Here is a 288,358-nt window from a genome sequence, read left to right as displayed (position 1 = left end):
GCCAATTTATGTCCCCTACCATTGCCATCTGATGTATAGTGTAACATAGGGGTTGGTTGAGTAAGGGACGCCAATTTATGTCCCCTACCATTGCCATCTGATGTATAGTGTAACATAGGGGTTGGTTGAGTAAGGGACGCCAATTTATGTCCCCTACCATTGCCTTCTGATGTATAGTGTAACATAGGGGTTGGTTGAGTAAGGGACGCCAATTTATGTCCCCTACCATTGCCTTCTGATGTATAGTGTAACATAGAGGTTGGTTGAGTAAGGGACGCCAATTTATGTCCCCTACAGCAACAGAGCTGAGTATGGGGTTTTTTTAGGGGAAAAACGCTCCCTTCATACTCCAGGACTGAAGTGATGGATAAATATCACACATTTCAATGTTAAGAGGCCAAGGTGTTTAAAATGGCAACTTTTACCCACAAAAAAAATGATCTTGTGAAAATTGTTCATGTGAATCACAGTAACAAGATTTTATTTGGGTTTGTTGTCATTTTTCTGTTGATTTGCAGTATTGTTGTATTTTATTTGTGGAAAAGGCTTCTATGAAGCATTGTTTGTGTCAACTGGATATTTTTACAGCATATAGTTGTAAGTTAAGAACAAGTTTAATTTGTACATGACAAACGTTTTTATTTATGAAAATAATAAACAATTTGTGTTTACATTTGAAGCAAAATAGTTGTGTGATCAGTATTTTGGACTTGCTGTTTCTTGTATTTGTATGGTCAATTGTGTTATACACAGTTATTTATGAAAAAACAATGCACACTTTTAAAGGAAGTTAACAATTTCTGTTAAACTTTTTGACTGTGAGATATTTGAGTAAAATGCATGGTTTTTAACATGAATAAAACCGAAAATATGAGCATAGTTAAACCGTTTTGAAAAAATTCAAAATTAAAAACTGGAAACACCCATTTCCAATTTTGTTGAAATGTTTCCAATGATGTTGAATGCAACAGTTATTTTTTTATTATACATATAATGAAACAAAACTGAAAATAGATATTTTACAATAAGTTGAAGTTTATGTGAAATATAAAAAGTTTACAAAGTTAAGTTTACTAAATATATCAAGTTAAAAAAATATTGTTAACGAAAATTTAATGCTCAAAAATAGATATAAAGTTATCAAAATATATGTAGTTTTCAAAAATATTTAGAATTTACAAAATATATAAATTATTGGCGAAAGTAACTCTATCTCTCTCTCTCTCTGCGTTCACGTCCTTGCATAGCAACAGTTAAAACAACAAGCCTGTAAGATCACGTCTTTCCCAAACGGAACAATCCTGACCATAGAGCTATGCCTTTCTGCAGGGGCTCGCAACAACACAACTCCACACTGACGCTGTGTTGTTGTGCCAAATCAAACACATTATTATTAACAAGATGAATTGTATTCCCATATGCAAAAATTGTTGTTCTTAAGCACCTCGTACCGGCTCATGCTGTGCTCCGGCTGTGCTCTGATTTTTGTTGTCTAATTTAGAAATGTCACCCTTTTTCCCTACATGCAATGACTAAGTCTGGTTACCTGGTATGGAGTCCTTCTCATCTTCACATGCCCTGTAACCACTAGAATCCTGTTGATGGTAAATGCGGTACTCAATTACTTGGACACACCTTTAAATCATGGAATTCTACTGAGTTGTATTACTGCAAAGAGGGATCACGTCCACCAAGAAAGGTTTATTATCACCCTTACTATCAGTAATGTAACTCTACTAACCAAACTTGCAAGTCCTATACCCAGTTACTGCATGCGCAGCGTTGCACACTAACCTAAATCTACTAAGCTCATATCCGAGCATGCTTGCGTGTGACATCTTAAAGCATTTAATCTCCAACTTCACACATTCGTCATTGTCTACACGTCGTGTAACAACCACGCACCCCTTTTATTACACCTTCATTCTTAAACTAAAATGGAATAACTCTGATTCGAAGTGCACTTTCCTCATTTTTTGTTTTGTTTTGTCTTATATTTTTTCAAAGACGGTGTCATGCCATTCCAGTATCGACCAAGAAGACATCATTGGGAGCTATGTACGCTGTGAGGAAACCGTCAGGACAGGTAAGTTTATTTTCAGTTTGATTGATAGCTTAGAAAGTAATGAGGGAGAGTAATTTGTTAAGGTTTATCTTAAAATAAACATTTTGTTCAGATTTAAAAGGGGCTCCACGCTCTAATTTAGCTTGGTTATTCACAAATTTTCCATTTGCTGGAGTCAAGATGAAAATTGGGGGGGGGGGGGGACTCGATTATGTAAGATGCTATTGTGTTTGATACCCTTCAATTGCAATTCAAATATAAAGGGCCATACATTTTTGGACAGAAATTCTTCAGTTTCATTTCCAAATTGTCATCAAAAGGACATCAAGTCTGAGTTAATGTACCGACCAATGGGGAGAGGGTGATGGTATAAAACGTTGCGAGAACCAACTCCCTCTGAATTAAAATAGTTTTCGATTAAGAAGTAATTTTCCATGAATTTGGAAATTCTTGGATTGTGCATCTATTGTTCCTTTACTAATATGTGGGTTTACTGTATTAATGTTTTGCAATTTGTCCTGTAAGGTTCTTGTTCATTCAATTGTTTGGATTATTATAATGTTATCCGCTTTTGTACAGTTTATGGAATGGGCGCAATGTTAATGAACAAATTATTATTATTAATATTATTATTATTATTAGTTTTGTTTCGAGACCTCAGCATTTGATTTTGAGGTTTCGAAATCAAGCATCTGAAAGCACATAAGTTTGTGTAACAAGGATGGGTGTGCTTTCTTTCATTATTGTCTTGCAACTTCGACGATCAATTGAGCTCAAAGTTTCACAAGTTTTTACTTCATGCATATGTTGACATACGTCACCAAGAGTGAAGACTGGTCTTTGATAATTACCTATAGTGTCCAGTGTCTTTAAGCCTTTAGTCCACAAACTGTCCCGTCGGTTTCTTCGCAAAAAGTTCTTGAAAGTTGGTTTAATGGAAACAACAAGTTCATGACAATTGTTCGACTGTAAAGAAAATTTGAGAGAAAGAAAGCATAACAAATTATCATCGAAAAACTCAAGGACCCAATTTTGGGATGCTCTTTGTAATAATGGACCAATTTAAGGTGGAGGTTTTACACTTGATATTTTGACTTGATTGACATATTTTCAGGAGTCTGCAGTTCTGCTGGGAATGTGGTGTACTACCTGTCGATGACTGAAGCTCACAATACATAGGTACATAGCTAGAGAATTATCTCTTTATAATCTCGTCTTCAGGAGAATGCTGGAATGCAGGCGGCGCCGGTGGTAGAGCTTAAGTTGCGCTGGATGGATGAGCATTTGGGAGGGAAGGATCAGAGCTGTTCTTGGCCGGTGATGCGTGAGAGTTGATTGCTGGCTGGATGTGAATTGCATTGGAGTGTAACATTCTTTAGGTGAGCTGCTGCTGGGAGGGTTGGCTCGAGGATTGGTGACCAGATGTCCATAATGAAGAAACCTATGTCTCGTGGAACTTTATGATGTGCTTGTATCTCGATGGCCTCCCTGACTCTGCATTGGTGTCAGGACTGTACAGGAGCTTTGAGTTCGGCTTGATTCCAATTGATGATGTGGTCGTGTTCTTGTGAATGTTTGATGATGGCTGATTTGTCGAGGTGTCCCAGTCTGCCATGTGCTTTGTGTCCTTGATTCTTGTTGAGATGCTGCGCCAGGTTTCCGCGAAGTACACTTTACCGCAATCACAGGGAATGCGGTAAACGCCTGCTTTGTCTTGAGTGTCTCGCTTGTCCTTGTGTGTGTGGAGTGATGCTTGAATCTTGTTTGGTGCTGTGTGGAAGATCTTGACTTGAGCTTGACTGAAGATACTTTGAAACTTGTGAGAAGTGTGGCCGATATCTGGGAGGGTGATTGCAGCCTTGAACTCTGGTTGTTCATCTGTTGTGAGACTTGGCTTGGGCTGGCTAAGATTGAATGTCTTGTAGTCGTTAAGTTGAAGTGAAGTCTTGACGTGGTGTAGTTCCTGCTTCAAGCTGCCTTTGTCACAGGTGTTGAAGGCCCAGCAAACCAAGGTGTTGCAGACAGCAGACTTGAAGCGAGGATGATGGAATGATGAGTTGTGAAGGTATCTATCGGGGTGTTTTGGCTTGCGATGTACCGTTTGGGCTATAGTGCCATCAGCTTGTCTTGTTACTTGGACGTCTAGGACGGAGATAGTGTTGTTTTGTTCTTGTTCCATGGTGAATTGGATGTGTGGATGTTGACTGTTCAGGTGATGGAAGAACTCTTGGAGTGCTGTCTTGTCGTAAGGCCTAACCACAAAGGTGTCGTTAATGTAGCGGAGCCAGAGGTTAGGGCAAAGATTGACCTTCTCGATGCTGTCAAGTTCAAACTCCCCCATGAACAAATCTGCCAGGACCGAGGATAGAGGATATCTCATGGCGGCCCCAGAGGTTTGTTCATAGAATTTGTCTCACCACCTGAAGCTGGAAGCGTAGACGCTGGTGATGAGGAGGTCGTGGACTTGTTCTGGAGTGAGGCTTGTACGGTCTGTCAGTGTAGGTTCGGCTTGAAGGCTTTGGTGGGCGATGTTGCATGCTTCTTCGATTGATATGTTGGTGAACAGTGACACGACATTAAAACTGACAAGGATATCAGTTGGACCGAGATGTATGTGCTTGATGATGTCGACTAACTTGCTTGTGTTGTTGATGTGATGTTCAGTGAGGCCAACTAGTCGATGGAGGTTCTTGGTGAGGTGTGTTGCAATGTTGTAAGAAGGTGAACCCTGGGAAGCCATGATGGGGCGGAGAGGACCATCTGGCTTGTGGATCTTGGGTTGGCAGAAGAAACGTGGGCAGGTGAATGCGGATGGCTTGAGGTGACGGTACGTGGTGTTGTCTATGACTTGCGCTTGATAGAGAGTACAGAGTTTGGTGGTGAGTGTGCGTTCAATGACTGGGCTGGGGTTCCATGGCAGGCATTGGTAGGTATTAGTTGACAGGATTTCATTTACTTGGTGGTCATAATCCGTTGTAGACATGACCATAGTGGCATTACCCTTGTCCGCTGACATGATGTGGATGGACTTGTCTTTGTGCAGGGCTCAGATATCAGCATTTTCTCGCCTGCTTGTGTAGGGTCTTGGTAACTTGGCATTTGAAGTCTTTGCAGAATTTGGATGCGGACTTGGTTGGCGACTGTCTTGTCCAGATGTTTGAGTGCAGGTTCAGTGGACTGATTGATGTCTTTGACTAGAATCATGCGAGGTGTGCTGGCGCCCACACATTGCACGATTCCAGTCAAAGATATTATTCAGTCTACCGAACCTGCACTCAAACATCTAGACAAGACATTCGTCAACCATGTCCGCATCCAGATTCTTCAAACTCTTCAAACACCAAGTTACCAAGACCCAACACAAGCAAGCAAGAACACGCCGCTATCGGAGCCCTGCACAAAGACAAGTCTATCCACATCATTTCAACGAACATTGGTAATGCCACCGTGTTCATGTGCACAACAGATTCTGACCACAAGGTAACTGACATCCTGTTAACTGATACCTATCGATGCCTGCCAAGTAACTCCTGTTCAGTCATCGAACGCACCCCCACTGCTAAATTCTGCACTCTCTATCAAGCACAGGTCATAGACAACACCATGTACCGTCACCTCAAGCCATCCGCATCCGCCTAATCACGTTTTTTTGGCCAACCTTAAGAGCCACAAGCCAGATGTTCCTCTCCGTCCCATCGTGGCGTCCCGGGGTCACCCACCTACAATACTGCAAGACACCCCACCAAGACCCTTCATCCACTAGTTGGCCTCACTGAACATAACATTAACAACTCAAGCAAGTTCGTCGACATTATCAAATACATACATCTCCGTCCAACTGAGATCCTTGTCAGTTTTGACATCATGTCACTATTCACCAACATACCAACTGAAGAAGCATGCAACATCGCCGAACAATGCCTTCAAGCCTAACCTACACTGACAGACCGCACAAGACTCACTCCAGAACAAGTCCACGACCTCCTTATCACCTGCTTCTCCGCTTTTAGATTCAGGTGGCGAGACAAATTCTACGAACAAACCTCTGGGGCCACCATGGGATCTCCTCTATCCCCAGTCCTGATGGATTTGTTCATGGAGGAGTTTTAACTTGACGGTATCAAGAACGCCAATCTTCGCCCCAACCTCAGGTTCCGCTACATTGACGACACCTTTGTGGTTTTGGCCCAACGGCAAGACAGCACTCCAAAAGTTCTTCCATCAACTGAACAGTCAATATCTACGTATCCGATTCAACATGGAACAAGAACAAAACAATGCTATCTCCTTCCTAGGTGCCGAAGTAACAAGACAAGCTGATGGCACTCTAGCCCACACGGTACATCACAAGCCAACGCACACCAACAGATACGTTCACAACTCATTATTCCACCATCCTCGCATCAAGTCTGCTGTCTCCAACACCTTGGTCCGTTGGACCTTGGACACCTGTGACAAGGGCAGCTTGAAGCAGGAACTACAACACATCAAGACATCACGTCAACCTAATGGCTACAAAACTTTCAACCTCAGCGAGCCCAAGCCAAGTCTCACACCAGATGAACTACCAGAGTTCAAGGCTGCAATCTCCCTCCCAAACATTGGCCTATCTTCTCACAAGCTTCAACGTATCTTCATTCAAGCTCAAGTCAAGACCTTCCATACAGCATCAAACAAGATTCAAGCATCACTCCACACACACAAGGACAAGCAAGACACTCGAGACAAAGCCAGCGTTTACCACATTCCCTGCGATTACTGTGAAGTATACATCGTGGAACCAGGGCGCAATATCTCAACAAGAATCAAGGAACACAAAGCACATGGCACACTGGAACACCTCAACAATTCAGCCATCATCAAATATTCACACGAACACGACAGCATCATCAAGTGGAATCAAGCCAAACTCATAGCTCATGTACAGTCCTGTCACCAATGCAGAGTCGGGGAGGCCATCGATATACAAGCACGCCATACAGTTCCAGAAGACATCGGTTTCTTCATTAACGACATCTGGTCACACATCCTCAAGCCAACCCTTCCAGCAGCAGCTCACCACAAGAATGTCACACTCCAATGCACACACATCCAGCCAGCAATCAACTCACATGCATTACCGGCCAAGAACAGCTTTGATCCATCCCGCCCAAATGCTCATCCATCCAGCACTTCTAAAGTTCGACCATCGCCTGTAGTCCAGCATTCTCCTGAAGACGAGCAGAATATACTGTTAGAAACATCGAGACCAAACCAGCTCTTTCCAGAGCCAATACTCACCTTAAGAGGTTTACACATGGTTGTCCCCGTAAATTCTTATTTCTCCACACCATGCAAAGCTTCAAACAATACATATCCAAGATGGGATTAAATCGCAACAACCCTAGGTAGAATAGCTAGAGAATGGTCTCTTTATACTCAAAACTCTATTTCGAGATGCATTTTTCTCATTGTCTGTATTTTTTCTTTAATTTTTTTACGGCGACGTTGATCCATCTGCCTATTGAAGACCAACGGAAACTGCACCATTCCACCATGAAGACATCAATGGGAGCTGTGTATCTTCGAGGAAAACGACAGGAAAAGGTAAGTTTATTTTAAGGTGGATTGATAGCTTGGGAAGTAATGAGGGACCGTATTGATAGCTTGGGAAGTAATGAGGGACCGTAAGTTGTTGAGATTTATCCTGAAATCAAGATTATGTCTAGATTTAAAAGGGGCTCCATGCTCAAATTTAGCTTTGTAATTCACAAATTTTCCATTTGCTGAGTCGAGATGAAAACTGGGGGGGGGACTCGATTATGTAAGATGCTATTGTGTTTGATACCCTTCAATTGCAATTCAAATATAAAGGGCCATACATTTTTGGACAGAAATTCTACAGTTTCATTTCCAAATTGTAATCAAAAGGACATCAAGTCTGAGCTGATGTACAGACCAATTTGTTTTTGCTGTATGATGATGTTATGCTCTGAAAGAGCGCAATTTGTTTTCTGCACCATTTTAACTTGACATAGAGTCATGCAGTGTCCCCAAACTCCACTCACATGTTGGAAAATGAAAGCATCACAAAACTCAAATTCACAAAAACTCAAAACTCAAGATCCACATCATTTACATTTATGGAGCGGAACTGTTTGCTTTTTGGGGTTTTGGATTTTGAAGCAAACACTTTGGTACATGAGAAAATAAATACAGTGAAAAGTATTTGACGTGAGTGTATATATGTGTCCTGATTGAAATGTATTTCAGGAGTCTGCGTTTATGGTTTAAAGGCAGTGGACACTATTTTTAGTTACTCAAAATAATTATTATCGTCAAACCTTACTTGGTAACTAGGAATGGGGAGAGGGTGATGGTATAAAACATTGCGAGAACCAACTCCCTCTGAATTAACGTAGTTTTCGATAAAGAAGTAGTTTTCCATGAATTTGGTGCTCTGATTTTTGTCCTACCAATTTACTGCATGCGCAGCGTTGCACACTAACCTAAATCTACCAAGCTCATATCCGAGCATGCTTGCGTGTGACATCTGAATCTCCAACTTCACACCATTCGTCATTGTCTACACGTCGTGTAACAACCACGCACCCCTTTTATTACACCTTCATTCTTAAACTAAAATGGAATAACTCTGATTCGAAGTGCACTTTTCTCATTTTTTGCTTTGTTTTGTCTTATATTTTTTCAAAGATGGTGTCATGCCATTCCAGTACCGACCAAGAAGACATCATTGGGAGCTATGTACGCTGTGAGGAAACCGACAGGACCAGGTAAGTTTATTTTCAGTTTGATTGATAGCTTGGAAAGTAATGAGGGAGCGTAATTTGTTAAGGTTTATCTTAAAATAAACATTTTGTTCAGATTTAAAAGGGGCTCCACGCTCTAATTTAGCTTCGTTAATCACAAATTTTCCATTTGCTGGAGTCAAGATGAAAATTGGGGGGGAGACTCGATTATGTAAAATGCTATCGTGTTTGATACCCTTCAATTGCAATTCAAATATAAAGGGCCATACATTTTTGGACAGAAATTCTTCAGTTTCATTTCCAAATTGTCATCAAAAGGACATCAAGTCTGAGTTAATGTACCGACCAATGGGGAGAGGGTGATGGTATAAAACGTTGCGAGAACCAACTCCCTCTGAATTAAAATAGTTTTCGATTAAGAAGTAATTTTCCATGAATTTGGAAATTCTTGGATTGTGCATATATTGTTCCTTTACTAATATGTGGGTTTACTGTATTAATGTTTGCAATTTGTCCTGTAAGGTTCTTGTTCATTCAATTGTTTGGATTATTGTAATGTTATACGCTTTTGTACAGTTTATGGAATGGGCGCAATGTAAATGAACAAATTATTATTATCAATATTATTATTATTATTATTAGTTTTGTTTCGAGACCTCAGCATTTGATTTTGAGGTTTCGAAATCAAGCATCTGAAAGCACATAAGTTTGTGTAACAAGGGTGGGTGTGCTTTCTTTCATTATTGTCTTTCAACTTCGACGATCAATTGAGCTCACAAGTTTTTACTTCATGCATATGTTGACATACGTCACCAAGAGTGAAGACTGGTCTTTGACAATTACCTATAGTGTCCAGTGTCTTTAAGCCTTTAGTCCACAAACTGTCCTGTCGGTTTCTTCGCAAAAAGTTCTTGAAAGTTGGTTTAATGGAAACAACAAGTTCATGACAATTGTTCGACTGTAAAGAAAATTTGAGAGAAAGAAAGCATAACAAATTATCATCGAAAAACTCATGGACCCAATTTTGGGATGCTCTTTGTAATAATGGACCAATTTAAGGTGGAGGTTTTACACTTAATATTTTGACTTGATTGACATATTTTCAGGAGTCTGCAGTTCTGCTGGGAATGTGGTGTACTACCTGTCGATGACTGAAGCTCACAAAACATAGGTACATAGCTAGAGAATTATCTCTTTATAATCTTGTCTTCAGGGGAATGCTGGAATGCAGGCGGCGCCGGTGGTGGAGCTTAAGTTGCGCTGGATGGATGAGCATTTGGGAGGGAAGGATCAGAGCTGTTCTTGGCCGGTGATGCGTGAGAGTTGATTGCTGGCTGGATGTGAATTGCATTGGAGTGTAACATTCTTTAGGTGAGCTGCTGCTGGGAGGGTTGGCTCGAGGATTGGTGACCAGATGTCCATAATGAAGAAACCTATGTCTCGTGGAACTTTATGATGTGCTTGTATCTCGATGGCCTCCCTGACTCTGCATTGGTGTCAGGACTGTACAGGAGCTTTGAGTTCGGCTTGATTCCAATTGATGATGTGGTCGTGTTCTTGTGAATGTTTGATGATGGCTGATTTGTCGAGGTGTCCCAGTCTGCCATGTGCTTTGTGTCCTTGATTCATAATGAGATGCTGCGCCAGGTTTCCGCGAAGTACACTTTACCGCAATCACAGGGAATGCGGTAAACGCCTGCTTTGTCTTGAGTGTCTCGCTTGTCCTTGTGTGTGTGGAGTGATGCTTGAATCTTGTTTGGTGCTGTGTGGAAGATCTTGACTTGAGCTTGACTGAAGATACTTTGAAACTTGTGAGAAGTGTGGCCGATATATGGGAGGGTGATTGCAGCCTTGAACTCTGGTTGTTCATCTGTTGTGAGACTTGGCTTGGGCTGGCTAAGATTGAATGTCTTGTAGTCGTTAAGTTGAAGTGAAGTCTTGACGTGGTGTAGTTTCTGCTTCAAGCTGCCTTTGTCACAGGTGTTGAAGGCCCAGCAAACCAAGGTGTTGCAGACAGCAGACTTGAAGCGAGGATGATGGAATGATGAGTTGTGAAGGTATCTATCGGGGTATTTTGGCTTGCGATGTACCGTTTGGGCTATAGTGCCATCAGCTTGTCTTGTTACTTGGACGTCTAGGACGGAGATAGTGTTGTTTTGTTCTTGTTCCATGGTGAATTGGATGTGTGGATGTTGACTGTTCGGGTGATGGAAGAACTCTTGGAGTGCTGTCTTGTCGTAAGGCCTAACCACAAAGGTGTCGTTAATGTAGCGGAGCCAGAGGTTAGGGCAAAGATTGACCTTCTCGATGCTGTCAAGTTCAAACTCCCCCATGAACAAATCTGCCAGGACCGAGGATAGAGGATATCTCATGGCGGCCCCAGAGGTTTGTTCATAGAATTTGTCTCACCACCTGAAGCTGGAAGCGTAGACGCTGGTGATGAGGAGGTCGTGGACTTGTTCTGGAGTGAGGCTTGTACGGTCTGTCAGTGTAGGTTCGGCTTGAAGGCTTTGGTGGGCGATGTTGCATGCTTCTTCGATTGATATGTTGGTGAACAGTGACACGACATTAAAACTGACAAGGATATCAGTTGGACGGAGATGTATGTGCTTGATGATGTCGACTAACTTGCTTGTGTTGTTGATGTGATGTTCAGTGAGGCCAACTAGTCGATGGAGGTTCTTGGTGAGGTGTGTTGCAATGTTGTAAGAAGGTGAACCCTGGGATGCCACGATGGGGCGGAGAGGACCATCTGGCTTGTGGATCTTGGGTTGGCAGAAGAAACGTGGGCAGGTGAATGCGGATGCCTTGAGGTGACGGTACGTGATGTTGTCTATGACTTGCGCTTGATAGAGAGTACAGAGTTTGGTGGTGAGTGTGCGTTCAATGACTGGGCTGGGGTTCCTTGGCAGGCATTGGTAGGTATTAGTTGACAGGATTTCATTTACTTGGTGGTCATAATCCGTTGTAGACATGACCATAGTGGCATTACCCTTGTCCGCTGACATGATGTGGATGGTCTTGTCTTTGTGCAGGGCTCAGATATCAGCATTTTCTCACCTGCTTGTGTAGGGTCTTGGTAACTTGGCATTTGAAGTCTTTGCAGAATTTGGATGTGGACTTGGTTGGCGACTGTCTTGTCCAGATGTTTGAGTGCAGGTTCAGTGGACTGATTGATGTCTTTGACTTGAATCATGCGAGGTGCGCTGGCGCCCACACATTGCACGATTCCAGTCAAAGATATTATTCAGTCTACCGAACCTGCGCTCAAACATCTAGACAAGACATTCGTCAACCATATCCGCATCCAGATTCTTCAAACTCTTCAAACACCAAGTTACCAAGACCCAACACAAGCAAGCAAGAACACGCCGCTATCCAAGCCCTACACAAAGACAAGTCTATCCACATCATTTCAACGAACATTGGTAATGCCACCGTGTTCATGTGCACAACAGATTCTGACCACAAGGTAACCGACATCCTGTCAACTGATACCTACCGACGCCTGCCAAGTAACTCCTGTTCAGTCATCGAATGCACCCCCACTGCTAAATTCTGCACTCTCTATCAAGCGCAGGTCATAGACAACACCATGTACCGTCACCTCAAGCCATCCGCATCCGCCTAATCACGTTTTTTTGGCCAACCTTAAGAGCCACAAGCCAGATGTTCCTCTCCGTCCCATCGTGGCGTCCCGGGGTCACCCACCTACAATACTGCAAGACACCCCACTAAGACCCTTCATCCACTAGTTGGCCTCACTGAACATAACATTAACAACTCAAGCAAGTTCGTCGACATTATCAAATACATACATCTCCGGGCAACTGAGATCCTTGTCAGTTTTGACATCATGTCACTATTCACCAACATACCAACTGAAGAAGCATGCAACATCGCCGAACAATGCCTTCAATCCTAACCTACACTGACAGACCGCACAAGACTCACTCCAGAACAAGTCCACGACCTCCTTATCACCTGCTTCTCCGCTTTTAGATTCAGGTGGTGAGACTAATTCTACGAACAAACCTCTGGGGCCACCATGGGATCTCCTCTATCCCCGGTCCTGATGGATTTGTTCATGGAGGAGTTTTAACTTGACGGTATCAAGAACGCCAATCTTCGCCCCAACCTCAGGTTCCGCTACATTGACGACACTTTTGTGGTTTTGGCCCAACGGCAAGACAGCACTCCAAAAGTTCTTCCATCAACTGAACAGTCAATATCTAAGTATCCGATTCAACATGGAACAAGAACAAAACAATGCTATCTCCTTCCTAGGTGCCGAAGTAACAAAACAAGCTGATGGCACTCTAGCCCACACGGTACATCACAAGCCAACGCACACCAACAGATACGTTCACAACTCATTATTCCACCATCCTCGCTTCAAGTCTGCTGTCTCCAACACCTTGGTCCGTTGGACCTTGGACACCTGTGACAAGGGCAGCTTGAAGCAGGAACTACAACACATCAAGACATCACGTCAACTTAATGGCTACAAAACTTTCAACCTCAGCGAGCCCAAGCCAAGTCTCACACCAGATGAACTACCAGAGTTCAAGGCTGCAATCTCCCTCCCAAACATTGGCCTATCTTCTCACAAGCTTCAACGTATCTTCATTCAAGCTCAAGTCAAGACCTTCCATACAGCATCAAACAAGATTCAAGCATCACTCCACACACACAAGGACAAGCAAGACACTCGAGACAAAGCCAGCGTTTACCACATTCCCTGCGATTACTGTGAAGTATACATCGTGGAACCAGGGCGCAATATCTCAACAAGAATCAAGGAACACAAAGCACATGGCACACTGGAACACCTCAACAATTCAGCCATCATCAAATATTCACACGAACACGACAGCATCATCAAGTGGAATCAAGCCAAACTCATAGCTCATGTACAGTCCTGGCACCAATGCAGAGTCGGGGAGGCCATCGATATACAAGCACGCCATACAGTTCCAGTAGACATCGGTTTCTTCACTTACGACATCTGGTCACACATCCTCAAGCCAACCCTTCCAGCAGCAGCTCACCACAAGAATGTCACACTCCAATGCACACACATCCAGCCAGCAATCAACTCACATGCATTACCGGCCAAGAACAGCTTTGATCCATCCCGCCCAAATGCTCATCCATCCAGCACTTCTAAAGTTCGACCATCGCCTGTAGTCCAACATTCTCCTGAAGACGAGCAGAATAAACTGTTAGAAACATCGAGACCAAACCTGCTCTTTCCAGAGCCAATACTCACTTTAAGAGGTTTACACATGGTTGTCCCCGTAAATTCTTATTTCTCCACACCATGCAAAGCTTCAAACAATACATATCCAAGATGGGGTTAAATCGCAACAAACCTAGGTAGAATAGCTAGAGAATGATCTCTTTATACTCAAAACTCTACTTCGAGATGCATTTTTCTCATTGTCTGTATTTTTTCTTTAATTTTTTTACGGCGACGGTGATCCATCTGCCTATTGGAGACCAATGGAAACTGCACCATTCCAGTTGCGGCCATGAAGACATCAATGGGAGCTGTGTATCTTTGAGGAAAACGACAGGAAAAGGTAAGTTTATTTTAAGGGACCGTAAGTTGTTGAGATTTATCCTGAAATCAAGATTATGTCTAGATTTAAAAGGGGCTCCATGCTAAAATTTAGCTTTGAAAATCACCAGTTTTCCAATTGCTAGAGTCCTCATGAAAAAAATCTAAACCTCGCAGCATGAATATTGTTCTGTGGTGAAAAGTATTTAATGAGAATAGTGGTTTTGTAATAACTTGATTGGCATATATTTCAGGAGTCTGCAGTTCTGCTGGGTATGTGGTGTGCTACCTGCCGATGACCAAAAGCCATGATGCAACAGTGCCTGACTATGCGGACAGCATCCCAGCTGTCTTTTAAGTGCACCAAACATAGGTAGATAGCTAGAGAATGATCTCTTTAATCTCTAAACTCTGTTGGGGAAGTGCATTTTGCTAATAGTTTGTATTTGTCGTTTATTTTTTACGGCGACGGTGAACTGGTTAAATGTTTAACCATCTGCCCATGGGAGTCCAGTGGAAACTGCACATGCCGGCCATGAAGTAATCATTGGGACCTTTGTATGCTGTGAGCAAAATGACGACAGGGTAAGTTTATTTTTAGTTTAATTGTTGGCAAATTTTGTGATTTTGACTGGAGCATAACTGTTTTCCTCTTCTGGATTAGTGATGTGAAAAAAATAACATTGTATTACATAAATGTGCCAAATACAACCTTGCAACATGAACTATAATTGTTCTACAGTAAAAAGTATTTGGTGAAAATAATTATACTGAAATGTCTTAATTGACATATATTTCAGGAGTCTGCAGATCTGCTTGGGATACCTGCTGATAACAAGCGCCAACATGAAAACAGCCGAGAGGATGCCTGCCTATGCGGACAACATCCCAGTTGTCATTGAAGTGCACCAAACATAGGTAGATAGCTAGAGAATGATCTCTTTAATCTCGAAACTTCATTTCGCAGTGCATTTCATTTGCTTGGATCCTTTTTGTTCTTAAGCAGCTCTATGAAAGTTGGCCCTGATGATCCAAGTCTTGATATGGTACTAATGCGTGTACATTGTAATTTTGTTGTAAATGATTGTGACGACTGCGTGTCAACATGGACCATGAAGATGTGACGTCACAGTACAGAAAGATACATCATGGCTTGAGGAGATAGACTTATTCCTCAGCTACTCACCAGGGTCCTAAGTGGAATTTGAAGGTATGATCTGTTTTAGCGAAGCTTGAGATGAAAGTTTAGAAATCCATACAAGTGCAGACAATAGACATTTCTTAGGTTTCATTATTCAAACATAATCCCATATACCTTAATAATAATAATAATAAACAGTTCTTATATAGCGCAAATTACAAAATAAAGTCTCTAAGGGCTTCTATGATTGAAAAGATGGGTTTTTAAGTTTAGATTTAAATGTTCGTAGCGTGGCACAGTCTATGATATTGTTGGGAAGAGAGTTCCAAAGTCTTGGAGAAGCATATTTGAAGGAGCGATGACCGTTGACCTTGTCTGAAAAATGTATGTTAAAGCGTGCGCCAGGAGGGTCACTGAGTGAGGGATATGCATACTTAATAAAAAGCAATTCTTGATATAGTATACACACATCTTTGACCTTTAAATCCAAATCTCGCTCTAATTATTTTTTTCTTTCTTTTTTGATCATATTTAATACAGGATTAACACGTTCGAACATCTTCAAGTTGGACGCGTGAAGATGCTGTGCCACCTTATGCAACACCAATAAAACACTTGCTTCACCACCTCATCTAAGGCATCATGACAACAGATGAACATTGTCAACAGAATGAACCCAAAGAACACAAACGAGACGAAGAGGCAGACCAAGTTGGCGTTAGATGGATGACATCAGAGAATTTGGAAGCGTCACTTGGATGCGACAAGCGCAAGTACGATCAAGGTGGAATGGTGATGAAGAGGCCTTACTTCTGCAGTATGTAGCGACATTATCTAGATAGATATTTTGCCACTTACACAAAAATATTTACTCTGTACAAAGTCAAGACAACATAAGGTTATTTGTTAAAGTAAACTCACTACCAATAAAAAGTAAACAAGTGTGTTAAGGACTGTATATAAGTGATGATTTATGTAATGAAGTTTTGTATTGTAATAATGAATTAAATATAAATTGTAACTTTTATTTTGTGTCACTCTGTAATTCAATTAGTTATTAATCTAATTGTTTACATGGTATCTGTTGAGGGTAACCCTCACATGGTGGCCACCATGTTTTTTTACTGGTTACTATATGAAGACATGTAAATGTTGTGACACACTTGGGGTTTAGAACTCTTTTTAAAGTTTGTTATGTCAAAGGTCATGACCTTGTGTGTGTTTGAGTACTCATTAACCAGGTTTATTATTACAAAGGTCTAGACATTGTTCATGGTATTTGTTAGGGATAATCAGTCCAGTTTTTGAGTACTCTTAACGACGTTAAACAAGTGTGTTAAGGACTGTATATAAGTGGCGATTTATGTAATGAAGTTTTGTATTGTAATAATGAATTAAATATAAATTGTAACTTTTGTTTTGTGTCACTCTGTAATTCAATTATTTATTATTTTAATTATTAACATGGTATCTCTTCTGGGGTACCCTCACATGGTGGCCACAATGTTTTTTTACTGGTTACTATCTGAAGACATGTAAATATTGTGACACACTTGGGGTTTAGAACTCTTTTTAAAGTTTGTTATGTCAAAGGTCATGACCTTGTGTGTGTTTGAGTACTCATTAACCAGGTTTATTATTACAAAGGTCTAGACATTGTTCATGGTATTTATTAAGGATAATCAGTCCAGTTTTTGAGTACTCTTAACGTCGTTAAACAAGTGTGTTAAGGACTGTTTATAAGTGGTGATTTATGTAATGAAGTTTTGTATTGTAATAATGAATTAATTAAAAATTGTAACTTTTATTTTGTGTCACTCTGTAATTCAATTATTTGTTATTCTATTGTTTACATGGTATCTCTTCTGGGGTACCCTCACATGGTGGCTACCATGTTTCTTTACTGGTTACTATATGAAGACCTGTCAATATTGTGACACACTTGGGGTTTAGTAACTCTTGTAAAAGTTTTTAATGTCAAAGGTCATGACCTTGTGTGTGTGTTTGAGTACTCATTAAACAGGTTTATAATTACAAAGGTCTAGACATTGTCCATGGTATTTATATGGATAATCAGTCCAGTTTTCGAGTACTCTTAAGACGTTAAATAAGTGTGTTAAGGACTGTAAGTGGTGGTATTTGTAATGAAGTTTTGTATTTTGATAATGAATTAAATATAAATTGTAACTTTTAGTTTGTGTCACTCTGTAATTCAATTATTTGTTATTCTTATTGTTTACATGGTATCTGTTCTGGGGTACCCTCACATGGTGGCCACCATGTTTTTTTTACTGGTTACTATATGAAGACATGTAAATATTGTGACACACTTGGGGTTTAGTAACTCTTGTTAAAGTTTGTAATGTCAAAGGTCATGACCTTGTGTGTGTTTGAGTACTCATTAACCAGGTTTATTATTACAAAGGTCTAGACATTGTTCATGGTATTTATTAAGGATAATCAGTCCAGTTTTTGAGTACTCTTAACGTCGTTAAACAAGTGTGTTAAGGACTGTATATAAGTGGTGATTTATGTAATGAAGTTTTGTATTGTAATAATGAATTAAATATAAATTGTAACTTTTGTTTTGTGTCACTCTGTAATTCAATTATTTATTATTTTAATTATTAACATGGTATCTCTTCTGGGGTACCCTCACATGGTGGCCACAATGTTTTTTTTACTGGTTACTATATGAAGACATGTAAATATTGTGACACACTTGGGGTTTAGTAACTCTTGTTAAAGTTTGTAATGTCAAAGGTCATGACCTTGTGTGTGTTTGAGTACTCATTAACCAGGTTTATTATTACAAAGGTCTAAACATTGTTCATGGTATTTGTTAGGGATAATCAGTCCAGTTTTTGAGTACTCTTAACGACGTTAAACAAGTGTGTTAAGGACTGTATATAAGTGGCGATTTATGTAATGAAGTTTTGTATTGTAATAATGAATTAAATATAAATTGTAACTTTTGTTTTGTGTCACTCTGTAATTCAATTATTTATTATTTTAATTATTAACATGGTATCTCTTCTGGGGTACCCTCACATGGTGGCCACAATGTTTTTTTACTGGTTACTATCTGAAGACATGTAAATATTGTGACACACTTGGGGTTTAGAACTCTTTTTAAAGTTTGTTATGTCAAAGGTCATGACCTTGTGTGTGTTTGAGTACTTATTAACCAGGTTTATTATACCAAAGGTCTAGACATTGTTCATGGTATTTGTTAAGGATAATCAGTCCAGTTTTTGAGTACTCTTAACGTCGTTAAACAAGTGTGTTAAGGACTGTTTATAAGTGGTGATTTATGTAATGAAGTTTTGTATTGTAATAATGAATTAATTATAAATTGTAACTTTTATTTTGTGTCACTCTGTAATTCAATTATTTGTTATTCTAATTGTTTACATGGTATCTATTCTGGGGTACCCTCACATGGTGGCCACCATGTTTTTTTACTGGTTACTATATGAAGAAATGTAAATATTGTGACACACTTGGGGTTTAGTAACTCTTTTTAAAGTTTGTTATGTCAAAGGTCATGACCTTGTGTGTGTTTGAGTACTCATTAACCAGGTTTATAATTACAAAGGTCTAGCCATTGTCCATGGTATTTATATGGATAATCAGTCCAGTTTTTGAGTACTCTAAGAGTCTTAACGACGTTAAAAAAGTGTGTTAAGGACTGTATATAAGTGTTGATTTATGTAATGAAATTTTGTATCGTAATAATGAATTAATTATAAATTGTAACCTTTTATTTTGTGTCACTCTGTAATTCAATTATTTATTATTCTAATTATTAACATGGTATCTGTTCTGGGGTACCCTCACATGGTGGCCACCATGTTTTTTACTGGTTACTATAGGAAGACATGTAAATATTGTGACACACTTGGGGTTTGTAGTAACTCTTTTTCAAAGGTCATGACCTTGTGTGTGTTTGAGTACTCATTAACCAGGTTTATTATTACAAAGGTCTAGACATTTTCCACGGTATTTATTAAGGGTATGCAGTCCAGTTTTGGAGTACTCTTAACGACGTTATTTGATAACAAGGTTATGACATTGTTTATGGTGTTTACATGTATATACGGTTTCGAGTACTCATTAACGAGGTTTTGTAATTACAAAGGTCATGCCATTTTCTAGGGTTTTTATTAAGGGTGTTTGATTCAGGGAATGACCGGGTTGGTGGCTGGCGCTGTAAGGTTGACATTGTTTGCAGTGTTAATTATGGGTGTTTGAGTACTCATTAACGATGTATTATGATCTCTTTTCACTGTTAATTGTGGGGTGGGAGATGACAACCTTCACGTGGTCCACCCTGCTGTTAACTAATTGTCATCAAACAATAGAGCTTTATAACCATGTTTATAAAGCTCTATGCACCAAACCAATTTGTTAATGACATTGTGATGACATTTTCTTTGGTGTTTATTTAGAGAGTTTGAGTACTCATTAAGGTTGACATTGTTTGCAGTGTTAATTTAGTGTGTTTGAGTACTCATTAACGATGTATTAGGATCTCTTTTAACTGTTAATTGTGGGGTGGGAGATGACAACCTTCACGTGGTCCACCCTGTTGTTAACTAATTGTCATCAAACAATAGAGCTATATAAACAAAGCTCTATGCAGCAAAAACAAAATTTTAATTACAAGGTCATGACATTTTCCTTGGTGTTTGAGTACTCATTAACGATGTAGATTTTAAACGATATCTTTAAACTGTTATTTGTGGGGTGGGAGGTGACAACCTTCACGTGGTCCATCCTGTTGTTAACTAATTGTCATCAAACATTAGAGCTATGCATATACAAGTTTAAAGCTCTATGCATCAAACCATACCCTTTTCATGAAATGCCCGCAGTAGATTTGAACAAATGTGTGGAAATGTTGTTTGTTCTTTTATGCAAATCACTTGTTTATTTTGTAAGATGTTACGGGAAACAGCAGGGTCACGGCAAACGTGCGGCGTGCGCCGTCTCCGTTTTTAAGTAAGTTCATTTTGGGGAAGATGTATGCTGTTTACTGTAACCCGTTCGTATGTACGCAAAAGAAACAAAACAAAGCGCCCGCCTAGCGCGTTAGCGCTGCTGGAATAGAACGCGCGTATGTCATGTAACCCTGACGTCATAATCAATTCCATAAAAAAAATTACGAAATTGTAACATTTTGCCCATTTTTTTGACACCGAAAAAATATGTTTCCCGCAGTAAAAATGTAAAAAGCTAACAACGGCAACATTCTTCAAGATACTTAAAATATGCATTCAAATCTCTAACGTAATGGGAAACAGTCAGGGTCACGGCAAACGTGAAGGGTTCATAAAAAAAGAGTTATATTCATAACACACTTTGCGACGGTTTTTCTTTAAAATGTGCATACGGTTAAACAATTTTGACAACCCTTCATTTAGCAAAACATCTCAAGATAATCCTCCTTCATTTTAAGTGTTGTTCAAATATTTCCCACCAAGCGGAGCGTTTTACTGACGTGCTTATGAACACTCGGATTTTCTCATGAATTCTCAAAGGGTCTGGGAGCGCCTATTCTGATCACGATTTTGCAAAGAAACGCTGCGCGTCAGCTTCATTATCTCGTAGTTGTGCACTGACTGAGCCAAAAGGGAATTAATGACTTGATGAACTTTTAAGAATGTTCATGATCAGTCCATGCATCAAACAGTTCATGACATGTTCATCACAGCAGTTCATGAACCAAGTTCACGAACTGATCCATTCCATCAATGGACAAGTTAAAACAGTTTTGTGTGTTTTCATAAAAGTCAATTTATAAGCTTTCTTTGCAGTTAATGAACTCTAATAAATAATCATAACTCAACTGTGTATTAACTTAACTCCCTGTTTACAAATTGGTATACATTTTTCTTCTAAATTTAATTATTTACAGTTTCTGTATGTCAGTGATAGTAGTGATCATTAGTATCATAATTACCAAGCACTTTACTCTGACAATTTTTGTTCCTGCCCTTTAGGTGTACAGTAATTAGTTTTAAAAATTTCAATTTATTTGCCAGGTTAACATTACGCATTTATAAAATAAAGACATTGATCATGTGAAACAAGAAACAACTGTGTGATGTAGAATGATCATTGTAAAGTAATAGAAAACACCCTGCCCTGTAAAACACTCTGCATTGTTTTGTTGTCAAATGAAAATGTGCCTGTGTGAATTATGATTAATTTTGTTCACCTAAAAGAACTCGGGCAAAATCCGAGTCGGTTTCCTTTGGTTTTGAAACTTGGCACGGTGACAGTTTTATTAAAGAGATAGTTACACAGTAAGTAGTAGTGTTTGTTTTGAAGAACATCGTTGGTTATCAACTCTTATTCTAGAAATTAAAACGTCACTTTGTATACAACATAAATTTGTCTTGCAACAGTCTCTTTAAATCCTCCATAACAACACATCGAACAAATGGAGGAAACAAATCAAGCAGGGACAATCTTCATAGTTTGCACAAATTTAAAGTTGTCATTTTTGCCACTATTTACACTAATGTATGTATACATAAGCCGTGATAGTAGTAAAATTTACGTATATAATTTTCACCTAAAATCTTCAAGCAAATGTTTCTTGAAACAACCCCAAACAAAAGTGTCAATAACATAGACAAAAGGAATGACGGGAGGTTTTATATGGCCTCAACATTATTACTTATTTTTCTACCTTGTAGAAATGCCGAAAACTACAAACTTTTTGCATTAACAAGTGCAAATAACCAGTGGAGCCTTACGTGTTTCTAAGTTTTGCTTTTTGCTTGGCAAATAAAACCATATTTGTTGTAATCTAGCGACTGTTTACATCGCGCACAGAGAGGTAAAAGATTTGCCACGATTTTACGGACACCTTGAAAACAGGACCTCCTCCTTATCGCACATATTATTACAGTTAATCGCACACATATTACAATTTATTGCAAAATATTACATTTTTTTCATACATAAATGAATATCGCACATTATGTGACAATACTGTGACGTCATACTCTTATAAGAGATCAGCGATTATGCAAGACCAGCGCTTTTTGGATCCATCAGTTTCTTTGTTATTTTGGTGCGGTGCATGATTGCATGCTCCTTGGCTACTTTAAATGTGAATAACCCAGTTGTGAAAGAATTACAATAGTTTTTCTGTAAGCTTGTGATTGAGTGGAAATTTCCGTTATGGTCCAATAGACTCGCTGATATGCCACGGTTGGGAGTGCTTGTTTGTGGAGCTATGTGCTGTGCTGTTTATTGCTTTGCTGTCCTGTTTTGTGAGTACTGGTTTTTCTTCGATATTTTCCAGGTTTCTTTAGGACTCCTAGATTTAAAACGACTACAATATAACCGTATTGAGTGTTTTGAAACTGGATCTCAAAAAAATAAGTCTCGAAGTGTGGAATAATTCACAGACGCGGCACATTGCTTGCCGTTCTGTGGCAATGGAAAAAAAAGAATTATATAAATTAAACAAATCTGTATAGGACATAGTGCATATTATACATAATTTATAAATTATACTATATAAATTCATAGTTTTTATAGGAATATATATTCCCACAGGTTCCTCATACCTATGTTTAATAAATCATCCTCTCCTTTCATGGACCATTCTTTGTCCTCATCACTTTACTCTCATTGGTTCATAGCCACCCACAAAGACTTTGATTTACTAGAATCTAACCCTTTTTTCTGGTTCCTTCCTTTAAAACCTTTCTCCTCTTTTTCTATGGAAATGTAATTGTTTGAACATTCATAAAGCATTGATATTAAGTTTAAATATTAAGTTTAAATATATATAAAGGTTACAATACTAATTATTAAACAAAAAAGTTTTAACAAAAAAAATTTAACAAAATGTATATAAAAACAAATTTTTTAATGAAAGTCTCTGATTGGTCAAAACCCAGTCACGTGTGAGAGTGTTAACGGTGGTATAAATACCGGCTTTGGAAAATAGCGAATAAGTGGCCACTTAACCAGCATACATTGTGTAAACCTTGCGCGTTGCACTGTATCGCACGCTTATATCCCTGTTAGTTTTATTGCAACTTCGCGCACTTACGCGTACGCGCGCTGAAAATGTATCAATTTTGAGTGCGCGCGAGTAACATGTGCGCGCGTATAAACTGACGACGCCGAGCTCATGCGCGCGTTTTAATGCACAAGGAACAGCTATCGTCCAATCATTTGCCTCCTTTGACCCCAGTGAAGGCGCTGAACAGATCATTAATTAAAAGAGTCACTGGTCTCAAAGATCAGTAATGTGATTAACGCACGAAAGAGATTGGAACCATCAAAAGCTCAAAATATGGCCCATTCGGCTCGGTCCGTTAACAGCGCCAGCCACCAACCCGGTCATTACCACGCAGTGAAGACCGGGTACGAACACTGTTATTCCCTAAATAAACCACAAGGGAAATTGACAACGTGTTCTTCCTCATTGTCAAAGAACTTATGATGTATCCAATGCATCGTAACTTTGATGAAACAACTTGCAACTTGATGAAACAACTTACGATGTGTAACCGGTCGCAACTTGAACTTGCGACGCGTCGCAGCGCGTGGTGAAATCGGGGGCAGGATTAACAAAAGTATAATTAAACACTCTGTAGCGCGAACTCCTGTTAATCCACTCACATAGGGAGGCAAACTCACTATATTATATACTCTCTTTGGAAAATAAAAACAATTAAAAGTAAATATAAATAATCTGTATACACAAAGCACAACTTGAAACAACAAAACCAAAAACAAACACCAGAAATTAGACAAGCAAATAAATAAATAAATAACCAAATTGTTAATTAAAAAATGTAAACAAAAAGTAACAATAAGTAAATGAATAAATAGTTGGAAAGGTACATGTAACAAGAAGTATAGCAACAAATAAATCAAAATATGGATGGATAAACAAAAAATAGGTCAATAAATAAACAGACAAATCGATAAAATAACAATACAAGCAACGAAAAGTTAATCAAACTAACTCCTTTTCCAACATACATACCTTTACATCAATAAAAGGATGATTAAATATGAATAAAACAACCGATCAATTAATAAACAAATAATCAATAAACCAGAAATTAGATAAGCAAATAAATAGTTAGATTAATAAATAACAAAAATATTGATATTTTATTTCTGAGTTACATGCACTCATCCGTCTATCTATCCACTCATTCATTCATTCATTTGACCATATTTTTCCTTTATTATATCCAACTGCAGGTATAAATGTAGAAATCAACCTTCAAGCAGTACTGGACTACCATGAAATAATGCAACTAATCCTCCGCCCCACTAGCCTTTTGTCAAGGCCTTCGTGGCTTAGAAACTAGTTTGGTAGAGCCGTGATTCGAAGCGCCTGGAAGGGGATTTTTGCAGGCTGGTCTAACCTTCCAGTCATTTTGAATGCGGATCTATGAAGCAATGAAGGCTACAGTCCCCCTGGTGGTACACAAGAGTATCAGACCAGTTGTCAGTAAAAGTTCTCATGCACTGAACACTTAAAGGCACTGGACACCTTTGGTAACCAGTCTTCTCACTTGGTGTATGTCAACATAATGCACACAAAAACAAACCTGTGAAAATTTGAACTCAATCGGTCGTCTAAGTTGCGAGAGTATAATGGAGGAAAAAACACCCTTGTTGCTCAAGTTATGTGCTTTCAGATGCAAAATTCGAGCTTGAAGTCATTCAAATATTTGAGTGAGAAATTTTTGTTCTTCTCACAAAAAAATACGTTATTTCAGAGGGAGCCATTTCTCACAATGTTTTATACTATCAACAGCTCACCGTTACCTGTTACCAAGTAAATTACCAATAGTGTTCAGTGTCTTTAATAAGGGAATAAAAGGGTAGCGACAGGTTGTTACGTGTGATCGGCTTGGGCGAGGGTCTTGAGCGCATGGCAATGACCCTGCAAGGTTTAAACGGACATTTAAGAATGAGTCACTACTTTTTTATTCGGAATCATAAATGCCCTTTTGTTTAAAACATTACAAAAATACAATTACATGTACAGACACTTTGACCGTTTAAAATTTGAGTTTTGAAATATTTTTTTCAAAACCTTTGTGGAGAGTCTGTTGTGCGTGGGTTGTGTGTACGCGCGCAAGCTTAGAAATAGATTACGTGCGCGCACTTAGAAGTAGATTAAGGGTTGTTTCTAATAGCTAGTATGAATTGCATTTTGCGTGATAATCTTGTGCAGAGGCCAGCCAGTTATAAGCACTGGTCATTATCAACCATTTAAACACCCCCACGTGACGCGCTCTCCACCAATAGGAGTAGAGAAACTGTCTGGGGTATTTATGAATGCTTTTTAAATCTCTATTCCATACAATGCTTTTCATAGTGTCATTGTGTTATTAACATCTCATAATCTTTTTATGCCTTCTCTAGTAGAAAGTAATTAGTGAAAGAAACCTGCATTATGTGACATTCAAGAGATGTGTCCTGTAACCCTGCAGTGAACATGTGAATTAAACATGGCAGGAGATTTAAGTTTGTAGCAAGTAATGGTCTTTTGCCATTGTTCAACAGTGGCTGTCAATCTTTAGCTTCCATGGAATTGCAACAAAATGTTGTTAAACACACTTGCTTGGCAAACAAATTACTTCTCACAAACTGTTGTTTAAAAATTAATGTTCAATACATTTTCACACAAAAACGGTTTTTGGGATACATAACTTTGAGTGAGCAATGAATGCTCACCCACAATAGGACCTTGGTCAGACAATTTTCTCACAAGAAAAAGGTTTAAGTTCAAAACAATTTCAAAGTTGGAAGCACTTTCTATTATTATGACAGATTTCTGTTAAATGCATAGAGCTATATATATTGATGTGACTAGAGTGCTAACACCCCATTATACACGCAATAAAGTTTTGAAGCCGTGTGGGCGCATCAAATGTTCATGTACAAACGAATACAAAAAGCTTGATATTTTGTCCGGCAAGTGTACGGCTATTTGCATGATAGTGCATTTGTTATTTTCTATGTGTCATCGAACCAAAAGATGCAGCAAATGTAAACGCACAATCTGCTGATGAGCGTCCTAACTGCGAGCGTCATTTGCGTCATGTTTCAAAGGCATGTATACTATTTTAAGTTTTCGTAGCGCAGACAGATGTAATGGGCAGTTGCGTAGGAAAGCGCACACGGCGAATTAAAAAAAAAAGCGTCAATGTGAATTAAATCGTGTCATAGTCATGCAACACATCAAACATGTTTGTTCCCAGGGTGGCTTCAAAACACAGAGCAAGTTAGCGCTATATTAATGTAGATTATTATTATTATTATTATTCAATATGTATAGCTCTATGGTTAAACGCAACCTTAAAATTTGTTTTTTATGTGATTATTTGACATTCATATGTGGAACTCAGTTTTGTAATTGCGATGGATTTTTTCAATAAACCTGTTTTTTATTAAATTGAATTAATTTTGTCAACTTTAATTTGCATTGCATTGATTAAGGTTCTTCCTCTTTAATGCTTTATTCTGGCCCTATGCTTTAGCATTGAGTAGGATTCTGGCCCTATGCTTTAGCATTGAGTAGGATTCTGGCCCATGCTTTAGCACTGTGTAGGATTCTGTCCCTATGCTTTAGCACTGTGTAGGATTCTGTCCCTATGCTTTAGCACTGTGTAGGATTCTGTCCCTATGCTTTAGCATTGAGTAGGATTCTGGCCCTATCCTTTAGCATTGAGTAGGATGCTGGCCCTATGCTTTAGCACTGTGTAGGATTCTGTCCCTATGCTTTAGCACTGTGTAGGATTCTGGCCCTATGCTTTAGCATTGAGTAGGATTCTGGCCCTATGCTTTAGCATTGAGTAGGATTCTGTCCCTATGCTTTAGCACTGTGTAGGATTCTTCCCCTATGCTTTAGCACTGTGTAGATTCTGTCCCTATGCTTTAGCATTGAGTAGCATTCTCTGACACTTTCGTCATAAAAACTCATGCTATTCTGCAAACACATTATAATGATCCATGATTAACAAGGCAGAGGGCGCCCTATCTAGCCCTCCGTTGGTTTCAGCAATCATTGGTTTTGTACAGTACTATATGGAGTAGAGCAGAAAGCACAGGTCAATGAGTAGAGTAGAATCCTACTTCGCCTGTGTGGTAAAATTTTTGTTAAAATCTTGCAGGGTATCTAAAAACTAGTTTACGCCCTCTTGTGATTCGATCGTAAATGGGCAGAATTCCCAAATCGGCTAAAAATGCACATGGTACTCGCCGCCGATTTTCAATGCATGGTCATTCCGTGTGCACTTTTTCAGGCGTTAGTAACCATTGTTTCTAGAAATTTCCACGTGAAATTGTGCTACATTTTCAATATTCTGTCAACCTAAAGAGGTGAAAAATGGCTCTACGAGTTCCACAAGCTCCCGGCATCGGGCAGATGCTGAAAGATGGTGCCAAGGTAAGAAAATATTAACTGTTTTCCAATGTTGAAATTGTAGACAATAAATGTGTGGCTGTATGTAGTATTTTCCGTGTCAATGTCACGGCATGGGAAAGTTCGTAGATATTGCATAGGGAAATTACATTGACCAGTTACGGTATGATTTTGGGAGTGGGTCAATATCGTTACACTCGGCATGCTCCGAATTCCTTACCCTGTTGTTAAAAACAAACACCTCTAATCTGGCTGTTCTTAAACAACATTTCTTATTTTTTAAATAAATATTATTTTTATTATAAATAAGGTGCAGATCTGGTGATCTGATGAGATTGAGAAAAGTGAATGAAGTGATCCTGCTTGTTTGTTAAATTTTACTTAATTTTTTAAAATGGTAATTCACTGATGTTTGAACCCTACTTTGTTATTTAAAGTTTACCAAAAAAGACAGTGGTAGTGGATGTTTTATACAGGTGATAATTGATTTGTTACTATAAATTTTTATTATTATTTTTACCAATCCACTTTCTCCATGGACCATGTTCTCTGTCCTACAAAATCTACAATGTCATTTGATATTACATTTACAATGTGTTTGTCAGCATTGTCAATGTCAGTATGTACAGACAATAATGTATGTAGCACCAACATTTTCAGTCCTATATTAATTAGTGTATTATTGTGCTCTGCCCACCGGTGGAATTTTTGATCAGCTTTGTTCTTGATGAACTTAATTATCAATGCTGTTTTAGTATTTGTTGTAAAAACATCACACATTTTGGGGAAAATAAAATGCTTTCCGAGTCCAAGTGTGAATTTTTGTTCAGATCTTTCTACTTGCTCAACTAAAACCATAATTTGACTGTTCCCAATTCATAAAAGTCACCCTTTTTTTGGTTTTCGGGGTGCATACTGCATTGTAGTTTTTTACGTCCCAAAATTGTCATGATTGTTCATCTTCATAGCATTAGCAACATTCTAATAATTCAAATTCACAGAGCAATATTTTCAGGCGAATCGCATAAATCCGTTGTACATTGTCTCACTGAGACAAAAAGTTATTTTTGTTAATTTTCTTTTAAATATAAAAAAAAAACCACTACAGTAATTAGCAGGTAATATTTTTAGGGAACCTTTCTTTCTATAATTTCTTTAAAAAGTGTGGACAAATGTGTTTTGTATCAGTTAAAATTAGGGTTAGGCTTACATTTCAAATTGGTTATTGTTCATACTTGTATGTTATCGTTAAATGTTTTTAGCGCCATGAGCACTTTGATAGGTTTGTGTGCTTTACAAGTTTTCATTATTATTATTTTGTTGGGAAGTTTCCTTGAAAAATTACAACATTTTTACACACCCTGTATACAAAAATAGCTAGTACAAATTTAACATCTTATTGTGTTTACTTGTCCAGCATTATGGTGGTCTTGAGGAGGCAGTTTACCGTAATATCACAGCATGCAAGGAGCTTGCCCAGACGACACGGTCTGCATATGGTCCATTCGGAATGAACAAGATGGTCATCAATCACATTGAGAAACTCTTTGTCACCAACGATGCTGCAACCATCATCAAAGAGCTTGAGGTAAAACAAGATGAACAAAATCTATGAGCGAACTGTTTCTCAAGCCCTTTTCACAAAAGGGTTGGGTTTTAAAAGGGTTGGGTTTTAAAAGGGGTGGGTTTTAAAAGGGTTGTGTTTTGAAAGGGCAAGGGCACCAAGGCATTTAATCCTTGGTATCCTATGAAGAATTTCTACTGTAAGAACCAACTCCCACTGACTGTCAAATCATCTCCATCCATCACAGCATTCAAGACAAACTTAAAATCTCACCTGTTCAAACAAGCATACTCACACAATCCTCAGTCCTAATTTGTCTTTCTTTCCTCAAGCGCCATGAGCGCCTTCTTTAGGCGATACTGGCGCTAAACAAAGTGTTCTATATTACTATGATTATTATTATTTCTAGACCATCAAAGCAAAGATCAGGGGCATGCGGGCAATTGCCTATGTTTCCGCGGTGAAGTATCAGGCCTGAATTTTGGTTGAGCTTGAAATTGGGTTGATTTTCTTGATTGATTTGTACACCTCTTTCTTTTTGATGTTGAGACATTTGTTTTCTGAAATTCCATCCACCTGTAGGTCCAGCATCCAGCAGCCAAGATGTTGGTCTTGGCATCCCAGCAGATGGAGCAGGAAATTGGAGACGGAACCAACTTTGTCTTGGTGTTCGCTGGGGCGCTCCTTGAGTATGCAGAGGACCTTCTAAGAATGGTAAGGAAAAGAGAATTCAGTCCTAGATAAGTCGTGTTAATGCTTTTAGCCATAACTGTGTTTGGTTTGGTACAATGGAGCAAGAAAACAAGATACCAATAAAATGAAAAAGGTTGTGTAACAAGCCTAACAAATACTAGGACAGACATAGACCTGGATAAAACTTGCCGAAAAAAAGGGTTCTATCTAGTGCTGAAGCTGTCAAAAGTAACATTGAAAATCCACTAAACAAATATTTCATCAGACCTTGGAGTGGTACATGTAGGTAGGAGGTGGCAGTCACTTCCATATACTTTACCTTGTATGCAATACATGTACCTCAACTCCTTCATACCACACTCTGTCAGTCTCAGTGATCAGCCCAATTACCTACTGCTGAGATATTGTTTACTTGTTATATTCAACATGTATTCAACATGTATTTTTGTTTGTGTGTAATTATTTTATGTATTGCATAATGCAAGGAAATTTTCCTCCATGTAGGACCAATAAACATCTTCTTTTGAGTCAACCATCTAGTCTTCAAATGTATAAAACTGAACTAATTGATTCAATTGAATATAAGAACCTTGCTTCAGCATCTGATTGCTATTGTATTCTGTTCGATCACAGGGCCTGTCCCCTACAGAAGTCATCGAAGGCTATGAACTCGCCTGCAAGAAAACCCTTGAGATACTCCCGGATCTATCGTGTGGAGCTCTGAAAGAACTCAAAGATGAAGCTGAGGTAACGAGGGCAATCAAGACATCTGTAATGAGCAAACAGTACGGCAATGAAGACTTCTTTGCTGGGCTCATCGCTAAGGCATGCAGTAAGTAGACCAATTTCAATTCTGCTTGGCAAATTTGTAGGTTAAGTATAAAATGGGTGGGGCACCAGTCACAACAATGTAAACTTGATGGACTTTTGGCTGGAAACCAGTTTCTGCTAAGCAATATTTTTCCGTGCTTAGCAAGTCTTTGTGCTTACAGGCTTCATGAAATTGAACCTGTGGCCGTTCAAGCCTCATAATAAGCAACGGCACCCACAGCGATTGCCGTGGTGCCCTGTTGTTTTGCTGTGGTGCCTTCTGCAAAGATCAGGCCTGATACTTCACGGAGGCAACAAAGGCGATTGCCTCCATGCCCCCTGGTCATTGCCTTGGTGTCCTTGAAATGCTCCAGTAGAAGTTTACAATTTCCCCATAGGGTGCCCTTTTTAAGGAGAAAATGCCTTGGTGCCCTTGCCCTTTCAAAAACGGAGTATTCGGGCCTGAAAGATCAATGGCAGTTTTACATTGTCCTCATAGAATTGCCCCTTACCAGAGGGAACTTGCTGTCCCCCTTCAAGAATGAAATTCAAGGCCTGGCCGTTTTACTGTCAAAAGCACCACAGATTTAGCCCATGGTTTACAGGTGAAAAACAACGTGAGGGGTAGGATGCTGCACTCTTTGTGATCGCGGCTTTGTTTTCGGCTGCAGCCTTGCTACCATGGCAACAGGCCAGATCGATACCTGTTGTCCCTAACCCCTGGTAGCGATGTGTGTACTGAGAAACAATGACGATTGGCTTCCGAAAGCACAGAATCAGCGCTTACGGAAGCAGGGAATTCTGTGCTTACGGCAAGCGTATTTCACGGGTTAGCGGCGAATTTTGGCTCCTGCGCGTGCTACTCCATGTTACTAGGCATTCTACGCTTACAAGGCTAGCGCAGAAATTCGGCGCTTGCATGTAAGCGGGGAATCGTGATCGTAAGCGCAGAATTCGGCGGTAAGCAGAGCCATGCAATTGGGCCCTGCTGTCTGTTAACAAACATAGTATGCAGAAAGGCTATTATGCATATCATTTGTTAATTTGAAGTTCTGTTTAATTTTCAGTTGCTGTACAAACCAGGTCAAACACTTTCAATGTAGACAACGTGCGAACTACTAAGATTCTTGTAAGTATAAACTTGAGAAGGATTTGAAATCACGTGAGGTTTGCAGAGACACCTCGTAATTAATGAATTGTGATGGTTCTGAGAAGAATCAGTAGTTTAAGAACTCAACGTTTTGGTCAGTGTGCTCTGATCGTTTCTGTCTCCATTCAGACCACACTTGTACAGTTTTTTAACCACTTTTTATTCAAAGAACAACCACAGCTTGTGTCTCTGCAAACCTCTCTTGAAAAGACAAACTTAAGGATAGAGTGAACCTCAGACTGTGTTTAAGATGATGTTTTTGTGCGTTATTAAACAAAAATGTGCATATTCTTTTTGATAAACCAGACAGATTTCTTTTGCTTAAAAACAATTACAAATATTCACAGAGATTTTCCGATAAAAATATGAACACTACCTTGACCATTCCCAACACATAAAAACATAAAAATCAACTTCTTGTATAGACCCATTGCATATGACATCACACTCATAAAGGAGGCAGATCATTGGACAATAGCTGTTCTCTGTGCGTAAAAACGTGCGCGTGACCTCGGCGTACCTGTAGCATTTCGCGTTATGCAAGTGGAGCTATTGATTTCTTACACAATGCAGAACGCGCCTCTAAATAATGCGCGTAATTTTGCCCTACATGAGCCAGTAGAAGATTATGAAAAAAATGAAAGCAATGTTTGATGTTTTTTTATAGGGGTCTGGAGTACTAAGCTCAAGTGCTGTTCAAGGCATGGTCTTCAAGAAAATTGTAGAGGGAACTCTGAAGAAAGTTGACAACGCCAAGATTGCTGTTTTCTCCTGTCCTATCGAGGCATCGCATACCGAAACAAAAGTAAGTAACTTTGTGTAATTTTGTGTGCCTTTTGTTCTGGAATAGGAGTTCTCGAATAGGAGCATTTCTAAGCTTACAACATTGATATCGAAATTAGGGATTTGTAAGTAAGATTTGGAACTTTGCATGGTGGAAATACTATGTACTCGGGGTTCCCCCCCATAACTTTTCTAGCAGGACCAGTTAGCCGGAAGTTTGTGTATGTATGTGTATACTTTGTCCGAGTGATAAATAATGTCAACTCCAAACTTGGTTTGTGAATTGACCTCAGAATTCCCCAGAAGGCTTTTCCTTTTGCACCCCAAGTCAAAATGTAAAAGTTGTAATGGTTAAAAAATCAGAGAACATCTTGAGAACTTCAGAAGCTCTTGTTTTTGGACCCCCACTCCGACCAAATATCAAGGTATTTTGGCTAAAACATAAGAAATGTTGTCAGATTGAAACAACGTTGCATATTATCTCCAATGTGTGGATTGGTCTTTGGATCCCCATCGTTTCTCGCACCAGAATTTCTTCATTTTTTGATGTTTTTGTTGTCATTGTTTTCCCTTAGGGTACAGTGTTGATCAAATCTGCAACTGAACTTCTGAATTACAGCAAAGGAGAGGAGAATTCTCTAGAACTGGTGAGATTTTGATAAAACAGTTCATACTTAAAACTCTTACTCCCTATGCCCACTTGCCCACAGGTAAAAACTCAATCCTCTTATCCAATGACACTCCACACCAGCATGTTTGAGTTCGGATGAGATTGGAATCTTGACCCAATGATACTTGGGCCTACAAGCCTCATTCTTTCTGAATTCTTTTTTTTTACAAAAAAAGATTTAGAAAAGAATATAAGCCATGGGGCATTTCAGTACAAGCTAATGAGTCGCTTGCATCCAACATGACAATTTCAGTATAAGCCACTGTCATATTTAAGGATTAATATTGTCACATGTTTGTAAAACAGATAACACAAATACTGATCGAAGTAATTGTCCTTATTTTCAATTCAATTCAATTCAATTCAATTCAGTTTAATGGTTCTACTATAGAGGAAAATTTCTTTGCATACATGCAATACATAATATGAACTACACACAATCATAAAAATACTACTGAAAATAAATTGGATCAATTAAACAATATATCACATAATAAAACCACCATCATGTCCACAGCAAATCAAAGGCATTGCCGATGCTGGCATCACCGTCGTCATCTGCGGCGGAAAGGTTGGCGACATGGCCCTGCACTTCCTGAACAAGTACAAGATCATGGCTGTGCGCCTCAACTCCAAATGGGATCTGCGTCGCGTTGGAAAGGTCATCGGAGCGACGGCACTCCCTCGCCTGACCCCACCCACCTCCCAGGAGGCGGGGCACTGTGATCACGTCTTCATCTCCGAGATTGGAGATACACCCTGTGTAATCTTCAAGCAAGGTGAGGGCTTGTACGCCAACACAACAGCGTATGACCTGAGACGCCTCAATCAATTTTTGTATTTGGCCAAGATTTCAACTAAAATGCAACAATAAAATAAAGTGGTATTTGTTACTCTGTTCTGATGATGTAATAGAGCAGTAATGGAATGGTTTTTGAACTGGGTGACTCATGTTGATTTCATTCCGTGTTGGCCAGGATTTGTTAGTGAAGATTTATTGAGCGGTGGTTAAGAGTGTTTTGACACTCTCAGTCACTATCTTGTACGACAACACAACAGCGTATGACCTGAGACGCCTCAATCAATTTTAAAGACACTGGACACTTTTGGTAATTGTCAAAGACCAGTCCTCTCACTTGGTGTATCTCAGCATATGTGGAAATTTAAGCTCAAGAGTTTGTCGAAGTTGCGAGATAATAATGAAAGAAAAACACAAAAATGTGTGCTTTCAGATACTTCTTTCTCGAAAACTACGTTACTTCAGAGGGAGCTGTTTCTCACAATGTTTTATACTATCAACAGCTCTCCATTACTCGTTACCAAGGCTTTATGCTAATAATTATGTTTGAGTAATTACCAATAGTGTCCACTGCTTTTAAAGCCATTGGACCCTTTCGGTACAGAAAAAAAAAAAAGGTTCACAGATTTACAAATAACTTACATGGTTTACAGAAGGTAGTGATGAAATACTTCTCTTGAAATATTATTCCATGAAATGCTTTACTTTTTAAAAAAACAGTAAAACAATATAAATTCTCGTTAACGAGAATTACGGATTTATTTTAAACACATGTCATGACACGGCGAAACGCGCGGATACAAGGGTGGGTTTTCCCGTTATTTTCTCCCGACTCCGATGACCGATTAAGCCCAAATTTTCACAGGTTTGTTATTTGATATAGAAGTTGTGATACACGAAGTGTGGGCCTTGGACAATACTGTTTACCGAAAGGGTCCAATGGCTTTAAGTACCAGGGGAAAAACCAAGTTGTTTAGATGAGTCAATAAAAAAACAAAATCATAATTATATATCTTTGTGTTTTTTTTCTTGCAGATAATGATGCCAGCTGCATCTCCACCATTGTCATCAGAGGCTCCACTGACAACCTCATGGATGATATTGAACGTGCAGTTGATGATGGAGTCAACACATTCAAGGCACTCACAAAGGTAACGACATCAACCACATGTCCTTAAGTTTTGCTTTAAGTCACCTACACTTATTCTCTTTTTTGCCCATATCCACAAGCGCCTTCTTAAAAGTATACTTCTGTACAGTTAAAAGAACAGTTAAAAGAAAAATCAAGCTGCCAAGATCGATGTCATGCTGTAGTTTACAAGTTACTATGCCTGGTTTTATAGCTTGTGCACCACATTGCTTCAAAATCACCTTGATTGTGCCCATCGCTGAACAAAGTACATTATTTCAACAATTGATTTCTCATCAGGATGGACGGTTTGTCCCCGGTGGCGGCGCCACAGAAATCGAGCTAGCCAAGAGGTTAGCTTCCTACGGCGAGACCATCCCAGGGCTCTCCCAGTATGCCATCAAGCAGTACTCCCAGGCCTTTGAAGCCATCCCCAGGGCGCTGGCGGAGAACGTCGGCGTCAAGGCCACCGAGGTTCTCTCTAAGCTCTACGCAGCTCACCAAGAAGGCCAACAGAATACTGGATTTGACATTGAGGTATGGTTACGTCTCATTCTTATTGTTGGGTTTTGTTGGATCTGCAAAGTTTTGAGATGCAGGTGTGTTACAACTCTAGTTATGTCCAGGATTGATTATTGTAATGCTCTGCATGCAGGTCTTCCTCACTCTACGATTTGCACCTTTACATCGTGTTAAAAATTGTGCAGCTAGAATTCTTACAGGTACTAAAAAAAACACTTAAAACAAATTGAATACATCACCCCTGTTCTCATGAAATTGCACTGGCTTTTTGTAAAGTATCGTATTATTTAAAATGTGTTTTATTATTATTATTAAATGCAGTGAAATAAGGGGTTTGTGTCACGTTGTGAAGGATTGGCACTTAAAGACAGTGGACACTATTGGTAATTGTCAAAGACTAGCCTTCACAGTTGGTGTATCTCAACATATGCATAAAATAACAAACCTGTGAATATTTGAGCTCAATCGGTCATCAAAGTTGAGAGATAATAATGAAAGAAAAATATATCCTTGTCACACAAAGTTGTGTGCGTTTAGATGGTTGATTTCGAGACCTCAAGTTCTAAATCTGAGGTCGCGAAATCAAATTCGTGGAAAATTACTTCTTTCTCGAAAACTATGGCACTTCAGAGGGAGCCCTTTCTCACAATGTTTTATACCATCAACCTCTCCCCGTTACTCGTCACCAAGAAAGGTTTTATGCCAATAATTATTTTGAGTAATTACCAATAGTGTCCACTGCATTTAACTCTTCAAATATACTTTTTGTTTTGTGATATTACAGGCTGAAGGTGCTGGAGTGAAAGACATGTTGGAGGCTGGAGTAATAGACGCCTATCTGACAAAATACTGGGGAATCAAACTAGCAACCAACGCTGCCGTCACTGTGCTTAGAGTAGATCAGGTAAAATCACTACTGTATTTAACTAGCACTAATGTCAATATGCTTAGAGTAGATCAGATAAAATTACTGCTGTAATTAACTAGCAACCAACGCTGCCGTCACTGTGCTTAGAGTAGATCAGGTAAAATCACTACTATATTTAATATGCTTAGAGTAGATCAGATAAAATCACTGCTGTATTTAACTAGCTACCAACGCTGCCGTCACTGTGCTTAGAGTAGATCAGGTAAAAATGAGACTATTTGCATTTTTTATGTCTATTTTTTTCGAGGAATGGCTACATAAATTATTACATTAAATATGTATGTTTAAACTCCTCACCCAAACTGTTGAAACTCTGGCTCTGACAGTATGCCTGATCCCCCATGTACAGCATAATCACTTTACAGAGTCCTTAGTCCAACAGAATTAAATGAAACATCAGTAGTTGGATTTTGATGAGTTTGTAATGGTTTCGATGAGGGGCCGTCCAAAAGTTGTCATCATTTTCACGATAGTACAAAGAGTATGACATTGGGGGGGAAGACTTAATAAAATATAATAATAAAATATTGGAAACTGTGGGTGGTCCCTAATACACTTAACTTATTTTCTTTAGTCTGAAACGCCGATTACATTTGGTTACATATTTTTTGTGTTTTATTTCACCTCTGAATCCATCTTGCTTTCTGTTCTTTTCAGATCATCATGGCGAAACAGGCCGGTGGGCCCAAGCCCCCCAAGCAAGGTGGAATGGATCAAGATGACGATTAGGGCGTTTATAGTAATCAATATTCATATCATAATAACAGTTGGGTCCATGGTCACACAATCTGTGGTACCTGACCCAATCGCTGGGACACAGCGAGATGGAACAGCTAAGCTCGATTTCATATTAAAGCTGTGTACTTTTTTTCGTTGGACAATGCCAGATGGAAGATTCGATGGCAAACATGTTTGCGCTTTATGTAAACTCTATATTGTTGCGTCATTTATTTTGATTGCAATAGATTGTCGCACCCGAAGTTGCACTGTAAACTTTTGAAACTGCTCAGGGTTCCTCCATAAGCGAATTCTGTCTTCTTATAGACTTGTCCCGACCCGGATCGTCAAGAAACGTGTCCCATACCTACCTGGGAGTTAAGCATTCCTTGGTGGTTACTTTTATGACAAATAAATGTTTTCAAAAGCATTTTGTGGTTGTCTTGTTGATGAAACAGGGCATTTTGTAAATGTTGTGCTTGAAATGTGGGGTTTTCAAAAAGTAAACGGTCCATGTTGTGCTTTCTCTTTTCAAGCTGTCTAAAGCAATGTTCATAGCTCACAGAGTGTGAGGCTGAACACGCCCCCCCCCCCCTTGAATGTTTTGTAAAAGTGCTCAATAGTCATTTGCAAGAGGCCAGTACATGTAGGATATTGAATAATTTAATTGGGATAACCCCTCTTTTGCAAGAGTAGAAACTTGATGTAAACTATAGGCTCATTGTTCAACCCCAAATTAATCATCACTTAAAAACCTTTGAAGGTCTGTGGCCATTTCTAAAGAAAAACAAAACACAAACATGATTTATCATTGTTTAGAAATGGCCAGTCCATGTTGGGAATAGGATCATGCCCGAGGTGCGCGTCATTTGTGGGTAGGAATGGCCCAAAGGCGAAGCCCGAGGAAGACCATTCCTAGCCACAAATAAATGGCGCATACAATTGGGGTCGTTTTTAAAGAAGAAAAAGAAAAAAGAAAAAAAATGATTTATCACTATTTAATTATTCTAAACCACGCCTTGTGTCTTGTGATAATGCCTGTTACTGTTGCCTTAAAACAGTATTAAGGAAAATTGTGCAACAGTGTAACATTTTTGTAGAAATTCTTCTTGAAATGTTTTTTTTTGTATTATTTGAAACCAAAAGGTTCTATGTGTGCAGTGAGTATGAATGTTTTTGTCCATAATTAATACTTTAAAAGAGAAAAAAAAATGAAGTAGAAAGGTAAAAACTTTAAACTTTAAACAGTTTACCAGAAAGGTAACTTACTCATGACCAATTTTTATACCTGCTTTCATCAATTAAAAAAAACCAGGTTAAATTTACTGAGCTGTATTCTTAACTGCCTCCTTCAATAACCTCTTGAAGTGAAGGAATTGGGCCGCATCATTTTGCGTTGAAGTAAAGAACAAGCTGCTCTATGTTCCGACAACCCTATGTTTCGATAACCTTGTGATCTGCACGCTAGGGAAGGTTAAGCATGCTAGGGAAGGTTAATACTTCCTGTGAATGCAAATGCGTTACAAATTTTGATGTCACAGATTCGCAACAAATAATTCACAACAGTTGAGAAGGAAGTTTGAACCGGGCTTACGGGTTGAGTTAGGGTTAGCATCCGTTAGGACACAAAAATAAAATACTATCCATATTAAGTCACTTTTAACAAGTTGACTGTCAAAACACATAAACCACAATACCAAGAAGGTCATCAATAATGCTTTTACCTTTCCCCTTTAGGAGACAATCCTAAACATTGACAATAAAATGTTCATGGTCGCTGTCAATCCATTTATTGTGTTTTGTATGTGATTTCTTGTCTTGAGTGTCTGGCTTTAATAACGCTAGCTTGGAAAGAAACTCTGTACTCGGGCCCCAACTTCACAGAGCTGCTTTAGCACAAAAAGTAGAGCATCAAATAATTATGCTTACCAGAATATGCTTACCAGCCAAAATACCATGTAACATGTACAATTTGTAACTGGTATCGTGCTCATTTCTACTAAGCATAACATTTCAAGTAATATTTTGTGATTAAGCAGCTCTATGAAATTGGGCCCAAGATAACTGTAAGCAAATAATTGGTGCTTACAGAAGCAGGGATTTCCGTGCTTACAATGTATGTCAAGTGTATTTCTGTTTGCAGGGAACGTTTGCCTTGGTGCGTGTGCACTCCGTTAGTCTTGGCCGAGCAAATTAGTGCCAGCGGACTCGAATCTTCGCTGCTGAGTCATTAGGGTGCGGGTTTGAGTCCCAGTCATGACACTTGTGTCATTGAGCAAGATGCTTTACTATAATCGCTTCTCATCACCCAGGGGTATAAGTGGGTGCCTGTGATGGCAGAGATGGTTCTTGTGATTGATTTAGCTCAGTGCGCTATAAACTTGTGCAACGCAGGCTGTATACTTCCAAGGGGGCTGAAATGGTCCAAGGATTTAAATTTGGAGCACAATGATCATTCTTTGGAATTGCGCTATATAAGAGTCGATATTACTAGTCATTCTTTGCATATACATGTACAGCTAGCAAAGAATAGTGATCGCAAGCGCAGAATATGGGTTGGATATATTACACTATAATAAAAAATAATAATAACAGTAAGTAGTTCTTACATAGCACATCTCACAATAAAGTCTCAATGCGCTTAACATTAGTGTCCTGGTCATTGGGCCAAAAACATTCCTTTAACCTTTCTCTGCTCCCTGGGGAGTATACAACCATGAACTGTTGTGGTGCTCCAGTGGCTTTTGCATACACATTATCAACCTCTACCCTCGCAGGTACCCATTTATACCCCTGGGGTGAAAAGCAATTATAGTATTATGTACACATGTACAGTAAGAGATTGGAACCCACTCTCCGATGACTTGTCCATTGGGCATGTGTTAATATTGTTTTTAATGCAAGTATAGACACCTCAACACTTGCGCGCCCGGTGCTAAACACTATGGCGCCCGGTGCGCGTCCGATTGGTCTATTTCATGAGGTCTAGATGGCCTCTGTCCTTTGGTTTGACCATCTGAGAAGGGATTGTGGTCACCAACACAAAAATATCGCACATGACTCAAACCATCAGTCGAGTAAAGTATAAACAGGTTACAAGTGGTTTTCGTTTTACTTGTATTTTATTACAGCCTAGATTTACTTTCCTGAAGTTGGTTAGCACAAATATTAGCTTAAAGATGCTATGTCAGATTTTTGGCCCCTAACATAAAAAATAGATTTTTTTTGAGTGAGTGGTATTTCAAAGAGTATCACCCGCTCTAACGAAAAAAAATTGAACTTTTACTTTTAATGGTCAGGAACCATGACAAAAATTTAAAACGTTTCTTATAAAACACATAAGAATTGGTCACGTGATATATTGTCGGGATCCCGACAAAAACTAATTTTGAGCAATTTATTTCACTGCTACTAATAATTGGCGGACTTTTTTGAGCAATGGCTTAATTGAAAGCTTGTAACTTTCTCGACCCCCCATCAAAGTACCTATTGAATTTTAAATCAAAATTTTTGGGTCAAATCGGCCAAAAATCTGACATAGCATCTTTAACAAAGAGATACAGTATCTAGAAATAAGCAAAAATATTAATGACCAACTTCCTTTGTAGTTCACATTTTTTGGAGAGCAATAACATTTAAAGATAAAGAGATTGAGGTGCTACTTCCAACAGTAGAAATTGTTCTGAAATATTTTACCTGCTTAGCAGTAAACAATAAATGTTTATTGTTCATTGTAGTGCCTTACATGGACTTGGGCAGGAACAGTGTTTATGTCTTGTGACCAGTCAGGCGGGTAAGTTTTAGTGCCAGAATTGTGATACGACACCATTTAAAAAATGGCAATAAAATAGTTTTGTTCACGATTCCAAATTTCATCAATCATACATAGCAGCGTATGCCTCTTGTCCTTTCTTTATGTACGCCTCTTTTTCAGCGGGGGACATTCGCGAGACGAGTTCATCGGTAACATCCTGGAAGGGTACCGGTCGACCCCCGACCATCACCATCACCTCCTCTTCCTCCTCATCATCCTCATCCCCGCTGTCCATCTCAACCGTATGTGTAATTGGGGCCGAGGTTGACGCTCCGATGAATTCATCATCTGACGCGCTTGCGTCGCTCTCCGCATCACTGTTCGGATCTCCGGGGATGACGGCTTGTTGCGTTCCTGACTTGCGCTCGTGCGCCAAGAGAGCGCGTATGATCTCCTCCTTCTCTTTGTTCTTTGAGGATGCTTTAGATGATGAGGATGCTCCGCCTTGGAGAGAATGGAGGTTTCCGGAGGTCTCGCTCGTTTCGTTGACGGCACCGTCTACGGTGCTCTCCATGAGCCAGACAGGGCGCTCTTTGGTCGGGACTTTTGCCGCTTGGTTGCTCTTGGAATCCTCGCCCACGTTGATGGTGATCTGTTGGTCGTACATCTCAAAGCCAAGATTGCGGGAGGCGTCGCCACTCCAAGCGTTGTGTGGACCGTTAGCACTGGCTTTGTTGGCATTAGCTCTGAAAAAAAATAATGGTTTAAAAAGTGTTAAGTCTTTTTTGTTTCTGGTGCAGTAAGGTTTCTGAGCTACAAGCCCTGCGATCGTGTGGATTCTCCCCCAAATGTTAAAGGCACTGTACTCAAAATATATACAGTGTATATATAAGAGAGAGCTGTTGAAAGTATAGACGATGTGACCTGTGACATCACGTGTACAGAAAAGCCACAGAGCCTGGACTTCCTGCAGGCATGATTTGTACACAGCCTAGTGGAACATTTTATGGAGATTGTACTGTCTAATTCTTATCAACTTTTTATATGATGAAAGGGGGCACATCTCAAGACTTGTCTAGCTTTTACTTTCATAACTCTTGGATTTATGTGGAAATTATAACACAAAGTGTCACACTTATTGTCACACTTATTGTAAACAAAGTTCACATGGTCTATAAAACATTGCGAGAAATGACTCCGTCTGAAGTAACAAAGTTTTTGAGGATGAGATAATTTCTCTCTAAAATAATAAAAGACTTCTGGCCAGAAGCCTTTTAATCATATCTGGAAACACACTGCTTTGTGCACCAAGGTGTTTTTTTTCTTTCAGCATTTTCTTGCAACTTCAATGACCAATTGAGTCCAAATTTTCACATGCTTGCTATTTTATGCATATGTTGGGATACACCAAATGAGAATACTGGTCTTTGACAATTACCAAACGTGTTCAGTGCCTTTAACCCAGCGTATTATATAAATTTGCCACTTGTACCTCTTGCTATCATTGGCTGCCGATGGAGTAGGCTCCAAGAGTGTCTTGGATAACTTGACGTGTTCTACAGCTTTCAGAAGATCAAAGACTGGTTTCATCTGCTCATTGAAGATAGCTATCTGCATGTAGGCATCCTTCTTAGGGACGGCACTCTCGTCCTCTTGCACCTTACAATCACACCCACAAAATAAAAAAATTATATTATTTGTTTCTATACCTTTCGTGTGTCACTGCCAAGAAGTCTAACACACCTGAAATAAGCTCTTGTGTTTGTAATCAGCAGAGTGTGGGTTCGAGTCCCACTTCTGACAGGTGTGTCCTTTTAAAAGTAAGACACTTTACCATAATAACTTGATACTTCAGAATTTTAGGTTTAGTTTTCAATTATTATGAAAAATGGCCTAATATCACACATGTCATGTTTTTTGTTTCATTCATATCTCGCAACTTCGATGACCGATTGAGCTAAAATTTTTACAGGTTTGTTTATTTTATGCATATGTTGAGGTACACCAACTGTGAAGACTAGTCTTTGACTATTACCAATAGTGTCCACTGCCTATTATTATTTTACTACTACTAACTCTTTACCTCTGACCCACAGAATGTGCAGTTCATTAATCCAGTAAGCATGTCCATCAGGTTACCAGCATCAAACTCATTATATTCTTTATGGCAATGAGGGCATTTGAACAGCGTCTTGCATGTGGAGTCTCGTTCCTTGTTCTCGATCTTCTGTCGCATTCTGTCCAGTTTGTACTTTACTACATCAACAAAGACCTGTTGTAAATTATAATACAAGTATTGACCATGAAACCTCTGACAAACCTCAACCTCATAATCACAAAATAAAACACGGAGGCTACTTATCAAATTTCTCTGCTAAGCAAGAAATGAGTGGGATACCAGTAGCAGAAGTGTAAAATGTATGCGACTTTGTCTGCATGGTAACCTACCTTTGCTAAGCAAGATTTTACTGTGCAAAGCAATTTTTTGTGCTTACAGTTTCAGGTATTATGACATTGGGCCCTGGTCAAAGCAGCATTTGTGGTTTGGTAGCACTTTGAAACCATCAGGGGAACACCTCAGAAATACAGGCGTACCTTGTAATGACCTCAAAAGGAGGGGGACAGGTCTGTGAGGGCCAGGACCCACTTTAAGGGATTCCAACCAAAGTTCCTGTTTTGTGGCAAGACCCTTAACTATAATTTCTCCTCTCCACCCAGGGGTAAATGGGAACCTGTGAGGGCAGAGATGGTTCTTGTGATTGATTTAGCCGAGTAGCGCATATTATTTGTTGCACAGGCTGTATACTCCCCAGGGTGCTGAGATGGTATAAGGAATTATTTAAGGCCCAGTGACCAGGGGAAATGTTGGAAGTGCTTTGAGGCGCCGGTGTGCAACGCGCCATATAAAAACTTACTAATTATTATTGTTATTATTATTCTCTTCACCAACAGATAAATGGGTAAATATGGTTCTTGTGATTGATTCAGCTTGATATGCAACATAACTTTGACAGCGGCACAGCTGAGATGGTTTAAATATGAAATAAATTTACCAGTGACCAGGGGTAACAATGTTGGAGCACCATGAGGGTCACTAAGTGACGAAATTGAGCGCTATATAAGAAGCCAATATTCATGCTAGCAATTACCTTATAGTTAATGAAGTAGTAGTTGTGTCTGTTGGTGCGCCCATCTGGCTGTGTCTCTACACGCATCGTCTGCTTGATCAGTTTGTCACCCTTGAGTCGATTCACAAAGATTCTCAGCTGCTTCTTGTCAAACTTCAACAACTCGGAGATGTCATCCTCCTAAAATTTAATTTCAACGCAAAAATGAAAAATGAAAATTTTCTTCACAGAAATTTCTGTCTGAAAGCCTCCTTCTTATGACAAGAGACAAGATGGTAATGGTAGTAAATTGTCCCTCAAAAATGTTTTGTCTGCAAAGTGCCCATTGATCAGTTTCAACACAAAAAGGCAAAGTGAAATGGTCACTTAAAGGTCAAAGGTAGGGTTATACTTTGGTATAATGACCCCCCCCCCCAAAAAAAAAGGTGTATTTTTATCCAAAAGCCTCATTGTAAAAGATGGTAAGTATCCTGTGAAATGTTTTCTTTTGAAATGCCCTCATTGAGTAGAAATCACTCACAGTACACTGTATGTTGAAAAGTTGGAATTTTCCAATATTACATCAAGTGTAGGAGAGTGTTGGAGATTCAGATTACTGTGGTACGTGTCCCTAGCCCTGGTAGGACGTCAGTCAGTGCCACTGCTTGCAACTGAGGAGTCCAACCTGGGCTATGGTGTTCCTTGTTTGAAATGCATAGAGGTACTTTTTACTTAGGAAAAAATGCATCATCATCCAACCTTTTCATCCCTCCATCTGTATTTCAAACATCGGAATATTAGGGACAGTGTCTTACCACACCTAATGGAGTTTACTAGAGTTTGGAAGGAGTTGAGACACATTGTTCCCCTCACCAACCTTAACAATTGGATTGCGCACCAGGATGTCTATAATAAGCGCATGCTCAATGGCGTAGAATCCGCGCATAATGAATCTCGCTAAGCGTTTCAGCTCATCTGGCACCTCGGTCAGCACCGACGGCTCGGAGATCGCTGAGCCTGCATTCATTCTGTGTCAGGTAATCTTGTAAACAAAACAAAAATCAAAAGTTAAATGCAGACAATTTATAACTATTTTGCTTCAAATTGTGCAAATCTAAGAATTTGATAACAGAAGCACACATGTTTGTCAATGTGTCATATCCGTTGCTTTTCCTGGAGAAAAAAATCTGTATACTGAATGAAAATGTAGCAGTTGGATACTGAAATGTTTCCCTGTTTCTTTCATTCTTTCAACCATAGAGAAAGAACAATGTTATTAAATCATGATTCATTTGTAAAACCTCATCATGCAATGGACAATGTTTCAATTTATCTTGGTTGATGTAGTAAATGTTTGGGAAAATTCACTTCACTTCAACATCCAAATCACCAACACTGCTAAATAACCCATAGGCCTAACTTACAATACCTACAACAATACAAGTACAATTAATTATAAAAAAAAAAATAATAAAAAACGCAAACGCCTGTTGTGTTGTAAGTCAAGTGTTCACTGCTGGAATTTGGAAGCACCACACACTGTTCATTCATCTAGATACTGAACAGGCTTTGATGAGAACTCCCGTAGATGTAGAATATTAACCAAACAATTATAAACGTTGTTATCAAAAAACTGGACAAAGAATAAAGATGCACAATGTATTTTTTTGCAATTATTTTTGTGTCGTCTGCTAAACTTTTTTTCATGATAACCACCTTTTTAGACTTTATTTTATGAAGTTTTGTATGAGACCTAATACGGAGCTATCGGTTACATCCTGTTAAAAGTAGGATTAGTAAATAAACAATGTCATTTGTAGCAAAGAAATGACATTTCACACACAAAAACAATTAAACTTTTATGAATGTTTTGTTTGTGATGATCGTAAATTTACGATTTAGTCTGGTGCACATAAAGTTAATGCGTCTTGAATTAATGAACGTCTGGGCACCGTTTCTCATGCCACAGTACACAAAATGGCGTCCGTCGACTTAGAAAAAGTACGCGTGGTTGTCGTAGGGGATTCGGGTAAGTTTGATAAGTATTTCCGATCCAATTCAGTGAAAAGAACATTTACAACAATCTCCACATAATACTCCATCATTTTTATGAAAAATTAACACATTTCAACCATTCTCTCTTACCTGGAAAATGAGTGCTTAATTCACGATGGGATTTTGTGGATCCACACGGTTTGCTACGCTGTGGTAGAATTATTCTATCGAGTGAGGGCGCTATAATCTTTGCTATGTAGTTGCCTTATTATATAAAAAGGAAAGTGTCTATAAAATTTTGGAAAAGTTTCCGTATGGCGCCACCACTTTTTCATTCGAAATAAAATAATATAGTATCTAATTTACCTAATTGATATATCCCTTTTTGTAAAAATGAGTGAAAAAGTGGTGGCGCCATACGGAAAGTTATCCAAAATTTTAACTCGGTAATTTGTTATTGCGTAGTAATTGGGATGAATAAAATGTTCAGAATCAGAATGTTAAAACAAGTGTGGAAACATTTCCAGTATCCTGCTACCACTTTTCCATTTGTTATGATAGATAGGTCTAATTTGTATTAAAGTAAAAACTAAGCTAAGCTAACCTATTATAAGTATTACATTCTACTATTTCTACTAGTACTAAAAAGTAAAAAAGTATTGGATAACTTTCCGTATCTGTATGGCGCCACCACTTTTTCACTCATTTTTACATTTTTACATCTCATTGAGGTAAACTAGATTCTATATTATTTCATATCAAATGAAAAAGTAGTGGCGCCATTAGCCCTGATAGTAGGACGTCAGTCAGGACTCAGTCAGTGCCACTTACCTGCAACGGAGGAGTCCAACCTGGGCTATCGCACAATATATGGAAACTTTTTCAAAGTATTTATATACTAAAAAATTAATGTTCCTTTTTTTGTAAATATTATTGAAAAGGTGGTGGATTATACAGAAATCAGTCAAAATTTGTTTTATAATTGTATATAACTTGAAGTTGTTGAAACAATATTTTACGGCTTGGCCATGTTCCAGAACTGATGGGCCTATTCATTTTTACTCGGCTAAAACCTTAATTCATGGTCATGGATGGAGGAAGATTTGTCGAACACAAGCCTTTGTTTTAATAACATTAACATTGTATTTCGTAATATTTTGCCACAGAATTAACCTTGGATCAATGTCATGGCTCTGGTCACCACATGATTCTGCGCTTACGTCCCGTAGAAATAATATACATGTGCTTTAAGGGCTCCATATATGCACAGAACACTGTGTGACGTCCTAAAAGCAAGCCGTTGAAATTAAATCAGACCGTGCGCCTTGAACTGGCAGACTTTTTACTAAGGTCTGACTCCACCCTCATATTTCCAAAAATTAAACTCAACTTTTTGTGTTTACAATTCCTAGGTGTAGGCAAGTCATCTCTAGTTACTTTGATCTGTCGTGGACAGCCAAATCTATACCCCAGTTGGACAATAGGAGCAGCTGTTGACGTTAAGGTGGGTTCCCATTCATCTGAGTTCAGAAGAAATAAAATAAATCAATCATTTGACGTGATATTTTCCTACAAACCACTTGTAAAACACATCGTCGGCTCGGTACTATTTAAGGTTGTTAGTGCAGTTGAGTTTTCTATCCAAAATTGCCATTTTACGGCAGAGCTCAGCTTTTTACGAAACAAGAGACACTCTGAACAAATGTTTCAAAGAACGGACAGAGTGTTTTAACTGTCCCAAACATTGAGTCCACCAGTTCCATCAGAACCACACTCAAAAGAGACATTTAAAGGCAGTGGACACTATTGGTAATTGGCAAAGACCAGTCTTCTCACTTGGTGTATCTCAACATATGCATAAAATAACAAACCTGTGAAAATTTCAGCTCAATTGGTCGTCGAAGTTGCGAGATATGATTGAAATAAAAAACACCCTTGTCACACGATCGTTGTGTGCTTTCAGATGCTTGATTTCGAGACCTCAAAATCTAATTCCTGTCTAATTCTGAGGTCTCGAAACCAAATTTGTGGAAAATTACTTCTTTCTCGAAAACTTTGTTACTTCGGAGGGAGATGTTTCTCACAATGTTTTATATTATCAACAGCTCCATATTACTGGTTACCTAGTAAGTTTTTATGCTAGTTTTTTTGGGGAGTAATTACCAATAGTGTCCACTGCCTTTAACCACTGTGAGACCAGAAATATCCGTACGTATTCCAAAGAAGTCCAAAAAAGAAAGAAAGTAGAAGACCTCACCATGGAGCTTTGGAAGGCCGATTTGGAATCTTCCACCAACCCAATGAAGACAATATTGGTCTCCAAAATTATTGTTTGAAAAAAAGATATCAATATATAAACCACAAGGGAAACTGACTGGGTAAAATTTTAAATGATTTTTGGGGTTGAACAAAGAATTGACTAGAGTGGGATTGGAACCAACGACCTCCAGATTAACGTGCCGGCGCTCTACCAACTGAGCTATCTAGCCCTATGTTGGCGGTGTCCCTATAAGGGCTAGATAGCTCAGTTGGTAGAGCGCCGGCACGCTACTCTGGAGGTCGTTGGTTCGAACCCCACTCTAGTCAATTCTTTGTTCAACCCCAAAAAACATCTGTTTGAAAAAAGAAAACATTATAAATTTATCATTTAGTGCAGGTGTCCCAGGGAATTTTGTCCGCCAAAGATTCTATCCCCCATATGGGAAATTTTTATGAGCTGGAGGAGGATGATTCAAAAGAGGGCGCTATCAGAAGACGTTTGTACACAGTTTGCCGTATGGGGGGGGGGGGGACAGAATCTCCTTCCACACCGACCATGCAGTTCATTGACTGATTAGAGAGGCATTAAAGGCAGTGGACACTATTGGTAATTGTCAAAGACTAGCCTTCACAGTTGGTGTATCTCAACATATGCATAAAATAACAAACCTGTGAAAATTTGAGCTCAATCGGTCATCGAAGTTGCGAGATAATAATGAAAGAAAAACAACCCTTGCAACACGAAGTTGTGTGTGTTTAGATTCGTGGAAAATTACTTCTTTCTCGAAAACTATGGCACTTCAGAGGGAGCGGTTTCTCACAATGTTTTATACCATCAACCTCTCCCCATTACTCGTCACCAAGAAAGGTTTTATGCCAATAATTATTTTGAGTAATTACCAATAGTGTCCACTGCCTTTAAATAGTGAAACCTCCCTCCCAGTCTGCAGAATTTGGAAAGGATGGACGATAAACAATGTTTTTCTTTCATGGCCTTTGACTTTGTTATAATGTTAACTTGCAGATTCACGAGTACAAGGAAGGGACGCCGGCCCAGAAGAGTTATTTTGTTGAGTGTTGGGACATTGGAGGATCAGTGAATCATGCAAACAGTAGACATATATTCTACAACCCTGTAAATGGTAAGGGACAAGTATAGAAAGCGTCTTCATACTACATACATAGTTTGTTTGGAAGGTCCTGTATAGCTAGGTCTTGTTTTTATTTATTTATTTTTTTTTTTGGGGGGGGAGGGGAGGGGGAATGGGGTTTGTGGTATTTCCTTGCTTCTACCAGTTGTGAGCATTTTAGTCATTGTCTAATTATTTTGCTATATTGTGTACACTTTATGGAATTGGCGCAGTATAAATCACTAAATTACATGTATTATTAGTATTAGGCCTATTTATTCATTTGCGACTACTTCTCGTCTCTTGACCTTTCAGTTTCAGATTAAGGGAATAAACAACTAATTTTGTATTTTTCCTTCAAACATTTATTTTTCCTTCAAACATTTATATAAAATATATTTGTTTCCACTTACAGGTATTATTCTAGTGCACGACCTTACAAATAGGAAATCTCACTCCAACCTACGGTTATGGCTAAGTGAAGTATTAAGCAGGGAGTCGACGTATGGCACAAGAAGTCGGACAAGTACAAGGTAAGAGGTTTCTCTCTTTCATACAAGCTTGGCAAACATTCATTGTCGGCAACCTTATGTAAACATGAGTTGAAGCACTTATACATAACATTGGTTATTGTTAAAGACCTGTATAAAAAATTGTGGAAAAATAACCTTACCATGTTTTCACTGTCTTCAAACGGCAACTCACAGGATCAAAGCTAATCGTTTAAAGTAATTTCAAGCAAATTTGTTTTGTTAATGGGATGTTTTCCACAAGTTTTTGAAAATTGCAGAATGGAAGTACATGTATATATGATCTTCATCCAAACCTCGGGAAGGTACTGAGTATTCAGTGTTTAAAACACATCGTTGTAAAGGTTAAAAATAATTTATTGAATTATTGTTGTACCTGCTGCTAACACATAGCCTGAATCGAGCAGTCTGAGCCAAAGTTCATGGGTTCGAATCCCACCCCAGTGATTTGCATGTAGATATTTTTCACAGCAAAGCTGGGAAAACTACTGAGTGCACTGCTATATTCTCATACAGTGTATAGACGATGTGACCTGTGACATCACATGTTTACAAAAGAGCCACAGAGCCTGGACTTCCTGCAGGCACGATTTGTACACAGCCTATGGAAGAAATCATAAAATCTTATATTTTAGGGAGATTGCACTGTCTAATTCTTGTCAACTTTTGATATGATGAAAGGGGGCACATCTTAAAACTTGTCCAGCTTTTACTTTCATAACTCTTGGATTTATGTGGAAATTATGACACAAAATGTCAACTTTCCCATCTGACCTGTGCAGTATTGTGCCTGCCAGACCACTCAAAGAATGTACAAGGTCACACTTATTGTAAACAAAGTTCACATGGTCTATATATCTAGAAACCAATTATATTCTTTATCCCCGATGCAAAACTAACCACTGTATTTGTATGTTTTGTTTTCTACTATGTGTTGCAGTGAGTACGACCCAGAGCAGTTTGCAGGCACTCGCATTCCAGTCTTAGTAGTAGGAACAAAACATGATCAACTAGACTCAACAAGACAAACCAAGCTACAAACGTCTGTCATTGCTGAGGAGTGCGGTGCTGATGAAATTAACCTTGTAAGTTTCTTATTATTACTGTGCAATTAAAAGAACACGTTGCCTTGGATCGGTTGAGTTGGTCTTTAAAAAGCGTATGTAACCGTTTGTTATAGAATGCATATGATTAGAAAGATATTTTAAAAGTAGAATATAATGATCCACACTAGTATTACTCCAAATTGCGTGGTTTTCCTGTTACCTCGTCAACAAACACGGTCGGCCATTTATGGGAGTCAAATTTTTGACTCCCATAAATGGCCGACCGTGTTAGTTCGCAAAGTAAAAGGAAAACCATGCAATTTCGAGGCAAATTTGTGTGGATCATTGTACTCTTCTTTTTAAACATCTTTCTAACCATATGTATTATATAACAAACGGTTACAAACGCTTTTCAAAGACCAACTCGACCGATCCAAGGCAACGTGTTCCTTTAAGCATCTGAGAGCAAATACTTTGAAAGTTTTAGTTGCACAACTCTGTAGAGCAGATAGATATATAACAAATCTACTATACAAACTTTTATCTAGAATTCCATGAATCTGTTTTTTCAATATTTCACACTAGATTACGTTTTGTATATCTTTGTCCTCTGTGATAGTTTTTATCCATATCTAATTAATCCAACATTCCAGGTTTTTATAAATTGTATGTAACTATGTATGTTCTGTCTTTTAACCCTTCTATATCTTTTGTGTCTTATCTTTCTACTGTGCTGTGGTAAATTTTGCATAGCTACTTGTACTTAATTGTAGGTTATTTTTTTGGGGGGTTGAACAAAGAATTGACTAGAGTGGGATTCGAACCAACGACCTCCGGATTAATGTGCCGGAGGTCGTTGGTTCGAATCCCACTCTAGTCAATTCTTTGTTCAACCCCAAAAATCATTTACAAATTTACCCAGTCAGTTTCCCTTGTGGTTTATATTAATTGTAGGTTAATCATAGTATTTGTAGGTTATCCCTTATAATCGGCTAATCTAGGACTTTTATGTATTTGTTGGTGATTGTCTTTGTAATACTTACAATGTAATGTTTGATTTTGTAAGCGCAACATCAAGTTTTTCAACATGTCTTGTGTTTAAAAACTGAAATAAAATCATGCTGTGTTTTCCTTTGAACCATGCAGGACTGCACCCTAGCAAGACACGTAGCTCCAGGATCCACCAACGCAGTTAAACTCAGCAGGTTCTTCGACAAGGTAAAGAGAGTTGTAAACCTGTAGGTCGCTGGGCAAATGTATGGCTTCTGTCTGGCACCCCGAACAACGATATTGACAAAATAGGGAGACTGTCACAATAGGGCTTGATAGTTTATGAAGTCCTGGAACGTTGATCCAGAGTATGATTCATACTCGGTTCTAATAATGTTTATCTTTCTTCGCCCCCAAAAAAATCAATATTTTTTTTGTGGATTGATTTATTGGAATTTTGTATTAGTTTCATTTTAGTTTTCCTTATTTTCTGATCCTAGCAAAGTGTACCCTTGGTTTTTAGAACCAGTTTCTTTTCTTATATAAATGTATACAATAAAAGTAACCAGTGAATATTTCATTTCAAAAGGTAGTAGCAATTCTGAGATATTGCCGAATATTTGAAGTGGCTTAGTCCAAGCAGGAAGAAAAATCCATAATTGGAAAACACAATCTGAGAAATGTTTCCTGCAGAATCCCTCTCATTAAAACCACATTCATTTGAAGGGAATCGTTTCTAAAAATCTTATACGCCACTGCTTCTAACCAAGTAAATTTTTCTGCTCATTTATTTTTTGGAGTAATTTCCAAAAGTTAACCTTCGCTTTAATTTCTAAGCAGCATGACGCTTCAATTTTCTGTTCATAACCCCCCCCCCCTCTCTTTCTTTTCTTTTCACCGAGGCTCAAAACCAACATTTTTACCTCTTCGCGGTTATTGATTGATTTATGACATTATTATCTGGTTTAATTATTTAAAGAAACACTTTTTCAATCGAGAAAAAATGCACTTACATCATGCAGTGTACATTATGCAGTGTCAAGGTCGAGCGTTTAAGAGAACCTAACTCAAGCTCTGGTGTTTCTGATATGAAGAGTGTGGGTTCGAGTCCGGGTCTTGGCAATTTCGTTCCCAGGGTAGATCGATCTCACCGCGCCATTCTTTTCCAGCATGCCTTGCTCGATCATAACCCCTGGAATTGGCAAATTTAAATGTGCTATATGCTAGCACATTTAAATGAGCCATAAATGAGCGTACATATTCATTATTCAATCTTTTCTACGCGCGCACGCATGTCTTTCGTCTTAAAGAATGTTTTTGTTTTTTAAAAACGTGTTTGTGTCATAAAAAATGCCGGCGTGATCAACATAAAAATAACTTAAAACTACGCGCACACGCACTTGACATCTAATGCATAACCAATTTCCTAAGCCAATCAGAGTTGTTTCCCAGTACATGCCTCCCAGGGGTTAGTGACGAGAGGTATCGATGTGGCGCGCAGCCCATGTTAGCGAGGCTGGGGTCTTGGCACAAGATTCTTTACCATAATTGCTTTGTCTTTTGGATGGGACATAAAGCCAAGGTCCTGTGAACTCGGATTGGTCGTAAAGTAACCCCTATCGTGGAAGAGAAGGGGTTTACCCTGGGCGATGTTTCTTGTTTACAGAGCAAGCACCCTTTGTTTACAGGTTTCCTCAGGCTGGCCAGCTACAGTGATTGAATTCACATTATGAGGCCTCCTTGCTTTAATTACCGTATAATATTAATAATAGTTAAAATAATATTAACTAAATACATAAGTTGCTAACTTTAAAATAATCAGCTACATGTATGTGAACTCACAGGCCTGATACTTCGTGGAGGCAACGGAGGCGATTGTAAAGAGAGTACACACCAGGGCCCAATTTCATCGAGCTGCTAAGCACAAAAATTTGCTTAGCATGAAGTTTTTGCCTTGGTAAAAACAGGATTACCAACCAAATTTCCACGTGATATTCAGGATAAGCAAACAACAGCTGAATACCAGTAACAAGCAATATGCAACAAATGTAAATTTGGTTGGTATTCCTTTTTTTATCAAGGCAAAAATTTCATGCTAAGCAAATTTTTGTGCTTAGCAGCTCTATGAAATTGGGCCCAGTACATGTACAAGTAAAACTTGCGATTACAATACCAGTACTTAACAGAGCCACTAATTCATCTCTAATTCATCTCTGTCGTTTCCAAGTCTCCTCTTTGCTTTTCTCTAACACCTTCTCTCCTTGCTCCCTGGAAACCCTTCTACCCGTAGGTGATATATCGACGCTTCTACTCTAACCCTGCTAGGGACTCTCCACAGAAGGTTTGTAAGTTGCCTCTCTCCCTCTTGTTGCCTGGGCCCAATTGCATAGAGTTTGGAATCGCAATAGCACACATATGCATGACCAATTTACGCATGATCAGCACGTAAAGGATGAAAAAACACCAGCGACAATCATGGCACAGTTTTTGAAGCAATGCCGTTCACAAGCCTTAAAAAGAGCTGAGCCCAAAAGTAGCTTAGGACAAACATTGTTTTCCTTGCCAGAAAAAGGTTACCAGACAAACTGAGATGCCACATGTATGGTTTGTGACTGGTATCCTGCTTAATTTTTGCTTAGCAGGAAATTTGTTAAGCACCACCACCTGCTTAAGGAGCTCTATGAAGTTGGGCTGGTGTGAGCTGTTTGAATGCCTTAACATTGTGATGTGTGCCCTACCATGGAGGAAGGAATAGAAGGAGCTCGAACGAAGGGACTTCAAAAGTCGAACCCGTGGTACCTTGGTCGTTTAACGACACCTCGTAATCACCCACATATCTTATACAGACAATGGGCGACCCCTGGCGTATGTGAGTTTGCGCGTGCGCACGTGGTTCTTCACTCAACCATGGTGTCGTATGTCGTATGGATATAATACAAAAAAACAACTTTTTTGAGACCTGATAAAAATTGTGTACACTTGTGCTCACCAAATCGAAAAACACAATTGAATACCAAACACCCTCGTGTGCTATTACCCAAACTTTAAACCACCGCTAGTGACCGGAAAGTAAACAAAAATGAAAAAATATGCCATGATGTTTCAGTGAAACACCACAAAGGGTAAAAGAAAACGTGTATAATTCACAATTCTTGTCTCCAATGATTCAACTTTACACGAAGGCAACGGTGCAGAGCGGCGGTACCGCACGTTCTGTACAAAGAAATCTAATCCTGCTCGTTAATCGGCCATACAGCTGGAGGTCTCCTATCTTTTTCCACTGGCCAGACAGGGGCATTGTCAGGGTATTCTTTTGTTACTCTGCGGTTTGGCGGGTCGTTCGAGCTCCTTCTATTCCTTCCTCCATGGCCCTACTAACATTTCGCTGAAGCAACATTTTCTTCTCTAATTTGTTCCCCTCTCTAATTCTTTGAATCATTTTAATTTTCTTTTCTGCACATTGCTGTGTTTTGCTAGTGAGGTGTGTGCACTGATTGGTCAGTTTGTATTTAGAAAACTCAAGAACTTGAGTTTGCTTTTTTGAGTGTTTGACCCCCATCCATGTATTGACCTGAATAGAATCCGGTTTTCCTGTTTGGTTTATTACTTGATATTGTTTTTATGATAGGATTGTTTGCATTAAAGCCATTGGACCCTTTTGGTAAACAGTGTTGTCCAAGGCCCACACTTTGTGTACCACAACTTCTATATCAAATAACAAACCTGTGAAAATTTAGACTCAATCGGTCATCGGAGTCGGGAGAAAACAACGGAAAATCCCACCCTTGTTTCTGCGCGTTTCGCCGTGTCATGACATGTGTTTAAAATAAATCCGTAATTCTCGTTAAGGAGAATTTATATTGTTTCGCTGTTTTCTCAAAAAGTAAAGCATTTCATGGAATAATATTTCAAGAGAAGTCTTTCACCATTGCCTTCTGTAAACCCTGTAAGTTATTTGTAAATCTGTGAACTTTTTTTTTTTTTTCTGAACCGAAAGGGTCCAATGGCTTTAAAGAGTTGTTTGCTTAATATTTTGCTGATTTCTTCTGAATGTTTGACTAACCACAAACAGTTTGCATTTTTGAGAACCTACTAAATATCCGCAATGAGTCTGCTCAAATGTTTTTGATGTAAGAATTGAATAAATGTTGTTTTCCATGTTTGATGTCTAACACGCTTTCTTTACTGTGTGTCCTTAAGCAAAACACTTCACCATTATTACTTTGTCTTTCGGACAGGACGTAAAGATGTAGGCAGGTCCTGTGTGTTGTGTAGTACATGTAAAAGAACCACGTATGCTTATCATTAAGTGAAGGGGTCTGCCCTTATGTTTCTGTCAAGAATGTTTTTACACGTTCATGCTGTTTAAAATGATAAACATTGAAAACTAGTGGGGTGTCTTGGCTGAGCAGTCAAGCACCCTGGACTCAAGCTCTCTAGTGTTTCTGATCAGCAGAGTGTGGGTTCGAGTCCCGATCTTGACACTTGTGTCCTTAAACAAGACGCTTTGTCCTTTGGATTGCACGTAAAAGAAGGAAAAGAACCCAGTACTTGGGTCCTAGAAGTGGAAAGGGGAGCAAAGTTACCACTACCAACCCGGCCACCCAAGTATATTAAGTTAGTAACATATTTGGGTTTTATAATTTGTTAAAAATAACAAGCGCTTTGAGACGCCATTACGTCTGATAAAGCACTGTACAAGAATAAGATATTTTTACGACCCCCCTTTCTTTCTTCGTTGCAGGTGATCGAGAGACGTTTCTTCTCAAGGGATTCTAGTCAGGTGTGTTCTACGCCCCTCCATCCGTGGTGACCCCCACCACAACCCACGCATAATTAATGGGTCACCACCATCCCTATGTTGTAAGTGGTGATGTTGACGATCGTGTGCCCCACATACATCACCCTTCTCTTGGCATGCTGCCCCCCCCCCATCTACCCTTTTTTTGCACAGCGTTCTTGGTTTGACCTGTTTGGCTTTAGCAACTTAGAATACCTTACATGTGCTTATATACCGGCCAGGCTTCGAATTGATGATACCCAAGCCTACATTCATATGGACTGTAAAAGGGGTAACCCTGTTTCAGCCTTAGGAGTAGGTGGCAATGGCCTCTGGAAAAAATAATTGTAGCCCACACCTTGAAGTGGCCTTCAGGCCTTGTGTGTCAGGCGACTTGGATAAAAAAATGAATAAAAAAAGAAAAAAACAAAAACCCAAGATACTCTGCTGACGGCAACAATGTCTACATCAGTTTTTCTATTGCATAATTTACTTTATCTCTGTATTTCTTTATTCAAAACAGCTGTCAACAGTTTTCTCCTTGATTTAACGTGTACACCTCACAGTTTTTGAATTTTTTTATCCGTTTTTTCCCTGTGTATAGTGCCTTTCTGATTCTTTCAGAAATCATTTTTATCCGCAGACTGGACCTTTATGTTTTTGGAATATGTAGACTTTCCTCCCCCAGTCTAGCCTTCTCCATATTTTAGGTTGTTTGTGTGTGTGAAATTGTATTGAAATTGGGGAGAGAATTAAAATATGAATAATAATAGTAAGGACTCTTTATCTAAATAGAGTGTGACCCTCGTTACCTCATTTGCCGATTCTAAATAACTTTGCATTCAAAGCATTCAAAGTATCTCTGCAGTAGTTGAGTATTGTAGATTGCTATTTACCCCTTTAAAGCCATTGGACCCTTTCGGTACAGAATAAAAAAAAGTTCACAGATTTACAAATAACTTACAGGGTTTACAGAAGGTAGTGGTGAAATACTTCCCTTGAAATATTATTCCATGAAATGCTTTACTTTTTGAGAAAACAGTAAAACAATATCAGTTCTCGTTAACGAGAATTACGGATTTATTTCATGACACGGCGAAATGCGCGGATACAAGGGTGTGTTTTCCCGTTATTTTCTCCCAACTCCGATGACCGATTAAGCCCAAATTTTCACAGGTTTGTTATTTGATATAGAAGTTGTGATACACGAAGTGTGGGCCTTGGACAATACTGTTTACCGAAAGGGTCCAATGGCTTAAAGAAAATTGATACATATCTTTGTTACCTTTTTTTAGGCCTATCCATTAATAGTTAGGTTTTTTTTCTTATATCAGATGACTTTTGGGGAAATGGGGGAGTGGGACATTGTGGCCCTCAAATGTTTTAGTAAGGCTTCAGGGATATTCCATTGTAGTAACCACAATCTACCAGAGCAATACATCTAGATTAATTCATTACTTTGTAACTTTGTCATTCTTTCTCGCCTTTACATAAAGCATTTTTTTTTAAACACTTTTTTTCTCTTTTTTCTTTCTCAGCAACCAGTTGGTAGTCCCACAGAGAAGCGGCGACCCTTCACTCCACAATTCATGAAAAACCTTCACACAGACTGACATCTTCTCTGTGAAAGAACCCTCACTGCCATCCAGCTAGATGATGGTCACTTGACAATGACCTCCATTGGACAGTAACGCAAGGACCAACCTCGTTCCCAGGGGTGAATCGCTCTCGCCGTGCCATTTTCTCCCAGCATGACTGGCTCGCTCACGCTGATCACATACTGTGGGACGTCTTTGGAACCTCGTCATCAAGATCCTTGCTGCTGAGGAACAGTTTCATCTCAGGGTTGGAAGACAAAAAACAAAAATGCAATGCAACAATGATAAACTGTCTCAAGATTATTTATACCTCATCGGTTGTGTATTTCACTACATAGAAGGATTTGACCTGCAAATCAGAGCAAGGAGAATGACGTGCTCATGGGTCGAACCTGACAAATTACAATGTAATGCTATTGCAAAGATGTAAGTTTTCCTGCTCAATTCTGCTCAGCAGATGACTTTGCAGGGCTGAGCATACAATATGTTTTAGGTATGCATTAAAGGCGGTGGACACTATTGGTAATTACTCAAAATAATTATTACCATAAAACCTCTTTTGATTACGAGTAATGGGGAGAGGTTGGTAGTATAAAACATTGTGAGAAACAGCTCCCTCTGAAGTGATGTAGTTTTCGAGAAAGAATTAATTTTCCACAACCTTGATTTCGAGACCTCAGATTTAGACTTTGAGGTCTCAAAATCAAGCATCTGAAAGCACACAACTTCGTGTGACCATAGTGCGACATGTTTTTTTTTTCTTTCATTAATATCTCGCAACTTCAACGACCGATTGAACCCAAATTTTTCACAGGTTTTGTTATTTTATGCCTATGTTGAGATACACCAAGTGAGAAGACTGGTCTTTGACAATTACCGATACGGTCCAGTGTCTTTAAAAGCAATGTAAAGTTATATTCGCTTTGCCCATTACAACAAAAATACATCGTAGTTTGTGCAATATGTTGTCTATGTACAGCAGGATCTGTTATTCATGTATTAGGAGATGGTGCAAAAAGCTAGTGCCTGCTAGAAAAACAACCTTTAGTTGTGCTATATTTTATTTTAAAAGTTTATACATAGGTCTGATACTTTTTACAGAGGCAATTTAGTCAATTGTCCCTGGTAACCTGGGCCCAATTTCATAGAGCTGCTAAGCACAAAAATTTGCTTAGCACGGAATTTCTTCTTTGATAAAAACATGATTACCAACCAAATTTCAACGTGATTTTCAGGATAAGCAATAAACAGCTGAATACCAGTAACAAGGAGTATGCAACAAATTGAAATTTGGTTGGTAATCTTGTTTTTACCAAGGAAGAAATTTCATGCTTAGCAAATTTTTGTGCTTAGCAGCTCTATGAAATTGGGCCCTGGTTATTGCCTTAATGCACCTTGATTGGCACCAGGACAAATCAACATTTTTCTTTGAAAAGGTGACCGTTACAAAGAAACAAAACTGCCTTACTCTAAAGAACAAAGTTTCAGGCCTGCGTACTTAATCACAATTTTTCAGGCCTGAAATTTCATCTTTGAGATGGCAAGGCCATTTTCATTTTGCAAATGGGTTTTCCGTTGTTAAAGCGGTGTTAAGACCAAGGCCTGATGTTCTGCCCTTTGTAGATTGATTTCCAATTTGTTTGCCTTGGAGAATTGTCATTTAAAGGGAAGGTACATGTTTGGTAATTGTCAAAGACCAGTCTTCTCACTTGGTGTATCCCATCATAACCAAAAAAAAACAAGGCTGTGAAAATTTGGGCTCAAGTGGTCATTGAAGTTGCGAGAAATGATGAAAGAAAAAACACCCTTGTTGGAAGAATTTGTGTGCTTTCAGATAATAATAAAAGATTTCTAGCTGGAAGTCTTTTATTATTTTAGTGAAAAAATTACCTCTTTCTCAAAATCTACGCTACTTCAGAGGGAGCCGTTTCTCACAATGTTTTATACTATCAACAGCTCTCCAATGCTCGTTACCAAGTCAGTTTTTAAGTTAACATTTTTTTTGAGTAACTACCAAACGTGTATCTTCCCTTTTAAAGCCTTAAAAGTCTCCTGAAGCCTACACTATGTGTAAGTATGCAGGTCATGTTTTGTACTAATTTTTTTTCCCAAGAACCAAAGACCATGCCTGTGGTAACAACAAAGGCCATGGCTTCACCATAATTTCAGGCCTGATTTTGCTCAAGGAAAATGTTCTTGGGCCTACATTTTATAACACACTTTAATGTGGTGTAAACTACAATTCTTATAAAGTTGCCTTTAAAAGCTAGTGGGTGAAACAGAGGTAGAAAATAGGAATTGGCAGGTAACGATAAGTGTAGGGGTTTTCCTCAGTTTTTCTTTCCCACGGAAAGTTTTATTTTATTTTAATTAATTCCTGAAGAGCTTTGACAATCTTGTCAAGATCTATCAGTTCTGTGACTTTTGTAAATATACATGTAGATAAATAACTCAATACAAATTATACTAACGATAAGGAATAAAGAAAGTATCTTTTGATTACAAAGGACTTGTAGCCTTGATTTGTTTGGTCATTTTTTGTTGAATATTTCATGCCAGAACTGTGTCTTTGATTCTGTTTCCAAACTGCATGGTCGTCATGTCAGTGCAAAAACATCATACATGTACAGTGAATATCGACTTTGCAAAGTTTTTGTATCTCGCAAGAAAATGCTCCGTGCAAAAACGTAGCTGTATCTCGGCGCTGTACCAAAATTCTTCAAGGAAGAAAGATGATCCTAGCATTTATTGCTGACACCCCATAGTAGGTTTCCTTGAGAGGAGGTGGCAATTTTAGAAAGTGGCGATGTTTTGTCTTTACTTGATTGTCATAATCAGTCTGATTGGAGTGATTGATTCAGACAGGCTCGGAGGTAGAAAAAGTCAATCCATTATGCCCTAAATAATCACTTGCCATGTCGTCAAGTAGGGAGGCCAAAGTCCGCAGAAGATGTGTTACCATGGCAACACCATTGTCGCTTCTTGAGAGGTACAGATGTTGCGGGGAAATGGGTGGGGTTAAAGGAAGAAAAAAGTGTTGTCTTTCACAATTTAGATATACATTTTGTTAAGCTCCAGTTGAAGCCTTTTATTATGCATCTGAAAGCACGCAAAGTTGTGCAACAAGGGCATTCTTTCAATATTCTCTTGCTACTTCGAATTTGAGCCTAAATTTTTAAAGGTTTGTTATTTTATACACATGTTGGGATACACCAAATACAAATACTAGTCTGGACAATTACCAAACGTGTCCAGTTCCTTTAAGCAGCTCTATGAAATTGGTTCCTTAGATACTAGCCTAGAGAGGAGGGCACCATACAGATTTGAAAGAGTGCATAATACAATTGGGTTTTTTCTTTTGGACAAAATGCACTTTATCAAATTCCTCATTATCATTATTTATCATAAATATAAGTAAAAGTACTACCATGGAGTTAGGATTAGGTACTACACAAAAAAGATTTATCTTATGTTAAATAATGGGCCATACGCAACCAAAATTATACTTCTTAAAAATAGTTACCCTTTACTGTCATTCAGTCGCATCTCAAAATAAATATTTATTTATAATAAAAAAGGAGAATCTTCAAAAGTACACAATTTGTCAGAACTCAACCTTGGGCCTACAAAGAACAAGTTACTTTCTCCCTGTGTTTTCCCTTCTTAATGACCAGTTTCCGTGTCTTTATGTTGACACTCTTACCCTACCTATAAATTTGCTTAATTTGCCTGTGCAAATAACCCTTCTGTGTGCCCCCCCCCCCCGCAAAAAAATATATAAACCTTAAGAGAAAAAAATGGAGGAGAAAGTGGCGCCGTATTCCCCCTTGTGACTTCGTGTGACTGTGCTTTGCAGCTGAAGCCTGATTACCAATATGGAAAATATTTTAACGTGGCAGTCTGTGCGTCGCCAGGAGGGTTTGCTGTGGTTCATCAGGGATTCACGCAGCGAGAGACATCTCCTTTAATCATTAACCACGTGGCTATACTCTCTGTACTAGATTAAGGTCTTGATTATCGGGAGGCTGACAATCGTTTGGGGCTGGCCTTCTATGATATCCAGTGGTTAATTGGGAATGCTGCACCAATATGGTAGGGCACCACTTAAGGGTTTCGTCGTGTCAAAAAGCATATTAGTTTTCCCTCGAGTGCTAGTTTAACTGTTTTTCTTCCGTTCTAACTGTCCAGTAATGCGCACACGCATAAGGCGTTTGGACTTGGCTTGTTTACGGGCTTTTGCCCTGATGTCTTCGTTGGTTTTCCTGGCGTCAGATGCACTCTTTCAGTGACACCCATCTCGCCTTCAGCGGCTGTTGTCCCCTTTCTGTTCAACCCTCCACATTTCACTGTCCATTATAACGACCCAGATGGTGTCTTTGCACATGAATTAACCTTCCCATCCCATTCACTCCTCCTCAGTGTGTATACGGATATATTATGAGCACTCATCTTTAAAGATGGATGACATTTTTAAGTCATTTTGGGTTGCTCATTGATATCAACAAGCTGTCAATCATTAACTGTATCCATCCAACACCGCGCTAGGGCCCCAGTCCCGGAGCGTTCTAATGGTTGGGTGTTTTGCACTATGGCGGGTCTCACAAGCAAAGTCAACAATAAAGCAAGGTTCTTGCTCTATGGTACGAGGGATCAGTATTGTTTTGTGTGTGTTTGGTTTATGTTTGTTTGTTTGTTTGTTTGTTTGTTTGTTTGTTTGTTAATTTGTTTGTTGGGTTGTTTGCTCGCTCGCTCGCTCGCTGGCTGGCTAGCTGGCTGGCTGGCTGGCTGGCTTGCTGGCTGAATGGCTGGCTGGCTGAATGGCTGGCTTGCTTGTTTGTTTGTTTGTTTGTTTGTTTGTTTGTTTGTTTGTTTGTTTGTTTGTTTGTTTGTTTGTTTGTTTGTTTGTTTGTTTGTTTGTTTGTTTGTTTGTTTGTTTGTTTGTTTGTTTGTTTGTTTGTTTGTTTGTTTGTTTGTTTGTTTGTTTGTTTGTTTGTTTGTTTGTTTGTTTGTTTGTTTGTTTGTTTGTTTGTTTGTTTGTTTGTTTGTTTGTTTGTTTGTTTGTTTGTTTGTTTGTTTGTTTGTTTGTTTGTTTGTTTGTTTGTTTGTTTGTTTGTTTGTTTGTTTGTTTGTTTGTTTGTTTGTTTGTTTGTTTGTTTGTTTGTTTGTTTGTTTGTTTGTTTGTTTGTTTGTTTGTTTGTTTGTTTGTTTGTTTGTTTGTTTGTTTGTTTGTTTGTTTGTTTGTTTGTTTGTTTGTTTGTTTGTTTGTTTGTTTGTTTGTTTGTTTGTTTGTTTGTTTGTTTGTTTGTTTGTTTGTTTGTTTGTTTGTTTGTTTGCAGGTTTGTTTGTTTGTTTGTTTGCAGGTTTGTTTGTTTGTTTGCGGGTTTGCTTGTTTGCGTGCTTTTGCATGCTTTTGTTTTTCGTATTTGCGTGTTTGCTTGTTTGCGTGTTTACATGTTTGCGTGTTTGCTTGTTTGCGTGTTTGCGTGTTTACGTATTTGCTTGTTTGCGTGTTTGCTTGATTGCGTGTTTGCGTGGGTGCACGTCTGCATTTCTGCGTGTTTGCGTGTTCGCGTGTTTGCAAACTGCACTCAACCATTATGTTCTGTTCTTTGCTAGGAATGAATGGAGTCGAGTACCAGTCGCAGCAATTTAAACCGTATGGTATTGTGGCTGGTAACCTATTTCTGTTAAGCAACATATTTCTGTGCTTAGCAAGTTTGTTATGCCCAGTGCTTTATGAAATTGGGCCCACCAGGTTGTTGGCATAGAGGGTTTGACCATTGGTTACAAGTATTGAGTCCAACACGAATCAGACTGTTCTGACCTAGTTTAATAACTGGGTGCTTAAAGTGTTTACCCACTCGTGTTTGTCTGATGATGAACTCGTGTGAAATCTGGGTGAGGATTGTGTACTTAGTAGCTATTCTAAATGATTAAATTTAACTTTTCTTGATGTCACACTGCGTTGTGTGTGCACAAAGGCATTTTGTACTTTGCTAGGGCAGATCCCAGTAGCATACATTACAAAGTTGTGTAGTCTATGGCACAATTTAAGCCTGAATAATCACAAAAACGTGCTAAGCAGAGCAAATTATTGCTTAACAGAAACGGGTTTCAAGCTGACATGCCAATAAGTTTAAAGTGATGTGAATGATTCCCCCAGTAATTTTTGGATAGGCAAAGATTGGTTTTCAATCAGTATTTTCTGCTGAACAGTTTTATGAAGTGGGTCCTGGTGACCTGCGGCAACAGAGCCATAGAGTCTACACTTTCTGCAGGTAGGATTTGTACAAAGCCCACCGGAAGATAATAAAATCCCATGAGGGGAGTCTCTCTGCACAGTCTGATATCAACTTTTGATTTGAAGAAATGGGCATTTGAAAATAATGTCAGCCGTTTATTTTTCATAATAACTGTTGAATTTATGTGGAAATATTGACACAAATTTCATGGTATATTGCCCGACAGAAAGGCCCTGGAATTATGCACACGGTCACCCTTTGTAAGCAATTGGGCCCAATTTCAAAGAGCTGCTTAAGCACAAAATACTGCTTAAGCAAAATAATCCATGCTTAGTAAAATCAGATCACCGGCCAAGGCTCCACCCAATTGTTTTGCTAAGTAAACTGCAACTACCAGTCACCAAGCACTGTATATGTTGTGAAATTTTGGCCGGTAACATGTGTAAAATAAGCAAGCTATTTTCGTGCTTAACATTTTTGTTTTGCTTAAGCAGCTCTATGAAATTGACCCCTGGGCCCAGTTCCATAAAGCTGCCTAAGCACAACAATTCGCTAAGCATAACAAAATAAATATTATTCCCTTAAGGTTACCAACTAAACTACCATGTCACATGTGCTATTTGTTACTGGTATCCTTGATTATTTCTGATTAGCAGACAATAATTGTTAACAACATTTTTTGCTTAAAGACACTGGACAGTGGACACTATTGGTAATTGTCAAAGACCAGTCTTCTCACTTGGTGTAGCCCAACATATGCACAATATAACAAACCTGTGAAAATTTGAGCTCATTGGTCGTCGAAGTTGCGATAAAGAAAAACACCCTTGTCACACGAAGTTGTGTGCTTTCGATGCTTGATTTCGAGACCTCAAATTCTAATTCTGAGGTCCCGAAATCAAATTCGTGGAAAATTACTTGCTTTCTCGAAAACTACGTTACTTCAGAGGGAGCCGTTTCTCACAATGTGTTATACTATCAACAGCTCCCCATTACTCGTTACCAAGTAAGGTTTTATGCTAATAATTATTTTGAGTAATTACCAATAGTGTCCATTGCCTTTAAGCAGTAATATCCAATGTATAGATAAACAATAAAAGCGAGAAGTAGGAAAAGAATCTAGTAGGGTTTGATGTCCAATCACAAACAAAGAACATTTTCCATGTGAAGGTACACGACCAATAGGCAGTACCGTAATTCCCAATATGGTCATAACATCACACCGATGACGTCAGAACATCATAGCTGTCATAAAAACAAAAACAAAATTGAGGAAGCGCAATCGTGCTGAAAGCAGAAATTTCTGGGTTTCGACGCCAGCAGTAAAACAAACAAACCATGATATTGTTTGAGTATGTTTTTAAGGCCGCAGCCCTCTCGTAATGAGATATTAAATCAAAAAGAAAAGTGCAACCCTCACCACACGAAGCTCTCCCCGGAACAAAAAGCCACACAAAGTGACGGGCAATATTTGGCATCTCTTGTGGTGTGTATACTTTATGTGATGGATGGTTTATTTGTATGAGTTTACAGGGGTTATCGATCAGCTACAAGTGAAGTGTTTACTCGTCAAAGAACGTGACCCAAGCCTGGCCCCGGTTTACCTTATTTTTTTCCGTTTTCTTTCTCACCATCCAACCGTCGCAACGCACACATACAGACCTTTTGGATGGTACATAGAAGCAATAATTAGCGGTCGGCTATAATTTCGCTTCTTATTGATGGGTCTAAAAACGTTTGCGCGTGTAGGACATGTGTGGTTGGCGTTAAAGGCTCTGGACACCATTGGTAATTTTTCAAAATAATAATTGTTAGCATAAAAAGGTACTTGGTAACAAGCAATGGAGAGCTGTTGATAGTATTTGTAGGAAACGGTAGGGCCTACCCTCTGAAGTAACATAGTTTTAAAAAAAAGAGGTAATTTATCACTCAAATAATGAAATACTTCACCTGAAGCCTTTTATTATGTATCTGAAAGTATACAAATTTGTACAAAAAGGGTACTTTTTTTTCTTTCGTTATTCTCTTGCAACTTCGATGACCAATTAAACTTTCACAGATTTGTTAGTTTATGCATAATATGTTGTAATAAACCGAGTGGTCTTTGTGTCCAGTGCCTTTAACTTTACCAGAGGTCACTTTGTGGTGTTTTTCGCGCTCTTTTTTTCAAAACCAAGTGTGAAGTGTTGAAACGTAAAACCTACAAAAAGTAACTGTTTGTGTACAATTTGAATGCACGCGTGTTTGGGTGTCGTAGCCGTTGTTACATGTTGACGGGTTTATGGTCGTTTTTTAGGGTGTAGTGTTTGGCCGAGTATATTTTATTTGAGTGCGACTTAGAAGCCTCTAACGAATGACACTTTACAATTTACAAGCTAGTTTGTCAGTATCAAACGAGATAATGTACAATAAATTACTTCGCAGGGTCTGGTTTATTTTAATGTCGTGCGCGATTTATTTTCGTGATCGGCTGTTTTATTTGACTGCAACTTGATTCATGTCTTTTTGGTATCAACCATTGTTATACAGGCAAACTGATTGAGATGATGACAAGTTTGGTAACGAAAACCATAACATATATATTTCTATTGCTTGCTAAACGCGCCTAATGTGTTTGTTTAAAAAGAAAATTTTTTTTAAGGAATAGGCCATTATTTGGAAACTTGATGCGTGTTTCGATTTTTAATAATTTTTGTACGCGATGAACTTCTTGTTGAATGTTTTTTTTCATTACCTTGCTACTCTATTTGGAGTTTTGTAGGTTGTCAGTTTCGTGAATTTTGTTTTCCCGAAGTTCATAATTTCAAGATGAGAGTGTCTTCATTATTCCAAAAGTTTATTCGTTGACTCGAATCTGATCTGCAAACAAAATGATACGGTTTATCTGTATTGGTCTGTTCTGAGTAGACTCGACATAATTATTGTACAACGCCCTCTAGTGTTGCTGTAATTTGCCACCGTCGTGCATTGTTTGGACTATGGCGCTCATGAGCATGAAGGAAGGAAATATGAGTCTGTTTAAATTTTGATCATGAGGACGTTTGCTTCTTTTCAGAAGGGAATCAATGTGTGGTGAAGAGGTTTTCAACTAGTAGTTTAATCCCAACGAGGCCTGGTTCTTGATAATTTTACCGAGACGAAGTCGAGGTAAATTATCAAGAACCAGGCCTCGGCGGGTTTAAACCACTAGTTGAAACTGTCTTATAAGCACAGGTGCAAACTCGCGTGTCACGCCCATGTTTCAACACTTTTTACTGGTCATAAACAAAGGTTTATACACACCCACGTGACGCGCTCTCCACCAATAGGAATAGCGAAACTGTCTGGGGTATTTATGAATGACCTTTTTTTAATGTAGGCTGCTATGATGTTAAATGTATTGTTTCAACTTGATTGGTTTTATTAGTTGAATTTGTATAACATGTGCAGCAGCTGGTCTCTTTTATTCGTGGAATATCCAGGAGAAGCAAATGCTCATTTTTCAGTTTAGGTGCGAGACCCATTTTAAATAATATTTCCCCATGTTTATATTCCCAAACATATGTGGCTGTAACTTTATTGAGAGGACTTGTTGGTGAAAATCAAATTGATCGCTGGTATCCAGACTGGAAGTAAATTACTACACCACGCAACAAACGCTTGTACAAAGTGAACACAATAAATCGGGCTATAGACGCTCGATTAAATGAACCACCCAACCAAATCAATCATAGTTGGCTGTTGGAGAGGGGGGAAGGATACATGTCTCGCCTCCAACAATAGAGTACTTGTGTTAATATATATAATATTTATTGAGTTGTTGATCGTGTTCCGCTCCTCGTGTTTTATCTGGATTTAATGCCATTGTCAATGCCGCCCGGTCGTGGCATGAAGGATTTATGACAGGCGTCATCGTGATGCTTTTGTGCCATTGTATCCGTACGCCAGGTACATAAATTATTACAGAGGAAAAAAGAGTCAGTGTTTTTTTTTCCTGGCAACCTCTCTCTATAAATAGACAGAGTTGATTTCGTGTGAACGAACGCTGAAGTTCAAAGCAAAACAATATGTATTGCCCCACAGCAAGTGTTAGCTGCTAATGTGATGACGTCAGAACACAGCTGCATTGTGTGTGTGTGTTATGTATTATTTTGTAAATGTCATCACCCCCCCCCCCCCCCCCATCCCTCCTACTCCAACCAGTATCAATTCTACATACTCGGGAAGACGGTGGCCAGGCCTGATACTTCACGAAGGCAAAAGGCGATTACCTCCATGGCCTGGGTGCCCTTGAAATTCGCCAGTAGAAATTTACAATTTCCTCATAGGGTGCCCTTTACCAAGGAGAACATGCATTGGTGCCCTTGCCCTTAAAAAAACCGAAGCATGTCGTAGCGCACTGATCAACTTCCAATCCAGCTGGTGGTCCTCGGCGAGTCTCCAACCAGTAGTCAGAATTGGTCCCAGTGCCATGAGCTCTCTTCCTTTATAAATTAATAGGGGGTCCGTCCAGCGCAAACGGGGGTTGAACCCCGTTAGCCATGCTCCGTCAGCAGAAGAGCAGGCTCCCGAATTCCCTGACCCCTTAATTTTCTGTAATTCTCTTCTTGCGTGATTATTAATACAGTCGAAGGAATTTTGATGAGTTCTTAGCATCTACAATTATAACCCTGCTGCAAATTAAAATGATTTGAGTCAAAATATTACTAGTTTTTTTGTAGATGGAAAACATTTGAAGACCTAACTTTTTTTCGCATGACGAATGGAATAAGGCCTGCAACCAGTCTCATACTAATGACTCTGAGTTAACTGGATTAATTTTTTCTTTTTTTTTTCTTTAAGTTAATCACTTTAGAGCGGTACCTATACATGTCATAATGTCAGACGTGTCCAGTAATGAAGAAATGTACACTACGCGTGTCTACATTGATATACGGCATAACAGACACTCTTCAAGTCAGCCGCCGTTCATCGCTTCGGGACCTCCGGTGTGACATGAAGTGTCCAGTCGCGTTGATTAATGTCTTTCTCCGGACAATCAGCCGGGGTCACCTCGCCTTTAACAAGACAGATCGATGTTTGAGGGCAGTCTGGACAATCAATGTTTGAGGACATTTGTTGTTGTCTTGTGGTCTCATCCACAAATGTTAACCCCTGAAGCTACTGAAGACACTCCCATGAGGAGAGTGTCCTCAGAAATAGGATTCCTCTTATTCTCTTAAAACCTCCATTTTGTAAAGCGAGGAATTCCACAAGAAAACAAAATAATCCATGTGACATGGATTACTTTGTAGTAGCCTACAACATCTGAAGGGCCCAACACAGAGGTGTTTCAAAGCATTCTGCTATGAGCATGCAGGGATGCCAGACACAAGTTGTAGGCCTACATTGTGACATTAGCCGGTAAACACCCTGTAAGCATATTATGTTGTGCTTAGCTAGTTTTGTTCTAAGCTCTAATTGGGCCCTGTTCCTTATAATCAGTGTACAAGCGGTGACTCCCCGTCATTAGCATCTTGGCCAGATTTCACAGACTGCTCGAGCACCAAAAGTAGCTGTTAATCTCAACAAAAAAGCACCGTGAACACTTTTGGTAATTACTCAACAAAAAGTAACTTGGTAACGAGAAATGGAGAGCTATATTCATAGTTTAATAAAACCTTGCGAGAAACGGCTCCCTCTGACGAAACGTAGTTTTTGAGAAATAGGTAATTTCTCACTCAAAATAATAAAATACTTCCGCTGCCTGGTATGCATCTGAAAGCACTCAAAGTACTACGCAACAGGTTTTTTTTCCTTCATTTTTTTTCTTGCAACTTCGATGACCATTTGAGCCCAAATTTTCACAGGTTTGTTACTTTATGCATAAAATGTTGGGATACACCATAGTTCCTCTATGGATACACCAAGTGAAAATACTGGTCTTTGGTGACAATTACGAAGAGTTAAGGCATTGAGTGACCAGGTATCATATTAACAGCAAAAAATGTTAATTTCTTTACGTACACTACATTCCTTGTTGTGTTTCACGGCGGTGAAAACCAAACTGTAGCTAAATCGATCCAAGGCCAGCCGGCTCCGGACGCGATCCAGCCCGCAGCGCCCGTGCCTTCTCAGGCCTCCGTCCCTTGTAAATTGTTCCGGCCAATCTTGTCGAGTTGTCCCAACTGTAGATGGGGCCGGTCCCAACTTGAGTGTTAATGTACAATCGACTTTCTCAAGTTTTGCCAGCGCCATGCAGGGTTGAAAAAAAAAACAGGTCTGATTACAGATATAGTCTGAAATGTCTCATCCCTGTTAGAAATACTGTGTATATATCACTTATAAGCCAGAATACAAGCCGACAGAAACTTGAGAGGATCACAAGTAATTTTAGAAGCCCAACTTATTGTGGTTTTCCACATCTCTATCACTTTCGTAATCCCAGTCCCAGCATTAGTTGGGCCATTCCAACTGTAACACTCAAGTTGTGACCATTTGGGACCACTCCCAACTACAGTTGGGACAATTATGAAGTTTGGCCGGAACATAAATGAACGGCAATCTCGACCCTAATCACCGGGTGTGTGTTGTGTGTGTTTGTATCTCTGGCCCATCGGCCCAGGGCAGGGGGCAACCCGATCCGCTGGCCGATAATCCCCGTAAGGCATGTGCAACCTCGGACAGGAAGGACGTCGCGATAAGCAGACACTAGGAATGTTACTTCTCGAGTACTTTGAGTTCCTGAATGATGCTAGTCTTGGCTCAAAAGACCTTTAGGTTCTACTGTTTTTTCGAAACAATTTTGTTTTAACTGTGCCAACCAGCAAGCAAGCAAGCACCCCAAGGGTGTGTTTCTCGGTCGCAACCATTAACTGTTTCGGTTGAACTTGCCATTTGGTTGTTCACTGGTCATTATGGCCGAAACAGGGCCCAATTTCATAGAGCTGCTTAAGCACAAAAAGTAGCTAAGCATAACAAATTTATGCTTACCAGTTACCAGCCAAAATAGCATGTCACGTGTACAACTTGTGACTGGTATCCTGTTCATTACTGCTAAGCATACAATTGTTAAGCAATATCCCCAAGTGTCGGATACGCAAGATAAAAATAATAACAAATCCGTTGCAAAGGGATTGTGGTTCAAAACTCTGCCCTCTATCGACGAATCACAGTTTGAAATACAATGTGTAAACGTCTTGAAACAAGACTAGAATGGTATGGCTTGAATGCTGGGTTCACACTCGGTGATAACCTCTTTCCACTCGAAATGGTTTCCTCTCGAGAATGGTTTCGAAGTGTTGGGTATTGTATCACAGTTTATAGTCGGGCTCCTTATCTTCTTCATTGCAGGATTGCCTGATAATGGAGGACAGGTGTTTCGCTTTCACAACGTCGTCCCTCTTCTCCCCCCGTTGTGCTGATGCCTGAACTATATGTGAAGATATATTTTAGGCTTTCAAATAGAGTGGTATTCCGTTGAGATCAAATTCGAATTAGAAGAACCTTATCCATCCTTGATTAGGCAATGATGCTGCACTTAACGCAAAATGCCGATCTTGTGCATAACGTGCATGGAAAATACTGTGCCATTTTTCGGCAGGCAAACTGCCTTGTCCGTTGTTTCTTCCTCCATGATTGGGGGTGGTTTGCTGTAATTATCAAAGAGCGCCAGTTTATTGTAAAATTGATTTTTTTTAAATCATACTTCGTGCATTGTACATGGTTATCCCCCCGGAATACTTCTGCGAGGGATCTTGACAATGAGGTCAGAAGATAATTGCATTGTTCGTGTGAAAAAAAGATTGTTTTTTGCTGTGAATGGAATCGGTTTATGCGGTTGTGATTGGCATGTGTGGTCTGGGTGCTAAATATGTCTATGTTTATACTATCAAATCTTTGGACAATACAATATAATGACTGAGCAGATGCCGTCCAGGGAAAGGCAAACAAAACTGTCACAAGTCAGAACTGTGATCGACTTTCATATGGGCTTATGGTTGAACATCTTCTAATGTTGTTTAAAAGCTGCGTAGTTGGGCGTTCTCTCTGCTACCAGTACCCCATACACCGCTTTTAAATTGTTAATTGAAGGGGATGTGGTGATTGACATCCTGACTCCAATCACACACATATCTTCAGATCACGTCGCTGAAACATTGCACTATTGCTCCATGATTGCACTGATAAACAATTTTATGTAATTGAGGAGGTTATGCTCTGACGTAGGCCTATGCGGATCTTCAAAACACGAAGCTGATACTGCCTCGTATCCAATTATTGACATTCACTGTTTCCAATGGCGCTTTAAAGGCATTTCTGTAAAATAAACCTTGCAAAGTTCTCACACATATTGCGGAGTCAAGGGGACGGGTTTCAAGTCCATATTATTAGGTACTTTTTGTAACGGACAGTTGAAGTTATGACGAAACAGGACAATGTCAACCAACACGGAAATACTTGCACCCTTTGTTGTTACTTATAGTCAAACATTATTCTAACATGCGAGTTTACTTATTGGGTTGATTGAACCTCAAAATAATCGTTTATACATAATTGGTTCAATTTATTTACCAACAGTTTGCAATTAATTTACAAAATTGAAATAAAGAAGAAAAAAAACATCGCGACGCCATTTTACTTGCAATGTTAAAAGTTTAAAGTTAGGTCATCATTTGTTAATATCGAGTGCCTCATGTCACGTAGAAGCACCCCCATGATATGATATCTTGCAGTTGCCTAATTTGTATAATTACTCCACATTTCACTTCGATGGTGTGTCGGTACTCTATTGATACCGGCATCACAACCCTACGCGAGGCAGCCGTGTCACCCGGAATAGAGAGCGAGACCAGAGTCCCGTGAACTTTAGTGACGATGGCAGGCGCAACATTTATAGTACATACTTTAATCATGGAGGTAGAATGGCCTGCCTACTCAAATTTCATGCAAGACAGCAGTTTTCTTCCATTCCCGTCATTCTATGCCCTTCGAAAAACATCATTTTGGGCTTAATATATGCAGACAACATAAGTCCGCCGGCGGGTAAACGATCTTTTCGCTCCCTCCTACACACACACTACTAAATCTCTTCGGTGGTGGTGATGTTGGTGTGAGAGCGCGCGGGGGTAAAAACTCTCTCTTGTTAGGGTGTTGTTCAGAGAAAAGCTCTACCGTCAGCTTTAGCTAGGGCCCCCGGTAGGCCTAAGTAAACACGCGGTGGTGGTACAGAGCGCTAGGGCCAACTGGTCCCTTCTATTCATCGGGGGATTTCGGGCCCTGCCGCCCCGGGTGCTGATATGGGGCTGTCGCTCGCTGCTGAAAAGATGTGAATTTGTACTGAGAACAAAGACATGGTAATTATGCAAACGGGGGTTTCACAGCTCTCTCTTTGATCGTTTTTTTTTCTTCTTTTCGATCTTCCTCGTGGTGGGATTGAAGCACGTTTTGAGTGGTGATTTTACTCATGGAAGCACTTTGTCATAAAAGACTTATTTTTACCTTTTAAAGGACCAACTGATTGTTGTATTAACTTGTGGAGAGCGAATCGCATGGAAAGTTACAAGATACAAACTGTCCCGAATTAATTATTTGAAACATGGCCGAAATAGTTGTACCTCCATAATGCGCGCTGTGCTTCGTCGGGCTGTACGTGCAGGTAATGTTATTGCCAAAAAAAAAAAAAAAAAATCCAAATTGTTTCAATTTGAGAGAAAATGACTTTAGATCTATTTGGCTAACTTCAAACTTGTCAAGATTTTCCAGCTGATTAGAGTTCATCCCTTTATCCGGTCGTGCTGACCATCCACCAACCCCAGAACCCTACAAATTGCGCCCTTCGTTCAGTCTGTCTCATGGTCTCATCATGGAGGTAGCTCATCACTACCTCAATGGTCGGTCTCATAAACCTATTTCTACCTCCATGCATAAACCAAGGAGCTTAAAACAAACAGCACACATGACAGTGTCAGCATGAAGGAAGCTATTTCCCTTTCCCCACCCATGGTCAAAGTACATACACATGAAGCTACATAAACTATGTTTAGAGAACCGACAGTAGAAATGTCCAACCAAAATGGTTCACAATGGCCTACATCGAACCATGGAACCATCTTCCTCCATGATCGAACCATGATCGAGCATGTACAGAAACCCCACCAGTATCTCCCGTTGCTGTACATCTAAATACACAACTTATAAGGCCTACCTGATTTTAAAGGCAGTGAACACTATTGGTAATTGTCAAAGATTAGCCTTCACAGTTGATGTATCTCAACATCTGCATAAAATAACAAACCTGTGAAAATTTGAGCTCAATCGGTCATCAAAGTTGCGAGATAATAATTAAAGAAGAAAACACCCTTGTCACACCAAGTTGTGTGCGTTTAGATGGTTGATTTCGAGACCTCAAGTTCTAAACTTGAGGTCTCGAAATCAAATTCGTGGAAAATTACTTCTCTCTCGAAAACTAAGGCACTTCAGAGGGAGCCGTTTCTCACAATGTTTTATACCATCAACCTCTCCACATTACTTGTCACAAAGAAAGGTTTTATGCGAATAATTATTTTGAGTAATTACCAATAGTGTCCACTGCCTTTAAGGGGAATGAAGCTACAAGCCCTTTCCCAGTCCAATTACAGTATACTCATTGCCTCTAGGCACTTTACACATGACTAACTGCTCACCTGTGTGCTTTTCCAATCAATGAAACAAGCCACGATGTTTCACGACAAACGTTTACCATACATTACAAGGTGAGGCCACGGAGTGAGGTCACTGATGATGGAATATGGAGAGTAGAAGGGGGGGGGGGTGGGTAGGTCAGTGGCGTATAGAGGGGAACATGAACTGGAGCCAATCTCCCCCCGCCAAGGAACCTTGCCCTCTCCCCAAACGAGATCGAAACAAATGAATAAAATGAATGGGTCGACACATTCAGAAATAGCACTCCCACCCACGTATGTATTTACCCCCCCCCCGTCTTCCCTCCCCCTCCCCCCAAAAGTCAGTGTCCACATTGATGCCGGGCGAATGGTTGTGAACATCTGCACAGTGTACATCTGCACAGGTGCACTCAAAACACCTTAACAAGACTAACCCGGTTCCGATCAGTGACTGGGGGGGGGGAGGGAGATGACCCACTCCTTGGTCAACTTGACCCGGAATCTTTGACCCAGACTGACCCAGAATTTAAAGTCACCTGGAAATATAATTTTCTTTTCTTCAAACATTAGAGTATATGTAGATTAACAATAAAATAATTTTTTGAGTAATTGTTTGTAACGATTTATATGTTTAAAAAATAAGTAAAGTTGTTTGGGGGTGACTCCGCCTACCCCTTTTGTGACGTCAATCGAAGCAGACTTTGCCTCGATCGAACATCGAACACACGTACGTGCAAGTTCATGCAAGTCCTAGTCGTGAGTTTGTACGTTTCGAAAAAAGGTTTTTTTTTCTTGCATTTTCCCGGCAGCAAAACAACTAAAGATGTGGTCAGTTTCCAAAGTGGTCCGGTCCGAAGTATTTTCCAGGACTGTGCAGCAAACATTTCGAGCCGTCGTGCTTCGAGAATCCGGAATATCACCACACATTTTGACATGAAGAGAAAAGTTCTTTTCTAAAACATGACGCCATCCCAACAATTTTTCCAGCTAGTGGGAACTCGAAGAAGGTACTTAAAAGACGTGACGATACTAAAGGAGCATTTGCCTAAGTGAAAAAAATCGGGTAATGTTTCAACTTCGAGGGCATGTTTTTAGCTTGCACACCAAGCGTCACTATCTTGGTACTGCATGCGATTCACCGTGCTGGATAATCCGAGTGGACGCACAACAGCCATACAGTGCGTGCAGTCTGCTCCGTGACCGTAGTTCTGTACGTAGGCATCATACCGTTTAGGGGCCTTTCTCAAACCTCGGCTTAGGCTCCGGCTCAGGCTCCGCGTGCTGGTACAATCATCAATACGCGCTGAAAATGCAGGTTAAAGGCTGAGCTGCGTACACAGCACGCGGCGTATAAGCCTGAGCCGGAGCCCGAGCCGTGGTTTGAGAAAGGCCCTAGGTATCTAGACGTAGTGTACGGGGCCAGACTACTCATTTTCTCTTCAAATATCGCGCCTCGATGACGTCACGAACAACGCCCTGCCGGGTCGGGCCTAATTTTAAATTTGTAAATAAAATGGAAACTAATTTTTTAGAACCTTAGTTAACTGTCTATTCATATTCCACTCATCAAAACACATTATTTTAGTGACAAAAGCTTTATTTTGAAAAAGTACCACATCCAGGTGACTTTAAGCTTAAATCTCATAGCTAACCAGTTTCCGTATCAGCTTGACCCATAAATAGGTCCCCCGAGACCCAGGAGGGTCAGTTCTGACGAGAGTGTTTGAAGAATATATTAATAGAAATACTTATAGGTTATTTTATGAGAAGTCATACATAGGGACATTGAATTGAGGTTAGGGCAAAATATAGACCCTTTTATTACTCTATAGAATCAGTTAACATTGAAAGGAAAGATGATCAAGAGTTCGGAAGCATGGTTTGGGACAGAAAGTTGCCTTACTGAAATAACTTATAAGATAATTCATAGCAACAACATAAATTGCCATTCAAAATGGAAGCTATCTTCATTGATGTAAACAGTGGGTGCGTTCGTTTAGCTGTCGACCCCGGTGTGTGGCGGTTTTTTTCCCAGGACGAACGTGTGCAGATAATTACCCACGTTCGTCCTGGGAAAAACCGCCACACACCGTGGTCGATCCAGGGAAGCTAAACGAACGCACCCAGTACATAATATAGTCGGGTTACTTTCAATGAGCTTTATAAACGTAATGTGCATGGCCTCTTGTATCGTGGGAACGAGACGTGGGTAACTCTTGACCAAGCTTGAACAAAATAGCGACAATCTACTATAGCAATTACAGTGTTATGTATAACCATTTCTACCTCCATGGTATAACAGTGATGGCTGCACTATAAACTCCTGCATATTCCTTAACCAATAACATGTGGTAGCGTTTACCCCAAGCTAATGGTCGTCTCCGGTTTCATTTCCCAGAAAACAAACGTTTCATTTCAAAAAAAAAAAAGTTTCTCGGTGTTTGGAGCTTTTGGATCAAAGCCGCGACATTTGATATCGTCTCCGTGAGGCACTCCAAGACCAACACACCGGTCTTGCGTCTTAAAGGCATAGGCACGTTTGGCAGTATTGCCAAAGACCAGTATTCTCACCTGGTGTATCCCAACATAACGCATAAAATAACAAACCCGTGAAAATGTGGGCTCGGTCATCAAATTTGAAAGAAAATAATGAAAGAAAAAACACCCTTGTTCCATTATTTTGTGTGCTTTCAGATGCATAATAAAATGCTTCGACTGCAAAGGTCTTTTACTATTTGAGCGAGAAATTACCTCTTTCTCAAAAACTATGTTTCTTTAGAGGGAGCCGTTTCTCACAATGATTTATACTATCAACAGCTCTCCATTTACCAAGTAAGTAACAATTATTTTGAGTAATTACCAACAGTGTCCACTGCCTTTAACATTTACACAAACACAGAACATGTTGTTAAAGCAGCTTTCCCCTTCAGCTCACAAGCAAGACAAAGATACTATGCAAGAAAAAAAACGCATCCGTGTTGTGACTACCAAAACACCGATCGTGAAAAGAAAAATAACCCTCCTTCTTCTCGTCTTGGAAACACTGGCTGAAAATTGCGCCATTTTCCAATCAGCCAACGGCCAGACATTTTAAAGATCGGTTTTCGTTTTGGGAACGTGCCCTTTACGAAACGTGAGCTTCTTCTCCTGTGGCTTAAACGCAATCGAGATTTATTCTCCTACTTTTGCTGTCATTTTTTTTTTCTCAGTCTCTCTCTTTCTCTCTCGCTCTCTTCTGGTCGCTGACAGGCCCGCAGGGGAAAACTTTAAGGTAAAAAGAGAAATCCCTTTTCATGTTACATGTCAGTTCAGCGATATTCCGGTTGTTTTTTAAGGGTCGTTGACACCCTTTTTACCCGTTGGAGAGGGGAAAAGCTCTCCAGTATGTTGCTGCTTCAGCCGCTGAAAAGTAACACCAACCAAGCTCACAACTCTCTTTGGCCGAGTAAAAAAAAACATGTTTCACGTCCGGGGTTTTCAAAAAAAGGAGGAAGAGGGGCTTTTTATTTTTTATTTTTTTATTTCAAGATGGCCGCCATTCTTTGTTAAAATGTCCATTGTTTTTTCTACTGCTGAAATACACAAAACATAAATGAAATAATTTAGTCGAGGCTTCAGATTGTTTTTGCTGAGATCATTTAAAATAACCCTATTTAAAAAAAAGGGGGGGGGGGAATGTGAAAAAAAAAATAAAAATAAAAAAAATTAAAAATGTGCATAAAAAAACAAAATAAAAACAAAATAAAAAAGGAGGCGGCCTGTAAAAAGGAAGCGGGCGGGGACGCTAAACATGTTTCTTTTTTTACTTGGCCTTACAACGGTTCTTTTAAAGGTACATAATAATTGGTTTTTGCTAACAAAACAGTTGCTGGCAGTGTAAGCACTTTATGTAATCCACCATATACACATCGGCCATCTGGGTTACGAGAAAATAGTAAAAGAACGACTACACATCTGCATGACACTGATTAAAGACACTGATTAAAGACACTGGACACTATTGGTAATTGTCAAAGACCAGGGGCCAATTTCATAGAGCTGTTTAAGCAAAAAAATTGCTTAAGCACGAAAATAGCTCGCTTATTTTACACATGTTACTGGCCAAAATTTCATGCCATATACATTGCTTATGACTAGTATTTAGCTGTTGTTTACTTAGCATAACAATTGAGTGGAGTCTTGGCCGGTAATCTGATTTTACTAAGCAATGAATTTTTTGCTTAAGCAATTTTTTTTGCTTAAGCAGCTCTATGAAATTGGGCCCGTCATGCATAAAACAACAAGCCTGTGAAAGTTTGAGCTCAATGGGTCGTCGAAGTTGCGAGATAATAATGAAAGAAAAAACACCCTAGTCACTCGAAGTTGTGTGCTTTCAGATGCTTGATTTCGAGACCTCCCAAAATCTAATTCTGAGGTCTCGAAATCAAATTCGTGGAAAATTACTTCTTTCTCGAAGACTACGTTACTTCAGATGGAGCGGCTTCTATCAACAGCTCTCCATTACTCGTTACCAAGTAAGGTTTTATGCTAATAATTAATTTTAGTAATTACCAATAGTGTCCAGTGCCTTTAATACAATAACAAAACACTCACTTCTCAGAGCCAACACTCACACAAAAGAGATTTACACATGGTTGTACCCGCAAGTTTACTATTTATTAAATCCATAGTTTCTTCCTATTTATCCACACCATGCAAAGCTTCAAACAATACTTAAAATTTTGATTTTGCAACTTCGACGACCAATGTGTAAACTCACTGAGCGATTAACTCCAAACGGGAAGTTAGTTTTGTCTGTTTCTGATTAAATATGACATTGTTTATAGACAGAAATATTTCATGAGATGTTTTCTACTATCATCATCACTAGAGCGTGTAATTTTTATGTAAATCTGTGATCTTAAACGAGTTGTTTTGTCATACCCATTCTGTACTGTTCATTTAAAGGCACTGGACACTATTAGTATTTACTCAAAATAATTGGAACCACAAAAACTTATTTGGTAAAGAGCAATGGAGAGCAGTTAATAGTATAAAATATTTATGAGAAATGGCTCCCTCTGAAGTAATGTAGTTTTTGAGAAAGAGATAGTTATTACTTGATTATTAAAAGACTTCAGACCTGAAGTCTTTTTTACGCATCTGAAGGATGTTTTTTCTTTCATTATTCTCTTGCAACTTTCAAGACCAATCGAGTTCAAATTTTCATAGATGTTGTGTTATACATCATGTTGGGATACACCATAAAGATAATTTTGGTCCTTGACAATTGCCAAATGTGTCAAGTGCCTTATGGAGGCGTCATGATTCTCACACCGCAGTAAAGACTATCCTTGTGTTTGTGCTTACTTTCGCAAGATAACGGCTGAAGCACCACGTAGCTTTCCTCTTAGGATGATGATGAATAACCCCTGAAGCGTTGGATCAAGGAGTAACATTTTAATTGATTCCACTCACACAGAACAAACCGTGAAGAGGTTGATCCAAAATATTTTGGTATTTGCCGCATGAACCTGACCCGGATTCACAAGTTTTTTTTTAAGCAGCGATTTATGTTGTTAAGCAAAGATGATACGGGGGACCAGTCATGCTAGGGCAATGTGCCATGACATTTTATTTATTTATTTTATTTATTTTAAATCTTCGGACATAATTCTTTGTTGGCAGGGGCCGTCCAGGGTAAGGCAAAAGTTTTAAAAACTGTCAACGTACTGGCACCCCTTATATATTTGTCTTCGTCCTTTGACGGTTTACTTATAGCACATGTTCAGGCGGTGTCCGAATTTGGACTTCTTCATCAGCAGTATCAAATAATGACGTCAACATTTGACGTCATCGGTTGCACCTAATCGGCACCCGGTAGGCGTGACTTTGCTCGACCTCGCAGATGATCAAATGAGGTAAAAAAAGTTGTGTTGTGGTAAATACCCTTCTTAGGGTCATATTCGCTAGTCAGAAGTAGTAATTTCTCACTCAAATAAAAAGACTTCTGACTTCTGGCCAGGAGCCTTTTTTCGGCATCTGAAATCACACAAATGTGTGCAACAAGGGTGCCCTTTCTTGAATCTTTCTCTTGTAACTTCTATGATCAATTAAGTCAAAATATTCACAGGTTTGTTATTTTTTGCATATTATGTTCTGACACGCCAGGTGGAAATATTGGTATTTTTCATTCAAAGGTGTCCAGTGACTTTCATGCAGCCAAAAACTCCTGTCTGTTATTCCACGTCACGAACTCTGTGGTGCTTGGGATGAATATCTATCTGGCCAAACGAGGCAAACATTTCCAATGAGCACCGTTTAGAGACGCACATTGGTTGCCCATGCGATGAAGGGACCAGTGATTGATCGCATTCAAAGCGTTGTCTGAAAATCCCTTTTAACTTAAAGGCGCTGGACACTATAGGTAATTACTCAAAATAATTGTAAAAACTTACTTGGTAACGAGCAATGGAGAGCTGTTGACAGTATAAAACATTATGAGAAACGGCTCCCGCTGAAGTAACGATATCGTTTTTGAGAAAAGGGTAATTTCTCACTAAAATATTAATAGACTTCAGGCCTGAAGCCTTTTATTGACATCTGCAAGCACATAAATCTGTGCGACAGCAGCGTTTTTCTGTCATTATTCTCTTACAACTTTGATGACCAATTGAGTAAAAAATTTCAGTGATATGCATATTTTGTGTTATGCCACCCCTTACCAATATTCTGCCTGTTCATTGGTTTAGAGCGCGTCACATGACATGTCTTAATTTTGCTAGATGACGGCCGTGTGATAGTGCATCGGTTTGCCGTGCGCTAGTCCGAAGACTATCACAAGGCGTGCAGTACCCAGACGTCCGTTGCGTGTACGAGGATGATAAATTAATAGTCTGTAACCATTTCGGATTGCACGACACTACTTGCAGCACAGTAAAAGTTTTTGCAATCTGTATTCGCGTCGTCCGTGGATTATAGCATTGTGGTCTGTAACTTAATAGTACAGTATTTAGAAATGTTTGGGGTGTTATAAAACAAATATTGACTGCTTTTACTCGTGCAATGGTTAAAACTATAACTCGCTCGGTGATCCCCGTAGCGTTCTATTTTCCCTCGGCTTCGCCTCGGGAAAGTAGAACGCTCCGGGATCACCGAGGGAGTTATAGTTTTAACCATAGCACTCGAAGCAGTCAATATTTGTATAATATATACCAAGTGAGAATACTGGCCTTTGACAATTACCAAAGGTGTCCAGTGCCTTTAAACGCCAATGGTTGTGTGTTGATGAACGAGCCTGTTAGTCTTGATCAAATTGTCTTACTTCACAGTGTGGTTCAGAATGCCTCAAGTATTGCTTAAACCTTTCTTCCCTCGCTAAAATTAGACTTCTTGGAGTTTGTACATTGCTTTCCCGTGTGTGCCTGTGAATAAGAACAATGTGTTTGTCTTCATCAAAATGTCTATTTTGGGGGTAGGGTTGGAAGTCTGATCTGAGAAGTTGACTAAGAGAGTACTGCAAAGTCCCTGCTTAATTAGCCTTTTACTTGCAGCTGACATGCCCGATGTGTGCTCGTATGTGCTGATGAATTTAGTAGTATTGGAGTGGCTTCACCACGTGGACTTTGTGGAGAGCTCAGTGCCTGATTAGACCTTTATCACGCTGTCACCATATTGGTCATGTTCCCTGTTTCCAATTAATGAATGCTAACATTCATTGCGCATGGCACCAGACTGTAATCTCGTCCAGCCTTAGTTTGGTTATAATGAGTTTGAATGGAGTAAAACCAAGATGACCACACCGTGATAAAGGTATATTAGTATGCAGTAACCAATGGCTGTAAGGTTTTACCGTGTGTAGCGTGTATATGGCGACACGTTGTGTGTTGATTTGTGGTATGGCTTCGGTTGACTCTTCCAAGCCGAGGGAAATACCATATGGGGGAAAACCCGATCCAATACAATTCTTGTGCTGGTGTCTAGGGGATTTTGTCCCCCTTTGTATGTGTCCCCCATTCGGTAAGTTAGGCTATTGCGTGGGCTGAAGGAAGTTGATTCAAAAGAGGGCACTATCAGACGGAAATTTTAAACAGTTCGTCATACTAGTCTATAATGACAAATACAATGGGTTCCTCGCAGTCTTCATCTTCTTTTGGATATTTCTCTTGACCTTTAAAAATTGCTTGCACACAAGTTTAAAAAATATAGTTGACAAACCCAGAAAGGGTCTGCTTAAGAACTTAATTGTGGACACACACAAAGCCCCTCTGCAATTCCCTTTACGACGAGGCTTTCATTAGCTTTAATTGAGCATAGATTTATCGTGGGGTTTTCGAAAAGCGGCCAAACCTAACCAATTTTGTTTGAAATTGTGATGACCAATGTTTTGGTATGACCATTGACACAGTGAGCAATCACATTGCTACTAAAACATGTTATTTGTTGTTTCATAAGCAAGGCATAGGCCTAAACCGTGTTTCAATGAAGTGTTCACCAGTGACAGCCCGGTCACTTTAAACTACGATTATAAACGGTTCGTGAGTTGTAGGAATTCGGAACTATATATTACACACAAAATCCTTAGGTCGTTACCCCTCCCCTCCCCCACCCCTACAAAACCCACAACATGAAGAAAATGTTTTATTCACGAGAAGCCTAGCGAGTAGTAATTCCAACTTTAAGTCTTCTTTTGCGATAAGACGCGAATAAGGAGCGAGGCAGACTCAACGAACGCATCTCCCCCTAGACTTGACTCAAGTCCCAATCCGTTAGAGTCCTTTTTTTCAGTCCCATCTCCTAGTCAAGTCCCAATCTAGTCAAGTCAAGTCCCAATCTCCTAACATCAGAAAACTCCACCAACCTGTGCCGCGCCGCAGTTAGGGACATAACGACCCCGCAGATTGTAAGACACGACCCGGTCAAGTCCCATTCTCGGGATCACAATAGTTTCATTTTGACGGCGGATATAAAGGTACCTCTCGCACGAGAACGGGACTTGAATCAAGTCTACATCTCCCCGATGTCCCGTTCCTTTCTTTAGGCTTCTTGCAGCGTCTCTCTCCCGGTGCAGGCAACCGTAAGAGAGCAATAGATGAGGGCAGTCTCATGAGCCTATTCCTCCATTGTCCCTCGATCGTCATCTTGACAGCACCATCGTCTCTCTCCCAGTTAAGACGATGATACAGTTGAGACTCTTTTTTTTTATGTTGGTGACTGTACACAAGGAATACCTGTAGCTGAATAGACGGGTGATCATCACCGTGTTCGCTCCAGTAACTCCTGCCGTAAATAATCTCATCTATTCGGCCGAGATGTGTACTGATAAGAGCAAGACCGCCCCAAACTTATCATCCATGGGACTTCGGGGTATGGAACGCCCACACTGACAAATTCTGAAATAATATCACTAAATAAAGAAATAGAACGCCAATTAAAGGTCATTTTATATTTTGAGTTCGCAGAATGGTGACAGGCTCATGGAAGCATATAGGGGCAAACAATCAGCGCCTCACTACCCTCATATTTGAATTCACTTGCATGCATAACGTGCATGCATCTAAACCTATTTGAGGACCTACATCCAAATGGCATGCATCTAAACTTGCATGCATCTGACCCTGTATGCATTTAAATGTGCATGCATCTGAGTTTCATTTATCTGAACTTGCATTTATATGAACTTGCATGCAACCAACTTTGCATGCATCTAAACTTTCATGCATCCGAACATCAGGCATCTAACTTTGCATGTATCAAAATCTGCATGCAGCGCGTGCATGCAACTAAACTTTCATGCAACAAACTTTCTTGCATAACTTGCATGCATCTAAACTTGTATGCATCCAAAGTTGCATGCATCCAAACCTTTTGTATAATTTCACAGATAACGGAAGTTAATCGAAATAAAGTTCAAGATGTGACCAACACGTTGTTGGCAGTTAGGCCCTACTCTCCTCCCTGTTGCCATCGTTGTCCCTTTTGCGCTCCATACTACATCATTTCCCAAGGTTGATTGTAGGTTGGGCAGGCCCCTCCTCATTAGCTTAGTTTACGCGGCATTTTTTACAGTCCACTGAAGCCTAAACATTTGGCTGTTGTGTTGTTTGGACTAGCTTGGGGACCACACTCTCACTAATTCACATAGGAGGCTAATCTTGGGGTCCGGTTTCCATTGCAGACTTAATATTATTAGCTAGTTCGGCAAAGAAACCTTGAAGGCTGGTCCTTGCTCTTTGAGAATACATACCTGGTATCTAAAATCAGCGATATCACCACACTGTTAGATGAGATGTAGAATAATGAGCCATTCCAACAGCTTCATTCCACCATGGAGGGAGCTACCTCCATGATTCCACGTACTGCATCTCTTTGGAACTCCTTGCCTGGTGCATGTTTCCCCCATCCTATACAATCTAGACTGTTTTTAAGAGGAATATCAATTCTTACCTTCAGCTCCCCTGAGTTCGTTTTACATTAAATACGTTTCCTTCTTGTATTGTAGCCCCATACCAAAGTGCATTTAAGCCTTGTTTTAGCATAGCAAAAAAAACTGAGCAAATAAAAAAAAACGCAAATGTGCCTCAGCAAAATCAAACTCCCCTGTCTGAACGCATTTTTTATTCAGTGAAATTTAGCTAGATACTCAGTACTTTCCCGAGACATGTGACAAACCTTCAGGCGTATTAAGAAAAGAGAAGTTCCACGTCACGGGTTTTTTTTTTTTTTTTTTTTTTTTTTGCAGAGCATCCTTTGAATTGATCAGCATCTGTGCAGTCTATATTTAAACGTTTTTAGTTCGATCGTCACCTCCATGGTTTGGCAATGCAACTTGTCAAAGTTTGTTTTATAATTGCTTCACTCATTAAAGAACTGTAAAACATAACATAAGAAAACGTTTGGAAAAGTGCACATCAGAAGCGAGTATAAACCGCACAGTGCAATCTCAAACGAAATGTAAGATGGCGTCGTCCTCTTCAGTTGAGCCATGTACAAGTCGCGCCCCATGAAGACCTTGCCTTATCTTTTGTAAGCCTGTGATGTCACAGGTGACGTGTTTTACCTTTAATCCCGACTGTGTATGGATTCTACAACTTTTACTGACATTGACTGTACATTTAAGAATTGTAAAATATAACCAAAGAAAATACTTTAAAAGGTGCCCTTCGTATCAGAAGTGACTTAGAAAACGCGCAGTGCAACTTCAATTGAAATGTAAGATGGCGTCTTGAGCCATGAACAAATCGCGCCTCCAGCAGGAAGACATTGCAGTGTGTATCTTTTGTAAACGTGTGACATCACAGGTGACATGTCTTACCTATAATTACGAGGCGTATGGATTCTACAACTTTTATTGACATTGACTGTACACTGCCGTCAGGACCACCGAAGCAAACTCAAATCTGCCGGCTTGGGCAAGCCGGCTGGGCCCGGCCCACTGTGTCACATGCTGTGCCCAGTTTTCCCTCTGACCTCTTTTCGGGCATCATTGAACATTGATTACATCGGTTGCCCTTCCAGGCGTATCCAACTTCCAAGGAAAAACCGGGAAAATCAATGGGAAATTGAGGCCCAAAGCTGTAAATATATTGACATTTCATTTACATTGAATGAACGGTGTGCATGACTTGTTTGCTGACGAAAAGAGTTAATAATGCCAAGGCGTTCTTTGTGTGTGTGCTTAATCCTCCCTTCAGAGCTCGGCTCCTGCACTGTTTTAAAGAGATATCATATTTTTTCCGTGCGCAGATTTTTTTTTTTTACTTCTAGTTTTTCACTACGTATTGATGGTGTTTTTGTACTAGCCAGGCCTCGCTTTAGTTCCCCCAAAATCTCCTCCTTCATTGAGCTTCTTTTGATTTATTAGGTAAAAAATGTGAGGACCCTTTTCAGACCTTACTCAGCAAGAATCGTTCTTCATTCCCATAAATAGTTCATTAGTTTTGTGAATTTTTTACCCAAATGCAACTTTATTTTGGTTAAATAAAAAAAAGTTTAATTTAAATGTTACGCGAGCTTCAATCGACCATTGTTCTCCTTTGATCTATCCAGTATCCTCTTCGTCTCGATGGGGGACGCGAAGCAATTCCCAATTTGGATGTAATACCTAAGTAGATTTTTTTTAAATGCACATTACGCGAGCCAAAATTCCCCCCACCCCACCCCCCCCTAAAAAAAGATAATAATAAAATAAAATGAAATAACAATTTTTATGAGGTAGAATTTAATTCAACCTCCATGTTTTAACCAAGACAACCACACAACCATGACAAACATTTGAAATGATGTCTCCCTGCTCCTAAGAAATACAAGTTGACAGTGACAGGTGCCGGCGGTGTTAACAGTTCAGTATTAAAGACCCTGGACACTATTGGTAATTGTCAAAGACCAGTCTTCTAACTTGTATCTCAACACCAGTCTTCTCACTTGTATCTCAACATCATAAAATAACAAACCTGTGAAAATTTGAGCTCAGTTGGTCGTCGAAGTTGCGAGATATGAATGAAAGAAAAAAACACCCTTGTCACACGAAGTTGTGTGCTTTCAGATGCTTGATTTCGAGACCTCGAAATCTAATTCTGGGGTATCGAAATCAAATTCGTGGAAAATCACTTCTTTCTCGAAAACTACATTACTTCGGAGGGAGCCGTTTCTCACAATGTTGTATACTTATCAACAGCTCCCCATTACTCGTTACCAAGATAAGGTTTTATGCTAATAATTATTTTGAGTAATTACTTAGTAGTGTCTACTGCCTTTACTTATAGTGTCCACTGCCTTTAACTATTACACAACCAAACAACCATGACAAACATTTGAAATGATGTCTCCCTGCTCCTCAGAAATACAAGTTGACAGTGATAGGTGCCGGCGGTGTCAAACAGTTCAGTATTAATGTGTTTTGTGAGTCACCTCTTCCAGCCGACTGCCAACTCAAACTTTGAACCCAAAGACATAGCAATTTCTTCGGGCGAGAAGTCTCTACTCCTCACCGCACTTCATCACCTTAAAGGCACTGGACACTCTTTTTTTACCATAAAACTTACTTTTAATGAGCAATGGAGAGCTGTTGATATTAAGTATAAACATTGTGAGCAACGGCTCCCTCGGAGGTAACTTAGTTTTTGTGAAAGTTATTATGCATCTGAAAGCACACTTGTGCAACAAGGGTGTGTTGTCTTTGATCATTCTCTTACAAATTCGATGACCAGTTGAGTCAAAATTTTTACAGATTTTTTATTTTATGCATATGTCGGGATGCTCCAAGCGAGAGTCTTTGACAATTACCAAAGATATCCAGCCGTCGATTTCACCAAACTCTTCCTAACTTAGGATTAATCTTAGGACGAGTTAAGTCCCGTATCCATAGACGTTTTGACGCACTGAAATCATCCTAGTTCTCGATATAGGATTAATCCTGTGTTTCGCGAAATCAGCTGCCTTTAAACCTGGTCCCGAGTTCATGAAAACGTTTATGCGGCACTGCCGGGTCTCTCCACACAGTGGACTATCAGTCTCTTCTTCGGTGAGATACCCCCCCCCCCCCCTCCCCACTCCCTCCTGCCACTTTATTCCGTTCACATTTTCGCGTTTATTTACCCAAGTCAACTGTAAATACAACACCCATGACTAGTCGGAACACTTCGTGTAAACGCCGAGTGCATACGGCGCCAAACTGTCAAGAGCTCCCCCTGCGTGTTTGCATTTGGACTCTCTCGCTCGCTCGCAATCTCTTTCGAAAAATGTGCCGAGAGTTCGCGAAATTAATAAGCATTTTTTTCTTTGCACATAAGTGACGGGCATTCAACTATTATTTTGTGTATTTCCCCTACACATAGCTACTCCATGTACACAACCAACACTGGGTTGTGTGCCTGTAAGTGCCCAGATTAGCGTGGCCTCTTAATTGATGGCGATGCTTTTAAAGTGCAGGGAAATGGCGCGAAATTGCCCTCATGTTCACCCGACAATGTGTCTGCATTCTCTAGTGTCACTTCCAGCATGCGTGAAATGACTCTTTTAGGCACTTTGGCAATTTATAGTGTGTCTTTAGTCATATGTACTAAACTTCATTAAGTATTTATAGTAATTCTTGATATAAAATGCACACATCCCATCACTGTATATGAAGGATCTTGTCAACATTAGGTTAAGGCAGCAATGACTTAGGTCTATTCCTGCTAGAGGAATGACTTATGGAATTTGCTTTATATGAACATCATCTAGATTTTGTCGGTTCAACGCAGGCATCTTATTATCAATCCAGCCAATATATCCGTATGGTGTGGTCGTCGACATTACTGAAGTCACACAATGGATACAATGGAAACGTGTACCTTTGCCAAGCCACTCAACTGTTAGTCTGGCTCATGTCCTTATCCGCATATCACGAGCCTCGAAGTGTGACGTCGGGCTACTCAACTCTTAGTCTGGTCCCCTGTCCTTATCCGCAAGAAGGACTGGTAGTGGTTTATGTACACCGCATGTACGTTGGATTTACTTGCGAATCTTGTGAAGGCCATGTGAAATTTTGCGAGGTCAAAGATGATCATGTACATTGGCTTAAAAACAGATCTCTGGCGTAATTACTGAGCCTCGAGGTGTGACGTCAGATGTTCAGGCTACTCACCCCTCATTAATGATAGGTCTTCATTTGCCCTCGGTGGGGGCGCTGTCAGAGCTTGTGACATATGCACGGAGCAAAATAAGATGGCTGGAAAATCTGATCAGCATTCTACACATCATGTCAATACTGACTTTCTGCATTTCTGTTACAGCGTATGCTGAATTTCCAAGCTATCTTGCTATATTCCGGGTTCTAAAGATACTATAGTCCGTTTCTTGAAGTCAATGCGTAAATTGCATTTTCCATCAGTCTGCTTTCAGATGTTACATCTCGTCACAGTACGAGCCAGTCCCGTTTGAGGCGTACAAACGCTGTAGGCTGTAAAGGCAGAATATTCTTCCTGCTTTAGTCTATTTTCCAAATTGTTTGCTCCTTGAAAATTCTGAACAAAATGAGATTAAATGGCCTGAATTGTGAACATGTAGGGCAGGCCTTGTGCTCAATAGAATACTCAGACTTTTTTCTAAGGACAAAATATCATGCCTGCGTACAGGGAAGGCAAATCAAAGCCAATGTATAATGAGATCCCATAGGCATACATTTCGTCTTCTGTCGACAAAATTGTGTAAGGTTGGATTTATTTCTGTCTTGTGGGAAACTCAAGAAGGTCGTCCAATGCTCACCTCTTTTAAAAAAATCGCTTCGCTGGCTTCCTGCTCTCGAGCGGATTGTTCTAAAAATACACATTTTGGGACCCACTGTCTTTAACCCTTGTCTAAACCGCAATTTTTTGCTTTGCAAACGCTTTTGAAAGACCAACTCGACCGATCCAAGGCAACGTGTTTCTTTAAGCAGGTCTATAAATTTGGGCCCTGTATCTGGTGAAGCCAGCCTCAGTTTAGGCCCCAGGATGGAGGCAACAACTAGAGATGGCTGCATCTCACCTCTCAGACTCACTGGGACAACAAACCTTTCTTTTCTCAGTGCCAGCAGTATAATGACAATACCTTGAGAAAGGTGTACCCACTGTGGAAGGTTTCTGCTTAAAGGCAGTGGACACTATTGGTAATTACTCCAAATAATTATTAGCATTAGACCTTCCTTGGTAATGAGTAATGGGGAGAGGTTGATAGTATAAAACATTGTTGGAAACGGCTCCCTTTGAAGTGACGTAGTTTTCGAGAAAGAAATAATTTTTCACGAATTTGATTTCGAGACCTCAAGTTTAGAATTTGAGGTCTCGAAATCAAGCATCTGAAAGCACATAACTTCAGTAACCAGGGTGTTTTTTTCTTTCATTGTTATCTCGCAACTTTGATGACCAACTGAGCTCAAATTTTCACAGGTTTGTTATTTAATGCATATGTTGAGAAGACTGTTCTTCGACAATTACTAATAGTGTCCAGTGTCTTTAAGCAGGTCTATAAATTTGGGCCCTGTATCTGGTGAAGCCAGCCTCAGTTTAGGCCCCAGGATGGAGGCAACAACTAGAGATGGCTGCATCTCACCTCTCAGACTCACTGGGAAAACAAACCTTTCTTCCCCCAGTGCCAGCAGTATAATGACAATACCTTGAGAAAGGTGTACCGCATTACCCACTGTGGATTTATTCCAAGTCGGCCTCCAATTCATCCAAGAGAGAGAAAAAGCTTTCCTTTCCTTCTCCGTAAATCTCTGAGGAAATTACCAATTGATTATACACGTACATCTTCTCAATGGGACGCCTCTCTCTATTCATCCTACAAGGACTCAGACCAGACGGCTGTTTTATGTGCGGCTTAATAGCGTCACCCGAATGTACCCTGCTCGTAATGAGAGTTGCCATTTGACAACACATTGTACTTATTATTAGAAAACACCCTTTGACGTTTAGTGTGCTATTCGTTGTGGCATCGCTGTGTTTAGGGACCTTTTTCCATTTCGAACTGTCATTTTGTAATTCTGGTTGAAAAACAAATCACTGAGTTTGATGATCATAATGCATTTGCACGGGGGGGGGGGGGGGGGGGGGGGGGCATGGGGACAACTTCCCTCCAGTGGAGACGCAATTCGGGCACAGCAAGAAGAAGACAAAAGAAATCCCCCAAAGAGTGGGATATGGACTGAAAACCCGCTCATTTTCGGTCCAAATACGGCATGACTAGTCTGGCACCCTGTTTTTGTCACTTGCGGTGGTTTTTTTTAAACACAAAATGACTTTTATAACAGCAAGTTGTCGCAACTCAGTATTATTTTACGGCCCAATGCCAAACTTCATACAGCTGCTAAAAAGTAGCTAGGCACAAAAAAACCTATGCTAGCCAGAATAAGGTAACCAGTCATGCAAAAATACCATGTCACATCGTACACTACTGGTATCCTGCTTATACTTTTGCTAAGCAAACAATTTTCAAGCACTATTTTCTGCGTGACTCCGTGAAATTGGGGCCTGGTCGTATAACATAGTAGCTTGGAACAGCCGTCGGTTAGCCAATCCAACCGATCACCCCTCTCAGACTGCGGGGAGGAGGTGTTCCAATTTTCACCCCCATCAAACACGACCTGGCAGGTCCCTTGTCCCCTCTTCACGGCTCCTGCTCGCAATTATTTTAAGCCCCTCTTCCTTGTCCTCCCTTAGACAAAAGATGGGCTCCCCTTTTTGCCGTCGCTCTCCCCTCTCTTGTGAAAGAGAGGACCTATTACACCGTTCGACCCCCCCCCCCCCTCTCTGTGGCCCTCTTTTTGTTCAAGTCTCCCCTTGGATTCCCCTCGGACGTGGACAGCAATATGCTTAGTCCTTCTCTTCTCTGGATGTCCACCCGACACACAAAACCCATCAACTTCGCCGCCTTTTCTTGTCGACCCTGAGAAGAATTGAAGAAAAAAATATATATATAAAAGTCCGGGGTTTGTTTGGACTGCTGTACGCTCACCTGGGGCCTGGACGAGGCGAGAAAAGACGGGGGGGGGGGGTGGAAGAGAGGTATATAGAGTATCTGGCGTTGAAAAGTATCTACCCCCGGTTCCCCCTAATGAAAATGAGACTGGGGTCAGGTCAACCCCATAGCGGCTCGATGATAAAGGGCGTGCCTTGTTTGAAGTTCAATGACTTGCTGTTCACAAAGGTCTATGTACTTCCACAGTGCCAAGCACAACACACATCACACTAGTCTGCACACTGGGCTTCTTTTCTGTAATGCTAATCTGGACCCAACGCGTATTGTTGGTGTACATTTTGTAGCTTGACTACGTCATTAAATTCAGTAATTACAGTGAAAACCCCCGACTAATTTTCAGCATCATTCTGTGTGCATTTTCTTATATTATGTGCAGACCTTCTGCTGTTTATAATATTTAACTTCATGGTATACTTATACATTTGTTTCTTTGGTGTCATTATTAATAATTTTTCATGCGTAATTTTTTTGTATCCAATTTTGAAGGCATTCTTTGAACCGCTCAGCCCAGATTAGAATCTACATTTGTGAAATAAAAGTCAAAATTCATGGGTTAAATTTTGCTGCAGTTGCTGACAAAAAAAATCCCGTTTATACACAAGACATCTGGGCTCCTCTTGTGTTAATTTTCTACAAAATGGCAAGCAATTTCATTTGCTGTGGGCAAGTGTTACATACAGACGAAGTGGGCAGAGAGGTGTCGGTTCGATTCTTCTCCAACGGCAGGATTTCAATTTAAATCTGCCCTCCATACAATTCCATGTTCTGACCAGGCCGTCTTGTCACTTTTCATATAAGGACCTAGGCACGACAACTTCAAATCATCAATGGTTGTGGGGGGGGGGGGGGTGCTCGCAAAGAAGAATGAACACCGAGTACACACATCTCCACCAATTCACCCTACACAAACTGACTCTCTAATTTATCCATAAGAAAAGAAAAGCAATTTCGCTAACGCGAAGTGACAGAGTTGCTCGCATTATCAAGATACATATCGAGATTTTGGAAATGTGTCCATAATGTGCATCAGTCACGTCGTGTTGAATCGCGCGCCGTTGAGCGGCGCAAACGAACGGGGCGAGGGAGGGACGGTGGGTGGAGAAGAGAGGGAATTATCTCGGTCGCAAGGATGTAAGGAAACTTTGTCATAATATTATAAGCCGATTATTATTTCGTCCAGTATTTTTTTTTTTCTCCTCCTGTTTTAGCCTAAGACGAAATGTTATCTCTTGAAATCCGCTTATGATATGTCAGCCTCGATCTGGGGTCTCGGGAGACGAGTGGGTTTTTAATCCTCGATGTTTTGTTTTGAGTGTTTTTGGATTGTCCTACCACCACTCTCTTGTATTTTGTGGTAGTAGCAGACGGCTGTTGCGAGTCACAAGCCTCTTATTTTTGTATTCCTCTGTGGGGTGAAATGCATGCATTCGATAGCCCAGACAGAGATTAGTCTTCAAGAATCTGCACACAGATTCGCTAAGCATAGAGAAATACAATATTAAAATACTGGTACCTAGCTGAGATGCTTTAATAATGCGTAGTTGTTGCAACTGGTTTCCTGCTCATGTTGAACAGAAGAAGTCCCCACACGGCATGGCTTTATGTGGACTTAAACACGGTGTAAGAATATGCTGCCCCTTTAATGGTACAGAACGAAGGAATGTCCACAGAGTGACTACAACAAAGAACTGTGTGAACTTTTTTTTTCTTTTTTTTCCAGACGAATTTAATGTTTTGCCAACATTCGGCAATCCATACCAACCAGCGTGCTTTGTTTATCAACAATAGAAATGTCATTGTCTCCCACAGTCCCATTGTTGGTTGTTGGTTATTAACGTTTGTTTGCAGTAAAACTGGTTGACCTACTGATGCATGGGGAAACCAACAAAATATTGTCATCTTCAAAAATTTCCATGTTGTAGAGTAGGCCCTAAGACATGATTTTTACACTTCTTGGCTGACGTACATGTGTGTACTTTCATCATGCAGGGTAAATCTAAATCACCTTTTAGTGTACTATTTGTTTTGTTTAACTTGCAAAATAAGCCTGCCATTCTGTCGGTAAACACACATTTCCAGACAACACGAAACACACCTTCGGTCACGGGCCCCAAGAAAGTAGCGATCGACACCCCCACATCACCAGCATGTGTCCAGCCAGAGGAAGTCGTTCCCCTACTCTTTCATTCTCTCTCCATCTTGCGAAGATTGAAAGGAATCCAACATGGCGTCCGACAGACTCATTACACCACGGCCTGTCGGAGCACATTCCCCTCACGAAACCAGAACACGCGCTGTCCAAACATTTAGGCCATGGGCCGTGGCTCTGAAATCCTTCTATAAAATGATTCTTGTTCACTACCGGAGTGGTGCTACATGAAATATAGTCTGAGTTATAGATAATATGTCCTTAATCAAGAATCTCATTGTTCTTTTGCTCACAAGTGGCACTATAATATGTAATTCACGGATAAAATGTCACATTTTCAAACATAAAGAAAAACATAAGAAAAACAGCGCCCTCACTTGACCAAAAATAAATAGTCTGTCTCCAGATAGAAACAGCTTACCCCCAAAAAAATTCACATTTTGATGTTGAAACCTTTATAATTGTCAAGGATATGTATGGCACAACATTTCTAAAAGTCTGTATAGGCATAATATGGCTATTGGATTAGTATTTTGCAACTGTACTTGATGTTTATTTGTGTTGGGGATTGTTCATTGTTAAATTGTTGAAATACACTATTTCTAGGCAATAAACGATCCAGTAGTAACAAATCAAAGCAAGGGGTAGGCCAGCATGTACACATAACATGATTGAGGAGGGGGTTATTCTCGGTAATGAGCACACTACAGTATTTCATATTAACTGGAGATTCCGATAGACTTTCTTAACAAACAAAGTACACGATGTCTAAACAGCCCTAAAAAAGTGACAAACTCAGATATGTCCTTCTTTATATTTATTAACTGCAAATCTTTTCAACATTTTCAGAACACCAAAGTTCACAACAGACTATAGTACAAAGTTTTGTTACAAGCAGGGCTTTAATCACCTTCACACAAACAACTACCTACACACAAACAAAACTTCAAATCTCATTTAAATAATTATGCAATAACACTGTTTTTGATCATAACATTGCACACAACACTTTTTTTCCATGTGGTTCTGAAAAGAAACGTTGCCTTAAATTGATGGTCCTGACTTACAACTAAAGAATGAACTATTTCGCAGATACATTCCCTGTACAAACTACATGTGCATTGTTTTGATCAAACAAACAGCTCCAAACATCATATTAAAATGAACAGAATCAGACAGTCACATATGAAAGTGGCATTTTGTAACATTATATTGTGGACACTAAAATGCAATGTTTATAATTCACACATTCACATTATGTCTGAAAGATTTAGATTTTCAGAACTCGATCGCATTATCAAGAACATACACTTTATCCTACACCTTTTCCAACTGATACAGCAAGTTACAACAAAGTGCTATTTGATTTTCTTTTGAAAACACATACCCTTGACCATTGACACTACTGAATTTGTTTTCTTCATGTATACAAGTCCTACAGACCCCTCTATTTTCTTACACATCATTTGAACATGTAACCAATGATGCACTATATTTAGTTCGCACATTCCTACATGTATTTACATATCTAACAGTCACCATTTTTGAGTTCACATTATAAAAACGCTAGGTTTTGAAATATTACTCCACAGTCCAATTGATGTTTGACGTTTTTGCTGTTCAAAGTGTACCCAATTTGAATCGGAAAATATGGGACAGGATATTCAACATCAAATTTCACTAGAATTTAATACATGTAGATTCAAACTTTTCTACTAGTACTCAAATGTCTAACTCTTTCTTAGTACCACATATCAATGTAAGTTCAAGTGCATACACCATTTAAAGCCATTGGACCCTTTCGGTAAACAGTGTTGTCCAAGGCCCACACTTTGTGTACCACAACTTATATATAAAATAACAAACCTGTGAAAATTTAGGCTCAATCGGTCATCGGAGTCGGGAGAAAACAACGGAAAAACCCACCCTTGTTTCCGCACGTTTCGCCGTGTCATGACATGTGTTTAAAATAAATTCGTAATTCTCGTTAACGAGAATTTATATTGTTTTGCTGTTTTCTCAAAAAGTAAAACATTTCATGGAATAATATTTCAAGAGAAGTCTTTCACCATTGCCTTCTGTAAACCCCGTAAGTTATTTGTAAATCTGTGATTTTTTTTTTTTTTTTTCTGAACCGAAAGGGTCCAATGGCTTTAAAGAGTATTTTGGTGCACAGAATATCACTAGGCAAAACTAATATTTCCCTTGTCTTACTCTTGTTTGGGTAGTTAGAATGAACAAAGTTCACAGAAGATGGACCATCTTCTTCATCTGAAGAAGATAGTCCAGATACGTTTGATTTTAGTGTTCGCTTCTTACAGACAGGTTCAACATCGCCGTTGTCATCATCAGTGGAATCATCTGTAACAGTCAAACAAGAGAACGATACAAATTAAATTCAACTTTAAAAATAAAGGGTTTACAACTTGAATTTACAAACCTAGCCTGGTTTATCTAAATTTGATAAAATAATAATCTCTTTTTACAAACTAAAAACTGGGCTTGGGTTATTTTATCAAATCATTAACCCATAATGAAATATCGACCTCCACCCATATAAAAAAAGTCAAACAAGTATTTGTACGAATGAAAAATTGGGCTTGGGTTTGGGGCCCTTGTCTCATTTTATTAAATCATTGAGCAAACTTATGAAATATCAACCTCAACCCATATAAAAAAAAATCATTTAAGTATTTGTACAAATGAAAAATTGGGATTGGGTTTTGGGGCCCTTGCCTCATTTTATCAAGGCATTGAGCAATACAAATTTTCTCCCTCCGCCCATAATAAGAAAATTAGCAAGTATTTGTAAAAATAAAAAATTGGACGTGGGTTTGGGGCCGTCTTATTTTATAAAAATCAAGGAGCAATAATGTAATATTGACCTCTGGCCCATGGCAATATAAAAACAAATAAATTATATTGCAAGCACAAAATAGAAAATTTGGCGTGGGTCTGGGGGCCCTCGTCTCATTTTATGGAGCAGATACTGAAGAAAGTCTAAAAGTAAAATATGTATCAAACTGCCCCCCCCCCCACCCAACATGACATGTACTTTTTTTTATACAATCAACAAATTTACTTAACACACACTAAATAGATTTTAATTGTAAATGTATCCCCGTTGTTTGTACATTTATATACCTAAATGCCTTCACGTGCATTTTGCACAACAAATTGACAGCAGGACGAAGCTTCAACAATACAATTAATAACAAACCGTCGACCACGAATGTTAAATGAAAGCACAACCACATTCCACAAAATGTCAGTTTTACATTTCTAATTTCAGTTGGGAATTGGGTTCATACTCATAATATTATTAAAATGTTTGCTTACCATCTCTGAGCGGATTTTTAGCCAGCCTTTCTTCAGTCTTGTTGAGTTTATTCACATCTGTGAATCTCTGGTACAGTAGCACCCACGAAGCCAATGCACAACTCACCGTGCTCATTCTTTGTCATTCTCGAAAATCAGCTAAAGATTTTGAGCTATCTATACAGTATTTTAAGTGACATCTCTAGCTAATGCACCATTAATACCTGGTAACACACTCCACTTTACAACACAATCCTTGAATTTGGCAAAAGAGCTGTCAGAAAAGGATGAAATATTCGTGTTTGTCCGTGCACACACATGCATACAACATGTGAGTGTTGCAGCCATGTTTGTGCAGTGTGTGTAGCCATGGTATAACCAGACCACAGATCAGCAGCTGTGATTGGTCAGTTAAGAAGTGACCTGGAAGTACGGACCAATCAGATAAGCCCTTTTAAGAGCAGTGGGTAATATTTTTGGTGTAGTTTTTCTTAATTTCTGACTGCTAGTGCCAGTTGAACAAAAAAGAACAAGTCAATCTTGATTCAGTACATATTTTTACTAACTATTTCAGAGAAATTAACTTTCACCACTGACCCTGTGAACAAAAGTGCATCTAAATTGGACATGGCCCATGGCCTAATTCCCCCATGATAATAACGCATGGCTTGCTAAGAATAACACCCTTGCCCTGCCCCTTGGTCTCTCAACCACGCTGCCGCGGTCGCAGCTGAAAAAAAAACCACACACAGAGAGAGGAGAAAGGTTTCTCTCAAAAGTTTCAGCTGATGTTGAGAGGCGATCATATCACAACCCTCCCCGAGCTTCTTGGTTTGAAGTTTCCATGAGAAAAGCCCATTAAAAATACACAGCTACACCTCCACTAAAAAAAGGGAGACCGAAAAGACTTCCAGCAAAATTCTTAAATCTCTTCGCGTCTTGTCATGAGCAGGCCTTTTGGTTGGCCATATAGCAGCATTGCCTGGAGCGCCAGTTGTGGTGAAACCCTTTCTTTCAAGATGATGGGAAAACGCACGTCCCCTGTGGCGGTATTTTTTCCTCTCTTGTGTCCCTCGGTTCAAAAGCAGGCACTAAGAAAAGAGAGGTTGAAAAAAGGGACCCATTTCCCTCCACCGTTCTCGGCCTATTGACGGTTTAGGACTTGCTTTGAGCTTCGTACTAAGTAGTCGGCATGAATATAATTTGTTGACGGTTTTTTTTTAACGTTTTTTTTTCTGTTGCTCGCTGTGGACAAAAGAAACTCCAAATGACCTGGTTTATTCGGTGAAACTGTAGCTGTAGACTGGATTATTTTCCTGAAAATTTTAGAGAAGACACTAATAATATGGTGTGGTTGTTCAATTGCTGAACAAGGATTGTTGTTGATAACATAAGCTTCGTAGCATTTCCATTTTGTTATATTCTATATGACTATATTGAGAGTATTTGGTCTTACTTTTTGTAAAGTAAGATGTTTATGCTAAACTGTGTAATTCTTTGTTGAACATTCAAGTTTACCGTAGAGTCTTTATTAGCTCTTCATTAAAAGTTACACCTGGCGTTTCGCACAATCATTTCCCCTTACAGCGAGTTTTAGTCATTGGATACGTTTTCTTTGGCCCCATGTTTTAAGCTCCTCCGGAAAAAAAAGAGAGAGATTGTGAGAGAGAAGGGAAAAAAAGCACCAAAAACAACAAACTTTTTTTCATGATTTGATCTTTAACCCTCCTTCTTTCAACCTCAATCAATTCTAAACCTGACGCCCGTGGCTACATTGGCTGAACTGCGGGCCAGGGAACTTATTAAGCCCTAATAGCAAGCCCTACTTCGCAAGTAGGTGACAGATTTTTGTTTTTCTTCTTCTGTCGTCGTGGCGGACAAATCTCCCTCTACGCCACCACCATTCCAGACCACGTGTCAAGTTGGCCAGCACCATTTTGCCATCCCATCTTTTGTTAAGCGTTAATCATAAAGTACACACACGAACCCTACAATATTAGCAATCCCTTCCACAAACACCAAGAAATAAATACGAGTGGTGCATAGTGGCTCGAGAAAAAAAAAGACAGTGCTTATAGATTGATATAATTAGATGCAGTGTGTATGGTATATAATCGCTTGCCAATAATCCCACACGTTGCTTTCCGTAATTATAAAAGAGTGTATTACGGGGCGACAGGCTGGTGTCCCAGCTATGGTGTATACACACTACACACAAGGCGCTGGCACGGCGGGCATTATGCGCTATGTGAAGGTTAAACATGTTTGTGAAATGATTAACTCAACCCCGAGTGCCATTCTGTTGACCGAACTGTCAGTCGATCTTATTGAGGAAGCAAACAATAACTAACATGAGGGTTAATAAGTGGATTAGAAAGCACACAGGGATAGCGAGGTGGACACAAGAGAGACACAGCGGTTGTTATAAAACATGGCGTGGTATCGCCACTATTATTATTAATTCATATAATAATAATATCTCATCACCTCTCTCAAGATGTACACAATACAGTTTTAACACGAACTTTACATATTTCAAAACAAGTTGGGCGCCTCCCTCTATTTCTAAACCTTTTTTCGGTGAATCAACCGTTTCCAAGTATGGGCAGCCATTTTTAAAAGTGAAGCTTAATGGTTTCTTTTTTGGATGCTATAACACTGAATCACATTAGAAAAACGCCCTTGTGCTTTTTTTTTTACTTCAACTAAAACACTCGTTAGAAATGTCATCGGTGTTAACCGTAATCTTATACGGCCATCTTGGTCAAGTTCCTGGTAACCAAGAGGGTTTCATGCCATGTCAATAAGAGATGGTACCAGACGATTTATTTGTAAACACTTTGTTTGGTCCTTTCTCTAGGTTTGGTGTGTTTGAAAAAAAATGGCTGCCCCTTGACAAAGGTTTTATGTGTAGACTCTTTGTTGAGTAATTACCCCCACGGTTACATGGCATGAAGTAAATCTTTATCTATAAACCTAAGCAGAACGGAAAATAATTGTTTACCAAAATCATTTGCAACCTGTCAATAAGCATTTAAATTACACAGCTTGGTAGATGGTGTTAAGCTCAACAATTAGCAAACCACAAAATTGTGCTTACATCAGTGCCATGTCATGGTTACGTTTTCAACTGAGCAGTTTCCTGTTTATTTCTGTTGAACAGAACATTGTTGCTTCAGCAGTTGTCAAATTTAAAATTGGCACAAGCTTTGACAATTTAAAATGTGACGAGCTTTGTGCCGAGTACATTCAGTCTTGATGCTGAACTGTTATTTTTTTCCACTAATAAAACGTGTCTTTATTTCTCAAACGTTTTGGGCTGAACAGCTGAAGAATGAAGGGAGTAAAGATTCACTGATTGAAATGTTTTCAAACATTACTTTCATAATTTGATTTGACATAATGGTTGTTTCACAAAGAAAGGAAATAATTTGACACTTATTTCTTGGCATGATCAACGGTAACCATGATCCGTGCACACTTTCGAAACCAACTTCTTGTAGCCAACACATGTTAACATTAATGTTGAAGACACATTATAAAACATCTTGTAGCCCAATACAAGTAATTATTGTAGACAATACATTTAAACACGTCTTGTTGCCAAATAAAAGTAATGTTAGTGTTGTTTAATCCAATCGACCTTCATCATAATTTAGCCACCTTTGTCAACTCTCCCGTGTCAACAGTAGCACTTTGTTTATGTAATACAAAAGGGGATCTGACTATTTAGGTACCCAGCCTCAATTTGGTCCTGCGAAATCAATTAATGGAAAACATGGCCGCTACCCCAAGATAAATGTATGTTTTTTTATACACATATTAAAATCAAACACTAGAATTCATTCAATAGTTACTCTCTCACAGATCAACTGTAATGTAATAACGTTTTCAACAAACAATAAAATTTGAACCAAGTTCAATTACACAGTGTTAGTACGTACCGGAGGGTTTGTTCAATGTACACAAAAAACGAGGATTTTTTACATGACACAACAGTAGTTACTATGTAACAAGATATGGGTAGCATTTTTTTTACCACAAAAACACGAACATAAAAAATATAAAGCTATCTGCATATTATTATTATATGGTTCATAAAGGAACTATTTGGTACATTTTGGTTATGGTAGTATTATTTTTATGTATGTGCGAACTCGATTTAAATAATCCTGAGGTTGTCAAAGAAATAAAAAAATCCGCACAACTCATAATAATAATTATACTTTTGTTTTTAAAGAAAGCCTGCCGAATTTGTGGTTATGATTTATATAGATTGTTCAAAATATTTGGAAAAAGACAATGGTCACAAAAGGACTGCTTTGTCGAACTTTCTGATTGAAACAAGAACAACAATGCTAGAACTGGAATTATGTTAATGGATAAAACTACCACTGCGATACCATGACGTTTTGTGTTTTGAAAATGCTTGTACAGTTTTGATGACTTTGAAAGGACCTGAATCCAATCATGGTTTCGATTAGAACAGTGTCTCGCACACGCGAAGCAATTTAGCCTTTTTGAGGTATGGTGGCCACTATTTAAGATTACACTATATTTGGTTTGGGTGTATTAATACAGACATATTTACCCAAACCAAATAGTGTTGCAGTAATGTGTTCACCATATCTCAAAATGGCTCATGGAAATTCAAATGGTAACTGCATTACAATACAAAAGCAGCATTCAGAAAAAACACATGCCCGAACCAACGCCTGTAGTACATGTTATAAATTATACTATTTCGTTTGGAACAGAATTGTTGTGATTAACAACCTGAACGTGACCTCACTCTGTCTACGTCAAAATTCACGGTTTGAACATTGAACCCCAGTCCAACAGTGTGACACACACAAAATATCAACTTGTAACTATGACCACATGTTTTTGTTAGTTTATGGGCAAGTATAGCATATAGGAAAATATGCATTCGGCATTCGTAACCTGTGGGGTTTCCCGTTGTATTTCAATCACACTGCTGCGAATAATTTCCTTTCAATTTATCTGAGCTTTTTTTGTTGTATTAACCAGTACACACAATCAAATAACTCTTTTCGGGAGTGCAATCGGTTCGCAAAAAGGATGTATGTAGTTGGGTGTAATTAAATATACATTATTTACTGATTCCTTTTTGGTCCTCAAATGAATGTGTTCACTTGTCAGCAGCTCCATGAAAAATGTGAAATAAAAGATCTGTATTTTAGTAAAAGTATACGGTGCAAGAAACAAAGTGCAAGTGACAATTTCTCAATTGTACATGTACATTCTATGATTGATGTTTGTTGTAACTAAAATACAGAACTGACCATACACATTCTAAGACCAGAGAATGAAACACCTTTTAGGATTTATACTGACCCCTTTGCATGACGCAGAACGCACCTCTCTCACAGTGCGCGTCTACCATTTCCGCCATTGGGGGGGGGGGGGGGATCAATTTTTATACGCACATAAATTTGACTTTAAAAATGGCGGACATGATTGGTAGACACGTGTGTAAGTGTGTTTTGCGTCGAGAAATGGTCAATATAATATAGGCATAATATTAACAACTCCAGTAAATAATGCGATACATTGTCCTTACACCTGATCAGTACTTTGATGTTGTTTTCACCAAAAGTAAAATTAATAAAAAGAAAGAAATCACATTGTCGAATTTACAGAAGGTTTTGGTTGTCATTGATAGTTATACAAGCACCAATCACCAATTCGGCACCTATGATGGACGCACCACTATTACACGGTATTGACTCAAATACTTTAACATCTCTTAAGTAAATTGTCTCCTTATACAAATTACTGTGCCTACTCGGTTCTAGATTTGGATGACCATTGGTGAACCCACTTCTTCATTAATCCTTAAAGTCCCAACTCCTTCTATATTCAATTGCCAAAGTGATTTAGAAGGAGTTGGGACTGTAGGCTTGGCAGCCATTGCTTACACAGGGTCAGGCGTACCAATCTTATCCAAGTCCAACACGCAGGTCTGTAGGCCTATGCTTCGTTTTTGAAAGGGCAAGGGCACCGAGGCATTTTGTCCTTGGTAAAGAGCCATATGACTCACTATGAGTATTGAGTAGATTGTAAATTTCTACTGGAGCATTTCAAGGGCACCAAGGCAATGACCAGGGGACATGAAGGTTATCGCCTTCGTTGCCTCCGTGAAGCATCAGGCCTGACAATGTGTGGAGTGACATAGGAGAAAAGGACATTGGAAGTGTCGCCCCGCACTATACATAGCCTCGTCTACATTATTAGAGAGGAGTTTAGTCTTCTTTTGAACAACCATTATTGATGGATTTTTCATGCTCCAAGTCATCCCAAATTAATCTTGTGATCCTCATCTCACAAAAAACACATCCTCCCCTCCTTTAGTCCCTTCATTGACAAACTTAAGGGTGACGTTTATGCATTCCGACTCACTTAACTCAGTCCTTCGGTGGGGACAATAACAAGGGGGTGCCCATACAAAACTCGCTGGGCACATTTAACGGTATTTACACCGAATTCGTTTGGACCATTGTTGGCTCCCAGCAGGGGCTTAAACCATGGTAAAAAGACTAATGGGGTACAACACTCTGGTGGGCGCAGCCGAAGGGACATCGCGTCAGTCGGTGGGTCGAGGATGGAAAATTTGGCCCATGAGTTAAACGAGTAGAACTAGCCTATGGCGGACACTATATCATTATGAGTGCACAGTTTTGTTTGGGTGTATTACAGACAAAATTTACACAAATATGATAGTGCCATATGAGTGTGTCCACCCATGGTCCACCATTATCTGAAAATGACTTACGCCACTTGTTTTCAAATGGAGGAAACGTGTAGAAAAAAGACATATAAATATAATATACAAGTAAAATGAAATCCATTTAAACCAGCCTTGTTTTGTTTACGTACAGGATAGGCACAGACTGATGACACAAATAGCATTGAGTTGAATCTATAGTAAATAGCAATAGTAGTAAGTAAGTAAATAATAATAATAATATTATATAAAAACAGTCTATTTTATAATAACTTACAATAGCAAGTAATTTAAACAAGTCTAACTTTTTTTTATTACACCGCTGTTTCGTTTCCTCCTTGCCCAACGTAGACGTTTTCTGCCTTCCCTCCGCAAAGCGTAGGGAATAAACTATTCGTGAAATGTCTCCACGACACTAGGGTCTTGGCAGACCAAATCCACATGCCGCTCGTAACCCCTACCACAAGGGACATAAATATCTTGAGCATGTACACCTCAACGTTAGGAGTGAGTCCGGCAAACAGCCACAGAGTTCTGTTTGAACGTTCGTAAAAATGGCAGGCAACCACGATGGTGGCAGGCACGGTGTACAGCACCGAGAAGAGTCCAATCTTGACCATGAGTCTCTCGAGTTTGTCAGTTTTGGTGCCGTCGTTTTTCATGACGGAGCGGATTTTAAAGAGGGACACGAACCCGGCGAGGAGAAACAGCGTCCCCAGAACGAGGTAAGTGAACAACGGGGCCAATACGAACCCCGTCAGGGCGTCTAGGTTCTGGTTCCCAACGTAGCACATCCCCGTGAGTTCATCGGCGTCCACGACTCTCATGATGAGAACTATGATGGTCTTGACGAAGGGAATCCCCCAAGCTGCAAGGTGAAAGTACGTACTGTGCATCTGGATGGCCTCGTGGCACCACTTGAGGCCCGCTGCTAGGAACCAGGTGAATGTCAAGAACACCCACCAGATGGAGCTGGCCATCCCGAAGAAATACAGCAGCAGGAATGTCACGGCACAACCAGTGTTCTCTAAACCCTCCAAGATGAGGAAGCTCGACTCACCATCTTCATCACACGCTATCTTTGAGAAGCCAGCCACAAGACGAACAACGTAGGCGATGCTGTAGATACTGTAGCAGATGGCTAGGAAGATGATGGGACGTTCAGGATAACGGAACCGGGAGGGGTCAATAGCGAAGGTCAACACGGTCAGAGTTGTGGACAGGAAACATACGCTGGCCCAAATTGCCATCCAAATTTGTGCAAAATATTTCTCCTGGCTGGAGAAGAGAAGATCCTCTCCACATTTCAGGGCACACTGCTCGTACCGCTTGACGTAATGCCATTTGTGTGGATCCCGCTTGTGTTGGCAGTCTCGCTCGCTGGGTCCGACGGTGGAGAGGGTGGGGATCGGGCGCATCCCTCCACCGTTCCCTTCACCCTCGGGCTCGGGGTCAGGAGCCTCCATGCACATTGTCCTCTCGTCGTTTCGCGGCGGGAACTTTGAACAGTTTAGACTCTGCGGCCACATGAAGCCAAACTCTTTCAGCACGGGTTCACATTTGTTTTTGACGCGTTCACACATGGGTCTGCATGCCCCGATGGGAATGTCCACCTTCTCCGTGCACAGTGGGACGTAGACGGAGCAGAGGAAGAACCTGAGATTGGAAGAGCAGCCATACTGGATGAGAGGGGTGAAAGTCTGGAGCTGTAACTCGGCATCGTTCTGCATCTCGTGGCCCACCAAATTGGGCATACGGGTCACATTGTAGCCGAGGTCGTGGCATAGTTTGATTGTGATCGGCATGCACTTTTGTGGCTTCGGGTTGAACTCGTCAAAGTGATCCTGAGCCCGAGCACACGGTGGGGCTAGCGCCACCAGGACCACCATCACCAAAAAGCACAACACAGTCCACGGTAACGCGATCACTCTCCCAGTGCCCGACCGACTGCGGAGTCCAGCGGCGGTAGTGGCGACCATACCACCGGGCCCACACGGTGCACCATACCGTAATGTCACTCGTTGGTCCCCGCTGTTTATTTGGCTAAGTCCCGCACCACACGGACAAGCCATTTCCTCTGGTAGGCCGTACAATTCCTCAGCGACTCTCCTCCAAAAAAAAAATACAGTTCTATAATAATGTTCTACACATCCGCAACGTGGTGGGTAGAAATAGAATGAGCAGGACTAGCTTGAATCCCCCTGGGGTAACTCTCTTGTCATCGGCTCAGTGTTTTCACGTAGTAATGTTCCCTTCACTCCACATTTTCTGTACAGAAAATCTACTCCAAAAGCTTATCGGCAACGACCTTCGTTCTGGTTTACTCTTTCACTGACACACACACTCGGCACATAGCACTGTTCCACCTATCTATCTCCCTTGTGGTGTGCACTTCAGCATATACTGCAGAGAAGAAGGGGTAAAAAAAAATGGTAACAGTACTAACAGATCAATACTGCAAATAGAATTTCCGATAAAAGAATCCCAACACAAGAGAGCGGTCAAAGTGGCTGTTTAACGCGACAGTCATGATGCGGTGTGGTGATGAACAACAGTAGTGTGATCTCCCGACCCCCGCCGATATGCCGATTCGAAATATATAAAATAAAAAATGGCAAAATGTTTCATAAAAGTCTGCGCGACGAGTGATTCAGAGAGGATTCAGAGCCGTGAAGAAAGTGTACATAAAACAGCGAGAGTAGCCTGTGTACTCTGGAGAGAGTTCACTATAAAGAAGTCTCATAAAAAACACCTCCTCAGTACAGCATGTGTGTATAAAATCCAAGCAATACGGAGACAGCACTCAGCGAGGTAACAGTGTTCGCAAGTCGATTGCATGTGGACCTACTGCGCTCTATCTAAAATGCACCACTGATTAAACATACTCCAGTCGCCTCGCCGATAACAACCCGTCAATCAAATCTTTTGTGCAAGTGCCAACAAGAAGAAGGGAAGAGCGAGCGAGAGAGAGAAAAAAAAAAACGTTAGGAAAAAAAAATCGACACGACCCGCGAGTTATCGGTGGCTACCCGCTGCCCCAATCGCTAGCTTTGTTTTTTCAAGGGAGCTCCGCCCACTTTACGGTTAATCCCCGCGTGGAGTGATCGTAGAATTGACCCGTAGGAACACACGGGGTTGTGTGTGTATGGTTTGATGGACAATGTACATGTACATTGTACATTACATTTACATGTACTGTACGCTGGGTGCTGGCTTGGTGAGACGGCCGGGGAGAGACAGCCGTGGCGGTATGCAAAGCTATAACGTCATGTCATTGGTTTAACCCTACTCGGTCATGAATAATAATCAACCACCTCTTCAGTAAAGGGGACCATTAGAATGAAGGGGACTAGCTATAACAAGATAGAGGGGAGAGGGGGAGAGAGGGGGGGGGGGGCACTGTGTACACACTCTAATCAGCTCTTAATCTATTTTGTCTTGTCATCAGCCAACCACCTCCTCCTCAATAAACGTATGATTATTTCCGTTAAAGGCACTGGACACTATTATTGGTAATTACTCAAAATAATTGTTAGCAAAAAAACTTACTTGGTAACAAGCAATGGAGAGATGTTGAAAACATTGTAAGGAACGGCCCCCCTTTAAGGTAACGTAGTTTTTGAGAAGGGGGAAATTTCTCACTTAAATAATAAAACACTCCAGACCTGAAGCCTTTCATTTATGCTGAAAGCAAACAATGTTGTACAACAAGGATGTTTTTTCTTTCATCATTCTCTTTCAAATTCGATGACCATGTTTGAGCCCAAATTTTCACATGCTTTGTATTTTACAAATGTTGGGATACACCAAGTGAACTAAGCTGGTCTTCGACGATTACTAAAATTGTCCAGTGCCTTTTTTTAAAAGCCAGGCTCAAACTGCGACGATTTCAGACTCCCGCCTCTCAGACACACACTCTCACTCTCCCTGTATGTCTTTCTTTCTCCCCCACCGATAGGGTTTTGGGTCAGGCTGAGGCGTAGACCGGCACCAGGGGCTTTCCTGTCGACAGCTCTTGATATATTACCGGAATTACCGATTTCCAAAAACGAGGGGAAAAAAAATACTAATAATATCCCGCGCTGTTGTCCGTGAACCTGAACACACAAACACGTGTGCATTCATTTTGCCATCTCAAACACCCGTGTGTGGCTGAATAATAAGAGAATGCCCCAGGCAGACTGCAATTCAGGTCTCTCTCTAAATTTTGTGTTTTTGAAATACTGACACCTTTTTATGAAACTGAGTGCGAGAAAAAAAAACTACATTCATATTAATTCAATGCTACACAAACGTCGTTGATAACATCAATGAAATGTTGATGCCTGTAATAGAAGTGACAGGAGGTTTCTATGTACTCGAACGCGGTAGCGCAGAATGCCGGCTGTAGTTATACTATCGCGGATTTTTATCAAAATCTCGCAGCCTACCAGAATTATAATGGTTTAGCCAAACAAACTCTGAAACATAAATCACACAAAGTGACTCTGTCGAGGAGTGATGTTATTAGATTCATCCTGGCAGCTCATTAACTTCACTAGGTTGTATTTACTTTTAAACTATAAACCGGTAGAGAAATAGGTAACCCATTATCATACTGCCCCATCCCTAACAAACTCTACACTAAACGTAGTTGTATATTCGCAACGGAAAGCACGATGTCAGAACGGCCCATATTTCTTTGTCATTCAATATTTATACATGATGAGGACCAGCTAGGTACTCTACGAATACACATAAAAGATGTCACGGCTCAATTACGGTTATCAGCTAAAGGCCCATAAAATACTCGCCTCGCCGAATGCCACACGAAAGATTTATGGTCGTAAATGTGTCGCTAGAAGTGCTTACCCCTCTTATCACCAGAGTAGTCTGGTTTCCAACGACCGCTGCTCCGTGAGCGCAGGACGGGCTGCGTGCGGGTTGTTCATCTACACCCAATCATAGACAGAAATGTCCACTGCAGTGTACATTTTTTTGGACCAGTATTTTTGTCAGATAAAAAAGGCAACAGGTTAACCATTAGTCAATAGTGACTGGAGGAGGTCAATCAGTTGAGCATTGGTCAACAAGTTTAGTGTAAAAAATAAAATACAAATTGATTTGTTGGAACAGTTCGTCTCAACCCGGGCCCACGAACTGGTGAAGTGTGTTTACTTATAATACACATATTTTGTTAATAAAATACACTGCACTTTGGGTTTTTTGAACTGTAGATGTACACAATAATATTATTCCTTTGCCTCTGTAGAAAACGGTTAAGACTGGGCTCAAATTGTATTTGCAACGGTCAAGCAAAAAAACACTAAGTCACATTCGTATCTTCCCTCTTCGCTTCCCAAGAAGTTTTTGCCATTTTGAAGCCGAACAAAATGTAGGTTTTAAGATGAACTTCGTGAAAACCCGAAAGCGTGGATGGCTGTTTATAGAGTCATTTGTGTAACTCCCTCCGATGGCAGTGCCCAATTTCATAGAGCTGCTTAAGCAGAAAATACTGCTTACTTGTTGCTTAGCAGCAATGAGCAGGATACCAGTCACAAATTGTACATGACATGGTAGTTTGGCTGGTAACCCTATTCTGGTAAGCATAATTCTGTTGTGCTAAAGCTTCATGAAATTGTGCCCTGGCCAGCCAATGGGGATGTCTGTCAGCTAAAACCCATTGCAGCATATTATTTGTTTAGGCAGAACACGTACCGCGTCGGGAACCAGACATACCAGTTATCTTACAGGGGAAAACGAGGAGGCCGTAAAAATGTCATCAGGAATTAGCGATATATCTATCGGCCCCGTTTGTCAACGGTCTATCTGTGATAAGAAACCTTAGTGGGGACATGGTGAGAACAACAATACCCAGACGATGTAATAGCAATTTTCTCTAACAAATGAGCAATTACAGTTATGAATTGACTGAGCCTTCAACTGTCACAATTGACATTGTTTTTGTGTAATCATTCTTGTTAGTTACAGTACGTGAGGACGTCATACAGAACGCATGATTGTTTTATGTTTTGTATGTCAGAGAGTTGGTCATAATTACCTTTTGAGGATTGGCTTTCCCTTGATAATAAATTAACTGGCTGCTGACAATGACTTTATTACATGTACTTGAAAAGGTCATTAGTATAACACTATTGCTGAGGGCATTTAGATTTATACATACATGTGCGATTCATTGTTTTTTATTGCCAGATGGTTTGAGGCAGTGTATACCCATAGTTCAACCTGTAAGTTGTTGAAGGAAAGTGGTTGTGATTAACTTTGACTGTCTAGTTTCATAACGCGAGTGTCAAGACCGGGATTCGAACCCACACTCTTCTGATCAGAAACACCAGAGCGACAGAGTCCAGTGCGCTTGGCCATCGACTGAATTTGCTTGTGGTGTAACTTTGGGAAAAATTATTTTCAGGATTATTTGCCTAACTTGAGGAAAGGTTCTGTGAGAAGTTACAGTCAGTCGTCATAAGACGACTGTGTAAGTCTGCGTGGACGTACTGAAACTCCAATTGTACTTGTTCATGAACTTGAATTGTGCAATGCGCCAAGAAACCCAATACCCAATTTGCCAAGGTAGACCCCGTTACAATACTTCATTTCTGTGGATTTAGTCACTGGCCTAATGAAGATAAACGATGTGGGATTCTGAGCTAACCATCCATCAGAATCAAGCAAGACGCTAGCTGTTATTGTGTGACTCAACGGCCGAGGAGTGAGGGAGGAGGGAAAAATCTTCCAGCAAAGAAACAAATCCAAGCGGATAAACATTGGGTAGGGTGTTGAAGAAGGACCAACAGAATATGTAAATAACCAGTTTAGGACCGTGATAAACGACCAGTTCAGAGCCGTGGTTTATCACTCAGGACCCCGGGGCAGCCCCTGGGGGCTTCGCGCTATGGCCGAGTTTTGATTGACAGCAATGTTTGGTTTTGCCAGCATACCGCAACTTTGTTGAAAGATAAAACCTCGGGGATAATACGAAAACAATTTTGCCTCCTCGTGGAAACCTTATATGCCGGTGATAACGGGGCTCTGCGTGGTGGTATTTGTCTATTTAATAAGATGCGATGACTTTATAGCCATTATTCTCGTGTCCACCTTTGGACCGAGTGGACAAAAAAAATGCTTGGGCAAATGTGACAGTTTGTTGTGTGTGTGTTTATCTTTGACATTTTTCTCAACGCGCTGTGTTTGGTTTTCATGGAAGAAACGTTACCACACGATGTTTGGTTTGCCGTTTCTAATGCTGATACATGGTATTATGTTGTTGATTAAAACTGGAATGTGGTAATTTTGGAAATTTTTGAAACAATTTCAAGAACAGCGCAGTTCGTTGTCAGAGGAAACTCCTCTTGTCCCAGTTGAAGCATGGTTGAATTTATACGAGACATGGAGATAACCGAAGACATTGACAATGGGCACATTCACAATTTAGGCCTTGCCTTTTCATACCAGAAAAAGGGTTTGGTTTTTTTTGGAGAATGTTTGTAGAATGTATGTATAATGTTCTGAAACATCATGGAGGCTTCCATGCATCTATCCTGCTTTGGCTTGGCACTGGTGACTCTTAAAGGGACACTCTGCCCCCAAATAAGTTTGCTGTTTGGGTTAGGCCTAGGCCTACTCGAGTATACTCGAGTAGAGTCAAAAATTTGGTTCGACAAAAATGCTAATAGCGGACCTGTCCAATTTCTCTTGCAAAATCTTGTCAAACATTGCTATATTTTACAACCATGCTAAAGTTAAGCAAGTAACCCCATTTAAAGTGCTGTCGTGTACAGCACTTTTGACTTTCGCAAGCTAAGTGATGTTCACCAGCAGAGCAAAACCATCGTGGACATTTCTTTTACTTAGTAAACTGATTCTGAGGTTATCATTTTTGATGGCCCTCTCCAGATCTGAACCAATTATAATGCCATAAAAAACACCCCATATAAGATTATTCCGGTCAGAAGAGAAAATGGGGTCGCAAGCTGAAGTGGTTGGCCCCATTTCGCGGTGGTATAGTCAGAACTTCCAAGTCGTAAACATGTCAAGACAAAGAATGCTGTCAGTGAATTTTACATTGTGCTGCGGTTTTAACACTTGCGCAAGACTTAAAATTATTAGGTGAAAAAGCCTGCGTTTTGTTCCTTTGCTTTTTAAGTGCAAATAAAAAGTTGACAACAGCAATGTGTGATCGATTGTTAAAGAGACAGTGTTGCTAGATAAGCAGAAACCAATAGAATCCATGTATGTGTAGACTTAACACAAATCAAAGGGCTTAAAGGATATATCTTTGGTAATTACTCTACAAATTAATAACCATAAATACTTATTCAAGCATGAAGCATTCAACAAAGGGGCTTTTGTCCTTAAATATTTTCTTGCAAGTTCGATGACCAATTGAGCCCAAATTTTCCCATGTTTGTTATTGTATGCATGTTGGGATATATACACCAAGTGAGAATACTGGTCTTTGACAATTACCAAAAGTATACCCTGCCCTCAAATATATATTTGCGAGCCGATATAACGGTGGCTTCCACCATTTGGCACAAGAAGAAAAGCCAACGTAGGGTTATTTCTGCCCCCCCCCCGATGAAAATCTTTGTCTTCACAACTACCATTTAAAATGTACCCAAAGTTGGATGGCAACCAAACACACATTCTTACACGAACTATCTCTTTACCCAACATTGCTCGTTAGGAAACCACAAACTGCATCAAAATACTCCCCCCTTTGTCCCTTGGCCACAATGCCCACAAATGTCCCTTGAGTGGAGAAGCGATATTTGAGGTGTCGAAGGGTTACAATATAATCATAATACAGAGGGTTATTTCTTTAACCAATAAAAATAGTTTGCCTAAGAATGGGACTGTAGAGGTGGGTCTGTATGTTTAGACAAAATGAGGAAGTTATTTCTGTACTTGGTTGTTGTTTGGTTTTTCTGTGGACTATTTCTGTATCTTTTGCTTTGACTTGTATTTTTATAAAAGTCCTTCAATATGGGTCCAATTTCATAAGGCTGCTTAAAGAAGCACAACACGGTAGCTAAGCACAACAAAAGTATGCTTACCAGAATAAGGTTACCAGTCCACATAGCATGTCTAATGTGTACAATCTGTGACTGGAAGCCTGCTAACTTTTACTTAGCAGAACATTGGTAAGCACTATTTCTTGCTCTATATCGGGCCCAGAAGGCAAGCAAAGGAGGAAGGAACTTCCCCACGTCCTGTCCACCTCTATTGTCTCCACGCCTGGCTCCAGCCCTCGGAACTAACTACGTCCTTTTTCCTGTCAGTGTCAGCTCCATACGCAAAATTGCACTTTCCATCCGTTTGTGCACACCATAAAACAAAAATAGCTATAATCACTTGAAGTTTGAACCGGGAAACGATTGGAAACACTTTAGACAATCATTTCCTTTAACTGGAATGGCTGTCACGTGACCCGGATACCCCGAGAGAGTGACTTCTCTCTCTCTCTCTCTGCTTGGGGCATTGTGGTTGCTAAGGGGAACCAACTCGACCATGACCTCATTAATTGGTCGTAAAATACTGCCCATTACAGACACCGCTGTTTCGGGCTTAAATGGCATGGGGCTGTTGCGCATTTTTTAAACGGCCGCAGCGGCGAGCCAAATAAAATTAATAGTCGGCCCCAGCGTGGAGCCTTGTCGGGACCGGCACGCGAGACATCTACCTACCCCCGGCGGCTTGTCAGGAAGCCATGAGGAGGGTTAAAGCCGGAGGCCGGTTGCATTTAGGGATGACATTGGTGATTACAACCAGTCAGGTTTGACTCTAATACATTTGAAAACAGAATTGACTGTCTCCCATCTTGTCCTTGCTCTATGCTCTCATACAATAATGTAATGTAAACCACTGAACTTGAAGGGTTTTCATATTCCGAAGAGTAAATCCATTCCGCTTCTCTAAATTCATAAGTACAACTTTCATAAAAGAAATTACCAGTAGAAAAATACAATGGGTGATTACAACGAGTCAGGTATGACTCTAGTACATTTGAAACAGACTTGACTGTCTGCAAGTAAAAATCTAAACCGTTAAATCTGAAGGGTTTCCATATTTCAATGAGTAAATTCATTCCGCTCCACTGGACTCACAAGTACAAGTTTCATAAAATGGTTACCAGTAGAAAAAGAACAAACACTGACAAGTAGGTGTGTTTGTACTGGTAGGACTGTTTGACTGCATTTCATTTTATTTCATATCATTGATGAACTCTCGTTGTGAAACCAATTGCTCTCTGAAAAATGAACTTAAAGGCAGTGGACACTATTGGTAATTACTCAAAATAATTATTATCATAAAACCTGTCTTGATTACGAGTAATGGGGAGAGGTTGATAGTATTAAACATTGTGAGAAACAGCTCCCTCTGAAGTGACGTAGTTTTCGAGAATTTCCACGAGAATTTCCACGAATTTGATTTCGAGACCTAAGATTTAGAATTTGAGGTCTCGAAATCAAGCATCTGAAAGCACACAACTTCGTGTGACCATGGTGCAACAGGGGTGTTTTTTTCTTTCATTAATATCTCGCTACTTCGACGACTGATTGAGCTCAAATTTTCACAGGTTGGTTATTTTATGCATAATGTTGAGACACACCAACTGTGAAGACCAGTCTTTGACAATTACCAATAGTGTCCAGTGTCTTTAATCACCATAGCTAAGAACCCAAATGGAGAGAAGACAGGGAAGGAAGTTCCAGTTGTATGATATATTCAAGGGAAAACCCACACAATCAGGTAGGGACTGAAAACCCAATCCACATATTGCCCTCAGCGTGATCCGAACCGGATTCCCAGAGTATGTCCATTGCCCAACCTTGCAATAGGTGCGATTTAGTCTTCTTCCCCATGACGTCACTTCAATGACATTCCCAGTATCACACATCAAACGGTTCAACGTCGTACGATTGCCAGTAGTCCTTTACGTTAATTACAAACACTTGGCACATATTACAATGATACTTGTGCTACATGCAGCACAATAAGTACACACAATTAAGACACATGTATTTAATTATTAATTGCCAAGAAAGGGCGAGATGTCTTTTCCAATTCGCCCCAAGCCCAATTAACCGCACAGTGTAAAATGCATGTTCGAGCTATCATAAAATAATGAAACAACCTCGGTGACAAAGTACAACATTCCCAGCGAGTTTAATCATGTGCCACATTTTGACACATTAATCGAGAGAGAGAGATAGAAACGACACTTCTAATAAAAACCCACGGTAGATTTTGAGTGATGGACGGCAGTGATTTGCCAATTAATTTCACCCGAGTGTTTCCGTTCATTGTGTACTAAAGCCAAGCCAAGCCAAAGAACCGTAGTCCACCGTGCATGCAGCGGGGAGGACGGTTGTTACAGCACGGGAGAAATAACCCCCTGACACGGGTCTGCTTGGGAAATTGCTTCTCAATTTCGTTAACAATTAACACAGATTGGAGCGTGTTGGTGTATTCTAAACAATACATGGTGTGACAGACAGGTGTGTGTGTGTGTGGGGGGGGGGGGGGGGGGGGAGGTTGCCTATGTTATCTGAGGTTGTCATCAAATGTCTGTATTTACATGAATCAGGGTCCGTGTGTTGTGGAGAGCGGGTATATGCAGCTATATCTTTACCCGCAGGAGTTCTAACCTTAAAGGAACACGTTGCCTTGGATCGGACGAGTTGGTCAAAACAAAAGCGTTTGTAACCGTTTTGTATATAATGCATATGGTTGGAAAGCTGTTTTAAAAGTAGAATACAATGATCCACACAAGTTTGCCTCAAAATTGCGTGGTTTTCCTTCTACTGTGCGAACTAACACGGTCGGCCATTTATGGGAGTCAAAATTTTGACCCCCATAAATGGCCGACGTGTTAGTCGACGAGGTAAAAGGAAAACCACGCAATTTCGAGGCATGTTTGTGCGGATCATTGTATTCTACTTTTGCAACATCTTTCTACCCATATGCATTTTATAAAAAACGGTTACAAAGCTTTTCAAAGACCAACTCGACCGATCCAAGGCAACGTGTTCCTTTAAAGGTGCTGTCTCGTCGTGTTTCAACATTATGCGTGAATGATAGCTCATATTCCCGATGACGTCACGGCTGTGAAAAGTGCATACCATGGACCTTATGCACATGACGTCATTTCAGTAGGGCGCCTTCAACTAGGGGTCTAAAAGAGGTTGTTCATTGGCCAATCCTGTGTGCCGCGCGTACAAATCTGTGCGTTTGGATTGTTTCGTCACCGTTTTACCTCTAAGATGGCGGCTGGATGACGTCAGTGCATAAGGTCTATAGGTGAACAAGCAGGCTTAGACACCACTAATCCAACCTCATATTGGTATTAGGCCCAAACATGAATCACTGAAAAGAAAAATTAGGCCTTCCATGGGCCTACATATAAGACCCTCGTCTTCAGATATTGTAATGTCGAGCAAAATCGAATGTTTGTGACTTCAACGAACCGCGACATAGATCTCGAAATATGCATATTCAAAAACGTGACTATCGTGCACTTTTCAGTTAAACTCATTTTGAACCAGACTTTAACGTTGCCTTAGAAACACCCGTGAAGTTAACTCAAGTTGACAAAAATGCTTGCATTGGCCAGAGTCACCAACTGCTCTTGCCGAACAAATCTAATAAAATCAAGTTTTGCCTTACTGTTTGCTCTAAATATAAAAGAGCAATGTACTATAGGCGCATCCGTGGATTTTACAGTTGAGTTAATGACTGCCGTTAGCCACGTGCGGTGTACTTTCTTAGTTTTTAGTTTGTTTGGGGGGGACTCCGTAGATTGCCATCGACAGTTCAAGAACAGGTTTCCTTGTCCATTTTGTTTTCTGCCAGGAAGTTTTTTGGTAATCCTGAATTTATGAAACAGGCTCGGATGCGAGTCCGAAGCCAGGATTGTTTTTTCAGACCTTTGAACTTTGGTCTTGGGCAGTGGTGTCAAATCATAGGTTTCTGACAACTACGGCCATGATCTTTTGGTACTAGCAACTAAAGTCCCTATTTAAGAAAGGTTTTGTTCTTTGTCCCGGTTACCTGTGGTTATGGTATTTCCATAGACTTCGAGACCCACCGATTGTTTGATGTGCTTAATGGTCTTGGTTCGGGTCGGGACAACGGAGGCACAGTTGTTTCGGTTTTTAGAGGTCTGACCGTCGACGTATTGACACAGAAGATGTTAGGGAGGTTCCAAATATCATCTCTAGCCCGGTCATGGGGGAATCCGGTTTTATTTAATTAAGTTTGTTTAATTAACATTATGAGCATAATTACAGCCCACTTTAATTACCGACCCGATAACTCTAGTAAGTTGATTGAGCAATAACTTATCATGTACGTACACGATAAAACGTATTGTGTACGTACATGATGCGTTTTTGGACTTATCGTGTATAAGTTTGGATTTATCGTGTACATACACGATAAGTTTAGATTGATCGTGTAAGTACATTATAACTTCTCGTGTACGTACACGATAAGAGAGAAAAAAATTATTCATGTGGCGGCCATACACTTCCGTACAAAATCCCTCAGTGTAACAACAAATTTGCGCCCAGGGCTGTCAGTCTTGGCCTCCAACACTGAATACATCATCATAATTATCATTATCATTACACACTTTATGGGCAGCCCTAGCTCTCTATGTCAAGATCCATTCTATACTGTGCGAAAGAGCAACCGCGTCTGTCCTATGCAACCGGTGAACTCGGCAACAACAAAAAGCACCGTCTTTAAACAAAATATACCACACACGTGTTTTTTAATTTCCTCCTTTTGATCTGTTCACACCTAACCTCCCGCCACTAAATAACACACGATGAGCGGCATCAGTTTGTTCAGAGTGAACGTCTCCAGTGTGAGGACTTAACATGGAGCATGGACCTCCAGGAGGTAGGATAGAGACATGACCTCCAATCCAACAATTCAATGGCTGGTGTATTATGTTGTCTAAAATGGTGATCGCCAGAGAAAAAAATACGCGAAGGAAGTTTCATTTCGCCTATTGCGTTTTCTGCTACAGCCGCTGTTGTTATTTTGATACAAGTCAACTGGCGCAAAGTGAAGCTAAATTAATGTGAAAGGGTTTATCTCTTTAAAAATGTGTTATTCTCGCAATGAAACCATAGACTTCCCAATAAAATGACTGTAGCTCACAAGCATGAGGTAGCCTGTAAACAAGGATGTTTGATAAATATTGTTATGTGAACAAGAAACACCCTGCCACTGCTCTACCATGAGCAAGTACACAAGTGCCACGACCTGGACTCGAACCCACACTCTGCTGCTCACAAACACCAGAGCTTGAGTCCGGTGCGACAGGGCAAATTTGTTGGGTATGAGTCCACTGGTTTTGGCCAACGTTTATACTATAACAATGTTATGTTACTTAAGTACACAAGTGCCATGACCGGGACTCGAACCCACACTCTGTTGATCTGAACATAATAATGTGATGTTACTCACTAACTTGTCGCACTGGTATAATATACTGTGTTTTTTACCGACAATGCGGAGTTGATCGACTATTAAGGCTGTTAAGGCTTCAGCTGGAGCGCTACCTTTGGCAAACTTTCTGTAAAATCTACCACACTTCTATACAATTATTTAACCTCATCGAGTGCCGCAAACCATACAAACGTACACCCAGACAGATACTTAAAAATAACCCAGAGCTGTCGATAATCTTGGAAGACCTAGATGTTGTCTATTGGAATCTGAAATCCAAAATTAAAAGAAAAACCATCGTGTTGATCCACTCTTTTAGCGGATGAGTTGGGAAGGGGGGATTTCAGCTCAGTCGCTGTTTTAATCTTATACATCGGTAAGTTTCCACTTACCACTTGCATTGTGGCATTGTTTGAAGCATGAATGACTCACACATTTCGTGTGTACCATTTGACAGTCTGCCTAAAACCCCCACACATGATGAGATGGTGTTCAAGAACCCTAAAGGTTGTACACACTGCCATGTTATTACGAAAACAAAAAAGGCAATTACGCGGATACAACCCAAATCAAAAGGAAAGAGAGCCAAAAACCAAACAACTTGTTATTATTCCCCCCTTTATTCGTTCCTTCGCACGACGGGCTTTTTTTTATTCTTGTCATGTTTGTTCCTGGCGCGAACGTGACTTGAAATAAAAGAAGTTGAGGAAAGTCCGGGGCATCCTGGACCGCGTCGATGCCTCCCGAACCGGACCGGGGGAGAAACGCGCGGATTGCAGGCAGCCCCCAAAGAAGAAAGAAGACCTAACGTCTCCTTTGTTCCTCGTAATTGCATCGCGGTAGTAGGGGCCTGGAGCCCAAGCTCAGCCTCCTGACCACCTATTATTACTAACACAAAAACCAAATTAGCTTATTGATTAGTCTACTAGGAGAAGGTGTTGTAAATACACTGAGATGGAGGGAAAGCGGGGTGGGGTAGCCCCGCTAGGGGGATGTGGAGATCATGGTTTGGATAACGGGTTAGCCAGGCCCAGCGAAAAAAATGGATCTCTGAAAAATGAAATAACTTGAAAAAAGGAGCTCTTTTAACGTTGCATCTCACATGAATCAGGTCATGAATTGAATTTTTGTTTCTGCTATTTAAAATTACACAAAGCGACTGAGATGAGGTACAAAACAAAGAAACAGATAACAGGGTTTTCGTTAAGTATGTACTATGTAACATTTAAAGAAATATAGAAGTGTCTGCTGTGTAAAAAGTATCACGTGCACACCTCACACATTCATAAAGACTCTCCAATACCGTTTTGTTTTGTTTTCCTTTTTTTTCCAAAACTGATATCACTTTTTAGACCACAATATATCAAGAAGTATTTTATGTCCATAGAGAAGGGACCCGGTATACGTCCTCCTTTCTCGATGATATGTTCTACCGTTTTATAAAGTCATTCATTATGGCAGGATGAGCACTCTTATGACTTTTTTTTCTGGTCCATGCTCTTTTAGTCTGTACTGTAATGTTGGTGATATCCATATCGAGTGACGCTGTTGACTTTTTGTTAAGTTTAAAACTGTATAATAAATCATAGAAAACTGTTATGGTATAATTGAAAATGGTAACTGTGCTGGACTATTCCTTGTGACGGAGAAGTGGTGGGAAATAGAAGCCTGTTACGACTGGATTGGGCTTCGGCGTATATCTGTCTGCCTTTTGAAAGCAGAGTACCGAAGGCGGGGGGGGGGGCATCTTTCAAATAGCCACAAAGAAAAGAAACCAAGCCATGGTTTCGAAAAGGACCAATAAAACTAGACTTCAGGCTTCGAGATCGTGTACATTACATGTGAATGCTAATTAATACGGACATTGCATTTACATACCCCCTTCATTGTGCATAATTATTTGGATTTGGCGATGAGTGGTTAGTAATTAACACAGAGGTGTTGGAATCACCTAAACACGCATGGGAAGAACACACGAACTAATGAGTCACATGCATTAACACACACTTGGGAGTTTTAACAACCGCTGTGCATTGATTAATGCGTTATTTTATGGCTATTTCCTTCCTCCATGTCCTGAAGCAGCTCTATAATATTGACCAGGTGATTACTCCAACCATAATTCTACCTCCATGCTCCAACGTAAAATTTGCAGGTGTGCGCTCTTCTTCAATTCAAAAGTTGCTTGAAAATCCTACACTTAAAGGCAGTGGACACTATTGGTAATTACTCAAAATAATTATTGGCATAAATCCTTTCTTGGTAATGAGTAATGGGTAGAGGTTGATAGTATAAAACATTGTTAGAAACGGCTCCCTCTGAAGTGATGTAGTTTTCGAGAAAGAAGTGATTTTCCACGAATTTGATTTCGAGACCTCAGATTTGGACCTCGAGGGCTCGAAATCAACCATCTAATTGCATACAACTTCGTGTGACAAGGGTGTTTTTTTCTTTCATTATTATCTCGCAAGTTCGATGACCGATTGAGCTCAAATTTTCACAGGTTTGTTATTTTATGCATATGTTGAGATACACCAACTGTGAAGGCTAGTCTTTGACAATTACCAATAGTGTCCACTGCCTTTAAAGCACTTGACACTATTGGTAATAATACAGTAACCCCAAAATATTGTTAGCATAAAAACTTACTTTGTAACGAGCAATGGAGAGAAGAAAATAGTTTTTGAGAATGGGTAATTTCTCACTCAAATATTAAAAATCTTCAGGCCTGAAGCCCTTTTAAGCATATGAAAGCACACACTTAGTTCAACAAGGGTGTTGTTTCTTTCATTATTCTCTTCCAACTTCGATGACCAAAGCATACACCGCTGTGTTAATTACTACAGCGCAAGGAGCGTCACTGAGTGACGGACATCTGCGATATAATATAAGAAGCCACAATTATTATTATTATTATTAAGTGAAAATACTGGTCTTTGACAACTACCAAAGGTGTCCAGTACCTTCAACTTAGGAAGAGCTAGTCGGACAAGTGATGGCACACATACCATGAAAATAGAAAAAGCTACAGGCCTACGGTGGGAAGGAGGTTGTATCGCTGATCGAACACAACTTCTTTCTAATACTGAGTTGTGTACACTTCAACCCTGCAGGCATTTTTTGTAAAACATGCAATTCTACATATTACATCTGACCATTTGCACGACTGTAAAATTTGAGATAGAGTAAAAGATAATTTGATGACAATCGCCAAGAGGATAGAGAAAGCATGGAGAAAGGACCACGGACTTGTGGTCGGTATTCACACTGATGGATGTACTGTGTTATCACACCCTGGAGCAAGTGTACTTTCAAATAACATCTTCTTCATTTCTTTTGTAAAATACCACAATGCTGCAGGTGTGTTCTGAAACGGGGGAAAGCTTACTGCATCACTGTTTATTTCCACCAACTCAACATCAAGTGACTTGGCAAACAATTTATAGAAGAGGAATTTATGAGTGTTAGAGCTGTCGGAGGAACTAGGTTGGACACACTGGTGACACATTTACCATGAAATTCAAAAAGCTACAGGCCTACGGTGGGAAAGAGGTTGTGACGTTGATCAAATACAATATTTGTCTTACTTATTGCCCTGCAGGCATTTTTGTAAAAAACTTGCAATTCTACCTAACCATTGCATGACTGTATATTCGTGATATGAGTATAGATAATTTGATAACAATCATCACGAGATATACCCTGTAGAGATGTACCATGCTATCACGCCCTGGAGCAAGAGTGTACTTTCAAAATAATATCTCCTTTCTTAGTAAAGTATCACAATGCTGCAGGTGTGTACAGCAGGTAATGGGGAAAAGCTTTCTTTATCACTGTTTATTTCCAACATCTCTAAAACAAGTGACTTCTTGTGGAAGATGCAAGAAAGAGATACGCATCCCTATCAACCACTTTATCAAGTTGAGACGTCCTGATATGTTTCTGTATTTTTATTTTATTATCACAAACACTGAAAAAAACCCGTGAAATCAGTGAGTTTACCTTGAAGGATTTGGGTACCTTTTCAAAATGTCCATAGATTTACATTAAACTTACAGGGCTTGAAGATAATGATAGTGGAAAGCTTCCCTTCAAATTTTACTTACTGAGGTGCTGTAGTTTTTGAGAAATGAGTAAAACAATGTCATGAAAATACGTTTGTAAATGATTAAAATAATTTTCGTCTCATGAGACGAAAATTATTTTCATGACATTGTTTTACTCATTTCCCAAAAAGTACAGCACCTCAGCACGTAATATTTTCAGGGAAGCTTTCTACTATCATTATCTTCAAACTGTGTAAGTTTAGTGTAAATCTGTGGACATTGTGTTTTTTGTCCTACCGAAGTTACATAGACCCTTTAATAGAGGGGCTTTTATCAAACAGAGGTTTTTCGGTAACGAATATCTACAGGGGCCGACATCCAACCAATGATGTGGCAAACAATTTGTAGAAGAGGAATTTGTGAGTGTATAAAGAGGGCCAAATTGTCCATTATGTCAAGAGGGAAGCGCACCACCACAGGGTTCAGCTTTCGGGCCTGGCAAAATAAATCGACCAAGAATCTTGTGGACACTATTTTGTAATGATGGTTCTCTGCAGATGTGGGCTGCTTGTAAGCGTAGAAACAAAGACCAACCACCTTTGCAAGTTAAAGTTTTGTTTGAAGGGAGAAAACAAGTCAAGAAACAGCAAGAAGTTACAAGCCAAATTGTCAAGTAATACGAGTTGTTTATCAATGATTGAACATATACTCTTCTCACCAAAATGCAAAATGAAACTTAAAGGCATTGGACACTATTGGTACTAATACTCAAAATAATTTGGAGCATAAAAACTTGCTTGGTAACATGCAATGGAGAACTGTTGATAGTATTATAAAACATTGGGAGAAATGGCTCCCTCTGAAGTAACGTATAGTTTTTGAAAAAGAGGTAATTTCTCACTCAAATTCTCATTCATAGGCATCTGAAAGTACACAAATTATTAATTGTGCTACAAGGGTGTTTTTCCTGTCATTATTCTCTTGCAACTTCGATGACCATTTGAGCCCGAATTGTCACAGCTTTGTTATTTTTTGCATGTTGGGATACACCAAGTGTTAATACAGGTCTTTGACATTACCTAAGGTGTTCAGTACCGTATAATGCCAATGATGAGATAAAGTTTGTGCTCATTGTTGATGTTACACGCACCATGCATGCACTCACTGTTTGACCTTTTGTTCAGGTTTTATCTTTAAGATGTGCTATTAAGAAGCAATCAAGAATGGAATGTTTGTGATAAACGACCAAGGTGACTGGGACCTGTCAAAATGCCATGCTATTAAAGGCAGTGGACACTATTGGTAATTACTCAAAATAATTATTCGCATAAAACCTTTCTTGGGGACGAGTAATGGGGAGAGGTTGATGGTATAAAACATTGTGAGAAACGGCTCCCTCTGAAGTGCCATAGTTTTCGAGAAAGAAGTAATTTTTCACGAATTTGATTTCGAGACCTCAGATTTAGAACTTGAGGTCTTGAAATCAACCATCTAAACGCACACAACTTCGTGTGAATAGGGTGTTTTTTCTTTCATTATTATCTCGCAAGTTCGATGACCGATTGGGCTCATTTTCACAGGTTTGTTATTGTATGCACATGTTGAGATACATCAACTGGGAGGGCTAGTCTTTGACAATTACAGATAGTGTTCGCTGCCTTTAAATTTGAAGTGTATATAACCCGTCTGCAGCCGATTTCACGAAACGCTAGGATTAATCCTATATCGAGTAGTTAGGACGAGTAACACGTCCTAACTGAGGATGGGTTCAATGCGTCCTAACGTCTATGGATACGGAATTTAACTCGTCCTATGTCCTAAGGTTACCTCCAAGCATGGAGGAATAATTTATTCCTCCATGCTCCAAGCATGCTCCAAGATAGGAAGAGTTTGGTGAAAACGACGGCTGGTTCTCTGTCAAATTTTGCACAAGCATTTGCCACGCAGTATACCATACCATTTTGTGTGTGTGCCTATTGTGGCTGTTCCACACCTCGTCTTTTTTGCAAGCAATAATGAATTCATTGCGCAAAAACGAAAACTAGCTCAGGTTACCAGCCAAACTGCCATGTAAAGGTCATCCTTGAAAATGGCTGGTTCCCTGCCTACTTTTGGCTAAGGAATATTAAAAGACGCAGGGCACCAACATAAACAGGTTACCAGCCAAACCATGAATATGGCTGCTTTCCCGTTTGCTTTTGGTAACCATTAAACAATACAATGATGCGGGCACCAGCGGAGGTTGCTTATACCATAGAGCAAGTTTCCTTGCTTTATGATGATATGCTTCATTGTGATTTACAAGTCTCCGTTGACTATGACTAATTCTTCAATACTCGCTATTTTCTTACCCAGCCATTATAATTATTCCTTCTTTGTAATCCAAACAGAGTGTTGTGATTAATCAGAAATTTTAAATTAATTTGCTTATGCACGTGGTTTAAGTCGCAAACCTACCCCCTCCCCACCCCTTGTCATTTTTACCATAGAACTAGGAGCCAGCTCTATGTTTTGACTAAGGATTCGTTGTATCGATAGAATGGGAGGCTCGGATCACGATGCACAGTGTGTGCCGAGGAGAAGTCAGGGAGAATTAAATACCCGTCTAGAACGTGACCAACTTGGGGTTTAGTCGGGTTACACCCGGGCCGTTGAGTTACACTACTGTACCGTGTAATGCTTTGCCAAGGGGGTTTATTTTTGCAGCCGTCGCTGGCGACCCAAGTCATGCCCCCATCTCTGCTCTGCATCATGACTGCGGCACTGTAACTGTCCCCCCCCCCCACAAAATGAAGACACAAAGTGCTTAATTGTCTTTCTTATCTCGAGTCCTTATCCATAATGCATGATCATGATAATACTGGCTGCATGGATTCTGCTTGGTTATGGCATGGAGGAATAAATGAGACATGGTTATGGTATTGCATGCGTGTGGCTTGTTAACAAGCACCAGCAGAGACAGGTGTCAAACAACCATGTGCAATGGCCCTCTACGAAGAAATACCGCCCAGTCTAGTGTAGACTGCGAGTTCTAGTTGTCAAGGCCTTTCTGATGTAACTTCATGCGTCTCAAAAAGTGACTCAATTCAAGTTTATTGGTCATACCATGGAGGAAACTATTTGCAATACTCCGTTTCTGTGGCAATGGGGGCTGGTTTTACCGCGGCTGAACATTTAAAGTTCACAAATACTTTTATAAGGTGGATGGGGTTCGCTTTAATTGCTGCTGCATGGGTTGGTTTTAGCGCCGGTCATGAAAATTACCTCCGTCAATAAAGATTTTCGTGTTTACACCTCACATAAAGCTGCTTATCTATAATAAACATCATTAAAAGCCTGCGTTACGCTCTGTTCATTGTTATCAAGTGGTCATAGCTTCCCACTACGATAACAACAAAAGTCCGTGAAATATTTTTCTTTCTTCTTTTCACCAGGGCACAGCGCAAGCACCTAGGCCGTAAATATGACACAGCATCCCCCATCAGGGCGTAATTGGATTTTCGCCTCGGTAGTGTGGTGCGACATCCAGGTATACACGCCTATTATGGGAACCGTATTGAGTATCACGCAGCGATTGAATTTCTGCAATTACAAACTCCAGGTGAAATTTTAAACCATAAAGGGTTTTTCGGCGCGGCGAGACTTGACTTTGATACTCGCTCCATTGATATCGCCATTGAGCCATTGGCGCACTCTAGGTTTTTCTTGTTTGTTCCTTTCGGGAGCGTCAGAAGAGAAGAGGAAATTGCAGTTCCACCGTGCGTGACGTCAGAGCCCATGGCTCTATGGTCAGAGACAGTCAATCGCCGCCATGTTGAAATAAGAAGGGTGTTTATTGCTCCATGGTATAATTAGACAATGTAGCCCATGCCAAAACAGCCATGACGTAAATGAAAGTTCGTCTGCTCTAACATGGACCCAACTATATCCTCAAATACGCATTGTTTTGGCTAGTTCTTCAAACCTAGGCTAGGCCTATTATGTTGTGAAACATCTTGCACTTTGTAAATACTTTTTTTTAATTTACATTGCCTTTTGCTTTTCGATATACTGCGGAAAATATCAATTCAATTTGCAAATTATTTGTGTAATTAATGTAGGCCGAGGCCTGAGTTTGTTTTAACGGCGTGTGTTCATTGTAAATTTGCGTTTGATGACAAAATGGCGGCATATAAGCCTATTGTCAATAAGCCTGCCGTTTGTTGCGATGTATTTTTTTTCTTCGGATCAGTACGAAAAGTCTAATTTCAATATAGTGTCCTCCCTCCCCCTGCGGACCTAATATCGTATACGGTGATTTCGAAACATTCTTCGGGCTATGTTTCGTATCCCCTTCCCTAGCCGAACAGCTTCCATTGTTGAGCCTCAAACCAAACTACCCCGCATTGTAAAGGCGGGAGAGAGAGAAACTACAGAGAGGAGTGGGCATGTTGTTTCCCTTCTCTCTCCCCCTCTCTCTCTCTCCATCTCCAACTAATAAGAAAGGGTCCTTTGTCAACTCGATTCACGGGGGATAATTAGGTACGGAGTTTACCCCGAAGCTCAGCAACACGGTGGACAAACGCGGGCCGTCCCCATTCAAAGCCTCCCCCTGGTGCGAAGTTTGCTCTCAGTCCGCATTCATGGAAGAGACAACACAGGCTCTGATTGTTGTTTACTTGGTCTTTTTCACGCCTGTGCCACCACAGTGCAGCTTTGGCCTCATGGGTCAGTTTGCTTTGGACTGTCCACTCTCGACTCAAAAACACCGCATACCAATGCCTGCAATCCGCTGTCCAAGACGACCCCTGTTACATGTATTAGGCGAGTCAGGAGGTTGGTCCCAATCCTTCCTCCATGGTCCCACAGAGATCGTCAAGGACCCCCCTTGTTGTGTTGTGTGTGGATCAACCCCGGCCTAAGCCTTATCACCAGCACTGAGCTAATTGGTGACAACGACACGTAATTGCTTTAGAATTAGACTGGTGTGGTTTAATTTGATTTATGTGGCCATTAGACCCGGCAGTCTACGACTAATTACTAATGGAGGGAAAGAGTGCAGGCCGGTTGAATGTCTAGTCCCCGTCTCTCTCTGCCTCCCTCTCTCTCGCTCTCAATTATCATGCAACTGTAGTGTAACCATTGCTGTATGGTTTTATGGACTTTGGGTGGTTCCTTAATCTTTGCATGGAGGAAGGAGTCCATGCTCTATGGCATGTACCATAGATAATTCTCTATGGTATAACCATGGAGGAAGAACCTCTTTGAAACAAACATGCAATTGCATGTACATTGTACATGTGCATGCATGTTCATGTCTTCGAAACGTCAAGCCATTATTATTATTATTATTATTACTATTACTATTACTATTACTATTACTATTACTATTACTATTACTATTACTATTACTATTACTATTACTATTACTATTACTATTACTATTACTATTACTATTACTATTACTATTACTATTACTATTACTATTACTATTACTATTACTATTACTATTACTATTACTATTACTATTACTATTACTATTACTATTACTATTACTATTACTATTACTATTACTATTACTATTACTATTACTATTACTATTACTATTACTATTACTATTACTATTACTATTACTATTACTATTACTATTACTATTACTATTACTATTACTATTACTATTACTATTACTATTACTATTACTATTACTATTACTATTACTATTACTATTACTATTACTATTACTATTACTATTACTATTACTATTACTATTACTATTACTATTACTATTACTATTACTATTACTATTACTATTACTATTACTATTACTATTACTATTACTATTACTATTACTATTACTATTACTATTACTATTACTATTACTATTACTATTACTATTACTATTACTATTACTATTACTATTACTATTACTATTACTATTACTATTACTATTACTATTACTATTACTATTACTATTACTATTACTATTACTATTACTATTACTATTACTATTACTATTACTATTACTATTACTATTACTATTACTATTACTATTACTATTACTATTACTATTACTATTACTATTACTATTACTATTACTATTACTATTACTATTACTATTACTATTACTATTACTATTACTATTACTATTACTATTACTATTACTATTACTATTACTATTACTATTACTATTACTATTACTATTACTATTACTATTACTATTACTATTACTATTACTATTACTATTACTATTACTATTACTATTACTATTACTATTACTATTACTATTACTATTACTATTACTATTACTATTACTATTACTATTACTATTACTATTACTATTACTATTACTATTACTATTACTATTACTATTACTATTACTATTACTATTACTATTACTATTACTATTACTATTACTATTACTATTACTATTACTATTACTATTACTATTACTATTACTATTACTATTACTATTACTATTACTATTACTATTACTATTACTATTACTATTACTATTACTATTACTATTACTATTACTATTACTATTACTATTACTATTACTATTACTATTACTATTACTATTACTATTACTATTACTATTACTATTACTATTACTATTACTATTACTATTACTATTACTATTACTATTACTATTACTATTACTATTACTATTACTATTACTATTACTATTACTATTACTATTACTATTACTATTACTATTACTATTACTATTACTATTACTATTACTATTACTATTACTATTACTATTACTATTACTATTACTATTACTATTACTATTACTATTACTATTACTATTACTATTACTATTACTATTACTATTACTATTACTATTACTATTACTATTACTATTACTATTACTATTACTATTACTATTACTATTACTATTACTATTACTATTACTATTACTATTATTATTATTATTATTATTACTATTACTATTACTATTACTATTATTATTATTATTATTATTATTATTATTATTACTATTATTATTATTATTATTATTATTATTATTATTATTATTATTATTATTATTATTATTATTATTATTATTATTATTATTATTATTATTATTATTATTATTATTATTATTATTATTATTATTATTATTATTATTATTATTATTATTATTATTATTATTATTATTATTATTATTATTATTTTTGCATTTATAGTATATAACCATCGGTTCTTTTGGCTGGTAAGTTGTTAGCATATTATGTTCACATTTATGTACTATACTAGTACTCTATAGCATAAGTTTGACATAACGCCAACTGCAAAACAAATTCCCAAGCAACCAACTGCGCAGATTTTCGAAATAGTCTAAAAAACTGGACACCCATAAAATTTGATTTCCCGACTGTTGACTCTGTGTAAATCCACCCAACTGCCGTGGTGTTGTGTTTGTCTCCAGCTAGCCGTAAATCCCCTCTCAGATCCCGGCAAAGATCCCGACTGGAGGTCCTCTAAATCCCACCCTTCCTCCCTTAATCCTTACAGAGATCCCAACATAACACCACTTAACTCAATACAGATCGGACAGCATTTTTGGTGTAGTTCTATAACTTGGGAACTGCCATGAGATTGCCGAGTTTTAAGAATGTTGTCTCTTAGTTTACAAAATATGCCTTTTTAAAAAGCCGCCTGCCAAGAGAATGCAATTTTTTTGAGTATTTTAAAGGCAGTTGGACACTTTTGGTAATTACACAAAAATATTATTAGCGTAAAACCTTTCTTGGTGACGAGTAATGGGGAGAGGTTGATGATATAAAACACTGTGAGAAATGGCTCCCTCTGAAGTGCCATAGTTTTCGAGAAAGAAGTAATTTTCCACGAATTTGATTTCGAGACCTCAAGTTTAGATCTAAACGCACACAACTTCTTGTGACAAGGGTATTTTTTCTTTCATATTATCTCGCAAGTTTAATGACCGATTGAGTTCAAATTTTCAGAGGTTTGTTATTTTATGCATATGTTGAGATACACCAAGAAGGCTAGTCTTTGACAATTACCAATAGTGTCCACTGCCTTTAAGAATGTTGCCTCTTAGTTTACAAAATATGCCTTTTTAAAAAGCCGCCTGCCAAGAGAATGCAATTTTTTTTAGTATTTTAAAGCCCACCTTTCCTCCTTAATCTTACAGAGATCCCCCCTGCGCTAAGAGATTGTCGAGATAGAAAAATTGTTATTTCCAGTTTTACAAAACATGATTTGTTTTTAAAGACGCCTGCCAAAGGAATGCTATTTGTGAAATATTAAATCTGATGTGAATTGCATGTGACTATACACGTTTTCCGTCTTGATTTGTACCCATGTTTTGTATTCAAGCTCATTGCTTCACTTAATCTTTCTCAAAATCTTGAATCTATCAGTTAAGTGGATGTGAAATGTTTGCATTCGAGAAAGTGTGCAGTGTTTACTTAAATCGTCACGAATCTAAGCAAATTCTGATATTACGTTCACATAATTCTGCTAATGAACTTCGTGTTGCATGTCTGTCAGACCTACATGAAAGGAAGCTCATATAGTGCGTTTTATTTAGTGAAATAAAATGCACTAAAATACAGCGTGACTTTTGTATACGACGCCATATTGGATTCTGTTCAGTGTAGGCCTGGATGCTGGAAATCATTCTTGAAATAAAAATATGTTAATCATTGGGTTGGACGTTGTTGAGAACACCGGACTCAAGCTCCGGAGTTTCTGATATGCAGAGTGTGGGTTCGAGCCCAAGTTGTGGCACCTGTGTCCTTGTTCAAAATATTTTATCATAGCCTTGTCCTTCGGGTGGGACATTAAGCCATAGTAGGTCCCGTGTATAGAATTAGTAATACACTAACAGAACCCCAAAAACACTTATCGTGGAAGAGTATATGTGTGCTTGCTTCACACATCAATCACCATTGTTTACAGGTTACCTCATGGCTTACAAACTATAATGATTAAGTTAACCTCGAGGCATCATTGGGTTCCATTTCTAGCTATATTATTATAAATACAAACTGGAAAGTCGGATTCTCTTTCGAGAAATATGGTTCGAACCACGTGTGGATGCTGGATCTGATAAAGATGGCAATATTGTCCTCATTTGATCACCATTTTGCGGATGCTTTGATCTTATGACCCTTTCGACCAAATTGTAAACCCCCCCCCCCCTCTTCTTCACAAAAAGATGAAGGGCATCAGCTATCAACCAACCATCGTTTGCCATGCGAAGACATAAGCGGATGGAACATTGGAACCACACAACATCCATATCACTTCAGCACTGCCCACCCGCATCAAAACTCAGCACATAGCGCCTGTCAAAATAACTGCATAGCCGCAAACAACTCGTGTTGTGCAAGCCCAACAAAATAAAAAAGAAGAGGTGAGGATAAAAAAAAATTGTGGAAAGTAGACTGACCTGCGAAAGAAAACACTTGATTGTCACCACGTTGAAAACCACTGCTATTAACGCGAGGATCAAAATGAAAATAGGGCTATGGAAGAATGTGTTTGTTTTGGTCAAAGCCATTATAACGTGCCCACAAGGTTAACTTAGGGGAGCGTGAAGGTAAATTGTGAATAAGTACAAAGATTTGAGAGAGAGAAAAGAGAAAACAAAAGCAGGCGCCTAACAAAATACGTGTAAATTTGGATAAGACGGGTTTGGGAAAATATTTCTTGTTATTTGTGTTTCTCCCTGACTTGGTCTAAGCTGTTGCTGTTTTGTGTATTTAAGGGGGTGAAACACGGAAGTTACCTCTCGCTTGATTTGGTCCAGCATGTAATATTCGTCAATGTTTGAATGGATGGGGGAAATAAAGATTGTAGGAGTAGAGAATGAAACAGTACGAGGGGGGGGGGGGGGGGGTTGACTCTGTGGATAGGGTGAGAGGGGTCGGCCAACCAGAAAATGTGCACCCGGTTCATTACCCGGGCTGTACAGTTAACAAGGAGTCCGAAGTCCAACGGTGAAGCTAGTTTTCTGAATGACAGGCGGTTTAATCAGGGGACAAATCCAGCATGACTTTGAGTTCTTGCACGCCTGTATTATTACACACAGGGAAAGGTGGTGATGTTGGTAAAAGTTGCTGCCACGCAACGAGTTTGCCTTACGCTATGGTTTCAGTGCAACTTTATAATTGCCGAAAATTGATTTTCTTTATATTTCGTTCTCTTTTAAACTTTTCATACCCATGGGTTCCTACCTCTATTCATGAGTTTTGGTTTGCCTCTTGAACTCAGTGTACTTTTGGTAATTATACCACAAACAAGAAAATAAAAACTTAAAGCACTGTAAAGAGCACTGCATTTTTTTGAGGAAAGTGTTTTCTGTTAATTATACATCAGAATCAAGTCAACGTTTGTAGATCAGGACTTCTGGGAGGTCAGATGATGAGGCAATTTACGAATTTACGTAATCGACTTGTTACGAAGGAAATAACGAAGAGTGTTTGAAAGAAAACTTACTCTTTGCGCTTGCGTTAACCTCAGTCTTGCCCAAATTGGAGGAAGTACAGCTAGGGACGACATCACGGCTAGTGGTAGTGACGTAATTTATCATCAGCCAGTGACGTCATGATTGACACTAGTGACAAGTCTGTTGGATGATCCACGCGGCTTTAATCATCTATGGCAGCCAATACAAGACAGAAGAAAAAAGAGAATCCCCATGTCAAATTTTGCATTCGTCCCCAACCATCTCCCCAAACCAAGGAAGACACAAAGAGGAAAATATGGATTGGTGAAGAGTCGGACAGCTTACAGCTGCATTGAAAGCTGGCCCCGCAAGACTTCGGAGAAAGGGAATATAAAAAGGCTAAAACATGGGGCAGGAAGATACAAAACAGGAGAATTGATATACAGTACAAAATCGATGCACTCCACACAATTTATTCTCACCCTCGGAAAAGGCTCACCACCATAGTAAATATATGGCCAAGTCAAAAGAAATACCAGTTGATCGTCCGGATTTTTTTCCAAAAGAGGAGGATGAGGATCTATTTAAAATTTATTTTCAAAGGTGGCCGCCAAGCATTTTAATTTAAACTGGCCACCGATTAGACAGTTTAAAGTCACCACCACTTGTATACTTTGTGTACATGATGAGTAAGTTTAATGAGAGATACACAAACAATTTGTCTTTTTGAAGAACAACAAAAGAAAAAGAAAAAAAATGAAAAAAAAAAATATGAGAGAGGGGACGATCAACTGGTATTTTTTTTTATTGGGCCTATAAGTCGGTTTTTTTTTCTATAGCTGAGCCTTTTCAAGACGCTCGACGCCTGTTGATGTATATAGGCGACAAATCCACCTTGTCAAGAAAATTCAAGCCGCTTCTCCTCTTTCAGCAACACGACAGCTTGTTTTAATGTAATTACCACGCTATTGTAATCCATTGACCACCCTATTGAAAAATGAAGGATCCCACTCTTTCACACCCGAGTGTTGTGAAAGAAAGAAAAAAAAAGGTGAGGGACAAGACAGAATGGGGATGGGCAACCGGCGGCTGATTACTGAAGAAGTGAATTTTGAGAATAGAACTGGGGTTTTTAAAAGGGATTTTTAGTGTGTTTGTGACTAGGACACCCACAATGGTTGCCCACTTACCGGGCCTCCTAACTTCACACTACGGAGGTGCCAAGTCCGGGCCGGGCTTGGGGAAAGTCCATTAAGGCACCCATTGATAAGAATAGAAAATAAGTCTTCGGCGACTGGACATTAAGCCTCCCTTCAAGATAATTTGGTTTAAAGTGTGAGTTGTACCACTTTAAAGCGGGACTGAGCTGTATGCAGGGCAAGGGGGGGAGGGGAGGTTTGACACCACTTAGGTTCCGAGGAAAGCAATTTCCCTCTCTCAATGGCGTCTGGGCCCCCCTTGAAAACACAGAGGTGTCCCGGCGCCCTTTCAGAGCGAAGAAGATAAACTCTACATATGCAAAAGGGTGTCCTAGGATGTTGTTTTTAGCGGGAAAGGAGGAGACTGGAGTATTTTTAATCCACTTAACAAGTGATTAAATTTAATGCGTTTTACACCATTAGGGCTTTTCACTTTTCTATGACAAGTACTAGACTTGTTTTTCCCTCCGAGACGGTTTTCTGCTTGGAGTGGTGTTGTTATTGCGCCGGAAGGTTAGGAGCGATTCAGACGGGGTTTATTTCCCCTCTCTCTCTCTTCTTGTTCTTCAATGGATTGGAATAAAAGGAACGTGACTGCTCTTTCCTTGCTTGTCTCTGTGCCGCTAGTCAGGATTGAAAAAAAAGTTTGGGGGTTGTTTGTACACCCAGGCATGCTTTAATGTTGTGAAAACACGACGTTTCGTTTGAGTTTTGGTAATGTGGTCGTAATTAACACTTCGTAAAAACACAACCTCTTTCAGTGCTGTTTCGTTCCCGACGTGTCTTTTCAATCAATTTCCCCCAAAGCCATGATTGAACATTCTGTTTGGTGCCACCATGGAGGAATAAGGTGCCACCTATACGGTTTAGGGTATTCAGATCCCTTAACAAAATTTTATTGGAAAGCTTTCCTTAAAGTGATAGGCAAACTAATACAGCCACCCAAAATGCTACTCTAAAAACTATGTTACAGCAAGGCTCAATACAAAAAATACACCGATTTGAAGAGACACGTTTTCATAAAACTGAACCCACGCCGTTTCACAAAGAGTTAGGACTAGACATATGAAATTTTAAAAACTTAAGGCTAGTCCTTAGTTAGGACGAGAAGACTAACGAATTTCCATATTGAATATTGAATATGTTGTGGTTTCTCCCAACTGAACAGTGTTTCTTTTTCACTCTTAAAAAAATTGAAGAAAGGGATCCCGAAACATTTTCCCCTGAGAAAATTTGAAAACCTGCAGGGCCCAATTTCACAAAGCTGCTTAAGCACAAAATGTTGCTTAGGCAAAAAATTCATTGCTTAGTAAATTCAGATTAGACTCCACTCAGTTGTTATGCTAAGTAAACAACAGCTAAATACTAGTCATAATCAATGTATATGGCATGAAATTTTGGCCAGTAACATGTGTAAAATAAGCGAGCTATTTTCGTGCTTAAGCAATTTTTTTTTGCTTAAGCAGCTCTATGAAATTGGCCCCCGGTCCTTACAACCTAGAGAGTAACTATAGTCAACACTGTGCAATATGAAAACAACGACCATGCATCAGAGAAACACTTGCGCTCCCTTCTTCCTCCCAATAAATTTTAAACGCAGCCACTTTGCTTTGACAAGGGACGAGGTGCCGAAGCGAATATTTAACTTTTATGGCCTCTTTACCGAACGGGTCTAGCTCCTGTTTTGTGTTGACAGGTTACACGATAGATGATGGGTTGGAAACCAGTTTTCTGTCCATGATTTATACGTATTGCAATGATCGTTTAACTGTCAAGTGTGAGCAGAGTGATGTGACTTGATGAGTCGTTTAAAACAAGGCGCCAAAATTGTTCGCATTTTGAACCAAGCTGTGGTAATCGTGCGGACGGTTCTCAACATGGCGGATTCATTTGCAACTAGCTGTGACCATGCTGTGACTGAACATAACAGTGAGAGAACGTTGGTCTTGCTATCAATATTTACTGCCACAAATAACAAACACATTTACATGTACAGTGAATTTCATTTTGGTTTGTCCCAAGCCCGAAGGTATGGCGGTCAAGTATCATCTTGCTCAAGGACACATGTGTCAAGACCGGGACTCGAACCTGCGCTCTGTTGCTCTATTAAACCGCTCGGACACGAGTTGCGTACACATTATATGGGAAGTCTATGATCTGTGGTGGCCCGTGAACATGTAGACTTGTCCCCTGTCTTTATCCGCGACAAGCCTCAAAGTGTGACGCAAGAATAAGATGTTCAGGCTAGTGAACATGGAATCATAAAGTGACCAGTATGCTCCATGGAAGATTTAAAAAAAAAGCATGTCATCAATGCTGATCTATACGAAGAAAAGATTGTGTTTTCTCCCATTATTGCAAATTGCCCACCACGATGTCCAAAGGACCTTGCCAATGTCAATATCAAATCCCTACTCTCATAACACGTTGTCAATAATTTCATTATTCAATTAAACATTCGCTAAACAAATCTTCTTGAATCGATTTTTCCATTTTTCTGCTACTGCTCACCGGTGGGTTCTTCACGGGTGAGTTGAGCATCTCCGCACCGCTGCGCTGCCCCGGTCAAAATGGCCTCAGGGCCCGGAGCCACAACGATCACCCCACGCCCCCTCATACGGACACCCAAGCACGGCAGCTTGGGTCCGGCCGTTCAACCCTGGCTAGGTAGAGATGTATCTTGACAGGCAGGATACATCCGTCAGTTTCCTGAGTGTGATTTTTATGATGGAATGTGACATGTAAAATGGGATAAACCACTAGCGCTTTACAATGGGGGGACGACGGTCAGGGATTGTTTACATAACAGTGGTACTCAGAACCCATTACACTTGTGGAAATGTCTTTATTTATTGGTCTAGATTTTTTTGAAGGTCGTTGATCTTGACCGACTTTATTTACACTTGAAAACCTAAAAAAATAAAACTGTCTTTGCAAAAATGTATTTTCAAAGTGTTTTGTTATTGGTTTCGGCTCTTTAATATGTACCTGGTTTGAAGGATTCAAGCCATCTTCGAGTTGCTGCCTATATAGTGCTTGCTCTGATTTTTCAACTTGTTTTATATAGGCCTATACATGTACATGTATTGAGTCATCATGGAGCAGCTATAAAATGAAGTGCAAGACTCATCCGACACTAAACCTGATCAAACCAGTAGAAGAACTAGACCCTTTTTTACTTTTGAAAGTCATCTGTTAAAGACACTGGACACTATTGGTAATTGTCAAAGACCAGTCTTCTCACTTGCTGTATCTCAACATTATGCATAAAATAACAAACCTGTGAAAATTTGAGCTCGATTGGTCATCGGAGTTTCGAGATAATTATGAAAGACAAAAACACCCATGTCACACGAAGTTGTGTGCGTTTAGATGATTGATTTCGGGACCTCAAATTCTAAACTTGAGGTCTCGAAATCAAATTCGTGGAAAATTACTTCTTTCTCGAAAACTACTCCACTACAGAGGGAGCCGTTTCTCACAATGTTTTATACTACCAACCTCTCCCCATTACTCGTTACCAAATAAGGTTTTATGCTTATAATTATTTTGAGTAATTACCAATAGTGTCCACTGCCTTTAAACAAAGAAGAAGAAGAAGCACAAGAAAGAAGCAATCAACGTCTCAACTCCACAACCAACCAAATACTACAGCAGTAACATTCATCAGGCTAACTGTTAAAGGTCTAACGTCGAACAAACAGATGCATGCATGGGGGCAGTCATCGAGTAATTGGTGCTGTGCTGAGTCACTTATCTCATCGAGCTAGGGACTAGGGAGTATAAATAATTGATTAGGACCTTGGTATCCCGACGTAATGACTCCTAAAACATTTCCCACTTTGATCTGCTTGATTGGAAAGCGCGCCAATTAATGAGTAGATAATAGCTGGAATGCCCATCGTTTGATTAGCGAGACACGAGTGGGCTGTCTTCAATGTGTAGCAGGTGTAATTACGAGTTGTCTCTATCGCATTCCATTACCCCCCCCCCCCCCCCCCCCCAGGAAGCAGAGCGCGTTATCGCGTCGACTATATACCTTGTCATGCATGGTGCAGCCATTTTGAATTTCTCCAAATTAAAACACTTTTACCAAACCAAAGTTGGAAGAATAAAATAGCCTGGTTCCTACTTGCAAAATGATTATTAGCATTCATTGTTGTTATTCGATACGAGGAACCTGACCAAGAGTTGGGGGCACCATGATAAAGGTCTATACCAAGAGAACATGACTTTATGGGTCATGTCTTTAATTATGGCTTGCTGGTGAACATGCCAAATTGTCATGAATTTGCTACCTCTATATTTAAAAACTTCAAGTGTGTCTACTATGGGGACAATACCCTACCCTCCCTTCCTGCAGTGGTCAAAAGTTAAACTAGCTCTATGCTGAAACCATCTTCTGATAGATTCATTTATGTTACCTCTCATTTTTTACATTTGGAGGCCAAGCCAAATCGTGTCCATCAGCTTTTGTCCTTGTCTAGTAATTGACAAGATTCCTTGGCATCAGAGGACGATTAGGCCTTTGGTAATGTACATTATATTTAGGCCATACATGTACACTCAGACATGTATGATGTTGTTTGAATCAACACAAAGAATCACTATAGTCTAAAACAATGTTTGATTTGGAGACTTCTTGATTTGAGGAATAATGATAAGTTATCCCACATATAGTTTCAGACTCAAATGCTACTGAGGTTTGTGCCGCCATGTTGTTTCTGTGTCGCCATCTTGGTTTTTCATATGTAATAGGCAAATGTAAGTTTGAATGTCAAACTGTGAGCTGCGTTTCCTGAAACCCGCTTCCTATTGTCGTATTATACAAAATTACAATGCCAATAAAACATAGGTACATTGTTAATTGTAGAAGCATATAGCAGTTTTCGATAACAAAAAAGGCATTTGAGAAACATTTCACTTCGAAGTAATGTAACAAGAATATTCCATGCCCCAGAATTTGAAACTGAGAAACATTATTCAGACACCTTTCTCAGATTGTGTAATCAAATTACGGAATGTTCTTCCTTCATGTAAACATTCGCTCCAGATTTTCGACCAAATCTATAATAATAAAAGAATAAAAAAATAAAAAAAGCGAGGAAATTTCCCAGGTTAGTTTTATTGTTGGCCTATCTACATTTATAGAATTAAAACAATCAAACGATTTCAAAAACCAAATGTATTCTTTCCCTTTAAAACAAACACAAGGTTTGAATACACATTTTTCTTTGTCCAAAGCACGTACACGTTCACGCATACCTTTAAGGCACCAGACTATATTTTCTGTCAGCATAGCTTTGCATCCCGGGAGCTGATGCATCATATCAGTACTATATCTATGTTGGTTATTATGACAGCTCCGTAGAAACGTGTATGGAATGCCTAACCCTCGGGGCAGTGTTGTTCTTGAGCCAGCCCAACTGCTAAAGTAAAGCTAGCCCATTTGAGCTGTAATAACCCAAGCAGTTTCGAGGCTTGTTTTGGGCTAATTATTACTAGTCGACCCTAGGGTCACGTCTTTTTCTTTCCCAGAGAGAATGGCGCTGTCAGTTACGAAATGTTAAGAGCGATGATGGTTCAAAGCCGTATTTGAAAGTGGTTTTTGGTTTGTATACCTGTTTTGTGTTGGTTTTTCTTGTTAACATTTGTTGCAAGTAATTTTTCCCACTGCAAACCTCTAAAACAAAGTATACATTTGGTTTGAGTAAACATTAGATTGTTCAATACAATAAATTTAACAATAAATTTAAAATGTAACCTGTGAAAAACTACCACGTTTTATTTTAACCGAAAATCCGGAGCGATGTCAACGCTAGCGAATAATCCATGATTAAATCTGGGAAGCTTAAATCTTTTTCGATACCACTATTTTAAATAATTGACAATGTACTATACAGTATAGACTTTACATTAGGCCTATCTAATAAAGAAAATGCGCAAACAAAGTAAAACACTCGAAGAGCATAACGCTGTTTGGGTGTAACCGGGATCCAGAGATCAAATACAGCATTGTCCATAACCAATGTAATGTTAAAAGGCAGTGGACACTATTGGTAATTACTCAAAATGTTTATTAGCATAAAACCTTTCTAATAAACGTGTAATGGGGAGAGGTTGATAGAATAAAACATTGTGAGAAACGGCTTCCTCTGAAGTAATGTAGTTTTCGAGAAAGAAGTAATTTTCTACGAATTTGATTTCGAGACTTCAAGTTTAGAATTTGAAATCTCAAAATCAAGCATCTGAAAGCACACAACTTTGTGTGACAAGGGTGTTTTTTTATTTCATAGTTATGTCGCAACTCCGACGACCAATCGAGCCCAAACTTCCGCAGGTTTGTTATTTTATGCATGTTGAGATACACCAATTGAGAAGATTGGTCTTTGACAATTACCAGTAGTGTCCAGTGTCTTTAAGACCAATCCTAACAACGATGCTTCCTTGAGGTACTTTCTCTTGTTTATGAGGACATTCGTAGTCTCATCTTTCAGGTTATTCAACTCTTGAGTATATACCCCGTGGAAAGGGTTCTCGACAGTTAATCGTGCGAGGCATTGCAAACTATCCGTACATTGCCGTTAACCCCGTCCAGTAAAGCGTCTAACCTTTTCCTCCTGCCTCAATAACAGACATTCACTTGAACTGACACGAAACAGATACCGCTAAAAACCCTGTCACTCCACTCGAAAACTCTACCTATCGAAAACTCTACCTCTCGAAACCTTGTTTCTCACGTACTTTTTGGTGACGTGTGTGTGTTATTTTTCAAAAAGCCAATAAACCTGAGTAAAACCTGAGACCCGAGTATTATGGTATTAGAAAAAAAACAGTCACTCCTCTCGAAAACTCTACCTCTCGAAACTTTTTTTTTCTCACGCATTTTTTGTGTGTGTTATGAATTCAAAAGCCAATAAACCTGACTTTAACCTGAGACTAAATTGGGAGTATCAGTGGTATAATAGATTATTTATATCAACTGAAACCGGACTAAGCAAACACTGAAAGCATTACACGATTCTTGCGCTTTTGTTGTGGGGTATCAAGTGTTGTCATGGTGTCACTGCGCGGTACCCAATGTTTACTTCCACTTGTTTAGCGTTGTATAGGTTTCTGCCAGAAAACAGACTTTCTTTTTAAATTCCCAACTGATTGTGAAAATAGAATGACTGTTGCAAACAACTTACCAACCGAATGGACCGTTGGTATAAATGCAAGGCATTGGTTTTAATGTTTTTAACAGAAACTTGTTGTTCTGCCTCCATGAAAAGAAGTATAATTTGTCGTTGGGCCTCTGCTAGAATATAGGATTTGAATCTATGCATGGTGGAAGTATGGTTCGCGATAACACCATGTGGATATCTCTTTTTGAGTAGTGTTGGTTCTGAAAAGAACCGGTGGTTAACGACCCAACGATTATTATTATATTCCATTGTTTTGTAAAGACATCCCAGCCCTACAAGCTTTGCTTTAATGGGCCATGCCTCCATACAGTTTTCAGTCTTGTAACATCCTATCGCTTGTATTTGTATATTGTGTTTGTATGGAAATAAATTTGATTTGATTTGATTTGATTTGATATGATATGTATGCTCTGATTGTCTTCTGCTATACAGCCAGCGAGTAAAGCGAGCTTATTCGTTTGTAACAAAATCTGATCACAAAATGCGTGCAAACAAAATAGAGAGGTAATACAAACTATTCGTTCAGCGTGTTCAGTTTCGTTCATAATGAAATGTTGTTCTTGAGAAGGGTCCCAACATCACACACTATTGACTATACCATGCCAATAATATGGACAAAACTGCCAAATAAATCTGGGTTTCTCCGAATAATTTCTTTGGTTAAAGAAATCAAACACCGATTTTAAGCAAGTAAATTTAAACATAATCGGAACTTGTTGCGGTTTTTAAATTTTCTTTTAAGAAAACACCGGTTTTAAGCAAATAAATTTAATTTGATACCAGTGTTGCCAATTCATATTGAAGTGAGAAACGATAAGCGTTATCGTTGTAGCAGCGCACATTATGCTGGTGTGAAATATTATCAAAGATAGGTGTTGCATTTTAAGTTGTGTTTACTATATCATACTAATTCCATCTGTTATAAAGGGACTGTTTTCAAATAAATATGCTATACCTCCGGCAAGAGAACAGCCGAGTATCAGAAAATCTATTATTTTGTTTGTATATTGGAAGAAAAGCTAGGACGGAGCAAACACAACCCTGCAACCCCTGCTCACACACCCTTGAGTACCGGATGGTTTTATCGCAGAAAAGTTGATAACTCAATGACCTGAAATAATAATCATATCTCTGGCTCCTTTCATCGTATGGCCATTGTTATTTATTATTTTCTATAGTTTGCTTCTCTCCTTCGTTGTGTGTGTGTTCAAGAGTGTGAATGGAAACTTTATTGCAGTCTCTCTTTTTGAAGTAGAACGTGGATGGTCAAAGTTCGGTATTGACATTATTGGGAAAATCATATCATAATGTGATAAACGTGTTGGTAATTATGACATAAATTATTATTTTTCATCGTGATGGGATGAAGGTGGAGACTGTGGTCTTATCTCTATTGATCTTTGATTATACCATAAAGCCACACTGAGAGTGGAACTATTCGTAATAAATACAGTTTTGTTCGAGGCATCTTCGGTCCCTCAATAGAATTGTAAGAGTAAGACAGGCAGTCTTTTTTGTAATAGATGTTAAATGTGCATCAGGGGTTTTACCTTCGTTAGTACTGTATACTATTAGCACTGTATACTAAGTACTCCCCGATTTCAGGTTCGAATCATACCCGAGTAATATGCCTGTAGTTTTTTTTTCCCCACAGGACTTGGGAAAGTACTGAGTATACAGTGCTCACACATCGGTGTAAGGGTAAAACAAAAGTTATCAATAACACACTCGTTTGCTAATTATGTGCACTTTCTTTCTCCTAACCTCTGACGCTGTGACATCTTGCTTCGTTATATATAAACATGCAATGTGATGAGTCATATGTAATTTATAATGTAAAGATCAATTTGTGAACGTTTCGGCTTTAATTTCAAATAAATTGTGTTCAAGTAACGGGTGGATCTTCGGGCGGTGAGTGGATGCCGTCCAAAATGTGCATAATGATGTTAAGGAGAACGGACGAGAAAGAGGAAGAATATAGATTCGTGGATAGGATGTACGAGCCGAAGGCGAGAACATTGTAGTCACGAATCTACACTTCAGAGTCTATTATTCTACTTTAACTATTTCCCCATTAGTTATGTAACAGTTTCAATTAATTGGAGTTCTCAATATATGAACACTTGTTAGTCGATCTATTTTTTATGCTCCAAAATTTGAACCTGAGAAGCGTTACTGTCATACACATTTCTCAGATTGTTTATTTCTCCCCTATTAGGGATTAAATCCATTGGACACTTTCGGTAATCAGTATTGTCCAAAGGCCCACACTTCGTGTATCACAACTTATATATAAAATAACAAACCTGTGAAAATTTAGGCTCAATCGGTCATCGGAGTCAGGAGAATATAACGGGAAAACCCACCCTTGTTTCCGCACGTTTCGCCGTGACATGACATGTGTTTACTAAAAATCCGTAATTCTCGATGTCGAGAATTGATAATTGTTTTATGGTTTTCCCAAAAAGTAAAGCATTTCATGGAACAATATTTGACGAGAAGTCTTTCACCATAACCTTCTGTAAACCCTGTAAGTTATATTTAAATCTGCAAACTTAAAAAAAAAAATTGTTCTGAAAGTGTATAATGGTTTTAATCTTCATGGACATTTTCTTTCTGGATTTTCGGCGATGTCTCAAAAACGAGATTTCACATGTTAGTTTTATTGGTGATTCTACATGCACATTATTTTAAATAGGGTTAAAACAATCGAACGGTTCCACAAACCAAAGATCTTTGCCTTTAATCAAAAGGTATATATGCAAACCCAGAACCAAGTGCTGGCAACTGAGTACTTCACTGTGTAGACTGGATTCAATGCATGCAACTGATGGCCAGGTAGGTAGAATTAAAGGAACACGTTGCCTTGGATCGGTCGATTTGGTCTTTGAAAAGCGTTTGTAACCGTTTGTTATAAAATGCATATGGTTGGAAAGATATTTTAAAAGTAGAATATAATGATCCACACAAGTATCACTCGAAATTGCGTGGTTCTCCTTTTACTTCGTCGACAAACACGGTCGGCCATTTATGGGAGTCAAATTTTTGACTTCCATAGACCGTGTTAGTTCGCAAAGTAAAAGGAAAACGATGCAATTTCGAGGCAAATGTGTGTGGATCATTGTATTCTACTTTTAAAACATCTTTCTAACCATAATATGCATTTTTAACAAATGCTTTTCAATGACAAACTCGACCGATCCAAGGCAGCGTGTTCCTTTAATGTTATACTGCATGGCCATGAAAATGAGTCTAGTGTATCTCTGTGTGTGTCTCATTATTGGCCTCCGGTAAGGGTATACTGACAGGATGCCTAATGTATTTATCTTGCCAGACCCAAAAGGTTGCTCGTTCCGAAAGTGCAACATTGAGGGCGCCCTGTGTGTAATATACAGTAGGGAATCAGTTGGTAATCACTTGATGGTAAGAGTGCGTCAATGACCTCTTTTGCAATCCAACATTTTAATCGCAGCTAGGAATTGTTTTATAGTTGACACGAGGTACCAGTTGCGTAATCGAATCCAGTTTGTGAATGCGCGTCGACTGTTTCAATCAGAGCCTGTTAGAGTTTCACCGATAGAGGGCTTGGGATTTGACGAGATTTCAGACAATGCATCCATATGGGGGGGGGGGGGTAATGTCACGTGGGCCTTTTTGAATCTCAGCTCTGACTTGGCTAGGGTGTGAGTTCGCATAACGTTTGCTGTGATAACCTGCACTTGTTTGGTGTATCATAAACAGTTATAGCGCCTGTGTTTGGCAGTTTGTTGTACTTTAGAAACACGTCTAGTTTCCATAATGTGCTGAGTGCACCGTGCACGGAGCTTTGGGGTGTTTTGTATGATTAATCACGGATGACCACGAGAAGAAACTAATCACATATGCCTCTCACTCTCACATTCTCTCCCCTTTTTCTCTCTCCCTCTGTGGTGATGAAGAAAAAAATCCGCGTTCAAATTTGTAACTAAACAAATTCTGGTTTCAGTGGAAAGTACAAGCGCACCTCGGGGGCCACACGGTAATGAAAGGCAGGCGAGTGCCAAGCAAAGTCTTTACCCCGGCAGATTGACAATAACGACGGCGAGGACGAATCATGCGCCTCGCTGCGTTTTGTCGTAATCAACTTTGTTGTGTGGTGCTGGGAACCGTACACACAGGGGGCTACCAAAGTCCGTAGTCTCCGCGTACCAGTCGCCTTTTTTGCTCTCAGTTCTAAAAAAAAAAAAAAAAAAACACCGCCCCGTCGTTTAGAGTAAGCATTTTCATTGAGGTTCACCCTTGTTCTGATTGATGTTCCACGGGAATACAGAGAGTTGGAAGCCTACATTTAGATGATTTAAAAAGGAAACTAAAACTTGCAGGATAATAACAATGAATGAACACTGGTTCCCTTCTCCGTGTTTTTTGTCAAAGTTGCACTTGAATATCGACCCCATTGGGTCACTGCTCATGAAAAAGAGACATCACGAAACAGCTGGTGAGTGTAGACTACGGAGAGGCACGGTGATCTGAGGCCCATGGAGCGAGGGAAAACATGGGTGTTTCCGGTCGGTTCGCCCCACTCCTCACGCTCGGCCGCTCCGCTGCATATAAATCGCTGCATATTTTCGCATTAATACCGGATGGTGGGGTTTTTCACGTGGACGCCTTGACACTGGGGCCCCGTACTGTTCAATGCCATAATGAGAGGCCTGTCACTCACCACATCAATCAATCAAGATTGCATTTGACAGTTTGTCAAAAAAATGCATGTCCCCAGGGCTCTATGCTTGGGTCACGCACACTTTTATCCAAAGTCACATGGTTATGTAGACATCAATGGTATGTGCGTGTATAAGTTTTCCATTATGCCATTATGACATTCATACACACCAATATTGGATTCAAAATGTGAGGGCGGTCGAATACACGTCATTTATCATGCACGTCACGACAAAAAAAATTACATCGTCGAAGTACATTCACACATTCCTACATACCGATATTGAAATGTCCGTATACTCGATGTTTGAAACTTGATGGAATGACCTGATTCACAAACATGAGTCTACTATAAAACTGTCATGTTGTTGGCTTTCTTTCTATATTAAATTATTGTGTATTAACTAAACACACGTTGCGGTACCCGTTGCTAAAACATAGGATTCGAACTGCCTCTAGCTCAGTCGTCCATTTGGTAAGACACTGCTCTAGCATTGCAGAGGTCGTTGGTTCGAATCCCCCCTGAGAAATATGCCTGTGATTTTTTTGACAGAACTCGAGAAACTACTGAAAAGTGCTAAACACACATCGGTGTAAGGGTAAAATCAAAATTTATATTATAAGCACAGAGAGATCCAACTTCACACAAATATTTGATTTGCTTAAATAAGCATGCACCAAAGTAATCACACAAGCATGGCGTTAGGAGTACACACAATGCCCCATGCAAGTGCGACCGTCCAGAAAACTGGTTGACACCAACAACAGCACACAAAACAGCCAGTAAAGCAGGAAAATCTCGGGTCTGATCCCGGCCCCATTCTACCTGAAACCAACCCGCATCTTTCTTTATACGTTATTTAATGCAGCATGGGCTCCCGGTGTGAGATATATAGCTCAATGTGCTCCTGAACGGTTTCCCGCCGAGTTCCCAATTGGGCCAATTATTCAATTTCGTCTTTAAAGGTACCATTATTTTCATGTATGACAATGTTAAGGTAGGCCTTGTGGAACCGTTGGATTGTGTAGTTCTTTCGTCCTCTGTCCCGTTCGCCCGGTTCCAGGTATACCGCACGAAATGAAGACCTCTAGGAGAGGGCGCCCTTCCCAAATGACGTCATGTGCATAAATGTCTATGATAATGTCTAATCAAATCAAATACGAGATGGTCTTACTCTCCGTTCGGAATGTTGTTTGATTGAACCATGACTTAATGTTCCATGGGTAAACGCAGCACCGTGTAACCGTTAATCTGCAAGAGTGAAGTTGGTGCATACATTGGGGTTTATCATGTTGGTCGCATCGTGCTCTAGTCTTGCTCTCTACTCGTTTCAAAGTGGCTATAAGACACTTAATAGAACAGTGCATGCAACGTGGTGTAACTTCGTATAAAATCAGTATGCATGAATACAATAATGCACGCCGTGAGTTTAAATTTTACACCATGTTTGGGGAACACCTCACTCTCAGTCGTCTTCGATTACGGAATTACACACGCACATTGACACACCGTATGCTCAAGCTGCCTCCCAAGAAGGTCTTGCTGAGACAGATTCTTGCATAAATTTACATCAATATCCAGTAGGTGGGAGCCATTTGTCAATTTCGTATTGCAGAGAATGCATTTAGCATGAATGTTTTGGGACACTTTACTCGATGAGAATAATGATGGCAGTTTTCTTTTCGGTTTCCACAGCCGCACACAACGAGCACCATTACCGCACCTTTGGACAAGCAGTACGCGTTCTATATGTATATTCATCTAGCATCAAGGTACTATTTTGCGTCTATTTTTCAAGGATTGCTCTCGATCCGGGTAAAATACTGCCCTCTGCAGCTTAAATCGAGGACTGGCTGAAAGTTCACCACTAGAAAGCAATGAGCCGGTATAGACGTGACGTCATCACCACCTACCAAACAAGATGGCGGACGCAGTATTTACACTAAGCTCACATTAAGGTAGCTGCAGTGCTGATTGGTTGTCATTGTATTTGCTTAACAAAAGTTCGTACTATAATAAGTGTCTTCGAATGACTGCCCTGGAGGTATATGATAAATCTGTCTGAACAATCTGTCTGAAAAGGAACAATAAAAAGTACACCTCGCCTTGACGTTTTCTGTTGAGTTTGTTTTAATACCATAGTCAGAGGGTGTCTGTCAGCGTTACACAGCGACTGGCGGCCTGATGGTATTTATACAAGGCCCTGTGTCATCCTGACAAGTCAGCGTGTAAGTTCAGACAGCTTACATCCCTATCGAGAGTGCATGATTACACCATATTGCAGACGGAGTGCAATGCATTAAAAAGAGAGATACCACCATCCCCCAAGAAGTCAATCCTAGCGTGCGGAATAACAACCCGAGACAGAGAGAAGGTAAAAAAAAGGAAGAGAGGGGGACCTGGAGAAGAAATAAACTGCCTCCAGCCTTTTTTAACCGTCTGAGGAGGGGCAGAGAAACCAGGGATGAAACGATCGAGTAACATCACAGGGTATAACTAATTTGATACGGAGGGGGAGAGAGACTTGCCCGCGGGGTGCATGTGAGGAAACCTCTAAGCCAAAGTACACGAAACGCACGCTGAGGCTAATGCACTTACTAAAGACTATAACATCGTATGATGCACTCCCTCTCCAGTACACCACGCTCTGACTCAGCGTTCGTCTGTAGGCGCTTCATCACCACACCACACCATCCAAACCCCTCGACTCACACATTTTTTTGTTTAAGAGACAGAATCCAGAAAGCACTTCGGACAAACGATATAGCAATCTTGTTAGAACGTGTAGCATCTGTCCTCTTAACTACAGTTTGCCCCTCCTTCTATACCGTCCCACAGTCCTGGATAATCAGATCATGGCTTGTCAGGAATTAGCATAATTGAAATCCATGCAGACAGTTTCTTGCTCTGTAAAATAGAAACCGAGATACACAACTAGACTACTATCTAGAGTTCGGCAACGTCCACGACCATTCCGATCACCATGTATCAATTTCCAGTCCAGGGGCTGAGTCCACACTGTACTTTCTTTTGGGGGGTCTAAACTGTTTTTGATTAATAAATAAACAGAACGAGAGATGAGCATTTCTCAAAATTAATCACGATATTTGCCGGTCAATATTTGTCTTGGTTTTTCGTGGGTGCTCCGGAAATTGCATTCGTCAAATGTTTTCCCTGATTGCTGAGTTTCCTCTGTGTCTCATGAAAAACACATTTTTAAAATGTGTCGTCGGTGCATTGTCGGTTGTTGAACAAGCTGAAGACAAGAACACAATCATACTGAAACAATATTTGAAGTAAATGACAGGTTTCAAAGAAATGTCGACAAATCTTCACGGACATGTGAGCTGTCACGAATCTCAAAAGCCTGGCATATCATTTTCGGATCCCATTTTGAATATCTAACGTAGGTTAGGATTTAATCAATCTTTTATAAGTTATTATAGGCTGATTGTGAAATCAGTTCAATGGTGATTGGAACATTTTCCTCCAAAGAATATTGTGTTACCCAGAACAAGAACAAACAGGTTTAGTAAAACACATCGGTCTATTGGGTAGGACCAAAAAAAAAATCAGTAAAACATGATTGTAATTTTCAAAGGTTGCCCTTGCAAAATGTTGGTCAATGTTTGTAAAAGAAAAAGAAAAGAAAAAATTGTCACCTTGCTTGGCTTGGTGTGCTTCCCCTTCAGCCCAATGGCTATGGCTACCGTCGCTGAGGGCGTCCTAGAACACATGATCACGTGGCAATCAAGCAGCTTCAGCCCGACGGCCTTATATAAAATGGAAGCCGTAAAGACAAAAAGGCTGGTCCCTTTACACGGTCTTTTATTATATTGGATCGTAGGAAACCTGACAAAGGTTACCACACCATGACCACATGTCTACTAATGCAGGTTTTGGCGACGACGGTTACAATTGCTTTTTAGGAGCAAAATACCCCCCCCCCCATCTCAAACGGCTTTGATAATAAACACAAACAACATATTTTGGAATGATAATTTGTCAAACTTTTCACCACAAACCCCCAAATTGGCAAAACATTATTCGCCACATAACCACACGAACACACACAAAGCCACCACCATATCAAGGTGTACCTCTTCCTCCCTTTGGATAGAAGATGATTCATCACTAGAAACCGGGCGAGACAAAATAGAGGGAATGCCTAACTTCACGTTGATTAATAAGATGTGCCCTCCACGTGGGACACAACAGACACACGCAAGCCCCCCCCCCCATGTATTGATGAAGGAGACACCAAGTGCATGCAAGCATGCACACACGGCCGGGGGATGAGGATAGCGCTGGCTCTCTCCCCCGGATAGCAATCTGAATTGATGAACTACCTAATAATACAAATCACCCTGTAGTGCGCACGTGCACGTTCTCGTTAATCAGGACACGTCCAATTTAACAAAATTATGCAGACAATGCGAATTAGATTTATCACCGGAGTGTTTCAGTACACTCACAGGTCGGGGGTTCTGCTAATGGCGTTAGTGACCCACAGCCTTTGATTAGAATGGAGATTCTGGTCTTCTTGTCTCAATACAGTTTTAGTTTTTCATGTAACTCATAATGTATACCAGATAAAACGAAGGGGGATGTGTTGAAATAGGATGTAAAACAGTGTCTGGAGTGGCATCGGGTCTATATCAAGTTAAATCAATGCCCCATCTCTCGTATGAACCATGTTTAAACGACGGAGTGAACTTCAAATGTATTGGCCATATTCACTGATGAGAGTAGTGTATGAAGGACATTGACTTTGATATCATACTGGAAACTATAAAATAGACTAGATAAACACTGCAAGTAATAACATGGAGATTGGTTGCACGTTCTGTCAACTCAATAGCCCATTATGCATGTCCCAATGCGCATGATTTGGCAAGCAAAGGACTCTGGGTGAAATTCTGAGTCCAAGCAACATCCATCATTGCACGCTGATTCTGAAGCAAAACTATAACACTTTCCACATAGTCAAATGTATCAACTACATCATGACGTCTATCTTGGTAGCTTGATTTATTGGTAACTGTAGGCCCTAGTCGATTTCCCAAAGTTGCAATGCAGTATTTTTTCAAGATGGCGCTTGTGAATTATGTTCTATCGCCTAATAATGAAGTTAGTTTAACGCCTCCATTTAGTCATACCGTTGCCCAAGTAAACCACATTAATTTTGATGGTTTTAGTTATTAAATCAACTCTTGAACAGTATTCTTGAATAGTATATCTTGAATAGTATACTTACATAACCTGTTTATTGCTCTATGATTAAGTCCGATCCGTGGTTCCAAATGGGGTAGTCTGGACCATGGAGGAAATTGTCTGAATACATGGAGGACAAATTTTTCCTCCATGTCTGGATAGAACCCATTGTCTTTACCTCGTGTTGAATATATGGCTGGTTCTCCGTAAACCAAGAGTTTCAAATATTAAAGCCTTACACAGTCTGATATCTCGCACCATAGATCGACATTAAGTTTTCAAATAAGGCGAACACCCTTTCTAATTATTCATCATCTTTGTGTGGGTGTAGACCTATCATAGCGTATGCACGCTCAAGAAAGTATCGTGTACACTTTCGCCCTGGGGTCAATCGTCCACTTAGAGCAGACGGATAGTTCTGATAAAAACGCGGGAAAACCATCTTGAGCTATAGAGAGCTTCCTTTACAAAGTAGTGGGGTTCATCGTATCCCTTTGCCCCCCTGCTCGGTGAAACCGTATTCACGCTAGGGGCGTCCATCTGACATTATCCCTCGCATCACACAGGGGAGACCCCCAGATGCTTGTCACATAAGATACTCTCGTTTATAGGGACGCTTCTCTTCCAGCACCCAAAACCAACGGTGCGGTTCTACTCTCCCACAGGGGGTTATACGACAGACCGCCGACGTCTTTTACGCAAAACAAATAAGGGTCTGTTTCATCAACGGTGGATCATACACACACATATCCGCGAGGCCTGAGTACGAGGTGGAAGGTAATATCGATCTCTCGCCCAGGGGGTGAACGCGGCAACTGGTCGATGTGGCAGCCACAGAAAGAAAAGAAGGAACTGGCGAGGCTTTCTTTGGTTTATAATCATAATGGCATAAATTAACCCATTTGTTTAGTCTAATTTACTACATGGATGTCTGGTGTGAGACTTTATAATGCAAAATGTATGTAGTGTGGGTTTTAACTGCCTCTACAAACTATTATTATATTGCTTTTGAATTCAAGATGTGTTGTCGAGATTTAGTATATTGACTATTGACAGACGCAATTGTTCACGATTCTAGCTTTACCCTAAGATACAAAATACAAATTTATCTAACAGATATCCTTTAGCTTTTTCTTAACACCTTCAAGTGCAAGGCCAGAAAAGATTCACAATCACTAATTCCAACGTATTTCGCTTGTACCATTTCTGACAAACAAGACATCAAAAGTGTTATCCTTTTACGTTTGAGCGCCAGAATGACCACAGAGTCACTTCAACGCCAGGTCAAGATGGCCACCCTGTGGTGTCGAATTGTTTACACCATAGAATGTGAACACACATGAACACCGTACGAGAGTTCAATTCAATATTACACTTGGGCTATGACAACCTATTAAACTGCATTATAGAGTAGGGCGCCCTCGGCTAGAAAATAACCAAATCACCTTAACATCAGAAACCAAAATGGCCGCTACCTGGTATCAAATTAAACCATAAGCGAACACACAAGAACATACACAGGTTCAATTCAATATCATACTTAAAATACCATAACAACATATTAAACTGCACTAGAGTAGGGCACCCTCGGCAACACAACCAAATCACTTCAACATCAGAAACCAAAATGGCCGCTACCTGGTATCAAATTAAACCATAAGCGAACACACAAGAACACACACCAATTCAATATCATACTTAAAAGGCTATAACAACATATTAAACTGCACTAGAGTAGGGTACCCTCGGCTACATAACCAAATCACTTCAACATCAGACACCAAAATGGCCGCTCTAGTGTGTGGTTTCAAGTTTACCGTTGAATGCGAGCACACGAGCGCAAGAGTTAAACCCAATAATTACACCTAATAGAGACCTACATACAGTACAGCCCATGAAACTATGGGCCGACACGCATACCTCGCTAACTCTATCGAGCTGGTCACCCCATTAAGGGGGGAGAACGAGGACACGCTTTTGTTTTTGACTGATTACTAATAACCAACCGGCACTCCAGACCATCATCTACTTAGATTGATTTTTTCCCCATCTGTGAGTCGGGGAAGTCGTCCAGTCGATGTAGGAATAGTAGGGAAGGTCTGCCCTTTCAGATGCAACCTTTATGGCAAAGCACTTGTGGTTTCTCCCGACTTAACGTTTTAAAGGCACAGGTCTTTGGATTTTTTACCATTCGCAATGGTCGCGTTTTTGAGATATCGAAAATTGAAGCGAATGTCCAAGTGGGAATGTAACTCCTTAAATAAATGCACAATCTGAGACTCATTGTATTAAGCCTTGGCTTGGCCACGGCTATCTCTGGATAACTTGAAGAACGCACGATTGTTTTTTGAATGTATTATGTGAGCATTTGTTTGGACACTATTGGTAATTACTCAAAATAATTATTAGCATACAACCTTTCTTGGTGACGGGTAATGGGAAGTTGTTGATGGTGTAAAACATTGTGAGAAACAGCTCCCTCTGAAGTGCCATAGTTTTCGAGTAAGAAGTAATTTTCCACGAATTTGATTTCGAGACCTCAAGTTTAGAACTCGAGGTCTCGAAATCAACCATCTAAACGCACACAACTTCGTGTGACAAGGGTGTTTTTTCTTTCATTATTATCTCGCAACTTCTACGACTGATTGAGCTCAAATTTTCACAGGTTTGTTATTTCATGCATATGTTGAGATACACCAAGTGAGAAGACTGGTGTATGACATTTATCAATAGTGTCCACTGTCTTCAAAAAAAAAAGGAACAACCTGAGACTCATTGTATAAAGCCTTGGCTTGGCCACGGCTATCTCTGGATAACTTGAAGAACGCACGATTGTTTTTTTGAATTTATTATGTGAGCAAAATGTTTTGTATTAAAGGTCTATCTACAGATAAAAGTCCAAGCAACATACATCACGGTGCACTGATTTTGAAGCATAATTTAAAAAAGATATGCGGGGGCATTAGTTTGGAATAGGTTTATCTACAGATAGTATTTTGCCGACGTATGGGAATTTAGAAAGAGAACAATGAACTCCAATTGAAAAAAAAACACAAAAAAACACTGTCTGTCCTCGGACGTGTCATCACCATATTCCAATAACACATCGGGACAACACTGAATGTTAGGAACATTCTGACGAACATTCTGACGATCCTTATCTTTTAATATCCACAACTACAACAACATCTTACCGCCATGACCCAAACTAGGTCAAACCAATTCCACAGTGACATTACTTTATTATACCTGAGGGATCAGTCAAAATACGCCAGAAACACAACACCGTTTTTTATTAATATTTCCCCCCAAAACCGCTCGCACACGACGATGACGAGTGCACCCCCCCCCCTCAAACGATAACAACACTGGTTATGTTTTTCAACACCCACAGACGGTTAGGCCAAATACAAAAAAATACCAGTTAATCGTCCCTTCCCTCATCCTTTTTTTTTTTAACAGCATCCTCTTTTTTTCCTTTTTATTTTATTTTAATAAATATTGTTTTTAGTGTTGTGTATCTCTCACTAAACTTTAACTCGTCTTTCAACAACTTGTATTCTACATAATGTACTTTAAACTGAAGAATTGGCGGCCAGTTTAAATTAAAATGATTCATCAGCCACCTTTGAAAGAAAAAAAAAAACGGGAAAAAAACATAAACTCATCCTCCTCTTTTTGGGAAAAACCCGAACGATCAACTGGTATTTTTTTTACATGGCCTTATCTGTCCCTGTATTTTTCTTTCCTCAACTTGGGGTTGAATTCCAGCATGGATATAGATACGCACGGATGGCAACGCTATACAAAATTCCCCGATCATTTATTTGCATTCGTCCCTTCTTCAAAGGCAACTTTGTTGTTGTATCTCGACAACGCTAGCTTGCGGGAACCATCCCATGTTTATTAGTACGGTGCATGGCCATCCATCATAATTGTATGACACGCCAATTTACGAAGGTTTTTTTGCCATCTTGGTTTTTCTGTTTTTACCGCAGCGTGGCCGAGGAAACCTTTGCCCGGGCAAATCAACTTTTCAACTTTCTATGTCCCACATCACAAGGCTATCCAAAGGCTATATTGCGTCAACGTTTGTCGCCCTTTAAAGAAGAAGAAACGAATAAGTTGTCATTGAGTCTATCGTGACCGTACGATGCCGCGGGGGAGTGCGGTGAAACTCTTTAATGATTATTCCAATTTGGAAGAAAAACAAATTATTCAAAATGTAATAATAAAATCTAACAAAATTGTTTACTAAAAAATCAAATAAAACGAAATTCCTTCAAAATGTCTGATGGTTTAATTAAATATGTGTATTGTGAATCAATTAAATTAAATACAAAGGAAATTCCTTGTGTTGCAAAATTTTAAATTTTTAACTCTAGCACAAATGTAATCAGGCGGCTGTTTTCTGCCTTTGTTCTGCCAATTTGGTATAACTTGTTGTATTGTAACAACGTTACCAATTGACCACTCGCGCTGTCGTCACACGCTATCGCTGTTACTCTGCCCATGGTTTTGCCATCTTGGATTCAAATGGGATAGTTTTTGGTGACACTAAGGCCGTGTCCGAAACGACGACTTCGGCTACAGCTACGTCTAGATCAGCGCGTCTACCAGTGTTGAAGAATAGCAGACGCACGCGATCTAGCCGTAGCTGTAGCCGAAGTCGCCGTTTCGGACACGGCCTTATAGTGGCATCCAATGTGCTCGTCTGTAAATGTGCGCATGCCCAAAACAACTTCAAACAATGGAAATGTACACATGAATCTGCTGCCATCTAGCGTTCCAAAAGTTTCCCATTGTACGTAAAGAAAATACGTACGTCACAGATTCACGATTGATGACATCGATTTGGTGATTTGTACATGTTTAAAAAGGCAATGAAATGACGTCCCGGATTGTCTCATAATCTTAATTTATGTAAAGTGAAATGTAGCTTGCAATTATTAATACTTGTATATAAGGTTATTTATGAAACAATAATTATTCAGTCGTCTTTTGAATTATGAACGGGGAGGGTGGTTTACGCAACACTGTGTCACAGTAACTAAATGAAGACGCAAATAATTGCTGCACTATGATGAGTTAGAGCAGTGCAATGTTCTTTTAGGAGATGCTGCACATAACGACGGCGTGTGATTTATAGTTCTTTGTGGTTGCTCAGCACAGACGAGTAACGATGAAGCTTTTCCGCTTCACCTGGAAGTTGCGGCTCATTAAATTACTAAAATTGATTTATTCTACGGTAATATATCAGCGACATTAGTTTTGTATAGCAAACCCAGAGTACTTTCCTCTTTTTGATAGCTCATTTTTCCCCAGGTCTTGGAGTATTGGACAAGAGTGATGAATACAAGGGGGGGGGGGGGGGTGATCATTATTTTGCATTTGATGGATTTTAAAGAGCAGGGGGTATGGGTTGACGCATTGGTGAAAGTGATGATGAAGTTTTTACGATGTGTCTTTAACTATGTTACTAAAGGTGCCTCTTTGAGTGCTGATGTATGATTGATACTAGCTTTAAAGGGAACTGTACTGTATTTTTTTTTAGAGAACTTGTGTTTTGGGGGGTAGGATTTCCACCGACCTTTTAACATTTGTGTGTGTCCGTGACTACCGAAAAAAGGTTGCCGAGAAAATGTGAAGATTTGAAGCTGTCACACAACAGACCTTGTTACACATAAAACCCCACAAATTAAAATGATGGTCGGCTGACCATCTCTTCAAAAGAATACAAAGTTGGCAACTTTCCTCAAACTTTTAAAATGAGCTCAAACTTGAACAACAATTACACTTGATGATGGTACTGTCGCTATTTTGTAGCAGGACGTACTTTTTGTCCCTCATATCTACGAAAGTGTGTATAAGTGTAAAAGTTGCGGTTTATTGGTGGTAGGTGTGACGTTGGTTGTGGGGGTTGGTTGGGGTGGGGTATAATGGTGGCGATATCAACAGTTTTCTAAAAGTGAGACGTACAATCTATGTTGTATTAAATTTTCGAAAAGTAGTATTGATTTTGCACTTCCATAAATATTTTGTGTACGGTATTTTATGTTTTATTCTGTATTTCTTGACTTGGTGTGCCGGTTATTTTGTACATGTTAAATACATGTTTTTAACACCATGTTTCCATTATTATTACCATTATGTTATTTTCGAATGTCACAACATAACTCATAATAACAAACACCCTTTCCACTCTGTACAAACCGTCGCATTTCTTTCAACCATGATCCGCCATAAATAAATGACAGACTATCGGCGCCAGCATATCTGACAACACGTGACGTGTGTCAAAGGTCACCCCCCAAAAAGCCAGCCATCAAAAGAGAAGCCGCCCTAAAGAAAGAAGAAACCGCCGCCACAAGAGAAAACACCAAGTCAAGAACAAACATCGAACATAAATAAACAGTCTCCCCCTTTTTCATATGAGCTTGGAACAGTAGACCTCAGTGGAATGTGACACTTGACCCAGCGTTGACCTTTTTAGGCCGATGGGTGGGGGCAGTGCACGCGTAAAATAATAAGCAAGCCATTTTTCAAGCCACAAACTGACGATTGTTTAACACAATAATCATCTCACGAGTCTTTTGGACTCCGATAGTACCCCCCACCCCCTCGAGTTCTACAAATAATCAAAAGAGTGGAAATTATCAGATCGGGTTTTATTGCCCATCAGGCCGTGACCAGATCGGTCTTGAAGCATTTATGGTACTTTAATCTGATGTATTTGTCAGCAATCTAGCTGCGATGTAAACTTATAAATAATTGTTTTAAAATCTTGCGTTAAGGGCCTATTAACAGATACACGAATAAATCAAAACGCGGCAAAGCATGGGTATCACGATGGGTATAGATTTATGAGCTGAAGTTCTTTTGGAGGACGAGCTATGTGCCCTGAGGTTGGTTCTTGGCTTGATTTCACAATGAATTCACCAAAGGAAAGATTCGTCTTTAAAATGAGTTTTCAGATCTTGTAGTGGCATTGACGCACGGGGTGGGGTGGGTGATTAGCTTTGCCCTCGCCCCCTAGAGAAAATGTTTAACACCACCGTAACGTAGTGATAATGTATTGTGACGCCACACTTTGCTTAGCAATTAAGGTTGATTTGCTCGTAAGTACACACCTTAATATTCATGAAACGTGCACCGTGAGCGAAAGGCTATCATTGGTTGAGAGTCGTGTGCAGCTCATACGTGCACTTTCCCCATTGGTTGCCATCAAAGATGGCGGTCAATGACGTCATGTTCTATCAACTTTTTGTGAAAGCTATGTCGAGCCGTGGTTAAATAATTAAGAGATTCTCTACAATGGGGACTGTGATTCAATGAGGTAACAACCATGATTTAGAACGACACCTCCATCAGAAAAATCAGAAAATCTTACGGCACATTATAAGAGGCACCAGGCGAATTCGAAGACATAGGCTCTGTTTCATGTAAACCTCAGAGGAACATTATAGGCTTACTTTAGCAGAAAAGTGTGCGAACGAAGCAAAGGTCTATCATTATATTTTTCCACAAACGATAAAGAATTCGATTCATTGACAGTGCGTGTGCGCCAATTGTTCACATGATGGATTTGCATTGCTGAGTCACTCATTTTGCTTACACTTGAATCACAGACAAGTTTGTGTGCCCTTGCTCCGTGCTTTTCTCAACGGTAAGCAGTGGTTGAGAACTATTACTAGAGATTCTGCTACCTGGTGGTCTGTAAGGGGGAATTTATCTTCTACAACTTTATGAGATTCTTGCGGTACTGTGTAACGCAACAATGTAAATATTATCATTCACAAAGCTTGATATCAAATTTTAAAACCACCTTTATCCAATTTGCAACAATATAACACACCAAATAAAAACCAGCCCCTTTTTCTTAGGTTCGGCTGGAATACGGTACTAAACATCAGCAACAAAATACAAACCAATAACTTTAAATCCAGACATTTTGTGGCTGTCTGCAACTAGGTCTAGCCTCAGCACACACTATCTGATGGCCTCTGCCACGCCGTTCAAAACGTAACCCCCTCGGGTCATTCATTTCTTGGCACTCCACTATTAATTTCCATTGATTTACACCCCGGCCACACAATCATTACATTCTCAAATAGTTCTCGATAGAAAGAAACAAAATAGCCAGCTGGTATTATTTTTTACGGCTAATATTTTCCCACAGTTTTATTTTGGGAAGTGTAATCTGTCTGTGGCATGACGTGCTTCTTAAAGAGGTGATTAAAGACAATGGACACTATTGGTAATTTTCAAAGACCAGTCTTATCACTTGGTGTATCTCAACATATGCATAAAATAACAAACCTGTGGAAATTAAGGAGTTCGATTGGTCGTAGGAGTAGCGAGATAACTTTGACAGAAAAACGCCCTTGTCACACGAAGTTGTGTGCTTTCAGATGCTTGATTTCAAGACCTCAAATTTTAAACTTGAGGTTTCGAAATCAAATACGTGGAAAACTACTTCTGTCTCGAAAACTACGTCACTTCAGAGGGAGCCGTTTCTCACAATGTTTTATTCTATCAACCTCTCCCCATTACTCGTTACCAAGTGAGGTTTTATGCTAATAATTATTTTGAGTAATTACCAATATAGTGTCCACTGTCTTTAAGACTATTGTACTCATTTGAACTTGCATATCTTGTGAAACTAGGACAAGCTGTTGCTAACTGCTCACAAACTAAGAACCTATAATGCAACAAATGGTAGATGGCCTTAATAACTTATAACTTGTATAATATCAGCAACCCATATGACAGGAACACATGGTTGATTGTTTGGTGGGTGTGCGTGTGTGTGTTTTTTTTTTTTTTTTTTTTTTTTTTTGGGGGGGGGGGTGTAAATCGTGTGGAAGATTATTCTAAAATAGTTTATTATTGTTGTGAAAAAGTACGCTACGGGTGCGATGGTTTTAAACAACTTTATGTTTGTAATAGTACGCCACGATTAATATAATGCCTACATTGGTATTCCGTATGCTAAAACTGTCTTGCAGCTCCTCTCAATATTTTCTTCAACATTACACAATATTTCCATGTTCAGACCAGCTATGGAACTAAACTGAATCGATGTTTTTTCTTTTCTTTGATTTAATGGCTGAACTTAACCTCTAACCCCCCCCCCCCAACTCACACCCCTACGATCATTCAACCTCGATCTCAAATCTTCCCACCTCCTCTTGAATGTGCACACACATCCATGCACTCAGTTAAAAGTCGGCTCCTGGATCGAGAAACAACTTTCCGCAAGTGAATTAATGACCGATAACCTCTGACCCCCCCCCCCCCAACTCACACTACGATCGTTCAACCTCGATCTCAAATCTTCCCACCTCCGCGTGAATGTCCACACTCAACCATCACATTCATTTAAAAATTCAGCTCTGGGATCGAGAAACACTGCAACTCAACCGAATGAATTGCCTTTTCGTCGTTGAATTAATGACCGAACTTAACCTCTGACCCCAACGATCATTCAACCTCGATCTCAAATCTTCCCACCTCTTCTTGAATCATTCACACTCACCCATCACACTCATTTAAGACAGATGTTTTGGCACACTGCGCTCTCACTCCCACATCCATCAATAATAATAGCGATTCCTCTGTCTGTTGGAGAGGTGGTTAATTAATACAGAATTGGGTCACTTATTAAAAGCTCACACATTCAGGTCATTGGAACGTCAGAATCGCATACCATCCGAAGCTATGCAAAGGGCTAGGGACCTTTTAAAGGCGTGAGGTGGTCACGTGGAAATGTGTGAACTAAAATAATGGTCCTGTGATGATGATGATGATGACGACGATCAGAGCATGGAGGTTAGAATACCTCAATGATTGAAGTTACCATCATTACTTAATGGCAGCCTAGCCTCTGCTTAATGGTGACGATCCAGGAGGGAATACGAATTCAGAGTGTTTTGGAAGGGATGCTGATGAGAATTATAAAACAACAATCACTTTTTACACCAAAAAGTTTCCCATGACATTTCTGTATATCATGGAGGCCTATGAGATGATGAGAGTGTGGCCATTATGACTGAATGGTGACGATCGAGGAGGGAATAAGAATTCAGAGTGTTCTGTTGATGAACTCGGCTTTGGAAGGGATGCTGATGATAATTATAATTATAACAACAATCACTTTTTACACGAAACAAATTTCACAGGACATTCCTGTATGAAATGATGAGAGTGACCAAATGGTGGCGATCAAGTGAAAGGAGGGATTTAGAATTCAGAGTTGCTCTTTATTAACGCGCCGAAGGAAGGAAGTTGATGTGAATTATAATACAACACTCACTTTTTACACCCAACAAATGTCCCTGAACATTCCTGATGAGATGATATGGGATTCAGAATTTAGAGTTGTTCTTTTGAACTCGGCTTTGGAAGGGATGCTGATGAGACTATTATAAAACAACAATCACTTTTTACACGAAACAAATTTGATGATGAGAGTGACCAAATGGTGGCGATCAAGTGAAAGGAGGGATTCATAATTCAGACTGAACACGCCGAAGGAAGGTAGTTGATGAAAATTATTATACAACAATCACATTTTACACCAAACAAATGTCCCTGGACATTCCCTTATGAGATGATGTGGGGTTCAGAATTCAGTGTTGGTCTTTGGGAAGTTGATGGGCAATATAAAACGTAAACCCATGACATAGCTGGGCAAGTTTTGGTTGACCTGTTCACACTTGAATATTGCTGAAGCCAGGCAAACTCCCAATAGCCGTTTACCGTGAAATAACATTCAGCTTGGAAGTATAAGTAATGTGGGATATAACCCACAAGTTCATTCATGAAAAAATGCATCAAGTGTAAAAAAAAAAAAAAAAATGGGTGGTTGTTGGGCTCAAATTCCCCGGGGATTTCCTGGGTTTTATACCCTGGAATTTGATCTGCAATTTGAAGAGGGCTTTATGTATGGCACCTTTGATATTAGGGACACAGTCTTTGCCAAAAAAAAATGTTCTCTATAGCCCAAAAGGGTCACTTCGGGTGGGTGTGCGACTAATATTATTATTCTTTTTTTTTAAGACAAGCAAGAGAACATAAAATCAGGCCGACAGAAAATGTTGTCCCTTGCAGTGTCTCCTTTTAATTTTAAAAATAATGAAGCTTGCTAATACTTAAATTTACGGTCATCATTAAAAACATAACGTGATGTTGACTGTGGGAATGGGAAACCCGAGATCCATTAACATACGTTGATGAAAGATGGGAACCATTGTAGGAAGGGGCGGGGCGAGTGGGGTGACGATGACAATGATCACCACATAAGCGTATAGATTATCATCCTTTTATATTATTATTCACATTCTGGATGGTTAATATGAGCGGTCAATTAATGTCAATGATTATCAAGAGCTATGTGTCAGAAATATTAAAACTTATCTCGAGTCAATATTTGGCTACTCGAGGACAACCATTGTAATAATCACAGCAGACACTGACCATAAACATGCAGGAAGATCACATACAAAACAGAGGTACGTCTGCGTGGAGAAAACTGCATAAAATTACTCACCTATAGCTCATGGTTCGGTCACAGTACACGGCGATGCAGATAATTATGTGTCTGTCAGTTGACGAAATAAAGAAACACCCCATGCACAAACTAACCACTTAGAAATGAAAAATGACTGCCGTTTGCAAATCCATTTTGACGGTCAGTGTTTCATACGGGCAGAGTGATTCTCAGACAGTCAGCCTATTATTGCATGCAGCCCAGCCATGCCTGTAATCATCAGAAAGGCTCGTTCTATGATGGAAGTGCAAAGAACCTCAGTGTGTTTTTTTTTCTGGAAATAATTTTGATCGATGGTTCATGGTTAATGTTCAACGTCTCTTGAAACGCATGGTTATTTATGCGCTAAATCAAGCTCAGCCAACGATCAGAATTTATTGAGACTGTGCTGTGTAGCGTCTCGTAGTCCATCCAACCACGCTGAATTTATGATTCCTATAATATAATTATTTTAAGGCCGGTTGAATGAACTTCAGGCAATCATTTTTTTTAAATACATTACTGCCCTAGGTGTTTTTTCTTTTCCTTTTCTAAAGTGTCCTTTCTGTATTTAGACAGGCTACTGTGAACATGTTCATTCTATTTAGGCAGTTCACAGGCCGATAAATGTGAAGATCAGTGTCCACTTGAAAATAAATGGCATTTATCAGTAACAGTAATTATCAACTGATGGGGGCGCTTGTCAAAAATCCTGCTGGCGTTTGGATGCATTTTGTTTGTGAAATTGAAGATGAGGGGCGAGGTTTTAGGATCCCGAAATGGGGCTGTGAGGAGGCATACATTACACTGTGTATAGCATCATGAAGGCAGAGCATTGGGTATCGTGAGAAGGCTGGCAAATGCACTTGGAGTTACCGTAATACCGAGAGGCAATTTTGCATGAAGTTTGTTGGCAGAGGGCGATATCACTAACTCACACTAAGTCGTCAAGTTGGAGAGGATGGACCAATCAATTTAACATAAAAACTGTTGCCTAGATATCCGTAACCATGGTGATATGGGCGTCTCACCTCCGAGCTGCCTGCCATTAATAGTCTTGATTCATGAATACATTGAGGTCGAGCGGTCTATACCATACACCGAAGAGGAGCTCTGGTGTTGTAAGCAGCGGAGTGTGGGTTCGAATCCCGGTCTTGGCTCCTATGCCATTGAGCAAGGCACTTAAAGGCAGTGGACACTATTGGTAATCACTCAAAGATTGTTAGCGTAAAAACTTACTTGGTAACAAGCAATGGAGAGCTGTTGATAGTATACAACATTGTGAGAAACGGCTCCCTCTGAAAAACGTAGTTTTTGAGAAAGGGGGTTTGATTTCGAGGCCTTTAGAATAAGATTTTGAGGTCCCGAAATCAAGCATCTTAAAGCACACAACTTTTGTGTGACAAGTTTTGTTCTACCATTAAGGCCTATTATCTCGCAACTTCGATGACCAATGAGTTCAAAATTTCACAGGTATATTATTTTGTGCATGTTGTGATATACAACATAAGTGAGAAGACTGTTTTGACTAAGTTGGGAAGAGTGCATTAAAGGATTCGGGTACTTTTTAAAATGTCCACAGATTTGCATTACACTTACAGGGTTTGAAGATAATGATAGTGGAAAGCTTCCCTTCAAATATTACTAACTATGGTTGTGTAGTTTTTGAGAAACTAGTAAAACAAGTCACAAAATAACTTTGGTCTCATGAGACCAAAATAATTTTAGCATGTAAAATCCCTTTAACCCGTTATAATATTACACCAAAACCATATAGCATAACTGGTTAATACGTTTTTGCATGCTAAAACTGAGAATTTGTTTGATTACTTTTACTCATTTCTCATAAACTACTGCACCTCGGTAAGTAAAATTTCAAGGGAAGCTTTCTACTATCATAATCTTCTAACTGTGTAAGTTTAATGTAAATCTGTGGACATTGTGTTTTTTGTTAGGAAAAAGTACGGTGTGCCATCATTGGGCGGAACCGGATGCCCCGTTTCAGCCACCGGAGAGAGACAACAAGGTCTCTGGTGAGAGTTGATTATGATATTTGACAGCCCAAACCAGTTCAGCATCGTCACAGGTGGTATGATGTTAGGCGACAGGATCTCTCATGAAAAAAAAAACACCAAAATTTTCGCATGAACTGTTTATTTAAGGCCCCCGGGCCTACTTGGCGAACCAGCTGAGCAAATGATGTTAGGCGACAGGATCTCTCATGAAAAAAAAAACACCAAAATTTTCGCATGAACTGTTTATTTAAGGCCCCCGGGCCTACTTGGCGAACCAGCTGAGCAAATTATTTGAGTTTTGACAATATTAAAGACACCATGCACATGATGAGTGATAACCTGATATTTAAATCCTCTCTGTATTCATAAGCATGTCCCTCCCCCCTCCCCCCTCCCCCCTCCCCCCAACTCATTTCCCAAGCCCTTCCCTCGGCTCAATCTGTGTCAAATGTTTACCTCCCCGGTCTAACAATTATAGCCCCTTTTTCTGTTTCAAGTGGGTAGATAAGTATTTATGAGCGCCGCTCATGCCACAAGATCACCCCATGATTCCGACCCCCCCCCCCCCCAATTAGAAACGCCCCCATAAAATCAGCCAATCTAAAGTCAGCTGGTTCCCAACAGTGTCGAGCTATAGTTATGTGTGTAGAAAGCGCACCACCACCAGTGACAGATTAAAGCCAAAATGGTGGCCCCCAGTAAACTTTGGCAGGTATGTTCTTGCTACGAACTATGCCATACGTGGAACACTTCCTGTGTCGGGGCAACACTGGACGTTGCCAAGGCGAGCTACCGGTATTCGTTTAGAACGTATGCACTTTTCTATTTGGTGAGTTTATGGGATAAATGAGGTGTAAACTTGCGAACGATGAACATACCTAAAAAATATACAAACACCCGATATTGTGTAGTAAATTACCTTGACCAGTTGCGGTATGGCTTCGTACTCCCCAAAGTTTTTAGACAAATGGAATTATTGTTCTCCTTAACCATTCACCGTGGTTATTATTATGTTGGCCACATTCGTCACTTTTGCTCTTTGTATGCTTAGTCTGACCAGAGAGGGGCGGATCCAGGGTTTTAAGTAGAGGGGGTGGCGCGAACTTGTTATCATCATTATTATTATTATTTTTATTTTTTATATTATCCTATAATTATCAACTAAGAATATTAGGTGGTTTTGAAAATTGAAAGTGGTCTTGTTTTGGAAAAGTTTCCGTATGGCGCCACCACTTTTTCATTCGATATGAAATAATAAAGTATATAATTTACCTCAATGAGATATCATTTTTTGTGAAAATTGGTGAAAAAGTGGTGGCGCCATACCGAATGTTATCCCTTGTTTTAATTAGGGAATAACAGCGTGAGGACTTGGTCTTCAGTTCACTGACTTAATGACTGGACAAGATGAGCCTAGAGGTGCCGTCCTTTTTTAGCGAAGCTGGGGATAACTTTCCGTATGGCGCCACCACTTTTTCACTCTTTTTTTACAAAAAGGGATATCTCATTGAGGTAAATTAGATACTTTATTATTTCATATATCGAATGAAAAAGTGGTGACGCCATACGGAAACTTTTCCATTTTATACCTTTTCATGAAAAGCAAAATGGTCAAAATGTTAAACTATTGCTTTTCAGTTCTGTTGTACTCATGTTGAAGGGACACATTTTACAGTGAACTGTGAGCTCTCCTAAATGTAAACAAGACCAAATGGACATATAATGGTTTCTACACTTTATGCACCTGTTACATCAAAACTGATACAGATCTTCAGCGCGTACGCGCAAACGCCATGCACCAGTGCGGAGTGCCAATGAAACCAAGATGAATAAACATGCCATACAGCACAAAGCACAAACACTAGAGTAGTTATACATACACAATGTATGTTTAGGCGCAGTGGACACTATTGGTAATTGCGAAAGACTAGCCTTCACAGTTAGTGTATCTCAACATATCCATAAAATAACAAACCTGTGAAAATTTGAGCTCAATCAGTTATCGAACTTGCGAGATAATAATGAAAGAAGAAAGCACCTTTGTCACACGAAGTTGTGTGCATTTAGATGGTTGATTTCGAGACCTCAAGTTCTAAATCTGAGGTCTCGAAATCAAATTCGTGGAAAAATACTTCTTTCTCAGAAACTATGGCACTTCAGAGGGAGCCGTTTCTCACAATGTTTTATACCATCAACCTCTCCACATTACTCGTCACCAAGAGAGGTTTTATGCTAATAATTATTTTGAGTAATTACCAATAGTGTCCATTGCCTTTAATACATCCTCACATGATTGGGTTTTGACCAATCATAGTCTGTAAACTGTCTATATCTACATCTACATCTATGTGGGTTCTCATCAAAGCCTGTTCAGCATCTAGAGGTATTTATTAATAAAAAGCTAAGTTGATCACGGCTTGGGGTTCAGAGCAGACTTTTTTTAATTTAGTTTTGTATTGTAGGAATCCAGCACAGGTGCAACACCCTGGTGCAATCAACGGATCTACACTTGGGACATTTTAGAAACATTTCATTTTCAAATGCAAGTTGTCAAATCATCTGTTTATTAGGCTGTTGACATCTATAGATTTTTTAAGTTGATGATCCCTTTCAACAAACATCAGTTAGTGGACACCATTTGAAACATGTTGAATTGATTGTATTCTATTTTTCTTTGTTTATTTGTTTACAGGTTTCTACACTTATTTTTCACCGAGGCATCCCAAATATCAAGAAGCTCATTTTAGACATTCTACGCTCAACCAACTTTCTGGCAGCCAATGCAATTGTTTTTATGTCCTCAATATGTTTATTCAGGTAGGAGACAAAACACCATTCCACGCCTCAAAACAGCCCATGGCTTAGCTTGGGCGATACCACGATATTATCGAATATCGCGATACTAATTTGGAAGAGATTTCAATACCGTATCGATTTGGTTTTAATCGAAACATCAATATATCGCAATATATCGCAATATCGATTAAGTATCGCAGTATCGCGATGTATTTGCTAGCTGAGACATCTTGCACCCCATAGGTTTGGAGTAAAACCAGATGAATAGGTCATTAGAACACCTCTCTTATGCTATGACTGTCTCTTCTACAACTTTCACTGGGAGTTTATAGACTGATGATGTCAAATTTAATTAATCGCGATTATATCGAATATCGCGATATATTGGAATAAAATAAATCGATGAAGCCCAACCTTACCCATGGCACCCATAGTCTCTCTTGTAGTTTATTACTTAATATTAAAAAACTGCATCCCCTCAAGGTGATCCCCTGGCTACCGCTTTGGGTGTAATCCCTAGCTACACGGCAGCTGATGGTTGTATGGCTCCTGACTGGCACCCCCCAACAAAGATATTGACTTTTATAACACCCCTTACAAATATTCTGCCTTTTCATTGGTTTAGAGCGCGTCACATGATATGTCTTAGTTTTACTAGACGGCGGCCGTGTTATAGTGCATCGTTTGCCGTGTGATACTCCGACGACAATTTTCCCTCGGCTGCGCCTCGGGAAAATAGAACGCTCCGGGGATCACCTCGGGAGTCGTAGTTTTAACCATAGCACTCGAAGCAGTCAATATTTGTATAATAGGGAGACTGCCAACATGGGCCAGATAGCTCAGTTGGTAGAGCGCTGCTACATGTACGTTCATCTGAAGGGCTGAATGTACGAAGGGCTGGTTTAAGTCCAGCTCCTGTCAGTTTTTCTTTTTCAATCAACGAAGTAAAACATTGCCTGATTAGTTTCAGAAGGCAACAGTAACATTGGATAATTCATTTGTTTCCCAAATCTTGTTGATTATACCTTCCTTGTTTTAAAAATTGTTTTGAAATTATATTTTCTTTTCAGGAAAATGCTTGGTCGTTTCTACACAGGGTTTGCCTTCGTTCCAGCCACTTTCGCCTCAGGCGTTGCTATTTCAATGGAACAAAAGTCAAGGTATTGATTGATTGATTGTACTGATGTTATAATTCATAAATACTTGGGACGGTTCATCTACTTCGATAAAAAAGCCTGGTTCATACTTCCTGTGAATGCAATGCAAAGCAAATTTTGACATCTTATGTCTGTTTTCGCAGCGAATGTTTTGCTTCAACTGCTGCAAACTACTTGTTGTGAAACAATTTCAACAAAATTCGCATCACTTTCGCATTCGCAGGAAGTCGCAGGACCATGTTTAAACGTTTGATACAAACACTGTGTGAAGTGTTTAAACATGGCCGGAGGAAACCTAGTCAATAGAGGGCACTACAAACTGTAAAACAAAGGGGGAACTTAAAGGCTCTTGACACCTTTGGTAATAATTGTCAAAGACCTCACTTGGTGTATCCCAACATATGCATAAAATGACAAATCTGTGAAAATTTGAGCTCAATTGGTCGTCTAAGTTGCAAGAGAATAATGAAAGAAAAAGCACCCTTGTTGCACAAATTTGTGTGCTTTCGGATGCCTAATAAAAGGCGTCAGGCCTGAAGTCTTTGAAATTGAGTGAGAAATTACCTCTTTCTCAAAAGCTACGTTACTTCAGGGAAAGCCATTTCTCACAATTGTTTTACTATCAACAGCTCTCCTTCGCTCATTACCAAGTAAGTTTTTATGCTAACAATAATTTTAAGTAATTACCAATAATGTCTAGTGCCTTTTTTTGGTATCATCCTGCCCTCTTGAGCCTTAGGAAACCAACCTAATCACAGACCCCTATTTTCTATAATAATCAATTTTAAGTGCTTTATCACGGCCCGAAAGGGCGTAACAAAGCGCCTCTGACATAATTACCCCTGGTCACTGGGCCATTATTTCATTCCTTAAACCATCTCAGCTCCCTGGGGAGTAAACAGCTGGTGCTAAAACATCTCTGCCCTCACAGGTACCCATTTTACCACTGGGTGGAGAGAAACATGGTTAAGCGTCTTGCTCAAGGACAAAAGTGTCACAGCCGGGATTTGAACCCACATCTCAATGACTTAACCACCAGAACTTGAGTCTGATGCTCTTATCCGCTCGGCCACGACACCCCTATTGTTGTAGGAGACCCTCCCTTTAGAGCATTAGGAATAATATCAAAGTCTTATACACGCACGTATTTACCAGACAAGGTACTCAAGGTGCTGAGTAATACAAACTTTCAGAATGGTAGGTAATTGCAGTGATGAATTTTGAGACCCAATTATTTAGCACCTTATAAGGGTTTACAAGGAGCAAACTCTAATCACACACCCCTATTTTCTATCGTAGGAGACCCACTCTGGCTCTCTACATGGCAACACTGGTGAGTTGTCTTAACTGTTTGTCTTTAACCGTTTCATGTTTTATAATATTTACAGCAGGAACAGACTTTCCTTATATTCAATGCAGCTGGTAAGTCCCACATGATGAAGTTGTACGCCATCGCACAGAAGCAAAAATTAACATGTCATAAATGTAGTGCGAGTCTTTATTAATATTCCCTGCTATGTTGAAAAACGGTTTCCCCTGGCAAAAATTATTTTGAGGGGATCAGCTTTTTTCACACTGCGGAATCTTTTTTTATGAAACATGCATAAATGTCAAAAAAAAACACAGGAGAGATTAACATCATCATTTTCTTTTTAACCTCTATTCCTAAAAACACAATGTCCACAGATTTACATTAAACTTGTAACACAGTTTGAAGATAATGATAGTTGAAAGCTTCCCTGAAAATACTACGTGCTGAGGTGCTGTAGTTTTTGAGAAATGAGTAAAACAATGTCATGAAAATAATTTTCGTCTCAGTGATCATGAGAAAAAGTTTGGTGAACTAATTGTGTCGCTCACGACTATTAACTTGCACCATGATTTTCTTACTAAACACATAATCAGACATCAGTGACACAATCCTCCAATTCTTTCAGCTTGAACTTTATATTGCAACTGCAGCAAACATCTTGAGAATTAAAAATTAGTCACGACTAGTGTCGAAGTCGGGACTATTTGAGGCACGACTAGTCGAATAGTAAATTTCACTAGTCGCCCAGGCCTATAATTTACATTCACAATTATGATTTGGTCATAAAGACTACATGTTGTGTGACACTCCATGCCAAAACACCCACATTGCTAACGATTAACCTTCCTAAAGTTTCCTTTTTCGCTTTTCTCTTTTGAAACGCTAACCCATACAAAAGTAGAACCTACTTCAGCACTTATTTTTATTTTGGTACTTTTTTATAAGGGAAAGACATATAAAATGCTCCAGATGGCACAGTAAAGCCCGGTTCATACTTCCTGCAAATGCGAATGTTGATGTCACAAATTCGCAACGAATAATTAGCAGCAGTTGAGTTGTGCTCAACAGCTCAACTCTCTTGCGAATATTGCAGGGAAAACAGAGTTGTGACGTCAAATTCACGTCAAATTCGCATCGCATTCGCAGGAAGTATGAACCGGGCTAAAAGCTTTTAAAACCAAGATCTAAACATCCAGTAGAAAACATTCTGAAGACCTTGTTTCAATTAATTCAGCGAGCTCCGACCAAACTTCCAAAATTTGGGTCCAGAATGGCCAACAGTTTTGAAAAAAAAAAAAAAAAAAACTTGGGAGAACCACAGGGCTATTCTATCCTGAGTCTTTCAATCTTAGTTTTGGACAGTCTCAAAGGCTTGGAATGTTTTGTATTCTTACAATTTCAGAGCTGCCTTTAATTTCCTTAAAATAAAAACAATCTTTCCATGTTGTATTGAAACATATAAAATTTCCCCTGATTATGGACACTTTTACATCCATTAAAAACTTTTGCCAAGTTATGTTGAATGTTCTTGTAACATAATACAAAATCTCCCTGACAGAAATATGCAAATGTTGGCAGCCCTGCAATTCTGACTTTGCAGACCAGGGGTGGATTTCACAAAGGTAGTCCTAACTTAGGACTAGTCCTAGGCAATGCTAAATAGGGATAGATAGGACCAGTCCTAAGTTAGGATGACTGAGTTACTGGTCCTAACTTAGGACCAGTCCTATCTCTTAGCATTGCTTAGGACTAGTCCTAAGTTAGGACTACCTTTGTGAAATCCACCCCAGGGCCCAATTCCAAAGAGCTGCTTTTAAGCACAAAAAGTAGCTAAGCACAATAATATGTTGCTTACCAGAGCGAGGTTACCAGCCAAACTACCATGTCTCATGTACAGTTTGTGACAGGTATTCTGCAAATTTCTGCTTAGCAGAAAACTGTTATAGCAATATTTCCTGTTTAAAGCCCGTGGACACTATTGGTAGTTGTCAAAGACCAGTCTTCTCACTTGGTGTATCTCAACACATGCATAAAATAACAAACCTGTGAAAATTTGAGCGCGATCGATCTTCGGAGTTGTGAGATAAAGTTATGAAAGAAAAAAACACCCTTGTCACACGAAGTTGTGCGCTTTCAGAATCTTGATTTCGAGACCTCAAGTTCTAAACTTGAGGTCTCGAAATCAAATTCGTGGAAAATTACTTCTTTCTCCAAAACTACGTCACTTCAGAGGGAGCCGTTTCACACAATGTTTTATACTATCAACCTCTCCCCATTACTCTTTACCAAGTAAGGTTTTATGCTAATAATTATTTTGAGTAATTACCAATAGTGTCCACTGCCTTTAAGCAGTGCTATAAAATTGGGACCTGTCGATAAATTTGAAGTGACTTTCAGTTATTTTGTTATCGTTTTTTTTGTCCTGTTAATTTCAGGCAACTGAGCTTATATGCAACATCCTTATTTCCAGAGGAGTCGTGAGGCCAATTAAATACGGAGAGGTATGTACTCAAAGGAAACAATCACCATGGTTTCATAGCATTGGGCATTGGCGTTATTTTTTAGCCAAAGTTTTCCAGTAAGTTGACCAACCATTTGAAATCATTCAGCGTTTTTTGAGATATCGCTGAAAATCCGGAGCAACTTTGCTCACGCTGGAAGAACACTCCATAGGAAAACACAATCTGATGCAGTAACACTTCTCAGATTCAAAGTTTGAGGTATAACATTTTTTTACCCTACCGCATTTCTTCAAAATGAAATGTTTCTCCAAATGCTTTATACTATCGAAAGCTACTGTAGGCTTCTAACCAATGGTTTTGATTGCCAATATTTTTACGAGTGATTACCAAACAGAAAGCTTCCCTTTAAAGGGTCTATTTTGTAGGACAAAATACACAATGTCCACAGATTTACATTAAACTTACACAGATTGAAGATAATGATAGTGGAAAGCTTCCCTTCAAATACTACTTGCTGAAGTGCTGTCGTTTTTGAGAAATGAGTCAAACAATGTCATGAAAATTATTTTAGCATGTAAAAAAGTATTTTCATGACATTGTTTTACTCATTTCTCAAAAACTACAGCACCTCAGCAACTAATATTTTAAGGTACGCTTTCTACTATCACTATATCTTCAAACGGTGTAAGTTTAATGTAAATCTGTGGACATTGTGTTTTGTGTTACAAAAAATACCCAGATCCTTTAAATACCAAAATTACTTCAATAACTTGATTGTCTAATTATATCTAAACAAGGAAGTAAAGAAAAAAGTAGACCCTTTCACTGTTCGTGCTTGAGGGGAAGAAATCTGTTTTCTTCAGACGCTCGTGGGGAGACCGCTCATTCTGTGTGGCTGCTCCACGAGTTTGGAACACTCTTCCAAGAGACATTTATTTGTACTTCTACTTCCCTTCAAGGCTTCAAGACCAGACTAAAGACATATTTATTCAAGCGTTCTTACTAAATCAGTTTAAAGTTTTTTTCTTAAATGTTACGTTAATTTTCTTTTTTGTGCGCCTTGGGTGTCTCTATTGAGACAGATATGTGCGCGTTATAAGTTTATAAGTATTATATTATAATTTTTATTATTATTTTGTCCGTTTTCTCCAGGTGATGCTTTTCAGTTTGTCTTCAGCCGTCGGTCTCTATATGTTCAGGTAAGGTTTTTTTTCTTTTGTTATTATTTTTAGTTGGTAGCTTCCCCTCCCCCTCCCTCCCTCCCTCCCTCCTTCAGGAGCGGAACCTTTGTTACTTGTGTTCATTAGAATGGGCAAAAAGTGTAATGTAACAATGTATGACTGGTGAAGCGTGGTTTTGAATGGTGAAACATTGGGCTCCACAATCTAGCAGATTGTTGGAGGGTAACAAATCAATGATTTGTCTTCCAATTGATGTGTTCATCGACAGATAATCAATTTGCTTTTAGTGATTACAGTGTTAAGTAGAGAAAATAGAATTAGCTGTTACATGTACAAACTGCTTACCAACGAAAGGACCTGCATATGGAATAAATGCAAAAAAAAATAGTTATGGGGCTGACGTTACAACCCTAGAGTATTTTACGGAGGCTAAATGAAAACACAACACACATGAACTGCTCACCAACCAAAAGGACCTAGGGTATAATTGCAAACAAATAGGCTAGTTCATGGCCTTACGTTTCGACCCTAGCAGAGTCTTTCTCAAAGGCTAAATGACAACACAAAACACATCAACATAGGTGTACTGGGGTGGATTTCACAAAGGTAGTCCTAACTTAGGACTAGTCCTAGGCAATGCTAAGAGATAGGACCAGTCCTAAGTAAGGATGAGTTACTGGTCCTAACTTAGGACCAGTCCTATCTCTTAGCATTGCTTAGGACTAGTCCTAAGTTAGGACTACCTTTGTGAAATCGACCCCAGTGTAACAGAAGCAGAAGTGGACATACGTGAATTGAGAGAGAGGGGGCAGAAAGCACACAGAAAAAAGCAAGGAGAGTCTTTCTCCAAGGCTAACTAATGACAACACAACAGTACACACATAAACAGGTATACAGGTGTATACACAAAAAGTCAAATGGAAAAACATTAATAGAGAGAGAGAGAGTCAGAAAACACACAGAAAATGCAAGGGAAAGACTCTGCTACCAGGGTTGAAACGTAAGGCCCAATGTTGGCACTTTTAAAGGCAGTGGACACTATTGGTAATTACTCAAAATAATTGTTAGCATAAAACCTTTCTTGGTAACGAGTAATGGGGAGAGGTTGATGGTATAAAACACTGTGAGAAACGGCTCCCTCTGGAGTGCCATAGTTTTCGAGAAAGAAGTAATTATCCACGAATTTGATTTTGGGACCTCAGATTTAGAACTTGAGGTCTCGAAATCAACCATCTAAACGCACACAACTTCGTGTGACAGGGGTGTTTTTTTTTCTTTCATTATTATCTTGCAAGTTTGATGACCGATTGAGCTCAAATTTTCACAGGTTTGTTAGTTTATGCATATGTTGAGACACACTAACTGTGAAGGCTCGTCTTTGACAATTACCATCAGTGTCCACTGCCTTTAAAAGTAGGGATCCATTTTAGGGTGTTTAATGTGCGCAGTCCTATTACCGTCATTAGTAGTGTAGGGCACGTCAAATGCAGTGTATTGTCAAACGTGTAAAAAGACTCCTAACTGTTAAATGATTTCCGTTATTGGCAGTCAGTAAGCCTCTTAACAGCTTGTCTAGCTCCCATCATAATACACTCCAAACCAGTAGACACTGTCCCCGCTAATGGGATTAAAACCACACTCACAAATTGATTTCTTAAAGTCTAAATAGACAACTAGAAGAACTGGCATGACTCAATGCGAGCTGTGGCCGATGCTAGGGAAACAGGGTTAAACTGCCCTCAAAGGGTTTTTCCAATTTAATGTGATTCACTCGGCAGACAAAAGGCACAATAGAGACTGGGAGGCGTGTTTATTGTGTCACTAATGGGGTTGGAGGGATTATTATTGGGATTTGGGGATGGTAGAAATCGGATGACATAAGCAATTAAACCGCCCCCACCCTCCCTTGATTAGTTTTTTGCGCCATCTTAAGGCTATTGGTGTTAATATAGAAGATGGTTTCTCATTTGTTAATGAATGTACTCTTGTGGTACATGTAGCTGAGCTCGGATAATAAATGGTGGTGCTGTCCCATCCAGTGACGTTGTATCTGACGTTGTATTTGACCAAATATTAGACATTGTGCCTGTTTTTTTTTTTTTGTAAAAACCAGGACGTTCAACTTGTGTAATGATTTTAAATTGGTCTTACCTCCTGACCCATTGTAGATCCTCAAGCCATTTTTTCAGGTGCTATGGGTCAGAGCAAAGTATGTCAGCCATACCCTGTGGTGGACATGTGGTCTTTTGTTACCCGGCTATGGATTGAGGGATACCCATCTGTGGTTGCATAAATTATTTCAAGGAGGCAGGGGAAAGATGGAGTTAGAAAGATTATAGGCAGAATAGGTAACATGCAGTTTTCAAAATGTCCATCATTGCTTGTTTTTTTTTTATATATCTGGACTTTTTCATCGAGCAAATTTGTGATTGCTTGTATCACGAGAGGGGAGAGACACGACCCCATTAGTGTTCTTACATACTGTAATAGCAGGATAATAATAATAATTGTGGCTTCTTCAATAGCACACATGTTCGTCACTCAGTGACGCTCCTGGCGCTGTTACATACAGTATTTCCTGCAAGATGTGGGACTACGTTTGAATTATGAGACCTAATTCTGATGACTGAACAAACGTGTTGCAGCTGAACGGTCAAACTCACCGGACTCTCAAAACCTGTTGTTTCTGATCTTGAGTCCCTGTCTTGACATTTGTGTCCTTTAAGGTATTAGGCACTCAAACCAAAAATAACATCTGTTTTGGGGAACGGGATGTTAAATGCTTGATATTATGTGAATGAATAAATAAACTAAGACATTATAATTAGTAATTTAAGCATTTAATAATTTCAACTGAATACTGTATAAAAAGTTCAAAATGTTACAATAACATGATTATATCATTATACATGTATCTCATTATATGTAAATGCACTGACGTCATTTGAGTTGGGTGCCCTCTGCTACAGGCCCAAATGAGGTTCCTCATTGGCTCGCACTGAACAGTGAGCAGTGGCGTAACCTAAGGTTGGTGTGGGGGGGGGGGGGGGTGATAACAACTTAGCCTTCACTCCCCCCCCCCAATTGGTACATTTTTGTAGATTTGTTTACTCTTCATACAATTACAGGGCCTGCATTTATCACACATGGAACAATGTCACTTATCCAATCTTGTTGGATTGAATTGCTCCCTCTACTTGCAATTACACAGGCCAACTTATAAGGGGTTACATTACATAGTAGGGCATACACAATGAAACAATGCTACCCCACAATGTTTTCTTTATTCTAGTGGTCACACCGTATACATAATTTCTTCTGAAAAGGGAACAATAGAACAACAATGGAAGTATCCTGTAGTATATATACTGCAATCAGGACATGTGCTTGTGAGAAAGTGTAAACTGTCTCAATTTGCATACAAGAGATTGTAAAAATATTATGGAGGAGGTGTATACTGCCCTCTCTTGTTAGGTGAAACACATTTATTATTGGCTTCTTGGTTGTACATGTATCTTCAAAACAGCGCCCTCAGTGAGGGCCTCACTGAGGTCAAAGGAAGACTTACAGTACCATTGGCTGAAACTTGGGCGTTGCACGTACACGCGCATACATTTACACTGTTTGACCCAAGCGAGGGCGACCAATACAAGGGGTCTATAGGCCTATACCTCAAATTATATTCCACTTTACACTTCTTTCCTCTTTTACTACCTGTACATTTATTATAACTAATTACATGTATACACAATCTACAATACAATTATGATCTGCCAGGATATGCCCTAGTACTAATATAAGTTCAATTTCTGTATAATTGTAAACAATATGACATCAATATACACAGGTCTATGTAATCAATTTTCATTTAATAGCAATACCGTGCTCATACTGGGTACCTTATGGAACAAAAACAAAACAAAAAGGGGAAAAGAGCAGGACCTCACAAGGAAATTCTAGAGACTGGTGTGTTCCTCAAGGAATATTGTTGTACAAACTAGTTAGGAAATTTGTGTACAAAGTCTATGGGAAACTGTTAAGTGCTAGGTCAAAGTAAAGAACAAAAGATTGCTCCAGAAGGATGCATTTTTGAGAATTCATGTTCACATGGCGTGCATTTTACACACAAAGTGTTGTTTAGAGTCGCAGTCAGTCTGCCGCCAGCTCGGCCAGTCACTCTCAGTGGAGACTTGCTGGCCGCACCCTACACCCTCAGCCACGGCGCTCTGCTGCCCCAGGTCAGAGACGTCCCAGTTCTCATACGTGGTCTTGAGTTTGTCGGTCCATATCCAGTGGTTACCAGGGTTGAGTGTACTCTTGTGGTAGCCAAGCCAGATGCCCTTTTCACCTGGTCGGGGGAAAAAAACGATTGAGATGAATTTAGTAATAATAACTAGTTCTTTTAACAGCGCAGTTTACAGTATGTATCGTGCTTTACTCTAGTGCCCTGGTCATTGAGCCAATAACATCCCTGTAACCTTTCATAGCCTCAGGCTGCCCTGGTGCTCAAACACTTTATTTGTACTGAAGCCTTTGTCGAACACAATATCAACCTCTACCCTCACAGGTACCCATTTATACCCCTGGGTGAAGAGAAGCAAATAGTGAAGCATCTTGCTCATTGACACAAGTGTCATGATCGGGATTCAAACCAATTGTGATTCATGAATACAAATTTATGTTATGGGCCTATAAACCTATTTTTTTTTTATTGAAAGAAATTTTCTAACGCATAAAACAAGAATGTTTAGAAACAAATTTTGGAAAAATAAAGTAATAATAATTGGAAAAAACTACAAAGAAAACATAAAATGTAAAGCTCAAAGGAAAACCATGAAATCCAGCATTACCTTCGAATGAGCCTCGCATCTCCTTCCAGTACGAATTCAAAAAACCTTCCTCCTCGGAAGAGCCGACTGAGACAAGGTGCGCCGTCTCCTTGCCCTGGCAGATGGTGTACTTCTGGCACGTTGTCTCCGCCTCTTGCCAGGTTCTCCTGATGCCAAAGAGTCGGTAGCAGAAGGAGCCGGTCGGTAGCTGGTACTGGGTCCATACTGGAGGGCAGTAGTTGAGTGCAGTGGCCCCGTGGATTGAGGCCGCTAGTAATGTGGACAGTAAGAGGAGGGCCAGTCTTGTGAACACCATATTCTTGATGGTGACTGTCGGTGAATACATCATGATCAGTCCCTGCATAAAGAATTAAAGAAGAAAATATATATTACCTAATTTCCTGCGGATAAAATGCTCGGCTGACAAGACGCAGTACCCCAAAACAAATATGATTGCAATAAATGATCGTCATACTGTCATGACACAATTTCATCATTTCAAGATACTTCTTAAAATTGAAATCAGACTTTTTTCAAATTTTCATATCAGTGACTCGTAGTCTCACCCTTTTATATTCACATTTAAAAACCAAACATTGAGGAAGGGTAAAGACCAACATCACTATGACTATCTGCACAACATTTACAAAACAAATTTAAAGGGAGAAGTATGGTAGGGTCTACAGTGTACTAGTTAATGAGCAGGTGTTCTCAATTAGCAGGAAACTTAGTTTTACTTACATTTAATAATATGTAAATTGCATGATTTACATTTTATTTCAATAAATTCAAATTGCATGATTTACATAAATGTATGTAAATAACTTAGTATGCACTTAGCATATCAGATTAAACATACCTACATGTAGCCTTTTTTTATTCTGATTGAAATCAAATATGCCTGTCTCAGCATGCTTGTATAAAACAAATATTTGCCCTTCGTTGCAGGGCAATTATTTGACCACATTTACAGAAATATTTTAAATAACCCAGAAGTGTCACAGAAGGCAGCACCCCAGAGCGCCAAGCAGTGCTACTTTTGTATAGCCTTGAAGTTGTCTCACTGCTGTTTCTGACCCCATGGACGGTAACAATTAAAGAAATTCAAGAGTGTTCTATTGTGAAGGTCACTCCAGCCTGGAACCAGCACCCAAGTGTGAATCCTTGACCCATTAGGAACAATTAGGTCATCAATATTACATGTATTTGAAGGTCACTCCTGCCTGGAACCAGCACCCAAGTGTGAATCCTTGACCCAATATGAACAATTAGGTCATCAATATTACATGTATTTGAAGGTCACTCCTGCCTGGAACCAGCACCCAAGTGTGAATCCTTGACCCATTAGGAACAATTAGGTCATCAATATTACATGTATTTGAAGGTCACTCCTGCCTGGAACCAGCACCCAAGTGTGAATCCTTGACCCAATATGAACAATTAGGTCATCAATATTACATGTATTTGAACCAGCAGGTAGGATGTACATGTACACCTTCCTTAAAGACCCTGGACACGTTTGGTAACCTGTCAAAGACCAGTATTCTCACTTGTTGTATCCATAAAATAACAACTCTTTGTGAAAATTTGGTCTCAAATGGTCATCAAAGTTGATAGAGAATAATGGAAGAAAAAACACCCGTGTTGCACAACTTTGTCACTGCTTTCAGGCATAATAAAAGGCTTTACACCTGAAGCCTTTTATTCTTTGAGTTAGAAATTACCTCTTACTCAAAACCTACGTACACTCAGAGGGAACCGTTTCTCACATTTGATGTTTTATACTATCAACAGCTCTCCATTGCTTGTTACCAAGTAAGTTTTTATGCTAACAATTATTTTGAGTAATTACCAATAGTAGTGCTGGGCGAATAGTGAAATTTTGTTATTCGGATACCGCTGGCCAACTATCCGAAATTAACCGGATATTCGAATAGTTTTTTTCGCCTCTAGAGGGCGCTGTTCGTTTGTGAATGAGATCTTATATTAGTTTTAGACAGTGTCACTCGGTTCATTCATAAAAATGACCGGATCTAATTTAAAGATGGCGATTTGCTTTTTCTTTTGATCGTGATTGACTCTACGTGAAGGAAAACTTTTGTAATCTTTGAACAAATTACGTCAGAAATGTCATTGTTTTAACTCTTCACAGAAGTAAGCATAGTTAAATACTCTATATATGCTGTTTTATGCTGTCTTAAAAGAAGTTTCTTAAGGATTCAGACAAAACATTCATATCAGTTGTCGCCCGACGTCCGCGGATATTCGGATATTAAAGAACATCCGGTTACTCGGTTGTAATTACAGAATTATCCGGTTTGTGAATAGGTATTCGCGCCCTATGCGGATATCCGGTTAAGAAAAAAAAGGCATTCGCGGTTACGGATAGGAAAACCTATTCGCCATTAACCGGATATTCGAATAATTCGCCCAGGCCTAACCAATAGTGTCCAGTGCCTTTAAGGGTAGGGTCATACATAGATGGGTAAATACTCCCAAAAAATCAAGAACTTAAAAATGTTTGTGGTGAGAAGCACAGTATTTTTTTATTTTTGTTAATCTCCTGGGGGATAATGGTTTATTCACAACATTTCACAAAAAAGTACATCAGATCGTCAAAGCAAGCAAACAGTAGTATCTGTTGATAATTATGAACTATTTTGAGAAAGGATTCCTTTTGAAGTAAATATGGTTTGGATAATTTTTCACCCATTCCAACAATTTGAATCTGAGAAACGACTCATTCAGATTTCTGAGGGTTGGTGTCCACTCGCGAATACCTCAAGAGAGAGTACTCGCCCCTGCCACTTTGCCAAGTGTGAATAGATTCAATGTTCTTTGTGAAAATGTGAAAATACTGTGACAGTTTTTTTTGCTGTTTTCTCAGCAAGTAGACACTGTATTCAGTTGGGCTGAAACTTTCCCATGTTACTTTTTTGCATCTGTCTTGATAATTTTGCCTATCATTGATCAGCATTGCGCTGACAAAACCAATCTATGACCCTATCTTTGTGAAAATGTGATAAATACTGTGACAGTTTTTTTGCTGTTTTCTCAGCAAGTAGACACTGTATTCAGTTCGGCTGAAACTTTCCCATGTTACTTTATTTGCATCTGTCTTGATAATTTTGCCTATCACTGATCAGCGTTGCGCTGACAAAACCAATCTACATGTGTATGACCCTACATGTACCTTTAAAGCAGTAATTGCTGATGAAAGTGGTGTCTTGTTTTCACCTGGGGCGTCTAAGTGTGGAGAAGGTGGCTTGAGACAGGGTGAACTTTGGCAACACCCATGTGTGGCTAAGTTAGAGAGTTATGCAAACTTGATCATGCTATAACTTGATATTAGCCTCAAGGTTTTTATAAATCAACTCTAATGTGGTATGTGGATTGGTCTTGGGATTCCCCAGAAGCCTATGTATGGACCTCTAAGATATCAAGATGGCTATAGAAAAAGCTGATAGAATAGTAAAATAAAAAAACTTATATGTACATGTACTGGTCCTGCCGGCTAGTCACTGAAAAAAAATAAATGCAAAACCTGCATTCTTGTTATTGTTAGCTGCATGTGGATTGAGCCGTACCTGGGCACTTTTACTACTATTACTACAGGGTAACTTTTACAAAATATTTCCTGGCTCAAAATTGAACGCACATGTATGCTCAGGTGCCTAGACCCTTAGCAAGCTTTGCCTAGAACTTTTATGGGTCCCTCAGAATAATCCCAAATTTCAAAATATTTCCCTTGACTTCTGCTCCAAACATAAACTCTCTATTAGTTATTCATCTAATTCACTTTTTTTATTCCGGTTGTAAATTTACACAGGATGGCTGGTCCGAGGCAGGTATATGTCAAATTTGATTGTTCTAATTAGCAGAGTGCAGGTTCGAATCCCGATCAGTCGGCACTTTTGTCCTTGAGCAAGATACTTTTTGCCATAATTGAATTGTCCCTCCAATTGGCATTCTTAATTTATTGGTGCTGTACCAGACTTTTTACAACTCAATTTATGAAATCAAATAAAAACTTCAGGATGTGGTCTTTGTGGTTCAGACGTGATGAGCCACAAGAATGGGCTCCGGAACATGGTTAAGTCCTTCACACTATTTTATTTTACGGTCTTGTGGTTCTTTCCTTTCACAGGATCTTAATATCCTGAACAGGAACCAATTGGGTACTAATAATATTTGGTTTGCCTGTCAAACCATGTGATACTATTTATTTGGTTGAATTGCTCTTCCAAAAAAGTTCTCCCGTTGCGAGTAGATTGGGAAAACGGAAGACTAGCTTTTTCAGATAAGAACTTGTCCTGGTGTTATTTATCTAATGCCCTTCAAGAGTAGATTGGGCGTTAAAATAATAGTTGCCCTGAAATATAAGATGGTTGAGAAAAAAAACATTGAGGCGGTTCTAAATAATGAGCAACATGTATACTGATATCAGACTTTTTAAATTCGTTTTTTTTTCTTTTCAAGTGATTTATTTCCATTCCTACAGATAATCAAAGTAACAATAACAAAGAACAGTATTTCCTGTGAAAAAAAGAGATGATTATATTATATATTTATATTTTTTTTTTTTATGCGCCTGGCCCACAAGGCCTGAAGGCCACTTCAAGGTGTGGGCTACAATTATTTTTTCCAGAGGCCGTTGCCACCTACTCATAGGGCTGAAACAGGGTTACCCATTTCACAGTCCATACGGATGTAGGCTTGGGTATCATCAATTCAAAGCCTGGCTGGTAGAGCAGAAAGCACTACCTCCCCAATTTTATGTAGCAAGTGTCACGGCCGGGATCCGAACCCACACCCTGCTGATCAAACACCAGTGCTTGAATCCGGTACTCCTAACCGCTCAGCCATGACACTGCTGATATAGATATAGAAATCATGTTGTTTGATCTACTTCTCTAGCACTCAAGAAGATACTGTTCCCAGAACCTCCTTGGAATCTTTAACACCAGGGGTTACCAAAAGGTGGGAATGCCACCATTCCAGTGTACTTTCCTAACTTAGAATCTTAGTTTCAGACTTTTTGTTGTCAATGACTCTCGTCCCTGGATATTTGCCATGTTTCCCCGCTCAAATCACTTTAGAAAAATGAAAGACTCTAAAACTGACTGTTGATACAGTACGTGTTTTTCCCACTTCACTATGAAGCTCTTCTGACTTCGTTTGAACTTTTCAAATGTTTTTCTCCTTTGCAGAACTCACCCAAACAAATAACATATCAAGATCCTATCAATCAATCATTGGTCAACCCCCACATCCCCTGAACATAGAAACAGCCTAGAGGAATTTTCATTGCATTTGTTACTATGTGTTTAGTTATTGCATATATTGTGACTGGTTGTCAGTGTTTTTACGTGGACGCATAAATCATTTTCCTTAAGTCTAATTAAATTAGTCCCATGTCTGCCTTTACTACGTGATTCCCCGGATAATGCATAAATGTTGCACATGCCCTGCCTACAGGGAAACACATGGGAACAATACGCTTACGTGTATTGTCTTTCTTTATGCTCTTGTCGCTAGCGATTTGAGTAGAGAAAAATTGAAAAAATAATGGAAGGAAAAGTTTGTAAGATGTACATTGAACCAGTCCTGATGCTTTGTTCTCACTTGAAAGAGCAAGGAACTTTTTCCATGTTATCGGGCAACAAAAGGAGAGAGATTTAAACTTTCACAGGAACATTTCAAGGGGCATAAAGGCAACGACCATTACAAGGCCAGGGGCAGGGAGGCATTTATCAAGGCTGGGCCCAATTTCATCAAGCTGCTTAGCAGAAAATAACTGCTTAACAAATTTCTTTGCTATCACAAAAATTGAGTTGGGCACCATTTACAATAATGCAAACTTGTTGTTTTAGCTGATAACCTTTTCTGCTTAACAGTATTTTTCTGTGCTCAGCAAGTTTTGTGCTTACTGCCTTAATGAAATTTGGCTCTAGTGAATAGTCAGACTGACATGCTTTGAGTTAATTAACGGAAACAGTTCTTTTAATTGTGGCATTTAACAGATTTAAAGTGACACTATAGACATTTTACCGTTGGCTGTTTTGATGTCTTCTGTAGTGCCTTCATGACTGTGTTTGGTGATTTAATCTCAAATATCTTAATTTGCCTGATCCCAAAATGTTTACTGATGGGATGTCGTTAATTAATACTGTAGCCATACAAAATTACTGCAGGCGTCTTGACAAAAAAATGTCTTGTGAATTAAGATGGAAGCTTTAAAACCATCAACCATTGGCTGCGTACAGTGTTGTTATTTATTTTGCAAACGGAAACCATAGTGACAAATATATTAATTTCCCTTGTGGGTTGTGGGTTATAATGTAGGTTAAAGGTTACATATGTAGGTTAAAGGTTAGAGACTTCGAACTTTCATTAGGGACTCTCTTTTGGAAACGAGTGGAGCACCAAAATGAATTAACTTATAATGATTGGATGAGGGCCACTTTGTTACAGTAGTTGGCTCTGCCTTAGAGCAAATTGGTTGAGTTTGGTACTTGGTTGACTGGTTGACTGATCTGCTGCACGCTAAGTATTTCCCCAAGATTGAAGTGCTAAGAAATCCATAAAGAAATAAATTTTTAAAAATGGCTTTTTTTTGAGGAAATATGCAACTAATACATTTATCCATCAATCATCTTTTTGATTCATCAATCATTTATTTTTGCTCATTCCCAAATTATTTTACAATTGACCCTGAGTGTCAGTTTCTCTTGTGGTTTCTCTTGATATTTGAAATAAAATGTTGCATCTTATTACTAGGTGATCCCCCTACTGCTGCTTCCCAGGTCCCTATCGGAAACTTGGGTGTGATCCCCTGGCTATACGGCAGTAACTTGTGAACAGTTTCTGACCAGCATGCCCCGAACATATTTTGGCAAAATATTGAGACTGCCAACTTAGGGATGTATTTCGCAGTTGGTTAGCAGTCAGTTGCTACTAAAAAATCAGCATCCGCTACTCAAAGCTGACATTCAGTGTGCACAAAATAAGCTCTGTCTACTAAATTTATATGCAACATTGCAGATGAAATCGTTCCCTGGTTGAGCACATTTTCTCCGGAGGTCGCAGGTTCTGCTCTATTTTTTTATATATTTTGTTCAAGATTAGTTGAAAATTTAGTTTCCCTTAAAGGCTCTGTACACTATTGGTAATTACTCAAAATAATTGTTAGCATAAAAAACTTACTTGGTAATGAGCAATGAAGAGCTGTTGATAGTTAAAAACATTGTGAGAAATGGCTTCCTCGGAAGTAACATAGTTTTTAGAAAGAGAATTTCTCACTCAAAATAAAATATTAAAATAGTTCAGACCTGACAGCCCTGATTCAGACTTGATTCAGACCTAATGAGTCTTCTGAAAGCACACAATTCTGTGCAAAAAGGGTGTGTTTTCTGTCATTGTTCTCTTTCACCTTCGATAACCAATTGAATCAAACTTTTTACAGGTTTGTTATTTTTATGAATATGTTTGGATATACCAAGTGTAAACACTAGCAATTTACAATAGACCCTTCCCATGAAATATGTAAATTGCACATAGCCCGTGCGCCCGTGGCAAAATGAGGGAACATCGCGCTGTTTTGTACACGGCTAATGGGTGCGTGACGCAGACGCGATTGCGCGTCTGCTTAGTGCACAACTCTATGGTGTTTGCCAACCAACAGGGTCTGTACGCATGCGTGAATGTAATTAGCATATTTCATGGGAAGGGTCCATTACCAAAGATGTCCATTTCATTTAACTGTTGTTAATGAATACTTTATATCAAGTTTAACTTACCTGTTTTGCACTGTTACATCAATGTCCACGATTCAATTTCCAGTATGAATTCCCCAAACGAAGGCAAAACTACTTGCAATTGCACACCCAGAAGTGTGACAAAGTTTCCCTGAATCCAGCACCTTTCACACCTTCCACACCATCACCTGGCGATAATGTTATTCCAAGAGGTCCGCTATTATCTGGGCCCAGCAGTTGCACTTTTTAAAACAAACAAAGTGTTGCCCAACACAGCCAAGTACAGCTGGCCAGCTGGAGGCAATCACCATGCTCTGATTGGCAATGTGCTTTGGGAGGGAAGGAAATAAAGAAAGAAGAAACTTTGACAGTGAAACAGTCGGAGTGATTCTGGCAGGTAGTGGAGTACAGAGACACAGCACGTTCCCTGGATGTTATGTGGTCATCAGTCAAGTTTAGCGGAGGGGAGCCAGCGATGGCATTTCCACCACACACACACATGTGTGAATGAACCGATCTAGGAACTTGTAGAGTGAATAACCTTTTCACCTTAATGCTCCACAGTGGACGGAGTATATAGTGCAGTCACCTAGACCGTAGAACTCTATGCCTAGACATATGAGCCTCATTGTTTCGTGACAATAAATGTATCTTTAAGTTTATGATTTGGGAGGGGCCATGTGTCAAAAGATTGCTCGGACATCTGCCTTAAAAATGACTGCATGCTTTGATTCTCATCTCAGATGCAAAAAAAAACAAAATCTGCAGAACTCTGAGCACAAGAGTACACACAATTAAATTTTAGTTTCAAATCCTACTTAAAATAAATTAAGCAACAGTTCAGCCGTCGATTTCACAAAGACTTAGGACTTGTCTTATCTCGAGTTAGGACGAGTTACTAGTTCTTACTTAGGATTAATCTTAAGGTCTGCATGCTCCAGTGCAGGGTTGGGACTCTACTTAAGTCGTAAGATTAATCCTAAGTTAGGAAGAGTTTTGTGAAATCGACGGCAGGACTGCTTAGAATCACGTACGAAGGCAAGAAGTGCAAACTACATGTACATGTACATGTATATATGTAGGAAACTTTTGACATGCCAGTTTACTCCATGCCAAAGCAATGACGATTTTGCCGTCTCGAAAACTAGGGATTGGGATTGATGCACTGCACCCCAAATCACTGACTGCAAAGCGTTGGTACACTCACAGGAAAGAGGGAGATGTTTTTTATCTTAAATTCCCTGGACTTTATGAGTCAGTAGTCTTAACCCTAAATGGCAAGATTCTACTCACTTCCTGGACTAAGAGGACCAGATGGAAAGGAAAAAAAGTGGGCAACACTCCAACAGTTTTAAGCATTTGAAGGGAGCCCTTTCGTATAAACAATTTTACTTGCAGCTTTGAACACTAGTAAGCAAATTATTAGTTGAGTGGTTTTGCAAGCCTATGGATAGGATAACCGTATCTATTCATGTTGGATGCACGTCAGATTTTGTATGATCATGTTTCTACCGGCTTTGGTGTTGTAAGCAAAACAAATCCAAAACATTTTTTGAATGTTTTTGGTTACGTTGGAGAGTTTGATTGAATACTAATTTTGTTAAGCGGTTCGTATTTGGACCCACATGAAATGGTTATAAGCCTAACATTAAAGGTGTGTGAAGAAATGTTTCCAGTAAGCATAGCGAAAAAGAGACACTGATAACACTGCGTGCACTTTTCGTGTTTTTTTATTTTTTATTACAAAAATCTGCATAAAAATCTGCTAAGCAGATTGCTAAAAATGTGCTTAAAAATATGCTAAGAGGGTTGCTAAAAATCGGCTTAAAAATCGGCTTTTAGAATCTGCTAGACAGATTGCTAAAAAATCTGCCTCAAAATCTGCTCAAAAATTTACTAAGCAGATTGCTAAAAACCTGATAAGCTGTCCTCTTGTACTCACAGTATTTAAGCTCCATAGTATTAACTAAAAACCTTGTGCCAATTTTTGGTGGCTAGATGAAGACAGTTTCCACTTTCTTTTTGTGAACCTAGCATTTGCCACCGCCGCCCCTCGCTTGTGGATTAGGCTTCCCAACGCAGTGAAGACATGTGGGACTGTTGATTGTTTCAAGAGCAAATTGAAAACGCACCCTAGTATGGCACGCCATTTTTAACAACCTTTCTTCTTGTTAGCGCCTTGAGCACACACCCCCCCCCCCTGTTGGGTGGATATGTTTTTGCGCTTTATATGTCTTAATTATTTATTATTGTTATTAATATTTCCTCACTATTTTGTGTAGCCTACCATTTGGAGGTTGGGATGTGGTAATAGTTTGTTGCATCTCTTGTATTAATGTTTGTTCATTTTTTTTCTTTTTTTCCTTCTTTTTCTGTAGGCGCGGTAATTGCTTGAAGAAAGATTCACTCTCTAATCTCAAGTAAGTAGATATTCCTAACCTTCCTAAAGGGGCCATTCATAATAGTCAATCTTAAAGGCAGTGGACACTATTGGTAATTACTCAAAATAATTATTAGCATAAAACCTTTCTTGATGACGAGTAATGGGGAGAAGTTGATGGTATAAAACATTGTGAGAAACGGCTCCCTCTGAAGTGCCATAGTATTCGAGAAAGAAGTGATTTTCCATGAATTTGATCTTGAGACCTCAGATTTAGAACTTGAGGTCCCGAAATCAACCATCTAAACGCACACAACTTCGTGTGACGAGGGTGTTTTCTTCTTTCATTATTATCTCGCAAGTTCGATGGCCGATTGAGCTCAAATTTTCACAGGTTTGTTATTTTATGCATATGTTGAGGTACACCAACTGTGAAGGCTAGTCTTTGACAATTACCAATAGTGTCCATGGTCTTTAAAAAATTTTTTATTTTTTTTAATTGTTTGACCCACCCACCCCAAATTTCAAATTTTGAATATTGATATACTTTACAATATTATCTATGCACTGGAGAACGAACTAATACCTCAAATGATGCAGATATTTCAGGTCAAAGGTCTCCAACCAGTAGTTTTTAATAGCTGTTCCTGGCTTAAACACGCAACTTTGTTGTTTAATCAGAGATGAAACTGGCAAGCACATAAAACTTTGTTCAACAGTTTTTAGTTCAATATTATGAGGTTCTGCTGTCTCATAAAATGTTGATAAAAAAAATGTTATCAAGGGCAGAAATTAGGGGGAAAAGATCGTCCAAAAGTTTTTGTTTTTTTCTTTAAATTAAATTTGGATTTTCAGTTAGTTCCTTTTGACCCACACACCCACATATTAAAAAAAAAAGTTCGACATTTTTAAACATTGACCATTATGAATGGCCCCTATAATAAATAAAGCAAACCGAAATTATCAGGTTTTGTATGAACATGTATGTATACTTGTATGTTGTCTCATGGACGAGAGGTTAAGAGCACCGGAATCAAGCTCAGGGCCCATATTCATAGAGCTGCTGTAAGAGACCATTCATTTCTGTATTTTTTTTTCATTTCTGTATTTCATCCTCACCATACACCCAGACATTGCTAATCTTGTTGATTTGTTGCGCCACTATTTTCATATAAAATGTCAGGAAAATTAATAAGAAACATAAATACATGTTTTTGTTTTTTAGTTGTTTACATGGGAAACATAGGAAAATGTTGATTAAGTCCCAAACCTTTTCTTTTACCCCATTGTTTGAGCAAAAGTTTGTCAAATATTGCTGTCGTTTGCGGCCACTCTCTGGGCATATTGGTACGAGCCGCTTGCAGCCGCTCTGGTTTTTAAAGACACTGGACACTTTTGGTAACTGTCAAAGACCAGTATTCTCACTTGGTTTATCTCAACATATATGCACAAAATAACAAACCTGTGAAAATTTGAACTCAATCGGTCGTCGAAGTTGCAAGATAATAACGGAAGAAAAATGTCCTTGTCACACGAAGTTGTGTGCTTGCATCAGATGCTTGAATTCGGGACCTTAAAATCTTATTCTGAGGTCTTGAAATCAATTTAGTGGAAGATGACTTCTTTCTCAAAAACTACGTTACTCAACAGTTCTCCGTTGCCTGTTACCAAGTAAGGTTTTATGCTAACAATTATTTTAGGTAATTACCAATGGTGTCCACTGCCTTTAAAGGGTTGAGCACAAAAAAAGAGCTCAGCACAAAATATTTATGCTTACCACAATAAGATTACCAGCCAAAACACAATGTCACTTGTAAAATTCATTACTCGTATCCAGCCCCCTTTAATAGCTTTTTTTTTATAGTAGAAAACTCTTAAAGCCATTGGACCCTTTCGGTACAGACAAAAAAAAAAAGTTCACAGATTTACAAATAATTTACAGGGTTTACAGAAGGTAATGGTGAAAGACTTCTCTTGAAATATCAGTCCATGAAATGCTTTACTTTTTGAGAAAACGGTAAAACAATATAAATTCTCGTTAGCGAATTACGGATTTGATATATGAGTCGTCATGATATGAGTCGTCATGAATATCGTCATTTGATATTCGGAGTCGTCATGACACGACTCCGATGTCCGATTGAGCCTAAATTTCCACAGGATTGTTATTTTATATATAAGTTGTGATACACGAAGTGTAGGACTTGGACAATACTGCTTACCGAAAGTGTCCAATGGCTTTAAGCAATATTTCATTTTTAAGCAGCTCTTTGAAATTGATCAGCAATTTTCTCCTCGAGCAAGATACTTTACCATAATTGCTTTGTCCTTGAGATTTTCAGTGACCATGGTCAGCTGAAGTTTATACCACGTGCTCCCCTACCATCTTAATATTGCATTATTATTATTATTATTATGGTTTTCAATGGAATATTTCTTTGTTTGTTTCTCAGGATGTTTGTTGGAAAGGATGAGATGTTTGACGAATGGGGTGGTTGTGTTCCTGAAAGCGGTAGATATGAAGAAGTTTGGGCTGACAGGGCTGCAAGGCAATACACACAGCAGCCATCTACCCTAACAGTGATACGGGCAAAGTTAAGAAAACTCATGCTCAGGTAAATAATTTCTGCTGCATGTAATGCCGGACTCAAGCTCGGGTGTTTCCAATCAGCAGAGTGTGGATTCGACTCCCGGTCGTGAAACTTGTGTCCTTAACCAAGACACTCAACCTTTATTTCTGCGAATGGGATGTAAAGCCATAGGTTTGATGTGTAATGTAATAAACACAGTACCCAGTAACACTTATTGCTAAGAGATGGGGTTTGCTCGGTGTTCCCCGCAGTGGCTGCTGAATCTGCCGCAGCACCTTGTAAACCCTTTACTAGGTGCAACATAAATATGGTCTCATAATTAAAAAATTTGTAAAAACCTTTATTAGAATGTTTCTGTCTGTTCAATGGCATTGAGTACCTTACGGGTAAATACGTGCACTTAATAAGACTTTGTCAAACTTCTAGTAAATGTTTCATTGCTCACACCAATTAATTTTTTATTTACCTACTGATACCTCTACGTCTAATTCCCTTTTTGACTTTTTTTTTCTTCTCCCCATCCTCCTGGCTGCAGGTTGAATAATCTTCCAAAGCATAATTATTGCTTTCATGACTCCAGCTGTCTGAGCTATGTTCTCAAGGTGAGTGCCTAAAGACCAACTATTTCTCTTCTAAATTCATCCATGGAAGTTAGAAGTGGTAAAGATTTTATTTTTGCAGATTGTTTTCGAAATGTCCAGAGATGGTTCGTAAAAAATACAACAGTCTTGACTCCACAAATATTGCTAAACAGCTGGCAGATAAATTATTTTGTGAATGGGGCATTTTCTTTCCCGGGGCAAAACTTCAAACCTTGCGCTGCCAGCAACTCAGTATGGTGGTGTGGCTTCCAGAAATCGTCTAGAAAAGTTTCAATCTACCTAATAAATTAACAGATAGGGACTCATAATAATAATAGTCGGTTTTTATATTCTGCTTTATATACCCGAAGGGCATCTCAAAGTGCTTCCACACTATACCCCTGATCACTGGGCTTTAAATAATTCCTTAAATCATCTCAGCTCCCCTGTGGAGCATGTAGCCCGTGCTGCGAGTTGCTGCGCTCCAAGCTAATCATTCACATAAACCACCTGTACCCTCACCGTTACCCATTTTACCCCTGGGTGGAGAACAGCTTAAGGACACAAGTGTCACGACCGGGATTCAAACCCAACACTCTGCTGAACAGAAGCACCAAAGCTTGAGTTCGGTGCTCTTATCCGCTCGACCACGACACCCCAGTTACACTGGTCTTTCAAAGCATAACACATTTAATTGGATCCATCTTTTGGTTTTTTTCCAGGCTACTGTCAGAAAATTTGCCGTTGGTTATGGGATTCAGGCCGTATTGAATCTCCTCCGAGCTTTGCCAAAGATCGCCACGAGACCTAAGCTGCTCTTGATGGCTCTCGTTCGACGGGATAACTTTAATCTGGCGCTCTTTCTGGGACTGTTCGTGGGTTTGTTCAGGGTAAGTCTGGGGGGTATCCCGAATAGCTCAAAATACCTGGCTGTCAGACCAACATTCCACTAGTTTAGCGATTTCAAGCCATCATCAACGCGCCACATGACACTTGTAGTAGTAGAGTAACGCGAGTAAACATAAAACGTGGACACGTATATGCACCTATGTTAGTGAAATGTTGTACGTTTGTCTGAGATCCGGGTACTGAGCTTCTATTTTTAGCAGTAGTTATGAGTGCTATAGACTGTATTGAAAAACACCTTTGTTGCTATGAAAGTTGCCATCTTGTAGGGCAAACCTTATGTGCGTCCAAATGCGTCCATCAATGAAGCACGCAGCACGTTGCACAGACGCCATGTTGTAGGGCAGATATTTTAATGGCGATGTCATATTCAATACGGTCTATAATAGCTCTGGTTATGGCTACAACTGTTGCTGAGTGTCTTGCTAAAGACGCCCTGTAGACTCCTTGCTTATCGGACGGAGGAAACCTGGCTGACTTAAGACAACCTTGCACAGGAAAGAAACAAAACGAGATAAAAGCACTAGGTGTGACATGAGGTGGAGCACAGGTTGCTGTCAGGGGTCGACTGTTGTAGCCATGGTTGGCGGTGCAAGGCGAGCCTGCCCAGGACTCACATTGTTTGCCCTGAACTCTAAGCAAAATACATTGTGCCACCATGCAAAGAGTCCCCTAGAATAAAAGCAAAATATTGTCCACTGTCCATTGATCTCAGGAACAGTCAAAAGGCCAGTCAACTTATGCATGCCAGATGACATAAAACAGTTTGGAAACCTAGCATCATGTCTGAAGCTTTGACTTCAAAAATAATGGCCCCATAATTAAACAAGGTTTTATTTTTGATGTCTCTTTGGGATGTTGTAGAGAGAAATAAAATAATAATAAAATAGTCAATTAAATGAGCTGTTATGATCGTGTACATGTAATATATCTAAATGGATGAATTGTAGCTTGCTAAAAAATGGAACATTGATAGTTACTCCAAAATTGAATGACCATAAAACCTTGCTTGGTGAGAAGACCAGGGTCCAATTTCATGGCTCTGCTTACCGCCAAATTCTGCGCTTACGATCACGATTCCCCGCTTACGTGCAAGCGCCGAATTTCTGCGCTAGCCTTGTAAGCATAGAATGCCCGTTCAAGCGCCGAATTTATGCGCTAGCCTTGTAAGCGTAGAATGCCTAGTAACGTGGAGTACGCACGCGCAGAAGCCAAAATTCGATAGGAATAGTATCTTTTTCCTGTTTTTTTTCTTGCCTGGTATTCTCTTTTCCTCTTTTTTTCTTCACTTTCTGTGTACAAAAGGATAGGAATAGTATCTTTTTCCTGTTTTTTTTCTTGCCTGGTATTCTCTTTTCCTCTTTTTGTCTTCACTTTCTGTGTACAAAAGGATAGGAATAGTATCTTTTTCCTGTTTTTTTTCTTGCCTGGTATTCTCTTTTCCTCTTTTTTTCTTCACTTTCTGTGTACAAAAGGATAGGAATAGTATCTTTTTCCTGTTTTTTTTTCTTGCCTGGTATTCTCTTTTCCTCTTTTTTTCGTCACTTTCTGTGTACAAAAGGATAGGAATAGTATCTTTTTCCTGTTTTTTGTCTTGCCCGGTATTCTCTTTTCCTCTTTTTTTTTCTTCACTTTCTATGTACAAAAGGATAGGAATAGTATCTTTTCCTGTTTTCTCTTGCCTGGTATTCTCTTTTCCTCCTCTTTTTTTTCATGGGTAATAATAACGCACATGCCTGATTCTGCTGAAACTTTCACTTGCCACTTTCATTGTATCTTTCTTTTTAATTTTGCCTGTAAATCAGCTTTTCGTTGAGAAAAACTAATCTATGATCATACCCTTAATGTGATACTGACCATTAAATGAGTGTACATTTTCTTCTTTTTGCTCTTGCAGAGTGTAAGTTGTCTTCTACGATGGCTTAGAGATACAGATAGTCCTATTCATGGATTAATAGCCGGTAAGAATCTTGTCACGTTTACCTTTTGACTAATCAGCGAGTATGAGTTTATTCAGTTTGTCCTTGGGATATTAAGATCCTCAATTTAGTGAAATGCATGTAAAAACATAGGGCTCTGTTGTTTAATCATTTGTTAATTGGTTTTTCCAGGTGGTGTAGCCGGGACGTCCAGCATCTTCTTCCGTAGTACAACCATATCACTTTATTTTGCATCCAAGATCATTGAGGTGTGTACACGAAATAGTCTTTGTCATATTCATTGAATCATGATTGCCGTCGATTTCACAAAACTCTTCCTAACTTAAGACTAATCTTAGGACTTAGGACGAGTCCCAGCCCTGCACTGTAGCATGCAGACCTTTAGATTAATCCTAAGTTAGGAAGAGTTACTCGTCCTAACTCGAGATAAGACGAGTCCAAACTCTTTGTGAAATCGACGGCTGGTTCAATAGCCCTATTGCACAGAGGTCATTTTAAGGTTGTGTGTTGTGTTGAACCAATGCAAATGCATTATGGTTGGACCTGGTAAAGCCTGTAATAAGCACAAAAGTTTGCTGAGCACAGAAAAGTATTGCTCAACAGAAACAGGTTACCAGCCAAAAATACTACAAGTTTACTTTGTTCTGACTGGTGCCTCGCTCATTTTTTTGCTTAGCAAAGAAATTTGTCAAGCAGTACTTTCTGCTTAACAGCTTTAGGGAATTGCACCCTTGTCTCATGTTGTCATCTTTTTTCTTAATTCGTTTTCAGAGCCTTTTGATCAAAGGCCAGGAGCGAGGAATTGTTCCAGTCATCCCACATGCTGAATCCATACTGTATGCAATATCAACCGCAACGGTGCTGAATGCGGTAAGAGTTTTACATTACACACTTTGTGATGTGTTCAAGAAAAATTAGTCATTTGTCAACTCAAGTAAATACATTTTAAATTTTTTTAAAACAAATTTAGAAAGAGCATAAGCTACGCTTTAATGCTGTTCAAACCGTTCGTAGATACCTTGTTTGGTTTTAAAATTGTGGAAGTAGAAACACCAAGAGATGTGAGAGAATAAAACTGAGTTTAGTCCAAGTAGTTAGTTGCTCTTTCTGCTGAAGCAGCTCTTTGACATTGGGCCCTGGTTTAAGGTAAAGTTGAGTTGTTTATTGAACATACATCGGCACATTTTCTGTCAGTGCTAGTTTTTACCCCTTTTTTATTTTAAGTATTAGGAAGGAAGTAATCAATATAAAACAAGAAATGTTTTGGCATTTCAATTTACGTAGAAAATATTTGTGAAAATTTCACCCCTGTTGGGCTGTTTTGTTTGATTATTCCATAATGCTATTTCCAACAAACCACTCATTGTAGCTTTATCGCATCACATTTACAATGATGTATTCGGATGATATCCTCACTGATGCAACACTATTCATAATCATATACGTTAAACCAGTGTTTGTATGAGAGAGATTGGCTGTTGCCAGCTTGGCGTTTATACCCCCCCTGTGGGAGTTTGCTAAGTTCCCTTGATGGGAAGATCATCTAAACAAACAAACAATGACAACAAAACATGACATTTCTGCCAGTCAGTGTGCACATCCATAAGTTTTTGGCATAAATTATGTGACAATTGGCATACATGTACATTTGTAACTCGTACAAGTTTATCAAGCCAAAATTTCATAGTTTTGTTGCTCTTGTTGCAGGGAGTTTATGAGCCACATAACATCCGTCCAGCCTACTGGAGTTTCCTGCTCAACTTGACGGGATCCTAGTAAGTAGCACTGCATCTCTGAAGAGAGAGTAAGGCCATGGTCGAAAACTACGACTTTGGCTAAAGCTACGGCTAGATTATTGCGTCTGCCAGTGTTGAAGAAACGGCAGGCGCGCACGATCTCGTTTCGGACATGGCCTTAAGGCCGAGTCACACTGCAGCGATAACGAAAACGATAACGATCACGACGCAAAGAGAACGCATTCTATTGGTTGAATTGCTCCACGCAGAATACGCACACGCCCATTCAACCAATGGAATGCGTTCTCTTTGCGTCGTTATCGTTATCGTTTTCGTTATCGCTGCAGTCAGTGCCCTTGCCCATGATCACATTATCTAATGCCGATTCTTATTAATACAGAAGGGGATCGGCAAACCAAATCAGAAAACACTGAATAAAAACCCCTGTAGCCTAGGGTCGAAACGTCGGGCCACTGATTAATTTTTTGCAAACCAGTTCTCTTAAAGGCCATTTTGGTACAAAAACAAACCTGTCAAAATTTGTTGCTCAGTTGGTCATGGAAATTGCATGGAAGTAAACTGTGCTCTTTAGCATGCATTACACAACACACAAAGTATATGAAGCTGTAATGGTTTAAGGCAGTGGACACTATTGGTAATTGTCAAAGACTAGCCTTCACAGTTGGTGTGTCTCAACATTATGCATAAAATAACAAACCAGTGAAAATTTGAGCTCAATCGGTCATCGAAGTAGCGAGATATTAATGAAAGAAAAAAACACCCCTGTTGCACCATGGTCACACGAAGTTGTGTGCTTTAGATGCTTGATTTTCGAGACCTCAAATTCTAAACTTGAGGTCTCGAAATCAAATTTGTGGAAAATTACTTCTTCCTCGAAAACTATGGCACTTCAGAGGGAGCCGTTTCTCACAATGTTTTATACCATCAACCTCTCCCCATTACTCGTCACCAAGAAAGGTTTTATGCTAATAACTATTTTGAGTAATTACCAATAGTGTCCACTGCCTTTAAGTGTCTTGCTTAAAAGGACACAAGTGCCAAGACTGGGATTCGCACCCACATTCTGCTGATGTCGTTTTTACTGTGTTTTGTTGTTGTTCTGTCTTCACTGCAGTTATGGCAAAATGAACCGCATGCTGATCGCGCATCTTGGTACGGGCGCAACCAAGCTGTACCCTGATTGGCCCGTCTATGCAGACGCTTCACAACTCAACTTGATAGACAAGGACGGGCTGTGTGCGAGGTCGTTGCAACCTCCATCTCAAGGTGTTTGATGATGGTAGCTTTTGGAGTGGCGTTATATCTTCAGGATCACAAAGTGTCTTTACTTGCCTCCTGATGCTTATCATCTGCACAGCTTCCAGGGTTTAGGTGTCCTCTTTGAAGAAATGAAATTTTCATGTAAAGACTTATATAATAAGTTGTTTAAAGACACTGGACACTATTGGTAATTGTCAAAGACCAGTGTTCTCACTTGGTGTATCTCAACATATGCATAAAATAACAAACCTGTGACGTTTGAGCTCAATTGGTTGTCAAAGTTACAAGATAACTATGAAAGAAAAAAGACCCTTGACGCACAAAGTTTTCAGATGCTTGATGTCAAGACCTCAAAATCTAATTTTGAGGTCTCAAAATCAAATTCCTGGAAAATTTCTCGAAAACTATGTTACTTCAGAGGGAGCCGTTTCTCGCAATGTTTTATGCTATCAACCTCTTCCCATTACTCGTACCAAGTAAGGTTTTATGCTAATAATTATTTTGATAAGTTACCAAAAGTGTCCGTTGCCTTAAGCTACCCTGAAGCTTCATACAGTGTATCAACTCTTTTCCTTTTTAAGATGAAATAATATGATCATGGTGATTGATTTTGGCCATGTAGGAGACAAGTGCTACTGCAATCCGAAATGTTACGATAATGGATCGTGTTAAAACTTCTGTTGCCCGCTCATCTAACCCATAACCATGATCATGATAGTACAATTATCTTTCTATATTGATTTTTTTTATGAGCTCCTCACTGGAAAAAAATCTGTGAATTGCACTTGGTTAGGGATACTGGTGGGATAAGGGTCAGGTTTAGTTTGAATTAAAAAAAGAAAAAAGCTCTTTGAAGAGCTCTTGAAATTTACTGAAATGATAGAAAAATGCCTGTCCTTAAATAACCAAAAAGATGTTTTGATATTAATATTGTTACTTTTATGTAAATGTAAGTTAACTATTTATTGATTGCAATCAGCAGACACCTGGGGTGGGATTTGACGCAATTATCTCTTTTTGACAGGAATAGTTATTATTTTTATACAAATGATTGTTGACTATGTGCAACTGAATGTTGACTATTCATTTACAGACACATTGGGCGGGAGTCAAACCCACATCCTATAGTCTGAGCAGGTGTATTATGGGTCACTGGTCACTGTATTCCAGTGGTTAGCCTGCAGGACTTGCAATCACAAGGATGTGGGTTCGATTCCCTTAAGCTAATTTCTTTATGACTAGATGAAGTACTGTCGTCTTGTTACTGAATCACAATTTCTTAATTTTGTGCAGGAACTCTTAAAGGAACACGTTGCCTTGGATCGGTCGAGTTGGTCTTTGAAAAGCGTTTTGTGACCGCTTGTTATAAAATGCATATGGTTAGAAAGATGATTTAAAAGTAGAATACAATGATCTACACAAATATGCCTCGAAATTGCGTGGTTTTCTTTTTACCTCGTCCAATAACACGGTCGGCCATTTATGGCCGACCATGATAGTTCGCGACGTAAAAAGAAAACCATGCAATTTTGAGTGATACTTGTGTGGATCATTATATTCTACTTTTAAAACATCTTTCTAACCGTATACATTTCATAACAAACGGTTTCAAACGCTTTTTATAGACCAACTCGTCCGATCCAAGGCAACGTTTCCTTTAACCATTGCTGTTAAAGGCAGTGGACACTATTGGTAATTACTCAAAATAATTATGAGCATAAAACCTTACTTGGTGACGAGTAATAGGGAGAGGTTGATGGTATAAAACATTGTGAGAAACGGCTCCCTCTGAAGTGACGTGGTTTTCGAGAAAAAAGTAATTTTCCACGAATTTGATTTTGAGACCTCAAGTTTAGAACTTGAGGTCTCGAAATCAAGCATCTGAAAGCACACAACTTCATGTGACCATGGTGTTTTTTCTTTCATTATTAACTCGAAACTTGGACGACCGATTGAGCTCAAACTTTCACATGTTTGTTATTATATGTATATGTTGAGATACACCAAGTGAGAAGACTTGTCTTTGACAATTACCAATAGTGTCCACTGTCTTTAAACCAATGTTTGGTGAGAGAGATCAGCTGCTGCCAGCTTGGTGTTTATATCCCCTTGTGGCAGCTTTGCCAAGTTCCTTTGATGGGAAGAATCAATCATCTAATAAAAAATAAAAATAATAAAACAATCTCTTTTGGCTACTGGACGATAAGAGTCCCGAGGTTCAGATCCCACCCAAAGCGTGGAAATAAGTCAGCAAACTCGGAACGCACCCATTATGAATTTATAATCATACTTTGATGAGGCAATAACATTTATTCTTGTAAGCAAGATTATTTCATAACAGGAATTAAAAGTTCTAAATTTATGAACCATTATTTTGTTTTGGGCGATTGACCCTTCTTTACTTTGATTCTGGTATTGTAAAACAAATTCTGGTCCAATACACATTTTGTGCTACAAGCCCTGCAGCCGATTTTACAAAACCCTAGGATTAATCCTACATGTATATCTCGAGTTAGGATGGGTAACTAGTACTAACGTAGGATTTATCTTAAAGCCATTGGACCCTTTCGGTAAACAGTGTTGTCCAAGGCCCACGCTTTGTGTACCACAACTTCTATATCAAATAACAAACCTGTGAAAATTTAGGCTCAATCAATCATCGGGAGTCGGGAGAAAACAACGGAAAAACCCACCCTTGTTTCCGCGCGTTTCGCCGTGTCATGACATGTGTTTAAAATAAATCCGTAATTCTCGTTAACGAGAATTTATATTGTTTTGCTGTTTTCTCAAAAAGTAAATCATTTCATGGAATAATATTTCAAGAGAAGTCTTTCACCATTGCCTTCTGTAAACCCTGTTAGTTATTTGTAAATCTGTGAACTTTTATTTTTTTTTCTGAACCGAAAGGGTCCAATGGCTTTAAAGTTTACATGTGTAAGGCTTGGACTTGTTCTTAGTCCTAAGATTAATCCTAAGTGAGGAAGAGTTTGGTGAAATCAACAGCTGCAGTCTTGTGGAATTTCTCCTAACTTTAAGACATGCACAGTGGGTGATTATTGGTCAGTAGGAGGGTTAGAGGCATTGGATTTTTACTTGTGTTACACTTGCTTGCAAAGAATGCAAAATAATTTATGACGTATTGAGTTTACTCTTAATTCAAGGATTCCTTGGTATTTGGTTTATATATAATTTTTTCTCTTTTTCTTGAGAATATTTAATAATTATGATTGAATCCATTTTCAAGGTTTCATCTGTGTATGATGCAGAAATGGATTGAATAAAAGAGACTGATTTTTCTTATGTGTGGTGTATTTGTTGACCTATTTTTGTATGGAATAAAATTGTCAATAAGTTTTTGTGCCCATTGCAACAAGGAAATGTAGGCCCAATGAGTGTGTAAGAGGACTTGATGTCTTCTTAAGGAATACTGTTGTCACATTTTTGGCCAGAGCTTCTGCGTGTCATTCATCTTTGATAGAGTGCAGAAGCATATAATTATTAATCTAGTTGGTGAAGGGTTTGGATATAAGCATTACAAACTCCCATTGTAGGACTGTAGCCGTGCAGCCTCCTTTCTTTAGATATTTTCCTGGTGAAATTGTGCCACCAGTGTGTCCTCCAATAAGAGTGTTTGAGCATAAAGCCTGACTTTTTGTTTTTTTGAACACACACTCTTGCTTTGCTGAGATTAGAACAACGAGCCAGGCTTATTTCACTTTCGCATAATTTCCCTCCATCCTACAATCAAGCTCCCCATTTTTTTTTATTACTTTAAACGTTTCACTCTCGTAGCCTCTTGCCATGCAGGAGGGGCTTTTTGCCTTGTTTCAGGCATAGAGGTTTCAAGCGAACTTGCATTGCATTATTTAACTTTTTTTACAAAAACAGTGAGGAACCTAAAGCAATAGTTTATTTTTTGGGGTACTATGAGGTTGCTGCGCCTCTTGTGTTTTGTTTTGTTCTTTCTTTCTAAAAAGCACATAGTGTAATTGCTGTAATGATTTACTGACCCATTCTGTGCTTAGAAAAAGAAAGCTATCCCTACATGTTTTTAAAAACTACTACCACTTTACGTTACTCGTAAGTTTTCCTCTGTAAATGAGTCACTCACAGCATAAAAAAAAAGTTTAGTAACTTGTCCTTGTTATTGTTGTGTAGCGCCCTCAATGTGTGAGATTTCATTAGTCAGAAAGATGGCGGCCTTCTTGAGCGATTTGGAACATGCGGCACAAGTTATTATGGTAAGAAAATTTAGCTTTCTGGTGAAATATTTTATATAAGGGTGTGTGGAAGTTATAGTGCGTGATTCAGTGATGTAGGGTGTATATTTATATTAAAATCGAGCTTGTTGAAAGGGGTCAAAATTACTGCATGTCATTTGTTTATTTTTGTGGTTTGTTGTGCAATCCAATGATGTGCGTTTGTGTGACCGGCCGATTGTCCGTTTGCTCAATCTCTGTGGCTGTGCTCGGCCGATGAGCTGCCGGCGCACTGGTCCTCGTCGTATGCGAATCGTGGATCCATCAAGTTTATTGCTCCATCCATGGCCAAATGAATGGAAACATTTCCGTAACCTGCCACCACCTTTTCACTCATTTGGATAACTTTCCGTATGGCACATCACTTTTTCACTCTTTTTTACAAAAAGGGATATGATAGGGCCTATCCCATTGAATTGAGGTAAATTAGATACTATATTATTTCATATCAAATGAAAAAGTGGTGGTGCCATACAGAAACTTTTCCACTCATTTTAACAAAAAGTTAACTTGAAATTTGAGAAAAATCTTGCAAAATTCTCTCCAATTTGCTTAAAATTAATAACAAATAACAAAAACTTGCGTATCCAACCTCAGTAACCAGTGAGTCACCACTAGGGTGAATGTTTGTCTTGGACATTATTTCCCTTAAAAAAAAAAATCCTTTTGAGCATAAAATCTGGAACTTCAAAGTGATTGACTATTTGACCCTCCCTCTACAAAAACAAGTTTTAAAGAATATTGAAGGAGAAATCTTGGAGATTGGTTACGCCTTACGGGATATATTGATTGTCTTGCTCTTGTCTTGGGTTTTGTTTAATTTAATTTTGAAGAATTAATTGATACGACTGTAGAATATCTGACACTGGGTCATTCCGTGTCAAATCACCCTAACAAAATATTTCAAATTTCAGCTTTATCCGATAAACTGTTTTTGTGCTACGGCATGCTCTCTCACGTTGATTTCGGTCAAAATGCGCCGGACTGCCATAGCCTCACTTGATATACATACGTATGGACATGTATGTTATGTAATACTTTGCGTAGGAATAGGCAAGTAGGGCAACTTTGAGTGGAGCTTGAAGGCAAGGCAAAAATATTATATCTCTAATTTTTTGATATTGTGGAGAAAACATATGGGGGTAAATTGTCACCGAAGTTCATCGCCAGATCTCGTGATCAAAAAGGTCAAATTCAAGGTCAAAGTAGAGGTCAACAGGTTATCAAACCTAAACATGTTCCTACAAAAAAAAGTAATGGCGAATTTGGAAAGCTTGCAATTTCCTTTCCAAAAACACCAATTTGACCTGTTTTTTTAACCGATTTATGGTCATTTGAATATCAGGGGTCAGGTGCATTTTGATTGAAATCAACAAGAAAGAACATGCCGTTGCGCGAAAACCTTTCTTTGGATGAAGCTGAAATTTGAAATTTGAGCTTGTTGAGCCATTTTACCCCATAAAAAAAAATTTGAGCAAATTTGAAGAGGGTAGGGTTTAACCCATTGGGTGATTTGACACGGAATGACCCCACTCCCTTATAACGTAAAACTGATTTACAGTCCAAAAAACATTTTCATTAGTTTGAATAGCTCAGAAGATATTATATATAACAAAGTATTTAACTGAGTCATTTAAATGATACCACAGAAATTAGATCAGCCTGTATGCTTTGATAAAGGGCATGGGCACCAAGACCACTTGGGCCTTTTCTCCTTGGTAAAGGGCACCCTACAATGAGGAAATTGAAAGTTTCTATCGAGAGCATTTCAAGGGCACCAAGGCAATGACCAGGGGGCGTCATAAAGTATAGGCCTGGTAGATGTTGATAAAGTCAAAGAATATGCCTTTGTAATATTAAAACAAATCGGATTTTTGATTTGTGAATGGTTTACTTCTTTTAAAACTTCATCTCGGCACAGTCCACAAGTTCAGATAAGTGCAATGAATATTAAAGACAGTGGACACTATTGGTAATTGTCAAAGACCAGTCTTCTCACTGGGTGCATCTCAACGTATGCATAAAATAACAACCCTGTGAAAATTTGAGCTCAATTGGTCGCATAAGTTGCGCGATAATAATGAAAGAAAAAACACCCTTGTCACACGAAGTTGTGTGCTTTCTGATGCTTGATTTTGAGACCTCAAGTTCTAAACTTGAGGTCTCGAAATCAAATTCGTGGAAAATTACTTCTTTCTTGAAAACTACGTCACTTCAGAGGGAGCTGATTCTCACAATGTTTTATACTATCAACCTCTCCCCATTACTTGTATTCAAGAAAGGTTTTATGATGATAATTATTTTGATAAGTTACCAATAGTGTCCACTGCCTTTAAGTGGCTTGCTCAAGGGCACAATTGCCAAGGCGGGAACCCGCAATCGTAATGACTCAGCTACAGTACTAGAGTATCAACTTGGCTACAGGCACGACAGAGCATGGACTAAAAAATATGATCACTATGGCAACAATGATATAGGCCTTAAAAGTCAAAGTGCACTGGCCGAAAGAGATGAAAGGCGCTTTTCAGAATTAAAAATGTGATCATAAAGTTCAATATAAAAATTATAAAAAGTTTGTAATCAACAAGTGAAAAAACCCCAACCCAAAACCCACAAAAAACTACGTGTAAATGATTGTAGACAGAGTCTATAAACACACAACCTACTAACTTTTTAGTATTTCCTGAAAAGAAATATTTGGTCAGGTGATCAAACAGCAATACACTAAGCATGCAGACATTGCATAAATAATAAAAATCATGATTCATTGGATATTTTCTTCTCTTTTACATGTGAATTCCACTTGCACTTGTGTGGAATTATACAGTGTATTCAATGAGTGTATTCTGGACGCCCTGTAGCAGATTTCTTGACCTAACTGCATACAGAGCATGTACATATTCGCCTAGACTTTTTTATGACCTACAGGTACATGTACATTGTATTTGGCTGCAATGTTAATATTACTCATTTCATAATGGTAGCCAAGAAGAAATGGAGCTGCTCAAGTGACTCATTTCATGTTACTTTTTGTACAGTAGACACCCATCTCGATGAATTTTAAAACCACCAGTGATTTTAGAATCTTGACTAAATTCAATTTCTTGGAACTTTTTTGTTTTTTTCCCCCCCTGAAAACACAGACCCTTGTCACTTGATTGGTGTAACATGCATCACATGTTATCCTTGTTGCCATGTATAGTACACTTACTGCTGCGACTGTCCAAAATTTAATATTGTAGGCCAGTATGGATAGATTGGTGCCAGTCTCTTACATGTATGAGATGCTCCCTAAAGTTTTAATTACATGTAGATTATTAAAAACCATTCGTAACTTGGGCTTACATCATACATTCTTTAGGCTTATCACACTGAGGCAACAAATGCTGTTTATTGCCAAAACATTACCCCCTACTCCTTGAAATGTTTCTTCTTTTAATCCTTGTTGAAACCATTTGAAGATGTCTCATGTACATGTACATGAAAGTGTAGCTCCAAAGCCTGAGGAAATCTTTAAACAAGGGTCCTTACGATGTGAACTAGAAACATGAGTGAACTCCTTACTCTTCCACGCTGAGTGGCTGAGTGTTCTGGGGCTTTTTAATGTGCACTACTGTACCAATCATATTACACATGACATACTGCTTTTAAATGTCCTATCCAAAGGACATGGAGCAATTATGGTGATAAAAGTATCTTGCTCTTAAAGACACTGGACACTATTGGTAATTGTCAAAGACCAGTCTTCTCACTTGATGTATCTCAACAATGCATAAAATAACAAACCTGTGAAAATTTGAGCTCAATTGATCGTCGAAGTTGAAAGATAATATTATATGAAAGAAAAAACACCCGTTTCACAAAAAATTGTGTGCTTTCAGATGCTTGATTTCGAGACCTTAAAATCTAATTCTGAGGTTTCAACATCAAATTTGTGGAAAATTACTTCTTTCTCAAAAACTCCAGATGTCAATTCAGAAGAAGCCATTTCTCACCATGTGTATACTAACAACCTGTCCCCATTACTCGTTACCAAGTAAGTTTTTATGCTAATAACTATTTTGAGTAATTACCAATAGTGTCTACTGCCTTTAAAGGCAGTGGACACTATTGATAATTACTCAAAATAATTATTGGCATAAAACCTTTCTTGGTGACGAGTAATGGGGAGAGGTTAATGGTATAAAACATTGTGAGAAACGGCTCCCTCTGAAGTGCCATAGTTTTCGAGAAAGAAGTAATTTTCCACGAATTTGATTTCGAGACAGGTCTCAGATTTAGAACTTGAGGTCTCAAAATCAATCATCTAAACGACACAACTTCGTGTGACAGGGTGTTTTTCTTTCACTATTATCTCGCAAGTTCGATGACCGATTGAACTCAAATTTTCACAGGTTTGTTATTTTATGCATATATTGTTGAGATACACCAACTGTAAAGGCTAGTCTTTGACAATTACCAATAGTGTCCACTGCCTTTAAGGACATTTACTCACTAAGCAGGCATGATACAATGTATTCTTCCTACTTTTGTGATTGTTGCCCTTGAAAAAATCAGAAAAACTGATGATTAAATAGTCTGACAAGTCTATTAAACCCTATCATTATAATCAAGTACAGTAAGTCAGCAGTTATGCTCAAAAACATTTTCCTACTTTTTTTTAAAAACTTACCAATGAATTAGGGGGGCCTATTATGTACCTGGACCCAATTTCACAAAGCCTGTAAGCATACAAACTTCCTAAGCACAGGAAAATCTTGGTTTTTTTTAAACAGAAACTGGTTACCAGCCCAAACTCCATAAAGTTTGTTGCAACTTGTGCCCCTCTAATGTTTTGCTTAGCAAAAGAACTTTACTAAGCAGTCAACATCTTTATGAAACTTTGCCCTGATTGAGGTGCCCTTTACCAGGGAGAAGCTGCCTTGCCCTAAATGTTAAAAGTCTGATAACTTTTGCACCGTAAGTATCAATTTATTTTCTTTGCTTACTGTTCTCTCCCTTCTTTGCTTACTGTTCTCTCCCTTCTTTGCTTACTGTTCTCTCCCTTCCCCAGGCGCCCCCAGCCATGATAAACCATGAGCAGCGTCAGTCAGCAGAGCACGTCATTCTTACCTTCAGGAAGTCTAAAGCTCCCTTTGCGGGTTGCAGATACATTCTAGGTTAGTCAAACACTCCAATGTTGTTGTTGAACCAATTAAAGTGCCCACTGCAAGGGCTTCATGTAGGGTGTCAGAGCCGAGCAGTTTAGAACATCAAATTCAAGTTCTGGTGGTTTAGTCTTAAGGGTGTGGGTTCGAATCCCGGTCAGGCCAAACAAAATAATATATGTGTTTCCTATTACACTGGCCAAAACATTAGGGTTGGTAGGGACGAAAACACATTTTATTTTGTTCAAATATTTTATTGCTTCAAAACTTAGGGTAGGAAAGAATGTTAAAAATATTTTTGCCCTTGCATTATAATTTCCTGTAAATTCAACGATGTCCAAGTTCGACTTGACAATCTCTAAAAATGACACAGAAAATAAGCCAAAAAAGCAACCGTTGTTTTATTATATTTGATCTGTAAATGTATAAAATTCCATTGGGTCGGCATGTTTTTCTAGGGACGGTCGGGTAACCGGAAACACACATATTATTTTGTTTGGCCTCATGACACTTGTTTCCTTGTTTTTTTTTTTTTTTTTTTTTTTTTTAGATGATCTTCCCGTCAAGGGAACTTGGCAAACTCCCACAAGGGGATACAATTGTCAAGCCAATGTCTGTCATACAAACATTGGTTTAATGAGATGATTATGAGTTAGCACAAATCAAGAAATTGTGATTCGGTAACTAGGCAACAATCCCTAATCATTGTGAAATCAGGGGTAAGCTTTGGTCATTCGAACCTACAACCTTGTAATTCTAAGTCCTGTAGTCTAACCACTAGGCAATTTGAGTTTGAGCTACCCTTGGTTGTGTAAGAACTGTTTAATAAGGGAATAAAAGGGTAGTGACAAGTTCTTCAACGGCCGTTTAAAGCCGGCAGGGTCGGCGGACGTGTGATAAAGGCCTGAGCTGAAGGCGAGGGCCTTTAACGCACGACAACGACCCTGCAAGGTTTTAAACTACTCTTTTATTCCCATTCATAAATGCCCTTTTGTTAAAAAACATTAAAAAATACAAAATTTATAGAACACTTTAACAGCTGAAAATTCAAGGTTTGGAATAATTTTTCAAAGCCTTTTTGAAGGATCTGTTAGATGTGCGTGAGTTGTGTGTATGCAGGCCTATATTACGCGCCGTTACTATAGCTATAAATTGTGTTCCGCATGATAATCTTGCATGCCCGACACGCAGAAGCCAGCTTGTTATAAACAGCTCCAGCTGGTCATTATCAAAGGTTTAAACACCCCCACATGACGCGCTCTCCACCAATAGGAATAGAGAAACTGTCTGGAGTAATAATTTATGAATTATTATTAATAATTCTTAATCTTTCCTTACTGAATCAGATTGATAATAATTTGTCTATTTTCTTTTTCTCTCAGAGAACAGCAAGGTCGACTATGTATTGTTCCAGGCGGCTAGTACAATCAGGGAAGCAGTGATAAGAGAATGGATTCTGCTGGATCATGAAGACATCAAATCCATGAGGAGTTTCCTTCTTAAGTATGTCATGCAGAATATGAAGTAAGTCCAATTGTGCTCTTTGTATGTACATTGATGTTCACATTCTTAAAATAATAATGCGCAGTTTTGTACCCTCTTATCTGAATCTGAATCTGAATTATATAGTCGGCAAAGCATCCTTTCAGGAAACATCACACCAACTTTTTATATTTTTAATGCTCTCAACTTTTAATGCTCTCATTCTTTCAGAAACCTGTCTTAGAAGTGGTTATTGTTATTATTGTTAATATTTATTCGACCAATACAAGGTACAACAATCAAGTTACAAAAGCATAAGACAAAGCATTAACGGGAAAAAAAACAATTATGAAAAAGCAAGAAATAAGGAAAATAAATACAGAATTAAATAAAAGAATAAATAAGGTTAAATTAAATTAACTAAAAATAAATTATTTGAAAAATAATTGTTCAAGCACCTTGAACACTATGCTAAAATATAAATCATTCATAAATACCTCGGACAGTTCCTCTATTCCTTTTGGTTGAGAGCGCGTCTTGTGGGGGTGTTTAAACTGTTGATAATGACCAGCTGGAGCTCAGTTTATAACCTGTTGTTTATGGATACTACATTACGCGCTAGTCTCGGTGCAAGACGTTTTTCAGGCGCCGTTGGTGAGTTGGCCGCGCTGTGTGTGAGAGGAAAATGAGAAAGGTCTTGCACTAAGACTACACGTGCACGAAGCAAATGTCTGAAAACTGTCTCAGTCATGAAAATGCAATACATGCATAGAGCTTAAAGCCATTGGACACTATTGGTAAAAGTCAAAGACCAGTCTTCTCACTTGGTGTATCTCCACATAATTTGCTCAAAATAACAAACCTGTGAAAATTTAAGCTCAATCGGTCATAGAAGTTGCGAGATAATAATGAAAGAAAAAACACCCTCGTCACACAATAATAATAATAATAAACCGTTCTTTTAAAGCGCATTACACACGGAGTCCCAATGCGCTGTACAAAGTCAGAAAGAAAAAAAAAAAAAAAAAAAAAAAAAAAAACAGACAAAACTAGTTGGAGTTTAACAAGTGAGATTTGAGAAGGCGTTTGAATTTAGCCAGAGTTTTAGCGTCTTTGATGTTGCGGGGGAGTTTGTTCCAAAGAGTAGGAGAAGACGTAGAAAATGCACGCTGGCCGTAAGACTTAGTAGAAGCGGATGAACAGGCAAGTAGAGATTGTGATTGAGAGCGGAGATTTCGAGAAGGCTGGTATTTGTGAACAAGTTCTTGCAAGTATGTAGGTGCGTGGCCATGGATACAGCTGTATGTCAGAAGAAGGGTTTTGTAAGCAATCCGTTGTCTAACCCGAAGCCAGTGCAAGTCCGAGAAAATAGGTGAAATGTGGTCACAGGTTTTGGATCGTGTGACCAATCTGGCTGCTGAGTTCTGAACTCGCTGAAGTTTGGAGATTCCGGAGTCAGGTAGACCGAGAAGAAGACTATTACAAAAATCAAGGCGGGATGTAATGAAGGCGTGAACCAGTTTTTCCGTGGTGGATTTGTCAAGAAGATTGCGAATTTGTCCAATTTTGTGTAATGCGAGGTACGAAGATTTGCAGATATTTTTCACATGGATGTCCGTTCGAAGATCGTTCTGAAAAGTGACACCAAGATCTCGTACTCTCTGAACCGGTTCTATTGGAAAACTGCCAATTGAGATAGGTGAAAGTGTGGTAGAGCTTCTGAAGCGAGATGTAATGTGAATGACCTCGGTCTTCTCTTCATTCAATTTTAGTTTGTTGGCGACAGACCATGCTCGTACGTCATTAAGGCAGTGTTCTAGGTGTGAGATGGTAGTTGGGCGATCTTGCTCGTTAGTGATGACGTATACCTGGGTGTCGTCGGCGTACAACATTCTATTGATATCATGGCCCTCGATGATGTCTTCGAGGGGGGATGTGTAGAGAGTGAAACATAACGGTCCCAAAACAGATCCTTGAGGAACACCGCAGAATGGCACTTGAGGGTTCGAAAGAGCACCATTGATGACGACACTCTGGGTGCGATTTTCTAGATAGGATTTTCTAGATAGGATTCAAACCAACCGATAGCGTGACCGGACACACGAAGTTGTTTGCTTTCTGATTTGATTTCGAGACCTTTCCAAGTTCTAAACTTGAGGTCTCGAAAACTACGTCACTTCAGAGGGAACTGTTTCTCACAATGTTTTATACAATCAACCTCTCCCCAACACTTGTAACCAAGAAAGGTTTTATGATGATAATTATTTTGAGTAATTACCAATAGTGTCCACTGCCTTTAAGGACGTCGGAAAACGAATAAGTTTTACAGAGTTTCTTACTTTATTATGCCTTTTAGCCAAAAAGGCATTCACGAATGGAAATAAAAGAGTAATGACTCGTTCTTAAACTGCTGTTTAAAACCTTGCCGTGTCGTGGCCGTGCAACCCTGTTGGTTTTAAACGGCTGTTTAAGAACTTGTCGCTATCTTTTTATTCCCTTATTTCACACAAGAATTATATTGAATTCAACCTTGCGCAGTGCATTTTGAAAAAAAAACCAAATTTTTTGAAATGTCGAGGAACTAACTACAGTACATGAATTGGCCAAATTCATGAGACACGGGGGGGGGGGGGAGGGGGGGGGAAGAAGAGCAAGGTGGGAGTTGAGAGGGGGCGAGGGAGATGCTTGGGAATTCAAGAAAAAACAAAGTGTTTCTAGGCCAGAGCTGCTGAGTGCCCTGCAGTAGTACCTTGTAAACCATTATGAGGAACAACATTAACAAATGTAATTTTTCATAAGTTAACTTTGTTTTATAGTCGAAAAGCTGTACATGAATTGGCCCAATTCATGAGACATGTGGGCGAAAGAGCAACATTGGAGGTGATGAAGGGGGTGAGGAGTGGGAATTCAAGAAAAACAAACTCATGTTGGCACCTGGCATTGCTATTGTCTTACACTTTATGAGAGTCAAGCGCGAACAGGATGTGATTCAATGTCTGGGAACATTGATGCTGTCTGTGGGTAGGGGGAGGGGGGGGGTGGAGCATGACAATTAGAATTGTAGTATACATATTAAGACAATGTGCTACGGATGTTGGGGTAATTGAGAGTGCGTAACATGCACCCATGACTTTCTGTGTCAGTGTTTTTGTTACATGTGGTTCTCAGTTGACGGTAAAGGGGTTGGGGGCTGTTATTTCAGACTGGGAAAATATTCAAACTGATATGGATACATACAATGTAAGTTATAACACTGATCAGCACTTTTGGTTATTGTTTCCAAAATGAATTACCATAAAAACGTACTTGGTGAGTAGCACTGGAGAGCTGTTGACTGTTAGAAATGACAGTAACTGGAGGTTTTCCTTTTTAGAGAAAGAGATAATTTTACACAAATCTTGACTCTCAGGAGAGCTTTACCTTTCATAGGCATTGAGAGTGCACAATTTGATGCAATAAGGGTGGATGCATCATTAGAAGTTGCTGATAAGTAGCAGACAAAGTCTTTTTTTCCCTTATTTTTAAGGAAAGAAAAACCTTTTAAATGATTACACAGCGAAAATATCCACGATTAAAAGTGAGCAACTTCCCGTAGAAAAAAAACGAGTCTCGTTGTGGCAAACATCAAACAATGCAATTAAAGCATGCATGAGGCACAGTACATGGCCTGTACAGTTGGCCTACATTATGTAAACATTATGCACACATTGCCTCATTCATTAACAATGACATCACTTTAACAAGTCCTGAGGAGAGACTTGCATGTATACCTAAAGTTCGCCCTGAACTTTCGCCCCCTTCACTTAACCAAAGGGACGCCAGAAAGAACAATAAGACCATCTCCCCAAGGTCACGGATGACATCACAGGGGGGACAAGATCTAGGTCGCGGGTGATAAGTCATCGACGACGTGCGTGTATTGTTTGAGCGGCGCTTGGCCGTGATTCACCAGAAGGAACCAAACATTTACTGGCGCTACACACAAACGCAGACATGGATCCGACAATTTAGAATTTTTTTTATCGGTGTCTTTACTTTCCTGACTGGTATGTGTTTTTGTCTTCAGACTACAGAACTATGTCCGAGAGCAGATCCTACAGGCTGTGGCTGTGATCTTTAAGCGGGGCACCATGGAAATGAAGGACTCTGGGAGGGATGGGCTGTTTGCCGACGTCTCGCAGATGATCGCCAGTGGACAACCCTCAATGGTTCGTAAAACAATTTTAACAAATACTGGCCAATATCTCAGGGCTGGAATTTCATATTTGAGAGGGAAAGGCCATGTTCATTTTATACTTGAGGTCTACACAAAACCTTCTTTCTTGTCCTCCAGTTTTTAATGAACGCATCATACATGTACAAACCACCGTTGCAGTTTCTTCAAAGTCTATAGTGATTTGTCCTTTAAAACGGAAATTAATCAAACATGATTCGGTGAAACAAGCTAAGGCAAACTATGGAGGTCGTCAAAAGTTATTTTCGCCACTTTGACTGTGCTTCAGGCAAAACTATTTCTCTAGTGGATTGCTATTGGATTGATTTTTTATAATTAATGAGCTTTAGGATTGGTTCAAAAAACATTTCCTTGCAATTAACAATTCTGTACTTACTATTCCATACTTCTTAAAGAGTGTAATGTATGTAAGATGAAAAATGTAAACTTTAACTGATAAAGATGGTCATGGTGGAAAACTTCCCTTGAATTGTTTTTTGCTTGAAATGCTACATGTGTACATGTAGCTTTTGAGCAATGAGTAGAATAATATTAATTTGGGTTTTTTACCCAAACACCGGTGTGTGTTACACTGTACATGTATACTCAGTACTTTCCCGAGTCCTGTGAAAAAATATCACAGGCATGTTACTCTGGTGGGATTCGAACCCACGACCCTTGCAATTCTAGAGCAGTGTCTTACCAACTAGACTACCAAGGTTGCCCGGTAGCTAGAGGCAGTTCGAATCCTATGTTTTGGCAGCAGCGATCAACCGATCGCGCTGCGCTATTGAAAGATCAAATTAAGATCAATTGGTCGTGCAGCAATCGGTCGATCGCGCAACAATCGGTCGATCGCGCAACAATCGGTCGATCGCGCAATGAACATCTTTGCGCGATTGACCGATCGCGCTACGAGTATTTTTTCCCGTTATCAGCGGATCGCGCAGGAAAGGTTTCGCGCGTTCGACCGATCGTGTAGGTAAACTATTCCTTGGGGCGATTTCTCAAAGCAATAAAATTCATAGCAGGACAAATTTTCAGTATCACCATAGTGATTTATATAGTGACGTCACACTACGATTGATTTGCAGTTACAATCAGTGTTACATCTTTGTGAATTCGGCCCCTGAACATCAGCCGATCGCGCCAAACAATTCCTGCACAATCGGCCGATCGCGCAAAACCATTCCTGCACAATCGGCCGATCGCTCATAACCATTCCTGCACAATCGGCCGATTGCGCAAAATCATTCCTGCACAATCGGCCGATCGCGCAGAGCCATTCCCGCACGATCGGTTGATCGCGCAGGTTCGTTGCCGAATGTTGCGCGATCGACCGATTGTTGCGCGATCGACCGATTGTTGTGCGATCGACCGATTGCTGCGCGATCGACCGATTGCTGCGCGACCAATAGATATTTCAATAGCGCAGCGCGATCGGTCGATAGCGCAGCGCGATCAACCGATCGCGCAGATTGACCGATCGCGCCCAACATATATGTTGGATCACAGTTAATACATCTTGGTCATGTTTTAGTATTGCTCAAAGCATGAGGCACAAGTCTTTAACCAGTCAAATTTTCTACTCCCAAACATTGGGTGTTATTTTAATTTATTGTTATTTTGTTTGTAGCAATTGATGGCATGTTCCATGTTGACTGCATTGTTGAATGAGTACTCCAGTTCGAACCGTACCAGTCCAATCGGACTCAGCTGGGAGTTCCACAACGACTGCAAAAGACTTTTTGAGGTATGGATCAACTGTAACAAGTTTATTACTTTTTACACAGAGTATGTGTTACTGTTAACATTTTAAGAACTCACTCCGCGGTAGTGGAGTTAATAACGATCCTATAAGCTAAAGTAGTAGTCCCCGTCGATTGTTTATACCTTTCGCCCAGGTAGTAGTTAAAAAGAAGGACATTTTTTTTAGAACTGAGAAGTCTCACGGACAATCCAATAAATCATATATATATCATTTGTCTATATCAAGGCTTTAGGTTTTTTTTTAAACGTGTCTTTCAGGCTTCCGTTTCCGTTTGCGTGAAAATGTTTTCTTCTGACTTGTAAGTGGTTAAACCTCAGTGATGTCAGCACCCTTTTCTGGCATTGTGTTACAGGGAATTTAATTTGTTGTCTCTGTGTTTGTTTCTCCAACATAGAATCATGATTTAAAGAGAGTGTTCCTGTTTGCGGTCCAAGTCTTGCACCAGGTAGAGGCCAACCATGCTACCCTGAGCCGTGACGCCATGACCGTCTTCAGTCGCTTCTTGGCAATCACGGCCCACGTCCTCAGCTGGGACTTTCTTCTCGTCAGGCATATCCTTAATAATAAGAATACCATTTATAAAGTAGGATTTGAAACTTTGCATGGTGGAAATATGGAAAGGTTTGCGGTAACACCATGTAAATGACTATCTCTAAATGAGTTGAGGGTGGTTCTGAACAGAACGGTTGGTTTCAACTTGACGTTTCGATCAGTATGCTCTGATCATCTTCTGTGTTACCGCAAACCTTTCCATATCGTATTTCCACCATGCAAAGTTTCAAATCCTACTTACCATTTATACAGCGCCTTTTCCTAAGGTTGCAACGAGCTCAGAGAATGACAAAACAACAATAATGGGAATGAAATTTAAAAAACAAGAGGAACACCACGATCAGGCAAAGCCTGCAGCATTGAGCCAAAGAAAGTCCAGCTAAAGCCGGTCTCTCTACGACGTGAACGTGCAGGCCAAGCCGGGGCGAGAGTTACTGGTTAACAAAGTATGTTATCCTTTTCAAATATTTACTCATAGAGCACACACGCATCCTTCTCATCTTTATGCTACGTTCCTTAACTGAGACTTACCGCCCAGACGTATCGTAGGCGTCTTTGAGTCCCTACAGACCCCGCCCCTGAAGCCAGATGTCAACTGGAAGGACGTCCTCCTGGATAAGGCATTACTGCAGTTATTTTTCAAGGTAGAAGATGACCAGGGCCCAATTTCACAGAAAACTAAGATTGATCTTAAGTTTGAATAAAATCTTAATTGCTAAGTGTGATGTCACAATACAAATTAGTATGGAGATACGAGACTACTCATTTTAAGATGAAGCTGTGTGAATTCGAGCCCATGCGCCCAATTTCATGGCACTGCTTTGTTATACATTCCAATAAAGTAAGCTTGATTGCTTAAGCTATCAAGCCCGAGGAAACTCCTCCAAGGGTTCTGCGGCCGATTTCACAAAACGCTTGGGTCAATCCTATCTCGAGCTAGGACGATTAACCCGTCCTAACTTAGGATTGGTTCAATGCATCCTACGTCTTCAGATAGGGAAGTTAACTCGTCCTAAGTCCTAAGATTAATCCTAAGTAAGGATGAGTTTGGTGAAATCGACGGCTGTTTTGTTTTTACGTGCATTACCAATCCTGGTACGCTGGACCTACGACTTAAAGGCGGTGGACACTATTGGTAATTTCTCAAAATAAAACCGTTCTTGGTAACGAGTAATGGGGAGAGGTTGATTTTATAAAACATTTTGAGACACGGCTCCCTCTGAAGTAATGTAGTTTTCGAAAAAGAAGTAATTTTCCACGAATTCGATTTCGAGCCCTCAGATTTAGAATTTGAGAACCTCAGATTTAGAATTTGAGGTCTTGAAATCAAGCATCTGAAAGCACGCATCTTTGTGTGATAAGGTTTTTTTTTTTTCTTCATTATTATCTCGCAACTTCGACGACCAATTGAGCTCAAATTTTCACAGGTTGGTTATTTTATGCATATGATGAGATACACCAATTGAGAATACTGGTCTTTGACAATTACCAATAGTGTCCACAGTCTTTAAGGATTTACCTTCTACCGAGTAAGTTTTTGCCATAAAATAACTGCCATAAAAAAAGTCTCGATCCAAAATTTGACTATTTGTTTTTTTCCTATCTCCAGCTGCACAGTCGTGTGAGACAGAACACAGAGATGTGCCATCATGCTCTGCAGTGCTTGGGTCAGATGGCTTCATTAGGTGGGCCAGTACTCAGTACGGATAAGATCACGCTGGACTATCTCTCTCACTACATTCAGTGCCTACTGCAAATGCTCAACAGGTAGGGTTTACATGCTTGCAGGACAGTAGTGTAGGCCTTTCAAAATGACATTTTGAGATGGGAAATCGAGAGATAAGCTGTTATGCCATTACAACATTAGCATTGTATACTCAGTACTTACCCAAGTTCTGTCAAAAAAAGAAATTACAGGCATATTACTCGGATTGGATTCGAGCCAACAGCCTTTGCAATTCTAGAGCAGTGTCTTACCAACTAGACCACCGAGATTGCCTGGTAGCTAGTATATTTTAACAGTGGGTATCGCATGATTTAATTTGTGTCAGAGATAAAGAATACCGGGCAATCTCGGTGGTCTAGTTGGTAAGACATCTGGCAGGGGGGCAAGGGCAGTATCTGGCGTTAATCAGGGGCCATGAAGTGTGATGTCAAATGTGCAGACTACTCCTGGCTCTGCAGTTTTCCTGGCTGCACTGTGAACACCAGACTCCCCAGATGATATTGGCATTATATTCTTTCTACTACAGCCTGATTTTCCAATTTGTTTGCCTGTGGAAAAATATGATTTTTTAAAAATTAAATAGCCTGAAAAAATCTTTTGAAGCCTACACCACAAGCATGTAGGACAGGCCTTGTACTCTATAAAATATTCCTACTCGTTTCCAAGGACAGAATATCATGCATGCCTGAATATAGTAAATGCTCAATATTTTATTTCCCCCCTTTTTTCTTACTTACCTGTGATTTTGTTTGGTCATTTCAGTTCAGCGGTACAAACCCACGAAGCAATCGGTATTTCCAACATAGTCAACAGCCTCGTTCTTAGATTCCCTCCGATGACCCTTGTGGCTCTACCAGTTGACCTCTTGACCTCCTTCATAAGCTGCGTCTCGTCCCTCACGTGTCTTTTCGGGAGGAATGCCGCATTAGAGGAAGCGGTAAGTCAACTTTGGAATTTTCCTTTTTTTTAAAGTGTGATTTTCACAGCGCTGCCAACTCTTCTTGATTCTGCAGAATGTTTCCTGAAAATTAACAAATCTTCCCATGTTCTGATGGAAACATTTGAAAATCTCCCTGATTATGGAAACCTTTCCCCTCCTATTTTGAATTTAATTCTAAGCATCTCCCTGATTGTTGGACAAAATCTGTCCGGATGCAAGATGCAAATGGTGGCAGCTCTGTTTTCATGGCGTCATCGTTATCTTAGGAGGAAGAAGCTTCAAGAGTGCTTGCTAACCCTCCTACTGTATGACCAATTAATATCATCCTAGGGTTTAGACTGCAAGCAAATAGACCGATCCACTAAGCTCCGCCCCTTTGCGTATTGATTAATCACAACGCAACGAAGGTCCGACAAATAAGGTTCGACATGCGTGCGCATATCTTGGCGCGCGCGGCAGAGTTGTACAGAAAGTCATTGGAGACCCCATGTGTTCTTGCTCACACGTGCGTCGTGGGCAAAGCCTACTGGATCGGTCTATTGTCCAAGTGTTTGGTCTACCATTGATGTTTTTCCTCAATACAAAGGCTGGCCCCCTGTTCGTACCCTTGCAGATAAAGTGAGGCACTGGTCTTAAAGGCCCAATAATGTCATTGGATAAACTTGCAGTAACCTAGCTTTCAATTTATGTGTTTTGATTGGTGTGCTCCAAAGTAACATAGTCAGCTACACCAGCAGTTAAATGAACACGTTGCCTTGGATCGGTCGAGTTGGTCTTTGAAAAGCGTTTGTAACCGTTGGCTATAAAATGCATATGATGAGAAAGATATTTTAAAAGTACATGTAGAATATAATGATCCACACAAGTATCACTCGAAATTGCGTGGTTTTCCTTTTACCTCTTCGACTAACACGGTTGGCTAAATGGCCGATCGGTTAGTTCGCAAAGTAAAAGGAAAACCACGCAATTTCGAGGCAAATTTGTGTGGATCATTGTATTCTACTTTTAAATCATCTTTATAACCATATGCATTTTATAACAAACAGTTACAAACGCTTTTCAAAGACCAACTCGACCGATCCAAGGCAACATGCTCCTTTATTAAACTGTACTTTACTTCTACTGCTGCGGGTGCATAATGCTTGTATGTTATATTCTTTTATTCACAATGTAATGTGTTTACACTCGTGTGTGTGTATACTACGAATCTCCATCTGTGTAAATGGGATACAAGGTCAAAGGTCTATCTGGAAAGATCCTGCCATGCGCTGAAGGCAGGTATCTAGCGTAATTCACAAGTCTCGAAGTGTGACGTCAGGCTAAATTAAAGTTGGCTAGAGCTAGACAGCATTTCACCACACGAGGGCAGTATTGATGACTTACTGTTACTTGTCTGGTTTAGTTGCAAGTTTAAGATGCAGTGTGTAGTGGATTTGTTATTTAGAGATAAACCTTTTTATGGATAAATTAAGGGATAGATAGTACTCTTCCCCAAATCAATGATTTATATATGTACATTGTACCTGCAAGGTTGTGACGCTTACTGTAAAGTCCCCTGACTACATCAGGCATGATTGTGAAAAGGGCTTGAACTTGAACAGTCTTCTCAAGTATTGGTTTCCGGATTAGTTTCAAGTGCACTGTGTGTGCCACATTGGATCCATCTTAGAACATGAAGTGCTATGACAAGATGCACTTGAGGATTTCCTGCTTGTAGTGATGTAGGCCTCTATGTGATTTTAATTTGGTTTTACCTGTACAACGATGTGTTTTGAGCACTGTGTATTCGGTACATTCCAGAGTTCTGTGGAAAAAAAAATCCACCGGCAAATCACTCTGGTGGGATTCGAACCCTCGACCATTGCATTGCTAGACATGCTAGAACAGATCTTACCACTACTAGACCACCAGCTAGAATCCTATGGGCTAGCAGCGGTTACCGCAACGATTTAATAGAGTGGGAATGTTATTTTTGCATTGGATATAAAGATATATAATTTGTGTTTACCCTTACACCGACATGTATAAAGAGGCCATCTTTTGCATTGGGCGAGGCCTGCTTTTGTTTTAAATTGATTATCCAAGGAGTTATTCAGCACAGTTTAGAAGAGTGTATAGGGTTGCTCTTAAATCCGCACTCACTGTCATGAAACATTGAGGATGATAAGATACATGTAACCAGCTATAATAACTCCCAATCTCACTTCGTAGTGTGCCGTTATCAGCGGTTCACTCTAAACAACCCAAGGGCAATGCCACCCCCATTCTACACTTGCACTTGTGACTTGTTCCTCAAGATATCAACCATCTCCCCCCCCTTTCCTTCTGATATCATCCAGATGACCAGACCAAGTCATCCAAGGCATCTCAGAAATGTCTCCTGATTTCAGTAACAGATTCAGAAAAAGAAACCTTTGAGAGAGTGATCTTTCCCCCTCTGGGTAGAGTTTAACCACAGTTCACTTTAGGCATAGGGCCTACTAAGTGTATGAGGATTAAAGGCAAAGTATAGGCCACATGTACCATTGGTTTTTGGAGCAGTTCAATTGTGTTAAAGCCAGTGGACACTATTGGTAATTGTCGAAGACCAGTCTTCTCACTTGCTGTATCTCAACATATGCATAAAATAACAAACCTGTGAAAATTTGAGCTCAATTGGTCTTCGGCGTTCCGAGATAACTATGAAAGACAAAAACACCCTTGTCACACAAAGTTGTGTGCGTTTAGATGGTTGATTTCGGGACCTCAAATTCTAAACTTGAGGTCTCGAAATCAAATTCGTGGAAAATTACTTCTTTCTCGAAAACTACTCCACTTTAGAGGGAGCCGTTTCTCACAATGTTTTATACTACCAACCTCTCCCCATTAGGGCCTACTCGTTACCAAGTAAGGTTTTACACTAATAATTATTTTGAGTGATTACCAATAGTGTCCACTGCCTTTAAACGTCTAGAAAATTTAGGTGTATACAACAAAACTAACCTGTGAAAAATTTTGATTGAAAAGGGGTCAAGTTTTTTGAGATATTATTTGACGAATACGTCTATGCAGGAAGAATAATCCCTAATAGGAATACACAATCTGAGAAATGTTAACTAACACACAGTAAAGGCCCGGTCCCACTGCAGCGATAACGATAACGATAACGACGCAAAGAGAACGCATTCCATTGGTTGAATGAGCGTGTGCGTATTCTGGGTGGAGCAAATCAACCAATACAATGCGTTCTCTTTGCGCCATAGACCTTTTCGCAAATACTGGGGCGCGCGCGTAAAGCTTGGAATTAGGTGCATTGTGGTCTAGCTGGCAGCAAAATTTGATTCATATCTATCCCACAATGCACCTCATTCAACAGTCTGCGCTTGCGCATTGGTATTTGCGATAAGGTATATGATCGTTATCGATCTCGTTATCGCTGCAGTGTGACTCAGCCTTATTGCTTCTCAGATTCAAATTTTGAGGGTTTAAACTGAGTATCATTTTCTTCAAGTTTAACCACAATACTTTGGAGGAAAAAGATTCTCAAATTACTTTATGCTATCGAAAGCTGCCGTAGGCATCTAACAATATTTCTTATTTCCATTAAATTTAAGAGCGATTACCAAACGCATAGGGCCTACCTTCACTTTAACCACAATTCACTCTAGGAATAGGGCCTACTACCTTTAAGTGTATGGATTAAATTGTTGTCAGGCATTTTTCCGCCTTACAGTCCAGGAGAACAGTAAATCAGAGCTAGTCAAATCATCAATCAGGTTCGGTTCAACTCCAGGTAATAAAAATGTTGTAAATTTGTCGGCACGAGTCATGAATTACTTTACAACCTGGAAGTGCGAAGTGGCCCAGGTTATTTTGAAAGTTACAGCGTTAGTAGCGAGTTATTGTAAATATTTAGTTGATTTCGATCGTAAAACTTCACGAGTTATCAATGATGATCATAAATCTGTTTCCATTTCGTATATTTTTTTATTGATGAAGAGGTTGGACTTGGACTAAAGACCTATGTAGTATACAAGTGTTTACGAAATTGTAAACAAAGTTATTGATTTGTCATAACTCTGAAAGCTCATCGATTGTAAAGTTTGTCCCCAACTGCACAGACGGTTTGACTACTTTTAATTTTGATAACTTCTTTTTGACCCACCCACCCACAAAAAAAAAATGTTTTTTTAACATTGATTAAAGCCATTGGACACTTTCGGTAAACAGTATTGTCCAAAGGCCCACACTTCGTGTATCACAACTTATATATAAAATAACAAACCTGTGAAAATTTAGGCTCAATCGGTCATCGGAGTCGGGAGAAAATAACGGAAAAACCCACCCTTGTTTTCGCACGTTTCGCAGTGTCATGACATGTGTTTACTATAAATCCGTAATTCTCGATGTAGAGAATTGATAATTGTTTTAATGTTTTCTCAAAAAGTAAAGCATTTCATGGAATAATATTTCAAGAGAAGTATTTTACCATTCCTTCTGTAAACCCTGTAAGTTATTTGTAAATCTGTGAATTTTTTTTTTGCTGTTCCGAAAGTATATAATGGCTTTAAGAATGTCTTACATGTAGGTGCTAAGCAGCATTGTATACTGTAGCCACCATGACTCTCGTCGACAAGCATGAAAACTTGTTAAGCACTGAAAACAATCTTGCAGATTTTTCTGCCTAACAGCTTTATAAAAATTGGACCCTGGTCTTAATCCCTGAGGAAAAAAGCCTCGCAAAATTTGGTACAGCATTCCAGAAGTAGCTTTACATCAATCTTGAACCTCGGGGAAATAGAGGAAGTTTAAAAAAAAATGTCTATCCAGTTGACAGCTGTACTCAGGATTGCTATTCCTCAAATTTCAAACTTCAGAAGCGAAACCTAAAAAAAAAACGAAGGAAGAAATAAGAAATCTGTTACAATACTTAGCGATGAGTATAAATATTTGTTTGGGTAATCTAAACAAATGAAGAGAGTTGCAGAGATTCTGGTATTCCTGCATTCCCCTCTGTAGCCTTACCATCTGTTTTTGATTTAGTGCTGATATTTATGAAGCGATTTTCAATTATATGGTTACCCACTATAGGCAATGGAAGGCATGGGTAGTTAAATTAGATGTCTGTCTGCATCAAACCACACATTTGAAACATTAGTTCATTCCCTGAACTTAAATTAAACCATGACATTTAAAGCGAGGGTAAACCTTGGGTAATTACCCCAAAAAGTAATGACCATAAAAAGTTACTTGGTACAGAGCACTGGCGAGCAATTGATAATATACATACATTGTAACATTGTTTAATTCAATTCTGTGAAATACTGATTCTTCACGGTGGCAACAAAGGCGATTGCCTCAATGCCCCTGGTATTTATTGCCTTGGTGCCCTTGAAATGTTTCAGGAGAAATTTACAATTTCCTCATCTAGGGTGCCCTTGCCTCTTTACCAAGGAGAAAATGTCTTGGTGCCCTTTCAAAAACGAAGCACACGGGCCTGTAAGGGTCTTCCTTCTTCCATTATTTTCTTGCAGCTTTGTGGCGTGTCACGGCCGAGCGGTTAAGAGCACCGGATTCAAGCTCTGGTGTTTGATCAGCAGAGTGTGGGTTCGGGTTCCGGTCGTGACACTTGCTACATAAAAATGGGGAGGTAGTGCTTTCTGCTCTACTGGCCAGGCTTCGGATTGATGATACCCAAGCCTACATCAGTATGGACTGTAAAAGGGTAACCCTGTTTTAGCCTTAGGAGTAGGTGGCAACGGCCTCTGGACAAAAATAATTGTAGCCCACACCTTGAAGTGGCTTTTAGGGCCTTGTGTGTCTGGCGACTTGCATAAAAAAAAAAAAAAAATGACCAATTGAACCCAAATTGTCACAGGTTTGTTATTTTTAATGCATATCGGTGTACACCTAGTGAGGACATTGGTCTCTGACAATTTCAAAAGTAATCCCTGCAGTTGATCTTGAGCGTTTTTTTTATATTTTTTTTATATTTTTTATAAATCATTTGAGGGATTGCATCTTCTGATTCTGATGAGCAAATCTAACAAATCTCCCTGGTTATGGAAATCTCTTCCTGATGTTTGAATGTAATTCTTGAAAACTCTTTGATTATTGTACACAATCTCCCTGATTCTGGTAAGCTCTTCTCTGTTATTTTGAATGTTATTCTAAATATCTCCCTGGATGATGTACACAATCTCCCTGATTGCAAGATGCAAATCTTGGCAGCCTTACTGATAACAAGTTAACAAGGTGCTTAGAGGACCTTCCTGATTCAAGGACACCACCATTCGACTTAAGTAAGCAAGTCAATCAGGCCTGACTTCCTTTGTTTGTTTCCTGGAGTACATAAGTCCGTTTTCCTCAAAGTTGATTTGAAAACAAGTCGCCTTGGGTAGTGAAAAGTGGAGCACCATCTTTCGATCTTGATATATCCAGATGGGTTAGACCTTCCAGCAGGGTCAGTAAGATTCAATTATTAAAGTACTGTCAGTTAGTTTAACGGCACTGGACGCTATTTGTAATTACTCAAAATAAATTTTAGCATGAAAACTTACTTGGTTACGAGCAATGGAGAGCTGTTGATAGTATAAAACATTGTGGGAAACAGCTTCCTCTGAAGTAAAGTAGTTTTTGAGAAAGAGGTAGTTTCTCACTCAAATAAGAGACCCTTAAAGACTTCAGGCCTGATGAAGCCTTTTATTACGCATCTGAAACTTACTGTAACTCGTCATAAGTCCTAAATTTTAGAAGAGTTTGGTGAAATCGACGACAGTGCCTTTAATATCTTTATCCAGTAACTGATGACCTACTCATCCCAGTGTTGAAGCTTTTTACAGGACTTGGTCTTGAAAAGGAATTATTGGAAGACCCATTATTTCAGTTTACATCCGGAAAGTTGTAATTTATTGTTATGTTCTGTAAAACATCTGGGAGATAACTGTTGTGTTATTCCTGCAGAGTTGTGAAGACTTTAGGAGTTTTAAATGGGATGAAAATTTCACCAAGAATGTTTGTGCTACATAGTAAGTATATTGTAGCCTTTTATTGTTTTGCAAATTCATTCTTTTTTGTTTGAGGGGATATTTCATAAAGCTCCTTAGGCATATCCTTTTAGTGTTAACACAGTGCAAAAAAAACCCAGCGATAAACCCTAAAAGATATACACATGTACGCCTAATTTCAGTTTGGTTCTGTATCATGGCTCTGCTTACCGCAATTTCTGCACTATCCACTTACGAAGATCTGTGAAGCTCATCATTCTACAATGTATTTGGGATGCTCATGTAAGTGCAAAATGTTGTGGTAAGCAGAGCCATGAAATTGGGCCCTGCTCGAACCCAAGGTATGGATTAAAATGGTAGGAGTTCATGAGTGAACCTTGTAGGATTGCATGAACCTTGATAGATTGCCAGAGGATAATTTCATCTTCAGACATCCTTGCTGGTGTTGACAATGTGTACGTTTGTGGTCAGTCTACTATAAATATTTGTAAAAACAAAGTTTTAAAGATAATGGCTGAAGGATGTTTTTTTAAATTGAAAGTGAAGAGGACAAAACTCATTAAAGCTATTACCAGAAAGGAAGCAGCGATTTGTAATTATACATTTGGTTTACAAAAGGTCTGATTTTTTTTTTTCATTTCTTTTTTATGATTTGTTTGTTACACATACATCTGGAAGAAGTCAGAAGCATTGACGTAAATTGAAGAAGGTCGCATCTTCAAGCTGCTGCTGGCTTGTTTTTCAGCCACTGGTTAAATCATCATCCAGGTCTCTGGAAACAACAAATGTGAACTATTTTTAAAAAGCGCTTTGTAAGAGCTCCAACCATGTCGTGGGAACACAAACCTGATACTTCATTGAGGCAATATTAAGCCATTATGAGTTAGGAATAAACTGTCTGTTAAAATGACTTGGGGGTCCTATTTCAGAAGATAATGTTAAACACAAATTCTACTAAGAACAATTTAGCTGGAACCAGTTACATATTGAGTATCTGAAACATGTGTTTTGTTTTGGGTGGTAACTTAATTCTGATAATCAACTCTTGATGTGCTAAATACATACTCAAGTTATCGCTTGAATTTGAGTTCCTCAGACTTAAGAGACAGTTGCTAAAATCTCCCATTGATGTTTTGTTTTAATCCTTTTTCTCCCCTAGGCCTATTGATTGTTTGTTGTTTTTATACACAAGAACAAAATCCAAGAAACTATGTTTTTTTTTTTTTTAGGCTTGAAATTATTACTTGACCACAGGCCAGTGATTGTAGTGAGGAGGGCCAGTAAACACACATTAGGACAATCCTAGTGTCCTTGTTTTTTTCAAATGAATAAATTTCCTCGTTGTTTAATTTCCTTATGATTCCAATGACATAGATCTTCTTTGACAAAGGTAGTTCTAACTTAGGACTAGTCCTAGGCAATGCTAAGAGATAGGACTGGTCCTAAGTTAGGATGAGTTACTGGTCCTAACTTAGGACCAGTCCTATCTCTTAGCATTGCCTAGGACTAGTTCTAAGTTACGACTATCTTTGTGAAATCCACCCCTGGTTCAGCAAACATTTGAGTAAAAAAGCAACAAGCTCTGCACTGAGTCTTGTGGGTTTTTTTCTTCACATTCAGGCCCTCTTTTATCAATATTCCCGCCCTTGAACACTGAGGGTGGTACTCAAAAGACACCATCATTGAAAACACTACAAGATTTATTACAGACTCTTTCTTAAGTAAGGACCACCAATGACTGTTTGTGCAACATTAGGAGTTAGGACAAGGCCTTTTATCAAGTGGCATAAGAAACACCAAGACATTCTAAACATGTGTAATATATTTAACCCCTGGTACCCCCATGGGACACTAAAGTTGCCCTTCCTCCACCCCCTTGTGAACAATGTGGACAGTTGTTAACCAATTGCTACTGTTGATTGTCTGCTTGCCCTGAGGTTCTGGTGGACAGATGACCTCTGCGGGTCAGGTGACCTCTAGGGGTCAATTTACTTTAAGCCATTGGTAATTGACCACTTTTTTTGAATTGATGGAGATGTTGGGCAGGAGTGGTTTGTGAAGAGTTCCAGCACCCCTAAATACCAAATTTACTCTGGTGTAGGCCTACTTAATTTATTTGTAAAAGATATGGGCAGGTTAAGCTGCTGTGATGAAGAGGATTCTAGAGCCAATTCCACAATAAAGGCTGGCCCTTTTACAGATCCCTGGATCTCTTTTCCCCTGATCTACTCCAGCAAATGGACATGAGAACACACCTACTCCAGGTGCTCTGTAGTAGGGGTGGGCAGTGTTTTCTCAAAATCAAATCTCTAAAATACTCTACATACTCTACATCTAATCTACATTACATGATGTATGTACAATCTACTTCCTCCATGGTACAATGTATACAACCAATGTAGCTGTAGTAGTATACGGGACTAAGTTTCTTAAAGCTGCTAATCAAACAAGTAGCTAAGCAAAATAATAACAATTGGCTTTCCAGAAAAAGATTACCAACCAAAATAACATAATTTACCATTTATGACTGGTATCCCGCTTCTGTTTGCTAAGCACACAATTTCTAAGCAAAGTTTGCTACACGGAATTGGGCCCAGATTGGCTTGGTTATCCCCCTTACACCCCATTTCCACTGGATCCATAATTGCGAGATCGGGATCCCGCAACAAGATTAGTTGAACGCATGAAATCACAGTCGCGTTCCCACTTGAGTATGATCGCGCATTGATCCCCCTTTTTGGGAAAGGAAGTTGACTCAAAAGAACACTGTTTCGCTAGCAAATTGCGGGGTCTGATCGCCCTTTGCGTTCCCGCTAGACTTTTGATCACCCATTAATCCACAAGGACGATCAGATCCCGCTTTAATTCTACTCCTGAGGAGGATCAAAATTGTACGGTCAGATCCTGATCGCCCTCACCTTCCCACTGGAGCTTATTTCTCTTTGATCGCCCTTTGATTGCCCGTTCAGGGTCTTGATCGCCCTTTTCACGAATTGGGAGATCAATGCCAGTGGGAACGGGGTCTTAGTGTTTCCCTTCAATCTCTCAGTACGATGGTAAATATCTTTGGTTTACCACCCTGGAGAACCCCATCAACCCACACCCATAGACAATAGGACCCCTATCCTGTCAGGATATGGGCCAATCAAGGCCCCCCAGCACCCTTGTCAAGGACCCTACTTTGGGCTGAGAGGGGTGCAGTGACAGGGTCATCCTAGATTAAAGTTTCTTTAAACAACTTTTCTAGAAGTCCTTGGAGGGGGTTAGGGGACACCAGAGTGTTTCTGGACACCTTTTAAGTGTGGACATTTAGGTCAAGGGAGATATCACAAGTTGTGATATTTGTGTCAAAGGCGCAGCATTTCACAAGTTTTGCTTAGCTGGTACTCAGACAAGAAACATCATGATGTACGATTGCTTTTTTGTTTGATCACATTTCTTCATTTGCTTGTTAGTGGGTTCAGTTGTTCCTGGCAGATTTCTCTTTATTATTGTTTTAAAACCTAAATGTGCAGTGCACAATGTCTTCCGGTTTGTTAAATTGTATGCTTGGAGGTAGAAAATATTTTGTCCATTAAACTTTTAACAACTGCAAATTATTGGCATTCAGCAATTGCACAACCAACAAGGAGAAAAACTGTTTGAAAAATCCCTTGCAGAACTGTGTCAACATTTTTAGGTCTTTGAAGAAATTGCACTCGGTCACTGCCAAGAAGTTATTGGGGTCAGTGTAAATAAGGCACTCTCTCTGAGGGTTTGGTTCTGACCCACTTTCCATGGTAAAGGTCTCTAAGTCTGTCAGCCATTGTTTATACTCCTCAAACTAAGACATCTATAGGGACAGACTGTCAAATGAGTGAGTCCTGATTAATTAAGAGGGCATAGAGTTGCGTCTAAGAAAATGTTGAGTTTGAAAGTGGATTGTAAGCTTCAGCAGTCAGTCAGTAGTTTAACCATAGGGCTGGCAATACCCACTGGACCACTTGGCTGAGTCTAGTAATTTCAGCATTGGGCCAGGAACACCAAAATTGAACAAGTCTTGAAATCTCACCATAAAAAGGTCATCGAATGTAACAAAGGGAATAAAAGGAAGGCCTATAAATGAGGTATTGTAACAAATAAATCTGGTCCAGTAAAATTTTTGTGCAGATATTTTGGTGTAGATGTTCTTGTAAATTCCTGACCCCTACATATTTACTATTATTAAAACAATGAGTTATGACCATGATTGTGGGTTACTGACCAGTCAAAACTAATAACTTTGTCCCCTGTGCCCAATTTTTAGAATAAAATTATATTTATTGATGTCACTGTCAGTCAACTTTAAATTTGAGCTTAATAAATTTAATTCTCACAAAACTCACAATACAACCAGCCTGAAACCTCTTCAAATCCTTCTTTGTCAACTTCTTGGTTGAATAAAAGAAAAAAATGACACCTTTGCACTGCAATGCAAGCCCGCTGTTGTGCGAACTGCACACATCGGGTCAAATTATTCTGTCGCGGAGATTTGTAGAATTTAAAGCTAAATGACACTGGATCCAATAGTAAGGATCTAAAGATTTATTGGGACGTATTTAGGGGATTAGGGGAGTTAAGCATGGGTTAGGACAGTAGGTTCAGCTGTTGTGTTGGGAGCATGTTGGAGTGACAGCCAAGGAGTGGTTCAGGTGTATGTTTGTATACTAAAACTGTACATGTCAGGGCTCGAATTTGGGGGGTAAATCCAGTAGAGACCACATGACTTGTAGTTCAGAATCGTTAATGGACTGGGATTTTATAAATACAAGACCAGAATCAAAATGAGCAGAGACTGGAATCCAAATGAAAACATAGTTTTAATCATAAGGCCAAATAAAAAAATAAACTTGTGTAGCGCTCTCGCCCGCTTTCTGTTTAGAAGCCGCCTTTTAAAAAAAATTTTTAAACGTTTTTTAGGCACATTAAAATAAAAAAAACATTAATGATTTTTTGTTTTACTTTTATGAAAAAAGAATTATTTTAACGATCTCAGCTAAAACAACCTGAATGTCTTGTCTGAATGTATTGTCCGAAATGTTTCATTTATGCATTGTGTGTTTGAGCAGTAGAAAAAACAATGGGTATTTGACATTTAAAAAAAAAATGGCGGCCATCTTGAAAAGGCCCTCCTCCTTTTTTTTTGAGAAACCCGGACGCTAAACATGTTTCTTTTTTTTACTCGGCCTAATGTAGGCCCCTTCAGTAATCCTTAGACTGAGTGAACATACCTAGTTCATGTTCACTGTGCTAGCATGACTTCATTTATTGAGAAACAGAAAATCTGGCAATTCTTTCAACGATGTGATCCAGAAAATGTCAGATGGCAATACCCTGCATCCTGTTAGCCGACAGGGACCAGTTGCTAGATATTGTTGGTAGCGAGTTAAAGGGATGGTGCATTGATTGCTTTGTTTTAGGATTCACGATGAGAAATTGAATACTTTTTATCTGAATTCAGACTTTTCATGCCTGCCTTGTGAAGAAAATCAGCTGTTGTTTTGTCCAGGTATTAAAAGGACCCTGCAGGCATGTGATATCTCAGGATTTCTTTTCTGAGTTCAGAATGTTCTCATAATCGTCTTGAGCCTTCAGATTTTCTTGAAAGAAGTAAAGCAGTCACCTAAAGCAAAAAGAAATAGTCCACGTGACATTGCGTCCTACCATTACAATGTTTATTCGTCTATTGTAAAGCTGTTGTTTTGTTTAATTTTTGTAGGCTGTTCCTTGACTAGCCCCGCTTTTTTTAGAACCTCCACATTTGTTTACTGACTGTCTGGTGTCTTTCCCTTTTTTTTCTTGATGATGATACATACATGTAGTACACGTGCAAGTAAATGGTACTTGAATTAAACTGTGCTAGTTTTCTATTTCCGGTGATGCGGAGAGTCTGTAAATCTGAATTGTAACATCTGGGAGGTTATGTGTCTAGATTTAACTCAGACTCAACAGTGATTCATGACTCAAACTCACTGATGAGGACTCAAATGCAAAAGAGGCTGTCCTGAGCCAATATGGATCATCAGGCCGGTGTTTATATCCAATTTACTCGGCATTAAACGACTGAGATTATTTTGTTCCCCCTGGACCGGATGCCAGTCCATCGCATGTTACTCCCCAGCTCTCACTAGTACCCATTTGTACTCCTGGGTGAAGAGAAGCAATTATGATAAAGTGCCTTTCTAAATGACTTGTCACATGTGTCACGGTTGACTAGGCCAAGATTCAAAACCACATTCTATAAATTACTGGACTAAAATACTGATATTTATAAAGCCCTGGATGTCATTCTATACAAATCACTGATCTGAATGTTGCTATATTCTTTACAAAGTTTCGAGCACTGAAGCTGATTTTAAATCCAATAATTGTGACTGATTTTCTACAAACTGTTTCTCATCATATTCAATTTGTGAATCATTATTTTGTTTCCTCTTCATCAAATCAGAGAAAGTTTTCTTCTCGACAGGAATTCCAACACTTTTGATAACTTTGATCGATCATGCATTCATTTTTACATGTATCTCCGAAGTTTGTCTCAAAATTTGTGCAAAGGTCATGCCGCCTTCCGTAAGTGCCAAATATAGAACTGGTAGACTGTCCGCGGAATTTGTTGAAGGGCCTGGTGGATTTGTACAACCCGGTGATGTTAGCTCATCATGCCCCAAGTGCGTACATGGTGCACTTGACCAGGTTTTTTTTTTTCATCTTCTGGCTGACGAGATTACCAGAAATCTGCCGCATTCCTAGATATGGCATCTGGAGATCTTATCAGGGAAGATGGATTATAATTATGCTCTAAATGCACACACTAAAGTGAGCCATCACTCATAAGTAGTGATATTTCTTTAAAAAAAAAATTGTGGTAGATTTTTGTATACCTTTCTTGTTTTTGCCCAAAGGGTTACTTTGTGAAGTAATTGTGTGCACATTGCATGATAAATTCCAGGCTTTTATAAAACACAATAAGATCTTGATATATGTGTACTGTACAATGGAGATACTTAAACTGTAAAATGCAGTAATTTTCTACACTGAAATCCTGCTCTTTGAGGGCAGTGCTGAGGATGAGCATCTATTGTTCTAATTTTTACTGCAATTTTAGAGTGTTTTATGTATAGTTCATAAATGTGTACTTTTTATGAGCTAGGTCTCTGGGAGGGCACATCTTTTTTGATGACAGTTTTTTTTTTTACCTTTGCCCTTCCCTGGACGGCCTGTGATGTATTATTGTTTGTCCGAAGAATTAAAATAAATAAAAATAATAAAAATACTGTTCCTAGAAGCTCATTGAAATCTAAAACTACATGTACTTGTGTTGTCAAAAGGTTGAATGCCATCATTTCAACCTTCGTCCTAAGATCTGGAACCAAGTTTTAGTCAGTTGACTGTCATAGAGTCTGGGAAGTTCAGGATCCAATGTCTTAAATAAAGGGGGGGGGGAGGGGCGTGGGAGGACTAACTGGTCCACCAGCCATTTCCACAGAAAGAAATTCTCATCCATGGTATTTGAACATGAAGGTCTACCACCCCAGAACACTTAACACAGCCTGCACACATATAATCACAACACTAAATATCTTTACGACCCCACCCACATGCTCCAAGAAAACAGTTAACAGTTTGGTATGAAACTCTAAACTGCTACACTTGACTGCAAAACCGACTACAGGATATGTAGGCCTACTACAGCATGAAGACATTCAAAGCAAATTGAAAAATTCTCTAATAAAAGGCGCTGAATGCTTCATTGGAGCATTTATGGAATTTTTATTATCATTTTTCTATTCGGTCAAGACTTTCAAAGAGTGTCGCATCCTGCTGTATCCACCCCCCGTGTGGAAAATTAATGCAAAACATATGCCTGGGTGCAGCTCCAATGCACTCCAAATTAAACAATTCTTTTGAGAGACAATTAAGTTTGCCGCGATGCTAGCTGAAAGTGAATTGGACCATTTTTGTATCAGAAATGGATTGACTGATATAGCATTCGATAATTAACTTTCGTGTGATAATTACAGTACACGTGTGAAAAAGTACTTTGACAAACTGTGTCACTGTCTGTTGTCATTGTTACTGTCAGTGTCACTGTACAACGTAACTCTCAGTTTTCAGAAAACACTGGGGTGAACCTCTCCTTTACATAATGTACAATAAGGGCGCTTCTTTATTTTACGTGTTTTTCACAACTCAAGCGACCAGCTACTACAGCTTATTTAAAACAATTTCCTTGCCATCCGAAGGACAAAGTAAACATTGGTTACAGTAAATGCTGAGGGTACCGTCCCACACTCAGCTGATCACAAACACTGGATATTGAGTCTGGTGTGCGTGACCGCTCAGCCAAGAGACACAACTTAACATGTACAGTATCAAAATTTGGGCCAAATTTAACACCAATCATAGCATGTGCTGGTCAATCTTGAGGAGTTATCGAAACGTCTTCAAGGGTTGTTGGAACCATGGAGCAACGAACGTTGGAACATCGAGCAGTGACCCATTATAGTATTTTACGTAGCGTGAAACATCCTCATATAAAGAAACATTTCCATAATAATTACACAGAACCCGAGTAAAGAAAGAGCAGTTTTTGTTCTAGCCCAGTAACCCCTATAGGATCTCATCCATCATCACTGAGGCAATATTGAGAGCTGAATATATGCATGAAAGGAGAGGACTTGGCTGAGTGTAAAAGTAGAGGCCGAAGTCATGGGCATTAAACATTTATGAGTGATGAACGATCAATAGCAGTAATGCATCCCTGGTAATTTATACATTATGTGTAATGAACATGTAGCAGGCGGGGAATTTACATAGGTGTTGAAAAGATAATTATTTTTGTGTTAGGCGCTTGCTGTTCATGGTACCTTGACTCTCTTTAGCACTGAATGAATAGTGGAATTACCCAGACGTCAAGGGCCATGGACTATGTTGTTGTCCCTGGTCTTGGCCATGGTGCCCATTTTAAAGTTTCCCATAGATTTTATGGTTTTTCAAAGGAAGTGCCCCTTGGGAAAATAAAAATGGCCTTGCCCTCTTTAGTGAAATTGTAGTGTAAACGTATATTTGTGTACATATACATTACAGAACATGGTAACAAGCACTAGTGTTGCACTAAGCGCAACCAAATATTGCTTACCAAATACCAGAACAAGCTTACCAGCCAAAACACCATTGTTATAGGTCTACCATTTGTGACTGGAACTGGCTCAAATCGAGGGATAAATGTTTAAGTTTCACTCTATCCGCCTTCTTCACCATTCTCTGCCCATCATCAGGCCAGGGCCCCCCCCCCCCTGTTCCCACGGGTCCAGCTCAGTCTGCAATATTGCTCTAAAAAATAAGTTTATTTTCAAAACAGATGCCTTGTTTGTCAAATCACAGATGGGTCGGAACATTCCCTGCTTGTCTGTTGCACGCTCAGGATGTACACAGTCTGCACTCTGAATGAGGTAGACTCATTATTATCAACTGCAATCTGGTAAACTGATATCAATGGCATGTTATTTAGGATGAAGAATTTAAATTTTCCTGTTTCCTTTTTTCAAAATGTTCAACAACATTGATTAGATACATGTTACTTTCTGTGATTTATTTTTGTTGATAAACAAATAATACTTCATATTTTTTAAGTAGTACTTTATCCCACACGAGGGTGTCTCAAAGGCGCGCTCCGTTTTTTCTTGTATACAAGGTAAATTTGTCTCTGTTTGAAATAATATAAGACCCATTTATAAAAAAATTCAGAACCTCGTTAGAAATGACCTCCTTTGAAGTAATGTACACTAATCGTTGGTTTCTTTATTGTCCTTTCTAAATTTTAACTTTGATTTGCTATTAAGCCCTCTTTACTTTCTCTGTTATTTTCAATCTTTTTTTGTATTTAAAGTTTTTTAATGTGTACATGCACACAAAGTGAGGATACTGTCTTTGACAAATGTACCATTAGTATACCCTGCCTGTAGGAGTGCAGAGGAGGGGTGAATGCAGCCACACTCCTTTAAAGGATCATTACAAAATTGGTTTTTGCTAACAAAACAGTTGCTGGCAGTGTAAGCGCTTTATGTAATCCACCATACATGTATACATAAACTGACAAACCTGTAGAAGTTTGAGATCGATCGGCAAATTTTGCATTGCGTCGATGCCAAAATAAAAAAGAATAAAACGCTCACTGAGCGATAAACTCCAAACACGAAGTTAGATTATTTATTTCTCATTAAATATAACATTTCAGACAGAAATATTTCAAGAGATGTTTTCAACTATCATCATCATTAGACTGTGTGAGTTTTATGTAAATCTGTGATCTTCACGATTTTGTTTCTTACCAATTCTGTAACGTTCCTTTAAATTCCAGTCTTCTTATGGTAAACACAACAAGAAAGAACTTTCTATAAATCATAAAGAGACACAGAATTTCTACTTCAAAGATGTTATTGTTTTTATTCAATACAAGAAGAACAAAAGCTACAAAGTTTTGTACAAAAAACACTCATGCAAGAATAACACTTGAAAGCAAAGTCATCGCGAGCGTTGTTACACAGTTTTACACAGATAAAAACATACTGTACAAGTATTAATAATCACAAATCAAATCAGACCATTTATAAATAGTCTGTTTTAATTTCTCTTGCAAATTTGTTCTCTTCTTGCCGTGCCTGACTTTTCCCATACTGTTTTGTCCAAATTTGGGAGGGAGTTTCCACCACCCCGGCAACGGATCCCCTTCCCCCTCCCCGTGTGCTGTATGGCCTTCACCAAAGCCCCTCGCAAAATGTGTGTGTAGACTCTCTTAATTTCTAATGGAGGTGGCCTTCTTGGGAAGTTCACTGACCGACCCCTTTAGAATTGTGCTACATGTACACATGTACATTTTGTATGATAAGAGGAAGGTACCATACAATACATGTGTGTTCTTTTTTTCTGCAAGCAAGTGAACTTCTAAGACATCCAAATATTTTAAGATGCAAAAATGGAGGCCAAACTATCATTTGTTAGCCCCAGATCTTTGTTAGCATCTGGGTCGAAATGTGAGACCATTACCACTTTTTACATTCACAATGTTGGTCACTTTTGCCAGTAAGCAGGTAACCACAATTGGCAGCTATATTTTGTTTCATATCCAGGGTATTATGTTCTTAAAAGTCAGTGGACACTATTGGTTATTACTCAAAATAATTATTGCCATAAAACCTTACTCGGTAACGAGTAATGGGGAGAGGATGATAGTATAAAACATTGTGAGAAACTGCTCCCTCTGAAGTGGAGTAGTTTTCGAGGAAAGAAGTTATTTTCCACAAATTTGATTTCAAGACCTTGGGTTTAGAATTTGAGGTCTCAAAATCAAGCATCTGAAAGCACACAACTCTGTGTGACAAGGGTGTTTTTTCTTTCATTATTATCTCACAACTTCGATGACCGATTGAGCCCAAACTTTCACAGGTTTTGTATTTTATGCATTTTAAATGTTGAGGGACAGCAAGTGAGAAGACTGGTCTTTGACAATTACCAATAGTGTCCAGTGTCTTTAAGGAAAACAGTGAGTGACGTTGTCTGCGTTAATTCCAGGAGGAGTTCATATGAAATAGAGTATAATTTAATAACCACTTACATGTACAGTGAATGTCTCTATAACCTTTCCACCCCAGAAGTGTCCTGGGGCCGATTTCACAAAATAGCTAAGATTGATTTTACTGCAAATCAATCGTTGTTACAATGCAAATAACCAATACTGACAATTTGTCTTGCTAAGAATTTTATTGCCTTGTGAAAATCGGCCCCTGGTGCAATAAAGTTGGCCCAGTTTGCCCCACCCCAGTCTTCAGACTGTGTATTGGAAGGGCTGATTAAAATGACCTAAATTCATAAATCAGTATTGGTTACAGCACATTACCTGACCTCAAAATGACCTGAAAGTTCAAGTGGTGTCAGACCTATGTAAATCAAAGCTTAAAGTCAGCTTTGTGTATGCCTGCTTTGACTGTTTGTTTCTAGAAACTTTAATTTAGAGGTATTTTACATCTGAAAATACAATACAGTTCACATGACACTTTAGGATAAAAAATGTGGATTGGTTTTACAAACGGATTGTTTAAATAATTATTACAATCTTAACACATGTCAACAGTGGTCCATCACTATCAAAGTTATGTCCAGTGTGTGTGTTACCTCAAATCAGAAAGTGCATTTAATGTAGTTTCAGAGAAAGAGGTACACGAGGGCCTTAAAATGTTTCATGGCAAAATTTGAAGTTGAAAAAGACTTCAGATATGAAGCCTTTTTCAAACACGATCTGAAAGCACAACTAAAGACACTGGACACTATTGGTAATTATCAAAGACCAGTCTTCTCACTTGGTGTATCTCAACATATGCATAAAATAACAAACATGTGAAAGTTTGGGCTCGATTGGTCGTCGAAGTTGCGAGATAACTATGAAAGAAAAAACACCCTTGTTACACGAAGTTGTGTGCTTTCAGATGCTTGATTTCAAGACCTCAAATTCTAAATCTGAGGTCTCAAAATCAAATTTATGGAAAATTACTTCTTTCTCGAAAACTACGTCACTTCAGAGGGAGCCGTTTTTCACAATATTTTATACTATCAACCTCTCCCCATTACTCATTACCAAGTAAGGTTTTATGCTAATAATTAATTTAAGTAATTCCCAATAGTGTCCACTGCCTTTAAACGATGAATTGAGACACTTGGGATTCATCAAGTGAGAATGAGTATCGTTGACAATTACTGACAGCATACCCCTTGTTATAAAAGCACTTGTATTGTAGGTCCCAGTCCTGTTGAATCACTGAAGGCATTGATTTAGAAGGAATCGTGATCGGATTCAAACAGATCGCAAAACACATTTTTTTTTAAACTTTAATAAATCAATCCTGTTTAAAAATTTAATAGACTTTTTGTATTCTGTACACTTGTGAGTAAGATGATTAAAAGTTTAAGTGCTGACTGTGAATAAAAAAAGGTTTTCACCAAACTAAATTGGGAACCACCAAAACTGGCATCTTGTCCAAAATCAAGTTTGAAATATAAAAACCTTTGTACCGTTGAACCTAAAGTACTAGAAATCTGTTATACACGTACATGGAGTGGCTAATATCTTTGTAAACACTACTAACAATAGTGTACAAATTGTATAGTCCAGGCCTGATACAACATGAGGCAATTGCCTCCTTGCCCCAAAGTCATAGTGCCCAAAAGTCATAGTGCCCCATGAAATATTCCAGTAGAAACAAAAATGTTCTGCAATGTATTAAGTAGTTGCGATAACGTAACCCTCCCCCCCGACGGCGAAGGAGGGTTACGTCATCACAACTATATATGTAGGTGCCATCAGGAAAAAATGCTTTGTCCTGACAAGAACAAAGTATCAAGCCCGTCACTTGAAACTTGACTACTTCCGGTTCTGAGTTATTTGGCTGTGTATTTTTGTACAAGTTTTTCACCAAAAGGTCTCCTGAGGTCAAGCATCATTCTAATAACAAGGTATCTGATAATCATAACTACATGTACATATGTATAAAGTGTACTATGTAAATATCTGGTTAAAAATTGTGGTTGCTTTTTCACTTTTCAGAATCTAAGACCACAACTACCACAGCAGCGTGTACATGTACATGGTTGTTTATATATATACAAATAAAAAGTTTGGCACAATGCACAGAAAATAAAAATGTACAGTTTGTTATCACTTTATCAGCGTGTTCAAAATCCAGTTCTACTCATCGACATTGTTCTGCCGTGCGTTGGTATGTTCTCGTATAAACTGTTCTGATGCGTCTTGTTCCAGTCTTGGTAGGGTGAAAGGTCATTGTACAGAAATGACTGTGGCACGGGAGGTTTTGTGTGCTTCATAGGGAGTGTTTGGACATAGCACCGTCCTAGGCTATCATAGTGCATCAAGTCCGGACGCACATGACCGTAGCTGAAAGGGTTCTTGTTGCAGGAGGAGTGACCCCATGTCTGGGTCCGCACCGTCGCTCTGGCCATTTTAGGATGATGGTAGTTGAGGGTTCTACTGGACGGAGGGGGCGGGGGTGGTGGTGGGGGAGTGGGCGGAACCTCCTGGTAGATACCCTGATCGTCGATATTGGCTGAGCTCGTTCGTAGCGTGGTCTGGTGCTGCTGGTTGACGGTGTTTTCATTACCGGAGTGGACAACGACATGCAGTGTCGCCTGCACCTGTTGCTTCTGGCTTGATGAGGGGAGCGGTATAGTGGCGCTCTGTCTCGTACTCTCAGTGTCACTGTCGGTGGACTCGTACAAGTTGAGGGATTCTTGATGTGCGATTGCTCTGGTCGGGGATCCGGTGCCGGGTTGCTGAACATAGTGCATGGTCGTGAATTGCGAATCGCGACGTCTCAGTCTGGAATCTGACTTTGTGGAACTGCAGCATGTCTTTGGGGTGCAGACTACAATCGCGATCATGGTCGTCATCAGTATGACCGCACCAAGGATCAAATAAATGAACGGTCTGATGTCGAAGAACTTATTGTTTGAGATAGAGACAACGCCCTTCAGTGGAGGTTCAGTTAATACGTTGTCCCCAGTGTGAGTTGCTGTGGGTAGATCAGCAATACCTTCCATGTCTAGGAAAGTGCTGACATTACCGAGTGATCCCTGCGCCCCTTGTGCCTCGCACACTATATGGATGCTCTGAGCAAACAACGACAAATCAGTTACTTGCACCGACCTACCGCCATCCCCGAGCACAAACCCTGGGGTCTCTCTCGTGATCCGCACACTGTTAGCATACCACGTGTAGTTAAACGCCGCCAGTCCCGAGTAGGTCACATTAGAGTTGCAGGTGAACACAATACGAGGATCACGTCCTGGGCCATGCTTAGCTACTACCGTCTGCGTTTGGATGCGTAGTGGAGAGATGACGCTAAGCGGTCCAACCGTACAGTTCCGGCTGTTTTTCAGAGCGATTCCTGACGCCATACAAGATAGAATGGCTCCGCTATCCTCTGGAGTTATAGTCTTATGATACACGCTAATGGAGTAAGGGGTAGAAGTATAGTCAGCTACAAGATTTTCTCCTTCGCGCATCCACTGAAGTGCTACTGACGGTGTGCCGCCCATGGACTCGCACAGGAATGTTACTCTCTTGCCGACAACTAAGGTGCCCGTCCCATCGCGGACTCCACAAATAGGATATTGATTCCCGGGTCTCTGGACAAGGTAAAGTGATGCCTTGGGAGTGAAGTAAGGACGTCCGTGATATTTGGGGAAACAAACGCACCGGTAGTCGCCCACGTCGGACTCTAACATGCCTTGCACCTGCAGGGAGTAGACGCCGGTGGATTTGTTCCCCAAGATTGAATAGCGTACTTGTATCCCGGTGTCGTTGGATACATGTCCGATGATTTGATGGTCCTGGCTGATGTAGAGTTGCTTGTCCGAGCGATACCAGAACACCTTGTTGCAGTAGGACAAGGTGGTGTTCTTGAGGATGCAGGGGACCACCACGGTCTCTCCGAGGGCAACGTTAGTGTTTTGTGGTTCAATCCTAAAGGGATTTGCCATAGCGAGGTGTCCTCCACAGCACAAGAGTAAAGCCAAAATGCAAATTCCTGTGGTCGCCATCTTCATTTCGTGTCAGTTACTGCACTTTACAATCACAAGATATCATTTCAGATTGATACAATGCGATTTCATTTGTAGTTCATGAGTTCGTCTTTTTGAGTGCAAAGTTTTTTCAACTTCTCTTTGAAACTATTGTTTGCCCAAAGACAAATAGTTCAACCAATTCCAACGAATTGGGCCATCAGTAATGACTGCCAAAGTGTAAACTGGCTTTGCACTGGCTCTGCAATGCTATTTCAAGTAATCCAGGTTTTCCACTCTATAGCGGAGTTGATGAGAAAATGGTCAATCCTTTCCGCCTTGAGAGAGAATTCCGACGCAGGAAGATATTTAACAAAAATGCTTCTCTTTTTTGAAGAATACTTCCAAACACTGCCTAAAGCGATCTGCAGACTTAAGTAGGTTCAACCCTAGAGTTCAGACTCTGCAGCTGTTTACCTATCTAAGATGTCACTCCAACTATCTTCCAGTAAAAAGTCCAAAGTGACTTCAAATCTCCAACTGATATTTTCCACACAGTATGGCACAGCAGATTTTAGAAAGCATCTGGACACCAATGCTTTCATCTAACCCAATGAATTACTTGAGATTTTCTTAAAGTGATAACTTATTATGTAGCTATATGGTATGATCACTAGACAAGGTGAGCCTGGGGCCACGTTAGCAACTGCCCATCCTGGCTAGCTGTGTACACTCAAACAGTGGAAGGATGTTTGCATGAGTGACAGAAAGGGAGGAGCTATAAATGGACTGGCCAATAGCAGCAAAGGACTCCGGTCATTATCACTGCTGGATGGGAAAGTGGGTGGAGCTTAAAAGTTTCTGCAGATGGACTCTACCATTTGGTGCAGGGGTGGTACATTACATGTGTTGTACAGTAGTTGCATTGTGTACAGTTTGCACATTTACACACTGTATGCATTATACAAATGAACTTGCAAGTATTGTCTTGAAGCAGAAAGTTACAAGAACAATTATATCTTCTTGCTATTGAAGTTACAGTGTGAAGTATTGTGATATGAAGATTTAAACACCAGTATAGCCCTCAAAATTGTGTGATTTTCCTTTTACTTTGATTCGAGGTTGAACAATAGAAGAAGAACACATAATTTCCAGGGATATTTGTTTGAATCGTCATTTTCTATAACATCTTTGCAACCCTATTCATTTAATAAGGAAGCAGGGAATTCTGTGCTTACATCAAGCGTTGTTCACGAGTTAGCAGGGAATTTCTGCTTGTGGGCAAGCGTACTCCACTAAGCATTCTTCGCATACACAGCTAGCACAAAAAGATGTCACTTGCATGGTAAGCAGATAATTGTGATCGTTAAAGGAACACGTTGTCTTGGATCGGTCGAGTTGGTCTTTGGAAAGCGTTTGTAACCGTTTGTTATAAAATGCATATGGCTGGAAAGATGTTGTAAAAGTAGAATACAATGATGCACACAAACATGCCTCGAAATTGCGTGGTTTTCCCTTTACCTCGTCGACTAACACGTCGGCCATTTATGGGGGTCAAAATTTTGACTCCCATAAATGGCCGACCGTGTTAGTTCGCACAGTAGAAGAAAAACCACGCAATTTCGAGGCAAACTTGTGTGGATCATTGTATTCTACTTTTAAAACATCTTTCCAACCATATGCATTATATAAACAACGGTGACAAACGCTTTTGTTTTGACCAACTCGTCCGATCCAAGGCAACGTGTTCCTTTAACACAGAGTTCGGCAGTAAGCAGAGCCATGAAATTGAGCCCAGTCTGATGGTAACAATGAATGAGGGTTAATTAAAGGCATTGGACTTAAAGGGAAGGTACACGTTTGGTAATTGTCAAAGACCTGTCTTCTCACTTGGTGTATCCGATGATAAGCATAAAATAACAAGCCTGTGAAAATTTGGGCTCAATTGGTCATCGAAGTTGCGAGAAAATGATGAGAGAAACAAACACTATTGTTGGACGAATTTGTGTGCTTTTAGATAAGAATAAAAGACTTCTACATGTAGCTAGAAGTCTTTTATTATTTAAGTGGGAAATAACCTCTTTCTCAAAAACTGTTACTTCAATGTTTTATACTATCAACAGCTCTCCAATGCTCGTTACCAAGTCAGTTTTTAAGTTAGTATTTGTTTTGAGTAATTACCAAACGTGTACCTTCCCTTTAAATGAGTCATCACTGTGGTTGTTAGAATAAACCATTTACATACAAGAGACCCCTCCCCCTTGCTGGTCGCATCAATGAGTTTTTTAATTACTAGTTCTACATCTCAGGTGTCTTGGGTTTTTGATATAAATTGTTTGATGGGAGCTGAAAACCACAAACGTGTAGGGGCCTACATCATGTATGAAGAGCCAAGGGAGCGTTGAAACCAGGAAACCATAGTCAGTTTTGATGGATTTGTTGTGTAGTTAGCTGGGAATCTAGTGCATAGTCTATGTGCATAACACATGAGGCATGCAGTGATTAAAATATTAAAAGAAACTCAATGATATGATGATTTATGAAGGATGTCCTTTGATGGATGCATAGTTTGAAAATATTTTATTTTTTACAGCGTGTTGTAATTGCATACCTGCTGGCCTGGATTTTCATCTTAATGAGGAAACAAGGAATATAGTATTAGCATTTAAAGACTAACTAACTACATAAGAAAACATTGCATTTATAAGCTTTCGGTGCAACAACTACATTTAGGCCTACTTGATTTTCATCAGCTCAAGACGTTTTTTAATGGAGTACATGTACCATGTAGGCCTAATTAGTTTGTGTTTAAGTGTTATCTATCAATTAGACTAACACTGCTAACTTTTATTTTTATCTTCGAGAGGGCAAGGCCAGTATACTTTTGCGATGGGCACTTCCATTTGAAAATCTTAAAGTCTATTGGAAAGTTTTAAAGGGGCACCAATGCCAAGACAGGGGCAACAGATCAGGCTATGGGCCCCCAGTGTGATTCTAGGCCTGCTATAGACTATGTGAACTTTGCTTACAATAAGTGTGATCTTGTACATTCTTTGAGTATTCTGGCAGGCAAGATACTACACTGGTCCTTTTGGAAAGTTGACATTTTGTGCCACATAGAACCAAGAGTTGTTCAAGTAAAGCTGGACAAGTTTTGAGATGTGCCCCCTTTCATCATATCAAAAGTTGATAAATAATTAGACAGTGCAATCTCCATAAAATATAAGATTTTATGTTTTCTTCCATCGAGTTGTGTACAAATCGTGCCTGCAGGAAGTCCAGGCTCTGTGGCTCTTTTGTAAACATATAATGTCACAGGTCACATCGTCTATACATTAGGCAGCTTTGCATGTGAACTCCTTTTCTTGTACAGCTCCTTGATGAAGCCATAAAATCTTGGCCTCCAACAGGATCAAAATTTTCATATCAAAACATCAACCATAAAAAACAATAATTCAGCAAATACTCGCCTTGCGCTAAGCGGTACCCCACATGTCCGTCTGATTAATCACCCTGTTTTGGTAGACAGCGTCAATGAGGATCAGGAACCCTTAGGAAACCAAAAGACATTGTTATTTCCTTTATGATATGATTGATGGCCCAATTAGTATAATTCTCTTTTGATAACCGTCGTTATCCTAGCAAGTGTTAACCCACAACAGGAAACCCAGCATTACGTTTCCTCTTGTTTTCATTTTTATATATAGCAACTTGATACACTTGGGGTTATAAAAATCGTGTAAATCTGAAAACCCATTGGAAACTAAAATCCAAAATGGGGTTCCAGGGTCAATTTCAGTTCTGTGATCGAGTCATTTTCTAATAGATAGAGTCCGTTTCTTTCCGGAACTACATGTACATGTAAATATGTAGTCTCCGGAATTCCGAAATCTAGTAAAATAAAAAGCAAGACCTGGTTCTCAAAGCAAATTCTATACAGCAAAGTAGATAACACGTGCAAACCAACACTGATACCTCACCATGCAATTTGACCCCAAAACTAAAGACTCCTACATATGTATACAACGAGCCATCATTCCAACAAAAACATACTGCATCTCTTCTTTTTTTTTCTTTTTTTTTTTTTACTCCTTGCCTGGTGGTGCAATTGTTTCCCTCCATCCTACAATTTAGACTGTTTTTAAAGAGGAATATCAATTCCTACCGTCAGCTCCCTTGAGCAATTTATCGCATTCACTTGCTCTATGATTTAGGTTTGTTCTTAGTTCTGGTCCTTGCTCTATGTTGTTACCAATGAGTGGCTTTTAGCTTTGTTTGGCGCGAACTTGAATAAATAAATACAATAAATAAACAAACTAATTCAGAACATACAATTGGCTTTTGTGCCTTTTATTTATACTTTTACCTTTATTTTTTGATCTTGTAATTCAACTTAAATGCGTCCTTACTTTTGAAAAGATGAAGAAAAAAAAACCAATACAATGAATCCGGTGTTTGCAGGAGATCACATTATCTTCATATGACAAGGAGAAATGATTTATGACTAGCCATTAGGAATATGATGCAAGTACTACAGTGGCTATCTTACTACCACCTGGCCTTCAATAAGGAAGCTTTTTTTTTGGGGGGGGGGCTAGTCAAGGGATCCATTGTCTAGTGTCCTGCAGAGTTTATCATTATAAGTTTTTTATTAGTAAAACAGTGGTCTTGACTTCTGCTTCCATAAATTGTAGACTGTTTTCTGTTCCTGCTTTCACTAAACTTATCTTCACTTTTGACTCTTTTTTTCTGGAGCACAATGCTTTGGGAGTCTTTCATGACAGTGAAGTCAATTCAATTATACAGTGGGTTTTTTTTCAAAGTAAGTTTTCTTTTATAGGCTAAAGGGCACTTCATGAGGGAAGTTTAAACTTCCACTTCCATTTTTGTTTTTAAGGAACCATTACATTAGGTAGGGTCAAAGTTTTTCATTTTTGTGTGAACGTTAGGCTCATAATAGTCAAGGTAATCAAGAATTTTTTTTAATATTTTTTTTATGCAAATCGCCAGACACACAAGGCCTGAAGGACACTTCAAGGTGTTGGCTACAATGAAAGTCTCAGCTAAATCTTACAAAACTGTATGTGGTATTTTCCAAAATAAAGACAATCCCAACCATATGAATCAAGGCATACCATTACTCTATGCTTTATGCCATCATCAACTGGATGGTATCAGCTCTGTCTAAAGACACAGCCCTGCTGCAGACAGACTGCACCCCCAGGGTGACTATCCAATCCCCCCCCCCCCAACCCAACCCCAATACACCACCAGGCAGTGTGGATTTGCCTGCAAGGATTCTTGATGACAATAAAACTACATTGGCAAGGATATAAATTAACCACAGTATAAACAGGAGGTAGATTTCTCAACAGACAGTGTTTTTATGGGGGACAGTTAATGGGAGGAGGAAATGGTGCTTCCCAATGTGGGTGGGCTGTGGAGGGGATGCTATGCAGTCAGATGACCATGGAGGCTGGGCTCAAATTTCTTTATATATCTCAATTCAGCTGCATACGTACATCATTTGGACACATGGAAAGTTGTGCCAAATTTGTGTAGTAAAGTTTCCAGCAAGGTCTTATAGCCAGGTTACCTCCATGGTTAAATGGTATTCACATTTTCTGGCAATTTAAAAACCGAGTGTCTATTTGTTCACTTACAATAGTATGTAAATGACAGAGAAGAGTGTCAAATTTAAAACACGGTGTCCAACATTTAATAACATTATTCAATAATTGTTTCAGTAGGCATAATGGACCCCTATAGAAACAAGTGTAATTATTGGCTTTCGAATCTGAGAAACTTAACAGTCAGAAACGTTTCTCAGTTTGTCAATTTCCATTGCGAATTATTCTTCCTGCTGGGACATACATGTACATGTAACTATTAAAATCTGGACCAACTTTTGAAATGAATTTTCACAGGTTAGATTTATCATATTTTACATAGCATTAAAGCCAGTGGACACTATTGGTAATTGTCAAAGACCAGTCTTCCCACTTGGTGTATCTCAGCATATGCATAAAATAACAAACCTGTGAAAATTTGAGCTCGATTGGTCGTCAGAGCTGCTAGATAACTATGAAAGAAAAAACACCCTTGTCACACAAAGTTGTGTGCTTTCAGATGCTTGATTTCGGGACCTCAAATTCTAAACTTGAGGTCTCGAAATGAAATTTGTGGAAAATTACTGGTTTCTCGAAAACTACTTCACTTCAGAGGGAGCCGTTTCTCACAATGGGTTATACTACCAACCTCTACCCAATACTCGTCACCAAGTAAGGTTTTATGCTAATAATTATTTTGAGTCGCTACCAATAGTGTCCACTGCCTTTAAAACATACACAAGTGATTTCAAAAGCTAAAGGTATCCCTTAAGCAAATCATCAATATACACGTACAGGGTCACTGTGCCTTTCTCTAGTTTATTCATGAAGATTGCTGGCCACTTCTCCACTTCACTTACTGTTTGTTTTGCAATTACATACCCATTGACCCCCATAATTGGTGGTTTTTCCTGTGCAGAGATAAAGTTCCCCACTTAAAGCATTATTATCTCAGTGTGGTTTTGCTCATTTCAGGAAGTCTTGAAGTGGGAATTCTTCCCCCAGAGTCAAGTGGTATTTTCCTAGCCCTTTGGCCAGTTTTAATTGTCTCAACTCTCTTGTTTGTGTAAAGTAAACCAAGCATTTTGGTCCAATTTCATGCTCAATTAAACCTCAATTTATCCTAGTTAATGGTCAGGTTTCATAGGTCTTTCAGACTGTATCATGAAAATCAAACAGCTGAATGATGAAATAATTACTGGGCCCCAAGTTCTCCAAGCCTGGAGAGCAGGGCCCATTTTAATTTCGGCTTACCCAAAAAACGCTACCAACTAACCAACTAAAGTACCATGTATTAAGTGTACCTTTTGTGACTGGTTTCCAGCTAATTTTTGCTTAGCAGATATAGTAGCATTTTCTGCTTACTGCAGCTCTATGAATTTGGGCATTGCTTCACAAAGTTACCACTGGCCACAGGAAAATATACTTTGCTATAGACACAGTTAGCAGCTACAAAGCAATTAATTTATTTAGTTCACTTTTACTAGTAGGCCCACATGTAACTTCCCAATTACAGTGGTTTTTTTTCTTATTCTTTGGAAATAGATGTGGTATCAGACTTTTGATGGGGTTTCTGGTCTTGTATAGTTTTGGGTCTAGACATGGACATGGAGCTCAGCAGAAAAGAGTGACCCTAGCAGTGCCCTGTTGTGCCATATATTTTAAACTGTAAACTAGCTGCGCATAGTACAACATGTATGTAGATTTCCCAAGTGACCTTTTGCCTATGACCCTTTTAGGGGCAGCTCTTCTAAAACCAGTAGACCATACACTCCCAATGCCACCCAACCCCCATCACCTTTTTTGTCCATACACTTCCACACTGCTGTGCCTTCATTCCACAGATTTTCAAAATGTCGGCCGTAAATCTGAAACAATTTTGGTGAGATTACTGGTCGAGTGGCTCAAATTAGAACTGGGGTCCAGCTCCAGGACCCAATGGTACAAGTCTCTCAGCAAATGAAGACGAGGCGTGTGTTTAAATGATCAGAAGTTGATCTGCAGTTCCGAAATAGTATGAGCTGAGCATATGGCACGCCGGATAGGTTTATGCATCAAACACATGTGACCCCCATAATAGAGGGGCAAAACAAAAAAACATGATGGCTATCCAGAAAATGATGAAGCATAAGAGAGGGTTTCTTGTGTGTGACTTTGATGCTTTGACTGGGTGTCGGGGTTGGGTCATAAGGTGTAACCAAGGAGTACCTCCATGGTGTAACTTACACAATGTCATAAGTGTATATTATGAAATATTGGGGATCGGTTGGGATTTAATCTGTACCCCCCTTGAGAGTAATACAAAGATTCTGTGGAAGATTCATCGTTGACATTTGCCCTTTGGTGTGAGGCACAAACATCACACGGATAACGGTTTCCTTAAACTGAGTATTTGTTTCTTTTCAAATACAAAGAGGCCTTAGTACCGTAGTGCAATTCCCCCATTGCTGATGATAGACCTTTATCATGGTGTGGCCATCTTGTCTTTTTCTTCTCCAAACGCAAAGCCTTTACAGCATCTAGGTCCAGGGCCTGCCTAAGGGCTCCAAAATGTTTTCCTTGTACATGTATATTGGACATACTATGTGATCAATGTGATGTTCTCTGGGCCCCAGAGTGTCCCTGCTAGCAACTTGTGCCTGTCTTCTTTGAGTAAAAATTGCATTCCAACTCTGAAAAATGGGGGAAAAACCTGTCAGACTGATTTTAAACCTTTTTGGTGACTTCTGAAGGGTGGCATGTGTGACATAAAGTGTTGTGGTGAGCCACACTGTTGTAACATGTTGGAGTTACATAACCTTGAAGCTCTGTGGTTTTGAGATTAATTTGTTAAACAAGTTTATAAACAGTTTAGCAACTCTGTAGGCCTAAATAGTTTTACAAAATACAATATGAAAGTAGCATCTATGTGATTGTTTGCTCAACAAAATTTGAGCCCTGAAGGGGGAAAAATCAGTCAGATTTTACCAAGATTTCAAGTTCACGTTCCTCTCCAATACCATGTGGTATTTCCATGAAGTTACAGCTTGCCCTGCCCCTACCCTCTATGTCACACATCTCTGACCTCTTGGGTAGCACCAGAAGGTTCTTCACCCAAAATCAATTTCCTCTTTTGCTCCTTTCCATTGTTGAGCTCCAAGACGTTGACAAATTACCACAAACTACAATTTGATGTGGTTCTTCCTGTAACCCTATTTTCCAAAGGGTAATCCATCATAAAAGGAATCCAAGTTCAAATGTTTTTCCCGGGGACTATAATTGCTTCTTTGTTCTCACCATTTAGCGGAAAAATAAAGCTCAGGTCGTAAAGAGAAGAGAACGGGGGACCAGGTCTTTTAACCTTTCTATAACGGAAATATGTCAAAAGGGACTTTGATAAAATATGGTCTGTTAGACCAATCCCCAATAGATTCATCTTGATCATGGAGTTGAATTCCATTGCCCCGGGCTGTTTGAAAATTACACTGATGCCTTGTGTGACGTTTGAATCCACAGAGGGATGGACCCATGAACCATTGAGAGAGGGGGGGGGGGGGACACACACTGTAGACTGAAGGAGCGAGGCGGGGAACACAAATACTAAAAACATCACCAGTTTAGGCCAGCTAAGTTTCTTGGAAGTGCATTTGACCCCTTGGGTACATGTATGGTTTACTAATTGGAGTATACTATTATTTCGGTATTTCGTTTCATAGAGCTACTTGGTAAGCATCTAAAGTAGCTAAGCATTTATAACCAAATTATGCTTACCAGAATAAGGTTACCAGCTAACATACACTGTACCTTGTCTCACATGTACAATGTCACTGGTATCCTGCCTACTTTTGCTCAGCAGAAAAACTTTCAATGCATCATTTGTAATCCAAATAGCTGCGGGTACAGCAATGATAATATGTTGAACTTGCATCGGGGATACCGGTAAATAAAACTATTTGGTTCCTTCTTGGTGTAAAGCACTGTTATTGTACATGTAATACTCAGTACTTTCCCGAGTCCTGTGAAAATGTTTCATTGTAACTTCTGACGTAAAACAGTAGAGGAATCAGCTCCACTATTAGTACTCAGTATGACAGAAGATGTTTTATGGAAGAAATCAGATTTTTATGGAGGTCAGCCATCTGAATTTTTAGGAAGTGATTGCCTTGGGTTGTTGTTGGTGCATGCACTAAACATAGAAAGTCCACTGGGCCTATACGTAGATTGTCAGAGTCAATACTCTTTAGATAAGTTTCTTTGGTTTTGAAGTGTGTGTTGTTTCCTGGTACGATTTTGTGTAGCTACATGTACATACATGTAACTAGAAATTCAGCGAAGCTCTGGAAACAGTGGGAGTAACTTTGACTCTCGCCCTAGGCCTTTGCGCACCCTGGGAGGGTCAGGCGTGGGCCCTTAACTGCCAGCCCTTCCGGGTTGTATTATAAATTTGGGTGTCATCCCTGGGTGTATGGCTTTTGAATTGCACCCCTGACCAAAGATATTGATATTTACATATTTACATAGGACCAGTGGAGGTAGAGTTGATTGGAAGTACTTCATGAAATTGCTCAGTTGGTAAAGCACTGTTTAACCGGAGGTTGTTGGTTCAAATCCCGCTCAATTCACTTTTTGTTTGTTCATCTCTCTTTTTAAAGTCCTCAAAACATTTAGTGTCCAACATTTAATAAGTTATAAGATGTAGAGCTATAAACAGAGCTACAAATGTTTGTGATACCACATATTTAAAGGCAGTGGACACTATTGGTAATTACTCAATGTAATTATCATCATAGAACCTTACTTGGTGACGAGTAATGGGGAGAGGTTGATGGTATAAAACATTGTGAGAAACAGCTCCCTCTGAAGTGACGTAGTTTTCGAGAAACAAGTAATTTTCCACGAATTTGATTTCGAGACCTCAAGTTTAGAATTTGAGGTCTCGAAATCAAGCATCTGAAAGCACACAACTCCGTATGATCATGGTGCGACAAGGGCATTTTTTTCTTTCATATACTCGCAACTTCGACGACCAATTGAGCTCAAATTTTCACAGGTTTGTTATTTATGCATTATATGTTGAGATACACCAAGTGAGAAGACTTGTCTTTGACAATTACCAATAGTGTCCAGGGTCTTTAAAGAGCAATGGTTTTACCATTATCAGAGTTCCTACATGATCCAATCATATCAAGACTCACACTTTCCTCTCGCCTTTAAATGTAAATATCAGATTTTCAATTACCCCCATTATAGCTCCCAGCTGTTGGTATTAGTTTCTCAGCTTCTCTTCCCTCCAAAAACAAACAGATGTTGATGATATCCTGTGGGGTATTGAAGCCTGCACAAAGGGAGTAGTGTCACTGGATTCAACTGCCCCGGGGTTTTTTCCTTGAGTGCTGTAGTGTGACCCAGTAATGTGTGTACTGTACCAGGCATCTTTATCCTATGGGTAGACTTAAATCTGGCAGAGTGGTAAGATGCTAAAAGTATGGATTGAAGAATGTTGACATGTTTCTTTCTCTTTGAGACCTGGCTAGATATTTTTCCTTCTTAAGTCTGACTTCCGATTTGTTTGTCCCTTGGAAAAAAATCTGAAAAATCTGAAAAATTGTGACTAAATAGTCTCCACCATCTATTAGAGCCTGCATCATGTGTACATGTTGGTAAGCCCTTGTTCTTGATAAAAAACATTCCTACTTTTTTCAAGAGCCAAATACCATATGAGAAGGGAGTAAGATTGGAGATTGAACCAACCTCATCCAATGTTTGAACTCCACATTTAAATACTTTTGGTTTAAGATCTTTTGGAGCCTACAAATCAAAACTTTGAGGAAACTTTTTTTCAAGTGTGAAATTAAAAAGTTGGGGTCAAAGACAAGTTGACTAGAAACAGGACTTGAAGCTGTGACCTTCGGGGTGTGATGGTGTGGTGTAGCAGAAGATTCTGTCCTCCCTGGAAATTCTGTCCCCCATATGGAGAACAGTGTACATACTTTTTCTGATAGCGCCCTCTTTTGAATTCTCCCCCTTCATTCAGCCTAAATTAATTTCCCATATAGGGGGGGGGCACACAAAATCTCTACTGGGGTGAATTTCACAAAGGTAGTCCTCGGAACTTAAGACTAGTCCTAGGCAATGCTAAGAGATAGGACCAGTCCTAAGTTAGGATGAGTTACTGGTCCTAACTTAGGACCAGTCCTATCTCTTACGTAGCATTGCCTAGGACTAGTCCTAAGATAGGACTACCGTTGTGAAATTCACCCCTGGTGCTCAACTGTTATATCTAGCCCTAATGTTGGCAGTCCCTATTCCTCTAGCAAAAGTATTTCAAGCACTTTGTGTGAAGACATTTTCATACTTAATATAATACAAATATTGTTTTGTGTCTTGAATTGTACAGGGTTGGACTGAACTGCACAGTACTTTTACAAAAACCAAAGTTGTACTTGCTGTACATTGTATGTTGGATTTAGTTGAAGTGATCACAAGAGGGGGCTATTAACAATTTTGGCCTTTGTGTTTAGCCCACAGAAATAGATTGAGTGTCCAGTGTCTTAAAGTTTTCCATGTCTGTGTTATGATTAGTCTGAAGATCGATGTTTGTCAGCTTCGATTGCCTGCATGCAGCGTGTGCGTAATGTTTCTACATCGTGTTATTTGGGTTTTTTTCACTATGCAATATTTGACATGTATGGGTGAATTGACAGGCAGGTACATATCTGGTATCTGGCATTATTCAAAAGTCTTGAAGTGTGACGCCAGAGGTTCTAGGGAACTGTGTGCAAACTTCTTCTCATAGCGCCCTCTTTTGAATCAACCTCCTTCAGCCCATCTTAATTTCCCTAATGGGGGACAAAACCTCTGGGGGACAGATTTCCCCTGTAACCCCTATTAGTAACCTCTGTCTTAAACAGGTGATATGACGGTTTCTTGATTCCTTTTATTTTGCAGATGCACAAGGATGACCAGCAATACATGGAAGCGTATGACAAGCTTCTAGAATGCTGGCTGACCCTCCTAGAAAACTCCTCCAAATTCCCTGATGGTTTCTTCAAGGCCCACGCCACTCAGATATTCAATCTACACCTACAGTGTCATCTGGCAGCCCCGGATGGACTTAGAAACCAGGCAAGTCTCATTTCATACACGTAGGAGACCCAAAACCCTCCTTGTAATGGTTTAATAATTGGAACCCACTGTTTGTTCAATACTGTTTGTTTCATTCCTATTTAGATGTAGATATTATACACCATGAACATTCATTTCAAAAGTTAGTAGCATTTTTCAGATACAGCGTATGGCCGAAAATCTGCTGGGACTGGTACCCCACACTCAATTCTTGCTTAGCAAAGATATGTGCTGAGCAAAATTATCTGCTTAACAGCTTTAATGAAATTAGGCCCACTAAGCAATACTATTCATCTCGAGACAAATTGTCAGTATCACCACAGTGATTTTATATTGTGACATCACAATTTACTAAGCAATTACGATTGATTTTAAACTAAGATAAATCCTAACTCTTTGTGAAAATCTGCCCCTGGCCTCCATTTCACAAAGCACTAAAATTCATCATACAAGTAAGACAAGTTGTCTGTATCACCATGGTGATTTGTATTGTGACATCATGGCGGAGCAGTTAAGAGCACCGGATTCAAGCTCTGGTGTTTGATCAGCAGGGTGTGAGTAAGAATCCCAGTCGTGACACTTGCTATGTAAAATTGGGGAGGTAGTGCTTTCTGCTCTACCGGTCAGGCTTCGGACTGATGATACCCAAGCCTACATCCGTATGGACTGTAAAGGGGTTAACCCTGTTTCAGCCCTATGAGTAGGTGGCAATGGCCTCTGGACAAAAATAATTGTAGCCCACACCTTGCAGTGGCCTTCAGGCCTTGTGTGTCTGGCAACTTGCATAAAAATAAAAAAAAATAAAATCACTGTTTACTAAGCAACTACGATTGAATTGCATCTTAGCTCTTTGTGAAATCATCCCCTGGTCACCTGTTAATTTAATGGTTGAGTTTGCTGCTTTTTGGTTGACAGAGGGAAGACGGCGTGACGGCTGAAGATGATGATGACATCAATGAGGTAGAGGAGGACGATAGGGAACTATTTGAAGACCAACTGGGAAGCATTGGGGCCTTGGGGCGGGCCGTCCCTGAACACAGCTTACCACTCCTCTCAAAGTAAGATCACATTGTGTTTGTAGTCCCTGCTCTTTTACAAGGCGTTAAGCATCGTCAAATGCTTCCTTTCAACGTTATAATTTGAATCAGACTTAAGTTTACAGTTAGTTCGATTAACTAATTTTACGAGCAGGAACAAGCCAGTACTGCAGGATTTGGGTCGATGTGGCTGGCTGCCAAGGCGCCCTTGCATGCCCCTGGCTCGAACGCATTCTAATCGTGTCCTTCGTAATTCAGCTTCTGATGAGCAATACAATTAATATTGTCAGTATGAGTTATAGTATTATTATTATTACATGTAATACAAGTTCCTCAACACCTCTGTTAATGAAAGTAAGGCCGCATCCGAACGGTGGCTACATATGGCTGCAACTGTTGCTAAGGATGTCCTATACTTCTATGCATGCAATGTGTGGATCAATCTGTAGCCATAGCCGTATTCGCCAATTATGACTTGGCCCAAATCTTAAAACTTTCTTGTGTTCATTTCTTAATGCATTAGGATCCTGGAGGACAGAGTGGCCTGTCTACAGTCTCACCTACTGAAGTTACAGCATCATAAGACCGGGGTGGCATCCACTCACAACATGGACCTAGACATGAAGAAACTACATAAATTGTATGAGGACCTGCATTGGCTGCTCCTCATTACAGGTATGTGTGTACAATGTGCCTCCATTGTGTTCTCTCTCCCTCTCTCTTATCTAATGGTTAATTTTAGCCTCTATTGTCGCCCTGATCTTGGCCTTGGTGCCCCTCCAAAAGTTTCCCCACGGACCCTAAGGTTTTACAAAAGAAGTGCCCTTTGAAAAATGTGGTAAAAATGCACTGCCATCTCAACTCAAGATGAAATTCTGCAATGTATGCATGGCCCTGTAAAGTCCCTGTATCACTCTCATTTATCTCAGGGTTCATTTGGCAATGAGTCTGGCCTCTGTTGCCTGGATCTTGGCCTTGGTGCCCCTTAAAAAAACTCCCTGTAGACCTAAAGCTTTCCAATTGAACAGCCCCTTGTAAAGTGAAAATGGCCTTGCCCTCTAATAAATGAAACTCTGCAATGTATGCATGGCCCTGTAAAGTATCTTTACTGACATTTATCTCAGGTTTCATCTTAGCCAACGAGTCCAAGGGTGAGACGCCCATGATTCCTCCAGCCATCATGAAGTTCTCCATCGCAGAATCCTCTCACGTTGATGTGCAGAAGACTCTACATGCACTGACATCCTCAGTCAATATTACCCAGCCGTTCCTAGTAGACGATAAAGTAGATAAAGTAGTCAGGTAAGATTCACCCACCATCCCAGCTAGTCGTTTTACAATACAAGATAATGATACTACAGAACACATAAAATGCCGCTCTCTGCCACAGATGGACCCTTGTGCGTAAATTGTCTCATTATTTGTTACAATCGGTACATGTATGCAAAGCTATTATAATGTAAATGTTTGAGACCCCTTCTACAGTGTATTGATTGTTAGATAGATATAGATAGATAGATAGATAGATAGATAGATAGATAGATATAGATAGATATAGATAGATAGATAGATAAAATGGTTTATTAAAAAACTGTCCTCGCAGCACAAAGGCTGAATTACAACAATTTGACATAAATTAAAAAATTTAAACTAAATAGGAGGCAAATTGGTAATAAAAAATATAAAAAATTATGTGGAATATAAGCCACTCCCCTAAATTTACACATTGAAAATTGCACATTGAAATTGAATTAATTTTACTCAAAAATGGTTTGACAATACAACCAAACAACAGACAAGAATGTTGTTAGATTTTAGAAGTTGCAAGAGCACATTCTTCAGCTGGCCATGCTAGAACATGCTGGCACTGCGGGTTGTATGATAAGAGAATAAAAGAGTGGGCGACAAGGTCTTAAACATGTTTTTTTTTAAGTAACAGGGTCAAGGCAGGGGATAAAGGACCAACCAAACTGCGAGCGAGTATGTTTCCCACCCATGGGACCTACCAACTTAAATTGGACTGTGAAAGTTGTGAGAAATGCTCAGTCATTTTCTAAGCTCCCTCTTTTGACTTAATTATAGTTGCGGTTGAATCCCTATAGCCAGTTACGATACAACCAGGGAAGGGGGGCAGTAGAGGGATAGTCTACCGGCATAAGGGGGTGCACCAAACCACAAGGGAAACTGACGATCTTAATCTTCTTTGTTTAGGTTAACATCAGTAGTTCTGCGTTTAGCGGAGGTGGAGAGGCAAGCGTCTTCAGATCTAGCTGAGGTTCTCAGTCCCCAGGTCGGCCGTAGTGTAGTGTGGTGTTTAAGACGATGGCTCTTACCGTATCTACTATTACATGAGAAGTATTACTCAGAGGTAAGGCAATAGAAAACACTGCTTAAAATGTGGCGGACAAACTAACCACAAACAATACATACAATGGCAGTACAATGGTGCTATCCCGGACGACCTGGGCCCAAGTTCATTAAGCCTGTAAGCACAAAAACTTGCTTAGCACAGAAATCTCTGGCTCAGCACCAATAGGTTAACAGCCAGAATGATGTACATTTACCACTGGTGTGACTGGTACCCCACTCATTTCTTGCTTAGCAAGGGATTTTGCCAAACAGAATTTTCTGTTAAACAGCTGTATGATATTTTGCCCAGGCCTTTGCTGACAGTACACTCCGGACAGTTCCAAAGGTACATTTTTGGATCGTGTGTTTTAAGTAAATGCCCAGTTTCTTCGGAACTCATATTGTTGCGCAGAGTCACTGTTCAATGGTTGATTGCTAAGGCGAACTGTCTTTCCCATTATGAGTGCCTATATTTATGCCCTTATTGTGTAGGTTTAATGTATAGATTTCTTGTAAAGTGCTGTGGGACCCAGTGTAAGAGCGTTCTATAAATGCCTAATTTCATTGTTATTTTTATACTTACCAAAATTGAGGAAAATGTGATTACATGCTAGAAATTGTGCATGGTTTTCACTATTTTCTCCTTATTTTACATGAACTAAGCAATTTTTTTTTTATTTCATGTATGTGATTGATCACTTAAACCACGAAACACTGTCTACAGCTATTTTATCAGCTCTGCCAATACTGTTCAGTAACTTTAAGCTGCTTTTTTTTTTCTCAAGCTATCTTAATTATACCTCTTCTTGTCAATACAACAGATAAGTCTTCCGATAAACACAGCTTTCGGTCAGGATTCTCAGGGTGGTCAGTGGGTTGTTGACCGCCTGCTGCAGAAGGTCCTGACCAACCTCATCGTGTGGTCATCTGAACATGAGCTCGCTAAAGACACTATTGATCTCATGGTATCCATCGTCGATAGGAAAGACAAGTAAGTACCAGAATTGTGCAACAAATAGACACATTCTTAAAGGGACTGGACACCTTTGATAATTGTCAAAGACCAGTATTCTCACTTGTTGCATCCCAATAACTTATCAGTGAAAACTTGGACTCAACTGTTCATCCAATTTGCAAGAGAATGATGACAGAAAAACATTTTTTTTGCGTTTATTTGTGTGCTTTCAGAATTGAAAAAGGCATAAGGCCTGAAGTCTTTTATCAAAATATTTAAGTTTTCCTTTAAAATTTGTCTTTGTTTAACCCCATTTAAAAAAATAATACCCAATCAGTTTCCCTTGTGGTGTATCACTTGTTTTAATTGTTTATCAATCTTATTTCATCTTCTTCTTCTAAGGGCAATTCCAGCCACAAGATCTGAAAGCTACTGGCTGCTCGCCAAGCTGCACTCTTCAAAGCCATCCAAGCTGGATGCCTTGTCACTTGATGTCCGTGCATGTCTTATGCAAGCCCTCGTCATGGCTGGGTCATGTATAGCGGACAATACACCAGAGAGACAACGGTTTGAAAACGAGGTAAATAAATAAAAAAAATAAATGAATGAATTAATAAATGAGTGAGGTCAGATTCAGAGTCTGGGTTCGGGTTTTGATACTCATGTCCATAAGTAAGACACTTAACCATTATAATGCATAACAAAGGAACGATATATGTTTGGTAATCATTCTTAACATTAATGGCTAAACAGACTTACATGTACTCAGTAAGAAGCCTGCATCAGCTTTCAGTAGTACATTGTATAAAGCATTTTGATACAAACATTTCACCTCGAAGTAATGTGGTTGTGACAAAAAGGTATAAGTCTTTATGCCCCCAAATTTTAATGCATTACTCATACTCGGAATTACATTTCCAGAGATTGTGTATCCCAATTAAAGTTTTTTGGCGATATATCATAAACGCGACCATGAAATTTTCACAGTTAAAAACAGTGTACAGAAGTTCACTGTGATCGGCCATTTCCTCTTTTTTTTTGCAATTCGAAACTTGCATGTCTGTATAATTACGTAGGATTAAAACATTAAAAATAGTTCACGAAGATATACTTTGCTTTTATTAATATTTTCCTCGTACTTTGCAGATTCTGCACCCAGTCCAACACTCATTCCAGGAGCTCCTCCACGGCAAGGACTTCTCCAGCATCGCTCTAGAGGAAGACGTCAAGTCCCAAGTTGCCCACCTCTTGTCCCTCCTCAAGGGGGTCATTGTGGGCACTCAGGTCAACCGAGCCAGCGACCTCTTCAATTTCTGCCTGCCCATGCTGCGGGACAGCGTTTCCCTACTGCGGATTTACCACAACTACTCCGATATTGTGGAGCAGGTTCTGGAGGTGTTTGTCGAAGTCGCCATGCACCAGCTCTGCTTCCTGACTCAGGTACGTGGAGTCTGGTTTCCCATGTCTGGTTTCCCAAACTCTTCCTAACTTAAGATTAATCTTAGGACTTAGGACGAGTCCCAACCCTGCACTGTAGCATGCTAATCTTTAGACTAATCTTTAGTAAGGACGAGTTACTCGTCCAAACTCGAGATAGGATTGATCCTGGCGTTTCGTGAAATCGGCTGCTGGACAGGCACCAGTCTTAAAAACCAATGGTTTCCTTTGGTGGAAATATACATGTACATGTGCTCAGCCACAATCATTGGTACACTTTGTGTTACAAAGAACCCAAATAAACAGATAAGTATTGAGTAACTCTTTGCAGATCTTTTATTCTTTGTTTTCTTTTCGTATCAGCCGAAATGTGAAAGTATTTGCACGCAATTCACTCGTACATGTATCGGCGTACTACGCTAGTTTGTGCATGGATATAACATTTTAATGAATGTTCATTTGTTTGTATGTAATCCTCACAGGCAGAGTCAATGAAGATGTATGAGGTATCCCTAGCGTTACTCCAGGCCTACTCTGAGGTCAATCGAGGGAGGATAAGCGTAGAGGCCCTAGCCGAGGAGGAACAATACAGAGACCTCTCCCTCATGATGGAACTACTCTCAAGCCTCTTCTCTAGAGATATGTTTGTCTTCCTCGATGACGGTGAGTTCCAAAGAGCAGGGATGAGAAATTAAAAATTTTTATCTGAGTTCAGACTTTTTAAAGTCTACCTGGTGAATAAAAACATACTGTATTTTTCTCTGTATTTTTCTTTGTCTTCCTCGATGACGGTGAGTTCCAAAGAGCAGGGATGGGAAATTTCAAATATTTTTCTGAATTCAGATTTTTTAAAGTCTACCTGGTGAACGAAACCATACTGTATTTTTCTCTGTATAAAATACGTCAAGTTCGTTTATCTACTTTTCTTAGCGCTGAGGATACGTCACCCATGTTTGCACCCATACACTCTTGCTTTATTGTGATTTAGAACAAAGACTTTCCAACAGCTTTATAACAATCTTGCATAAAAAGAAATGTAACCAAAAATACAAAATGTTACAGTTATCTGCTCTTGTTTGTTGTGTTTTCATTTTGCCTTCAAGAAAGACTCTGCTAGGGTCGAAACGTCAGGCCATTAACTATATTGTGGATTTATACCATTTTGGTTGGTAAAGCATTTTGCAAAAGCTAATTATATTTTCTCAACAATTTTACAAAATTACAAGGATCTACTTTAATGATATTTGATTCCTATTTGTGTATATTTATACATGTTGAAGGATAATTTATTTCATTGTATTTACCTTTGATTTTTGGAACCTATTTGTATACACATTTAAATGTAGATAGACCTATATACAATAAAGGGTGGCATGGTTGGCGTGTGCGTAAAGCGTTTTCCTCTCACCAAGGTGACCCGGTTCGATTCCCGGTCGGGGCCATATGTGAGTTGAGTTGTGCGTTGGTTCTCTCTGTGCCAAAAGGGTTTACAGACCATCCGGTTTTCCTCCCTCGGGAAAAATCAAACACTTTCGATCTTGGCTGTGCTCCGTGGTCATAATGGGTTGATGTGGCTGGCAGCCAGAGGCGCCCTTGCATGCCTGCTTCTCGAACACGTCGTAGCCGCGTCCTTCGCAATTCAGCTCTTAGCTGCGAGTAAGGATGATTAGCCCCCCAAATTATAATTATAATTTAAAACTAGCATGTGAAAACTTATTTCAAAAGATGGAACTTTTTTTGCGATTTAGCCCAAAATCAGATTGCCTTATGTCCAGAGGGATCACACAATCTGAAACACGTTACTGACAGTAAGACTTCTCATATTCATGTTTAGGGGCATAAAAACTTATGTCTTTTACATCACCATATTGCTTCAAAGTTAAATGTTACTCAAAATGCTTTATACTATCAAAAGCTGTTGTAGCCTCCTAACTTAAAGGGTCTATGTACTTTTTGTAGGACAAAAGACACAATGTCCACAGAACTACACTAAACTTACACAGTTTGAAGATAATGATAGTAGAAAGCTTCCCTGAAAATATAACTTGCTGAGGTGCTGTAGTTTTTGAAAAATGAGTAAAACAATGTCTGGAAAATAATTTTCATCATGAGACAAAAATTATTTTAGCATGTAAAAACTTATTTTCATGACATTGTTTTACTCATTTCTCAAAAACTACAGCACCTCATCAACTAAATACTTTCAGGTATGCTTTCTACTATCATTATCTTCAAGCGGTGGAAGTTTAATGTAAATCTGTGAACATTGTGTTTTGCGTTACAAAAAGTACCGAAATACTTTAAAGTTTTTATTGCCACTAATATTTTAAGAATGATTACCAAACCCTATACCTTCCCTTTAATTGATTTTGGTTTGCAGAGGATGTGAATAGTGCAATAGAGTCATCTGACATCGTTCTGCATGGTCTCAACATAGTTGTGCCTCTCATGAATGAGAGCTTATTAAAGGTACGTTACATCATGGATTTAATTTCTGCCCGGTAAAGAAACTGTTGATAGAAAAGATAGATATTTTATTTATTTTATTTTAATTCTTCGGACAAAACAAAACAAACAATAAAACAAGCACAGGCCGTCCAGGGAAGGGCAAAAGTCCAAAAACTGTCAGAGCCACAACGTCATGTCAGACCTAAAGTAGGATTTGAAAGTTTTCATGGTGGAAGTATAAGTAAGAGAGCTTTGCGGTAATGGCATGTGAATATCTCTTTTGAGTAGTGTTGGTTCTGAAAAGAACCGGTGAGTAACGATTCATCGTAATGAGCAAAATGTTGAGTCGTTACTCACCGGTTCTTTTCAGAACCAACACTACTCAAAAGACATATATACATGGTGTGACAAAAGTAGTCCTTGAAAACCTGTGACATAAGAGATTTGAATTTTATGCTACAAAGATAAGATCTAAGTGGTAGAGAGATCCAGATGTGTGGCGCGGCTGAAGAAAAGATAAGTCTCATTTTAATTATTCTTCAATTCTCAGTGATGTGTGAGCATTGACCTTCATGTATATATAATTCCTGAAATGTCACTACTAATTTTTGTTTTCCCCTCGTCCTCTCAGTTTCCTATTCTATGCTCCGAGTACTTCAAACTCATCACCTTCATCTGTGAACTCTTCCCGAACAAGATCGCGCTGCTGGCGGAATCGTTGTTTAACAACTTCATGGCATCAGTGGAGGTTGGGCTGACGGAGTACGGGTCTGACGTGACTAAGATGTGCCTGGATGGACTGTCTACCCTGGCCTCCCACTGCATCGACACCGAACTCAAAGACGGCGCTCTGTTTAGGGCGATGGAACATTTCACTGAGGTAAGGGGGGTCTTGTCAAAATTAATCGGTTAATCTCTAAATCAATTTTGATAATGTCTCAATTTTGTAACTGTTATTTCTTTTTTCTTTGTAAAGTGCGTATTCTCTGTATATTTTTCTGTAATGCGACCCTTGGTGGCCATGGGATTTTGTTTTAAAAAGAGTAACCCATTATTGGGATGAATGAAAAACCTTTTCAGTGACATTGCAACTTGAATTATCTGTCATAGGGAAGAGCATGAACGCACTATGCTCACTTTTTTCCCTACATGTTGGCTATGATTGTGTAACACTGTATGTTTTAAGGGTTCTTGATATTTTCAAAGATTGGTGTTTTTGTTGTTGCGTTGTTTATTATGTAACATTAATTATTTACACCTACATAATAATGTACTTGTAGGTAGGATTTGAAACTTTGCATGGTGGAAAAACGATATGGAAAGGTTTGCGGTAAACGGTAACACTGTGTAATGACTAACTCTAAATGAGTTGGGGTGGTTCTGAAAAGAATCAACATTTCGATCAGTATGCTCTGATCGTCTTCTAATAGACCATGTGAACTTTGTTTTCAATAAGTGTGACCTTGTACATTCTTTGGGTATTCTGGCAGGCACAATACTGCATAGGTCATATGGGAAAGTTGACATTATGTGTCATAATTTCCACACAAATCCAAGAACTATGAAAGTAAAAGCTGGACAAGTTTTGAGATGTGCCCCCTTTCATCATATCAAAAGTTGATAGGAATTAGACAGTGCAATCTCCATAAAATGTAAGGTTTTATGATTTCTTCCATTATAGGCTGTGTACAAATCGTGCCTGCAGGAAGTCCAGGCTTTGTGGCTCTTTTGTAAACATGTGATGTCACAGGACACATCATCTATGTACTTGTAAATAACCTTTACCTGTCTTTAAAACTGCCATCATGAAAAAAATATTTATTGCATTGAATTTTATTTTTCTGTGTTTGGCAGGTTGTATTCAAGGTTGTGTTAATGCAGACGTTTGATATGGATCTAATGTCATCAGCATCGGAGGCGCTATACACTCTCATCTGCTGTCATCAGGTACACTATGTAGTAGATATTACATGTATGCCTGTGACTTTCAAAGACTTTAGAAGTTTAATAGATGTTAAATTGGTTGGTAATAAACAGCGCAACAAAACTTTAGAAGTTTGTTCACACGCCTCATTTTGCAGTCAAATTGTCGTGAAAGTTTGAAATTGTAATAATAAATTATGTATCAATGGGCTTTACATTAGTGCCCTGGTCATTTGGTCTATACTGTCATCTTTCTCAGCTCCCTGGGGAGTTTTCAGCCCTTAGCTGCCATGGCGCTTCAAAGGCTTTTTCATGCACAATATCAACCTCATCCGTTGCATGTACCCATTTATACCCATGGGATATCCGACTACAGTATGATGAAGTTTTTACTTAAGGCCTTCAAAAAAAGACTCTGCTAGGTTCAAAACATCAAGCCATTTACTATTTTGTTGAAATGTTTTACTGTTAAGCTTTGTTGTGTGTTTAATTAAACAGCAATGTTTGATTATTCTTGTAAACAGGTCATAAGCAATAGAAATTTACGTGTTCCTCGCTTGTTTCGATCGTTTCCAGGCAAAGTACACCAAACTCGTCAATGTGCTTCTGAGCAGCCAATCAGATCCTGCCATCTGTCAGCGTTTGGCCGAGGCCTTCAGCAAGCTGACACCAACAGCAGAGCCCTTGCAATTGGTCAGGAAGAGCAAAGTGCAATTCTTGAGCAGACTGGAGACGTTTCTATTCAACGTGCGAGGATTCCTATGCATAAAGTGAATCAAGCTGGCTCCCCCTCTACACAAAGACGAGGGCGACTTTGTCAGAGACATTTCAACCTCTTTTTGAGACCATGGCCAGATGTCCGCAATGGCGGATGAAAACTCTAAGCTGTGTTTGAACTTGTGCATCTTTACCCAACGTTTGTCGTGGTTAGGGTTTCATGTTTTGGGTTCCTAGTGAAGAGACATTGCGAGTTTACCAAATTGTATTTTAACTGTTTATAACTGCTCTTTTTAAAGATGTTTGGAGACGTCTCAAAAACAAATTCCCAAATTGGCACTGCCTGTGAAAAAGGAGATGTTTATGCAATGAGGCAGCAGCTTCAAGAACATGGCTGGGCTTTTAATGACATAACAGAGTCGGAAAGCCGCCAACAACAGCAATTCCAAGTGGTATATCTTGGACTCCTTGGAGAGATCAAGCTTTGGTATAAGGAGTTGTTTACCCGAGGGCCTTACCATTTCATAGCTGGAGGGGTGTTTTGTTGAAAGAAATCATTGAACAATTACAATTTGTTTTGACCGAAAAGGTATTTAAATATGGGAATCAAAGTGCGTTGAATCAGTTTTAAACTAGTGGTTTAAACTCGCCGAGGCATGGTTCTTGATAATTTACCTCGAATTCGTCTCGGTAAAATTATCAAGAACCAGGCCTTGGCGGGCCTAAACCACTAGTTGAAAACCTCTTCACCACACATTGATTCCCTTATTACAACTGCCTGCCTGAGGCGAATCTTTTTGCATCTTGTATTCACCACAGAAAAGTATTATGTAAAAATTACGTATTTACCTATTCTTCCTATTTTAGTCTGGTTTCTGATTTGTTTTCTGAAAAGTCTATTCAAGCCTACGACATGTGTACATGTACATGTGGGTCAGTCCTTGAACTCAATAACATGTTCCTACTTTTTTTCCAAGGACCAAATATTATAATATTAATATTAATAATGATAATATCAACTTTCATTTAGGCCAATTCTACAGATTGATCATTGTGCTTCAAGCATTATTACTCCTGGTCACTGGGCCTTTTATTTAATTCTTTAAACATCTCAGCTCCCTTTTTTATGCAAGTCGCCTGACACACAAGGCCTCAACCACTTCAAGGTGTGGGCTACAATTATTTCAACGTACCTTTGCATTTGTGTCCAAGTTTCAGACTTTTTTGCTTACAGGCAGTGGACACTATTGGTAATTGTCAAAGACTAGCCTTCACATTTTGGTGCATTACATAACAAACATGTGAAAATTTGAGCTCAATCGGTCATCGAACTTGCGAGATAATAATGAAAGAAAAAAACACCTGAACTATAGACACTGGACACTATTGGTAATTGTCAAAAACTAGTCTTCACAGTTGGTGTATCTCAACATATGCATAAAATAACAAACCTGTGAAAATTTGAGCTCAATCGGTCGTCTAAGTTGTGAGATAATAATGAAAGATAAAAACACCCTTGTTGCACCATGGTCTCACGAAGTTGTGTGCTTTCAGATGCTTGATATTGGGACCTCAAATTCTAAATCTGAGGTCTCGAAATCAAATTCGTAGAAAATTACTTCTTTCTCGAAAACTATGGCACTTCAGAGGGAGCCATTTCTCACAATGTTTTATACCATCAACCTCTCCCCATTACTCGTCACCAAGAAAGGGTTTATGCTAATAATTATTTTGAGTAATTACCAATAGTGTCCACTGCCTTTAATAGTAATAAATCTCAACCCTGGTTATGAGAAGCAATTATAGTTGAGTATCACTTGCTCAAGGACACAAGTATCAAGACCAGTATTTGAATCCTGCCGTCGATTTCACAAAGAGTTAGGACTCGTCTTATCTCGAGTTAGGACGAGTAACTCGTCCTAACTTAGGATTAATCGTAAGATCTGCATGCTACAGTGCACGGTTGGGACTCGTCCTAAGTCCTAAGATTAGTCTTAAGTTAGGAAGAGTTTTGTGAAATCGACGGCTGATGACTCAACAATCAGGCTTGGCTGCGACAGGCCGGTACAGAATAATTGCTGCTATTTTCTTCAGTTATATGGAGAACATTGTACTCTTTGGTATGCTTCTCCGCACTGCTATAAACTGAATGCAGGGGCCAATTTCATAGAGCTGCTTAAGCAAAAAAAAATGCTTAAGCACGAAAATAGCTCGCTTATTTTACACATGTTACTAGCCCAAATTTCATGCCATATACATTGCTTGTGACTGGTATTAAGCTGTTGTTTACTTAGCATAACAATTGAGTGGAGTATTGGCTGGTAATCTGATTTTACTAAGCAAGTATTTTTTTGCTTAAGCACAATTTTGTGCTTAAGCAGCTCTATGAAATTTGGCCCAGATCTCCTTGCAACTGGAGGGTTACCTTGAGGAGGAAATGCCAACATTTTATCAAAACTCATTTTTTCAGAGCGTTGTGTCTGCAATGACTAATCACCATGTACATCAAATTTTCCAACTGCATTTACATGTATATGATTTGGTTTGCGGTAACAACACCATGTGTGTACTTGCCAGGTAGAGTTTGTACTTAGAGAACTGTCTTGCTTTATTCTACTACCGCGGAGTAGATGATGTTCAGGGGTTCGGGAGACTTCTCATTTACATGCAAAAGAAAATATTTTTAAATAAACTGCCTCCCTGTCATTACTTTGGGGACATTAACAATTTCAAATACCCCATTGTACATTTTTAAAAACCCTGTAAATATATTAACACTTTTGTAAAATTGCATTTTAAACATTATGAATGGCAATGTTTAATAACTGTATTTTGACCTGATTCTGCTAAACACTTTGTACATGCTGCATGGCTAGTTTTAATCAATAAAACAAGTGTCCTTATTACTGATTTATAAAAAGAAGTGTTTTTAATGTTTCCAAATCATTCGCCAAGACCAAACTTCATAGAGCTGCTTAAAGACACTGGACACTATTGGTAAATGTCAAAGATCAGTCTTCTCACTGGCTGTATCTCAACATATGCATACAATAGCAAACCTGTGAAAATTTGAGCTCAATTGGTCGTCGGAGTTGCGAGATAATAATGAAAGATTTTTTTTTTTCGAGACCTCAAATTCTAAATCTGAGATCTCAAACTTAATTCGTGGAAATTTACTTGTTTTTCTCGAAAACTAGGTCACTTCACAATGTTTTATACTATCAACCTCTCCCCATTACTCGTAATCAAGAAAGGTTTTATGATAATAATGATATTGAGTAATTACCAATAGTGTCCACTGCCTTTAAGCACAACATAATGTTGCTTAACAGAATAAGATTACCAGCAAAATCACCATGTCACATGTACAGTGTGTGAATAGTTTTCTGTTAATTTTGCTTATACTTTTTAGCAGAAAAACTGTTAAAGGAACCGGGCACTATTGGTAATTACTCAAAATAATTGTTAACATAAAAACTTACTTGGTAAACAAGCAATGGGGAGATGTTGATTAGTATAAATCATTGTGAGAAACGGCTCCCTCGCAAGTAACATAGTTTTTGAGAAAGAAGTAATTTCTCACTAAAATATTTGAATTGAATTCGAGACCTCAGCTGAGGTCTCAAATTACACAAGGGTGTTTTTTTTCTTCATTATTCTATCGCAACTTCGACGACCAATTGAGTTCAAATTTTCACAGGTTTGTGATTTTATGCTAGTGTTGAAATACAACAAGTTAGAACTGGTCATTGACAATTACCAAAGGTGTCCAGTGTCTTTAAAGGCAGTGGACACTATTGGTAATTGTCAAAGCCTAGTTTTCACAGTTGGTGTATCTCAACATATGCATAAAATAACCAACCTGAGAAAATTTGAGCTCGATCGGTTATCGAAAAATAACCCTTGCAACACGAAGTTGTGTGCGTTTAGATGGTTGATTTCGAGACCTCAAGTTCTAAACTTGAGGTCTCGAAATCAAATTCGTGGAAAATTACTTCTTTCTCGAAAACTATGGCACTTCAGAGGGAACCGTTTCTCACAATGTTTTATACCATCAACCTCTCCCCATTACTCGTCACCAAGAAATGTTTTATGCCAATAATTATTTTGAGTAACTACCAATAGTGTCCACTGCCTTTAAGCGCTGTTGTCTGCTGAAACAGCTCTATGAAATTTGATGCATGATTAACCCCATGTAAAATAATTGTTCTCATCGTGTTTTGGGGAACAAGCCGAGGTTAGGAATTATTTATTGTTTAAGTTAAAGGCAGTGGACACTATTGGTAATTACTCAAAATAATTAATAGCATTAAACCTTCTTGGTAACGAGTAATGGTGAGAGGTTGATAGTATAAAACATTGTGAGAAACGGCTCCCTCTGAAGTGACGTAGTTTTCGAGAAAGAAGTAATTTTCCACGAATTTGATTTCGAGACCTCAGAATTAGAATTTGAGGTATCAAAATCAAGCATCTGAAAGCACACAACTTCGTGTGACAAGGGTGTTTTTTCTTTCATTATTATCTCACAACTCAATCGCGACCGATTGAGCTCAAAGATTCACAGGTTTGTTGTTTTATGCATATGTTGAGATACACCAACTGTGAAGCCTAGTCTTTGACGATTACCAATAGTGTCCAGTGTCTTTAATTAATTACATTTATCTAATTAGTTATATTTCTTTACCCATGGTATACCGAGACAGTCGAAGGGCACGTTGCCTTCAAATTGGGCTCTTTGGGATATAAAAAGATATTTTAATAGTGAAATATATTGATTCACATAAAATCCGTAGAAATTCATGACAGAATACCGTCTGATGTTTTGTAGAACTAGATTGCTGACTCCACAAATTGGTGGACCGTTTGCTCCACTTGACGGTACAAACCAATTATGTATTTTAAATCACTCTTCACCTTTTACACAAGTGGGTGTATATATTTGTACATGGACGGCACTTTAAAAGGATAAGAAGTAATAACAAACGCGACATTTGGAGAGATTTGAAGGCAATAATACTCCTGGCAGGGTTTATTTTTGATTGTCAAATACCAATATCCTCACTTGGTGTATGCCAGCATAATGCATAAAATAACGAACCTTTACAAATTTCGGTCAACTGGTGGTCACGGAAGTTGAAAGAAAATAATGAAAGAAAAAAAACAACCTTTTTTCTGGTGTGTGAAAAATCGGCACTTTCTTTAAAAGTATGGTACATTTCAAAGGGGACTTTTCTAATAGTGTTTTATATGGTTTTTTTTGTCATTAATCTTTTGAATTACTACCAAAGGCCCTCCCTTGTAATAATTAAAGCCCTTGGCAAAAACTTTGTACTTCAGTGAATAATAAACACCATTTAAAATGGTATAAGCGATGTACATAATAATTATTGTGAAAGTTCATACATTCTGTATTTAATTAGTGACATTAATATTATTTTACATAACTCTCATCACTTTCTTACTATTTAACTTTTAACAACCGTAGTCATCGCATATAATTGCGGATTTACTTTTTTTGCAAAAGACACTGTTAATTGAGGATATGGGAGATTTTCATAAAACCTGCATCATAGTGTCGAAGCAGACAAAATCCTTGGTTTGTGATATGCAAATGGTAGAAACCACACAACCTGCGTGCGCGCGCACATATGGACATAAAGATGGCGTCTGTACATTTCAGCTGGACTGGGTAAGCAGATTATTTTTGACTCAAAAGTTTTACTTTATCAAAAGTTTTCCTACTCGTGAGCAGAAATGTGGCTGGGGGAAAGCTGCCTAGAAGCACAATATTGATTTGGTAAAATAAATGTTATTCTGGATGGGCAGGGCAGCATTTCAAATGTGACAGATTTCAAGTGTGTCCGTAAAAATGCTTTTTTTAAATAATGTTATGATTTGCTTTGACACAAGAGGGCGCCACAGATGAGTATTCTTCAGAGCTGGTATTTTAAAATCGGTTATGCTACCCTAAACTCATGTGACAGCAAGTAATGCTATTTGCTGTAATGCATAAAGACATGTATCATGGTTTTACAGAACCAGTGATTTCATTGGATAAACGTGCAGTGACGTAAGCGTTAATATCTGTGTTTTGATTGGCGTAATTCACAAGCCCCAAAGTGTGACGTCGAGTCTGCCTTTTTTTTAGAGGATCTCTGAATTTTAGACTAATTTTTATTTGAACATTTTCTGGTAACGCCACTGCATCCATGGCTGGATTGCATTTCGTGTCCAGTCCTTACCTGACTGCATGTTTTCTCCCGAGTTTGTATTTTCCCCTCTATATCTTAAAACTTTGGGTCACGTCAACAGTTAACTAAGGTTTCAGTGCCATACATCTCCATCGGTGATGCTCGGATAGCTCCCTCGCTGAAAGCTCGGAACTTGGGGTTATTTTTGATTCATCGATAACACTTCAGCCACACATCAACAATATTGTTCGTTTATCATCATATCACATCAGGAATATAGGTAAGATTCGTACGTACTTGGACAAAAGTGCCACTGAAAAGGTCATTCATGCATTTGTTACTTCTCGTCTTGACAACGGCAATGCTCTTCTCTACAGTCTTCCTAACAACCAGATTTCTCGACTTCAACGGCTCCAAAATACTGCTGCCCGCATTGTGACACTGTCTAGAAAATCCTGTTCTATCACCCCCATTCTGAAACAACTACACTGGCTCCCTATCTCTCAACGAATCATCTTCAAGCTGATGCTCATTGTCCACAAAGCTCTAAATGGCAAGGCTCCCCACTATATTTCTGAATTGCTTCAAGTTTACACTCCATCAAGAAATCTTCGATCAAGTTCCATGCTTCTCCTCATTGAACCCAAGTCTCGACACTCATGGGGTGACAGGTCTTTTTCTTCAGCCGCGCCACGCATCTGGAACTCTCTACCACTTAATCTTCGATCTTGTGTTTGCACCGCAAAATTCAAGTCTCTTCTCAAAACTTATCTTATGTCACAGGTTTTCAATGACTAATTTTGTTGTGTCTGTTTTTCTTTGTGTTGTGTTTTGTTTTTGTTTATTTTTTTTTGGTTTTACTGCGCCTTGAACACCCAGCAGGGTGGATATGTGCGCATTACACGTCTTATTATTATTATTATTTATTATTATTAAACTGGCATTTCTCATTATCTTTTCTTTGGGGTACCTAGTCCTTGGTTTCGCCAAGAGAGTCATGTCCAGTATCGATGTGTTGTTTATTTCACCGCACTTTGTTGTCAAAATAGCTACCAAGAGTTTCATAAATTTAAATTGGCACGAGTGGTAGGGAAGATAGAGCAAAGGCCTGTTTACCCTTTGAGCTACGAAGTGTTTAATCAACCTGAAAGAGACGCGCATTGAAGCAAAATGTCCTTTACCCTTGGAGATACAGAGAGTTTCCTAAACATCAATTTTTAGGAGTAATTAAGGGAGAATAACGTGAACAATGGCCTGGTAATGGAGTTAATAAACATTAATTTGTTCGAGTGTACAACAAGAGAGGGTAATGATCAAGGGTTCTCATTGCCCTTGGAGGTACCAATAGTTTCCAATTTGTACTAGCGTAATATGGAAGAAGAACAAAATGTATAATCAAAAGGTATCTTTGCCGTGTGAGAAACCGAGAGTTTAATATTAAACTTCAATTTGCACGAGTGTGTGGAAAGAGACGTGATTAAAGGCATGGACACCTGTGGTAATTTTCAAAGACCATTCTCACTTGGTGTATCGTATGCATAACATAGCAAATCTGTGTAAATGATGACTCAATTGGTCGTCGAAGTTGCAAGAGAATAATGAAAGAAAAAACCAACCCTTGTTGCAAAAATTGGTGTGCTATCAAACGCCCAATAAAAGGCTTCAGGCCTGTGAGAAATTACCTCTAAGAGGTAATGTATCTAAAAAAAAAACTATAAAAAAAACACAAAAAAAAAACAAAAAAAAAACAAGTTACTTCAAAAGGAGCCGTTTCTCACAATGTTTTAAAATATCAACAGCTCTTTATTGCTCGTTACCAAGTAAGTTTTTATGGTAACAATAATTTTGAGTAATTACCAATAGTGTACAGTGTCTTTAAGGCCTGCTTGCCCTTGGAGATACCAAGAGTTTCGCGAGCTTTAAATTGTACGAGTGTATGGAAAGAGACGTTAAAGGATTTGGGTACTTTTTGTACAACAAAACACAATGTCCATAGATTTACATTAAACGTACACTGCTTGAAGATAATGATAGTAGAAAGCTTACCTTAAATTATTAGTTGCTGAGGTGCTGTAGTTTTTGAGAAATGAGTAAAACAATGTCATGAAAATACGTTTTTGCATGCTAAAATAATGTTCGTCTTATGATCACTGAGACAAAAATTATGTTCATGACATTGTTTTACTCATTTCTCAAAAACTACAGCACCTCCGCAAGTAATATTTTCAGGGAAGCTTTCTACTATCATTATCTTCAATCTGTGTAAATTTAGTGTAAATCTGTAGACATTGTGATTTTCGTCCTACAAAAATAATAGACCCTTGGATAAGCAAAGGCCTGTTGCCCTGTTTGCCCATGAATAAACGGAGAGTTTCGTGAACAAGTTGTACGATGAATGGCAGAACAACGTTATTAAGAAAAGGGCCATGGTTGCCCTTGGATACAAAGAGTTTCATAAACTTCAATTTGTACAAGTTAATGGAAAGATGCAGAAAGGCCTTCCTTTGGAGAACCCAAGAGTTTCATAAGCTCCACTTTGTATAGTGTTAGAAAGATACGTGAATAAGCCAAGGCCTTTTTGCTATTGGAGATACGGCTAGAATAGGCCTAATATGTTAGTATAGACTTTCAAGCTGTGCCAACCACTCTACTTGCATGTAGAGAGCGGTCTTGTATACATGCATAGTTAATAATGAAATTGTTATGCATGTACGTTTATTTCTGTTGTACAATTTTTATTTATTTTACCCATGCATACTGAGCGATAACTCAATAAATTACCCCTTTCTCAAAAACTATGTTACTTCAGAGTGAGCCGTTTCTAACAATGTTTTATATATTATTAGGCCCTATCAAACTGGGCTCTCCATCGCTCGATACCAAGTAAGTTTTTGTTCTAATAAATTAGTTTGAGTAATTACCAATAGTGTTCATAGTGCATTCAAGTTACGTTGTTTACGCCTATGTTGACGTATAGTTTGTGAAGTTGGGAATTCAACTTGTATTCTGCATCACTTGACCCATTCATGGGTCATATTTTGACCCCAAATCAGGATCATATCCACACCAAGACATGAATCAGGCCCGAAGGGACCCGAATCAGGGTCAAATCTGACCCGAATGTTATCGAGTGTATCAGCTTAAAGTTATATCTTACTGTTTATTTGATTGTTTTTAAAAGCGGTAGACACTATTGGTAATTACTCAAAATATTTATTAGCATAAAACCTTACTTGGTAACGGGGAGAGATTGGTAGTATAAAACATTGTGAGAAACGTCTCCATCTGAAGTGAAATTTGATTTCGAAGCATCAGATTTAGAATTTTGAGGTCTCGAAATCAAGCATCTGAAAGCACACAACTTCGTGTGACAAGGGTGTTTTTTCTTTCATTGTTATCTCGCAACTTCGACGACCAATTGAGCTCAAATTTGCACAGGTTTGTTATTTTATGCATATGTTGAGATACACCAAGTGAGAAGACTGGTTTTTGACAAATACCAATAGTGCCCAATGTCTTTAATGAATTGCAAATCTCTTGGTTGCACCGACTCCCTGATATATATATATTTTTTTACTGCATTTTGTTGTCAAGGAAACACAATAGTCAATCTCCTCCTTAAAGGCGCCAAGTGTGACACTGGGTGTGTTTTTTTTCTGAATTTCACCTTTCGTTTCCACTCAAAAGAAAACATGGCTCAATCCATTTTTATAAAAAGGTAGGATTAATTTTTTCACGCCTAATATAGCCTTTTCGAAACCATGGCAATCAAATGATATCTGTGTTCTGTATAAAGACAAGGGTTGAGGTCTCTTGAAATTGAAACGGTTGCTAAGGGCTAAAGTATGATGGTATATAAGACTAGATTTTTCCCTTTTGGGTGATAACATAAAACGATTCCGAAGCGATAGTACAAAACAAATTGTAAATAAATTGTAAATGCAAGTTAGGAGTTTCGTCGCTTTCAAATCTTAAATATACGTAAAATATATCGATTGGAGGATATTCCAAACCCTGCTATAATATGGACGATTCTTCTTTGGCAATATTACTTCACCAGATATTTTGAGCAGTGCGTCATTTCCACTCTTGAGCTGGTGTCAACCGGTTGTGGAAAGACACACCAGAAGACAAATAATGAAAGTTCTGTTATCGTTCACCATTGCGATGGTCACATTGATGTCCTACGAGGCATCAGCGACCCAGACCAGTTGCAGCATCGGATCTCGTGGGGGCATTTTCTTGCCACACCACCACCATACTCTGATCGGTCACTCGTTTCTGAATCAATCAGGGACAGCTCGGAATCAGTGTATGATGCTTTGCTCAAGGCGCAGTCGCTGTATGTCATTCAATCACAATGACATCAGTGACATCTGTCAGCTCAACGACGCCAGCAAGGAGGAATTCCCAGAGAGTTACAAGCAAGATGCATGATGGCTTTTCCTACTTCGGTGACTCATCAAATAAAGCCAAACCACTTCCTGAAGAAACGACAATGACAACCAAAATAAATGAAGAATCAACTACTGCTGAAGCCCAATCAGCAACAACGGCTTAAAGGAGTAAGTGTTTTGCTTTCAGGTTTTTTTAGGGGGATGGACATCAATCAATTTGTATCATACATTTGTCGTCCCTTTTATTATACGAACTGGCGGTGGAGGGGTCAAGTTTGCCATTTACAACCCGGTGCGGTAGGTGACGGGGGGGGGGGGGGCGCCTCTCGGCCGTTGAGAAAAAAATTCTAACTCCCTGAAAAGTCTGTACAGCGTCAAGGTTTTAGATTTTGTTTATTCCGGGTTTCTTCGACGATCTAATGCTCTCGAAACGGCATCCCATTTACGGTGGGATTTTTCGAGACAAAATCGACCATAAAGGATGCTATAATATTGTTCTTGGTGTCCAGGCCGTTTCCGAACTAGCGGCTGTGACTACCCACAGCAACCTCCTTACCAACAGCCGCAGCCACTGCCGCCAATTCGAAAAGGGTGTGAAAACTTTACTCTGAAAATTAATCCAGTGAATACTAATTATATTAGGCCTAGGCATTTATAGAGCGCTCTTACACAGGGTACCAAGAAAGAAACTGACAATAGGCAATGACACTAATAATAGTCAACAGACGTCTCTCTCTGAAGAACCCGAAAGTTATAAAATGTAGGCCTATGGCTCATATCATACATGTCTTAAATATTCCATTTATGTCTAAAGATGACCACAGTGTCGATGGAACTTTCAACACCAGAAATCAACCCGACCACGGCAAAGACAGGTAGGAAACGGGATTGAGTGTGTGTTAACGTTGCCTTGGATCGGTCGAGTTGGTCTTTGAAAAGCGTTTGTAACCGTTTTTATAAAATTCATATGTGTAGAAAGATATGGTAAAAGTAGAATAGAATGATCCACACAAACATGCCTCGAAATTGCACGGTTTTCCTTATAACCTCGTCGACTAAATTTTATTGGAGTCAAATTTTTGACTCCCATAAATGGCCGATCGTGTTAGTTCGCACAGTAAAAGGAAAACCACTCACCGAGGCAAACTTGTGTGGATCATTGTATTCTACTTTTAAAAGATCTTTCCAACCATATGCATTAGATAAGAACGGTTACAAACGCTTTTTATAGACCAACTCGTCCGATCCAAGGCAACGTGTTCCTTTAAGCTTAAATGTCTAGCTCTTTGCGTGTGTACGAACAGCTACTTGGGCGGAATGTTTTTAACGAAAATGCTATTTTAACTTATTTATAATGTGTTTGTTCACCATTTAAATGTAATTTTGATATGTGTACACTTCTGAATTTTTCGTAATTATCGATTAAAAAATCAGGCCCCAACCTCAACGTTTTGAAAAACTAAAAACACTTCTGCCGTTGACGGCGCGCGTCAAAATGACAATGCTTTGACGTCATGTCTTGGAGTTTTGCTTTGTTATACCTCCACACTGCAACAAAGCGGCTACATGATTACGTAACTGAGCTTTTCGCGAATCTTTCAGCAAAGCGCTGGATAAGGGTATTCGAGATTATTGTGTTTTTTTACACAATTAAAATCTATTTATAGTCATATGACTCGATTTCCGTTTTGATTGAAAACATTTTAAATGAAATTCAGCAAAGTTCACGACTTGACATTTTCGTTCAAGCAGGTCTTTTTAACCAAGAGTTACTTATTTCTTAGTTCCAGGAAAAAATGTAGCACTCGTTGCCACAGAGACTTTGAATAAAGACGTTGCGCAAATTAAAAAACTATGTTAAAAATTAAATAGAGAAAGAGTTTGGACGACTGAACACCATTTGAATATCAAGCTCAACGATAAAATACGACCACGTGACCCTGAAGTACACCGCCCTCAACGGGCATTCGACTTACCAAAAACATGTGGTTAGTCTTTGTAGTGCCACTAAAATGGAGGATTTTAATAATGCGCAGGGACATGTCATTTATTTGTTTGTTTATTTGTTGATTTAATTTTGTTTTCTGGTCAAGTGAATATCAGGAATGTCTTGAGCATGATGTCAAATGCGGTTGGTCAAAAGTAAATAATATTGTTCACAAGCAGATTAAACAAATTTCGGCAGTTTCTAAAAAGACCATTCCTGTCGAGTCAGATCATTAAACCTTTAAAAACAAAAATTAATCTCAATATCAATTTGGAGAAAATCGGTGAGGAAAGCTATAATTATAACGAAATCTTAACAGTAGCTTGTTATACGAAAGGTCCTACAGTGGACTGCCCCCAAGATGCCTTCGGCTTAACCGAGGTCAATGAAGATACTCCAGTTCAATGGGATGAGTACATAACTGCCGAAGGTGAAGATGGCACGCAGTACGAACCCACATGCACACACGACGATGCAGATACAACCGTCAAACATTCATCTAACATCTTCAAAGTGGGTACTACCACAGTCAATTGTACGGCGCTGGATGCTGATGGTAACTCTGGACAATGTACCTTCGTAGTGACTGTCACAGGTTTGTAGGAAAATCAATGTTCACTATACATGCACGAATTCATGACGGACATTTCTTTGTGGTTGGAAAATCTCTTTTTTTTTTTTCAATTTACATTATGGTTCGAACCTAACGCTTGGGGCCTAGGCGGGTCAATTGCCTTAAAACATTATTAACGAGAAACCGGGGAAACATACATTTGTTGGTCTCTCAAAATGTCCATATCAATATTTTCATGAATGGTACATCATCAGACCAACGGATTAAGTTGTAACTTAACGTGATGGTAAGTTAACATTGCCTCGTGACTATAGTTACCACTTCACCAACATCATTTCAAAAACGACATCTACAGCAGCGTTAGTGACTCCAAACGTACAGCAGTGTCTTATGATGAGTTTTCAATTGCTTATTTAGTTGAAATTATGTTATTGATTGTGCTTTGTTATTTAATTTGTGTTAACCAGTTTGCAACATGACTCGTCTGGGTATGGAAAGTGGCGCCATAGCCGACCATCAGATTACTGCAAAGAACGTCTTGAACGACGACTACGCAAACTACGGACCAACACTAGCTAGGCTGGACAGCACTGGTTAATAAATCATTTTTCACAACGAATCCGTAACAAACCTACAGTATTTTGCTTTATGATAACATTTTTCTGGGTCACATTCAAACTTTAAAAATAATTGTATACGTTATTAATTGCTCGATGACACTAACTTTACAGTTACCCATTGCATGTCGTCCAATACTAGTTGCGAAAACAGGTCAAAACGGTGTTGGTCAACCCAGAGCTGTATTCACCTATGCTTTTTTTCTTTATTCCATAAGATTCAAAACTTATTTCAGTCTGTTTTGGGCTAACCGAACAAAAGTCAAAGCTCAAAACGAAATGGTATCGCTTCCATGTTTCTTACCTAGTTACAGCTGGTGCATTAATTAGAACAACCTTAAGTAAAACTGTATTTTGTTTCTGTGTTTGTGATTGGTCATCGAACTTGCAAGAGAATAATGAAAGAAAAAACACCCATGTTGCACAACTTTTATTGTGTGCTTTTCGGCTTAGAGGCAGTGGACACTATTGGTAATTACTCAAAATAATTATTAGCATAAAACCTTACTTGGTAACGAGTAATGGGGAGAGGTTGGTAGTATAAAAACATTCCGAGAAACGGCTTCCTCTGATTTAGGATTTGAGGTCTCGAAGTCAAGCATCTGAAAGCACACATCTCCGTCTGGCAAGGGTGCTTTTCTCTCATTGTTATCTCGCAACTTCGATAACCAATTGGCTCAAATTTTCGGGTTAGTTATTTTGTGCATATGTTGAGGTACAGCAAGTGAGAAGAATGGTCTTTGACAATTACCAATAGTGTCCACTGTCTTTAAGCTGAAATCTTTTTTTATTTGAGTGAAAAATTATCTCATTCTCAAAAACTAGGTTACTTCAGAGGGAGCCGTTTCTAACAATGTTTCATACTATCAACAACTATCAATTGCTCGTTACCAAGTAAGTTGTTGTGCTAACAATTATTTTGAGTAATTGCCAATGTGTCCAGTGCCTTTAATATCGTTGTGAACTATTTTTAACAACATTTTGTTTGTATCATCATTGCGTATGCAGAACTATGCGTCTAGAGGCTGGAAGGAGAGAGTGGTGATCTCCGTCCAGACCACATCACAGAGAATGATTCAATCAAGATTCATCCGCATATATCCCACGGGGTATGCGATAAAGCCATGCATGCAATTTGAACTCCTCGGCTGCAACTGATGACAGCAACTGAAAGACGTATATTATAGAGGCCTACATATGTATAAAATACAAATTTTAATTAACCTTTTTAGATAAGGCCCTAATTAAAAAATAAATAAAATACTTGTTCAAACGGAAACAAAAACAAAAAAGGTTTGTGCGTTTCCGATCGAGCTTTTTATTTTACAAAAAAAGCCTGTTTGCGTAACTGTATGGTGACGAAATAAAATTGAGATAGATAGTAAAACTCTCAACATAATAACTGAATAATCGGCTGTACTTGCGGCTGGTGGACCACTTGCAAGCAAGGTTGAGTTGAGTGCGCATATTTTTTATCGACTACGGCCAGCAACGTACGTGTGAGTGACGAACTCTTAGCTTGTGCTTGAGCTATAGGCGTCTGCTTTATCTGAAACCCTACCGAAAGCGCGTATTTTCAAAACAACTGTCGAAGCCCAAGCCGTGTCAAAAAAAACGGTCTTAAAGACACTGGACACTATTTTCAAAGACTAGCCTTCACAGTTAGTGTATTTCACCATATGCATACAATAACAAACATGTGCAATTTTTTACCCAATTGGTCGTCGAAGTTGTGAGATAATAATGGAAGAAAAAACACCCTTGTCACACGAAGTTGTGTGCTTTCAGATGCTTCGAGACCCAAGTGGCCCTGTTTAGGGCCGTTGGGTGTCGTTGGCTCTCAAAGGCAGTGGACACTATTGGTAATTGTCAAAGACTAGCCTTCACAGTTGGTGTATCTCAACATATGCATCAAAAATAACAAACCTGTGAAAACTTGCGCTCAATCAGTCATCGAAGTTGCGAGATAATAACGAAAGAAAAATAAACCTTGTCAAGTTGTGTGCGTTTATATGGTTGATTTCCAGACCTCAAGTTCTAAACTTGAGGTCACGAAATCAAATTCGCGGAAAATTACTATGGCACTTCAGAGGGAGCCGTTTCTCACAGTGTTTTATACCATCAATCTCTCCCCATTATTACTCGTCACCAAGAAAGGTTTTATGGCAATAATTATTTTGAGTAATTACCAATAGTGTCCACTGCCTTTAAAAGAGCCCTGATTGTGTTATTGTTGGACCTAAAAAGAGTCGACGTTTTTTTTTTTTTTTTTTTTTTTTTTTTTTTTTGGGGGGGACACAAATCGTGTAAGATAAAATCCTAAAATCCACTGAAGTCCAGTTCCTCCATCTAGCTGGCCCTCTTGAAGATTAACACACTACTGAGCTCTTGTTTTCAGATTTAGTTGGGCACAAATGACTGTATGTCATCCAATTGAAATAAACATATATCTTGAACGCCTTCATCAAGTATCCCCATGTTTTCACCATTGTTAAGATAAAACCATGACCTACTTAGAAATGGACATTATTTTTCAAGATTTTCTTGTTCTTAAAAATAATAGCTCCTATCCAATGATTGCGTTTTTTTTATGACTCACCCGGTATATTACGGATAAATTTGTTTAATATTAACAGCAATAAATGTATGATTAAAAAAATAAATGTATTTTGACTCTCTAAACATTAATTTTGTTGATGTTATTTTAACAGTGGGTTGTTTCCATATAATTTGATAAATAGCAACTGTTGAAATCACTTTGTACACATGGAGTCAAAAACTTGACTCCACAAAATGGCGTGCCGTGTTAGTTCACGATGTAAAAGGAAAACCTTGCATTTTCGAAGCATATTTTGTTTTGATCATTATTATTATACTTTTAAAAACATCTTTCTAACCATGCATTTTACAACAAACGGTTTCAAACGCTTTTCATAGACCAACTCGCCCGGTCCAAGGCAACGTGTACCTTTAAAGTTTCAAATTTGCAGTGGTATCATATTTGTATGGAGAAAACTCCTATTTTGGTGGAGCAGACGATATTTGTCTTGCAGCATGTAAATTTTAGAAATGTCGTCACCTAACACGTGATTGCGCCTGCGCGCTGGAGTCTGGGTGTTTTTACCAACTGCAACAAGATGGCGTCACCATTCTTTAATTGAAAAGGTAAGACCATATTTTTCAAACACATATTTATTGATAATTATCAGTCAATACCTCGAGGGGGGATATTAAACTTAATTGTTTGTTATTCAAGCTGTACCCAGTCCATGTTTTGGCGGTCCACTTGGCTGTCCAAACCGGAAAATTGCCATTGCAAAACGAACCGCGCGAGCATGGCCAAAAGTAAATATTTAGACAATAGCGCGCCATGGATGTTGTTGGTAAATGTCGATAAAACTGAAAAGGCGGGTGAGCCCTGTGGGCAATTTTTGAAAACTTTCTAATCCTGCGACCACTTTTTCACTCATTTTTACAAAAAGGAACATTTCTTTTTAGGTAAATTAGATTTTCATTACAAATGAAGAAGTGGTGGCAGGATAAGATTTATCGCAATTATCGCCTGGCTGATTTTGCTGAATTGCTGAAGAAAGGCATCTGTGGGATGTCGAAGTCCCTTTTTCCATCCCATGGGGCCTTTTCACCATTCAGCAAAATCAGTTGGGAGGTAATTGCAATAAACCTTACATAGGCCCCCCCCCCCTCATAGAGTGTCTTGGCCGAGCAGATAAGAGCACCGAACTCAAGCTCTGGTGCTTCTGTTCAGTAGAGTGTGGGTTAGAATCCCGCTTGTGACACTTGTGTCCCAGAGCAAGACATTTAACTATAATTGCTTCTCACCACCCCGGGGTAAATGGGTACTAATGAGGGCAGCAGGGGCGTTAATCCGTCTTGAAAGATTGGGGGGACGTAAATAGGCCGTAGATGCTCTCTGATGCAATCTAGGGAGTCCGGGGGTGATGTGCCCACCCCCCTCTCAGATTTTGGAATTTAGTGTCTATTTCAGCTATATTTATGCACTTATTTGCTTACCTTAAAAAAACAACTCAATTAGGCATATAGCTTCGTAATATCCATATTGCTTCTGCATTATAATGCTCAGACGACGTTTCATCCCTATCATCACTAGCATCCTCAAGGGTGGATCAAGACACGACATTTTAGGGGAGTGGGGGGGGTGGTGGGTTTGGCACATCTATTAAAGGTGGAGCCTGCTATAAAGCTGAACGCGAAGCCATTTACGGCCTGTGGTCTGGGCCCGCCTATACATGTATGGCACAGGAAAATTTTGCATTCTAGATGCTCTGGGTGCATTCTTATAGACAGGCGAGGCAACAAGAATGGGATAGAACATGCCTTTAAAATGTGAGCAGCAACAGAACATTTTGAGATAACAGCATCTTCAGGTGCGGTTTAGAGACAACAGTTTGAGAGGGCAAATCTGTCAAAGAGTTAGCATGCGAGTGTGAAGCCTGTATGGCATGGGTCAGGGCCTGCTTAAGGGCCTGGGACAATTTTGCATTCTAGATGCTCTGTGGTGCAACCTTAGGCCAATAAGAGGCAAATAGAATGGAACAGAACATAAGCCTTTAAAATGTGAGCAGCAGTAGAACCTTTTGGGTTAACAGCATCAAGTACAGGTGCAGATCTATGACACAAGTTTTAGGGGCAAATCTACTGTCAACGAGTGTGCATGCGAGTGTGAAGCCTTTACGGCATGGGTTCAAGCCCGCTAAAGGGGCCCGGGAAAATTTTGCATTTTAGATGCTCTGTGATGCAATGTAAGGCAAATTTTGAGGGGGGGGGTATTTGATAGTGCCCTCCCCCCCACCCTTCAAAAAGTTGTTTCATCCTTTGCTCCCATGATTATACGCCCATGGTGTGACTCTTTACTCTATGGTGTGACGCAGGGTTTGGTCGTACACAGTGCAAAACATGGGTTTTATGATAAAGGTGGTCAAAAGACACAGGGAACACATCCCTTCCACTCTTTCAAGGGAGAGTGCAAATTTGTGAGAGGCCTTTATGGCGTGGGATGCGGGTTTAGATGCTCTGGGATGCAGTTTAGGGCCAATTTTGAGGGGGGACATTTGATATAGTGTTCCCCACCCTTCAAAAAGTTGTGTCATCCTTTGCTCCCAGGATTAATGCCCATGGTGAGACACAGGGTATGGGTCTATACACAGTGCAAAACTTGGGCTTCATGATAAAGGTGGTCAAAAAGTTGGGGGGACGTTTGATATTGTATCCCCCACCCTCCAAAAGGCTTGGAGGACATGTCCCCCTGTTCCCCTACCCCCTGATTGACGCCTCAGATGGTTCTTGTGATTGATTTAGCCAAGTAGCGCATATTAATGTTGCACAGCGCATATTCATGCTGCACAGGCTGCAGTATTCCCCACCAGAGTTGGAGCTGAGATGGTTTAAGGAGTGATTTAAGGCCCAGTGACCAGGAGTAATAATGTGAAGTGCTTTCATCACCACATGCCAGGTGTTAATTTTGCTAACCACGCGCACGCGCAAGTGGTAAATGTGCATGACATGTAATAGCTCCTCGGGAGCTGTTCCACTTGTCAGTTTAACCTTACTTCAGTTGTTTCCAATTGTTTACACCTCCATGTATTCCTTTTGTTTGGCCCCCCTTTCACAAAATGCTCCAAGTATTAGTTGAATGTCGGAACCCATTATTTATCTAGAATATTGTTCCTCTTGTCATTTCAGATGGAATCACTGTGTGGGCGAGAGGCACAGAGATCACACGGAGATGTGAATGCTCTTGTTGGATACCTGGATACCACAGGCCAAATCTGCATCTACTGAAGTACTGCTCAACACTTTTTGTTGCGTTTGCAGTTTGAGTCAATTGAGCGGGGTTGTGATCAGTGCACATAAATGCTTTACCCAATCCATGGAACCAATGGGTGTATGTCCCAGCTGAAGGACAGAGCAATAATGGTTAGGTGTCTTGCTGAAAGACACAAGGAGCAAGATCGGTACCCGAAGCCGTACTCTGCTGATCTCAGAGCCTGAGCCAACAACTGAGAACACAAGATTACTGGAATGAGCAAAGTTACACCATGGAGGTCGAATTTTACCTCCATGGTTACACTATAAGAGTGCATGGCTGGGAATGCTGTCAACAGGTGAGTTTTCCTTAAAATACCTTCTCTACCTCAATGGACCAATCCATTATGCCTTACCTACCAGAGCAATGGCTGTTTCAGCATTGCCCTAGTGCATGCACTTTGCTCTGCCAAAGAAACTGTGTAAATTGACCTTGAGAGCGTGGAGCCTTCGCGGGATTTGGACTTCAGAGCACTTTGAACCATGTATTGGGGCTATTCGTTTTTCAAATTAAACTTATATAAAGAACTTAAAGTTCATCCATTAATTATGATCCCCAAAATAATAACAAATTTTGTTGAAAATGTTAAAACAATTAAAAGCTGACCTTAATGTCTGCTTCATATTTGACCATAAGTAACATGCACTTAAAAGGTGATTGTGGTGATCATACACGCAAGCAAACTGGAGCAAGCTGCTTACATTTAGTTAGAGGGTACCCATACTGCATGACACTCTGACAGTGACGCGCGGACACTGTGGGGACACTTTTTCTGAAAAATTTGTTCGACATAATTGTTTTGAGGCCACAATTTTGAGCTTTAAATAGTGTTATTGCCACTAGACAGTCGGGCGGGCTTGTTGGGGGACCTAGGTGCTCAATCTGTCACTGTTCTGACGCAGGTTCTTTTGCCTCGCCGTCTTGTCCAAATGACCCCTCGGATGGTGTTTGCCATTCCTTAGCAGCCGGACTGTGGTGAACAGCCTTTTCTCAATTTGTTTTTCTCGCTATTTAGCATTTTTCCCTGCTCCGCTGTGATAATAAGTCCCTGTTGTGATTATTATGATTGCAGTACCCAATGAGAACCTCTTCACTACTCATCGATGTCACAGTAGCCTGGATATCAGCCTTGGACAGTGATTGTGCAGAAAACCAGGACAGTAATCACTCTCAGCATGAGACTGTATGCCCTGTGCAACTCACTAAAGACCTCTATCAGCCTAAATCTCAATAGGTGAGTTCACATTGTTTAGTTTTCTTCATTGTGATAAACAATTTAGGGATCTAGAAGTGCAAGTTTGATAAGCGTACAATTTCATTTGAGGGCACTCCATTGCTTGGTATCAAACCGGATTCTCAAGTGAAAGATGTCCATTTAATCCTATGGTTGCACAGGCCAGATCACCATAACACAAATCAGTGTTAAGGGTGTTCGGTATGATAAAGTATTGCTAATGAAACCCAAACACGTTATTGCATTCTCGGGAAACCTACTAAACGTGCAACCTTTGATTGGTCACTGACAACCTTGAAACTTTGTTTTGCATTTTAAGAGAATGGTTTGAAGATTCTTAGTGCTACAATCCACATAAACCAACAATATTACCAAGCATTATCTCTTGATCATGTAGTAGTTAACAGACTTTTTGTATTGCATGGTGTTTTTCTCATACAGGAAGCTATACAAATTTTAGTGGTGTGCAAGGGCGGGTGGCTCAACAAAATTATTCATGTTAAGATATTGGGCCATCATGGATTGAAATCTGTGCGGTGCAATCTGGGGGAAATATGTGCTGTGTAATCTGGGGGAAATCTTGCTGGCTAGCACAGTAAATTTTGCTCAGAGAGCAGGCTGAAATTTGTTAGTTCTGGGCAGGCCTGCCCGGCACCGCCCAGCACCACCCTGCACCGCCCACCGTGGCTACAACATTGGTGATAATACCAACCTATACCTTTGACATGCTCTGTTCTTTCAAAGACTGTTAAGTCCATGTCTGAAAGAGATGATCAAAATGTGTTCTATTTTATGTCAAATAACTTGATTATTATTGCAGCCATCTTTTCTACCGTAATGGGTGAGTTTGTTTACAGTAGAGTATACATTGTCCAGTATTATAGTGAACAATTAATTTTATCAGTTGAAATATTGTTCTTGCAACCAAAAGCAGTATATACCATGGTGACTCGGACTCCACATTCCTTTATCATACTGTTGATAGGCACAATAATGTGACTACTGATTTGAAAGAGGGTCCAAATAAGTTTTGAATCTGCTGTTAAGTTACATTAAGTCATAGCACTTCTTACAAAAGAATATGTTAAAGCTGAAGCTCATCATACATGTACATGGAATAATTCAATGGGAAAATCTTGGTGTTATTGATCCATGTTGAGGCAGACTGTTTAAAGTTATGCATTATAAATTAAAACAAGATAAATCATTGTTTTGTTTTATTTTATCTCAAAATTCAACTATGTACACTATTAATGTCTTCGCTAGTATTTATCCAGTACTGAGCCCACTGAGAATACAGTGAATTTGGTATGGATTTGTTTCTTGGGAGTTGAGGATGGATTTAACATTTTGTGCTCACCTTGTACCAAGTACTAAATAGAAATGAATTATGTTGTGTCAGCGATAGTTGATATTTAACAGTGATTTGTGCATGTAGAAGGGATAAAATAATAAAGACAAATGGCAGGTTTTATAAAAAATTGGGGGAATAAATTACAAAACTCAAATGTAGGGGGGGGGGGTCAACAAGACCACTCTTGTGGTTAAAAATGTTTACTGCAACACAAATATTTAAACAAGACCATATTCAAATAAAGAGAAAGATTTGGAACCGAGTTTAACACGCATTTAAGTTAACTGTTTTTATTTGAACAAGCTCTAGGACATTTCTTTTGGGTTATTGGTAATAAGTGTACTTCATTGTGCCTTACTCAATCGGATTGAACTGTGATTTGTATTTTGTATTTTTTCATTTAGTCAACGAAAAATACACAGAATATACCACGGACTTATGAATATTTACTGGCAACACTAAAACTATTGGCGTTTGTCCTGTGGTCAAGAGTAAACTTTGAGCCTCGATTTAGTTAGTTTCATTCACACCATAACAATCGACTTGAAAAGTTTTATCTCACAAAAAACTATACATTTGGGCAACACTTTTTTATACATTCTGGATGTAATTATAGGCATCAACATTTTCCCCAAAACTCAAGTGATAAAATAGTTTTCTATTAGACTAGCTACTGTACCACAAGGATTTTTTTTTTTACTGAATAACAGTTTTGCATTTTCTTGAACGGCCACATTTTGAATTGCCAGCTTTCATAATGGTTAATAGAGTGCAAGGTGCAACAATGGAA

General features: G+C 39.4%; 8 protein-coding genes across 15 annotated transcripts; 4 read left to right on the top strand and 4 right to left on the bottom strand.

The window, feature by feature from the left end:
• The first annotated feature begins 27,786 nt into the window (after nt 1–27,786).
• LOC139947223 (T-complex protein 1 subunit theta-like) lies at nt 27,787–39,498 on the top strand. The gene is made up of 12 exons (XM_071945098.1): nt 27,787–27,969; nt 29,363–29,533; nt 30,092–30,223; nt 30,836–31,034; nt 32,080–32,141; nt 32,830–32,967; nt 33,521–33,592; nt 34,133–34,394; nt 35,450–35,565; nt 35,844–36,080; nt 36,850–36,969; nt 37,651–39,498. The coding sequence occupies exons 1-12, from the start codon at nt 27,910–27,912 to the stop codon at nt 37,720–37,722; spliced, it is 1,641 nt and encodes a 546-aa protein (XP_071801199.1). The 5' UTR covers nt 27,787–27,909; the 3' UTR covers nt 37,723–39,498.
• Nucleotides 39,499–40,823: 1,325 nt separating this feature from the next.
• LOC139947118 (general transcription factor IIE subunit 1-like) lies at nt 40,824–46,777 on the bottom strand. The gene is made up of 6 exons (XM_071944965.1): nt 46,717–46,777; nt 45,449–45,614; nt 44,614–44,772; nt 43,548–43,736; nt 42,957–43,123; nt 40,824–42,210 (listed from the first exon to the last, which is right to left on the bottom strand). Exons 2-6 carry the CDS (start codon nt 45,596–45,598, stop codon nt 41,586–41,588), a joined length of 1,290 nt encoding a protein of 429 aa, XP_071801066.1. The 5' UTR covers nt 45,599–45,614; nt 46,717–46,777; the 3' UTR covers nt 40,824–41,585.
• On the top strand, nt 46,541–61,382 carry LOC139947119 (rab-like protein 3). Of its 6 annotated transcripts, none has more exons than XR_011787320.1 (9): nt 46,541–46,600; nt 47,979–48,070; nt 49,850–49,967; nt 50,371–50,488; nt 51,426–51,570; nt 52,678–52,749; nt 54,812–54,862; nt 57,266–57,384; nt 58,840–61,382. XR_011787320.1 is itself a non-coding variant. In XM_071944966.1 (9 exons), exons 1-9 carry the CDS (start codon nt 46,549–46,551, stop codon nt 58,912–58,914), a joined length of 762 nt encoding a protein of 253 aa, XP_071801067.1. In that variant the 5' UTR covers nt 46,541–46,548; the 3' UTR covers nt 58,915–61,382. The 6 variants fall into 6 exon arrangements, 3 of the variants coding, with proteins under 3 accessions (XP_071801067.1, XP_071801069.1, XP_071801068.1); XR_011787321.1 differs by having other exon boundaries at nt 54,812–54,866; XM_071944966.1 differs by having other exon boundaries at nt 57,266–57,304.
• Nucleotides 61,383–101,127: 39,745 nt separating this feature from the next.
• On the bottom strand, nt 101,128–164,324 carry LOC139947133 (frizzled-4-like). Its single transcript, XM_071944984.1, has 3 exons — nt 164,224–164,324; nt 134,421–134,580; nt 101,128–107,859 (listed from the first exon to the last, which is right to left on the bottom strand). The coding sequence occupies exon 3, from the start codon at nt 107,526–107,528 to the stop codon at nt 105,771–105,773; it is 1,758 nt and encodes a 585-aa protein (XP_071801085.1). The 5' UTR covers nt 107,529–107,859; nt 134,421–134,580; nt 164,224–164,324; the 3' UTR covers nt 101,128–105,770.
• A 2,578-nt stretch (nt 164,325–166,902) lies between these two features.
• Nucleotides 166,903–201,543, top strand: LOC139947320 (transmembrane protein 135-like). Its single transcript, XM_071945215.1, has 15 exons — nt 166,903–167,046; nt 168,910–169,034; nt 170,084–170,173; nt 171,470–171,503; nt 173,918–173,983; nt 175,097–175,143; nt 190,090–190,131; nt 192,545–192,706; nt 193,218–193,284; nt 193,986–194,153; nt 196,067–196,130; nt 196,281–196,357; nt 196,881–196,979; nt 197,817–197,884; nt 198,981–201,543. Exons 1-15 carry the CDS (start codon nt 166,903–166,905, stop codon nt 199,138–199,140), a joined length of 1,413 nt encoding a protein of 470 aa, XP_071801316.1. The 3' UTR covers nt 199,141–201,543.
• LOC139947214 (regenerating islet-derived protein 4-like) lies at nt 178,159–188,817 on the bottom strand. 3 transcript variants are annotated; one of them, XM_071945086.1, is made up of 4 exons: nt 188,746–188,817; nt 187,754–188,040; nt 179,976–180,312; nt 178,159–179,473 (listed from the first exon to the last, which is right to left on the bottom strand). In XM_071945086.1, the coding sequence occupies exons 3-4, from the start codon at nt 180,301–180,303 to the stop codon at nt 179,229–179,231; spliced, it is 573 nt and encodes a 190-aa protein (XP_071801187.1). In that variant the 5' UTR covers nt 180,304–180,312; nt 187,754–188,040; nt 188,746–188,817; the 3' UTR covers nt 178,159–179,228. The 3 variants fall into 3 exon arrangements, with proteins under 3 accessions (XP_071801187.1, XP_071801184.1, XP_071801183.1); XM_071945083.1 differs by lacking the exon at nt 188,746–188,817 and having other exon boundaries at nt 187,754–188,128; XM_071945082.1 differs by lacking the exons at nt 187,754–188,040; nt 188,746–188,817 and having other exon boundaries at nt 179,976–180,318.
• Nucleotides 201,544–203,319: 1,776 nt separating the features above from the next.
• Nucleotides 203,320–270,657, top strand: LOC139947199 (exportin-4-like). The gene is made up of 22 exons (XM_071945069.1): nt 203,320–203,367; nt 208,439–208,544; nt 209,915–210,056; nt 214,081–214,222; nt 215,864–215,980; nt 216,393–216,549; nt 217,082–217,194; nt 218,160–218,317; nt 219,039–219,213; nt 254,327–254,503; nt 255,419–255,561; nt 256,064–256,215; nt 256,665–256,842; nt 257,752–257,908; nt 258,711–258,880; nt 259,247–259,424; nt 259,991–260,284; nt 260,764–260,944; nt 262,662–262,750; nt 263,361–263,609; nt 264,584–264,676; nt 265,229–270,657. Exons 1-22 carry the CDS (start codon nt 203,320–203,322, stop codon nt 265,424–265,426), a joined length of 3,417 nt encoding a protein of 1,138 aa, XP_071801170.1. The 3' UTR covers nt 265,427–270,657.
• On the bottom strand, nt 236,750–242,336 carry LOC139947601 (uncharacterized). Its single transcript, XM_071945548.1, has one exon. The coding sequence runs from the start codon at nt 241,833–241,835 to the stop codon at nt 239,946–239,948; it is 1,890 nt and encodes a 629-aa protein (XP_071801649.1). The 5' UTR covers nt 241,836–242,336; the 3' UTR covers nt 236,750–239,945.
• Nucleotides 270,658–288,358: the final 17,701 nt, after the last annotated feature.

The sequence above is a fragment of the Asterias amurensis genome, chromosome 14, assembly GCF_032118995.1.
Source record: "Asterias amurensis chromosome 14, ASM3211899v1".
NCBI classification, from domain to species: domain Eukaryota; kingdom Metazoa; phylum Echinodermata; class Asteroidea; order Forcipulatida; family Asteriidae; genus Asterias; species Asterias amurensis.
This window is presented reverse-complemented; position numbering and strand designations above follow the sequence as displayed.

Bases quoted from the DNA above. Each gene is read 5' to 3' on its own strand.
- LOC139947223 (XM_071945098.1), top strand. From the start codon at position 27,910: ATGGCTCTACGAGTTCCACAAGCTCCCGGCATCGGGCAGATGCTGAAA. The intron at 30,224-30,835 runs GTAAGGAAAAGA...GTTCGATCACAG, and splicing joins CAGAGGACCTTCTAAGAATG to GGCCTGTCCCCTACAGAAGT. The intron at 31,035-32,079 runs GTAAGTAGACCA...TTTAATTTTCAG, and splicing joins GCTCATCGCTAAGGCATGCA to TTGCTGTACAAACCAGGTCA.
- LOC139947118 (XM_071944965.1), bottom strand. From the start codon at position 45,598: ATGAATGCAGGCTCAGCGATCTCCGAGCCGTCGGTGCTGACCGAGGTG. The intron at 43,737-44,613 runs GTAATTGCTAGC...AATTTACAACAG, and splicing joins ACTACTTCATTAACTATAAG to GTCTTTGTTGATGTAGTAAA. The intron at 42,211-42,956 runs GTACAAGTGGCA...ATTTTTTTTCAG, and splicing joins GCAGCCAATGATAGCAAGAG to AGCTAATGCCAACAAAGCCA.
- LOC139947119 (XM_071944966.1), top strand. From the start codon at position 46,549: ATGGCGTCCGTCGACTTAGAAAAAGTACGCGTGGTTGTCGTAGGGGAT. The intron at 46,601-47,978 runs GTAAGTTTGATA...TACAATTCCTAG, and splicing joins GGTTGTCGTAGGGGATTCGG to GTGTAGGCAAGTCATCTCTA. The intron at 57,305-58,839 runs GTGTGTTCTACG...TTTCTTTCTCAG, and splicing joins TCTCAAGGGATTCTAGTCAG to CAACCAGTTGGTAGTCCCAC.
- LOC139947133 (XM_071944984.1), bottom strand. From the start codon at position 107,528: ATGGCTTGTCCGTGTGGTGCGGGACTTAGCCAAATAAACAGCGGGGAC.
- LOC139947320 (XM_071945215.1), top strand. From the start codon at position 166,903: ATGGTGGCCCCCAGTAAACTTTGGCAGGTATGTTCTTGCTACGAACTA. The intron at 169,035-170,083 runs GTAGGAGACAAA...TTTTCTTTTCAG, and splicing joins TCCTCAATATGTTTATTCAG to GAAAATGCTTGGTCGTTTCT. The intron at 196,358-196,880 runs GTGTGTACACGA...ATTCGTTTTCAG, and splicing joins TTGCATCCAAGATCATTGAG to AGCCTTTTGATCAAAGGCCA.
- LOC139947214 (XM_071945082.1), bottom strand. From the start codon at position 180,318: ATGCAGGGACTGATCATGATGTATTCACCGACAGTCACCATCAAGAAT. The intron at 179,474-179,975 runs GTAATGCTGGAT...TCCCCCGACCAG, and splicing joins GATGCGAGGCTCATTCGAAG to GTGAAAAGGGCATCTGGCTT.
- LOC139947199 (XM_071945069.1), top strand. From the start codon at position 203,320: ATGGCGGCCTTCTTGAGCGATTTGGAACATGCGGCACAAGTTATTATG. The intron at 254,504-255,418 runs GCAAGTCTCATT...TTTGGTTGACAG, and splicing joins CGGATGGACTTAGAAACCAG to AGGGAAGACGGCGTGACGGC. The intron at 260,285-260,763 runs GTACGTGGAGTC...TAATCCTCACAG, and splicing joins AGCTCTGCTTCCTGACTCAG to GCAGAGTCAATGAAGATGTA.
- LOC139947601 (XM_071945548.1), bottom strand. From the start codon at position 241,835: ATGAAGATGGCGACCACAGGAATTTGCATTTTGGCTTTACTCTTGTGC.